This window comes from Lissotriton vulgaris, chromosome 1_1 (genome assembly GCF_964263255.1).
Source record: "Lissotriton vulgaris chromosome 1_1, aLisVul1.2, whole genome shotgun sequence".
In the NCBI taxonomy this organism is placed as follows: Eukaryota; Metazoa; Chordata; class Amphibia; order Caudata; family Salamandridae; genus Lissotriton; species Lissotriton vulgaris.
In genome coordinates this window covers 1,694,798,710-1,695,087,067 of record NC_141685.1, presented here as the reverse complement: position 1 = coordinate 1,695,087,067, position 288,358 = coordinate 1,694,798,710, and the positions used below count along the sequence as shown (strand labels likewise).

The 288,358-nt window shown below is 45.3% G+C and overlaps 1 protein-coding gene across 1 annotated transcript; it reads left to right on the top strand.

Moving 5' to 3' along the window:
* Nucleotides 1–86,126: 86,126 nt before the first annotated feature.
* Nucleotides 86,127–273,568, top strand: ASB13 (ankyrin repeat and SOCS box containing 13). The gene is made up of 6 exons (XM_086918935.1): nt 86,127–86,256; nt 133,393–133,580; nt 175,336–175,486; nt 221,812–221,946; nt 250,467–250,658; nt 273,367–273,568. Exons 1-6 carry the CDS (start codon nt 86,214–86,216, stop codon nt 273,492–273,494), a joined length of 837 nt encoding a protein of 278 aa, XP_086775061.1. The 5' UTR covers nt 86,127–86,213; the 3' UTR covers nt 273,495–273,568.
* The last annotated feature ends 14,790 nt before the right edge of the window (nt 273,569–288,358 follow it).

The window sequence follows — 288,358 nt, the reverse complement described above, 5'->3', positions numbered from 1 at the left end:
AGCCCACTAGTAGCAAGTCTGGGGCATAGAGAGGCACTCCGCGCATGCAACCCACACATCCCTCTAGCATTGTAGGACTGTTTGTAGCAATACCCCAGGTGTAAGCGTATTTACTTTTTGATTGATTAGCATCGCCAATAGTAATCCCTGGTTTGAGGTACTTTCCAATAGGGCCCACCAATTCAAAATCCCTGCCATCGACCAGTGAGCCAGCCACTGAAGCTAGGCTGCTAAATAATATAAATCAATATCTGGTACCCCTCCCTTCTCTGGAGCTCTCCGCAAGACTAGAGGCATAAAACAGGGACCCCCTGAATAAGATCAGATTCCTGGATCAGGGCTAAACAATTAATGGTGAAAAAACATCCAGGCAAAAACAGTATAATAGCTGGCAACTTGTTATTATCAAAAATAGAAACACAAGCAAAAGAAAAAATATATAAAAACAGCAAATGTGGTCATACATAAAATGTAATCATATTAATAACAGTTGATAAACATGTTCAATCAAAGTACAACATTTATATAAAATGAATATAATCACAGTACATTCTGCAGAAAAAAACAACTACTTTTTCACTCAGCTGTAAACAATCCCATATTCCTTAACTGGTCCTTTTGAAATCAGGGACATCATAACCTAAATACTGTACTGTGATTTTATTCATTTTATATAAATTGTGTACTTTGATTGAACATGTTTATCAACTGTTATTAATATGATTAAATGTTATGTATGACCACATTTGCTGTTTTTATATATTTTTTCTTTTGCTTGTGTTTCTATTTTTGATAATAACAAGTTGCCAGCTATTATACTGATAGCTCTCCGCAAGACTGCCAGGGAGACCCTGTGCCACCTCCCATCCTCCTTACATGGACCTGTACTATGATTGGAGGACTGTTACTATGGTTATGGGCTCCCAGGGGTTGCTGGGGTGTGTAGTTTCATGTTTTTCATTGAAATAGACAATGTTCTTTTAAATGGCCGCTATTCAATAAAGCGGTGAAAGGACTGCATAATCATCGCCTCTGTGTCCCTAATAGAATTCAAACTTTCCTTCCCAATAGTTAGGAAATGTTATATTTACTTTTCATTTCCCTATCAACTGTCAATAGGGTGACCATACATCCCGGATTTCCCCAGACAGTCCCAGTTTTCAGAGGACTGTCCCGGTGTCTCAACGCTTTTCTTAATTTAAAAAACGTATCCCTTTTTTTGAGACAATGGTGAATTCATCCTGCAAAAGAGACTTACTCTTGCTCAGGTAGCGCAGGAGGAGGCCGGCTGCATGCATGCTGTAGCAGCAGGGGGAAGCGAGTGGGAAGGAGGGGAGTGGGGCTCAGGCTAGAGGTCCTGTCATAGCTAATACTATGTAAGCATAGCGTGTAAAGTGTGGTTGTATGTATGTATTTATAATACTATACTCACATAACATTATATATATATATTCACAGAAAGAAGCAAAGGTTACAGGGACATTATAGTTAGGCTCACATTTCAATGGTACAAAACCATAAAAAATCAGCAGTTATAGTTACCTGGGGACAGTTACTTACCCAGGTAAGGCTCGGCATTTGCAACGCGGGGAGAAGGAGAAGCTGATATTTCCGGAGCCAGAGGCAAAGGATGCGATTATGAGCATTGCGCTCACATAAAAATTAATATGTCAGCCGCAGAGGCGAAAGAAAGGGAAGAGTCCGCATTAAACATTTTTAATGATACTGCTGCCAGCTCGAGTGTAACGAGTGGCAGGAATAAAGACCCGACAAGTGATTTGGATTCTAAGCTTTAGCATTTGGAAAAGCTAAAGCGAATTGAACTTTCAAAGTGGTGGAAATCGAAATCTCTTCAGCGCTACTTGGAGGTTAATAGAATTCCCCGTGGTCTGAGAATATTAGTGGCACCAACTTATGACGACCTAAATCCAGAAATGCTTTGTGAATGGCCCAATAACAACAGTGAGTCCTCACGAGGAATGCTAGCAATTTTGGTGAAGTACTCTGACATCGTTAGATGTAAAATCCTGGAGGAGATTGATAAAATATATGGTACCTTGGCTAATATGGCTGAGATACCCGCCACCCCCTCTCAACACAATCCTCAAAGGAGGGAAACCGGAAACAGTTCTTGAAGTTTTTGGAAGTGGGAGGGAGTGACCCTCGCGGCCGTATTTATTAAAACAAAAAATTAGAAACATTTAAACATTAATGTACAATTTCATACCACATTGCGATGTTTGGCTAACCTTAACAGATTCTCTAATACAGAGGTTCTCCTAGCCGAACTAACATCCTACAAAACATTTACTTGAAATATTGAAATTGTACATCCTAACGTTTAAGGGCCAACGGCAAGGTCGTAACCGGTGTCAAGATCCCTAACCAGACATACCCCCCCCACTTGGGAGGGGCGACGGCACTGAGGCGTACTCAAGTGCAACTACTACCAATTTCCCTTGACTTGACGGGGGCACTTATCAACTCGACGCCAGTTAAAGGTCGTTCGAAGACTCGTGTGAGGTATCTAGAAGGTATCGTAGACCTCCCCCCAACCCCACACAACTTACCGCATCTGCCGTCGCAGATGTCACTGGCCCCGGGAAATTCCCCAGGAGGGGGCTGTAACCCCTCCTACACAGGAAGGGGCCTTGACCGCCTTTCCTCTTCTTTCGGCGACCCATCCTTAGAAGGGACCGCCTCCCCGTTGAGGGGCCAAAGGCCACCTCCCCCGAGCGCTCCCATCCGTGTTGGGTGACGCCCACTCATAGGGATCTTCCAATTAGTGCTCACCGATCATGACCTTACCGCCCGACCAAAATAAATACGACAAATGCTAACTAAACGAAACTACATTGGCCACTATGACCGAAAAGCCTGTTTATAAATGGACCTTACATCCGAAGTTCTTTAATCACAAACTTGTAAAATTAGACCAATCTTTATTACACATTCAACATCAACACAACACTACAATAACCTGTAAACGAAATAGAATAATTGATCAATTTTATTAAAACAACTGGCTGTCCTCAGGGGCTGGTGGGTGGGTCAAAATTGGCTCTTCGTTCCGTCTCGAGCTCACGTGCAGCGAGGAGGTGCAGCTTCAGAGCACAGGAACAAGAGGATGTCTTCTGGTCTTGCGTCCCTTTTTATCCATCTTCAGGGCGGGCGTAAACCCGCCCCTGCCTGCCCCGAGGGCGTGGCCGGCCGCGTCAGTGTCTAGGCCAGCCCACTCTAGGGCGGGAAAAAAGCGCGCCCCGGCTACGCCGCTTCGGGCATACCAGCCGAGACGCGCCTCCCGCCCAAAATGGCTTCCCGGGGGGATCGAGGCACTCTGCCATACGTTCGGGGGGACCGAGTGGTCGCCCCTTTCCATATGGCTGAGATACCCGCCACCCCCTCTCAACACAATCCCCAAAGGAGGGAAACCGGAAACAGTTCTTGAAGTTTTTGGAAGTGGGAGGGAGTGACCCTCCCGGCCGTATTTATTAAAACAAAAAATTAGAAACATTTAAACATTAATGTACAATTTCATACCACATTGCGATGTTTGGCTAACCTTAACAGATTCTCTAATACAGAGGTTCTCCTAGCCGAACTAACATCCTACAAAACATTTACTTGAAATATTGAAATTGTACATCCTAACGTTTAAGGGCCAACGGCAAGGTCGTAACCGGTGTCAAGATCCCTAACCAGACATACCCCCCCCACTTGGGAGGGGCGACAGCACTGAGGCGTACTCAAGTGCAACTACTACCAATTTCCCTTGACTTGACGGGGGCACTTATCAACTCGACGCCAGTTAAAGGTCGTTCGAAGACTCGTGTGAGGTATCTAGAAGGTATCGTAGACCTCCCCCCAACCCCACACAACTTACCGCATCTGCCGTCGCAGATGTCACTGGCCCCGGGAAATTCCCCAGGAGGGGGCTGTAACCCCTCCTACACAGGAAGGGGCCTTGACCGCCTTTCCTCTTCTTTCGGCGACCCATCCTTAGAAGGGACCGCCTCCCCGTTGAGGGGCCAAAGGCCACCTCCCCCGAGCGCTCCCATCCGTGTTGGGTGACGCCCACTCATAGGGATCTTCCAATTAGTGCTCACCGATCATGACCTTACCGCCACAGGCCGGATAGTTGACCGGCTATCCGGACCCCCCACACAACTCCTACCTAAAGGTCATGTTTCAACGATTTTAACCATGCTAAGAAGTCTCCTAACAGTAACTCATTCCCCACCCAAGACAAATGCACACCATCCCCCAAATACATACTGTCATCATTAATACAGCTATGAGAAATAGAATGCAATGTCCTGGAACGGAACAACCTACTCACTTTATTGTTAAGCTTTCTAACAGAATTGTTCAAAGCAGGAATAGAGATAGCCCCCCGCCACACCTTTCGTGGAATCAAATGGGACCATGCAATCGTGCACCCCGGAACTCTCCTCGCCAACCAACTTACAGTGGAAAGCATTGCCTCCAGGAGTAGTCGTCTACCGATGGTGACCAAATCATTGCCCCCAACATGCACTATAACTATAGACGGCGGTGACCTTGTCCGCCCTAACAAACCCTCAAAAAATGTTTGAAACTGGTCAATACAGAGACCGCCCCTTCCGTAGAAGGACATCCTGTACCCGTATTCCCCAGCTACGTGAATCATGTCACCTGCTTTGAATACGTCTGCGGCACGCCTCACGTATGAGTGGCCCACGACCCACACCTCCTTTTTCACAGCCGGTGATGTCTGACCGCTGGCCCGGTGTAGGGTCGACTGCATAGTCCGCCCCGCCTCGTAGGCTTGCGTAACTGAAAACCAAACAAAAACAAGAAGCGTGAGTACATTATTACAGCTTCACAACATGTGCAACCGCACATATCTTTTATAACAATTGGAGGACCAACGCCCCACTCGTTTCACTTGCTCAACATTAAGACCCCTGGCTGTAGCTTCCGTAGCAGCCCCTATCCGAAAGGAATGGGTCCCAAATTCGCCCGGGTTCAAGCCCGCAGCGGCAATTGACATCGCAAGCACCCGCTGAAACTGAAATTTCGTCAGTGGGGTGGCGTCAGCGTGTCTTAACAAAGTCCCCCCCCACAATGCCACCCTCCGTGCTAGGTAATCCTCTAAACACTTTACCGGACATATGGAGGACCCAGGAATCCTGCGTATGATGACGCAGTCACCCATCCCATCTTGATCAGTCTTGGACTTTACAAAGGAGACAGTCATTGTTTCTCCCCTGATCTGAACGTGTTCCTGGCACAAACCCCCTGCCACATCCAGTTTGTTCCTTGCAACTAGTTCGCTTACCCGCATTGCTCCGTGAAATGCTAGCGTAAAAGCGGCTCGGAACAGCACCGCCTCAATGTAGCGATCGCCCTTCGAAGAGCGGCAACTTGCCGCAAACATTATGTTTACAGATGTGGGCAGAAAAACTACCAGTCCCAGAAGGCCAAGCGGCGCCAGGAGGCTGCACAATGGGAAGACCTTACTTAAGCTCCTCCCCTTGAACAGAACGGGGCTTGTCAATCCTGTTCTTGGTGTGTTCCATGTTGTTTCCGGATTTGGATCCCCTGCCTTGGAGTTTCTTGACTAGCCTGTTTGAGAATCGCCGCGACGACGAAGTGCCTGCGTGGCCAGTGTACAGACACCCGACGCGACGACGGAGTGCCTGCGTGGCCAGTGTACAGACACCCGCCGCGACGACGAAGTGCCTGCGTGGCCAGACGATCAACTTCCCAGCGCGTCTCTGTGAGTAGAACAGAACTGCGCTTGTGGGGAAAAGTATTGTGGAGAGCGGGCTCGCTCTCTTCTGTTTATCTTGTTTGCAGTCCTTGGATCCACCGCCTGGATTACGGTAGAGTGCGGTTCGCACGAGTTCCTGATTTATTTTGCTTTGGTTTCCTGCAACTACGGGCGTTATTGAGCCCCGATCCAAGTAGATCCCAAAAGAAGTATTTTGGGAGTATATCACTCAGTACATGTGTAAAGGATTATCGGGGAGAGTTTCAACCTCAGCTATTCCTTACTGGAGCTCGAGGGGAAAGTGCATTAACTTTCGCCAGCGGTGGAATAAGTTTCCTGTAATTCTAGCATCACCGGTTTCCTTCACGGAAAGTTCACTTACACCAGTGGTAAGTTTCGGAGCCCTGGGGAGGTGGGGAGATTCAAGTCAAGGCAAAAGTACATTATCCTTTCTACGTCTTTTCGCCCACCTTCAGGGAGGTCTTCCCAGTAAAGCCATTGACTCCGAAACTCGTCCTGAGAAGCTTAGAAGACCCCCTCATCCATTCTGGAATTCTCCCTTGCTACCTCCGACTGTGCTCGCGCCAATAGCGGTGAAAGGTCCCATTGTTGGTGAAGTGCGGTGTGAGGTTGTAAGGACAGTCATCCCATCGTTCCTGCTGGGCATAGGATTCAGGTTAGTGGCGCGTGCGATTCTTGCGCTGCTTCCAATCATTACAGATTGACAAGCCCAAGAACGCTAACCAGCCCGGACGATGGATACAAACACCATACTTACCTCTCTGTTGGAAAGCTTCTCGGAGTTGCAAAGCGAGGTTCAAACTTCTCGAGCTGAAAACCAAGCTTTATACAAGGAAATGTCGGACTTACGTAAAGAAATGTCTGATCTGGCCCAAAAAGAGCCTAGTGTCAGACCTCTGATACGACCTGCTACCTTGCCTCCTCCTCCATCGTTCCAACCTGGAGGAACTTTTGCAGCCCCTTCTACGTCCACAGACGCCACCCCTACAGTACATATTCTGCAGACCCATGGCATACCTCTGGCTCCTCCCGAAAGGTTTTACGGAGATCCCAAAAAATTTGAGACCTTTCTCAACCAATGTCGCCTTCATTTCCTTTGCAAGCCTCAGATCTTTCAGGATGAAGCATCAAAGACAGCCTTCGTTATGTCGTATATGGGAGGAAACGCATCCGGGTGGACCATTCCTTTATTGGAACGAAACGATCCCGTATTACATAATTTCGCCGATTTCTGTCTCGAAATGCGTAAGCTATTCGACAGAAAGTCCCACATGTTATCATTGGACCGGGAACTAATGACCTTACGCCAAGGTTCACAGGACCTATTGTCCTATATTACTACTTTCAACCGACTCATAGTCGAAACAGACTGGCCGGCTCAAAAAAGAATCTCTCTATTCTATCAGGGGCTTCGGGGGGAATTGAAGGACGTTTTAGCACAAGTGGTGCAATTACCCTCCACATGTGAAGAACTCATTGACTTAACCGTCCAACTGGATCATCGATTGATGGAGCGGAGAGGTGACCGGAGCAGAGGGGACTCTCGGTTCTCCTATCCCCTGGTTAGATCGCGACAAGCGAGTGATGAAAAAGCCAAACCCCAAGAAGGGCCCGAGCCCATGCAAATCGGAGGAATACGAGGCCCCCTTACCAGAGAAGAAAGGGATCGGAGAAGAAGGCTCAAACTATGTATGTACTGTGGAAAAAGTGGGCATTTCGTTAACGATTGCAGAGCTCGGACTTCCACTTCCGGAAGGAATGTATTTCCCAGAACACAGGCATCCCTGAGAACGGAAGAGCCGTCGGAAAACTAATGGTCTTGGATCAGACAGAGACCACTGATTCAGGACTCCAGTCTCCCCCGGTCTCCCCTTACGTCGCGAATACCCTTCATCCTGCGGTTGCGCACATGAATATAAACGTAACCCTGCAGGTAACCAACCATAAGCCTTTCCTGGTGGACGCTCTATTGGATTCAGGGGCCACAGGGAACTATATCGATCAAGCTTATGCAAAAAGAATGGGTATTCCCTGTGACCAGAAAACAACGCCCGAGATGGTCAAAGCTGTGGACGGCACTGACTTGTCATCAGGACCAGTGACTCAGCATACTTTGGCCTTGCTGATGGAATATGGAACCTGTCACTACGAATATATCCAATTCGACCTCATAGACGCCCCCCAATTCCGTCTCATCTTAGGTATGCCCTGGCTGACTTTACATGACCCGTCTGTTTGCTGGTCAACCCGCACAGTAAGGATGACATCCCAATACTGCCAAGAACATTGCCAGAACAGAGACCATCTTCACAGAGTTCCAGAAGCCTCACCTGCCTTTTGCTTGGCTGGGGCCTGCTCAGTAGACAGGTTCTGCTGTGCCACGGTTCTACCGGCAGAATACCACGAATACGCCTCTTTGTTCGATAAGAAGAAAGCCACTCACCTGCCTCCACATAGGACCTACGATTGTCGTGTGGACCTTGTACCAGGTGCGGATCTCCCCTGCAGCAGAGTGTATGCCCTAACCGAAAAGGAGACGCAGTATCTACGAACATACATTGATGACAATTTGGCCACTGGGTTCATTAGACACTCCACGTCCCCTGTCTCGTCACCTATGTTTTTCATCCCCAAGAAGGACTGTGAGGAATTGCGTCCATGCATTGACTATCGAGCCATCAACCGGGTGACGGTAAAAAACCGGTACCCATTGCCCTTGATACCCGTGCTTATGGACCAACTAAAAGGGGCGAAGTACTTCACCAAACTGGATCTTCGAGGGGCCTACCATCTCGTACGTGTCAAGACTGGGGACGAATGGAAGACGGCCTTCAGAACCAAGTTCGGCCTCTATGAGTATCGGGTGATGCCGTTTGGACTGTGCAACGCCCCCGCCGCCTTCCAGTTTTTTATGGATGAGGTGTTGCGGGGGTGTTTGGAGTCTTTCTGTATCGTCTATATTGACGACATTCTGGTGTACTCTGCCTCCCTCTCAGAGCACATTGCGCACGTCAAGGAGGTGTTGGAAAGACTACAACGAAACTCGTTGTACGCCAAGCTTGAAAAATGTCTTTTTCACGTCCAACAAGTGGCGTTTCTGGGTTATGTGATCGATGCCCAAGGATTTAGGATGGACCTGAGAAAAGTTGAGGCCGTACTCTCATGGAAAACGCCGCAGACCATCAAATCCGTTCAGAGTTTTCTTGGCTTCGCCAATTATTACAGGCGCTTTGTTCAGGACTTCTCCAAAATCATTCACCCCATCACGTCTCTCTTGCGGAAGAATGTAACCTTCAATTGGGGAGAAGAAGCAGAAAAGGCCTTTCAAACCCTCAAGTTGAAATTTACACAAGCCCCCATTCTCCGACACCCGAACCCCCAATTGCCTTTCATCCTCGAAACGGACGCCTCCCAATATGCTCTTGGCGGAATATTGTCACAAAGACACCCTACAACAGGACAGCTTCATCCGGTGGCGTTCTATTCAAAGAAGCTCACTCCTTGTGAAGTAAACTATTCCATCACGGACAAGGAGCTACTGGCTATTAAAAGAGCATGCGAGGAGTGGAGGCATTACCTTCTCGGGGCTGTGCATACCGTGGAGATCATTACGGACCATCGCAATCTCCTGTTTTTGAAAACCGCGAAAGCATTAACCCCCCGTCAATTAAGATGGACCCTTTTCTTTTCCGATTTCGACTTTGTCATCAGATATAGACCAGGAACTAGGAATGGTAAGGCGGATGCTCTCTCCCGGTTGGGGGAGGATGACACTGGGAGAACTGTTGAATCACCCTCAATCCTGCAGGGCATCGAGAACATCGAGGCCACCCTTGCCTTGATCACCTCGGACGACTTTCTCGAGGACGTTAAAATCGCCCTCGCTGACCTAGATGTACCCGCATGGGTCCTTGAAGAGCCGGATCATCGCTGTGAAAAAGATCATTTAGCGTATCATCACCATGCACTATATGTTCCCCTTCTTGAGTTGCAAACCAAGGTGATGCAGTGGGCCCATGACTCAGTACTTGGGGGACACCTGGGTGTATACAAGACACTCTCTACAGTGGAACGATCCTTCTGGTGGCCCAACGTCCGGACTGATGTGAAGGACTACATAAAAGACTGTGCAATTTGTGCGCAAGGTAAATCTTCTCATGCTAAACCGACAGGATTACTGCGCCCTCTACCCATTCCGTCTAAACCCTGGCATACCGTGTCCATGGATTTTATTGTAGAAATGCCTCCTTGTGAGAAGCAAACAGTCATTCTGGTAGTGGTAGACCATCTCACCAAGATGGGCCACTTCATCTCCCTACCTGGGCTGCCTACCTCTGGCGAATTGGCGAAGGTGTTTTTGCAAAACGTTGTGCGTCTGCATGGACTTCCGAATGTGATGATAACCGACAGGGGTACGCAATTCACCTCCCATTTCTGGAAGGCGCTCTGTACTATCCTCCAGATAGACGCTCGCCTATCGTCCAGCTACCATCCACAAACGGATGGTAAGACAGAACGGTTAAACCAAACCCTGGAGCAATACCTCCGCTGTTTCACCTTACAGAACACAATCAACTGGACCACCTTGTTATGGCTTGCAGAGTTTGCGTACAATAATGCTGTGCATTCCACACTGGGATGTTCTCCTTTTTTCTGTTTGAACGGATTCCATCCAAATATGCTCCCTTTCGAGTGGCCTGGTGTTTCCTTAGTTCCCTCCATCCAGGAACACCATGCGCATCTCCGAGCCGTACTGTTAGAGGCTCGGAACAGTCTGAAAAAGGCTCAGAACTCCCAGAAGATGTATGCTGATGCGAAGAGGACCCAGGAGCCAGAGTACAAGGTCGGAGATAAAGTCTGGCTTTCCACTCGTAACTTGCATCTGCGTGGCGCCAACAAACTGAAACCTAAATACATAGGGCCATATAGTATCTGTGAGGTGATCAATACCGTGGCCATGAAACTCTCTCTCCCTGTGTCTTGGTCCATACATCCGGTTTTTCACGTCTCACTTCTACGGCCTTGCCTCCCGAGTGTTCGATTGCCTGAGCGCCCTGGTCCTGTCGAAGTGGAAGGACAAGAGGAGTACGAAGTGGAGTCCGTTTTGGATTCCCGTATGGTGCGGGGTCGGGTCCAGTATCTGGTTGAGTGGAAGGGCTACGGTCCCGAAGATCGATCATGGGAACCGGCGGACCATTTACATTGTCCTGATTTGGTGACGCTTTTCCATGAAACTTTCCCTGGAAAGCCGGGTCGACCGCCGGGACGGCAGTCCTCGAGAGGGGGTTCTGTAGCGATCGCCCTTCGAAGAGCGGCAACTTGCCGCAAACATTATGTTTACAGATGTGGGCAGAAAAACTACCAGTCCCAGAAGGCCAAGCGGCGCCAGGAGGCTGCACAATGGGAAGACCTTACTTAAGCTCCTCCCCTTGAACAGAACGGGGCTTGTCAATCCTGTTCTTGGTGTGTTCCATGTTGTTTCCGGATTTGGATCCCCTGCCTTGGAGTTTCTTGACTAGCCTGTTTGAGAATCGCCGCGACGACGAAGTGCCTGCGTGGCCAGTGTACAGACACCCGACGCGACGACGAAGTGCCTGCGTGGCCAGTGTACAGACACCCGCCGCGACGACGAAGTGCCTGCGTGGCCAGACGATCAACTTCCCAGCGCGTCTCTGTGAGTAGAACAGAACCGCGCTTGTGGGGAAAAGTATTGTGGAGAGCGGGCTCGCTCTCTTCTGTTTATCTTGTTTGCAGTCCTTGGATCCACCGCCTGGATTACGGTAGAGTGCGGTTCGCACGAGTTCCTGATTTATTTTGCTTTGGTTTCCTGCAACTACGGGCGTTATTGAGCCCCGATCCAAGTAGATCCCAAAAGAAGTATTTTGGGAGTATATCACTCAGTACATGTGTAAAGGATTATCGGGGAGAGTTTCAACCTCAGCTATTCCTTACTGGAGCTCGAGGGGAAAGTGCATTAACTTTCGCCAGCGGTGGAATAAGTTTCCTGTAATTCTAGCATCACCGGTTTCCTTCACGGAAAGTTCACTTACACCAGTGGTAAGTTTCGGAGCCCTGGGGAGGTGGGGAGATTCAAGTCAAGGCAAAAGTACATTATCCTTTCTACGTCTTTTCGCCCACCTTCAGGGAGGTCTTCCCAGTAAAGCCATTGACTCCGAAACTCGTCCTGAGAAGCTTAGAAGACCCCCTCATCCATTCTGGAATTCTCCCTTGCTACCTCCGACTGTGCTCGCGCCAATAGCGGTGAAAGGTCCCATTGTTGGTGAAGTGCGGTGTGAGGTTGTAAGGACAGTCATCCCATCGTTCCTGCTGGGCATAGGATTCAGGTTAGTGGCGCGTGCGATTCTTGCGCTGCTTCCAATCATTACACTCAAACTGAGATGAACATGTGGCCGGGAGTGTGGCCAACAACTGGGACAATCTATCCAAACCTATCGGGCGCCTTTCATCTACTCTGCGACCCTCAAGGCGTTGCCACCCACGCAGCGCTTTCTGTACAACGAAAGACGCTGTTGGGTCCTGGATAGTGTGTGCTCTGGCAACAAAGGAAATGGCAGCACGATGCCTCTGGGCCGTAGCCACCGATTTCCCAGCCCTACGTAAGGACATCAGGAAATTCACTACCCATTCCTCGTGACCCCAAAGTCGCTCTCTATCACTCCCCAAAAAGGCTAAATAGGCCCGAAACGCCCCTTCGTATGCCTTCCTCGTCCTTGGTGCTAGACTCTCTCCCACGAGGTGACGAAGTTCGGGGCACCGAGAGACCAGAGAGCTTCGGGAAAGGGTGCCGGCTCTGGGTCCGCTGAGGGGAGGAAACCCGAAAAAGCCTGCATTTGAAAACGAGACAGTGCGTCAGCCGCCTGATTCATCACCCCTGGAACATGCTTTGCTCTGAATAGCACGTTCAATTGCATACATAGTAAAACAATTTCCTTAAGCAGTCTTAAAATCAGTTTACAACGTGCTGCCTGACTATTGATGCACTCGACCACGGTCATATTGTCAGACCAAAATATGACAGAGTGATCTTTGAACCCATCGGGCCATGTTCTCAAGGCCACCAAGATGGGAAACAGTTCCAGGAAAGCAATATTACTCGTCAGACCATTCTCATGCCACCATGTCGGCCATCTTTGTGCCGACCATTTCGTGCCGAAGATGGCGCCAAAACCTATGCTTCCTGCTGAATCTGTCCATAGCCCCAGCTCTTCAGAAGACACGGCTGGTTCATTCCAGACGATTCTACCATTGAAGTCCGCCAGAAATGCTAACCAAATACGCATGTCCTGGCGGATCTCGGCGGATAGTCTCGTGCGATGATGGCACTCTTTAAGGCCGACCATCGCTTGGGCAATTGAACGGGAAAAGGGGGGGGCCATTGGTATTACCCTCAGGGCAAAATTCAACTGTCCCACCAACTGCTGTAATTGTTGCAGCGTAACTTTTGATGCGTTTATACACACTTGCAGCGCAGCCCTGAACTTCAACACTTTCTCAGCTGGCAAACGGAAACACCCTTCAATGGAGTCCAACTCGATCCCCAGAAACTCAAGGCAAGTCGTAGGACCCACTGTCTTACCCGGCGCCAATGGCACACCAAACTGTTTCATTAACACACAAAATTCGGCCAAGGCCCGGCCACATTCAAGATCCCCGGCTGCCCCAAGAAACAGAAAATCATCAAGGTAGTGCATTACATCTTGGAAACCTGTTTTCTTTGTGAAGACCCATTGTAGAAAACTACTGAATTTCTCGAAATAAGCACAGGATATAGAGCACCCCATTGGCATACACCTATCCATGTAATAACAACCCTGAAACATGAATCCTAGGAGACGCTGGTCGTCTGGGTGTACCGGGAGCAATCGGAACGCTGACTCGATATCTGACTTCGCCATCAGCGCCCCGGGCCCCGGGCGATTTAAAACGGCTGCGGCCTCATCGAAGGATGCGTACCGCACCGAACACACTTCTGGATCGATTGCATCATTTACGGAAAGACCTCGTGGAGCTGATAAATTATGAATCAGTCGGAACTCACCGGGGTCTTTCTTGGGGACTACCCCTAAGGGAGAACAAACAAAATTCTGGACCGGGGGTACACTAAACGGGCCGGCGACCCGACCTCGAGCCACCTCTTTCCGGATTTTATCCTGTACTACGGTCGTATGCTGCAGGACGGAAAGTTGATTTTTACACTTTTCCACACCCTGAAAGTCCCCTACCGGGATGCGGAAACCATACGAAAAACCGTTCCGCAGCACCCCAGCAGAAGTACGATCCGGGTATTCACTGAGCCAGGGAATCATCGCCAGGGTATCAATCGGGGTAGGTAAAGGCGCCCCTCGGACTATATTAGACCTGTTTGGCACCTCCTCTCCCCCCATTATCACCCGTTCTGGCTCTGCACGAGGACTCAGGATGGGACGACCCACAACCACTACATTCATGTTTGAATTTACACGATCCCTGGGGTCTAGTACATTTACCTCTGTTGAAATTAAAGCAGAAACCCCTTTTTCCGGTATTGCCGGCAGGTTTCGAGTAATCGTCGGCACCCGTACCTGATCGAAAGGGCGTCCCCGCATATTGCCGGGAGGATTCGCCAACATTACTTCCCACCAACGGCATTTTCAACATTCCTGACTCCTTCATTTTATCCCAAGTCAAGGAATCATAACAATCCCAGGTTAAACTTTTGTTATGCTCCTTTTCCTTTCTGAACAGATTATCGTAACAGAACCAATGATTACCCTGGTGCGATATCGAGTACCCCATGATTCGTGATTGATAGATTGGGAACTCGGAAAGCAACTCAGGTCTACGTTCCCCCAAGATTGATGTAAAGATTCCCCAAGCATTGCCCCAATTGCCGATATTCTCATTCACTTTAAAGGCGGCCATTTTTGCGCGCCAAACACTCGGATGCATGAGATCCTTCTGACTCTTTACATGCTCTACCTCATAATGATCAACAAGCAATGAGAAAATGTTCACATACTCCCCCGCCCAAATCTTTTCCTTAATTGCCAAAGGAACATGTTGCCCCAACTTTTCTCTCCGAGAGGGTGTTGACTCATCCCTCGCGATCGGCAATGGCCGCTTACCTGCACCTGACGCTGCCTCCGTGGTCGCAATCGTCCCTGGTGTCTTGTCCCCTACTGCAGCCGGCACGGGCACCTTGGCTGCATCCCGTTTCTCACGCAATTGCTTTATCAGCGCCTGCGCATCGACAGCCGTGGCGCCCTCGTTACCTTTACCCAACCACGCTGCCAATTGTGCTGCCAGCTCGGGCGGCATATCATCCTCGGACACGGGGGTGACCACAACGGGAATCGGATTCCCCTCCTCTGGCACGGGAGTTGGAGCCTCGAGCGGGGCACTGGGACCCGGGATGTCTTCACCCGCTGCCCCCCTCCTGGGCCTCTTGTTTTTCCCTCCCGGGGCTGCTCCCGCCAAAGGACGTTTTGGACCCCCTTCCTCATTCTTGTCCACCCGCTTCTTTAGCTCGGACATCTCCTTCATGAGAACACGCAGCATCTGGTCAGTAGTCATGCGCTTTCCCACCTTCTTCGGCATTCTCCAACAAAGTAACTGTAAAAAAAAACAAGAACGATTAAAACGCTCAAAATTGGCTCTTCGTTCCGTCTCGAGCTCACGTGCAGCGAGGAGGTGCAGCTTCAGAGCACAGGAACAAGAGGATGTCTTCTGGTCTTGCGTCCCTTTTTATCCATCTTCAGGGCGGGCGTAAACCCGCCCCTGCCTGCCCCGAGGGCGTGGCCGGCCGCGTCAGTGTCTAGGCCAGCCCACTCTAGGGCGGGAAAAAAGCGCGCCCCGGCTACGCCGCTTCGGGCATACCAGCCGAGACGCGCCTCCCGCCCAAAATGGCTTCCCGGGGGGATCGAGGCACTCTGCCATACGTTCGGGGGGACCGAGTGGTCGCCCCTTTCCAGGAAACAGATCAGTATAAGATTAGCACGCTTTTTGATGATATGAAGGATTGTATCAAAACCTTGGAAACTACGATAAAAATCCCACAAATTTGCAAAGGATAAACGCGATTATTATAACGGCCAAATTTACACATTTGAAAAGAAATTTGACTCATTACACCGACAAAAGTTAACAGCAAAGAAAACTGATGTGGTACCCCACTCAGAACAAAGAAGTATTGTGAGCTCAGAAGTGGATACTAGTGCAGATGAGGGTCCCAGTGGGCAAACAAAAGTGCCAGTTCCATCTGTATTAGAAGAAATGTTTTTTTACGAGAAGAGAGACGCTTCTATTTAAGACCCCGACAACCAACGCAAAATTCAAAGCCTTCAAGAAGAAGAGGCAGAGGCGCAAGAGGAGGCAGGGGGCAAAGAGCAGAAATACCACCCGAGAAGAAGAAATGGAGCAAATAATGAGTGATGATGACAATAACAATGATAATACCATTATAAATCTTACAAACTTTGCTATATCTGATCAAGAAACGAAAATACTCTCATTGGGACTATCATACTGCATTGAGTCAAAAATGAATTCTGTGCAAACAAGAATTGATTTTTTTAAATTCATGAGAATGCTTAAATTGAAGAAGCACTTTACGACACAACAAACAAAGACACAAGCCACTAGCCAAAGCATCACATCAGAAGAGGATATTTTACAGGTGCAAGATATGAGGTTGACATCAGATCTACGGGATTTGGAAAATGAAAGTGACCAGAGAGGGACATTTTCTACTTATGAAGGAATAGCGACAGTTGAGCAGAGTGTGGATTTATACTGTACTGAAAGAACCAATTTTAGCCTGGCTTTTCGGTATATGTCAATGACCTGCCGGGATTCTATTGGTGTATACAATGATCTTGTGACTAATGAATTAAAATGTTTATATGAAAGTACAAATAAACAATGTTGCAGTAATTCTAAGCAGCAAAAAGATTATTATGCATTAGTAAACAAGTTGACCAGTGACGGAAACTGCATAGTGAGAAACTCCAACAAAGGGGGTAATTTAGTTTTATGGTCAAGGGAGAAATACCTGCAAGAGGCATATGTACAGCTGAATAACACTACATGCTATATACAAACAACTAGAGAGATTATGATGGAGTCACATTTACAGTATAATATTGAGCTGCAAGGGTGGCAAATGCAAGGTTTGATCAGCCAGGAGGAATGTTCATATTTAAAAATTGATGCTCCAGTAATTCCAGTCATGTACCTAATACCTAAGGTTCATAAGGACTTAGAAAATCCTCGACAGTGCCCCATAATATTGGCTATAGGTAGTGCATTTGAGCATACCTCTAAATATGTTGACTCATTTTTAAGTAACATTGTCAAAACTTTACTGTCCTATATACAGGATACAGGGGATTTCTTTTTTTTTTTTTTTTAAACCTTTATTTGACATTTTCAACCAGATACAGACACGAGCCTACAACCCCCAGGGCTGGCCGCTAAGCAATTGCAACACAATACTACGATAACAACTTCAGACCCGGCCTCCCGGGGAGCATAGTCGGTACATCCACAATGTGTACTGGTTGGAAGACATATCAAATTGGAAACAGGATACAAAAGGTTTCATTTTATAATATAAGATAGAAGGATCAGGTGCCACACAATATCTCAAGCTACGAAGTGGGGGCAAGCGAATTAGCAGTGTGTCCACAGGTAATTCGTTTTCATGTAGGTCAGTGGCGTTTAAGCAGACGACACCCGGACAAACAAGCGTACTATTACGGTTCGCGCCAACATTTATGCCCGCCCCGTGGCCCCGAAACATCGTGGGAGTTAAGGCACAGATGTGAAAGCAGAGATGGACCAAACAATGAACCCACTACACTGACCCGGAAAAAGAGAAAAGAAAAGGCCAAAGAGAGATAAGAAGGAAAAAAAGGCCATAGAAACAAATAAAAAACAAAACACCCATCCCCCAACCCCCCCAACCTGCACCCCTGCAGATGACTACGGCCTACCCCCCTAGCAGCGTGCCTGTCGCCCAAGAACCGAAACCCGAAATATAGAAGAGACAGGGAAAAAAAGTAAAGAAATTAAACCCCACCCGAAGAGGGGAAATGGAGGAGGGCTTTATTCAACGCACTCCCGGTCTCGCGCCCCTGTCCTAACCAACCCCGCCCCGGACTCCGTTAATTCAATAAAACAATCCCGTAAACCATAATACCACAATGAACAACCCAGACAACAATCTCAGCCTTGGCCCCGTCGATGAAATTTGCTGAGTCCGTAAGGGGAAGAAAGCCCTGTCCTCAAAATGTCGAATGGTACACAAAAGTTGGCAGAACAGGGGTCCACAGATGAAAAAAGAACGGCAGGTCCCAAATTAGTCGGCTGGTACCAGAGATGCCCCTCCCCGTCTCCGAAGCCAGGCTGTATCCCATCCGCCATCTTGATAGACCGACTGGGGAGGGGGGTCGACACAGTCCAAAACAGTTCACAGTACCAATTAAAAGGAACCGAAGTGGGGACAGCATGTAAATGTTCCGACAGTTGCAAAACCGGGGATTCTAACGGATTAATTGAGTCACCATGCACAGTACTTTCGGGTAGCTCCACTGCGATAGGGGCAAATAAGGCTTCCAGCGCCGGGTCTAAGTACGCCACCGGGGCGTCAATCGAAAGGCGAGCTGGCCGCCGGGTCTCGGGCGTCAAGTCAGGATCCGGTCTCAGTCCTTTAATTCCATCCGCCGCCAACAACAGGCTGCAGGTCTGAGCTTTAACAGTCTCCTGCAGTGCCACAAGGGCCTCCAGCACCGTCCGCAATGACGGGCCACTTTGAGCCTGCTCCGTCAGCCTCCATTTTCCTTCAGGCATGGTGGTCCCCACGGAGAGGCACCTTCTCCGGGGGAAGATTAGGCGGAGCAGGAATGAGCCATGAGGGACAGACTGTTAGCGTGCAGTAGCGCGTAGTGAGATTCCAGCCCAAGGGGCACCGGCGATATGGATGCCGGACCCCCGGTCCGGGACCCCGGCAACACAGCACCGTGCGTCACTCGTCACCTCACCTCCTATAGAGCACCAGGCAGCAGATGGTAGCAGAGCAATCCAAAATTCCGAATGTTCCAGAGACCGGACCCAATCGCATTCAACAGTCCGTTGTTGTTCAACTCGGACCCGGCTAGGCCAGTACTTGAGACCCCGGCTTCTTGGCTGGGTTAGGCCTCAAATCGGTCCTCGACATTACTCCGCTCCACGATGTCGGAGAAACTCCGGGATCACATCATTGGAGTGCAAATCGGGTCACACACACGGATCCGGGGCAGGAAATCAGGATAAGTGGCAGGATAGTAGAGCGTAGGACGGAGGTCAGCGGAGCCGGAAGACTATGCGGCCATCTTGGTTGGTGTCGTAGCTCCTCCCCACACAGGGGATTTCTTGAAAATAATTTATGACTTCCCTTGGGAGGATAATTTGTTATTGATGACAGTCGATGTATCCACACTATTCACTAGTATTGCTCATACTGACAGTCTTAATGCAATCAGAAATATTTTAGGAGCTAAGCCTCTCAAATTATGGCACCATACACTGATGTTGCTGAGAATGGTGGAAATCTGTTTAAAGACAATTTATTTCATATTTAATGATGAACTGTTTCATCAAAAGTGTGGTACAGCGATGGGCACCTGCTTCGCCCCCAGCTATGCAAATTTGCATATGAGCAGGTGGGAGGGGCAGGTGATCCAATCCAAATACCAGGAAGTATGGGAGAATAATTTTGTGCAATGGTACAGGTTCATTGATGACCTTTTTATTATTTGGAGAGGTACAAAAACAGAGGCAGAGTGTTTTTTAAATCAGATTGAAAATAACAAATTCAATTTGCATTTCACCAATACAAACAGTGCACGTAGCATGAATGTTTTGGATTTAACGGTGTATGTAGCCAACAATCGATTGGAAACAAAATTGTACAGAAAGCCCACTGTGGGCAATACCCGTTTTACATGCGACCAGATTTCATCCTAAGAGTCTAATAAGAAGTATTCCATAAGGTGAAGGTTTAAGAGTAACAAGAAATTGCAGTGAAGCTGAGACACAAAGAGAAATCCAAACCGTTAAATTTAGATTTCGCAGAAGGGGTTATCCAAATGAAGGGGGGTCAATACTGCACTTCTGAAAGTAGAAAAACAACCAAGCGAGCAGGCATTGTTCAAAGATAGCAAGAGGGAGAAGGATACCCTTAAACAGAAACAGCTGACACATTTCAGACTAATAACTGCATATAACACATAACAATACTGGTACCTGATACGCAATGATCCCGTGCTAAGTAAAGCAGCACCATGTAAACCTCTAATAACATTCAGGAGGGCACCATCAATGAGACAGAGTTTAGTCAGTAACACACTTAAGGAAGTCAAAGCAGTAAATGGTACAGCGTGGTTGAGTAGGAAACAAGGCTTCCTAAGGGGCTTAAAATGCAAAGCGTGCCATTATGGAAAAAACATGGAGTCATACACAACTGAGCTTAACTGTAGACCTAGGAGAATAAGAGGCAGGTACACCTGCAAAACCAATCATGCAGTTTACGTTTTGCAATGTCCATGTAAATTAAAGTATGTGGGCAGTACAACGCTGGAAGTACATAAGCGTATTCTCCAGCATATTCGTGCTGTAATAAATGGGGATAAAAACTACCCTCTAGCACAGCATTCAATCAATCAGGAGTTTGTTAAAGCGCAACTACTCACCCGTAAGGGTCTCAAGGCGCTAGGGGTGGGGGGTGGTGCAGGTTCCATTCCATCAAGGAGGGGGTCTGTCGAAAAGCCAGGTTTTGAGGTTTCTTGCGAAGATGGGGAGCGATGTTGTCTGTCTGAGGTGGAGCGGAAGGGCGTTCCATGCTTTGGCCGCGAGGAAGGAGAAGGAGCGGCCTCCCGATCTGGTTTTTCTGGTGCGGGGGACCTCGGCATAGGAGAGCTGGGCTGATCGAAGGGTCCTTTGGGGTGCGTGGAATTTGAGCCGGCTGTTCAGGTATGCATTTCCAGGAACAACACAATCAGTATGCAAAAGGGCTCACTTACTATGTAATTGACTCCGCACCATTAAGATCAAGGGGTGACAATCTAGAGAAATCTTTAAGGCGACTTGAGTCTCGATATATAATTGAATTAAATTCGAAGAGTCTCAGTGGTCTAAACATTGGCGAAGATTTGCATACACATTTATAATGAATTTGACTTTTTGTTGAAAAACATAGCTAGCGTAATTCCTCTTCCTTGTAGCAATCATTAATTTTTTTGCACCATGATGTACACATGGTGGTTCTTTTTAAAATTTTAGATTTTTTTAATACACTGTTATTCAATATATTGACACTTATAATTAGTTTTTGCACAACTACCCGTAAAAAGTAACCTACTGTGACTATTTATATATTTGGTATTTACCCCTAATTGGCAACATCATGTGATTGGCTGCTATGCCCACTTGGGCCTAACAGCCTATGATGTATCTCATTATGAAATGTGAATAATGTTTTAACCCACTAGGGAAATGTTACAACATTACTGCGATATTTGCTTGGTATTTTTCATTGTTTAGGAAATTATATTCTACACAGTAATAACATGTGTTTGAATAGAGTATATGGTAAATGCAATGTTTATCATTTATGATGACTTTTCTGAACAATATTGTAATGTGCTTTTATTCTAGCAATTTTATTTAATATTGGAGTATATGTACAATTAAGTCACAATTTAAGTGGCATAATATGAGCAAAACAGTAATTTGCGGGATACGAGATTCCATGTGGATATTTTCCGAGATTGTGAGAAAAACTTCGGGTCTGTTGTTTATTTTCATGCACTTGTAGTTCTAACTTTGAAAATGACATGGTTAAAAGATTGCTGTAAATGCTACCTCGCCATTGGTGAGCAAGGCTGGGATCAGCCAAAACGCTCCGATGGCAGTTTGACAAAATTAAGCATTGTTTGACCAAATCAATTCAACACATGGCATCATCTTCCTTGTGTAAAGGAATATTGTAAATCTATATATATATATATATATATATACTAGCAGCCCGTCCCGACGTTGTCCGGGTATGAATTGCTGCCGGCCTTTAGTATATTGTTTTGTACGATTTCGTTTTGATAGCATTTCTTATCTGTGACAGGCCTGTGAAACGCTCCGATTCACAGTGCACTGCTGAGGCACTTAAGAGTGCGCATTCAGTAGTGTGTGAACTCGAGTTTCCCTACTTTATTTTTCCTTGCAATATTATATAGCGCGAACTCGACAACATGGCATGAGCACAATTTACATTACAGAAGAACACATTCATTTGTGGTAGGCACGGGGAGACAAAGCGATTTGCCTGGAATCACAGGATGTTGAGCTGATGCCGAGATTCGAACATAGCTCCCCAGCTCTAAAGTTCGCAATTTTAGAACTTGTGGCGGTAGGTGTGTCTAAAAGTGTATGTCGGTGCTGGCCATCAATGAGAGAGACCTGTGCATTTTTCAAATGGGTGGTGAAAAAATATGAGTATGTTGCTGGAGATGTGGGCCGCCGTGCCACCAATGTACTTACCGGGGGAGGGTAAACACCCATTATTCCGCAACTTTCTTTCCGCATACCATCACTCCGCACACTTTCATTACGAAAGTACCATGACTCCGCAATGCCATTATAACGCATGGCATTACATTTTATATGCTTTTACCACACATACATTTACAACGAAATTCGTGGTAAAAGCATCTTTATTTTAATGTTTGGATAAGGTAAGTATGGGTATAGGGGTATATGTTTTGGGGTACTGAGGTATATGTTTTGGGGTGTTTGGGTATTTTAAGGGTTCAGATATAGTTTTGGGTTATGGGGTACAGGGGTAGTTTCAGGGGTTAGGGATAGGTTTGGGCTTTGGGGTACAGGGGTAGTTTTAGGGTTCAGGGCTCGGTTTGGGTTTTGGGGTACAGGGGTATTTTAGGGTTCAGGGGTAGGTTTGGGTTTTGGGGTACAGTGTTATTTTTAGGGTTCAGGGCTAGGTTTGGGTTTTGGGGTACAGGGGTATTTTTTAGGGTTCAGGGGTAGGTTTGGGTTTTGGGGTACAGGGGTATTTTTAGGGTTCAGGGCTAGGTTTGGGTTTTGAGGTACAGGGGCATTTATAGGGTTCAGGGCTAGGTTTGGGTTTTGGGGTACAGGGGTAATTTTAGGGTTTAGGGTTAGGTTTGGGTTTTTGGGTACAGGGTATATTGATAGGGTTAAGATGGGTTAGTGTTTAAGGGGGTTGGGGTATTTTAAGGAGTAAGGGTGGATTATGATTATGGGGTGCAGAGGTATTTAAAGGGAGCAGGGTGGGATTCGTTTTTAGGGTGTAAAGGGTAATAAAATAAAATAATAACTGAAAATAATATCAACAATGCAATTATATATATATATATATATATGTATATATATATATATATATATAAATACACATTTATACAAACATATATTTGATGTTTTAATAATGTACTTTTACACGGCACAGACCCAATGGGTGACCCTAGGCAATATGGTGGCCAAGCGGGACATTGCTCAGAAGTGGGGTGCCGCCACGGCTCCCCTTGTGGTACAATGGAAAGCCAACATGGATTGGTGTATGTTCCGGGAGAAGACGGTCTATGTTGTCAGAGGTAGGCCCCGTAAATGGAGTAAAGTGTGGGGAGCCTGGAATGCTTACAGGGGGGATGTATGCCTGCCACCCGAGCCTGTTTCTCTGGATGAACATATGTCGCCGTAGCCTGTGCACCAACTGTGACACGTTATCTGATTGATCCTGTCTTTCCTCCTCCCCTTAAATATCCTCCACTCTCCTGTATCATTGATTCGCTGTTTTCTCTCCCCTGCCTGCTACCAACACCTTGCTGCATTCTCTATCTCATTGCCACTCTCTAGCGCCTTTTGGCGCTTTCTCTCTTTTGTTCTCTTCTCTTTATTATAAAATATTAAAAAACAACCTGCATTGTTCTGATGTACCTGTTTTGCACTACTACGCTCCTCTCTTACCATGCTGCCTTGCCTCCGGGATGTTAGGCTGAAGAGCTGTGTGCTCTTTCAAAATAAAGGTTTTAAAAATTAAAAAAAATAAATAAATAATGTACTTTTACAATGTATATGACTTTACCACACATGCATTTGCGTTATAATGGCATGCGTGATAAAGTCATATGCGTTGTAAAAGGTTTAGAAATGATGTCTTTGCGGAGTAATAATTTTTTTTTTTTTTTTTTTTTTTTGCGGAGTAATAATCCTGTGTTATAAAAATTGCGGAATGATGATATGCGGGATGTTGGTTTGCGGAATAACATCACATGTTTCCGGGGGAGGGATAGTCCCTTTCTTGCTATTTCCGTGGAGGCGGGCCTTGTGTCCGGATGTGCGTGGCGCGAGATCCTGTGCGCAACAGAAATGGAAAATCTCCAGTGTGCGCTTCAGGCGTCACCGGAAGTTAAGGCGCGATTACAGTTCCTGCACAATGGCCCCTGTTTGCGCTCTTTCTGGCCCTTGGGAATAGCGCCATGCCTGACCTCCATACAGTAAAGCAGGTGCACGTCACTGGGAGCGCGGGGCAAGCACACCCGGAGCTGGAATGTACAGAACCTGGGAAGAAAATACAATGAAATATTATGCACAACGCACACTTTTTTTCCGTAATCCTGCGCCCCGCACATGCCCACGCCCCCAGCACACGCCCACAGCACACAATATGGGACATGCCATAAAGGGCGGAACGTACCACACGCCCTCAGCGTTTGTCACACCTCCAGCACACGCCCACAGCACAACGCAGACACGCCCACAAGGGACTACTTTGCTGGCACGGTTCTTTTATCTTTTAAATGTATATGGTGGGCGTCTGCATAGCCTATGTCCTTCTGCTGCAACTGTCCTTTCCAACGCTGTTTTGGGTGTTGTGATTGGTGCTGTGGTTCCTGAGAGTATCCACCCCAAAGGTTTGGGCTCTCTCTTTATTATATTAGTATAGATATAAATAATATATGAGTTATATGAAATTGGAGAAGTGCAGCGGGTGCGCACACCGCTTCCGTTAAAGCCCCTGAAGAGAAGCAGATGGAGCTTCGAAACGCGTCGGGCAGATCCATTACGGAGCGGCATTTACAAGCGGATCCCCGTCCTCACCTACACATAAATAAAGCTGCTGCTCGCGTGCTACTCAAAGGTGGACAACCTGGGAGCGAGAATCTATATGCAGCAGTCCAGCCGCAGAGTATGCACCACCCCGTTAACGTTGGGGGTCACGGCAGTGAAGTAGCAGCCGTACATGGGATCGAGGACGGGCCCACTTGTGGAGTCCATACAGGACTTGATTGTGTGCTTTCCGCACTACACTTCCCAGAAGTCTCATTGGAGCCTCCCATCGGCGGGTGAGTTATATGAAATTGGAGAAGTGCAGCGGGTGCGCACACCGCTTCCGTTAAAGCCCCTGAAGAGAAGCAGATGGAGCTTCGAAACGCGTCGGGCAGATCCATTACGGAGCGGCATCACCAACTCGATGAGAGAATCTTACCTCATCACCAAATAACTGCTTAAAATACAAGTGCCACCTTCTTTGCACCCACCCCCTCCGGACAGAAGTAACGAACTGGCAACCTACTTCGATTCCAAAAGTGCCCGGATACTAGCCTCCCTCCCACCTCCTAGTCTATCTAACCACACGGACAAAGAGGTGGCCACCAATCCTATAGGTAACATCTCACACCCTCAGCTGTCCACATTTAGAGCAATATCTCTGGACGAAGTAGTATCAACCCTGGCCAAGATGAAAAGCGGCTCTCCCCTTGACCCGGCCCCCATCAGATTTCTGAAAACAGTGTCCCCTACCATAGCCCCCACTATCATGGAACTAATCAACATCTCCCTATCACAAAGCTCTGTCCCTCCGAGCTGGAAGAGTGCTGTTGTCAAGGCTCTTCTTAAGAAACCCCAACTGGACCCCGCGGATCTGGCCAATTACAGACCGATCTCTCCTCTCCCATGCATTAGCAAGATGGCCGAGAAACTGGTTAATGTGCAACTGTCCCAGTTCCTCGAAGCCAATAATCTCCTGCGTCGGTCTCAAATTGGATTCCGTCCCGGCCATGGCACGGACACCGCCCTCCTCACTGTCATCGAGGAGGCAAGGTGCATTCTGGATTCAGGAGGGTCAGTGGCTGTGATCCTCCCGGACCTCAGTGCAGCCTTTGATATGGTGGACCACCGTGTCCTTCTCCACCGGCTGGCCGGGGCAGGAATCGCGGGCGCCGCACTCGCGTGGATAGAATCTTTTCTATCAGGCCGCACATTCCAGGTGTGGGACGGCAACTCACACTCAGCCCCTCTTCCACTCTCCAGCGGAGTCCGCCAGGGGTCTTTGCTAAGTCCCACCCTGTTTAATGTATACATGGCCCCTCTTGAGGATGTCGTTGCCCCATTCGGGATAAAGATAGTGAGTTAAGCGGACGACACGCAACTGGTCGTCTCACTTTCTCACCTTGACAACCACCCAGATAACCTACTGAACTACCTCCAGGATATCCACAACTGGATGTGCGAGTCATCTCTAAAGCTCAACGGAGCAAAAACTGAAATCATGCTCATGGGTAAGAAATGGACAACCATTCCCCCATCGGTCTGGCCAGACGTTTTCGGTGAGGTGCCCTCCCGGAAAAAAGAAATCAAGACACTGGGAGTCTGGCTGGAACCTGAGCTGACTATGAAGACCCAGGCAGCGAAAACAGCAGTACCTGTTTTGGACTCATGCGATCCATCCGCAAGATCCTTCCACTTCTTCCTCCCTTATCAAGGAAACTCCTGGTTCAAGGTCTGATTCTTGCCGGCTAGACTATAGCAACGCCGTCTACCTCGGAGCCCCTGAATCTACCCTGGTAAAACTCCAACGCACTCAAAATGCGGCTGCTCGGCTCCTTACGAGTCTTCCCCCCAGAGCCTCGGCCAGACCGGCGCTCAAGGCCCTACACTGGCTTCCAGTGCGTCAGAGGATAGAATTCAAGGCTCTGTGCACTGCCCATAAACTCATCAACGGTCTAGGCCCCTCTGTCTTGAAAGACATGGTCACCCCCTACAAAGCCCCCAGACTCCTGCGCTCGGATAACGAACGCTTGGCCATTGCCCCTAGATTCAGGAAGGTACGCACCGGCGGTCGACGCTTTGCAGTAAAAGCATCCTCAGGATGGAACTCACTTCCCCACAGCCTACGTCTGGAACCCTGTCATCTTCTCTTCCGTAAAAGACTGAAAACGTTTCTTTTCCCTAAATAGTACCTCCTCCCCCTCCCCTCCTCGGTCTCCACTAGTTTCACAGCGCGGGGATGCCTCCGGGTCACCAGGCGCTCTATAAATCGCTAAATAAATAAATAATAATAATAAGCGGATCCCCGTCCTCACCTTCACATAAATAAAGCTGCTGCTCACGTGCTACTCAAAGGTGGACAACCTGGGAGCGAGAATCTATATGCGGCAGTCCAGCCGCAGAGTATGCACCACCCCGTTAAAGTTGGGGGTCACGGCAGTGAAGTAGCAGCCGTACATGGGATCGAGGACGGGCCCACTTGTGGAGTCCATACAGGACTTGATTGTGTGCTTTCCGCACTACACTTCCCAGAAGTCTCATTGGAGCCTCCCATCGGCGGATGAGTTATATGAAATTGGAGAAGTGCAGCGAGTGCACACACCGCTTCCGTTAAAGCCCCTGAAGAGAAGCAGATGGAGCTTCGAAATGCGTCGGGCAGATCCATTACGGAGCGGCATCTACAAGCGGATCCCCGTCCTCACCTACACATACATAAAGCTGCTACTCGCGTGCTACGCAAAGGTGGACAACCTGGGAGCGAGAATCTATATGCGGCAGTCCAGCCGCAGAGTATGCACCACCCCGTTAACGTTGGGGGTCACGGCAGTGAAGTAGCAGCCGTACATGGGATCGAGGACGGGCCCACTTGTGGAGTCCATACAGAACTTGATTGTGTGCTTTCCGCACTACACTTCCCAGAAGTCTCATTGGAGCCTCCCATCGGCGGGTGAGTTATATGAAATTGGAGCAGTGCAGCGGGTGCGCACACCGCTTCCGTTAAAGCCCCTGAAGAGAAGCAGATGGAGCTTCGAAACGCGTCGGGCAGATCCATTACGGAGCGGCATCTACAAGCGGATCCCCGTCCTCACCTACACATAAATAAAGCTTCTGCTCGCGTGCTAATCAAAGGTGGACAACCTGGGAGCGAGAATCTATATGCGGCAGTCCAGCCGCAGAGTATGCACCACCCCGTTAACGTTGGGGGTCACGGCAGTGAAGTAGCAGCCGTACATGGGATCGAGGACGGGCCCACTTGTGGAGTCCATACAGGACTTGATTGTGTGCTTTCCGCACTACACTTCCCAGAAGTCTCATTGGAGCCTCCCATCGGCGGGTGAGTTATATGAAATTGGAGAAGTGCAGCGGGTGCGCACACCGCTTCCGTTAAAGCCCCTGAAGAGAAGCAGATGGAGCTTCAAAACGCGTCGGGCAGATCCATTACGGAGCGGCATCTACAAGCGGATCCCGTCCTCACCTACACATAAATAAAGCTGCTGCTCGCGTGCTACTCAAAGGTGGACAACCTGGGAGCGAGAATCTATATGCGGCAGTCCAGCCGCCGAGTATGCACCACCCCGTTAACGTTGGGGGTCACGGCAGTGAAGTAGCAGCCGTACATGGGATCGAGGACGGGCCCACTTGTGGAGTCCATACAGGACTTGATTGTGTGCTTTCCGCACTACACTTCCCAGAAGTCTCATTGGAGCCTCCCATCGGCGGGTGAGTTATATGAAATTGGAGAAGTGCAGCGGGTGCGCACACCGCTTCCGTTAAAGCCCCTGCAGAGAAGCAGATGGAGCTTCGAAACGCGTCGGGCAGATCCATTACGGAGCGGCATCTACAAGCGGATCCCCGTCCTCACCTACACATAAATAAAGCTGCTGCTGCTCGCGTGCTACTCAAGGGTGGACAACCTGGGAGCGAGAATCTATATGCAGCAGTCCAGCCGCAGAGTATGCACCACCCCGTTAACGTTGGGGGTCACGGCAGTGAAGTAGCAGCCGTACATGGGATCGAGGACGGGCCCACTTGTGGAGTCCATACAGGACTTGATTGTGTGCTTTCCGCACTACACTTCCCAGAAGTCTCATTGGAGCCTCCCATCGGCGGGTGAGTTATATGAAATTGGAGAAGTGCAGCGGGTGCGCACACCGCTTCCGTTAAAGCCCCTGAAGAGAAGCAGATGGAGCTTCGAAACGCGTCAGGCAGATCCATTACGGAGCGGCATCTACAAGCGGATCCCCGTCCTCACCTACACATAAATAAAGCTGCTGCTCGCGTGCTACTCAAAGGTAGACAACTTGGGAGCGAGAATATATATATATATATATATATATATATATATATATATATATATATGTTCGCTCCACAGTGTGTGCTCAGCCGAGGGGTCGGATCCTGACTCAAAATTAAATTTTTTGTCACAAAAGAGGCGGCACAACCGCCAACCAACGCGTTTGGTCACGGTCCAAAGCCTTGTGTGGCTGAAACGCGTTGGTGGGGTGAAGCGCTGATTAAAAGGCTTCAGTAAAGTATCCGGTTGTGCCGCCTCTTTTGGGACAAAAAAAAAAAATAATATATATATATATATATATATATATTATATTACCTACTGGCGGTCGCCATTAGGTATATATAGTTAGGACATAGTTACCATAGGAAATCCCCAACATTCTATTGGGAATAACTTTGGCACCGATTGAGGAATCTGCGTGTAATTTTCATTAAAATTGCTTCGCTCCTCTCCGCTCCTTCCCTGAAAGTTTCAGGGGGATTCGTCAAGCGGGGGCCGAGAAAAAAGGGGGGTCCCAAAACGTGTTTTCCCCATGTTAATTTCCATAGGGACCTTTAGACACGGCTACAGCCGAACGACTGAATGGAATTACACCAAACTTGGCAAAATGGTAAGGCCTAGTATGTAGATGTGCCTTTGCTATGTTTGGTGAAAATCCCTCCAGTAGCTCTTGAGAAAATTGAATTTGAAGTCTTTCAAGTGGCATTTTCTATGGGACCTTTAGACACGGCTACAGCCCGAACGGCTGAACGGAATTACACCAAACTTGGCAAAATGGTAGGGACAGGTATGCAGTAGTGCCTTTTCTATATTTTGTGAAAATATCTCCAGTAGTTGTTGAGAAAATTGAATTTGAGCAAATGATATATCTATATGCGCTCACCGTACGCGTACGGTACACGTACGCGTAGGCGTACGCGTACGTGCGCGTACCCTTACGTGCGCGAGCGAGTTTCTGATTGGCTGGCAGTCGACTATCAACATTCCAAACTGCCCAAACTAGGAAGTGTTGGCCACCATCTTGTTTTTCAGGAGAACTGAGGCACAAGAGAGCCCAAAACAAGAGTGGAAAACATGAAAAGGGGGCAGGGCTGAGACCCCCCCACCCTCTAGCCGTTCTCAGGGGGTCCCAAAAGGACCCGCAAGGGCAAAAAAAAGAAATTCAAAAATATCGCGGGGTACGCGCACCTTACGCGTACCCCGCGATTTTAAAGAAAACTATGTTTTTTTTCAGTGAATTTCAAAGTTTTTTTTATATGCTAATTCCTAACTATATAAGGCCTGAAACCTATGGTTTTTTCAGTGAATTTGCAAGGTTTTTAAAATGCTAATTCCTAACTATATAAGGCCTGAAACCTATGTTTTTTTCAGTGAATTTGCAAGGTTTTTTAAATGCTAATTCCTAACTATATACGGCCTGAAACCTATGGTTTTTTCAGTGAATTTGCAAGGTTTTTTAAATGGTAATTCTATTAGCGGATAACGTTTAAATATGTTAATATCCTTGTGGCATGCCCTAGGGGGTCAGGGTGTTTCTACCCAGCTCCCTTTTTGCATTCTACAAGTTTGTTTTTCTGCTTCTTTTGTGCCTCGGTCTACCTAGCACAAGATGAATGCCAACACTTCCTGGTTAGAAGTGTTGACAGCCAATGAGCATGCTGCTTTCCTGTGAAAGGCATGCTGATTGGCTGCCACTGTCTGTCAACACTCCAAACCAGGAAGTGTTGGCAGCCATCTTGTGCCTCGGTAGAACCAAGGCACAAGAAAGCAGTGAAACAAAGGTGCACAACACGAAAAGGGGGCAGGGTAGAAGCACCCTGACCCCCTAGGCCTGCTCAGGGGGTCCCACAAGCCCCCCCCCCCAGGCCCAAAATAAAAAGTTTTTTTCCGGAAAATCGCGGCGGTACGCGCACCATACAGTAAGCTTACTGTAAGATTACTGTACTCTGTACGGTGCGCGTACCCCCGCGATTTTCCAGAAAACAAAATTTGGGGGGGGGGGCCTGGGGAGCCTTGTGGGACCCCTGAGCAGGCCTAGGGGGTCATGGTGCTTCTACCCTGCCCCTTTTTTGAGTTCTACACTTTTGTTTTTCTGCTTTCCTGTGCCTCAGTCTACTGAGGCACAAGATGGCTGCCAACAATTTCTGTTTTGGAGTGTTGACAGGCAGTGGCAGCCAATCAGCATGCAGCTCATACTCGGGAAGGTACAGAGTACGGTAAGCTTACGTGCACTCACGGTGTCCCACCTATAGATATATAATTTGGGAAAATTAAATTTTCTCAACAGCTACTGGAGCGATTTTCACCAAATATAAAAAAGGCACTACTGCATACCAGTCCCTACCATTTTGCCAAGTTTGGTGTAATTCCATTCAGCCGTTCGGGCTGTAGCCGTGTCTAAAGGTCCTATGGAAAATTGCATTGGGCTAAATTTCACATTCAATTTTTTCAAAAACTACTGGAGGGATTTACACCAAACATACAAAAGGCACTGCTGCATACCAGTCCCTACTATTTTGACAAATCTGGTGTTATTCCGTTCAGCCGTTCGAGCTGTAGCCTTGTCAGAATGTCCCTATGGAAATTAACATGGGGAAAACACGTTTTGGGACCCCCCTTTTTTCTCGGCCCCCGCTTGATGAATCCCCCCAAAACTTTCAGGGAAGGAGTGGAGCGCAGCGAGGCAGATTTAAGGATAATTACAGGCAGATCCCTCAATCGGCGCCAAAGTTATTCCCAATAGAATGTTCATAATTTCCTATGGTAACTAGGTCCTAACTATATATACCTACTGGCAACCGCCAGTAGGTAATATTTATATATCTATATCGAACACCAGTCCAACCTTAAGGCGCTGACTCCGTGGATACTTCAAAGTAAGAATAGTTTTATTCACCAATTATCTGCTCAGACGCGTTTATATACACATATATTCACTGAAAGAAACAAAGGTTACAGAGAGATTATAGTTAGGCTCATATTTCAATAGTAGAAAACCATAGAAATTCAGCAGTTATAGTTGTCAGAGCTAATTATAACTTACGCCCCCACAATGCACTGCTTATGGAATCCCATATTACATCACTCACGACATGGTCAGTGATATCACTCATGACATCTCAAATCATATCACTGATGACATCATCAAGTGAGTGTAAGCGTTTTTAAAAGTATATGGATGTTAAACATATATACTAACCTACTACAAAAGTTAGATTAGTATTCTGATACTATATCTAACATGTGTAATCTGTGTGTGTGACTGTCTGTATCAATGTGTGACTGGCTGGGCGTGTGAGTGGTTGTATGGGTGTGTGAGTGCAATCATGCGTGACTGTATGGGTGAGTGAGTGGATTTGTTACTAGGTCTGTAGGTGTGAGTAGTTGTGTGGGTGTGGGCGTGTGAGTGGGTATCTGTGTGGTTGTATAGGTGTTTGAGTGGCTGTATGGATGTGCGAGTGGCTGTATTTATAGGTATCTGAGTAGCTGTGTGGATGAGTGTGAGTAACTATGTTGGTGAGTGTGTGGGTGTGTCAGTGGCTGCTTGGGTGAGTGATTGTGGGTCTGAATGGCCATATGTGTGAGTGACGGTGTGTAAGTGGATGCATGGGTACGTGAGTGACATTTGAGTGAGTGTTTGGTTACATGAATTGGTGTGTGAGTGGTTGAATTGGAGAGTGAGTGTTTGTGTGAATGATTGTATGGGTGAGTGAGCAGATATTGAAATCCTTGTATGGACTTGTGAATGGGCATGTAAGTGGTTGTGTGGGTGTGTGAGTGAGTGTGTGTATGAGTGAGTGAGTAGCTGTGTTTAGAGGCTATATGGGTGTGTGAGTGGGTGTGTGAGTGACTATAGTTGAATAGGTACATGTGTGAGTAGCTGTATGTGTGAGTGTATGGCTGTGTGAGTGGTTGTGTGGGCAAATGAAAGGATGTCTGAGTGGCTGTAAGGGTGAGTAAATGGGTGTGCAAGTAACAGTTTGACTGAGTGGTTGTGCAAGTAGCTCTAGGGAGGAGTGAATTGTTGTGTTAATACTTGTATGGATCTGGGAATGGGTATGTGAGTGGTTGTGTGAGTGGGTGTTTGAGAGGTTCTATGGGGATGTGAGTGGTTATGTGGATGATGTTATCAGTGATATCGTTTGAGATGTCATGAGTGATGTCACTGACCATGTCATGAGTGATGTAATATGGGAGTTCATAAGCAGTGCAGTGCAGGTGCATAAGTTATAGTTAGCAAAAAACACAGTTGATGGACAGAATGTAGAACAATGTCATACATCCACACCAGTACAAGGATCTGGGCCTAAATCCATCGTTTTTTTACACTCCACACCACCCAAGTTATAGTTAGGGCAGGTAATTATAACTGCTGAATTTCTATGGGTTTGTAGGAATGAAATGTGAGCCTAACTATAATGTCCCTGTTACCTTTATTTTTATGAGTGATTTTTTTTAATGTTGTTTCCTAACCATAACATCCCTGTAAACTTTGTTTTTTTCAGTGAATTTCTAAAGTTTTTTGTATTTTATTTCTTAACTATAACCACTAAGCTTTGACAGTGAGTGTGTGAGTGAATGAGTGTCTCAGTAGGTCTGTGAGTGGGTGTGAGACTGTATGAGTGTGTGAGCAGGGCTGTGAGTGGGAATATGAGTCTCTGAGTGGGCCTGGTAGCAGGTATCTGAGTGTCTGAGTGGGTCTGTGTGTGTGTGAGTGGATCTGTGAGGGGATATGTAAGTGCCTGTTTGAGTCTATGAATGGGTCTGTGAGTGGTGCTATGAGTGTGTTAGTATATGTGTGACTGGCTGAGTGGATCTGAGAGTAGCTGTTTGAGTGCCTGTGGGTCTGTGAGTGGGTGTGTGAGTGGTTTTATGGATTTCAGGGATTACTTAAGGCAGTTAAAAGGATGAACCATGGACTCTACTCTCAGCAGCAGATAACGAGAAAGAACCCCCTTGTCACAGACACTGTATAAGATGTTGTGCTTGATCAAGGACTATGGGTAGCTTTTCACAGTGGAAATGCAAAGAAAACACGCTTGCTTTGCCTTGGCCATGCCTAGAAGTTAGGATGATTAGTACTTTACAGAAGTGGAGCTTCAACTCGGGCACCTGCTTTTGTTTAGATCAGTAAGTGCTTTCCTTTGATGTTTTCTTTCTGTGAAATGAGCTTCGTGCCAGAATTAATTCTGACATACGTATTTATACAGGAAGGGGCCAGGAAGAGGCCAGCGGTTTGTGCCACACCTCTACCCAAATGGAGTACTTTCTATTGGCTAACTAGTAAATGCTACCTCATTGGGTAAATGAATAATGCATCTCCTACACTACAACTGCGTAAAGGATGCAGAGAAAATGTCTCCAGTGACCTAGTGTGTCTGTATCTTTGCCAATGTGATTGTTTCTCGAGCGTCTTCTTAAAAAAGACCTGGTCCCTGTTGTGTTCTATTATACATTCAAATTTTTACTAACTAACAGAAGGATCACCTGTTACATATTAAAACAGGCTAGCTAGCATTTGGGCAAAAAACAAGCAGTCTTAAACATCAATCTTTGGGTCAATGTACATATTGCAATCACTTCTAGAAAATTATTATTATTATTATTCCGAGTTTTGTATAGCGCCTGGTTACCAATAGGCATCCCAGCGCTTATCAGAACATAACAGTGCTAATAGGAAACAGGGATTAAACGGAGAACAAAAAAGTTTTTAAAAGTTTACGGAACGTGAGAAGAATGTGTTAAAAACATTTGATTCATAAAAATGAATCATGTGCCTGGGGCCTCCCTAATGGTTACAATCTAATACAGCAATTAAAAACACTTGGATGGATTCTATACAAAAAATTAAAAATTAAAAACAGTTGACGCGGCGTTTCGGTGTACAGTCGTTTCCACCTTCATCAGGACGTTACAGTTTCTTTATTACAATCGTATTTAATCTAGTAGGCTATGTCTTATCACTTTCATAGTCCTTGATGTGCTTCAATGAGTCACTTCACTGATTATTTAGAAGTATGTGCCTTCTTTTGTATGCCCTCACTTATTGGTTTACGTTGGAGCCACCGTTTTATGGTATATAGATGGTCAAATGGATTTTCAGCGTGGTTTTATATCTTGTAAATACAGTCTCTTTGTGTAGTTCTTTTGATAAGGATTAGTCTATTCATCCATTTAGACGTCAATCACTCCTCAATCTTTATCGGCCTTCCTGCTCCAATGTATAACCCGGAAGTCTTGAGCGTCTTTGTTAGGGATTAGCGGGATTAGCGGTACCCTTGGTCCTGTCTTCTTTCTATGTTCATGTACAACCGGTCACCTGATCTATAGTAGGCGTGTCATGGGGGCATAAATGGCTGCACCTACCTTCCTTTCCTTGCTTGGTTTTATTCCCGGTCACCTTTGCCTGGAATTGGATTTGGAAACTATGCCTGTTATCCCTGGATTATTTGGATTCCTTCATCTCTTCTTGTCGTAATCCGGGTTCAGCGGCTGTCGGACCCAAATTTCGGACCCCCAGTCCTGAAAACACGCCAACGAGTTGAGGAGAGCATCGGTTCATTGTTTCCAAATAATACGCTCCCCTAAGGTTCAGATCTGGTTCATACGTGGCTGCGTAGTGAATCTGATGAAACTTCCTGTATTTTTTCAACCCCTCTACGTCCTTATATGAAAGTTTAGGTGCTTTTACGAAGTACCGAGAACAAGGAGGTTTTTTGTTTGTTTTAGTGTGAGTTCTTTCGGTGGCCATCGAATCGCGCTATCTAGGGAGTTTTATTATTGTTTTTGTCCCCGTTTCATTCTGGAACTGCTAAAAAAAGGTGTTTTTGTCGTTTGACTTTTTCCCCTAGCCTATATGAAGGTTGGAGATTAGAGATCTTTAATGTTTTGGAATCTCCGAAGAAAGACTTTATTGCTGTATTCCTGAACTTCTATCTAGTATACTGCCTACTGGTCCTGATAATCCTACTGGTAAGAGAGTGGTTTTAAGAGACAGGGGGGGATCCATGTTGTACATGATCAGAGAAATTGCTAGATAATAGTAGTTCCCTGTATTAAGCACGGATTGTGTATTTTCTTGTCTTTTACTCCAGGTTCCTCTTCAGGTGTGGGATTTCGCTACAGTTGGGGCCATCAAGTAGCAGGAGCACGTAGTCCCTCAGAAGTCCAGTTTTCCTCTTTTGTTTATCTCCCACCCTCTCCCTGCGCCCCAGTGAATGGTGTGCTGTATTTTATATCCAGTACACCGCATAGGGGTGTTCGCAGGGGATTGGGCTAATCTTCACCTCTGCAGCATTGGGCATAGCCGGATAGTAAAGGTAACAGAAAACCAAGCCCACAAATTAATACACTGCCCGGGTGAAGATGAATGAGGACGGGAATTCAATGGGTGAGGATAATGGCCCTACTTTACAAGATTTGATGTGTGCCATTACCTCTCTACAATCCCAGGTGCAGGACTTGAGACAAGAGAACCTAGGCTTGAGACAGGAGCTTTGTGTAGTGAAGGCATGGGACCGGTCTGGAGGCCAGGGACCGGTATTACAACCTGCTACCTTCCAGTTTGAGAGAGGTGCAGGACAGACAGCTAGTGGAGGAGCTCCCATAGCGGTGACTGTAACAACTCCCGTACCAGTACCTTTGGCAGCGCCAGAACGTTTTTCTGGTGACTGCAATAAATATAGCACGTTTATGAATCAATGCCATCTGCGTTTCATGTGTCGTCCTAATGCTTTCCCGGATGATTCTGCTAAGGTGGCATTTATTATTTCATATCTAGCGGGTACAACGGCGTTATGGGCAGTCCCATTAGTAGACAATGTTACGTTATGTTACATGAATTTGTACTGCGCACAGCTGCCCCAGCTAAGGGGCGTCCTGGCGCATGGCAAGGTAACACGCAACAGCCACAGGAAACACAACAGCTAAAGAAAAGGAACCAAGTTAAAATAAGAAGGTTTTAATAGCCTTACGGAAGGAGAAAAGATCCTCCAACAGCCGAATCTCCACCGGGAGGGAGTTCCACAGTTCGGCTGCTTTGACCTGGAAGGAACGACCACCAACACGGCACAACTTATATCGAGGGGTGATAGTAAGAGCTTGGCCCGAAGATCTCAAAGGCCGAGTGGGGACGTACCAGGACAGGAGGTCCGTAAGAATTTGAGGGGCCGTACCCTTTAGAATCTTAAAGGCCAGGCACAGTACCTTGAATTGAATTCTGGCCCTGACTGGCAGCCAGTGCAATGCTTTCAAAGTACTGGAAACGGGGCAGGATCTAGGAAGACCAACGATTGCTCTAGCAGCAGCATTCTGCACACATTGGAGGCGGGTGACTTCAGCCAGATTAGCCCCCACCAGGAGAGAGCTGGCATAATCCAGGCGTGATATAACAGTCGCCTGTATTACCAACTGCCGGGTGCGGGGGTTGAAGAACTTCAGGACTGGTCGCAGAGCCCGGAGAATTCCAAAACAACAGGCAGCCGTCTTCTTCGTGTGCCCCACAAAACTGAGAGTGGGATCCATCCACACTCCCAGGTTTTTTAATTCCGTCACCGGAAGAGGGGCCGACCCAAGCTCCGAAGGCCACCACCTGTCCCCCCAGAGATCCGCCCTTCTACCGACAATCATGATCTCGGTCTTCTTCGCGTTGAGCTGGAGACAGTTGGCCTTCATCCAGCTTGCCACCGCCCTAAGTCCACTCTGAAACCTGGGGGCATCCTGGTCCGCATCCCCGCTGATCGTAACCGCTAGCTGGGTGTCATCGGCATATGACACCATGGTCATGCCCCACTGCCTGACCACCTCAGCCAGCGGTCTCACGTATAGATTGAACAACGTGGGACTCAGCGAGGATCCCTGCGGCACTCCCTATTTCAGAGGATGGAACTTGGACTGGAACGGTGGCACCGCAATGCTGAAGAAGCGACCATCGAGGAAGGACCGGAACCACTGGAGGGCGGACCCACCCACCCCAATCTCCTCCAGGCGATGCAACAGGATGGGATGAGAGACAGTATCAAAGGCGGCGCTTAGATCTAGTAATACAAGCGCCGCCGTCTGTCCTGCATCCATCACTGTGCGAAGGTGTTCAGCCATGGTGAGAAGGGCGGTCTCAGTGCTGTGACCAGCACGGAACCAGTTCTGGGTGGGGACTAAGATGTTAGCTCGAGTGAGATGGTCGGAAAGAACCTTGTTCACATGGGCCTCCACGACTTTAGTCGGCCAGGGGAGCAGGGAAATAGGCCGATAATTTTCCGGCTTTTCCGGGTCCAGGGAGGGTTTCTTCAAGATAGGAGAAACCACAGCCCGCTTCCAACTGGCTGGAACCGTACCCGAAGCCAGCGAGATGTGAATCAGGGAGAGTACCGAGGTACGACCCACAAACAGCTGGTCTCTAAAAAGGGCTGGCTTAAGCGGATCAGCGGGCGACCCGGATTTCACCTGCTGAGCCAAGATGTCAAATCCCTCAGATGTCAACGGGGGCAACACATGAAGCAGAGAATCTCCATAGATGTTACATAGAGTACCTGCCGGTGGCCTAGTGACAGGGAATGTTAAGTAGATGTTCTGAACTTTTTCTAAGAAATACAAGGCAAGAGCCTCACAATGCGCCGTGGAGCTCGTTGTTATAGCCGAGGCCCGCTTTGCCACAAGGTCCTTCACCACTTTGAAGATGGTTTTTGATGGATTTGGGCTATTGCCGAACTCCGCAGCGTAAAAAGCTGCCCGGGCCCGGCATATAGCACAATGGTAAATTTTAACGGCAGCGAGGTAAACAACCTTCTTCCCGCTGTCGTACATCTTCCGCCACTCCCTCTCTGCTCGCCTACAACTACCCTTGAGTGCGCGTAAAGCACTGTCATACCAAGGGCTTGACTCCCTGGAGCTGATTTTCCTAGCCAAGATGGGAATCAGGGAATCAAGTGCCTTAGTAACCCAAGAGCAGAATCGATCGTAACCTGCATCTACGTCCTCCAAAGGTCCCAGCGGCTCTGCCGCGAGGACTCGATGAAGGTCCTCAAGTCTCAATTTACTCCAGTGCCGTGTGGAGACCATCCTTACGGGAGCAGAAGAAGAAATTCCCAGCAAGGGGACATAGATAGCCACCGAAGAATGGTCCGTCCAGCCGAGCGGAGTAACGGCCGTAACTGTGGCCTCTGTCAAGTTCGTAAAAAACGGACAATAATGATAGAGTATTGTATAACTATCAGGCTTTTAAAGATCAGATGCGATGTTTATTCGCAAAACATGCCGTTATGCAAGCCAGTGACGCTGAATTATTGAAATTGAGGCAGAGTAAGCAGGATTTACTGACTTATATAGCCACATTTAATCGTCTTGTATCAGAAACACAATGGCCGATGGAGAAAAGGACTTCTCTGTTCTATCAGGGGTTGTGCGAAGATCTAAAAGATGTGGTGTCTCAGGTTGTTGATCCTCCCACTGACTGTGTAGCATTTATCGATTTAGTTGTGAAGCTAAATCATCGGCTGTTAGAAAGGCCTGCTGAGCAGAATAGGTTTCAGTCTTCACGAACTGCTTGGGTAAAAAATTAAGGGAAGCCTACTGTTGAGTTAAAGCAGTCAGGACCTGAACCAATGGAGATTGGTGGAGTTAGAGGTCCTCTGACTTTTGAAGAGAAAAAGAGAAAGCGAGACCTGAATTTGTGTTTATATTGTGTAGGTACAGGTCATTTTGCCTGCGAATGTCCATTGAAACCCACTAATGTGATTCCACCAAGAAACACAGTGGCATTTGTAGATAAACAGGGAATAGCCACTACATTCGAGGATTATAACACGTCATATGAGGTCCTTGGGCTGTGCAGAGAATACCGCAAAACTTTACTATCTCGGCTTGTCTAGTAATTTCAGGTACTAGGAGAACTACGATTTCAGTGTTGATTGATTCGGGAGCAACAGGCAACTTTATGGATATTCAGTTGGCTGAGAGACTGAGGGTTCCCTGTGTGAATAAGGAGCAGCCAGAACCTGTACGCCCTATCGATGGAACTGAACTATAATCTGGATCCATAACACAGCAGACAGAACCTTCATGTTTGTTGTTTGATAACGGTCATTCAGAGGATATAAGTTTTGATTTGATTGATGCTCCTTCGTTCGATGTGGTCCTTGGTGTGCCCTGGTTGTAACTGCACAATCCTCGAATTGATTGGGTACGGCGAACAGTGACTTTAGACTCTGTCCATTGTTTACAGAACTGTTACAAGGTGGCTACTGATTGGATATCTCCCTTGACTTGTACGGGTAGTGAGGGTGGAAAAGTTCCGTTATTACCAGCCCCTTACTCCACTTTTAGGGATGTACTTGATAAGGGTCAAGCTGATAGTCTTCCACCCCATCGATCCTTTGATTGCCGTATCGATTTTGTACCAGGTGCTATTCTGCCATGCAGTCGCATATACGCTTTATCTGAGCCAGCGGAACAACATCTTAAGCAGTATGTTGATGACATGTTAGCCAAGGGTTTTATTCATCCTTCTTCTTCACCTGCGTCCTCAGCTATCTTTTTTATACCAAAAAAGGAAGGCAGTCTGTGTGCTTGTGTGGACTATAGGGCCCTTATCAAAGTCACCGTAAAAAATAAATATCCCCTTCCTTTGATCCCGGTATTGTTGGACCAGCTGAAAAAAGCTACCATATTCACTAAATTAGACCTAAGGGGAGCATACCATCTGATTCGTGTTCGACCCGGTGATGAATGGAAGACTGCTTTTAAGACAAAGTTTGGTTTATTTGAGTATTGTGTTATGCCTTTTGGTTTATTTTTGCTCCGGCAGCTTTTCAGTTTTTTATTAATGAGGTGTTGAGGGAATTTTTGGATGTAAGTGTTATAGTTTACATTGATGATATTTTGATTTTTTCTCAGTCTTCTATTGAGCACGAGTCACATGTAATCTAAATTTGCGGAAATTGAAGGAACATCAGTTGTTTGTTAAGTTGGAAAAATGCCATTTTCATGCCACAAGTGTAGAATTTCTGGGATTCATTATTTCATCAGATGGAATCAAGATGGATCAGAGAAAGATAGAATCTATTGTCACATGGCCAAGACCTACATGTGTTAAGGATGTGCAGGTTCTATAAGGTTTCGCCAATTTCTATAGGCGTTTTATTTAGCATTTTTCGGATGTAGTGGCTCCAATGACGGCCTTGCTCAAAAAGGGGGTTCAGTTTGTTTGGACAGCTGATGCACAAGTCGCCTTCAGTCAATTAATAAACAACTTCACATCTGCCCCGGTTCTGGTGCATCCAGACCCTGCTTTGCCCTATTTTGTTGAAACTGACGCTTCCTTGTGTGCTGTAGGGGGAGTGCTCTCACAGAGGGATCAGGTCACAGGTTTTATGCATCCTGTTGCGTTCTTTTCGAAAACTTTGTTGCCAGCTTAACGTAACTATACTGTGGCAGAACGAGAGTTGCTGGCAATTAAACTATCTTTCGAGGAATGGAGACATCACTTATGGGGAGCCAGGCATTTGATTACCATTTACACAGATCATAAGAACTTAGAGTTCTTCCGCTCTGCCAGAGCATTAACACCTTGGCAAATGCGTTGGGTTTTGTTTTTTAACGACTATGACTTTGCCATAACATATAGACCAGTAGCCCAACAAGTAAAATCAGTTGCCCTGTCCCACATCCATGTAGAACAGACTGATGCAGAACAAGAGAAGGAAATACAGCCTATGGTCGCTGGAGAAAGGATAGAGGGGGCAGTGTCTGCTGATGATTTCTGTGCAATTGTAAAAAGAAAGATGCAGAATGTTGATTTGGTGCCCTGGTTATCTCACTCATTGTTTGAGGTAAGAAATGGGTTGTTGTATCGTGAGAACTGTTTGTTTATACCCCCTGAATTGAGAAGTTTGGTTCTTTAATGGTGCCATTCCTCTTCTTTGGTTGCACATCCTGGTATTCATAAGACTAGGGAGTTTTGTCTGAGATGGTTCTGGTGGGATACATTGGCGCATGATGTTCAGGTTTATGTGTCGTCTTGTCCTGTTTGCGCCGTTAGTAAGCCTTCACATTTAAGTCCTTCTGGAATGTTACATCCGTTGCCTGTTCCTCCAGCCCCTTGGCACACCATCAGTATGGACTTTGTAACAGATCTGCCTTCTGTAGCAGGCTACACTGCAATAATGGTGGTGGTGGATTTATTTACTAAGGTGGCTCATTTTGTTCCATTGCCTAAAATTTCAACAGCCAGGGAAATGGCAGCAGTGTTTGTTAACTCAGTTGTGAATCTCCATGGGTTACCCTCAGCCATAATATCAGACAGGGGTGCTCAGTTTATATCCCATTTTTGGACGGAGTTGTGTTCATTGTTACAAATGGAGATACGTTTATCATCTGCGTATCATCCGCAGACTGATGGCTAGACAGAATGTACCAATCAGACGATGGAGCAGTAGCTCAGTTGTCTTTTGTCTTCTTTATCTTGTGCGTGGGTTGAAGCTCTTCCCTTGGCAGAGTTTGCCTATAATACCAGTGTGCATTCAGCCTTAGGAATGACCCCTTTTTATTGTTCCATGGGTTATCATCCTAGAGCTATACCTATACAGCCATCGGGACATGTACCAGCTATAGATGTTTTGAGTAAGTCCTTGACACATATATTGGAGATGGCACAGCTACACTTGCAGAAATCCAAGAAGGTAATGAAGGTTCAGGCTGATAAGCATAGGTTGCCTGCTCCGATATATGCAGTAGGTGATAGAGTATGACTGGTCACCAAGAATTTACAGATTAAGGGGTCTAGAAAGTTACAGCCCCGGTATATAGGTCCCTTTTCTATTTGTAAAGTGGTTAACCCTGAGGCCATGAAATTGGACCTTCCTGATGAGTATGGGATTCATCCTGTTTTTCACACCTCTCTTATCAAACCTTACGTGGAAACCATACAGAAATTGCCTCCTCCCCCACCTTTGGTGGTTGACGGTCAGGAAGAGCATGCCATTATGGATTCCAGGCGTAGGAGAGGGAGGTTGTATTATCTAGTGGACTGGAAGGGCTATACCCCAGAAGACAGGTCATGGGAGCTGGCTAGTGGCGTTCATGCTCTTAGATTGGTACGTAGGTTCCATATTGCTCATACATCCAAGCCCCGTCCAGTGGGGAGACCTTTGGGGGGGTACTGTTAGGGATTAGCGGGATTAGCAGTACCCTTGGTCCTGTCTTCTTTCTATGTTCATGTACAACCGATCACCTGATCTATAGTAGGCGTGTCATGGGGGCATAAATGGCTGCACCTACCTTCCTTTCCTTGCTTGGTTTTGTTCCCGGTCACCTTTGCCTGGAATTGGATTTGGAAACTTTGCTTGTTATCCCTGGAATATTTGGATTCCTTCATCTCTTCTTGTCGTAATCCGAGTTCGGCGGCTGTCGGACCCAAATTCCGGACCCCCAGTCCTGAAAACACGCCAAAGAGTTGAGGAGAGCATCTGTTCATTGTTTCCAACTTATACGCTCCCCTAAGGTTCAGATCTGGTTCATAAGCGGCTGCGTAGTGAATCTGATGAAATTTCCTGTATTTTTTCAACCCTTCTACGTCGTTATTTGAAAGTTTAGGTGCTTTTATGAAGTACCGAGAACAAGGAGGTTATTTGTTTGTTTTAGTGCGAGTTCTTTCGGTGGCCATCTAGGGAGTTTTATTCTTGTTTTTGTCCCCGTTTCATTCTGGAACTGCTCAAAAAAGGGTTTTTTTGTCGTTTGACTTTTTCCCCTAGCCTATATGAAGGTGGGAGATTAGAGATCTTTAATTTTTTGGAGTCCCTGAAGAAAGACTTTATTGCTGAATTCCTGAACTTCTATCTAGTATACTGCCTACCGGTCCTGATAATCCTACTGGTAAGAGAGTGGTTTTAGGAGACAGGGGGGATCCGTGTTGTACATGATCAGAGAAATTGCTAGATAATAGTAGTCCCCTGTATTAAGCACGGATTGTGTATTTTCTTGTCTTTTACTCCAGGTACCTCTTCGGTTGTGGGATTTCGCTACAGTTGGGGCCCTCAAGTAGCAGGAGCACGTAGTCCCTCAGAAGTCCAGTTTTCTTCTTTTGTTTATCTCCCACCCTCTCCCTGCGCCCCAGTGAATGGTGTGCTATATTTTATATCCAGTACACCGCATAGGGGTGTTGGCAGGGGATTGGGCTAATCTTCACCTCTGCAGCGTTGGGCACAGCCGGATGGTAAAGGTAACAGTCTTCACGAGATAACTTTACAAAGTGGAACTGCAGAGAAAACACACTTGGATGATATGTACCTTGCAGAAGTAAGTGCTTCTTTGTGTGAGATGCGTTTGTATTCCTAGGCGTGAGGAACGTGTCTCCAAAATTGGCAGGAAACGGCCTGTGGGGCCTTTTAGTAAGCTGTCCATCATACTGGTAAAAGGGCGGGAAGATGTTGCATACCTTTAATGTATATGGAGCAGGGTCAAAATGGCGGGGCATCTAGGCAATTTACATACTTCTAGTTTTTAAAAGTTTAGAACACGATCTCTGATCTCAGCAGTACATCACAAGAAAGAACCCTGTTGAGGGAGGGAGGAGCACTCGGCCCCCCTCCCCGGGCCTGCTTCGGCCTCAGGGACCCCATGCCTGGGGCCTGGACTTAGAGGAGGAGAGGGACTGCTCGCCACTCTGCTGAGGCCTATTTCGACCCCAGGGACCCTATCACCTGAGGCCCAGACTTTATTTGTATTTTTTTACAGGGGAGGGAGGCCGCACAGCCTCTCTCCTCTGGCCAATATTGGCCCCGGGTACCCCATACCCTGGGGCTCTGCCTTTAATTAAATAACAAATATATAGGAGAGGGGGGGCCGCTTTCCGGGCCAATTCCAGCCGGGGGTCTCCATACCCCAGGGCCTGGCCATCCTTTTGTGGGTGCCCCCAGGGCACCCACTTTCCACTGGGACCGTGGGGTAGCTTGAAGGCCCCCGTGGTCCCTGCCAGCTCCCAGCCTCCTGCAGGAGCCGGCATCGCTTTCAGACATAGGGAGCTGCTAAACATGTAGCTCCCTGTGTCTGAAAGCAATTCTGCTCAGCTTCAAGCAAGCGAGAACATTTTTTAGCTCTTGTTTGCTGGATCCAAGGCGCTTGCTGTGACTTGGGTGACAGCGGTAAGATTCCTGTCAAGCGACAACAAAGAGCTATGACCGGGAGGTGAGCACCCTGGGACATAGCTGGAGCCGGCCATGGGGGTGGCAGTCCCCACGGCCATCAATGGCTCCAGGAGTGGGGGAAGGGTGGCTCCCTCCTTTCGGTCACTAAGGCCTGCCCTGGGGAGGTGGCAGTCCTCCGGGCCAAGAACAGCCGGAGGGGAATGGGAGACGCGTAGCTCCATTTATTTTAAAAATGCATTTGGCCAAGGGGAAGTGGTGGAGGGGGTCTGTGAGCCCCCTTCATAATAAAGAAATGTGCCCTGGGGAGATGGTGGTGATAGAGCGCGCAGGTCACCCGGCTCTGAGTTTTCCAGATTTTCACGCACTTGGGCCCATGACGTGAATGAAATACTATATTTTGCGAGTCGGGCAAGTTTACGCACTACTATCAGTCCTTTGAGGGTGTATTCTGAAACCCTATTACCATGGTACCTGACTTACCACAGGCACTCACTCGTCCTGACGGATCAGGAGCTATCAGAGGACAGGTGACAAGATAATTCTAAACATTTACTCTATTCATTTATTAACATTTAAAAGTCTTCAATGACCACAGACACTTGAAGGGTTTTAAGGAATTTATATAGAAAGTAAAATTCAAAGCGACAAAAGTATAAGGCTAATGCAGATCAAAACATCAATAATCAGGATTACAAAAATGATATAACTATGAATAAGGGCAAGCACCATTGGGTACGAAGGGAACTCTATTGGGTAAGGGTAACAGGGAACATGCTATTAAATTTCAGGCTTATACTAAGGACGACAAGTTAAAACACATTAGCCAGTGAATTCCTAAAGCCTACAAGTGATTCAAACCCATATCTTAGTCTGTCTAACTTAGATCCTAAACATCAACAATGGTCATCACACTTTATTCAAGCAAAAACAGTTTCAGGACACCCTACAGGAAAGGGGAAAAATGGAACATACTAATAAATAGTTGCATATGCGATATTGAAAGAAGAGAGAGAATATCATGGGCATAGAGGCTTTATTAAAGAACCAGAAGGAAAAGGACAGTAAACGAACACCCACTGATATATTTACCTAGGACAGGAATGAGGACTAACCCTGGCCACGGGTCAGCTTCGGGAAGAGACGAGGACAAGGACCCTCAAGGATTTAGGACGTCAGTAGGTGAGCAGGTACAGCTCACGGAAAATCAGGACAGGATACCCCTCAGGACTTTGGGTCAGGACTGGGCTCACCAAAGGGCACGACCAACGCCTGCAGCTTCGGATGCAACGCCTGCGCTACCCCTTCACTGCACGGAATCCGCCAGTAACCCGATTGGGTTCTCGAACCTCCCAGTAAAGTGCTTCGCCAGCACTTAAGACTATTTCCACCCCTTGGAGTTTGTGGAAAATTCAGACAGAGGGCTCCGCAGCTCTCTGTATCAATCACCTATAGAGTCGTGGGGTCGGTGACAGGTCAGCTATTCGGACAAGTCAGACAATTTTCCCTAACTAAACTAAGCTAGATATACCTTTTTCGGGTTCCTAGACCACCCGCAAATGTTGCAAGTGACAGGGACCCAGCTTACGATTGGTCAGAAGAGGTGGTTAGGTCACTGTCACCACCTCAAATTCTGTGTTCCCACAATTAATATTTATATGTCAGTACCCACCCCTTACATTCCTGTTCCCAGGCATACGTGTAGAAGAAAACAATAGAGTACACAGTGGAAAGAAACAATGTAACAGTTTTAGGTGAAATTCAGCATCTTCTCCCGGGGTTAGAGGTGATCTTCCCAGGAGCGTCTTCAGCTTCGTCAGCCAGCTGGCTGAGTTCCACTGATGCAAGGCCCGGTCCTCATATCACGTGATCGGGTCCACATAGACTTCTAAGATGGAGAAGCTCCCCAACTCCCAGGCCCCCAGGTACGTGGTACATGAAAAGTAAGCGAAAACAAATTAGAAACACAGAAAAAATGAATACACTGTACACCATGATAATCTACACTGCACCCCTTACTTCATAATAACTATAGCGATTAAAGGTTAAGCGGAAATTGATAGGAATGCAAAGCAGCATGGGCAAGCAGAACGCGTGGTTATAGACAAGCGGCCATTTTTAGCTACAATGCGCATGAGCGAACTCTCCCTCCAAAACTGCGAGTGCGTCACATCACATGGGTATGACCGACGCATGCGCAGACTGAATTTCTGCGAAGCTTCCATCCTGTAGTATGCAAGCATGGTTAGGATTAATAGACACATAAGCAAGCGTCTCTGGGACACCCGCATGTACTAGAAAAGTGAAATATTAATAACAAACAGGGTTGGTTAACACTATTACAAGCTAACGAGGTTCATGCATGAGAGCAAGTCGCTTTATGTGCGAATCCTTACTCCATCAGTGGTACCCGGGACACGAGTCCACCAGACCCCCAGGTTTATTTAACAACAGCCCCAGGGAGGTGGTGGTCCCTGGGACACGGGGTCCATGATACCCCCCACATCTTTTTCAATGAGCCCACATGCCCACCCTGGACCTGGCCAGAGAAGTGAGGGAGTCTCGGCTTCTCTTTTTTTAACTATTTAGTGGGAGCCGTGGCTCTTGCCTAAATTGTTTTTTTAAACTGTTTGAAGAGGCCGGGGGGTGGGGGCAGGATATTCTTACCCTGCCCCCTTATCTTTAAAAAAAAATTGGGGAACTCGGCTCAAGTCTAGTCCCAAGATTGCTGCCAACACTTCCTGGCTTGAAGTACTGGCAGCTAATCAGATTTGAGCACGGGGACAGTCGGATCATCAGAGGATCTGCGACCCTATACATACAAATTTGGATTTTCCTTCATATTTCAAATACTACTGAACAGATTTACACTAATTTGCAAAAAGATCTCTTACAGGACCAATAGCTACCTTTCTGCCAAATTTGGTGTAATTACATTCAGCAGTTCAGGTTGTAGTTGTGTCTAAAATCTCTGAGCAAATTAACCTGGGAAAAACACGTTTTGAGACCCCACCAATTTTCTCGTGTCCCGCTTGACGGATCACCACAAAACTTTCCAGACAGCAGCTAGAGTGAGCGTCATACTAGTTTTGAAAATTTTGCATGGATTCGTCAAACGATGGCAAAGTTATTGCCAAATGAAACAAGTATTTGCAAGGCAATAGGTTGTGCATTTTAGAAACTTTGACTTATTGGTATTGTAAATGACAATGCTTTTTATTGTTGCAGGTTTTATAAACACATAAATAAAAGGAATTGTCATTTACAATGCTAATAGCTCAAAATATCGCTATTGAGAGACCTATTGCATTGCAAATGCTTGTTAAAACTGCCAGTGCTCAGAGCCAGCAAGCCCTGGCACTTGGATCTCCACCTTCCACAGAGGAAAACACCAGCTCTCTGTTCATGTTTTAACTTTCTGCAGAGGCCAAGACATGATTATTTAGTAGAACTTTACATAAACTCATACATTTTAATTTTTAACATGGCTTTTTGTTTTTGTGTACTTTATCAGTCAAGGGACATCGGGGAAGCTGTAGATGATGTTTGAAATTGTTTTCTGCTTACATTTACCGTTTAAAGTATGCACTGATAAGGGGAAAATACAGGTATTTGGTGATTTTCCCCCTACTATAAATGCTGTTCTATTCTAGTCCTGTTTGAAATAATCCCAGAACGGGTTTCGGGCAGGGCACAGAACTCAATCAGCCTTGGTTGCTGCCTCAGATAGTATCTGTATGCAGGTCGATCGGGGCGGATCAGCGGTGCTGATCCTGCTTGACCTCTCGGCGGCGTTTGACACCATTTCCCAGTCTGCATGTTTCAGCGACTGCAGGATGTTTGTGTCACTGGGAAGGCCTTACAGTTCCTCCACTCTTTTATGCACGACAGAACCAATGTAGTCAGCTATTGTGGGTTCAAAGCCAAATCCTTCAGTCTTCCTTGTGGGGTCCCCCAGGGCTCCTCACTTAGCCCCACTCTTTTCAATCTTTATGTGACCCCCTTGGCTTCACTGGTGAGATCTTTCGGCTTCGAAGTCCTCTCCTATGCGGTTGACACGCAAATCATGATATTAATCACTGATGATTTGCAGCTGGTTGCTCAAAGGTTTAATATATGTATGACCAGCAAAATACGCTGGATGAAGGACAACTCTCTTAAAATGAATACGAAGAAAACCGAAGTTTTGGTCTTTGGCCCTCAGCCCTCAATTTGGTCTGCCGCCTGGTGGACTGAAATCTGCGGCCCTCTTCCTGTTTCAGTGACAACTGCCAAAAACCTTGGAGTTATCTTTGACAAGGGGGTGTCTTTCGATGCCCAGGTGAACCGCATGGTTAGCACCTGTTTCCATATTCTTAAAATTCTTAAGAAAGTGCTGCCATACATTCCTTCGGATCTTCATCGGCCCACTATCATTGCCCTAGTAACCTCTTGGCTTGATTATTGCAATGCATTATACCTCAATGTCAGTAAAGGCTCCCTGAACAAGCTGTAGGTAGTGCAAAATGCTGCGGCAAGACTTATACTGAACATCCCCAAACATCAGTCCATTAGAAGGAATCTGTGCCTTGGCTTGAATTTGTTGTACAAGGCCATACATGGTACTGAATCATCTCACCTGCAACTTTATTCCTCTGGTACACCCCGGGCAGAACCTTGAGGTCCTCCACCCAGAAGAAGCTTGTCTTGCCTAGATTTCGTCACTCCAGGTGGGGTGGCCGCTTATTTTCTGTGGCGGCCGCCAAACTTTGGAACACTCTGCCCCTTTCTATCACCACGACAAACTCACTTGCTTCCTTTAAGAAGATCTTAAAGACCTGGCTTTTCGCCTCGTAGTTGGTGACTGTTTGCTTCCCCTTCGTCCTGCCTCGCGCATTGATACCTTCCTGGTTTAGCGTACTGTACAAATTCCTATACTATCCTGTAAAATCCTACCTGTGAATCTTCGGAAAACATATGCCACTTAGCTTTACTTTACAGACACAATAAATGTCATCTTGCTTTACTTATAAGCGCTTCACTCCAATACAGATTCGTTTTTGGTCGAGCCTGGGCAGCACATGAGCTGCTGCGAGGCATACAGTAGTGGAGTATAGACTTGAAGCCCCGCCCACTCCCCGTCCCTATTTATAATTGGTATGTGTCATTGTCCTTCGTAAACGCTGGCTTCCGATTCATTTTTAGGCTTGTTACTCCCTCCTTGGTACTGCCTTGTCAGCATTTGTTACCTCCCATAACAACTGGACCTTTTACTTGTCTTGTTACACGGTTTGCTTTATCTTGGCTATGAGCACTATTTTATTTAATTATTTGCCCCTATTCCAACCACTAACCGGCAGCACGCTGCCTGCTTTTATTTAAATTTTTACTAATGGCGGGCCTCTATAACTATAGCGCCCGCGTTTTTTATTTGTTTATTTTAGCAGCGCGGTCAGCATTCAATATAGCGTCCATGCGTGCTTATTTATTTATTTTGTTTACTAGAGCCCATTTGGAGCTTTCACATTCAGAGAGGCCGTGTCCCTTTCTTTACACAAACCGCGTCTAAAGAAGGGTACGTGTCGTTACCCAAAAAAAACCTCTGTTTGTCAACATGACAAACAGATTTTTTTTTGTCAAAGCCCCCATGCCGCGGTTCCACTTTAATGTCAGACATGCCCCTTTCTTGTCTAAAGAACGGGGCGCGTCTTTCATGAATGTGTGGGCTCTAGTAAAAAACCAAATATTTGCAATGCAGTAGGCCTCGCATTTGCGAGAGTTTAAGCTATTGCATTACCAATAGCTTAAATTCTCGTTAATGCGAGACCTATTGCTTTGCAAATGCTTGTTTTTTCTCGTCCGATGTCCCATGAATATAAGTATGTGAACTGATCGCGCGCATTGCTCACGCGGTATCAAAGAAAAAAACCCAAAGGGGCACGGCCGCTATAGTGAAAGCGTGACATATTTGCAATGCTGTGTACGCATTAAGGCGGCCAGTAGCATGCTCTCATCTGGTGCAGTGTCCCCACGGGCAGCTGTGTTCCCAGAAGGGCTCAACCATATTGTTGTTCCCTGCAGTGGTCCCTATGCCCACCCTCTCCCTGTAGCACCGCCCAAACAGCAGGTGTGCGAAATGAAAATGGCGTGCCGACTGTTTAACAAATATATTTAGAAAAACATGTTTGAGGCGCACATACCACAGTTAAAGAGCGCCGCTGCTGCTTTAAATTTTAAAAAACTGCAATCTTAAACCTTAATGCGAGCCCTTTTCTGGCAAGCGTGGCACACGATCTCAACACAACCTAAAATTATGCGCATGCATCTTCTCTGGACGGGCTAGCCCAGGGAGCCTGCGCCGGAGAGTGGGTGTTGTGACACCCCTGAATGACTTAACTTCTAAAAGAATGCCTAAGAAAGTTCAGTGGACAGTCAGCGGTCAAGGCATTTGATGACCTGAAGCAGGCCATGTGCTTTGCACCAATTTTGCAAAGTCCTAACTACTCCAGAGAATTCATTGTCCAATCAGATGCATCTGAGTTGGGGGTAGGGGCTGTGCTGTCACAATTGAATGATGAAGGTCAGGACCAGCCAGTAGCTTTTATTAGCAGAAGGCTGAACCCTAGAGAGAAACTTTGGTCAGCTATTGAGAGGGAGGCCTTTGCTGTAGTTTGGGCTCTGAAGAAGCTGAGGCCATCCTTGTTTGGCACTCACTTCACTGTTCAGACTGACCATAAGCCCCTCTTATGGCTACAACAGATGAAGGTGAAAATCCCAAACTTGTACGGTGGTCCATTTCCCTACAGGGGGTGGACTATACAGTGTAACATAGACCTGGGAGTAGCCATGCCAATGCAGATGGACTCTCCAGATATTTCCACTTAGGACATGAAGGCTCAACTGGTCAAGGTTAGTTTAATGTCCCTGTGTTTGGGGGGATGTATAGGAGAGTAGGATCTGCTTACAATGGTTACCCCCACTTTTTGCTGTGTTTCACTGATTTATCATCTTTTTGTCTGGATGGGGCCCTGCTGACCAGGACCCCAGCCTAGCTGCTTCCTCTCTAAACTGATTGTATGTACATTATGTACACTCCAGATCGGTTACTGGGTTAACCTTGTGAGTCCCTAGTTTATGGTACCTTAGGTACCAAGGGCATAGGTACCCCAGAGGCCTACCAGGGGCTTAAGCATGTATTATGCCACCCCTGGGAAGCCTCCCAAAATGACACCACAGGTCTGCTACTGCAGGCTGGGTAAGGTGGTGCTTGCACCCCTTACTTAGATATAGTATACCTATATCTACCTTTATATACAGACACATATAAACCTATGAGTCACTCCTATGGCAGGTTGTGACAATCCTGGAGGCAGAGTGCTTGGTTTTGTGTGAGATGGTGCCCTGGCATGAGCTGAGCCCCTCTGCAGCTTTCGGAACCCCTTCCTTATAGCTGTTCTGTGACACAGCCATACCATATACTCTTAAGCGCATTATAACCTTGCAGTAAATGCTAACTTTGGAATGGCTGCATCAATACATGTCGTGTTTGGTGTAAACCACTTTGGAATCCTACCCCCCCCCCCCCTGGTGGCAGGGGTAGAATTCCACCCCTCTAGAGGGAGAAGACATGTACACCTTTACTTTCCCGGTAATAGTTTTAAAGAGCCCCAGCATCACAAAATGGATGCTGCTGCCACAGATACGAGTCTGACCTCCTGCTGCTGGACGAAACTCTGGCAGGGGAGGCCTGGACAATAGGTTTCCTGTCCAGGGAGGTGTAACCACCTCCCCAGACAGGCTTTAGTGTATTGGGGCACGGTGGGTGCATTCACTAAATGCTTTTTTAGACAGTGCCTGGGGCACACAAGGTGTCCCTGTGCATACCCCAAATCAAACCGGTTGCTGGGGCACTCAGCCACAGCTCTGGCACGAAACTGGACAAAGGGGAAGGGGTATAACCATCCCCTCCCCAGGTCCTCCCACAGGTGGGACCTTACAGTTAATCCATCCCCTAAACTTGGTATGAGTATAGGAATCCAGTCCCTAGGACTTTAGATTACCCTGGACAATACTCTGCAACATATATCTTATACCTTCGACATTCTATTTCGACTAGAATACTGAAGAAATCTCCCTTGGGTTCAAGGAGTGACTCCCCTGTTCAAACAGGCACCTAAGAAGCATCTTGCCGGTCTGCATTTTCGAGGCTCCTGTCGGATCCCGGAGAATCTGCAACACAGGACATGGACTTCCAGACATCTCCGAGGCCAAAACAAGTCCCCAGCAAAGCTGAGACCTGTAGCCATCACGAGAGACGTGGGACCGGAACTCCTGGATATCCAGCACATTTGCTAGTGCATTGACTTCCCAAGCTTACTCGAAGTTGTGCATTGGGCTACTTGTAGTCCAAGCCCTGAGCACCTTTTGCATCGAAGCTTGTGGGCCTACACTCCACGAGTGTTCTGTAGGTCCGCTTCCTGCATTTCTGCTCGAGGCCCCTTTGTGATCCCTGCTCCGTCGACTGGTGGGTCCCACGAAGGAATCTCTTTTATTTCTTGGGCTTTCCTGGTTGCTCCAGACGTGCCCTGACTCCCCTCCAAAGGGTGGGTCCCTCAGACCTTGCTGGTCTGCACCGAAGCCAATCTTTCGATTCTGCGTGGGTTGCTGTTGCCAAGGCTTGTTGGGTCCAATCCGGATACCGACACTGCAGCACTAAGTATGGGCGGAAAATCCGTTACGCTCGCGGATTTTGCGGATTTTCGGTAAATTCGCAATCCGCGAGATTTGCGAATTTCCCGCAAAATCCGCAAATTCGCACGCAGCGGATTTTTTTTTTCTTGGTGATACAATTTTGCGGCGCGCGGCGTTTATCATCGTCTGCCGAGTTATTTTTCTTGATATTTTGCGAGTGCTGCGCCATTTTGGATCTTGCTGCGGGATCCCGCGGGAATTTGGCAAGCGCGATTACGTAATCGCGGCTTGCCAACTAACGCGAGTACGCCGTGATCACGTATCGCGGTATTTCGCAATTGCGAGCTTTGAGATGCGGCGAGCAGCAACAATCTCGCACCCGCGAAAATATAAAATTTGCAATTCTGCACAAGAAATCCACTAGCAAGCAGCATAAACCTTCTTGAAATGATGATTTTTATCTGAATAACTCCTTAGGTTGACATTTGCCTGCACTTTTTTTGCGAGGAGTCCATTTTGGGGAGGGGGGGGGTGGGAGGAAGGAAGTGCCCCACAGTCTTCAACTTCCTGTTCCTGTCCAGCAGGCTCCTCCCAGTGCTTTGTCCATCTCCTGGTCACTTTTCATTTGGATCTGGAGCTGGAAGGATTACTTTTTGTGGATGCTGCTGGATATTTGGATTTGAGGCCTTTTTGACTTTCTTTGGATCACTTTTGGATTAGAAATTTCACAAGTAAGTTTGTTTGGGGCATTACAGTTGCTGCAACTACAATTTTGGAATTTTCGATTTTTGGGCTGTTTTGGGGCCTTTTGCCCAGGGGTACTCAGTGGTGGGTGGACTGAGTCTTTCTGTGGGGTGTCTTGAACTTAAACATCATGGAGGGCATGGATGGAATGGGATTGTGCTGATTTTTCAGTGATTTTCGTTTTTTGGGGCTGTACTTGTGGCCTTTTCACCAGGGGTATTAAATAGTCTTTCTGTGGGGTGTCTTGAACTTAAACATCATGGAGGGCATGGATGGAATGGGATTGTGCTGATTTTTCAGTGATTTTCATTTTTTGGGGCTGTACTTGTGGCCTTTTCACCAGGGGTATTGAGTCTTGCATGGGCCTAGTCTTTCTGTGGGGTGTCCTGAACTTAAACATCATGGAGGGCATGGATGGAATGGGATTGTGCTGATTTTTCAGTGTTTTTCGATTTTAGGGGCTGTACTTGTGGCCTTTTCACCAGGGGTATTGAGTCTAGCATGGGCCTAGTCTTTCTGTGGGGTGTCTTGAACTTAAATATCATGGAGGGCATGGATGGAATGGGATTGTGCTGATTTTTCAGTGATTTTCGTTTTTTGGGGGTGTTCACGGGGAGGGACAGGCCATGTGGCTGGGGGCCATTTTGAGTGCTGCTACAGGCCCTGGCCATGTGCTGGGAGGCAAGTGGCCATTTTGAATGCAGGCATTGTTGTTAGGCCTGCAACCATTTTGCCTACTGTTCAACCTTTATGCCCAGGGGTAGTGAGTCTTGCATGGGCCTAGTCTTTCTGTGGGGTGTCTTGAACTTAAACATCATGGAGGGCATGGATGGAATGGGATTGTGCTGATTTTTCAGTGATTTTCGTTTTTTGGGGCTGTACTTGTGGCCTTTTCACCAGGGGTTTTGAGTCTTGCATGGGCCTAGTCTTTCTGTGGGGTGTCTTGAACTTAAACATCATGGAGGGCATGGATGGAATGGGATTGTGCTGATTTTTCAGTGATTTTCGTTTTTTGGGGGTGTTCATGGGGAGGGACAGGCCATGTGGCTGGGGGCCATTTTGAGTGCTGCTACAGGCCCTGCCCATGTGCTGGGAGGCAAGTGGCCATTTTGAATGCAGGCATTGTTGTTAGGCCTGCAACCATTTTGCCTACTTTTCAACCTTCATGCCCAGGGGTAGTGAGTCTTGCATGGGCCTAGTCTTTCTGTGGGGTGTCTTGAACTTAAACATCATGGAGGGCATGGATGGAATGGGATTGTGCTGATTTTTCAGTGATTTTCGTTTTTGGGGGCTGTACTTGTGGCCTTTTCACCAGGGGTATTGAGTCTTGCATGGGCCTAGCCTTTCTGTGGGGTGTCTTGAACTTAAACATCATGGAGGGCATGGATGGAATGGGATTGTGCTGATTTTTCAGTGTTTTTCGATTTTTGGGGGTGATCATGGGGAGGGACAGGCCATGTGGCTGGGGGCCATTTTGAGTGCTGCTACAGGCCCTGGCCATGTGCTGGGAGGCAATTGGCCATTTTGAATGCAGGCATTGTTGTTAGGCCTGCAACCATTTTGCCTACTTTTCAACCTTTATGCCCAGGGGTAGTGAGTCTTGCATGGGCCTAGTCTTTCTGTGGGGTGTCTTGATTTTAAACATCATGGAGGTCATGGATGGAATGGGATTGTGCTGATTTTTCAGTGATTTTCGTTTTTGGGGGCTGTACTTGTGGCCTTTTCACCAGGGGTATTGAGTCTAGCATGGGCCTAGTCTTTCTGTGGGGTGTCTCGAACTTAAACATCATGGAGGGCATGGATGGAATGGGATTGTGCTGATTTTTCAGTGATTTTCGTTTTTGGGGGCTGTACTTGTGGCCTTTTCACCAGGGGTATTGAGTCTTGCATGGGCCTAGTCTTTCTGTGGGGTGTCTTGAACTTAAACATCATGGAGGGCATGGATGGAATGGGATTGTGCTGATTTTTCTGGGCTTTTTTCGATTTTTTTGGGGTGTATAACTGAACTGATGTTCCTCTGTCTTCCATTGCTTTTAGGTGCACAAGACTCAAGAGAACCACCAGTGCCAGGAAGAAGTCCTGCAGCGGTGTGTGTGTGCAGCATAACGTCACGCGACGTCACGTCTGGCCTCAGACAACTCTACAATTCGTGCAACTGCGGCCTACTGTCTGTCCTGCTCTGAAGAAGATGGCCCCAAAAAAAGGTCTCCGTAGCTCCTCTAGCAAGAAAGTTGCTAGTAAGGAGCAGAAGAAGCAAGTTACCAAGGAGGCTGGTGTGCCGGCCGCCGCGTTTTTTGGGAGCAAAAAAAAAGTACGCCTGCAGCAGCAGCAGGATCTGCTGGGGACCAAGCTGGGAGCAGCACCCCCGCTCCATTGGGTTCAGTGCCTCCACCACCACGCCAACTTAAGTCAAAGCCCTTGAGTGCTTCAGAGGCAGTCAGTGTACTTCTCCAATCACCATCGACCAGTGATGTTGGCTTATCGCAAGAAAGTAGCAGCAATGTCCCTGAATCAACACAGGTTGTTGTAAGTCATCTGACAAATGTTGAACAACCACAGCCGCAACAACAACACCATGTGCAAGTACAAGCCCAAGTACATGTGGAAGGAGAGGCAGCGCAAGGAGATGCGCAAGCAGAGGTGCATGGAGGGTCACAAGTGCCCACAATAGTTGTTCCTCCCGACGTAGGGGCACATCAGGAAATCGACAACCAAGGCGAGGTATCATTTGAGGAAGCCACTCCTCCTGATGATCATTCATTGTCTTCCACATCCCTAGCAAGGAAGAGATCAAGGGTGAGGTCTACATCTTCTTCAAGCACACCTCCTTCTGATGATCGGGATGAAGATTGGGAACCACCAAGGCTGTCTGAGAGTGAGGCACACCATGATCTGACAAAGATACCTAAGCGTAAAAGGAAGGTCGTCGAAAAACTCATAGCTATGGAGTGTGATGAGGCTCAACAAGAAGTGACGCATACTGCTGCTGATGAAGCCCTTCACAACGACGATCCAGTCATCATAATGGTCACTGCCGCCCCAGCGGGCATGCAGCAAAGAGACATTTTGACCCTATCCCGAGAAGCTGCTGAGCGTGATGATGATGTCGACGAGGAGTCAATTGAAACACAACAATCATTGGATTTGGAGTTAACTAGTACACCAACACCTACCGCTTCCATATTTCTTCCTCGCAAGAAGGGACCTCCATCCACCTCGACCTCAATTAGTGGTGGTGAAAGTGCAAAACGTACTGAAGTTCGGCAATCCACATCCTCCACTTCATCTGGCATTAGCAGCAGGACCACCACCACCAGTATCGCCGCCTCCTCCGGCCCCCAAAGACATTTCAAGTCTCCAGTTTGGGACTTCTTTAGTGTTTGCCCAAAAAAGGAAAACGTAGCCATTTGTAGCATTTGTAAGCTTCGAGTTAGTCATGGTAAGTTTGGTACCAACTATGGTACCGGAGGCCAGAGAGGTCATCTTAGGAGAACGCACGCTGTCCAATGGTTTGCGCACCTAGAGGCGGTCAAGGAAGCCCGAATTGCACGTAATGAAAACGTTGATTTTTCATCTGATGATGACGAGGAGGAAGAAGACGATTCAAACACTTCACTTACACCCAGTACCCCTGTCAGCAGCACACCCCATGTGAGCCACACTAAGAGTGTGGGAGAGAGTGAGACATCAATGCGAAAAAGTTCATCAGCGAGCGTAACTGGGTCGAAGATATCATCATCATCCCGTAAATCCTTGGTCCAGGGCAACATTAAAAAGATGTTGTTTACAGAAGCGCAATATGAACGCAACCACCCACTGACGCGTCTGTATAACACTAAGCTGGCTAAAATGCTAGCTCTGGACCTTCTCCCTTTTTCTTTTGTAGAAGGGGTTGGTTTTCTAGAATTAGTGGCAGCGCTCTGCCCTAAATGGAAGGTTCCTAGCCGGTTCTATTTTGCCCGAGTTGTGGTTCCAGCACTACATGAAGATGTTCTGAAGGTGATTGGGGCAGCTTTGCAGAAGAGTGCTGTTCACACTATACATCTGACAACAGACATGTGGACCAGTGGCGCAGGCGCTGATTACATGTGCATCACTGCACACTGGGTCTCTTTTTCAGGGGCTAAAGCAAAGCTAAACGCAGGTGTTGACGCGGACATTGTTTTTAAAGCTGCTCGGAAACATGCAACACAAGCCATGTTTGGTTTGGAGAAACGTTACACAGCAGAAAACATTTTGGATGTCTTTAACACAAAGGTCCTTAACTGGCTGTCCCCAAAAAAACGCCAGGTTGGTTATGTTTCCACGGACAATGGCTCCAATATAGTTAAGGCCATGAAGCTGGGTGACTATTTCAGAGTGCCGTGTTTGGCGCACTGTATAAACCTGGTTGTCCAAAAATTCTTGGGTAATAAAGACAGTGCAGTGTACAGAGTATTGGACACCTGCCGAAAAATGTGCAACCATTTCAGCCATTCTTTTAAGGCCCGGAAGCAGCTGAGGAGTCTGCTATATCAACGTCAAATGCCAGTGAAAGCACTCATCCAGGAGGAGGTAACACGTTGGAACTCAACCTTCTACATGCTTGAGCGTCTGTATGAGCAGTATACGGTACTCGATCACTATTTCTTAACACAGGGTACAGCTCAGAAGGAGGACCTGAGGATGGGTGCGGCGCAATGGAACATAGTTAAAAGCCTGATACGCATGCTTCGTCCTTTTGAGTTCTTCACGCGTGCAGTCAGCAAGGAGGACTGTAATTTGGGAAAAGCTATCCCATTGTTGTACATGCTGGAGCACCAACTGAAGGAGGTGTGTTCTGTGTTTGAAAAAGATGAAAAAAACCAAGACTCTTTTGTTCTGGCTGAGAAATTATTAGAGCACCTACAAGGTGATGAACGTCTTAAAATGATCCACTCAGACCAGCATTACATTTGTGCTACTATTCTGGATCCACGCTACAAAAAGGCGCTGGCAGGCCAAGCATTCTTTCCTTTTGCTGATGAAGATGTTACAAGTTACAAAGGGTGGATAGCCTCCTCAGCCAAGAGGTTTGAAAGAGAACGGCAGAAAATTGAAGGAGAAGGCAGTACATCAGCCTCAGCAGGCCATCCCCAGTCACAACAATCCTCTTCTGCACCTGTGGCTGCGGCACAAGTGACCTCTCAGCCGTTAAAGAGACCGGCAACCGGATCATCTGCACCACCACCAGACGCAACAGTAACATTGGAGGCTGAAGAGGATTGGCTAGCTCGGCTTGGGTTTGGTTCTCAAAAGGTCACAGCAACAGCTAAGCAAAGAGGAGGAACCTTGGAGGAGAACCTTGATTCGATGGTCAAGGACTATCTGAATGACTCAACAAAGGTCTATGTTAATGCTGACCCATTGGCGTATTGGCATGGGAAAAAAGAATTGTGGCCACAGCTCACCAACCTGGCTTTAAACTACTTGTCTTGCCCACTCGCAAGCGTGTCTTCTGAACGTGTTTTCAGTGCTGCTGGTGGCATTGTAACTTCCAAACGGAGCCGCCTCTCGCCCAAAAATGTGGAGAGGTTAACAATGATCAAGATGAATCAGCACCTCATACCACCAGATTTCAGAGTACGAGAAAGCGCGCCGGATGAAGACGAGGTGGCCAGCAACATAGATGAGGGAATTTCTACTCTGTCAGGTGACACTGAGCTCACCCTGCCTGAATTCGCAGAGTATGATGACGAAGCCTTATTCTTATTCCTGGACCGTGATACCGAGCCCTGAAAATGAGACAACGAATCAATAACTTTCTTTTTCGTCCTTATTCACTTTTATTCCTGTGTGTCTGTCTTTCTTTGTTGTGCACAGTTAATATAATTCAAACTTTAATCAGATAATCACAAAAACAAGCCCATCAGCAGAACTGTCTTCACTTGTTTGCTAATTGATTTGAAGGTGCCGCAGTCTGCATTCCTCAGGTTCACAAGTTCAGAAGAACACGCTCCTCTATCCTCCTCCGCCAGACTCCTATTGCCATCAAAGCAGAGGGCTGGTTTACGCCCAATAAAGAAAGACTCAGCACTTGTGGGGGTGTTGTTCTACCTCTTTGCAGGTGAGTTGACGGCTCTGGGGCCATTGCTGGGAAGCTCTAAAAGTGGTTTGGACCAAATACGAGGCGCAAATTTTTTAGTGTTTTTGCTGACTTGCTTGCCTTTGAGATGCTCTTAGGGGGGGTTCCGTCTGTTTGTGGGTGAGTTTCGGGATCTGTCAGCACTGCTGGGACACTCTAATCTTGATTGCATTTGCTTCTTAGGAAATTTGTGGTGGCAAAACGGACTTATGGCCAAGCTACGCAGCGCGTTTGGACCAAAGGCCGAGAAATATTGTAAGTAGGAGATGTTGCTTTTGGCCTGTTTGGGGGTGTTATGCTTTTTGACGGGTGGGTTGGCGGGTCTTGGTCCATTCCTGGGAAGGTCTAATATCGGGTAGAAGTGGTTGGGACAAAATCCAGGCCGATTTTTTTGTGGTATTTCTGACATTTTGCTCAATGTAGCGTTTTCGGGGGCCGGTTTGGGGGTCTTCCTGGTGTTTGTGGGTGGGTTTCGGGGTCTGGGAGCACTGCTGGCTATGGATACTTTACTTTGCAAGAGGTTTGAAGCAAATCCATGGTGGCAGAGGGGAGTTAGGGCCTAGCTGCAGAGCGCGCGCGGAGTGATTTGGGAAATTTTGGAAAAAATGACTAAGTCCCCATTTTTGTACTTTTGCTCTTTGGCTGTTTGGGGGTCTTCTACTCGTTTTCTCTTGGGTTGACGGCTCTGGGGCCATTGTTGGGAAGCTCTAATACCAGATAAAAGTGGTTTGGACCAAATCCAAGGCGCAAATTTTTTAGTGTTTTTGCTGACTTGCTTGCCTTTGAGGTGCTCTTAGGGGGGGTTCCGTCTGTTTGTGGGTGAGTTTCCGGGTCTGTCAGCACTGCTGGGACACTCTAATCTTGATTGCATTTGCTTTTCAGGAAATCCGTGGTGGCAAAACGGACTTATGGCCAAGCTACCCAGCGCGTTTGGACCGAAGGCCGAGAAATATTGTAAGTAGGAGATGTTGCTTTTGGCCTGTTTGGGGGTGTTATGCTTTTTGGCGGGTGGGTTGGCGGGTCTTGGGCCATTCCTGGGAAGGTCTAATACCGGGTGGAAGTGGTTGGGACAAAATCCACGCCGAAAAGCCTTTTGGCACTTTTTGTAACTTAGGGTTCGTTAGCCCTAGCAGCAGGATTGCATGTGTTTCGGGGTGTTCTACATTTTTGCAACTGAGTTCTGGGGTCTTAGAGCACTCGTGAGAATGTGTAATTTTGGTTGCAAGTCATTTGAAGAAAATCCTGGGTGGGAAAGGGGGGATTTGGCATAGTTAAAGAAAGCCTTTGCCACTATTCTTAACTTAGGGTTCGTTAGGGTTAGCAGTATTTCTATTGCATGTGTTTGGGTGGGGGGGTTTTCGAGTCTTGGAGCGATGCTGGCTATGGATACTTTTGCTTGGTTGCTTGCAAGTGGTTTGAATGCAATCCACGGTGGTTAAGGGGGTATTTGGGCATACTTTTACTTTCAAAGTACGTTTTGTCACCAGTTTTCTGCTAGGCCTCGTTTTTTCCGATTTGATTGGGGGTCTTCTACATTTTTGCGACTGGCTTTAGTAAGGGTCTTGGTGGGAGCACTGCTGGGAAGATCTAATTTTGTTCTAAAACACAGTTTACAGTACACCTAGCTTGAGGGGAAAGATCCGCTACATTAATTTGCCCATACTTATTTATCCTTCAAAAGGTGACTCAGACAGAGTACGCACTGTCAAAAATATTGTACTGTCTACTAGGAAAAGCAAAGTGTGACTTTTTGCACTCCACAGCCTACATACCTTAAATTTATTTATCAGTGGTGCTGTAATATTATATCACTTCCTGTTTTTCGTTGAATAATTACAGGCCGGGTTTCAGTCTGTGCAATGGGGAAAAAAGGATGGAGTCAGGCTTCACATTAGCGAGCCGCAATTCAGCATCCGCCAGGCAGGCAGTGGACAGGGTGTCTTCTGGTCACCAACATTGATGGACGAAGCGTCAGATGGAATGGAGGAGTGCCACTAATAAGAGGATTTTTTTTCTGCATGCAACTTACTTACCAAATTCAACAGGACAACTACAACAACATACAGATACAGTATCCTGTGTGTTTTTCTATGACTGTGACTGCATTTCTTGGATCTCTCTCTGCTTCTAAATTGATCCCTTAACACATCACTTAGTCCACTCCACTATCACATCTGCACCACACATAGTCATTTGTAAGTGCTCCTACGTAATTCGCAAGTCGCAGCACGCCCCAGCCCGTAGAGGACTGGGATGGCCCCAATGATGAAGCATGTCACCAAGGGGCAACCCTGGTGAGTGAGGGGACACCTAGAAAAAGAGCAATTTCTCCTTTTCTATCTACTACACCTTCCAGACCAACCCCATTGAGTGTTGTGAATGTATTTTTAGTGACCAGCAAGGCTCTCAGGTATCTGGCAACAGAGACCTTGTGTTGAATATAGTTATCAATAATTCCACACACGCCCTGTACTGTCGCATTCTTTCTTCCACAGTTGTCGAAAGTACTACTGACTTTTCACTGACATGCATGCAGTAGTGTATGCACTTTCAAAGATTGATGGATAGGTTTGTACCCAAAGATTTGTTTAAGTTCAATTGTTTGTCCATGCTGTGCTTTTTTTACAGGGTGTCTTCTGGTGGTGACCAACATCGATGGACGAAGCGTCAGCTGCAATGGAGGAGTGCCGCTAATAAGAGGATTTTTTTTCTGCATGCAACTTACTTACCAAATTCAACAGGACAACTACAACAACATACAGATACAGTATCCATTGTGTTTTTCTAGGACTGTGACTGCATTTCTTGGATCTCTCTCTGCTTCTAAATTGATCCTTTAACACATCAATTAGTCCACTCCACTATCACATCTGCACCACACATAGTCATTTGTAAGTGCTCCTACGTAATTCGCAAGTCGCAGCACGCCCCAGCCCGTAGAGACTGGGATGGCCCCAATGATGAAGCATGTCACCAAGGGGCAACCCTGGTGAGTGAGGGGACACCTAGAAAAAGAGCAATTTCTCCTTTTCTATCTACTACACCTTCCAGACCAACCCCATTGAGTGTTGTGAATGGATTTATAGTGACCAGCAAGGCTCTCAGGTATCTGGCAACAGAGACCTTATGTTGAATATAGTTATCAATATTTCCACACACGCCCTGTACTGTAGCATTCTTTCTTCCACAGTTGTCAAAAGTACTACTGACTTTTCACTGACATGCATGCAGTAGTGCATGCACTTTCAAAGATTGATGGATAGGTTTGTACCCAAAGATTTGTTTATGTTCACAATTGTTTGTCCATGCTGTGCTTTTTTTTCTTGTCTCACAAAACCTTTCCCAAAAACCCCTGTACCCATCCATTTTTCAAACCCTAACCCTCTTCCCCCGGGCTGTGTGGTTTTGATTGATGTGTGACTAAATTACAGCAATAAATCCACACACTTGCTGGGGAGGATAAGGTGATACCAACAGGCTGGTGAAGAAATCCGAGGATATATTCTTACTCTGCTTGACAAAGACCCATGGCTAATGTCAAAGAACTTCAACCGAATTAGTAGTTATACTTTACCATTTGTTAGGCTACAATGTGGCACTGTTCTAGTGTACTGTCACCTGCTATATTCTCTATTGTACCGTTGTATTGCTCAGGAGGACAAACCAGATTTCATTTTCTTTTTTTTCATAGGCATGCAACTGCCACTGTGTCACACCACTAGTACCACCGCTATGAGGAAATTTTATCCGCCCAGGATTGCCAACCTTATTCGCTGTTTCCCGTGGAGCCAGCCCTGGGCCTAGCCCTACTTGCAAACAGAAATTACAGGTAAGATAGGCGTTTGGTTGGAGGTAGTATAATGGAGTATTAGGAGAGACGAGAGATTGACGGTAGTACTACTAAAGTCACAGGACTATTCAGGAAAACAAACTTACTGTTAAACCCCCACCCACCAGACTCAAAAGCTGTAAAACACAGGCATGGTCAGATAAAGTTTCAAAAATTATATTTTTATAGCCCTAACAAAATATTCTCCCACAAGACCCTCCCTAACCCCAACGATTGTCCTTCAAAAGTCCCCAAAAAACCCAACTCCCAATTCCCACCCCCAAAAAGTCTCTAAAAAAGGGGCAAGGGACACTTTGGCAGGGTGCTGTTGCCTTTAGCAGCCAGGGCATCATGCTCCTTGCGGAGGGTGGCAAATTCGAAGCGGAGGCCCTCCACCAAGTTCTTATAGTTCAGGACCTCCTGCTCCAGGTAGGACAGTCTGAGGGATAAGCGGCGCCGGTGTGCCTTGCAAATCCTGTGGGGGGCAGCTGCTGTCTTTGCTGCTCGGCGTTGGCGTTGGGCTTTGGTAGCCCGGCTCCGTACCGCTGGAGCACTGCGCTGCCTGGCAGCCCGCACGGAGGAGGATGCAGCTGTCCCCGTGGACGTTGTTGTTGTACCAGACTGCGTCTCCTCCTCCTCCAGGGCCACCAGCCGCCGATATTCAGCGACAGTGGCATCCAGCCTCCGTTGCCGGGCCATTCGAGCCAGCTCCTTCCTCCTTGATGGTGTCTTGGATTTGGAAGGAGCAACTACATGAAGAAAGAAAGACATAGTCTGTAACCAATGCTCCTTAAGATTAACACAAAATGATTGAGCAGAAAGTTGTCACAGTACAAGTAGCAAATTGAAAGCACAGTACATAACTATTGAGGACAGTATCTATGTAACCTCCGACTTCTTCATCCTTGCTCTAACATTAGTGGGAGTTTAAGGGACAAATTCTACAAGCACTATGGACTTCCATTACAGTCGACTATGACAGTACACCAGTCTTATTCTTCTTCTTCTCTCTTGTTTAGAAAAATTGGTACGTTATCTTATGCAAGCCGGCATAATGCCAGCGCAGTGAACTTGCACCCGAGAAAAACAGACGCACACCATGGTGAGTGAGACAGACTTGCGTTACTGTACCGGTCCAGTACATGCAGGTGGTGAAGCTCTTACTTTTCTATTACGGGTGGCACTGAGAATACTCTGTTAAAAGGGCTACTGCTTAATTAATTTAGCTTTCACCCTACAGTGCAAATGAGTATTAGAAAAGGAAAATAAAGAAGCTAAATAATCTGATTATCTATCACTTCACATGGGATGTATTTGATGACATATGGGATGACTTTAGGTGCTTTGCTTATTATGGAGTGAACAGTGATACCCCCACACATGAATGACGTACTACTACTAAACTAAAGTTATTAAGAGAGGTAGGGAGTGTCCACCGTAATAACCGGATATATGCTGTGCTTGCAGTTGCAATACAAACTACTGCTACTATTCATGGTAGTATTTGGACAAAATTACAACTTCTTTTCCTTGCCTTTCCTACACTGGAACGGACGTGCGGGTGCGGTGTTACATGCTCTTCAAAGTAACACTTAGTTCATCCAGTGACCGTCTACTCTCTCTAGATACACATATGCTATCTAAGAGTCAGATAGTACCATGATTAATCCAGGCATCCATCCATTCAAAGTATATGCACACATACAGTTTCTGTTTCACCCACCCAGGCTGTTCTCCTTACACCCATCCTTGCTTCATCATTCACCCAGCCATGCACCATACCATATTCTTTCCTTCCCAGCCACCTCGGGGACCAGGCAAACACATATCATTCTTCTTTGCCAGTCATCATTACATTTCTCGTCCTTCCACACTTACTTACACCTTTCTTTCGCTTTTCGTTCAGCCCTTCCATCAAGTTCACCTCAGATCTGATTGGGATTCTTCTCCCCAAAAACTTCACAGCTAAGTCGAAGTACATTTAGAGGAGCCTACTGTAGGAGAGTAGGGTCTGCAATCCCATGATCACCCAGATTTTTTGCTTTTGTTTCACTGGTTTACGACTTTCTCTGGCTGTGGGCCTGCCAATCAGACCCACAGCCTGGCTGTTCTCTTTCTAAATTACGAGATGTACCCTAGGTGCATTTACCAATTGGTACTGGGCCACCTTATCAGACCCCGTAACGCAGGGCATAGGTGTACCCAGGGCCGCCAGGGGCTGCAGCATGTATTATGCCACCCCTGGCTGGCCTCCTAAATCTGACACAACTGGCTGCATGACAGCTGGGGCAAAGTCGTGTAATCACCCTTTGCTTTAGATATAGTAGCCCTATATCTAACCCTCCAATGGACACCCGAGTTCCTATCAGTCACTCCTATGGCAGGCCTTGGCAATCCTGAAGGCAGAGTGCATGGGCTCGTATGAACTAAGCTCTGGCCCGAGCCGAGCCCGGTTGCAGCTTGCGGAATCAAGACCCAATGGCTGTTCCATGATAACGCGTACCATATCGGTAACTTCGGTATCGCGTTATCAAGACATGTCGAGTAAGGTGTCATACGAATCGGGATGCTGCCCTCTCACCAACTCTGGCGACGAGGTTAGCATTCCGCCCTTCTAGAGGGACACGACATGTACGTAACTGTGAACCCCGGTTAAAGTTAACGAAAGCCTCAGCTCCACAAAATGGATGCTGCCACCACAGACACGAGTCTGACCTCCTGCTGCTGGGAGTCCTTCCAGCGAGGAGCACTTGGACAAAGGGTTTCCTGTCGAGGGCGGTGTTCGCACCGTCCCAGACAGGGTTTGTGTATTCTGGGTAGGTAGGGCTTTTGCGAGAAGGTGACTGCGGAGTGGCACCCCGGTGCTCACTACGCATCTGCCGGTCAGAACCAGTTCCAGGGGCGACAGCCCTGGCCTGGGGAAAGTCCGGCAGGGGAGAGGGGTGTAACTACCCCCCTTCCTGGTCCCACCCTTAGGGCAGGACCTAGTCATACACCCGCCCCTTTCTTTAGGATAAAGGCCGGAGCGGGGACCCTTCCAAATTAGATCATCTTTGAATCAAGAATACTTTCTACGAAAGGATTTCAAGACTCTTCTCAAGATTTCTCCCTTGTGGCTAAGGAGTAGTCACCCTGCATCAGCGGGCACCATCTAAGAACTCTGCGGTTTGCTGTAAGTCCTTCCTCAAGGAATCCGACGGCCCAGCTCGACGAGAACCGGCTTCCCTGGCACCTCTGACCTCTACCCACGTCATCAGCTCAGCTGTGATCTGTGGGTGCGACGAGACCTCGAGGGACCGGCCATCATCAGAACCTGCACGCTCTTAAAAACCAGCACGACCATCGAGGTAACTCTCTGGTGAGTGCTCTGGGGTCCGAGAAGCCCCGACCCTGAGCCGCTCCAGCACCGAAGTGCAGTCTCCCAGCATCTCCACGATCTGCGTGGGGCCCTTCTGCTCGCTGCTCAGCACGTTGTCTGGTCACTAGCCGCTGGCTTGTGCCCTTCTGTGACGACATTCGAGAACCAACACTGCCGGTCTGGTTGCTCCAGACTGGCCCTTGCTTCCATCTCTTTGAGAAGCACCCCGGACCCTCCTGGTCCACTCAAGACGCCGACAGCGACATCCGTCGTGGGACAGCTCGCACCTCCACCGTGGTCGCCGACAACGCCTCCTGGTCCGTGAGACTGCAGAGCCTAGCGTCGCCCACTCACCTGGTCGAGGTGACGGCCAACTGGTGCCTTCCTGGTACCCTCTGACTACTGGCTAGTAGTACGAACTTGGTCCCCTCTGCTTTCAGGTTTTCATCAATCTCTACGAACTATACACCACTGGTCGCCGGCCAGCAACTCCTTTTCTTCCGGCTCCTGGCTCGTCAGCGAAGACCCCGACGCCTGTAAGACTTGTGCAGCCGCAGCCCTCGTGGCTAGGTAAACTCGGCATTTCGGTGCCTGCATAGCCTCCTTACTCTAGGGTCCCGAGTCCCTCGCTTCCGACTTGCCTTAACCTTTCCGTGTCCTCGGACACTTGTCTTTAAACTGTGCACTTGAAGTATTTACTAAAGAGATTTGGTTTGTGCTTAGTACCCTGTCCTCATAAAGAGTACAGGGCTGTTGTGATTCTTAATAAATATATTGTTTATTTTCATAACACTTGTGTGGTGTCCTTTCACTGGGTGTTCAAGGGGTACATGTGTGGTAAACGGCTGGCTTAACGCGCCCTCTCGAGTCTTTTGCCTTAGACTGCTCGTATCCACGCTACTAGGATAGCTGGTCTGTAGGTTGACTTACAACCAAACACCATAAGGGTCGTTGGAACGATACATAGCGGTCGCTAGAATAGCGAACGTTGCATATCGGGCCACCTTCTCACATTGGTGAGCAGCGGTTGGGATTTGAGCTTGCTGTTGTTTTACCACACGTATCCTAAGAATATCTTGTTGAAAGATCGCACAAGTACTGTTAGTACATATAACTAAAGCTTAGAATACTCTGAGTTCTACTGAACCAGCTGTTGTAGCTCCTCAAGGCTTAGCACACCTTGGCTACAACTCTTAGCAAGGGAAAAGTAGGTAAACACATAGTGTAGGTAGGTGCATCACTTACACCACACTAGAAGCAGTATGTCGGTCACAGGAGGAAACACTGAGTCTCCCCTGGTGTCAGTTGACCCTCCACAGGTCATCCCGTCAAGATATACTGCGCTTAACTTCCATGAGTTACGACAAGTATGTACCTCTAGGAAAATTAAGCAAGGGGCTAACCCCACCACCTCCTTTCTGATTGGTCTCCTAGAGACTTATGATGCCAGAAAGGCTGAGAAGCTTCTTAGCCCTTCTAATCCAGAAGGAGACATGCCTCCCCTCGAGGGAACCCGGGACGATCCTGACCTCATTCACCTCGCAACCGAGAACGGGGATGTGGAGGAGGATGAGGATGAGGATCTCTCTGGGGACGAGGCAGATAAGGGACAGGTAGAAGTCGGCAGACTGACACGGTCCAACTTAAGCAGACATGATAGTGGTACTGGGGGACCCCCGGCGCTACTGTCAGGTACGCTTAACATTGGGAATGGACGAGTTAGGTCTCTATCAAGAGGCTCTAACAGATCCCTTCGAACCAATGGCTCTCACAACTCTTCTCAAAGAGGGATGACGTCCCCTCAGAGGAGAGTGTACGAAGCGAAAGAAAGGGCAGCTAATCTAAGGATCGAAAGGGAAGAACTTGCCCTGGCCAAGGAAAAGCTTGCTTTCGCTAGAGAGCAACGGTTAAGTGGGGCAATCCCCACTGGTGGCAGCAATGTACCTAGTAATAGGGAAAAGAGTTTCGATACGAAACACCTTGGGAAGATAGTGCCCCCCTTTAAACAAGGGGACGACATCCACAAATGGATTACTGCTTTGGAGAGGGCCTGCACTGTGCAAGGCGTTCCCCAGAGTCAGTGGGCGGCTATCTTGTGGCTCTCCTTTGAAGGTAAAGGAAGAGACAAGCTCCTCACCACAAGGGTAGAGGACGCTAACAATTACCAAGTCTTGAAGAATACACTCGTTGAAGGGTTCGGCCTAACCACTGAGCAGTACAGGGTGCTGTTCAGGGATACCCAGAAAACGCAGTCTCAAGATTGGTCTGATTTTGTCGATTGTGCCACTAAGGCTTTTGAGGGCTGGTTGCTGGGCAGTAAAGTTACTGATTACAAAGGATTGTATAATTTGATGATGAGAGAACAAATTTTAAACAATTGTCAGAACCAGTTGTTGCATCAGCATCTTGTCGACTCGGATCTGACCTCTCCTCAAGAGTTGGGGCAGAAGGCAGACAAATGGGTTCGTACGAGAGTTAAACAGAACCAGGGCCAGAATCAAGGTGGTCAGAAGAAAGCAGACCAGAAGGGTAAAGATTCTAAGGGGGAACAAAATGACCAGAAGTCTTCGACAGGTCCCCAACAACCCAAAGAGGGTGGGGGTCAGGCTCCCCAAAAGAAGAAAGAAGGCCAATCCAAACGATGGTGCCAGTACTGTAAAAGTAAATCTCACTGGTTTAGTGAGTGCACCAAGAAAGGAGGAGGGCAGACTCCTGCCACTGCAGCCCCTAAGGCACCTGTGCCCCCTAGTACAGTCAGCAGTGGTAGTGCGCCTCCCAAGGGTTTAGTAGGGTTAACCCTGGGTTCTGAGGGGCGTGACAACTTAGTTGGCACACTCACTCAGGCTGTCCTTGTCAGTACGGGGGACGCGGACGTGTCCCCTGACGTAAGCCCCAATACTTTGGGCAAATACAGACAGACGCCTTTTATAAATGGAAAGATGGCTCAGGCCTATAGGGACACTTGTGCCAGCGTCACCATGGTGACGCCTAACTTTGTGGACCCTGGACAGATCATGCCAGGTACAGAATTCCTGGTGACCAATGCAAGCAATGTCACTACCAATCACAGTATGGCAATTGTAGCTTTCTCCTGGGGAGGGGTAACTGGCCAAAAGAAGGTTGTAGTGAGTCCAGACCTCCCAGTGGATTGTTTGTTGGGCAATGATTTGGAGTCGTCACAATGGTCAGAAGTGGAGCACCGGACTCACATGGAAATGTTAGGTTTGCCAGCACATGTGTTCGCTGTGACTAGGTCACAGGTCAGGAAATGCCCCACTGAACAGGTGCTGGATCCTGGAACAATGGACCAGACACCTCCCAAGAAAAAGAGCAGTAGGGTTAAGGCTGCGCCTTCCCCCTTGCCCCAGGTCGAGGATCAAGTCTCAGAGGAGGCTGACCTACAGGAATTGAGGGAAACTGAGCCGAGGGAGTTCGAACTTGATCAAGTTGAATTCTTGGGCTCAGGGGGACCCTCAAGGGAAGACCTGGGGAGGGACCAGTTAGACTGCCCTTCTCTTGAACCCCTCAGACAGCAGGCTGCTGCTGAGGCTGCTGGGAACGCCACAGGTACCCACAAGGTATACTGGGAAGATGGACTCCTGTACACTGAGTCAAGAGACCCCAGGCCTGGCATGACCAGGAGGCTGGTCGTCCCCTTGTCTCAGCGTGGTTTCCTACTTACCTTGGCCCACGAGATTCCCTTAGCAGGTCACTTAGGCCAGACGAAAACATGGGACAGGCTTGTCTCGCACTTTCACTGGCCTCACATGAACGAAGATACCAAGGAGTTTTGCCGCTCCTGTGTCACTTGCCAAGCCAGTGGTAAGTCAGGTGGCACGACAAAGGCCCCCCTTATACCAATGCCTGTGGTGGGGGTGCCCTTTGAACGGGTGGGGATCGACATCGTCGGTCCCATGGAACCACCGACAGCATCAGGGCACAAGTTTATACTGGTGGTAGTGGATCATGCCACCAGGTATCCTGAAGCTATTCCCCTTAGGACCACTACAGCACCTGTTGTGGCAAGAGCCCTAGTTGGAGTATTCTCCAGAGTGGGCTTCCCTAAGGAGGTCGTCGCCGACAGAGGTGCAAACTTTATGTCGAGCTACTTAACTGCTATGTGGAAGGAATGTGGTGTCAACTACAAGTTCACTACACCCTATCATCCACAATGCAATGGGCTTGTTGAGAGATTCAACAGGACCCTAAAAGGGATGATTCATGGACTACCGGAAAAGCTTCGGCGTAGATGGGACGTCCTGATCCCCTGCCTCTTGTTCGCCTACAGAGAAGTCCCACAGAAGGGGGTTGGCTACAGCCCTTTTGAACTTTTGTACGGGCATCCTGTAAGAGGACCCCTGTGTTTGGTGAAGGAAGGATGGGAGAGACCTCTCAAAAAGCCTGCAGCCAACATAGTGGACTATGTGCTCGGCCTCCGCTCGCGGATGGCTGAATACATGGAGAAGGCATCCGAAAACCTTAAGGCCAGCCAAGAACTCCAAAAAGCTTGGCATGACCAAAAGGCTGTCTTGACTGTTTACCAGCCCGGACAGAAGGTGTGGGTGTTGGAGCCAGTGGCCCCAGCAGCACTCAAGGACAAATGGTCCGGGCCCCACACCATCCTGGAGAAAAAGGGAGAGGTCACCTACCTGGTCGACCTGGGAACTCCCCGGAGCCCCCACAGGGTGCTTCATGTCAACAGGCTAAAAGCATATGTCGACAGGAAGGACATGAGTTTGCTCATGGCCCTAGATGAGGGACAGGAAGAGGAGAGTGACCCTCTCCCCGACCTGCTCTCTCAGAATCCTGACGATGGCTCGGTAGATGGTGTTGTCTTTTGTGGCAGCCTCTCCGAACATCAACAGAGCGACTGTAAACAGGTTCTTCAGTCGTTCCGACATCTGTTCTCTCTGACACCCAGTCAGACCGATTGGTGCACCCATGAGGTCGACACTGGTGACAGCTTGCCCGTAAAGAGTAAAATCTACAGGCAGCCTGATCACGTTAGAGACTGCATCAAAAGTGAAGTGCAGAAAATGTTGGAGCTGGGAGTCATTGAACCCTCGGATAGCCCTTGGGCTAGTCCCGTAGTTCTGGTGCCGAAACCTCACACCCAGGGTGGTAAGAGAGAGATGAGGTTCTGCGTAGACTACAGGGGTCTCAATGCAGTCACTAAGACTGACGCCCACCCAATACCAAGGGCCGACGAGCTTATTGATAGGCTGGCTTCGGCCAACTACTTAAGTACGTTTGACCTGACAGCTGGGTATTGGCAAATCAGGTTAGCTGAGGACGCCAAGCCTAAAACCGCATTTTCAACCCCTGGTGGGCATTATCAGTTCGTGGTGATGCCCTTTGGTCTGAAAAATGCACCTGCCACCTTCCAACGGTTGGTGAATCACGTCCTTACTGGGCTGGATGACTTCTGCGCGGCGTATCTTGACGATATTGCTGTCTTTAGCTCCACCTGGGAGGATCACCTGGTCCACCTGCGGAAGACATTGGAGGCGCTGCAAGCAGCAGGCCTCACTATCAAGGCCACCAAGTGCCAGATAGGGCAGACACAGGTTGTATACCTGGGCCACCTTGTAGGTGGAGGCCAGGTTCAGCCACTGGAGAGCAAGATACAGTCAATCAGGGACTGGGCTCCTCCAACCACCCAGACTCAGGTTCGAGCTTTCTTGGGCCTGACTGGTTACTACAGGAAGTTTGTCAGGAACTATGGTTCCATCGTGACACCATTAAATGAACTGACAAGTAAGAAAATGCCAAAAAAGGTTCAGTGGACAGCGAGCTGTCAAAAAGCATTCGATGACCTAAAGCAGGCCATGTGCACGGCGCCTATCCTCAAGAGTCCGGACTACTCCAAACCATTCATTGTCCAAACAGATGCTTCTGAGTTGGGTGTGGGAGCTGTTCTTTCTCAACTGAATTTTGATGGTCAAGACCAGCCCATTGCTTTTATAAGCAGACGGCTGACCCCTAGAGAGAAGAATTGGTCAGCTATTGAGAGGGAGGCCTTTGCTGTGGTTTGGGCCCTGAAGAAGCTGAGGCCATACTTGTTTGGCACTCACTTCAAGATTCAGACCGACCATAAGCCCCTCTTGTGGCTAAATCAGATGAAGGGTGAAAACCCCAAACTGCTTAGGTGGTCCATTTCCCTACAGGGGATGGACTTCACAGTGGAACATAGACCTGGTACTGATCATGGCAATGCCGATGGGCTCTCCAGATATTTCCACTTAGAACAAGAAGACTCACCTGGTCAAGGTTAGCTAGTTGTTCCGACGTTTGGGGGGGGGTCATGTAGGAGAGTAGGGTCTGCAATCCCATGATCACCCAGATTTTTTGCTTTTGTTTCACTGGTTTATGACTTTCTCTGGCTGTGGGCCTGCCAATCAGACCCACAGCCTGGCTGTTCTCTTTCTAAATTACGAGATGTACCCTAGGTGCATTTACCAATTGGTACTGGGCCACCTTATCAGACCCCGTAACGCAGGGCATAGGTGTACCCAGGGCCGCCAGGGGCTGCAGCATGTATTATGCCACCCCTGGCTGGCCTCCTAAATCTGACACAACTGGCTGCATGACAGCTGGGGCAAAGTCGTGTAATCACCCTTTGCTTTAGATATAGTAGCCCTATATCTAACCCTCCAATGGACACCCGAGTTCCTATCAGTCACTCCTATGGCAGGCCTTGGCAATCCTGAAGGCAGAGTGCATGGGCTCGTATGAACTAAGCTCTGGCCCGAGCCGAGCCCGGTTGCAGCTTGCGGAATCAAGACCCAATGGCTGTTCCATGATAACGCGTACCATATCGGTAACTTCGGTATCGCGTTATCAAGACATGTCGAGTAAGGTGTCATACGAATCGGGATGCTGCCCTCTCACCAACTCTGGCGACGAGGTTAGCATTCCGCCCTTCTAGAGGGACACGACATGTACGTAACTGTGAACCCCGGTTAAAGTTAACGAAAGCCTCAGCTCCACAAAATGGATGCTGCCACCACAGACACGAGTCTGACCTCCTGCTGCTGGGAGTCCTTCCAGCGAGGAGCACTTGGACAAAGGGTTTCCTGTCGAGGGCGGTGTTCGCACCGTCCCAGACAGGGTTTGTGTATTCTGGGTAGGTAGGGCTTTTGCGAGAAGGTGACTGCGGAGTGGCACCCCGGTGCTCACTACGCATCTGCCGGTCAGAACCAGTTCCAGGGGCGACAGCCCTGGCCTGGGGAAAGTCCGGCAGGGGAGAGGGGTGTAACTACCCCCCTTCCTGGTCCCACCCTTAGGGCAGGACCTAGTCATACACCCGCCCCTTTCTTTAGGATAAAGGCCGGAGCGGGGACCCTTCCAAATTAGATCATCTTTGAATCAAGAATACTTTCTACGAAAGGATTTCAAGACTCTTCTCAAGATTTCTCCCTTGTGGCTAAGGAGTAGTCACCCTGCATCAGCGGGCACCATCTAAGAACTCTGCGGTTTGCTGTAAGTCCTTCCTCAAGGAATCCGACGGCCCAGCTCGACGAGAACCGGCTTCCCTGGCACCTCTGACCTCTACCCACGTCATCAGCTCAGCTGTGATCTGTGGGTGCGACGAGACCTCGAGGGACCGGCCATCATCAGAACCTGCACGCTCTTAAAAACCAGCACGACCATCAAGGTAACTCTCTGGTGAGTGCTCTGGGGTCCGAGAAGCCCCGACCCTGAGCCGCTCCAGCACCGAAGTGCAGTCTCCCAACATCTCCACGATCTGCGTGGGGCCCTTCTGCTCGCTGCTCAGCACGTTGTCTGGTCACTAGCCGCTGGCTTGTGCCCTTCTGTGACGACATTCGAGAACCAACACTGCCGGTCTGGTTGCTCCAGACTGGCCCTTGCTTCCATCTCTTTGAGAAGCACCCCGGACCCTCCTGGTCCACTCAAGACGCCGACAGCGACATCCGTCGTGGGACAGCTCGCACCTCCACCGTGGTCGCCGACAACGCCTCCTGGTCCGTGAGACTGCAGAGCCTAGCGTCGCCCACTCACCTGGTCGAGGTGACGGCCAACTGGTGCCTTCCTGGTACCCTCTGACTACTGGCTAGTAGTACGAACTTGGTCCCCTCTGCTTTCAGGTTTTCATCAATCTCTACGAACTATACACCACTGGTCGCCGGCCAGCAACTCCTTTTCTTCCGGCTCCTGGCTCGTCAGCGAAGACCCCGACGCCTGTAAGACTTGTGCAGCCGCAGCCCTCGTGGCTAGGTAAACTCGGCATTTCGGTGCCTGCATAGCCTCCTTACTCTAGGGTCCCGAGTCCCTCGCTTCCGACTTGCCTTAACCTTTCCGTGTCCTCGGACACTTGTCTTTAAACTGTGCACTTGAAGTATTTACTAAAGAGATTTGGTTTGTGCTTAGTACCCTGTCCTCATAAAGAGTACAGGGCTGTTGTGATTCTTAATAAATATATTGTTTATTTTCATAACACTTGTGTGGTGTCCTTTCACTGGGTGTTCAAGGGGTACATGTGTGGTAAACAGCTGGCTTAACGCGCTCTCTCGAGTCTTTTGCCTTAGACTGCTCGTATCCACGCTACTAGGATAGCTGGTCTGTAGGTTGACTTACAACCAAACACCATAAGGGTCGTTGGAACGATACATAGCGGTCGCTAGAATAGCGAACGTTGCATATCGGGCCACCTTCTCACACCTACTACCTGGTTTATTTATATAATACACCCGTGCAGAAAGCACACTCTGCAGTCTTCAATCTCAAATGAGTAAGGAATGTATAGCTTACCTCTGCCCGCCACCACCGTGTCATCCTCCACAGATTTGTCCGGCACTTGCACCGCCTCCTCCCCAGAGTTGTCCTCCTCGTCCAATGCCACCACCACCTCGACGCTGGCCCCGCCTCCAGATGTTCCACCTACAAAGTACATTTAATAATGTTAGAATACACCACTCACTACTATATAATATTTGGTATAGGAGGAAGTAAGAAATGTGAAAAAAAACTGTATACAATTTAATAATTTGTGACTGTCTACTGTAAAGTAAAAATGTCCCTTTTTCCATGGAAGGCTGTTGTCTTGCTGCACTTTTTGGCACAACTGATGAATGCTTGCTTTTTATTTTTAACACGCACCACTTTTTCTCCTAACAGACAGAAGCTTGACTTCTAAGAACACGAGCAGGATCAAGTTCAAACCAGGTGAGAGCTCAGCTCGACCACAAGAAATGTGTCCAATTAATCGTCAGCACTAAGCACTTTTCCATTTCCAGTTAAACGTTTACTTTTATGACAAACTTGATTTCAATAAATGTGTTTACTTTTAATAAAGCTTTTAAACTCAAATAGACTCTGTGGTTTTTGGTCCTCCAGACTAGAGTGGATGAGCTAAAGGTTTTGGAGTTTTTGCAAGCATAAGTCCGTGCCTCTGCCATCGGTGACTTTGGGAGCTAAATGACTCTGCCACACTATCTAGTCAGTAAGGAGATTGGGGGTTCAACTACAAAGTTTGTTATCACTGAGGTATGTGGAAAGTTCAACAGCACCTATTATAATTGATAAGCTAAGCAATGCATTATTTAGTGTCCATACTTCTGTTTGTGCAGATTTGTCCCTGCAACAGTAGTAGAATGGATTGTCCTCCTATCCAAACCAAAAGTAAAGTAGTATCTTATTCTTTCTTGGTGGTCATTCACCTTTTTATTGTTGGCAATTGTCAAAGCATAAACATTTAGAATACTTGAAAAGACATTATGGACAATCCCAGAGGACTGCACTCAGTGCATAGAGCTATTGCTGACTAGAATGGGAGTCCAATGGAAATGCCAAATGTGCAATCTTAGTTAGCTACACAGACAGACTAATAAGAATAATCTAGTAATACTACACAAAGTCATAGTCGAGGCAGGATAAGAATTTAGATCCTGTCTACAAGAAGATCAAAGACGATTTAGAAAAAATCGAATGAGGAACGCTAGGAAAAAATAAGTACTCTATATTAAAATTAAAACTTACTGGGGCCAGCAAAGGAGCCCTCGCCTGCCCAGTCCTGGCCTGCATCGTCAACAGCACCCTCCTCCTCCTCCTGTGTCCTCCTCTTGCCCCTGGGGGAAGCTGATGTACAACATGAAAGAAAGAAAAACAGAAAACATGGATTATATTTGTCAACCAAATCAAACATTTCAAAAGAACTAACAAAATATTTTTGCGAAATAGCAAATAGACAACTACTCCACGGGATATATTATTGACCAATCTCATGTGGTCGACTACGTTATTACTTTAGTATTGCTTGATTTGCGGACCGTCGAATTGGAAATTACCTTATGTAACTCACTAAACAAATTACTAAAAAGGTTTGCCTAGGATTGGCAGGCACCAGTCCGCAGCACGCGAAGTGACAGCCAAAGTCCATTGTGATTGAAGATCAGCGACAACACTAAAGTTTCCTACTACATTAACCAGTCATTAAAATACTCAAACTATTAATCCACCACCACTATTTCTTCTTATCGCCATGTGTACAAAGGAAGGACTGGACTTGAGTCTGTAGGGGCTGATTTAGAAGCCCCTTGCGGCTCTTTTGCTCCATTGTTGCGTGACTTTTGTGACGCAGCGACAGCACAAAAGAGGCGCAATGGTGCGGCGTATATTAACAATGTGACGCATATGGGAGATGCATCACGTTGTAAAGCCCTGCGCCAATAGGGGGTGTTCCGGCGCAAGGGAGGGCGTTCCTGCGCAGGAACGCATCCTAAAAGTGGCTGAGGGAAATCTACAAGATTTCAATCAGTCACTTTGAGGCTAATGATGCGTGACTCAAACCCTGCGCCTGCTTGAAGCAGACGTACGGCTTGACGCAGCATTGGGGAGATAGGGCACCCCAGAGCATTGATGGAGCTGCACCATCGTTGCAACACAACTCCAGCAATGCGCCGCCTTTACGGCACAGATGCGTAACGCTTTGGTGACGTTTTGGGCCCATGGTGCGCCGCATTGTAAATACGGCGCACCATGGGTGATGGTGGCGTGACGCACAATTACTGGCGCATCCCTGCTACTTTGCAGGGATGTGCCGGTAATGAAAAATCTGAACCTTAGTGTGTAGCATTACGCAGTTCTTTAAACTACACTCATACATAATTTCACAGGCTAATGAAATGAACACAAAATCTAAAACAAATAAGCATAGTAGCAACACTACTGAGAAGAAGGAGAGCAGTGTACCTGAAATTCACAGAAGATTTTGAAATATAATTTACCTACAATGTAATGAGCAGCATTATTGCTCTTGGTAAAAAACAAAAATTTGCAATATAATAACACAGCAGGAGAAAACATAGTAGTAAAGAAGTAGCTACTACTACTCACCAAGCCCGGGGATCTCAAGGCCAAGGAGGCCGAGCAGATCTCGCTCACGGGTCAGGACATCCGTCCAGCGGTGGGTGGCCTGGTTGTAGGTGCGCCAGACCCGAGAGTGGTGGTAAATGGCCTGGCACACCTTCTCCCACCGCTTCCGGCGATCCCGGGCCCCGTACCCGGCACTGATCTTGCCGCCTCCCATGATGGTCCTGGGGAGGCGGCGCTGAACATAAAAAATGAGTTGGCCCACCTCCTCCGGGGTAAAGATCTCCCTGGGTACGACCTCCTCCCCCCTCAAACGCCCGCACGGGAGCCGGAGACGGGGTGCGGGACCCTTCCCCTTCTCGGGATGCTTCCCGGCTCCCTTCATCATGGTCTGGGCGGAAAGGAATAAAGAAAATAGAATAGGGAAGAGAAGAAAAGAAAAGAGTTTAAAAAAGTAGTTTAAAATTAACCAAAAGTAGCAGTAAACACAAAAATATAGGGCTAGAAAAATAGAGGGATAGATAATAAGTAAAATAGATCAAATAAAACTTCAAACAAGCAAAGGATGGCAGAGATTTACAGAGGATACAAAGACCATGCCCAGAACCATAGCAATGAATGAGAAACAAGATGGCCGCGCCCGTTCACGACCGCGCGGGTAAGTTCGCGCGAGATTTTCCTTGCGAACACGCGCGAAACTGTACTGGCAAGCCGCAGACTTTGCGAGATTACACTTCGCGCCCGGAAACGGAAATACGTCAGGCAAACAAGATGGCCGCGCCCTTGAACGACCACGAGGGTAACTTCGCGCCTTGCGCTACGAGCGGCTCGCAAAAACGCACAAAACCTTGCCAACTAACACGCCGCAAAAAAAAAATTGCATATTCGCACGAATTTTCGGCTTCCGAATCCGATCTCGCACGTGTTCGCGCCCCGCGAATCCCGCGAAATTGCAGAAAAACAAGTTTTTCAAAACTGAAAGCACTCGGCAGGGGCAAGAGTTCAAACTCATCATTAGTAACAATTCCCTGTAGTGCTTCCTGACTGGGGCCCCTCCAGAATTCAGTTGCTAGTTGCAACAATTGTATGACCCTGCTCTGACCCTCACAGCAGGCTCATAGAATAGCTACAAGTAGGCCACAAAGGTCCTTGGAAAAAAATGCACTGCAACAGAAAGCAAATTACAGATAAGGAAGCAGGTGCCAGACTGGAATTTTAAAACAGTGACACATTAATAAACTAACCCCAAATTAATTCATGTCAGTTGAAGCAGGGCTGGTGTGCTTGCTTTTCCCCCTTATAATCTACAGTGATGATGAACCAGAGGGTGGCATTGATGTAACAGAGGGCTGCAGTGGTGAAACAGAGGGTGCTGGGAACCTGTGATGATGAACCAGATGTAGAAACAACATAATCGCGACCGTTGCGTGCCGAAATGTAAGTTCGCAATTGCGAACTGGTACGAAACCCTCGCGAACTGGCAGAAATCCTTGCAAACACAAAAAAAAAAATCCGCAAATTCGCTAGAATTCGCGGATTTTGCGAATTGCGAGTTCGCAAATCCGCAAAATTCGCGAACGCGAGATTCGCAAAATTCGCCCATACTTAAGCACTCGACATTCATTGTGGGACAGCTCGAATCCAACTCCTGGTTGTTGTCAACGCCTCCTGGTCCTCGTGGCTGAAGAGTCAAGTTTCACCTATATCACCTGAAATCACCCGACATCGGCTGGCATCTTCTTGTCGCCTCCCTGGTCACTGGCAAGTGACCCAGACTCTGTCCCCTCTGCTTTCAGGTTCTTCAGATCTTCGATCCACCCTTGGATCCATCCGGACACTTTTCATCTGGTCGCCTGCAGCACTTCTTTGCAGCTCTCCATAGAAAAACGATGACGAAACCTGACATGAAAAGACAGCTATGCACCTGGCTTCCCTGGGTAAGGTAACACGAGTACTTCGGTGCACCCGTGGGTCTTGTCTCTCGAAGTGTCCAGTACTGAAGGGGTTTGTTCCTAGTCCACTCCCAAGTGTCCTTAATCTTTAAAAATCTAACCGCAACTTTCTCCATAGAAGTCAATGGTGATTCACGGCTGTGTTTAGACACTGCATTCGTCCCCCGTGGGTCTCCGGCATCCCTACCTTGGGTGGTTCCTGGTTGCCCCAGGGGTTCTACAGGCCCTTGGCCTATTTCTATGCCCCTCGTGGTTCTTATACCACTTTCTTAGTATATGGTTTGTGAGGCCCCTAGGGCAAAACGTACACTGTGCTAATTTACTGTGTGCTAATTAAGTCATTGTATTGTACTTTTACCTCTAGCCTCATAAAGAGACTAGAGGGGTTTGTTTAGAATAAATACATCTATCCATACTAATATAATAAAGAGAGAACCCAAACCTTTGAAGCGGGTAATCTCAGGAACCACAGTGCCAATCAAAACACCCAATACAGCATTGGAAATGTCAGGGTAAGCAGATGGACATAGGCTATATACCAGCAAAACATATACTTTAGAAGGGCAAAGTACGTTCTTTGACAAAGTAGTCCCTTGGAAGTAACACCATCTCTGAGGTGGGCGTGTGCGTTATGCGAGGGTGGGCGTGTGCGTTCAGAGATGCATGCAGCCTGAGAACGGTGTCCAGGTATAAAAAAGGTGGGCGTGTGGGTGGACGTGTGCGTTCAGAGACGCATGCAGCCTGAGAACGTTGTCCGGGTATAAAAAAGATTTACCTGAAGGACGGCAAACCTTACCGAACGCTACCTACCCCCCTTTACAATGCAGCAGGCGTCTCACAATGCACACGCCCACACGTCTCAGAATGCACACGCCCACACACAACAACGCTGAACAGCACGCACACCTCACGACGTGCACGAACGCTAATCTCACTGTGATGAGATTAGCGTTCGTGCACATTGTGAGGTGTGCGTGCCCTTCAGAGTTGTTGTGTGTGGGCGTGTGCATTCTAAGACGCCTGCTGCATTGTAAAGCGTTGGGGTAGCATTCGGTAAGGTTTGCCGTCCTTCAGGTAAATCTTTTTTATACCCCGACAACGTCGGGACGGGCAGCTAGTTTTATATATATACCTGGTGTGGTTTCCTTTCATTTGATCATTATAGACTGGTAAAACAAGCTGCTTTACATTCCTTCGAGACTTAGCCTGAAGGCTGCTCTCCACAGCTACCACTAGGATAGCTTTCTATAAAGGTTTTCTTTAAACCTACCATCAATAAGGGTCGTTTGGACTGGTGCAAGGTGACCACTAGAATAGTGGACAGCATTTGCCAGTCAGACTTCTCACATAGTCGTGCTGATTTAAATTTTTTTTTAAAGCACACGCAGTCACTGTTTTTGTATGCAGCTGAGGCTGCCCCCCAAAAAAGCTGAAGGGGCGCGTCTACTACAGTTAAAGCATTAGCGTGCTGCGCTTGCAAAAAAAATAGAGAATGCCAATGAAAAGGAGCAAGTTGCAAATAAAGGAATGCAGCAGCTATAATCACAGGAGGAACGCCGCCAAACCCAGATACAACGTATCCAACTTGCGAAAACAACAACAGGCATTCGGCACCAGGACTAAGACAAAAAGGTACGAGTTGACCACGCTGGAATATGCCAATATCCACAAAGCATCAAGCTTGGGGAGATTTACTTAGCGCGTTGTCACTCCACATATAACGGTTAAATAACTGCGCAGAGACTCTGTCTCATGGGTTTACATGCTTAGCCGAGAATGAACACTTTACCTCCCTCCATTGAACAGGCTAATTAAAAACGCCGCACTAAGACAGAAAAATAACCAGAATGTCCTTCCTTGTCTCCTCTCCCCATCGTATTTTAGAAACATCCTGGTAAAGATTTCTAAACACGAGCAACCCCCAGAAGAAAACACTCCTTTGCTGCTTGGTTCAGCGACTGAAGTAATGTAAAGACACGAAGGAAAAAGAATTAGAACAATCATTGTTCTACCAAAAAGGGTCATGATCCCTAATACTAATTCTACACAAATGTACACAAGACTCTTGATCCCCCCACTAAAACATGCCCCTTATAACCCTACAGGTGTAGCATGATGTCCTACAAAACACTACCATGAGCCCTGATGAAGACCTTTCCAAACTTATTTCCTGTTATCTGAAAGAAGGTCGAAACGCGTAGGCTTACTACCCAGGCCAAGAGAACCAGATGCCTTATGACCTAATATATCAATAGGACATACAGTGAGAGATGTATCTCACACCACGGCCAAAAAAAGCCTAAAAAGACCTCTCCGACCTTATACAGGACAAAATTCACTGTTTCTTTGTTGGAAATAATCATACCTCGAAGAATAGTTAATCTATCGAAAGAGAGTAGGACTGATCTTCTAGCGAATTTGGCTACATAACAAACCTGCAAGACCATTTTTTTTTGTGTGCTCTAGGAACAATAACATTAAGATCAGAGTTTTCTTTAATTTTGTGAAATGTTGATTATTGTTTTTATGTTATGTAATGAAATGTCGTAAAGAATTTAATTTAATTACTGTTACATGTTGAATGTATTCTATTAATGGAGATGACCTAAACAAATGTGCTATCACCCGATTGTGCAATATTGAAAAAGTCTTTTGAAGAGAATGCAAAAATCTAAATTGCTTACAATGTCAATAAAATAGGACATTGGGTAAAATCTACTGCATAATTCATGGTGTCAGAGGCAACTGCTTTTTGTTATATTTTGACTTGATTCCAGCCTCTGATTACCTTAAGAGAACCAATCCCCTGTTTGTTTGCGCAGCTATAATCAAAGCATGCCACACCGCCAAAATAAATAATGTAGGTGAAAAAGTACAAGCAAAGCAGGAAAGAATGTGGTGCCGGCAGTTGGAGAAATTCATTTAAAAAAATTGTGCTTGCAGTCCTTAATTAAAACGTACTTTGTAACAAGAGAAGTAAAAGGGCCACTCCTCATGGGAGGTTACAAATGAAGACAAGGCGGTACTAAGGAGGTACTAACAAGCCAATTAACGAATCAGAAGCCAGCATTTACAAAGGACAAAGTCACACGCAAATTGAAAAATATAGGCGGAGAGTGGGTGAAGCTTCAAGTGCACACTCTAATACAACATGCCTCCCAGAGCAGAGCATACTCTAATACAGCATGCCTGGCGGAGCAGTTCATACGATGTCCAGGCTCGACCTAAAAAGGCTCTTCCTATAGAAACTACATCCTAACTAGCCAGGAGGTAAAAAGAGAGAGAGAGAGAGAAAGAGGGGGGGGCAGCCCAGACATTGAAGTAAAGCTAAAGGCTTTAGTCTTTCCTTCTATTTATGGCCTATCTCGATTTTTGCTCCTGAAAATTTGTTCGCCCTACCTGTCAAGAAACAAACTGATCTGATGTAAATTCATGAAAGACGCTGTCCTACTATGTTTAGGTACAAAAATTGGTAATCCTTGCTCGACCTATAAGTCCTGTCCAGGTGGTTTTGATGTGTATTTCTGAGCTCTCTGATTACAAAATATGCCAAATGGGTATATAGTCTAGTTAACATATACGATTCCTAAACAGTTGAATTGTTTGAAACATGTGAAGCAATCACGGTTAAATACAAATCAAGAGATGAAAGAGAATAGAAAAGTCAATTTTCTTTCAGTAGTAAGTATAGTGGCTAGTTTTAACAGTATTTATACGTTAACAATAACTTCTGCACCGTGGTTATTTACGTAAGCTGTACTGAAATTCTATAAATGCGAGACGCTCTGTATCCAGATTAAAACGTGCTCTTTACATTTAAAATCCGTAATTTTTTTGGGAGGGTGCAAGGCAGACAGAAATGCAGGATACACAATGTATTTATTTATTCATAAAGTTTTATATTGAGCGAACTTTATCCCGAAGGATATCAGAGCGCTTTACAATACTTGGATAGAGGACAAAGGTTTGTATTTATTTATCGCTTGTTGACGCACGCTATTCAGGAAGCCTATATAGGATTAGTGGTGAATTAATATGGTGAAATATGAGGTAATTTCAGTGGAGGATATTAGTCTGTTACTTGGAGTGAGAAGGATGTATGTTTATTTTTTTGTAAAAACGGTTTTGGGGCTCAGGACTCAACCACATTAAAACATCTTTATAGTCTACACCAGGACGACGTAGGCATTTCAGAAGGTCTATTGACAGAATTCTAGAATTCATACATTTAAATAAATAAATAGGCAGGTTGCCGTTGTTGCAGTAGCCTGCGCTGCGTTGGCTTTCTCACACTGCTCGAGCTAGAGAGACAAGCTGAGACACAGCTCTCCGGTAGGGGCGGAGCCAGCACAGCTTCCTGTGAAAGTAGAGCCGAAACTCAAAAGCTTAAAATAGTACCGGAAGCGGCAGAGTTCCAGAATAGAAACAGAGATTGAGATTTCCAGAGAACGCTAAATACTGTAGTACGGTGGCAGGGCATAGTACTCGGAGGGGCATAGTCATCGGAGGAAGAGTCAGGGTATTTGGACTAAGACTTGGACGTAGCAACAGCTGCAGTTCATGAAAATACGGTTGATTGATGTTTGTTAGGAAACAACGAAAACAAAACAGCGGTTTGAGCAATTAAACAGCTAAATTCGAATGAATTTGCTATATCATTTGAACAAGTCATTATAGCGACGGCTTCCAGGGCTAGCGAACTAGGCCAGTCGTTTATTAATATTAATGAATTCTATGCATCAGCAATATGGCTATCGTTTTGAGACGCAGCTTCATGTGTATCCTTTCGAGTGCCCGGGCTAGTTGTTTGTGTTTCCAATGGGATTGGGCAATCCTGCCTGGCCCCAAGTGGAGCTGTATGCGATGGACGGAAGAAGGATTGAACTACCCAGCACTGAAGGGCAGCAATGAGAGGAGCCATGGCCATGTACACCGCAGGAGGAGATATTGGTGTGTGGGAAGTAGCTACTGAAAGCAAGCATGTTTTTTTTTTTATCCTTCACAAATGAGGGGGTAGGCGAAGCTTCCTGTTTTACAGGGGTCGGAGGAGCAGGATTTGGCAGTCTGATTGCTTTACCATGATGATCAGACAGGCAGGGTTGTTTTACTAAAAGAAGAGAAACGTTGCTATATGCAGGGGAGAAAGGAAATGGACAAGGGTTAGGCTGGTCATCTCTGCATTGCAGTGGCGGTTGTTTTTACCATATAGAATGGTCCCTACTGCACTTGATCAGGGACTGTATTTTTCTACTCCTGAACTTGTGTGTGATAACCCAGGGCATTTTGGGTGTGTTCTTGGTTTGCTAGTACGAACTAGCAGCGATTTATAAGGGAACGGTCGAAGGCTGACTACACATACCTGTTAATCTGTGTAGTCTCTACGAAGGGAGAGTTTAGGTGGTTTTAGAGGGTAGCCCATGGAAATCAGCGGAGATAGAACATTATGCGAGGAATGTTTTTAGGATCCAATGAAAGTCTGAGAGGCATTTTGATTGTTTGCAAGGTAAGGATGAGTTCAAGAAGGGTGACGCTCTCCAAATGAAGGTACGTTGAGGGGTACGCAAACAGTGTGGGTGATGAGGCACTGAGGAAGGTGCAATTGTAGATTCCTTCAGCATTGTAATGTTGCAACATATCAGCTACTTTAAGCAAGGACCATCCATGCTCCTGATGAGAACACACCTATGTGGTCGTCTATAACGCACAAGACAGAAATAATAAACCTCTTCTTTCGTAGTATACTTTTTTTGATCAATGACAATTTTTAGAGGAACCGCAGACTATCCTCCAAATGTTTAGATCTTTTTAAACTTCTTAGTACCAGCGCACATCAATTTTCTTCATTGTCACCTATAATGGAATTGCCAGAAATCAAGTTACTTTCTTCATCGGACCCTTCATGTCATTTAAAATCCACCGTAAGGTTCTTTGCTTTATACTTGACACTGATCGCAAACCACCAACAAATCATCATCAGAAATAATTGCAGACTACTGCTCAATAGAACTTAACACGGATTCCAAGTTCATGACTGTAGTAGTAGGAGTCTTTAAGGGGATGCTCCTTACGCTGGGTGGCGTTGTAATTGAATAAACTCCTTCTTCAAACTATACTGGATTTCCTTGGATTATTTGCTGCTACATTGACCAGTTTCTGACTATATTTTGATCTGAGCTGTTATACACAGCTAAATTATGTGATTTTTTTTTCAGCTACTGACATAGTCCAAACAGTTGTTTGTGACATCCTCATGGACCTTCATGGAGTTCTCATTGTTAAGTACGATAATTAAATACACATACATTATCCTACTCACTAGAAGACAGAGCTCAAAAGACAGCAAGAAATCGACTTCAGTCTCCACAGAATATATGAAGACCTCTATGTATTTATGTGGAAACACAATCATTGCCATTGGCTTATCTGTCAATAGGTCAAAGTGTCAGGCATTTCATTTGCTCCACCTCCCGCTGATGTTTCAGAACTGTGCAGTTGGCATGGTGAACTTCTGAATGCAGTGGTGAAGCAAGGTCAGGTGGTAGCCCGTGCAGGCAATTGCTTGTCACCACCGCGTCGAGTTCAGCTGCGTTTATTTGCATTTGTTGACCGAACTAAAAAGTTTCAATACATACAAATTTTTGCCATTTTGTTACCCCTCCTCATTGATGAAACCCAGGGTGGCCTGCACCCCCCTTCCTACGCTGCTGTCTGAATGAGTTACATCCGAAACTTTGGGTACCTCGCGCAGCAATTGAAATTTTTGCTCAAAAAGAATACTCTTTTAGATAGACAAGGCTTTGTTCTAGGTCAAGGAAGCACTCACGACGATGAGGCCATTTAGTACGTATTCAAAGGAGATCAGGATGCCAGCCTGGTGGGTCTTGGCTCTGTTCTGGGTCAAATGTTGAAGGATGAGTTGATGTTTCCTTTGGCGTATGGCAGCTGAGTTTTAACACCCTCATAAAAGAGTGATTCACAAATTGAATTGGATGTTATTGCAATCCTTTGGAGGGCCCACCTCTTCCATCTGTACCTGTGTGGAAGGCTATTGATCTTCACATGGCATTAATTTGCAGACTGGGACAGACAGCCTTGCATACCTTTTGTCCTGTTAGTAGTGCAATAACACAGGGAATGTGTATCTTAGCCCTTAAAAGTGCAAGTGAAATTTCTGGTTGAGTAAACCTTGCCAAAGGCCTCGTCACTGAATGAAGCATAGAGGTCCAGCTTCAATGACAAATGTCTGGAGAAAGCTACAGCATCACTTCTTATTTGACTGGTTAATGACCAAACCAAGCTCACGTCCATCGAGGACAACCACTGATAAAGGGGCTACCTGCTATGTTGTTTATGAGTGTTTGAAACATAGTTCTAAGTTTGGCACAGGAAAGTCACTCTTGAGTTGTCAAGGCCAAGGCTTACCTGCGAGACTGTTTGGGTTCCAAGGATTGATTTAAAGGAATAATGCTGTGTTGCTGGGTGTTCCATGTATTGTATTGTGAATTTAGTTACAATCTCTATGCCCCACACCATGTCTTACCTTCTGTCTTCATTTTTGCTGCTCCCCTTATGGATGACAGACGCTTGAGGTGGATGACAAACAATGGACATTTCTTCAGGTTGGAAAGGTCTAATTCACAGCCATGGAGATCAAGACCTGCATACCATCCCGTAAGAAAACGAGTCCCATCCATGGAATACCCATTGCACTGCATCAAGACAATGCTCCTCCACTGGAGAGATCAGGCTTTCACGTATATCTGTCCAAACGTGTGATTTTTACAAGTAAAAATAATCCTATACTGGTCTCAAGCAAATGGTGAGGTGCAATGCTTCTCTGAGACTAGGACAAAGGCTCTGAGGATTGTTCTGGTGTGTGAAATGGTAATACATAAAGTCCTTTGGTGTCACCAACCATTGGCACACTCTTTCAGGCAGTCTTCACAGCTTCAAAGCTATTTGGTAAGGAGTTAGCAGTGTTTGCTCCATCTAGGGAATGAGTACTCGCAAACATTTACGCGGGGGCCACAAAGTACTGTCAGTGGCATGCCGGAGGGCTGCACCTATGCCAGCAATGTGAGAGATGTGGTGATGAAATGTAGGTGTAGGGGGACACAAAGCAGATGCATGGCTTGGACAACAATCCAAGCCTTCATGTGACTTCTGTCTGCCAAAACCACTCTCATGCTCCAAGAATTAAAGTCCAAGCATTAACTTCAAATAGAAAATGTGATAGGGAAAGAGATACTCATCTGGTGTCTGAATTGCAAATTCTGAAACCAGAAAACCTGGTATCAGTCCTGGCTTCCCCTCTTGATGAAATTGTGCAATCCTAGGCAATTGGTTAATTTCACTTTGCCTCCTATTACTTCATAACTACATATGAGAGCCCTTTAAATATACAAGTTCATTGTGGGGGCTGTACAAAACCTTCTCTTGTGTTTTATTTTTTTAACTATGATGTAGGTCCAGTTATATAACAACCAAGGCTACACCAAAGTGTCACCTGACAAATGACTAGCCTCTTGGTTCACTAATGGCATTGCTTTTTGAGAATGGGGGCGGCATGAATGTTTCCAAGATCATGTTTGCAAACTATCACTGCTAATAAATGCCTCTCAATGAAGTGATACAATCTGATCTACTGAGGTAAAACACTCATGCCTGTTAATAAAATACACTTTTTTGAAGTTTGCGACAAGTTTATCATGTTCTTACATATATAGTGCAAGATGTCCTTAAAACTAAGGTGTTACTAAAGATAAGTTTTCTAGGACACCTTGTTTTCTTTACCATTACTTTAGGTAACGTGTAAATAAAGTATGCCCGTACGTTTCAAAGCTTTCTGAATGTACCTGCTCTGTCAAGTGAACAGCATCCCACCCGGAAGCCTCAATAAAAGGTCAAAAGGGCCGCACTTTGAGTATCCCTGATCTAGACTGACCGCTGTACTTTTGTGATGCAGAGAGTATCTCCAGGAATTGGTGACAATAAAACAAGGAAGCCAGGGCTTTTGGAGAGGGGTGGGAAGGATGTTGTCTGTGGACTAATATCTGTACAAGTGGGAGAGAGACTTTTTCATAGTAAAGATAAATTAATCCTAGGTTCAAGCTGGGCATGCCATGTGAACCGACCCGTTCTGAGTGGCTGAGGTTCAACAGTATCCTTGTCACTACATGCTCGGCGAGTGAAAAGATATTGTCAATCTTTTTTTTCCTAAATGATTCTGTGATTCTGTGTTTAGCTATAATTTTCTCAACCTTGGGTATAATTTTGTCATTGACGGGTCAGATTGAACACTTCTGTTTCGGCATACCTTGAGAATACGTGTACGTTGACAAGCATAAGTCTTATGTTTAGCCTAATTGAAGGTGTTCTGATATTTTCCTATTGTTTTTACATATATCTTTTGAAACAATGGGTTCACAGCCCTTCTGATCTCAGTGGAATAAATCCGAAAATAAACTTGTAGGAGAAGATAAGTGGCGGACAAGAAGAACACTTCGATCACTGCAGTTGAAAGCTGGTGTGTTGAGTTAAAGAAACAGATTGAACCACAAGGAAGGTTTCAGCAGGGTTTAGAAATATAGGACTCTATTTTGCCTGTCCTTTAGTTAGACACAATGCCAGCTTTCTAATTTCCCATGCTTGACTTAAGGTTCAGCTTCCAGGAAGCCACACCTGCTCTTTTAGTCCTACATTGATTGTCTTTTGGCGCTCCATATGGGTCACTTGTACTGTGTGGGTTGCTAGGGAGATAATTATTGATAAGCACAAATCCTAATAAGGCATTCCTTCCCTAAGACTGGGAGTTCTTGGCACACATTCATGATGTCTGTCAGCTAATTCTTCAATACAGTGGAGACAGTATCAGTTATTCTTGAAAAAAGTCTACTATTGAACACTGTTTGAAGGTATTTATGCTCCATGGTGTTATGTATGTTTTCTTCATCATGAACTTTCAACCTCTAGCCTTAGATTTTCTTCCATCCCCTTCACTTTTGCCTGCTCCTCCAGGCTATCTTTTCTGGGGTCCTGAGCAGCATTCATCTGAACTGATACTCTTGGGTTTAAGGGTCCGATTGTAATGGATGGGTGAGGCAATGATTGAAGATTGAAATAGTAGTGCAAAAGTTTATGGTCCCTGGACATTTTGAATGGGTATCCTTATAGGTGTACATAATTCGGATGGCAAATGTCTCTATTTGGCAATTGGCCATGTTTTTTTTTTATTGCAGGAGCACTGATCCCCTGTGTTCCGGAAATAAACGTGATAGGCCTAAAACAAGGTGAATGCTAGATGAGGAGAAAACTCCTTTCACCTCAGTTTAAGGCTGCTGGCTAAGTTAAAGGAACGGATTGACCGGGAAAGAAGGTTTCAGCAGGGTTCAGAAATAGAGTCCATCTTGTGACTCTTCATCAGAGTGTTTGCTTTGTTCGCCCTAAGTTGGCAGGGTATGCCCAGACATGGGTCCTATGCTCACGTTGCCACTGGATTCAAGCTAGCCTGGCTGATGAAGGGTATTACCCAGAAACAGGTCCCAGGATTCTTGTTTCCGGTTCAGAGAAAACCTGGCTTGGCAGTTGGGGCTGGACTGTTCCCATGAGGCACAGGGTCAAGACTGATTTGCATATAGCTGGGTCTGAACTGAGGTGGCAAAGTGAGCTAAAGAATGATGATGGATTCAACACAGCTCTGTGACTGGGGTGAGTGTCTGAAAACTTTCAGCTCTCCGTCCATCATCTGCTTGTGTTTGCTTTGTTCACCCTAATCTGTTAATCAGGCAGTAAGGGCCATAGAAGATGTGTATGCAGAAGCTGGGAAGAGGTTGGAGCTAAGGTTTGCTAAGAGTACCAATGTGTTTATGCAAAGATATAAACGTTATACTCCACCGCAAAGGTCTGGAGAAACAGTAGATGAATTCATAACACGGTTACGGGAACTTTCTGTCAAGTGCAAGTTTAGGGCCATGACAGATGAGATGATCAGGGATCAATTAATAGTTCAGTGCAAGAGTCGAAAAATGCAAGAGAGGTTATGGGCCATGAATGACCCTTCTTTAAAAGATGCTGTAGAAATAACCAAGGTGGTGGAAGAGTCTGAATACTGCATGAAGGAGATGAAACTAAAAGAAGCTGAAGGGTCTGGGGAGGATTCGTTGCTTGATGGTGAGGTTGCCGTGGCGTCCAAATGGCCATCCAAGAATACATCTAAACCTATTAGTGGTAGTAGAAACTTTAGTAAAAATTGCAACAGATGCAGCAGTAACCATCACTCATCTGATTGTAGGAATTGTTATGCTTTGGGGGAAGGGGTGTAGAAAGTGTGAACGTAAAGGTCACTTTATCAAGATGTGCAGAGATCAAGATTATGGCAAATAAAAAGTAGCAATGGTGATGGAAGTGATTCCAGAAATGTTCATTGAGGCTTCCTCAGATGGGCAGAGTTTTGTGTGTCAGTGATGTTTGTGAGACGCATAAAACTACAGGCTGAGCGCATAGCCCTAAGGGTAAATTTACTATTATCAGGAATAAAGTTGTGGGACTGATGTTGGATTCCGGTTCTTTGTATACCATCATTCCTAAAAAATGCTTTTACAAGAAAGGCCATCTGTGCGTTTGTTAGCTAAAAATATTAAACCGGGAGGGTACCAAAGAGCAAATTGATATAATCGGGTTCATGCATACGGACATAGTGTTCAAGGACAGGTGCACGAGGGGACGAGGGGAAAAGTGTATGTGGCTGAATCTGGACCTTCAGTTTTGGGGTGGTATCATCAGTATGATCTGCACATCATTATTAATCCACGAGCTCGAATGCAGGTTATGATTGTGGAGAATACAACATTAGAGGACTTTTTACAAGAACAAAGAATATATTTGGAAAATGAATGGGTGAGTTGAAAAGCTTTGTGTTCATGAGATAAAATTGAGGCAAGGCGTCATTCTGGTCCAACATAAAGTTAGGGGAGTACCCTTTCTGGTTAGAGAGGAAGTGAAGCAACTACTTAGGGAAATGCTTGAGAGTGGGTGATAGAATCAGTTAAAGCATCTTATTGGATATCACCGTGATCATTACCTAAAAAAAGGATGGTTAAATGAGATTTTGTGTTTATTTAAGAGGATTCAAATTAAAACATTATAGCAGATAGTTTTCTATTGCCGAACATCAATGAACTGATTTTGTTACTCAAAGGTGCAAAGTTTTTTTTCATGCATATCACCAGATATGTCTGCACAGTAAGTCCAGGCCCTACAGCATTCATCACAATGGAAGGCACTAACCAATTTACTAGGATGCTGTTTGGTTTGTCTTCAGCAGCTAGTGTCTTACAGAGGATGATAAATGAGGTTTTTAAGGGTTTGGACAACAGCCTCTACTTTCAGGATGACATTTTGGTGTTTGGTGATACGGTTGAAAATCATAATGTCCGTTTGAAGTTAGCTTTGGAACGTCTCTCCGATTCAGGTTTGGCGTTGAGACAAGAAAAATGGTAGAGAATTTTTGGTAGAGAAGATTGAGCATCTTGGGCATACCTTGACTGCAGAAGGAGTCAAACCTAAAAGAGATTTTCTGTTGGCAATTAGATCTGCACCACCACCTAAAGACAAAGAGCAGTAACATTCTTTCTTGGGACTAATAGAGTGCTACTATAAGTTTGTAAATGTTTTTGCCAGCAAGACAGAATTTCAAAGTACTTCTGCCTAAAGCTATACGTTTTGTGTGGGAGTGTGAACAACAAAAGTGTTTTCAACAGATCAAGGATGAAGTATACATACTAGTGCCTTATGATACAAAGAAAAAGACAATAATTACAGCGGATGCCAGTGCCACAGGGATAGGGGCTGTTTTGTCATAGATGCATGGTTCCGTAGAGAGGACTGTTGCTTTTGCCTCACACTCCTTAACCATGACTGAGCAAAACTTTGCTGTCCTTGAGAGAGAAGCTCTGGCAGCAACGTGGGGAATTGAATATTACAGTACAAAGTGTGGGGAAGTCACATCATATTACGTACCAATCACAAACCCCTTTTGAAAATTCTATCACCAGTGGGGACTGGGAAAGGTTCAGCAAGTTTAGCTAGATTAGCTTCGCGTCTGCAAGAGTACAATTATTGCATCAAGTATATTCCTGGTTGGAGAAATGTCCAAGCTGATTGTTTTTCATCTTTGTCACTTGATTGGGAAAGTGTGAATGAAAAGGGAGTGGCTTGCCGTGAAAGGGATGGAGCTGCAGCAAGAGTTCAGTGGAGTAAAGGTGTAGTGAGTGAAGTTGAATGGTCTTGTGCCATGATAAGGAAGGGGGGACGAAGAGAGAGTATTTTACCCAGCTCTGTGCGACCTTATGGGAAAATACTGTATGAACTTTCTGAACGTGACTGGAGCATGGTCATGTGGGGTGACATAATTGTCCCAACTTATGGGGTGTATAAAAGACTTTTTGATATTACTCACGAGGGACATTTGGGACAGACTATTAGTAAAAAAAAGATTAAGGATGGAATTTTGGTGACCCCCGATGAACAGTGAAGTTGTGGAATGGGTTGAGTATTCTGTGTGTAAAGAAAGATGGTTATGTTGGGTAAGAACTACGTTGATATTAAATGCTCTAAATGAGTAGCAAGGAAATTTTAAGGCAACCTATACATTCAAACCTTGTGGTACCAAATAACTCAAAAGGAAGAAACTTTGTATCAATACTTTATCCTAAAGCATACAAATGAAATAGACTCCAAAGAAATTAATATGAAACAATCACTTTATATTGTTACTTTTATCCAAATTGAATCATTCAATGATATCCAAAGTAAACAAACAAAAGTAAATACTGTCAACACGAAAGTTACACATGAGTGATGAGTGAAATTAGTGACAATGGTGCTTGTAGTGATCAAATTGTTAACAATATATACAGTGAGGGCATATATACAGTTTGGGCGGTCAGAGGGTTATTGATACAGTAATTCCTATCCTAAATTCGAAGGAATCCTGTAATTTCTGAGCCTAGAAGTACGTCGACGTTTCGACCCTGGCGGTGCCCCAGTGGGTGGTCACGACGGGTCTTCCTGAGGACGGGAGGGGGTGGGTGTGGGAGGTTGACAGCATGCAACAACAGCATGCTTTAAAATGCCATCTGCCTGAGGGGGAACAACTCCCATACTACTCCCCCATGGAGGACTGTGGTAATTGGGTCTTTTCTTTATTTTTATAATAGAATGTAGATTTCTTAAGATGTCATTTAGAATGGCTTGAGTAATGTTAGAATTGTTTGATGTAACTTCAGAATGTTATGTGAAGAGATTGTTGGAGGGATAACGGTTTGGAGTCGGTTCTAGCTGGATGCTTTGCTCTAGGCTCCCGTGGGTCTTATATCTTGCACTTAAATACATTATTTTTATATACTTTACCGCCGTCCTCGCTTCATTACAATGGCGACGAGGTGTTTTAATGTGCAGACCCACTGAGTCAGAAGCGTTTTGAAGATTTTATCTATTTTCCGCTTTTTGGAAGTTCTATGATCGACGTTCTCTACCAATCCAGACTAATATACTTCGAGATTTGTGAAGATTTATTCGAAAACGGAGTGATATTGGTGAAGATTTATTTGCAAACGGAGAGCGGATTAATTTTGCTAAAGGTACTGTTATTTGAAATACCTGTATTTGTTGAATGCTCGTGAATGCTATTTCCAGCGCGTGAGATGTTAACGCACTTGAGGAGGAGAGAATGACGTACCATTGGAAAGACGTCAGTTCCTGAATTTCTGCTTGAGTTTCATCTGGAGGCTACGCTGCGTTCCATCTGGCACCCTTATTCCACGCATCTTCAACCATTTTGTCTAGGTTCGTATCCTAGTTACGACGTTCCAACTATGCTCCAACGTCATTGGCGGCCATTTTGGTTGTATTTCTGATGACATTTTACCTCATTTCTTACAGCGGTGCAGCTTTCTCTGTCATTATTCATGAAGGGCTGATTTGTTTATTATCGTTGGACGCATCATTGCGCTTAATTGTTGATTAACGACAGAAACTTAATTATTGGATTAGAGGATGAAGCCTTTTGGTATTTATTCTTTTCTTTTTTTACAGAAACATAGCGCATTTGAACAGTTGTGTGCACACCTGATTTAACTACTAATTCTTCTCATGCGCATTTTACTTACTTCTTTTCATAGCGCTTTTGACTGTGAATTTCTTGTTTCATTTGTGTTTCTTTTGTGATGTGCATATTCATGCAGTGATTTTCTACTATTGACTAGTGTTTTACATTTATTTAGGAATTATTTATGTTATTCTTGAGCTTTCAGATATTTTTTTATTGTCATTTAAACACTTGTAATTTTCTGAGTGTTTTGCTAAACTAAATATGGCAGCTTCACAAATATGTTACCAACCTACAATTTTTTTACAGATTCCAGGGAAACCAACGTTAGCTTGGAAAAAATGGTTTAAATCATTTGAAAATTATATTATAGCCATATGGCACAACATTTTCTCCCAAGAGGTTGAAACTTACTTTATTTAGTTTTCTTGTTAATGCTGCAATTTAAATTTTTAAATGTCATTCCTATTGCACAACCTAGTGGTGGAGGAGAAGGGTGGAATGTATACAAAGAAGCAGTAGCGAGATTAGAAAAGCAATTTCAGGATGAAACTAATGTGTTAACTGAAAGACATGCTTTCCATAAAAGGAAGCAATTTCCGGATGAAACAATTGAAGAGTATGTTGCTGCTCTTAGGGTCTTAGCTGCGAATTGTGAGTATGGAACATCTGTTGACTATTTCATAAGAGATCAATTTATTTTTAATTGTGAATCTAAAAAAAATCAAGAAAGGCTTCTTGCATGTCATAATCCCACTTTAAGTGAAGTATTGGATTTGGCTAAGGGAATAGAAAGATCTATAATTTCTTCAAAAGTCATTTCTGCTGAAGATACAAAAAATAATTCTTCCTTGCTAGTTTGTGCTGTCCAATCTTTTAGTAAGGGGTTCGTCAAACAAAGCAAATTGAGTTGATTCAGATGTGGTGCTAAAACTCATTTAGCAAATAATCCTGAATGTCCAGCTTTAAAGAAGAAATGTGTAAAGTGTGGTAAAGTAGGTCACTTTGCTTCTGTATGCCATGCACCTAAAAGGCCCGCAAATTCTAATGTAAATAATATTGATATTGCTGAACATGATTTACGAAACATGCTTCTCACAATTTATGATGATTTATTTGATTATTCAGTAAATAACATCAATATTCTTTTTAAAGCTCCTTTAGGTACAGTTTTAGTAGGTGATGTTTCCTTTGAAGCTATGGCCGATTCGGGGTCACCTATCACCATTTTATCTGATGTATTCATTAAGGAGAATTGGAAAATGTTAAGCTTCAAAGAACGGATGTGAACCCTAATGCGTTTGGAAATTTTGACATTTCTATGCTAGGCTTCTTTGATGAATTCTTGGAGCTTGAGGGTAGAAAGATTTTTACTAAAATGTATGTAGCCATTGATGGCAAGAATATTGTGGGGTGGTTTGATTTAGGAAGATTGGGTGTAAATGTATGTCCAGGTTCAGATCATTCTTTACAATTAAGAGAGTTTGATGTTAATAATATCTCTGGAAAAGTCCAGTTTAGAAATGATACTCAAAAAACACAGTGAGGTGTTCAAAAATGAGGTTAGACAAGTCAAGGGTTACATGCATAAAATCAAACTCAAAAGAAATGCTATACCAATTCAACATAAGGTACGCATGTTTCCACTTGGCATTATAGAAAAGGTGAAAACTCATTTGGACAATTTATGCTCTGAGGGTATCATAAAGCCTACAGATAGTTCGGAATTGGTTTCTGCTATTGTTTTAGCTTTCAAGAAAAATAAAGATCTGAGATTATGTGTTGATCTCAGGTCCTTAAACAAAAATATTATAGTGGATACTTACCCTTTACCTCACATTCAGGATATGTTATCAGCAATTAATGGTGCCAAATTTTTCTCATTAATTGATCTCTGTCTGTGTACCATCAGGTATTTCTCGATGAGTCCTCTAAAGATCTTAGTACATTCACTACCCCTTTTGGTTTATATAGATTTTTAAGGATGCCTTTTGGACTTGCATCAGCGGCCAGTGTTTTCCAAAAATTAATTGAGAGCTTGTTTCAAGGTATTAAGGGTGTCCAATCATTTCAGGATGATCTATTAATCTTTGCTGAAAATGGAGAACAACACAACATTATTCTTGATAAAGTCCTTAGTATTCTTGGTTCTAAGGGTATGACTGTAAGCAAAGAAAAATGCAATTTTTTTGTTGAGGAGATCAATTATTTAGGACACAGAATTACACCTTGTGGCATTTTTCCCAAAGAAGACCTAGTAAATACTTTGGAGAACATTAGCAAACCCAAAGATAAGGATTCGTTGCATTCTTTTCTGGGATTAGGCGAGTACTATTCTAGATTTGTCGAAGGGTATGCACTTGTTGTTGAACCTCTAAGACAGCTTTTAAAGAAAGGAGCTCAGTTTTGTTGGACTTGTGTTCATGACGATGCATTTTCAAATGTTTAAAGATTGATAGCCAAGGCGCCTGGTCTGGGTACGTTTGATCCTCAAGGTAAATCTTACATAACTTTGGATGCGAGCGCCATTGGACTTGGCGCTGTGTTTACTCAAATCATTAATGGTAGAGAAAAAGTTATTTATTTTATTTCAAGAGGTGTTCGGGGAACTGAAAAACACTACAGTACCATAGAAAAAGATGCTTTAGCCTGTGTGTGGGCAGTAGAAAAGCTTAAAAGTTTTCTTTGGGGAAGATCTTTTGTTCTAAGTACTGATTACAAACCTCTTGTTTTTATGATGGATGGAATAAGGAGTGGGAAAGCATCTTGAAGACTGGTGAGGTTAATTGCTAGGTTGTAAGAGTATAATTTTGCAATGCAACATATTCCTGGTGGGAAGAATTTTACTGCTGACTGTTTGTCGAGACTTCCTCCAGAAGTTGAAGGCAGTTATGAGGTGATTAATTAACATGTGTGTGTTGTAGCGTTAGTTGATGCTGTGGATTCATATATTTCTGTGGTTTCTGAGAAAGAATCGTTTGAAGCAATGGAAAAGGATACAGTTTTATCTAAAGTCAAACAATTTGTAGTTAAGGGGTGGCTGCCTATTAAAAATCTAGAGGATCATTTTAAAAGTTTTGCCCAACTTGCTGAAGAACTTAGCATTGAAAATGGTATTTTATTACACCAAAATTTGTTTGTACCACCTGGTGGTGTGAGAAGCAAACTTGTCAAGTTGGTTCATTCTGGACATCCGGGGATTTCAGGTACTAAGAAACTTCTTAAAGCTCATTGTTGGTGGCCTGGCATGGATGCTGATGTTGAGAGAATGGTAGACAATTGTTCTGTGTGTGTGAAGGCTGATAAACATTGGAAAGTTTCGACACAACCTTTATCACTTCAAGAGGGTCCCACTAGACCATGGAAAAAAAATTCAATTGATTTTTCAGGACCATATGAATGTTTAGGTAGGGAGAAAAGATTTTGTATTGTGGTTGTTGACAATTTTTCAAAGTCGATATACTACACTTTTGTAGAACATCCTGTGACTGAGGAAGTCATTAATTTTCTAGATAACATATTTAGAGTTGAAGGCGCACCCAATATCATCTTATCCGATAATGGTTTTGAACAAATTTGGTGTGCACTCAGAAACTGCACCCTTATATTGTCCTCAGGCCAATGGTCAAGTTGAGAGGGCCAATAGATTTATCAAAGAGGGGATTCAAGCAGCATTAGAAAGCAAGTTAGATGTTTTTTAATTTTTAAAAGAAAAAGTGTGGAGCTATCATATTTCTCCAAGTACTTCTTCTGGAGTTTCTCCATACATTTTGATGAGAGGAAGGCAAGCTAAAATAATGTTGACACCAGGATTTAATAAAAAAAATGTGCAGGATAACATGGAGTCTGTTATTGCTAAAGCAGTTAAAAATATTAATGATTCTCGCATTGCAGGAAAAAAGTATCATGATGTAGCTCATAAAACTAAGAACAAGGTTATTGAAATTGGTGATTGGGTACGTGTCATTAAACCCACTTGGAGTTGTAAAGGTTCATCAAAGTTTACAATTCCTTTTGAAGTAGAGAGAGTAACTGAATCAGCTGTTCTACTTAAGGAGAAGGGTGGGTGGAGCAAACGTTCCGTAGTACTGCTTAAACCAGGGCAAGAACAATTTTTTGCTAAAGATGAAGATGTTGTCCGTGTGTGGTTTGATCGCACAGAAAATGTTGGTGTTCATGATATGTCTCAAGGAGTCTTGGAAGATTTTGATATACATGATATGTCTCAAAGTGATTCTAATGTTTCTCAAGGAGTTTCTGAAGATCCTGATACACATGATATGTCTCAAAGTGATTCTAAGGGGTCTGTGTTCAATGATGAAGATCTTATGGAATCCTCTATTCAGGAAAACTCATCGTTCTTGAAGAGAGTTTCTAAATTACCAAAAAAATACAATGACTATATTTTAAATGCCTAGAAATTTGTTTCTCATATTTTAATTATTCTTTCTTTTATTCTGTTAAAAAGGATACATGTGGTAATTGGGTCTTTTCTTTATTTTTATAATAGAATGTAGATTTCTTAAGATGTCATTTAGAATGGCTTAAGTAATGTTAGAATTGTTTGATGTAACTTCAGAATGTTATGTGAAGAGATTGTTGGGGGATAACGGTTTGGAGTCAGTTCTAGCTGGATGCTTTTCTCTAGGCTCCCGTGGGTCTTATATCTTGCACTTAAATAAATTATTTTTATATACTTTTCCGCCTTCCTCGCTTCATAACAAGGACCACCTGCCCCTAGATCCTAGGCCCACCAAAGCAATCTACCTAATATACAAAAAGATAATGAATAATTCACCAGACACCCTTGTCCAATTGAGAGAGGTCTGGAAAGAAAACTTGGGCCCTCTGGAAGATGACGAGTGGAGTGAGGCTCTGCAGCGTCCAAAGAGAAAGCAATACGTGCACAATTCTGCCTGGTGCAACCAGGCCCGGTTCTAGTGGGTGGGCCGTGTGGGCCAGGCCTAGCCAAAAATGAGCCTGGCCCACACAAACAGGAGCTTTGGCCCTTCCCAGTGAGAAGGCAGGCATGCAACGGACACGTCGTGTGTGTCAGGCCGGACGAGACAGCTTCCCGGGTTCACCCACACACAGACAGTTACACAGACAGTTTTAGAGATTATCGAAGCCACAGCCGAGTACTTCACAGGTCTTTAACACACCATTTACATGTTAACGAGGCTGTGTTGTGTTTTCGCCCCTTCATCTGCACATGGCAAAGGCCACAAATCTTTTCTTTGACAACATAACCTTTGCCTACTGTTGTGCTGCGTGGATATTTCATTTCTAAAAGAAGTTTGCTTATTCCTATTCACCTTTCCTGACCCCTGTAGCTGCTTATCACGCCAGGCTGTGACACAAAGTTTGACTAACAGAGTAGTAGGTAAGAGAATGTGTCACTATTTGTTGTTCTTTTTAAAATCTGCGCAGGCCCAGCAGGACACATACGTTGTGAGTGCTCCATTTAAACTGTTTTTATCTTTATCATGGCCAAATCAGGACAACAATAAGACAATACAAAATGCCCAGATAACGCTGGTGATTAATGATCCTGCTGGATAGCAATCATTTGTCTGTTGGTAGTTTTTAAATGCGGATGAACTGTATTTTATGTGGATAGCTCAATGGGTTATTGCCTTTGTCACAGAGATCCTTGTGTTACTTGCAGTTCAGAAGTTACAATCCTAACATAGGACAGTGACCAATGAACTGTCATCAAAGAGCTACACACAAACATGAATGGTATAGTTAGTACTTCGCTTTTTTTGTTTTGTGATATAGTTAGAACTTCCTCAGTCTTTCATTATTCAAATGTTGTTAAATTGAATATGTCTGGGCAGGTATACATTTTTATCTGTAAAGCCGACCCCCATGGTATACTCTTTAAATCCTAAGGTTGTGTTTCCCCAGACCAAACCCTCTTAAAATATACTGCCCACAAGTATGGATGACATGTGATTCCTACACCTTGTAATCCTCATTGGTTAATTTGACATTCCCTGTAGACTGATTTACATACTTGTATGATTGATTGTCTCTGTATAATTTGTGCGTGGTGTAAAGTACTGACACACACTAAACTGATATGAGTATCGCTATACAACAAATAAAATGCATATGAGAGAGGGGCTACATAAAGATGAGGGGCACTGTTGGAGGGTGGCAGTGAAGGAATCCGAGGAAATGGTCATGGGGTGGAGGGGGGTGCTAGGGAGAGATAAGGGGCACTGGTAGAGGGTGGTAGTGAGGGAGTCTGAGGAGGAGGTCATGAGGGGGATGGGCTACAGAGAGAGGAGGGGCACTGGTGGAGGGTGGCAGTGAGGGAATTCAAGCAGGAGGTCATGATGGAGAGGGGCTATGGGGAGATGAGGGGCACTTGTGGCATATGGCAGTGAGGAAATCCAAGGAGGAGGTCAATTTGGGGGGCCATGGAGGGATGAGGGGGACTGTTGGAAGGTGGTGGTACCAGTATTTACGGAGAAAGAGGTTATTGTTGCAGCACCAAAAAAGACATTCGCATCAGCGCTGCCCTGTCATGGCCTTTCTGTTTTTGTTTATTTAATTAGCAGTCGGGTCATAAGGGCTACTGTGGAAGTGTGTGCTAACTATATTTACTGCTATTTTCAACGTTTTAAGTTTGAAGGTGATTTTACAAATTTTTTTACCGGGAAAATTGAAAGTGGAGCCCGATGGTGCCTGATATGGGGCTGGGGCTGGGGCCCAAGATCAGCTGTGCGATAAGGTGCACTGGAGAGGAGTAGTTGATAATCTAGCCTATAAGGGAGTGCATTGCAGAGTCCGGGGGCAGGTGGAGGTAGTAATGAAGAGGGATTCTCCCTGAAGGCTCGCACAGAGGGAGCCCGAGAAGTGTCACTTGCCTGATACTCCCATCTCAGAAACCTCCTCGTCCCATCAAAGGAACATTACACGAAAAAACACTTTTTGAGAGTGATAATATTTAGAAAGAGATTTGAAAAAAATTGTGTTTTATTGGGCCTTGTAAGACTAAGAAGAGATAAAGGAGGGTCTTGAAGCAGGTCTACCTAGACATATATGCGACAAATCGAGCCCGCAGTGGCCCACCCAAATGCACCCTTGGCCCACCCAAATAAAAATTCCTGGAGCCGGGCCTGGGTGCAACTTCGTGTACTACATAGATCGTACCTCTCTAGGTCCAGAATACATAAGGTGGGCTGCAGCACGTCGGCTGCATGCACTAGGGGTTGAGACAGCATAGGCACTTTCTATCACACACTCTGGGCCTGCCCACTAATCCAACATTTCTGGAAGGGGGTGACAGAGGTGATGAAACAAGTAACATGATTATCGATCCTGCTGGAGGCTAAGTGGCTGTTACTAGGCACAGCAGGGGAAGAGAAGTGGCCCAAAGACTCAAACACCTGGCTAAGCACTGCTGCGGGGGTGGCAAAGAGCAACTTGGCAAGACTCTGGGGATCGAATAGACCTACAATGGTCCAAGAATGGGAGGAAGACCTAGACTGATGTCAATTAGCTGAATGCAAAACATACCGGGCTTGAGGCTGCCCCGCAAATTCGAAAAGATTTGGCGACTCTGGATGCAACATAGGGGATCTAACGTAGCAGGAGGAGAGAGGCAGGGTGGGAAATGGGTCACTGCTCTAACCAGATGGAGTGATAATAGGTTGTCCCACAAGCAGTATGTTACTCTTGGGTATTGGGAATTAGGCAATGCATTGACGATTGACAATGTCCAGGCCCCCTGCAAGCGGCCTACAATGTTTGCACTAAACTGCCTGTTAATGATCTGTGGTTCTCAAAAAACTGCTTAATAAAAAAGACTTTAAAAAAAAATGAGTTTGCATAGCTGAGTATGTCTTATCATACTTTATTCGCTAATTGTGCAGCCAAATAGAAAACTAAGACGAGAGAAGTACTTTGTTCACGTGTGTAGGGTCGAATTGAATGATCTGGTGGCACCTACGTATGGGAAAACATGAGCAATGTTTTATATGGGCAGGGCATGTCTTTATAAAACAAGCATTGGCATAGCCAAGAGGTCTCGCTTTAGGGACCTTATAAGTATTTAGCTATGCAGCACAATATCCTTGGTGCAACAACATCAACTGTTGCATGGCTAAACACTTATAAGGTCCCAAAAGCGAGACCTATTGGCTATGCCAATGCTTGTTTCGGACTTGTGCCCTGCCCGCCATACAAGTTCCTTTCCCCTTTCAATGCATGTCATGATGCAGCCAGCAGAGGTATTTTCAGCATGGCCTTTCTCACACATACAAAGACTGCTATTCTATCAATAGAAGTATTACACTAAATAGTAAGACTAGATAAACAAGTAAACATTTCCATTAAACTCAAATACTGAACCTGAATGAAGATGCCATACCTGTTAAAAAAAAGTATGTTTCTCAGCAAAGCAAAATATTAAAATTGAGTTTGAATATTTCCACGAGCCATGATATATCAAAACTATTGATTTATTGCTAGAGAGAGTCTTCAAACAGCCCTAAATGCAAACCCCTCGTTTGTTGCTGCTCATCAAGCAAACTGCATATGACTTAGTATTCATACCAGACCAACTATTTACCAACTATTTACCACTTGCACCAGCCAAAAACTTCTCTCATCAGCTCATAGCTGTTTTTAGGTCTCGCCTGTCGATGCGCATGCGCATCGAGCAAGCGAGACTATGGGGGCTTATCCACTCTTTATCCACTGCAAGGAATCGTGGCGATTCCTTGCAGTGCCCGTGACTTTTAAGCTCAATGCGCATGCGCATTGAGCTTAAAAGCGCGTGCACATCCGTCTTGTTTTACCCGCTCCGCCCCCTCCCCTTCCCGCCGTGTCGCATTTCTCCTCCCCCCTCCCCTCTCTTCCCTCCGTCTTGTTTGTTTATTTTACCCGCTCCGCCCCCTCCCCTTCCCGCCGTGTCGCATTTCTCCTCCCCCCTCCCCTCTCTTCCCTCTGACGCCGTGCTCTGCTGCTTGTTTTTTTCTTCCTCACTTCTAGCTGCTGCAATTCCAGTCCAGCAGCCTGGGCGACGGAGGGAGGATTTGCAAGCAGAGCTGCTCCCATTTGCAATCAATTTCCGTAGAATTTGCCAATGATTTAAATGCTTACTTTTTTCCGCATTTTTGTTAGCACAGAGCTGTGGCATTATCGAACCGGCGTCGATCTCTTTCTGCTTACTGAATTTGCCAATGATTTAAATGCTTATTTTTTTCCGCATTTTTGTTAGCACAGAGCTGTGGCATTATCGAACCGGCGTCGATCTCTTTCTGCTTACTCAACAAGGCGCACTGTTGACAAACACTGATGAGCCAACTGGTTTAACGAGGATAGCGATGTTGGCCAACCCTCACCCTCACTCACCCTCACCCTCACCCTCACTCACCCTCAACCCCTCACCCTCACTCACCCTCAACCCCTCACCCTCACTCACCCTCAACCCCTCACCCTCACTCACCCTCAACCCCTCACCCTCACTCACCCTCACCCTCGACCCTCCCCCTCAACACCTCACCCTCACCCTCACTCACCCTCACTCACCCTCAACCCCTCACCCACCCTCAACCCCTCACCCTCAACCCCTCACCCTCATTCACCCTCAACCCCTCACCCTCAACCCCTCACCCTCACTCACCCTCACCCTCACTCACCCTCAACCCCTCACCCTCACTCACCCTCAACCTCACTCACCCTCACCCTCACTCACCCTCAACACCTCACCCTCACTCACCCTCAACCCCTCACCCTCAACCCCTCAATCACCCTCACTCACCCTCAACCCCTCACCCTCACTCACCCTCAACCCCTCACCCTCACTCACCCTCAACCCCTCACCCTCACTCACCCTCAACCCCTCACCCTCACTCACCCTCAACCCCTCACCCTCACTCACCCTCAATCCCTCCCCCTCGACCCCTCCCCCTCAAACCCTCACCCTCACTCACTCACCCTCACTCACTCACCCTCACCCTCACTCACCTTCACTCACCCTCAACCCCTCACCCTCACTCACCCTCACTCACCCTCAACCCCTCACCCTCAACCCCTCACCCTCACTCACCCTCACCCTCACTCACCCTCAACCCCTCACCCTCACTCACCCTCAACCCCTCACCCTCACTCACCCTCAACCCCTCACCCTCAATCCCTCACCCTCAACACCTCACTCACCCTCACTCTCACTCACCCTCAACCCCTCACCCTCACTCACCCTCAACCCCTCACCCTCAACCCCTCACCCTCACTCACCCTCAACCCCTCACCCTCCCTCACCCTCAACCCCTCACCCTCAACCCCTCACCCTCACCCTCACTCACCCTCAACCCCTCACCCTCACTCACCATCAACCACTCACCCTCACTCACCCTCAACCCCTCACCCTCACTCACCCTCACCCTCACTCACCCTCACTCACCCTCACTCACCCTCACTCACCCTCACTCACCCTCACTCACCCTCACCCACCCTCACTCACCCTCACTCACCCTCAACCCCCCACCCTCACTCACCCTCACTCACCCTCAACCCCTCACCCTCACTCACCCTCAACCCCTCACCCTCAACCCCTCACTCTCACTCATCCTCACTCACCCTCAACCCCTCACCCTCACTCACCCTCACCCACCCTCAACCCCTCACCCTCACTCACCCTCAAACCCTCACCCTCACTCACCCTCACTCACCCTCAACCCCTCACCCTCACCCTCACTCACCCTCAACCCCTCACCCTCAACCCCTCACCCTCAACCCCTCACTCACCCTCACTCTCACTCACCCTCACTCACCCTCAACCCCTCACCCTCACTCACCCTCAACCCCTCACCCTCACTCACCCTTAACCCCTCACCCTCACTCACCCTCAACCCCTCACCCTCCCTCACCCTCAACCCCTCACCCTCACCCTCACTCACCCTCAACCCCTCACCCTCACTCACCATCAACCACTCACCCTCACTCACCCTCAACCCCTCACCCTCACTCACCCTCACCCTCACTCACCCTCACTCACCCTCACTCACCCTCACTCACCCTCAACCCCCCACCCTCACTCACCCTCACTCACCCTCACCTCACTCACCCTCACTCACCCTCAACCCCTCACCCTCACTCACCCTCAATCCCTCACTCTCACTCATCCTCACTCACCCTCAACCCCTCACCCTCACTCATCCTCACCCACCCTCAACCCCTCACCCTCACTCACCCTCAAACCCTCACCCTCACTCACCCTCACTCACCCTCAACCCCTCACCCTCACCCTCACTCACCCTCACTCACACTCACCCTCACCCTCACTCACCCTCACCCTCACTCACCCTCACCCTCACTCACCCTCACCCACCCTCAACACCTCATCCTCACTCACCCTCACCCTCACTCACCCTCAACCCCTCACCCTCACTCACACTCACTCACCCTCACCCTCACTCACCCTCAACCCCTCACCCTCAATCCCTCACCCTCACTCACCCTCACCCTCACTCACCCTCACCCCCTCACCCCCTCACCCTCACTCACCCTCAACCCCTCACCCTCACTCACCCTCACCCTCACTCACCCTCAACCCCTCACCCTCACTCACCCTCACTCACCCTCACTCACCCTCACTCACCCTCACCCACCCTCACTCACCCTCAACCCCTCATCCACCCTCACTCACCCTCAACCCCTCACTCACCCTCACCCTCACTCACCCTCACCCTCACTCACCCTCACTCAGCGCAACCACAGCATCTTAAACTAAATATATTTAATAAACTTTAAGCTATTGGCAATATAAAATAAAATCCATTTTATTTACGTATTAATTATAAAAAATTTTTTAAAGCCATTGATTTTTTTTATTTCAATACATATAAGTCACATATAAGTCCCGTTAATACAAAACATGTTGCTTTACAAATGCTAGAGGTGTCACATTTACAAAAATTATAACTATTGGCTTTGTAAAGAAGAAAGCTATTAATTTCGCTATTTAGAAAAAACAACACATAAATAAAAAACAAAAAAATAAATAACACCTATAGCTCAAACTTTACTACTGCGAGACCTATTGCATTTCCAATGCTTGTTTCTTTTATGAGGCAACTCCTCTGTTGTCAATCGGATAGATATAGAACCCTTGAGAGGGGACGGTCTAAGCCCACGCTTAAGGCATGGTTCGCAGATTTAGTCTATTGCCGAGATAATCTCAATACATATGCAGAGGAGCTGCCAGTCAGTTCGAGGCAAAGGGACATTTGGGAAGCTCTACGGTTGTATTTACTTAGCAAGTCAGGGTAGTGTTCTACATGTGTGTGGTTGGAGAGAACTAGGCGCACAGTTGAGGTACCATCACAGTGAGATACATCTGGCACTTCTAGACGGATTGGGGGGGGTCGCCGGTAACGGATACATTCATAAGTATTGTCTTTTCTTTCTTTTTGCTTTGGTGTAGATAAATATTTTGCTTTATCATGTTTTGTATTGTATAGTTTGAGGATGCACGGTCACTGTTCTTACTGTCGGTATTAGCTTTAACAGAGTTGCAGTTCTGGTGTATTGACTGATATAATTGATAGCGACTGAATTGTGGCGGAATTATGTCTGTTTCATGTATATCTTTTGATATTATTTATCTGAAGTATTGTTTTTTTATAATCGAATAATGTATAGGATGTCAAGATGGAGTTTTTATTTGTTTTGTTTTTTGGTATATTGTGTTTTTTTCCTTTTGTGTATTGTTGTTCTGCAATTTAAAATCAATAAAAAAAATTTAAAAATAGATATAGAACCCTTTGTGCTTTAATTTTCCTCGTGTTACCGTTATTTGGAGTTTTCCGATAGTAAATAAAATTGTGATTTAAATGCAACAAACTAAAAACACCGAGCACGAAGTCAGGTCAAAAGAAATAGAATAAAAGAGGTGAAGCTGGCGAAAATAAGGCGGGAGAAGGGTGGTGAAGGAGAATCAGGGGTACGAATGAAATGAGATACCTCAGAGCTGGAGTATACAGAAAAGAAGTGATGTTGGAGTGAAAGGAATTAAAACTAAACCAAAATAACTAAACAAGCAGCAATCGGAGGGAGTTGGTGGGGGGGCAGGGATGGCACGGGGGAGATTAATTGAATTAACACTTACTGAAGACCTGTGCATCTGGGAGAAGCGTCACGTGAAGCTGAACAAATGCCACACTGTGTACTCTTGCAGAGTTTGATTAGCTGACTGACTGTTTCCATCCTCGGCTGCTCCACGGCGGGCAGGGCGCTGCTGATTTACCCGTTGCAGAGGGAAGATGGTGGGCACTCGTTAACTGTAAGTGTTGCGGCTGCCACGGAAATGCAGGCTGCAGAGTTGCTGGCCTGACGTGGGTTGAAAAGTGCTGAAACAACTGCTGATGCCCGTGCAGGACATATTGTTATGTCAGAGCCGACACAGCTCCGGGTCCTTGGGGAAGGTGTAGAAGTGCCACTCCCAACCGCGGTGCGAATTGCTAGAGCATCCAGGCACACTGCATGTGAAACCAGGCGTGCGAAAACGCAGGAGGGGCTTGGGTCCTCAGAGCTGCTATTGCGGGGCCCAAAAGCTGAAAGCAACAAGCGAACCGGAACTGCATGTCCCACAATGATAACTAGCTCCTGGGACAGAGCGAGCTCGACTGCCGATTTTTAATTTAAAGAACTAGATATCCCAGAGTGCAAAAGGCTTCCGGCTTCAAAATAAAATAATGTAGTAATAAATTAGACGTCACCTGAAACAAAATGCTTTTAAAGACGGTACACCTGTGCACTGTGTGATTTTACTTAAAGTCCACGAGTGGTGCGCGTGCAGTGTGAAACCCACAGAAGAGAAGCCCGTGAGTGGTGCATGCGCGCTGTGAAACACACAGAAGAGAAGCCCGTGAGTGGTGCACGCGCGCTGTGAAACCCACAGAAGAGAATCCCAAGAGTGGTGCGCGAGCTGTGTGAAACCCACAGAAGGGAGGCCTGTGAGTGGTGTATGCTCACTGTGAAACTCACAGAAGAGAAGCCCGTGGGTGGTGCACACGCGCTGTGAACCCACAGAAGAGAATCCCAAGAGTGGTGCACGAGAGCTGTGTGAAATCCTGGAAGCGCTGGGCGCCATTATAAACAAGCTGTAGCCCGGTGACTGACAAGGAGGGAAGGGGAGAAGGAAGGGGGTAGTGAGAGCAGAGAGCAGGGAATGGAGGAGCATGGAAATGAAGGTGATTCGCAGGCTGTGAGGGTGCCCGCGATGCACTTAATGAGCCATGACGGAAAGCCAGATGGCACCTGTGCGTTTAACCGCAACCTTTAGGCCAGAAGCAAAAGCCTGTGGTTGGATTTCTAAAGCCCACTTACTAAATGTATCGGCTGTTCAGCACATGCGCTGGCTCAGGCGAGACCTAAAAAAAAGGCCTACGTTGAAGAAAAAGAGTGGAGAAACATCATCCCAGTGGTCCTAAGCAGGGCCACTGGAATTATGCATCATAGGAGCACCAAATTATGCAACAGGGTTTACAAATTGCAGGACATATTTTTCATCGTAACACTTCATTATTGTGTAATTTTTACACTTGGTAACTGTTGGAAAGTGGATTATTCATAGTGGTAAATATGAATCTATCACTGGCAATAATGTCACTAGCACAATATAGGGCTCAGAATAAGTCTCAGAAAATTATTCCCATGCTCACCCCTTGGTAGCTTGGCTTCGAGCAGGCAGATTTAACTTCAAAGACAGGTATGTAAAGCATTTAAAAACACCAATTCAGTGAATAATTAGGACATAACACACAATAAAAATCCAATACCAATAAATAAACAATAGCAAATATTTTTATCTTTAAAATGACACCAAAACAAAAACCGTAGAATGTGGGGAACCGGAGACATGAATTTTTAAAGCTTTAGCACTTTATAGCACATAGAAGCCTATAGCTCCTATTGGGACATCTGGTCGCGCCAGACCGGGACAAAGTAAAAGTTTCAGGCCGACTGCAATGTAGCCCTGCGCGGCTTCCCATTGCGGTAGCCCTCAGTGAAAGTTTTTACCTTCTTACTTAGAAACGTTTCTGGAGCTTATCTTTCTGGGGTGCCTCGAAGCTCTCGGGTTCAGTGAGGGTTCGCCGGATTGCCTTGTGACGAGCTCCCGGTCAAACTTATGGAAGTCTGAACTCCAGTGCTTTCCAGCGGGACGAAACAGAGATCCAGGCTGGCTGAAGGTAGGCAGCTTGACTCTTGCGGTTGGTCCCGGTCACCTTTTCTAAATTTGGAAGTAGAAATTTTAACAGAGCTTTTTCTCCCGGGGTCTCTTGAAGCTCTTCGCCATGACCAATTCGGTGTGGGTTCGCAGTCTTAGGATTCGACCAACTCCCGGTCAAACTCTGTAAGTCGGACCTCCAGAGCTTTTCAGTGGGACGAACCTGTAGGGCAGGCCAGCTTGGTTGAGGGTTGCTGTGAGGGTCACTGGCTTGGGGTTCGACCAAGTCCAGGTCAAACTCTGGAAGTTGGACCTCTGTAGCTTTTTCATCGGGATGAACCTGGAGGGCAGGCCGGCTCATGGTCGAGGGTTGCCGGCTTGGCTGGCAAAACTTGAGTTGGTTCACTTATAGAGCTTTTTTTCAAAGTTGCTCCAAAGTACTCCAAACTTCTGGAACTTCTCCCTGAAGTTCCTTTGATGGTCCCAAACTGCCTAAAACCTACTCCAAGGGTCTGAAAGCTCCAAAATGCTCCTTGAAAGGTTAGGACTTCAATCCCCACAATCCACTTGGACAAAACCCTTACAAATCCACTGTTAGCACTCTAGCCTGGGGATACTTGGTTGTGATGGTCCAAGTGAGCTCTTTAGTCCTTTTAAAGCAGGTTTCATCCACAGGGCTGTAGTTCCAGATTGTGCAGCAGGAGCAGTCAGTCAGATTGCAGAGCCCGGTTGGTGCAAATCAAGCTTCTAAGCATGGACCCTTCTTCTTCCTTTAGTTTCAAGCAGCAGATCCGAGAGGCACTGCCCCTCTCCGATACTTATACAGTGTTCTCTGGGGTCACACAGGAGGGCACTCCTGTCCAGTGAGGTGCAGGGTAACACCCTAGAACATGACCATTTCCTTCAAAGTGTGACACAGTGTTCTCCCAGAATGCAATATTTCTCCAAAATTCAGTATGTCTGAAGTCTCAGCAGAGAGGCAAGAGTTGGCTAAACCAACTTCAGGATGGCTCATCTCCATATTATCCCTCTCATCTGCACATTCCTTCCTTAAGCCTGTCATCTGGCTGGGTTCAAAGAGTGGGGGGTGGGGAATACATGAAACAGGCTCCTCTCCTCCTCCTCCTTCTGAAAATCATCCCATGTAACAGAATCCTCCCAGAATGGCTCCTTCACCCAGGGGCTACTCATTCCCTCATCAAAGCAGCCTGGCTAATCCAATAAATTCTGACCAATCAGGGTAGATCACTGGAAGGCTGAATTTTGGCTTACAGAAAAAAGTCTTATAACCTCTTGTGTGTACATTTTAGGATAAATTCAACAATAGCATATTGCGAGATTTAGCAATACCATTCTAGTAAGTTCTTGAATGATATTTTTCTGTTTCTCCTGGCGGGAGGTTCAATGTTTTTTTTTAAAAACCTTTATTGATGCATTCAAAGTATTACAAGCGCAGGCCTACAACCACAGGGGCCGGCCGCAAACTCAGCAAATCAAATTAGAATTTATGCGTATATCATCGACCCTGGCAACAGCTGCGAAGAAATTATAGCGTGTGATAGAATGCTCCACCAGTCCAAAGGATATATCAGATGTTTCTTTTTTTCTTTTTTGAAGAATCAGTAGTGGCTTACTATAAGAGGCGTCACACCATACCATAAGAAGCAATAAGAGATGAGGGGATGTACCATGCACTGCAGTCAAGAACAGGTAACAAATAATACAGCCTTAGTCACGCAACGTCTGCGATAGACAGACAAGGAGTACAGGTTGATCCATTAGCAGGCGATCTAGTGCGAGCACCATCCAGAAAGCCCACTATTAGGAGACAGTAAAGTAAAAGCTGGTATAGACGCCCAATAAAGCAAGAAGTGACAGAAGGAGAAACAGCCGACCCTACTGAGAAGAGGAAAGGAAAAGAAAGGGACCATAGAACAAAATAAACTAAAATAACAAACCCCCCCCCAACACCCGCCACCCTGCACCCCTGTAATGGCTACGGCCTACCCCACTAACAGCGTGCCTGTCGCCCCAGAACTAACCCTAAAGAAAGGAAAAGAAAGCGGAGGAGGAGAACAACATACACACTCCCAATCTCCCTTACCACCCGCCATTAGCGACCTCCCCAAGACATATTAGCCACTGTTTGAAGCAAGTATTGAACCCCAACCTGGGGAGGACATCAACAGAATCACCCGACTCCCGTACGATTTAAGGTACAATCCCGGCACAGATCATATAACGTAGCAAACCCCAAAAGCCAAAGTCAACCCTGACCAGTACGGTTCTTTACGAAAGCCCTTGTCGCCCAAGCCACAATCATCATAAGGAAATCGAAGCGTTTAGTACAGTTCAAGTCAATGGGATCGGATCGAAGACAGGATACAAGATGGTGACATCCACAAATCCGGCAAGGAAAGATGAAGAAGAAAGGCAAACCTCTTCGATAGTCACTGGAGAGCTGTTTGTGGCGATCAAAACCTTTAGTAACGATGTTTCGCCGAGCAGGAATCGAGTAGGGAAAGCTAACGATGATCATAGGTGCGCCATCTATGAAACCAGAGTCATCAAAGTGGGCTAAATCAGGCTTCCACCCGGGGACCTCAAAATGGTAGGCAGAGTACTCCAAAGGAACCACAGTTTGCTGATAACATGTCGGAGCATCGTCCTCCGGTCTCTAACAGACGTTTTCCAGCGTTACAGACATCCGAGCGTACCTAACGGTGACTTGGGAGTGGAGCGCCTCAATGGCGGCCATTATGGACCTCAACGATGGTGTGTCGTCCATCCCCTCCATCCCCTCTCGCGAAGAGACGAAGCAGGATTCGAACCCCGGACACAACTCCGAGGCACCAGGCACACCCAGAGCCGATGACAACAGCGGGCGCTCTCAAAACTGGCAGAGTCGACACCTTCGCCACCCGCGGGGGCCAAGCCCGTCAACCCCGTCCCCCCAGCAGGGTCTCCTGGTGTCGGACCCCCGACCGCGGCTACCGATGTTCACTTGCGTCACTGTACCGTGTCCTTAGCGTAAGCCGGTCACTGAGTTGCCAATCGGAAATGCAAAGAATGATCCGAGTTCGGGAGACCGGACGCAACCCTGGTCCCACAGCCGATGTTGATCAATTCTAACCCGGATGGGCTAGAAATCGAGGTCCCGGTGTCAGCCCTGGGGTAGGCCAAGAATAGAACTCGACATAACTTCGTCACCTGGTAAGTTGGAAAGTCCGGGATTGCGCCGCAGGAGTCAGGAGCACTTCATGTGCGCGGGAGTCCGGCATGAGGAAAGGATGGTTAACAGGATATACGAGCTGCCGGCGGAGGTCGGCGGAGCCGGGAGCTTATGCGGCCATCTTGGTTCGTAGCGTAGCTCCTCCCCCGGGAGTTGCAATGTTAACCTATTTTGATGGGGATCTTCAATGGGAAAATGAACTGGGCAATTTCTCCAACACCATGGCTTATAAAACATACTTAATAAGGCCTATATCTTCAGAACCCCTCCACCCATGGAACATCTAGGGGAGACTTTAAGGGTTCTGAATATGTAATAATATTGCAGATCCTCGCTCCAAAGTGCTCGTAGCACAAACATTGATTTTGGGAAGCACTTAACTACAATGTGGGACGTGAAATGTGCAATTTCACTAAACGCAAGGCATATTAAACCTATTTTATAAGGGTCATCCTATTAAGTAATTGAACCCCCACCACTGGGACACCTAGGGGAGACCCTGGGGGTACCTTATATGCCAGAATATTGTAGTTTATTATTTTGTAAGTGCCCCAAACACCAAAGTCGAGTTTGGGCGAAATTTACATGTTACAACTAGTCTTGCATTAAAGGGCTGCTTTTAAACGGACCACAGACCTCAGCAGTGTACACATTCAAGTGTAATGAGGGCTGCTGGCCTCTAAACCACCAGACACTATTATTTACTAGGGACTTAAAGGTAATTTTGATCCACCTGCCCTATTATGTACTGGGGCCTTATAGGGGAGGTCATGCCAATCAAAGGGGTACCCTAACCCATAGTGTACCCTAGTGTATGTAGGTGTTTTCACTGTATTCAAAGTGTGTTTTCAGCATAGCACTGGGCCTGATTAGGCAGAGCCCAGGGACAGTCAGAGTCTGTTTTTTTTTTATTGAGTTATACATTTAAATAAAGACATGCCATGCTTCTACTGTTAGGCAACAAGGATAAACCATTACATAATATGCATACTTGAAGCATTCACATGAGTATATACTGTAAAAGAAGTAATGCAAACCATTTACTAACAAACAGGAGCTACAGTGATGTCATGCAGCGTATACAGCAGGCACAATTCCATTTCTCTTATTCTACAATTCGGTTGCCAGGTTAGTTACACAGGTTGGTCTCATATACCAGTGACATGCTGGATAATAGCTGTTACATTTACATTGAGATGTCCATCGCATCAGGGAGTGGGTCTGCGGCCGGGAGAGCCATACCAGCAAGATAGGTTTGATACAATCCCCAGTAGTTCTTGGGACGACTTTGGGGGGAAGTAGTTCACTATACAGTTATGTCTTTGTGTTACAGTACAACATATCTTGTGACCACTCCTGCATTGTGGGTCGAGGACCTTGCACTCAACGCATTGCTATTCTACGCTTTGCAATTAACACATTCTCATTTCAACCAATCTTCGAATTCCCTTCTTTATTTTCTTAGTGTAGCCCAGCAGGGCGATTAACGGATCATGGAGCATTGGCACCTCAGTGATATCGCTCAGTGTCTGAAATACCTTTTCCCAGTACTGGGTGATTGTTGGGCATAGCCAGACTACATGGAGGAAGTCCGCGAGACACACCCTGCACTTCTCACACCCAGCCGTCTCACACAGCCCATACTGAAAAAGACGCTTCGGGTGTAGTAGACTCTTTCCAAATATTTAAAATGGATTAGCCGGTGTTGGCCATTTAAGGAGACCCGGCGGGTCGCCTCACAACTGTATCTCCAAGTGTCATCATCTATGATCATATCTAGATCCTTTTGCCACTCCAATCAAGGACTTTGTGTAATAGTTCTTGCGATAGGCCTGTGCAACCCTATTAATACTGGACACTAGTTTGCAGAGTGATTCTGCTTTCAACATGATTGTGAGCGGGGTCACCTCGGGAGGCTCCACCATGTCTTCGCCAAGTATCTCTCGCAAGGCCTGCCTCACCCTATGGTACTGGAATTGCACTAATGTGGTGACCGCAGTACCCTCTGTTACCTCATCAGCCCACGTACGAACTTTCCCTTCCAGAAAGAGGTCGCCCGCGGTAGTTACACTTGTAGTTTGAGCGCTGCGCGATCTCTACTCGTAGAGAGCCAAGCGCACCATTCCATCGGAACCATTGGGGAGTATAATATGTTGCAGGCCTGTCTTTTCACCAGTTCATACCATGCGTGCACCGTGGAATTTATGGAGTCAAGGATTCCCCTGCGTTGATATAGGGGATGAAATGGGCTAGTGGGGAGGTCAGACAGGGACCTTTTCAATATGTAAGTGCGAGGGTCAAAAGTGTGGTGTAGCCAATGAAAGCATGTGAGTTTTACGCTACTCTGTAGTACAAGTCCATATCTGGGGCTCCTAGTCCACCGAGATAGTAAGGTAGGGTGAGAACCTTCCACTGCACTCTCGGCTGCTTTCCCGCCCACACCAGTTTAGTCAGTATGGAGGTGAGTTGCGGCCTAACTGTGCCCCAGATTGCCGTAAGCAGAGTCCAGGAAGTGGTAAGGTGGCAGACTAGTGCTGTCTCTTTCCTTAAAAACTAAAAACTAAAAAGTTTAAAAAATGATTTTCCCTACCTGTGATTGCATCATCTTATTTTTTTCCTTTTACTGTCTTTGCCTGTTGTTGTTACAGTTTAATAATGTAGTTTTAACCTGCCAGTGACTGCATAATTTGTCCCATGTTTTTGTGTTTAAACTTGTCGTTTTTCCTGCCTGTGACTGCTTCCTTTTAACCTGTTGAATTGTGGGATTTGCAGTCCAAACTCTGTAGTTTTTCCCTCTCATTCCCTGTGACTATCAGTTTTTCCCTGCAAATGTCTCCTTTGCTCTGGGCAATGACCTGTATGTTAAGCAGTGCACCGCCAGCGGCCATTTTGTGTTAATAAGTCAGTGAAACCAGCCCCCCTTCCCTCCTGAGACAGCAGTAACCTGCTGTAAGCTGTTTAAACTGTGTTTAAAAGGAACTGTGCACTTCGTTTTTTGGCCAAGAGAGGGAGTAAAGTTTTATACAAATAGTGTTGTTAGAGGACACGTTTGCTGGGGCCTTTCCTGCAGAAGTGAAGTGTGGATTGAGCCTGTCTGTCTCCTAGGAGATCTGTGAATAGAGGAGCAGCTTCCAACTCCCTGGCCAGCAAACCTTGTCTGAGATAGCTGGGACCTTATATAGTCTGATATTGTTTGGTACATATGTACACTGATTGGTGGTTGTATCTGATGTTTCTATTGGATTAGGGTTAGTGCCCTCATTGGTTGGATATTTGAGGGTTCCGATTGGTTGCTGGGTCTGTGATTCAATCAATGTAGGGTTGGGACTAGGGCTAGGGTTAGAATTTCTAATGGAAGTAGCGATTAGGGCTTATGGTGTGATTGTTTGCTGAACTAGGTGTGGGACTAAGAGTAGGGTTAGGCTTTGTATTGGAAGTAGGGAGTAGGGCTTCCTGTGCCAGTGGTTGCTTGGACTAGGGTTGAGACTACTGGTAGGGCTAGGGCCTCTATTGGACGTAGAGATCAGGGTTTTTGAAACTGATTGGGTGCTTAGACTAGTGCTAAGATTGTCTGTAAGGTCCTGTTATCCTTTTGGTTCTAGATTTTAGGGCTAATGCTGTGATTGGATAGTGTTAGGGCTATGGTTCCCATTGGCTGAAGGGGTCACCTGACTACTAGGGCTATAAACGGCCAAGGCTTAGGGCGTCGAAGCTAAGGGTGGAGAGGACAAGGGTGAGTGCCTGTTTGAGCCTGTTAAGGGTGGAGAGGACAAGGCTGAGTGCCTGCTTGCGCCTGTTAAGGTTGGACAGGACAGGGGTGAGTGTCTGTTTGAGCCTGTTCGAGACTGGTTGGGACCAGGGCCAAGAATGCTGCCCATCTTCCCATTCATTAATAAACACCCTAAGTGTTTGTCCCTCTGTATATAAGCATTTATTTTCAGTATAGATAGTGTGCCTATCTTTGTATATTGCTTTGTATATACATGTACAATAATTATGTTGTTCTAAAAATAAAAACAAAAGAAAAAAATCATGTTTGGTCTACATGTACTTCCTTCCATTTTGCATCTATGTACCTCCATGTACTTGGATCTGTGTGTCTGTTACTTTTCTCCAGAAAAAGCATATCCAATGCACTACCCTATTTCTCATCCTCTAACTTTATCAATATCTGTAATCTGCATATACTTACCTCCTTTATGCATCTATATACTTTCAATCTATATATTTATCACTTTCTTCTAATTTAGCATTTCCAATGCACTATCCGATTTCTAAGCCTTCACTTTTCTCAATATATCTTCTAGCCCAACTTTCTGACTCATCTCAAACTGTTCTACTACTCTTTCCAATTCACTACCCTATCTCTCACCCTATACATCTATCATTATATCCTCTACTCCCACTCTTTCATCTATCCCAAACCCCATACCACTACTATGTTCCCCAAAATAACCCTTTTTGACTCTCTCCTACTCTACCCCTCCTTGCATCATCTGACACCTCTTTTACTAAACCGATCCCCCAAAACAAACCTTTCTAAACTCTTCCCTCTGACTCTCCCACTCCAAAACCCCTTTTTACTCATCCAAAAGCCTCCTCCTCCTGCTATGACTTAAAAAAGAAATCCTTCACTCTTCAATCCCTCCACTATCCTTTTCAATCAAAATAACAGACTAGCATGTTCACTTCTCTAATTCCATATTCCACGATTCAAATTCACCACAAATCTGTAACGGGTTCCAGAGTAGCGTGCTACTCGCCAACAAAGCGTTTCAACACCTCATCAGGGTTACAAGCGCTATATAAATGCAAACCTTTTTTCCTTTTTTACCTCTCCCCAAACCTTCTCAATCCAAATAACTGACTAACATAGCCTCCACTCAAATTACTTCAAATTTCATTATACAAATTTTCAAAACTAATCCTTTATGGGTTCAGGAATAGCCTGCTACTCGCCAGAAAAGCGCTTCAACATCACATCAGGGGTAACAGGCGCTATTCGTTTGCAAAGCTTTCTTTCCCTTCTGTCCCTCCGCTATCCTTCTCACTCCAAATTACTGACTGATATCCACCACTCAAATTACTTTCATATTTCACCATACTAATTCACCACTAATCCTTTATGGGTTTCTGGAGTAGCGTGCTGTTCGCCAAAAAAAGCGCATCAACACCCCATCAGGGGTTAGAACCACTACATAAATACAAACCTTCTTTCCTCTTCTATCCTTCTGCTTTCCTTCTGAATCCAAATAACTGACTAACATATCCACCACTTAAAGTTGACTTGCATGTTTCACTACACTAATTCAACACTAATCCTCTATGGGTCCTGGAGTAGCGTGCTACTCGCCGAAAAAGCGCTTTGACGCCTCGTCATGGGTAGTAAGCGCTATACAAATGCAATTACAATACAATACAATAGTTTAAAAAAGTGTACTGGGAGGTCCATGGGGATATTTAAAAATAAAACTAGACACCTAAGGAGTATCACCATTTTCATCTACGATATCCGCCCGAGGAGCGAAATAGGCAAACGTATCCATCAATTGACGTCTTCCTCTAGTTTAGTGACTGCCCTCCCATAGTTTTACTTAAAAACTATCTCCGGGTCAGAATGAATTTGTATGCTCAGATAGCGGACCAGTTCCGTGGTCCAAGTTAAGGGGAAGTCTAGCTCAAGAGGAGTGGTGGTTACGATCAGAACAGTCTGAGTGTGTTACCAGCACTACCAGTTAGCAAAAAAATGAGGGTGCCCAGGGCACAGGATGACTTTGCAACAGTAATACTGTCTGGGAAAATATTTCACCTCATTATCACTAGTTTAAACAGCAAAAACAGAAAATAAGCAACTGATAGATGACCAGTTAAGTTTTGCGAAGGGCCTTCCACTAAGTGCGCACACATGTAGCCACGTTCTTAGTAACTTTTGATCCGTTTGAGCTAGAAACAACATTTTATTGTTGTTAAAATTTGCTGTTTATTGAGCCGATGATGGATTATGTGGGAAATGGGATATCCATAATCATGCGAAAATCCACAGCCGCAGAATCATATAAATCTAGTGGCCGTGGTCATAAGGCATGAAGTGCCTTATGTCAGAGAATGCAAACAGCAGTTAAGAATGTGGGCATTAAGCCGTTTTGAAAAGTCTGGCTTCATAGGTGATCGTGGAGGGTGAAAGTGATTGCAAACCAGAATTTGGGAGAAGGGGCAGTTCATGGCCACAATCCCAGAGATGAGTTACTGGGGTACATGAGCTCCTATCTGATGCCCTCCTCCGCACTGAAGCAATACAGAGCACTTCATTCTGCATGCCTCTCCTGACATGAGGAGACCCCTAAAACACTAGAGAAGACATACCCTGGCATTGTGTCTGCATGTGGGAGGTGGGAGTGAGAGGGGTTGAGAGGCTGCAACTTGCCCTGGGTTTGTTACTGGTGGAACTGAGCGTCCGGGATGGTGGCGGGTCAGGGTTTGCCACACCACTGCTTCAGCCAAAGAAGAAAAGACATCCGTAGTAAACACTGATTTGGCCATCCTATCCTCATGAATGCGATTGCATATGTTTGGCAACACTGGTCATAAGGAGAAAGATTGATGGAGTGTGGTGCAGGATGAGGGAAAGAAGGAGGATCACAACCCCTGGCACACCCTTCTAAAAGTGGATACGATTTTAGGAATATGACATTAGCTGGAGGTGACAGGAGCACTAAAAGCCAGCGCAGTGATTGGAAAGCGGAATTCAAGTGGCTAAATTACCTTTCTCTCTATGCCTTGCTCCATAAGAGGAGCACTGTGAATGGTTAGCCCAGGTTTTGCCTTAGAACACGCTGGAGGACTTATTGGGCCTGATGCCAAGCTAATCTTGTGAATGCAATTATGTTTGTTTGATGACATGGGTGGCGAGGAGAATGACTGGCCCAGCTCAAACATACAAAATGATGCGATTCGGATTATTACACTGTATCTTGAAGATATGCACATGCCCCATTGTGGGCACCCTTTCCTCTGATTTTAGGGATGATGCCAATGTCATGTAACGCAGAGTACACTCAATGAGACCTGCATGGAAACTGGCCCATCAGACCTCCTCAGGAGCCACTTGAAAGGGTCACTCACTGATTCTGGCTGTTTGAAACTCCTCTGACTTTGAGCTCGGAGTTGTGGAAAGGTGTGATGCTGCTGCTTTGAGTTGGGGTCCATCTCTTTTTAAAGCCCATTTAGACAAGTGACACTGAAGGTTTTATCAACTGTTAAAGGATTCAAGGTTAACAAATCCTCAGGTCAGATGGTAGGAACCTTTTATAAGACACTCGTTGACTTGCATTCGACCTGACTGGTGACATTATACAACTTTTTCGTGACTAGGGCGTTGTGACTGACAATTTCAGAGTTAAATGTCACTTTAATACCTAAGAAGGTTAACTCTGTAGTACTCTGCACATCATGCCTGATCGTTGCCATAACTGTAGACTGAAAGGCCTAAGTGAAGGTACTGGCTAAGCGTTTGCGGCACTAATACAATCATGGGTCCACCCGAACAATATGGACACAGATAGGCACTTAGCAAAATCAGGCTGGTGACTTGCATGGTTGAGAAGGTGGAAAGGAAAAATATTCTGGCAATGTTGATGGCCCTCAATGCTGACAAAAGTTTCTGCTGGGTTGGCTGGTCTCCTTGAATGGGTGCTGTATAAAGTTGTCCTAGGGGGTAATATGCTACTGTTGATGTGGGCTAATTGTGTCCAAGCCACGGGGAGAGTGCTTTGCCAATTGTGACTGGTGAGTGGCACGGTAAACAGACAAAATATCGACTACAATATATCGAATGGACATAAAATCGAGTACAAAATATAGGCTGGACAGAATATCGAATGGACAGAATATAGACATCAAAAATATCGTTTTGAAGGTAAGTAATGTAATATCGAATTTTAAAATATAGATAGTCAAAATATCGAAGTACATAATATAGGTTAAGAAAAATATCGAATTTTAATAATATCGATTTTTTTATAGTGTATTTTATGTGTTAAAAGTGTTTATTTATGTTATAATGTAATTTAATTAATGAATTTAATGTTATTTAAATTTTGCGTAGTTTAATTCTGTAGCGGGATGTGGGTTTATAGGGGAATAGGGTGGGAAGTAATTTAATTATAATTAATTAAATATGTAAATTTATTTATTGGTATTTGTTTATACTTAATTGTTAATTTTTATTTAGTAATTAATTACATTTTAATTGCCAATTAATTTTATTTAATTGATTAATTGATAATTATGTTAATTTACCTAATTAAATTTCTGTAGCGGGTTGTGGGTTTATAAGGGAGTAGGGTGGGAAGTAATTTAATTATAATTAATTAAATATGTCAATTTATGTATTGTAATTTAACTATAATTAATTAAATATGTCAATTTATTTATTGGTATTTGTTTATAATTAATTGTTAAATTATTTTTATTTGGTCATTAATAACATTTTAATTGCCAATTAATTATATTTAATTGATTAATTGATAATTGTTAATTTAAGTAATTTAATTTTTGTAGCGGGTTGTGGGTTCATAGGGGAATAGGGTGGGAAGTAATTTAATTATAACTATTTACATATGTTAATTTTTTTGTGTATTTATTAGATTTTAATTGTTAAGTAACTGTTTAATTACTAATTAATTAATTTTTTATTTGTAATTAATTAGTGTTAATTGATAACTAATTGTAATGATTACATTAAAATAGTATTTGTAATTAAATAATTATTATATTATACTAAAGTGGTAATTACTTTTAATTAATTTTTTTATAGATATTAATATATATATATTTTTAAATAATATAGGAAGTATCTACTTTCCCTACTGTTGCACTCTCTGGAGTGGGAATAGTAATTTTTACCCCTACGCTATCCAACCCTTTCCCTACTGTTGCACTCTCTGGAGTGGGAATAGTAATTTTTACCCCTACGCTATCTAACGCTTTCCCTACTGTTGCACTCTCTGGAGTGGGAATAGTAATTTTTACCCCTATGCTATTCATCGCTTTCCCTACTGTTGCGCTCTCTGGAGTGGGAATAGTCATTTTTACCCGTACGCTATCCAACGCTTTCCCTACTGTTGCACTCTCTGGAGTGGGAATAGTAAGTTTTACCCCTACTTTATCCAACCCTTTCCCTACTGTTGCACTCTCTGGAGTGGGAATAGTAATTTTTACCCCTACGCTATCCAACGCTTTCCCTACTGTTGCACTCTCTGGTGTGGGAATAGTAATTTTTACCTCTACGCTATCCAACGCCTTATCCACTGTTGCACTCTCTGCAGTGGGAATAGTAATTTTACACTTCCGCTATCCTACGGTAATAATATTGGATATTTTTTAATTATATTATGTTACTATATATATATATATGTTATAACAAATATGATTGTAAGAATTTTTTTATAACTTTAATTAATTATTTAATTATTATAAGGTAATTTAAGTATTTTAAGTATATTTTAGTAAATAATTTTTAATATTAATTCAATTTAACATTGTTTTTTATAAAGGCGATATTTTTACAAACTATATTTTTGTAAACAATATTTTTTACTCGATATTTTTGTACTTACCTGTTTGTAGATACAAAGTCAATATTCTGGCTGTCGATATTTTGTCGCCGATATTTTTTGGTAGTCGATATTATGTCCCTCGATATTATGTCAGTGATCCGATGGGCACATGCCATGGATGCCTGTTGTCCCCGTTGTTTTTTACATTAGCGTTAGGAGCCGTAGTTAGATGGATTGACAGCTCATAGGATACTACTTTTTCATATGATTTTCACAGTGAAAAAAGAAATAACATGTTGCTGCAAAGAGAAGGAGTCTCTTTCGCTAGAAACCTGGCCCAACGATTGAGATAGACATTAGAGTTCTAGTATTGGATTCCTCTGAGAGCTTTGGCCAGATATAGCATTTACTTGCACATTCACTGAGAGAGTAATCTCTAGAGTTGAATTTCCTAGGGACACAGAGGGTCCTGAATGTGAGAAGTTGGCCTGACTTATGATGTTTCCAATTCTGGAACCACCTTGTATCAGTCCAAACAACCCTTATGGTGTCTGGTTGTAAGTCAACCTTATTAGACAAGCTATCTTAATGGTAGCATAGACTAAGCAGCCTTAAAGGCTTAACTCAAGAGGTTGTGTTAAGCGAGCTGTTTTACCAATCACAGTCCTGTAATATCAAATGAAAGGACACCACACAAGTATATATTATAAAAATATATGTATTTATTTCTAAAAATAATCCCCAATACTCTTTATGAGCAAAGGGGCACAAGCGTTAAATCAAAAGCACAGTATAACATACAAAGTTGCACAATTATGGATGAGGGCGGGTGGCCACTCAAACCATATATTAAAAAAGTGGTATAAGAGATACCAATCGAACAGTGGTTAGGCCTAGGGCCTAGGGAATCGCTGGGAGCAGTCGGGACTAGCAATGCTGAAGTCGGTAAAAGCCCGCGGGATTCGGGTGCAGCGCTTAAAGCGCGGCTTGCACCAATGCAATGTCAATGGTGCGTAAAAGTTACACAAATAGAGTTTAAGGATACTTCCGCTGAACCTAGAAGGACCAAACTTTAGACACAGACCCTTGAGGTGTGTACCAGTGTGGGAACACCGGCGTTGCAATGTTACCTCACCCACAGGAAGCGGGTGCATAGGGTAGAGGTGGCGTCGGGTTTTGTCACGCAGGTTCTTGGTGCTTGAAGCTGAAGATGCTGCAGGCGATGTGAAGGAGAAGTGTCCGGTGTGATCCAAGGGTGGATCAGAGTAGAAAAGTACCTGAAAGCAGAGGGGACAGAGTCTGGGTCACTCAGCAGTGACCAGGGTGGAACCAGGATGGAACCAGGCAATGTCGGGCGCAATCAGGTGGTTGTCGAGGAGCTTCTCTCCGCTGCCACGTGGGCTCTGGGGCATCTGCGACGTCCAGGAGCGGGTCACGAGCTGTCCCACGCAGGCTCTCACCGTCGGCGCTGTCGGCTTCAAGATCGGAGTCAACAACACTTGGCAAAAGCAATCCACGCGGGATTGGGAGATCGCTTCTCACTCGGACCAGGAGGGTCAGAGTGGGGGCTCCTTTTCAGAGGAGCTGGTGCAAGTCTGGAGCAACCAGAATCGCAAGTCGGTTTTAGGTTTTCGTCGGCACAGGGGCCACAAGCCAGCTGGCAAGTGACCGGGCCAACGCATTGAGCCAAAGAAAGCAGAAAGGCCCCACGCAGCACTCGTCGAGTGTAGAGGGGTGAGCTTCGGTGCAAGAGTGGCTCAGGGTTGGGGCTTTTCAAACCCCAGTTTACAGCTTCGAGGGTCACTCGTGGGCTGCACTGTCAGCGTCTCGTGGTCTTTTCAAGATGGCGTGCCCCACGCTTCCGGTCGCCTCCACGGGTCTCAGCTCTGCAGGGACTGTGGATCGGGCTGTAAGAAGGCAGGCAAGCTTGATCTCGTCAATCTCTGTCGCTCAAGTTCCGGCGGGAACTGCAACAAAGCAGACGTCAAGGTGCTGGAAGGTGCCTGTTTGCACAGGGTGGTCACTCCTTGACCACAAGGGAGATTCTTCAGTCTTCTACGTTGAGTAGGATGTCGAAGGGTCCAGAGTTTTGTTTCAAATGTTTCATCAGGATAATCTGAGTGCGTTGGCTTTGCTCCCATTCTTATACCAATCTAGGGGGCTGGATTACCTGCTAGGTCCCCTCCTATGGGTGGGACCCAGGAAGGGGGTGGATACACCTCTTTCCTTTGATCCAGGCCGCGCTGGGACAGGGGCGGTGTGCCCCAGAACCGGTTTGGCCGGATTTTGCAAGGGGAAGCCTTGTGCTCCCCAGGCAGTGTCTGGTTTCTTTCAAACCTCCCTGCTACAATCCACTATCTCCTGTCTGGGGTGGTGTGACACCTCCCTGTGACAGGAAACCCTTTGTCCAGGCCTCCTTGGCTGAGTTTCGGTCAGCTGCAGGAGGTCAGACTCGTGTCTGTGGCAGAAGCATCCATTTTGTGGATCTGACGCTCTTTTTAAAATCAACTGCGTTTTAGCAAAGTAACATGTCGTCTCCCTCTAGAGGGGTGGAATGCTACCCACGTCGCCAGGACTGGCGAGGGGGTAGTATTCCAAATCGTATGACACCTTACCCGACATGTTTTGATAAAGCCAAACCAAAGTTAACATATAACCGTGAGGATTATAATGCACTTAATAGTATATGGTATGGCATTATCCCGGAACAGCTTAGGGAATTGGTCCCGACAGCTGCAGACAGGCTCAGCTCATGCTAGAGCACCATCTCACATAAAACCAAGCATTCTGCCTCCAGGATTGTTAAGGCCTGCCATAGGAGTGACTGATAGGTATATATGTGCCCAGTTAGGTTTAGATATAGGCATACTATATCTAAGCAAGGGGTGATTACACCACCTTGCCCCAGGTGAGTGATCAGCCAGTTGTGTCAATTTTAGATAGCCAGCCAGGGGTGGCAAAAGATATGCTGCAGCCCCTGGTAGGCCTTGGATGCACCTATGCCCTGGGCACCTATAGTGCTCTGTACAGGGGCTGATAAGGTGACCCAAGCCAATCTAGTTATGCACCTAGGGTACATGGAATCCATTTTACAGAGAGAGCAGATAGCCTGGGGCCCTTATTAGCAGGGAACCAGGCCAACTAAGTCGAAAACCAGCTAAACACAAGGCAAAAAATCTGGGGTAACCATAGTCAGGTAGCCACCTTCTTACACTGAAATTATATTGTGAACTAATCTGGGGTCTCCAAGCTTTCGTATGCCTATGCTAATGGGGTTTCTTTATACTTGTATGGACGAAAAATGTGCTGGCTTTACTTTTTATGGTGACTTCCTCTTTTCAACTTCAGTGGGCAGAATATCTGAGGTGATGGGGTGTTGACATTTAAATTGATGGATTGATCATATGCCAATGTCGTTTTCTGCTGCCTTTGATATTATTTCTGTTTTTTTTCTGTAATATCGAAAACCTAAATAGTTTATGGAAAAAAGTAAAGCTCAGTGGGGATCACAAAAATCTGAAAAATAAACTAAGGGTGACAAGCAGAAACTGGATTAAAAACCAATAGATTTAAAATATTTGGATAGATCCATAGTAACATAAAGCAGACCTAAAAAGAGAGTCTGTGAACACAGCAGTGCCTAGGGAATCCAGGGTTGTAGAATAGTTGTTTATTTAATCGTGCCGTTAAAAACAAATAACTTTAAGCAGTAATTGTATACAAAGGCAGTGATTTTTTAAATTACAAATGTTACTAATTCCCCAAAAGAAGGTGCAACTGACATATGGAATACATTTCAACTCTTGTGAGTCTTCTGCCTTGGAACACCATGGTATGAGCCTCACACCTTCAGTCCTTAGTCTCACTCATTAAAAGTGAATTTTCCACCTTAAAGCATGGTCTTGATCATTATGCTTGGACCTCCCCCCTTAGTGCAGTTTCACAATGTTGCTGTGAGCCTTGTACCTGGACGCAGTGTATGTATTATTGTACCACAGTTTGTACCAGGGTATAAAGATTCACTTGCTTGGGGTACCTTACTTATTGGAATGTATAGAGTCTTACTGGACTAGGCACGTTTTCAACACCGTCTTTGGTTAATTTCAGCGGTTTAATCACTATAACAGAGTCTTCCATCTGTTAATCAGCCATTAACCGTTCAATAAATAACCCAGCTTGTCTACCATCGCTTATTATGGACCTTGGCATACCACAAAGGTGGGGTTATGTCTGTACATTCCCTGCCAAATTAAAACTTGTATATCAGTTTATTTTTTGGGTTGAACTGTTTTTCACTGAAACCTTTTCCTGTAAAAATGTGTTCCATATAATTACATTTCTTTTTTTTACTGCTGTAGGATTGTAAATCAAGGATGGATTTTAAGGGAGAGAAAGAAGAGAGTGGAAATGATATACATGTATTTGTAATGCAAACGTTCACCCCTTAGGGCATCTTGGCCATGAATAACAGATGTTGATTGTTACTATCTCAATGGTATTCATTTTATCGATATTGGACGGATGATAGGCCGCGTGGACCCACCGAGATGTGCACCTTTGACCAAAGACTGGATGCATTGGTCCACTGAGCCACCATATCCAGCTAGTAGAGGGGAAAAGGTGAAGAAGAGCATAATAAAAGGAACGTCAGAACGATAGACGAGTAAGACATTACAGGCTAGAGAAAGCAAAGGAAGAAGGAAGGGTTGTGGAAGAAAAAGGGATGGGAAAGAGAGTGGTAAAAAGGAAAAAGCTGGAGGATTAGTGACGACATTATGGAAATGAGTGGACTAAGCTGTGGTCTTTGTTGTGGAAACTGGGTCTACCGGAGGATTTACTGACCCTAGTTATGAGGTTGCATGAGGCAAACTTTGCTAGGATACAGTGGGGCAGTCAAGGGGAGGTCACTGCGGACTTCCCGGTCGAGTGGGGTGTTTGGCAGGGGTGTGCAATGGCCCCCCTACTTTTTTCCTTGTTTATCAATGGAGTAGTAGCTAGAATGCTGTCTGCTAATTTAGACGCCCCCTCGTTGGCGGACATTAAGGTCCCAATATTAATGTTCGCCGACGACACTCTTATTCTATCAAAGACCCCGAATGGCCTGCAGTGTGCCCTCAACATCTTTGAGGAATTTTCTGGGGAGCATGGTCTTGAAGTCAACGTGGCCAAAACCAAGTTAATGATTTTTAACCTGCACCGCAGTTTCCGATCTAGGCTGACTATGAACCAGCGACCCCTAGAGGTAGTCAAAGCTTTTACCTACCTTGGTATTTATATAACCAACGATCTCAAATGGTCCCAGCATATTGATCTAGCGACATTAAGGCATAGACAATTAGCTGGAGCTCTCAGGGCAGAACACAGAAAATCAAAATCTAAACCAATCATGCCAGCCCTACAGGTTTATGAGGCAAAAGCCCTTGGTTCAGCACTATACGGGGCTGAGTTGTGGGGTTTTGGAAAGCTCGTTTCATTACAGAGGTCCGAAAACAAGTTCTTTAGGACAATTACTGGTCTCCCCAAAAGTACCTCCCCTCTTCGCCTTAGATATGAGCTGGGCAGAAAGGCAGTGGTTGATTTGGTAAAGCTTCGCCCGATATTGTATTGGAGACGACTCTGGACCACTCCAGAACTCAAGCATTAAGCTGAAGGCTTTTTAGCGTTAATCAAAGGGGATGTTTTCCATAAGATCAAATGGCTAAAAGACCTTAGATCCTTGTTATGTTTGTTGGGTCTCCAAACCCTTTGGGATAACCCGCAAGGCGCACTTTTTCCTAGTAAAATTACTGTAAAGGAGTTGTATTGGGACTATGTGGCTGAGCGGGACTGGAGATATACTGACTCTAGATCTATGACAGGATGCTATCTGGAATCTAAAATCTCTCCTGACCTTGAACTTTATTCGGACAATATAACAAAGCCATGGGATAGGAAGCTTCTATGTCAATTGACGATAGGTGCTCTTCCGCTCAGGTCCCTAACCGGCAGGTGGCGGGGTTTATCTATGGGCTTGGTCCATTAGGCCTAAACTGTTAGCCGAGTAACTGCTTACAATGGGATGGTTTTATTGAATCTACTTGACGTAGTTTGTATTTTATATTATATGTATATATATTTATGCTTTTTATGTAAAGTACTTGTTTTTATTTGATCAAGGCAACCATTTAATACTGTTTTAAATTTTTTGTATGTATTGTGCTTTTATGAGATATACTCGAATAAAGCCTCTTTGAATTGAATTGGAAATGAGTGAGGGAATGAAAGAAACAAAGTAAATAAGTGAAGTAAAGAGCTGGTAGGAAAGTTAGGGGAAAAAGCAGGAGTGAGTGGGAAGAGATGCACAGAGAAAGTTGAAAGGCATGGAAAGAGGATGATAGCTGAAAGAAGAGATGAGATTCACTTTATGTTCTCTGTACTATTTCATGGGACTCTAACATAGACAAAGCTGAACCACAATGAGCTCCAGCGCATTAGTTTGTTTCACAGATGTTTCATTTCACACTTTTATTACATACATTGCTAGTTATCCATCTCTTTGTACTCCACTACTACAAACTAGGCTGTGGCTTTCAGCGTACTTGCCTAGTTGTTATTAGGTAAGCATTCGAGACCGCTTGTATATAATTTAGTATATATACTTTTGTATATATTCCTCAGTATATACTTATATGTGTATGTACTTTGCGGGCTCTGGAAATCAGCCCTAGGACTTGTCTGCTTCCGCTTACGGACTTTTCTTTCAGTTCAACTGCCTCTATTTAACTGTCTTGATAGAAAATGACCAGCAGAGGTCAGTAAAATACCACAATCACTTTTGTATTCTCTAGACTCCAATCCATAGAAATTGTCTTCCACGAGCAGCCGTAGACAATATTTTTTTCACATCTTGTATTTTCAGTGATATGACCACCGAAGGCCCTGCTTTTATATTAAAAACAGAGCTTTGGACTATACCATTTCCCACTGAAAGGTAATATTTCATTCCATGTGTTCACATACCCGGGGTATCACTCAGTTTGGTGCTTACTTTCCATCCATGTTAAAGAACAGTAGATGTTTCAGCACCCAGGCTAATGTGCTGCATAGCTAAATACATATAAGGTCCCAAAGACGAGACCGATTGCATTGCAAAGGCTTGTTTTTTTATTACCTGTCGTCCTGGACTTTACCTGTTACATGAGGCTCTGTTGTAAAATTGTAATCTCCCTGCTTCCGTTTCCAGCAAAGGTCACTGAGAAGATAGTTAATATCCAGCTCTTCCGTCACCTTGAAGACAACAGCATCGTGGTTCCCTCACAATCAGGATTCCACAGCAACCACAGCACCAAGACCGCCCTCATCGACGCCACAGACGACATCAGAATCCTACTAGACAACGGCGAGACTGCGGCCCTCATCCTCCTGGATCTCTCCGCCGCCTTCGACACCGTCTGCCACTGCGCACTACGCACGTGCCTCCACGACGCAGGGATCTGGGACAAGGCCCTGGACTGGACCACCTCCTTCCTCACCGTCAGAACTCAGAAAGTCCGCCTCCCTCCGTTCTGATCCGAATCCTCCGGGATCATCTGCGGCGTCCCACAAGGATCCTCCCTCAGCCCGACGCTGTTCAGCGTCTACATGGCACCACTAGCACGCATCGTCCGACAGCACAACCTCAACATAATCTCCTACGCAGCTGATCCTCTATCTCACCAAGGACCCCCTCACCGCCAAATCCAACCTCCACCAGGGAATGAAGGCCGTCGCCGACTGGATGAAGGAAAGCCGCCTTAAGCTGAAGTCAGACAAGACGGAGATCCTCATCCTCGGGCCCAACCCCTCAGCGTGGGACGACTCCTGGTGGCCCGCATCACTGGAGACACCCCCGGCCCCTACCAACCACGCACGCAACCTGGGAGTCATCCTTGACTCAAAACTCACCATGACCCAACAAGTCAATGCAGTCTCCTCCACCTGCTTCAACACCCTCCGCATGCTCCGCAAGATCTACAGATGGATCCCGACAAACATGAGGAAAACAGTCACCCAGGCCCTAGTCAGCAGCAGACTCGACTACGGAAACGCCCTCTACGCCGAAGCCTCGTCCAAGCTCATCAACAGACTGCAAAGAATCCAGAACACATCTGCACACCTAACCCTCGACATCCCGCGCCGCGACCACATCACCCGCCACTTGAGGAACCTGAACTGGCTCCCCATTGACAGAAGAATCTCCTTCAAGTTCCTGGTCCACGCACACAAGGCACTCCACAAAACCGGCACAGCCTATCTCAACAGCCGACTCTCCTTCTACGTACGCAAGAGGAAATTCCGCTCCGCTGACCACGCCCTGGCAACGGTCCTGCGCATCCGCTGAACCACATCCGGAAGCAGGTCCTTCTCCCACCGAGCCGCCAAGACCTGGAACACCCTCCCCCTCAACCTACGACAAACCCAAAACCTGCTGACCTTCAGAAGACGACAAAGACCTGGCTCTCCCCCACCACCCCCTCAGCGCCTTGAAACCCTCACGGGTAAGTAGTGCGCTTTACAAATGATTTGATTGATTGATTGATTAATTATTTGGAGATATATAAAATGAGTTCCAGATTAGTGTTGCTAATAATAGGTGACTGCACAGTTCATAGTTTGTTTTAACCTTTAAATAAATCAACTATATCAAAAAACAAAATGTATATATATGCATTTGTAGATTGTAATGCAAAATAGAAGCACCTCGAGGCCCATCTACTCAATTCATATCTATCTCAGTTGAGACACCATGACTCTGCTAAGTCTCCAGTTCTGTCTTGGAGCTGCATTATTAGTATTTTCTCTTAATGCCATTAATAGAATGCACCTCTTAATGCTTCGATAACATGCTGACTGGTAAATGTTTATGGAGATGCATTTCTCGAAATAACACCCAGTCGATAGAACAGCATTTGATAAGATGTTCTTATGTAGTTCAACTTATTTTTTCAAGGGTCTTCACTATTCATTTGTTTGTTCTTTTATTTAGGTTCCTGGGCGGACAGGACTCCAGTTCATGAAGCTGCCAGAGAGGGACAAATTCTTCAGCTTACAAAGCTGATTGACAGTGGATGCTGTGTGAACCTTGTTACAGTGGACTCTATCACACCTTTGCATGAAGCCTGTCTGCAGGGACAAACCCAGTGCGCGCAGCTGCTGATTGCTGCAGGGGCGCAGGTTGGTAATTCTGGAAGCTGAAAATCAAAATATTTTTGCAAGGTCAGAAACAAAATTCTGTTGTTGACTTTTTACAGAGGCCCTGATGAAGGCAGTTCCAAACCGCCAAAACCGCACCCAAGAGCGGTCATCTTCTTAGTACTCCTCACAATTAGTATGCGCCACTTTTCTTACTCTCCAAAAAAGATTGTCTTGCTGAGCATTTATAACGCTATTTGTGCTGATCGCCTAGTACTACAAAGTATATTTCAGCTTGCTCTCAGCCCTAAAATTGGTCTGCATATCTAGATACATATTGGTGATTACGCTGGTGAACAAAGAAGTAATTATAGCATTACATTTAAGAACTATCACTATTGGTGAGATTCTTTTTACGCAATTAGTGGTGGGATATCCAAGTTCCATTTTTTTAGATCTCGCCTAGGCAGCGCTTGCACTGTGTTTTACAGACATGCTATATTCAGGATATGGGCATTAAACTCTGCCCACTTTCTGCCCATCTTTTTAATTAGCTCCTGTTACTGTCCTTTGTAAATGGTGGTTTTTCATTGGTCAATGGGCTTAGTAGTCACTCCTTAATACCGCCTTTTCTGTTGTTGTAACCTCGCATGAGGACTGGCCCTCTTAATTGTGTTGTTACTCTTTGTTTTATTTACATTCTGTGAGGACCATTTTATTAAATGACTTTCTCCTATTGCAAACACGACATGCTTTCCGCTGCAGCAGATTTTTTTTAAGCAGCGCGGCTGTGCTTTAACTTATGTTATGTTTTTTTAATTAAGAATGGCGGCCGCGCAATTAACACTGCTCACGTCTTAATATATTTTCTTTAAAGCACTGTCGTTTTAACACGCGCTTTGTATATTTTTTTTAACGACGATGCTTGTTTCAGGTTCCAGAACGGTTGTTGTGTATTTCTTTTTTTATGCGCATCTCGTCCGACTCAATCATCACAGTCAACAATAGCGCCCGCGGCTCACAGCCCCTCATCCCTGTCCCGCCCCGGGTGCTGGGCTTTAGAGATACTTCAAGTACGTCAAGGGCAGACTGGGTGGAAAAATCTCTAACTTATCAGAGGACAGCAGTCATTTTTAGTTTTTAACAATTTTTTATTTTGCCGATGTGTTTGTTATTTGGAGTGAGGCGCGGCAGCACCCAACATGGGCCATGGACATAGGGGGTCTGAGCCTGTCCGGGATCACAGACCCTGCAAAATGGGCATTTATTGCTCCCACTTAGGACAGGTATGAGGGGGGTCAGGATGTGTTCACCCTGACTCTTTATGTGACTTTTCCAAAATGTTATCAACATGCAGGCACTGCAAACCACGTTCCGTAAAATAAATCGCAAGAGAAGGTTTTCTTGTGCCCCACAAAACCAGATCTTTACATCTGAGATCTCCATTTTGACACTGTGAACTTGAAATGAATGATAGAAGGGAAAAGCTCCCTCATTTTATAGGATTTCAATATGTTTTTAAATTCAGGTCCGTGGTTGGTCCTCGAACCTGGATTTGAAGACTGTCCATGAATTAACAGTCCAGCTTTCTCTATCTGTATTGATGGGTCTACTCAGTTTGGTCGCCTACAAAAATCACTTTTCTAATGTTAATTGCTCAAAGACTAGTGAATGAGTTTCTACTAAGCGAAAGCACTTCCTTGTGTAGACTTCGACTTTCACGCAAAGTTTAGTGTAACTCCATTTAGTTATTTTTCTGTAGAGCAGTCGGAGGTTTCCTAGCAGGTGACCATCCACCTGTAAGTACATGATTAAGACTTGTTTGGGAGTCGAAACGCGTTATGCTGTTAGCTCTGCCAGAAATAAAACCTGTTACTAAGGGACTGGCTGGTGGGCCTGTTTCATGTTTTGGAAAGGACTCTGACGTGTTTCCTTTTGGAATATGCTTGGACTGACACCTCAAGTAGGCCTTTACCCAAGAGGATGGGCGTCCGAGTGTGTCAAATGTCTTTTGGAATTTGTTAAGAACGGATGCCCGCTGGCTGTTTGCAGCATATGGATGGAATGGTTCATGGAAGGGCACAACAGCCTGCCAAGCAATATATTAATGTGCTTGAGCAGCCAGGGTTTGCTGTGGAAATATTTTCTTTCATTTGCACGCCAGGACCAATAATAACTAAAAGAGGCACATCGTAAATAGACACAAAGTGACTCAGGATACGACAATGGAGTGGTGTGACCTCAGAAGCTGCAATACTACTATTAAATAGAAGTTCCTTAATGCCTTTAATGGATTTGGGAGTCGAAACGCGTTATAGTGTTACCTGTGCCAGAATGAAACTAATGGACTCGCTGGTGGGCCTGTTTTCACGTCTTGGAAAGGACTCTGACAGGTTTTCTTTTGGAGAATATATATATCACTGCTCCCAAGGTGGTGAGAGCTTGACACGTGCGCACAAGTCACTGTTCTTGGATAATATTGTTCTCAATTCAACTAGCAACGCTCAACTCCCCGCGGCCCCCCACTCACAGGCCACAACCCCCTTCTTTAAATGTTATCAATCAATTATTGAAATTCCAGTCCACAGCCCATTTTTTCAGGTCCAAATAATTTTTGTTCCAAATGTATTAAAGAAAGAACATCATATAATGTCATTTATTCAATTTCATCAAATCTTTTCAGACAATTTCATCAAATCTTTTCAGCCTACGCGTTTCATTCTAAACCGGACTTCATCTGGGCTGAAAAAAAGAAAATATATACACCAATCAATTCCATACAATGTGATTCATTATTATGTTATACATTATACTGATACAAAAGCACTACTCACAAAAATCAATTCAAACCCAAAATACTACATAAACCTTTAGAAGCCTGCCTATCTCCATTCCAACAAAGATATATCCAGGAAGGGATTTCAATTAGTCCAATGTTCATTAATAATATACTTCATTAGTAAATCTTTAAAATTAACAAAGACTCTTTTCATATTCATTGACATTGTTGACCTCATTTTTACATTCTTGCGCATTCGACATGATGATGACATTCCAATACCCAGATTATTTACCTAAGAAAAACCTCCATTGCCTCATCGTTTCTCTCTTAAATACCAGGAACATCCATGTTCTCTTACTTTGCATTATTATAAGCCCTTATTAACTCTTTAAAAAAAAAAAATGTCCTCATTAGCCATGTAGTCGATCCAAATGTGCTCCTAGCCGCAAAACACAACCCCCCCTGTAGCACCGAGAAGCCCAATACTAAGCTCTCAGTACCCAGAGAGCCAGACCCGATGTCTCCAGCAAAGCTTGGACGGACACTCTCCGTTCGGGCCGGTTCGGCCAGTTGTCCAATGACTGTACGGCATGGGCTGCCTCCCTTTGGACAAGGAGATTTAAGGCCTAATCATCGGACCCGGGGAAATAAATAAATAAATAAATAAATAAATAAAGAACCCCGGGTTGACTAACTGTCCCTTCTCCAATTAATCAAAAGGTCCCAAAATCTCAAAGATCGGGGGCTACATGTTCTAGAAAGGTCGACCTTCGATGCTGCATATAGTGAAGACAGCCACTCTACATGCGTTGGAGGATTTGTGTTGACCCAGTTTTTACAGATTTCTCTTCTTGCTAGTAAGATGGCATAGAATAAGAACTCTCTCTCTAATCCCTTGATATTATTATTTAGGCCAAAGATGATTAAAGACCATGAGCACGGGATAGATGATCTGAGGATGGATTTGAGTGTTGTCCTGACTTCTTGCCAAAAGGTGGCGATGTTCGGGCACTCACAAAACATATGAAGATCTGAGGCTGCTGGAAAGGAGCATTTGCTACAGCACTTCCCGGGTTGGAATTTCGAAAGCCGTTTGGGGGAGTAATACGCTCGGTGAAGCGTGAAGAAGTGGTTACGCCTCAGCCATGCTTGCTTGATAATTTTATAGAGGAGGGTAAAAGATTCCTCCCATATGTCCTCAATATGTAGTTCTTCCTCTACACCCCAGAGTTTTTCCGGGAGGTTGAGGTCACGCTCTCCATCCTCTATGATGTGCCAGTAGAAGAGTGCGACTTCCTTTCTGCCCGCGGGTCTCTCCACTAGGGTGTTTTCTAGAGGACTATATTCTCCCATCATTGCTTTTTTCTTTGTTTGAGTCCGAAGCCAGCTGACCAGTTGTAAGTATACTATCCAAGAGAGTGATGATGTTACCCTATGCATGAAAGTATCCCAGTCCATAATTGATCCTTCTACCAGCAGTTCCCCCCACTGTGTTATACCTGCATCTAGTAGGACTCTTTTAACTGCGTTGGCTTCTTGTGATGATAACCCAGGTAAGTCCCAAATCGGCGCATGTTTGGATAGATATCCTATCCCAGACTTGGATTTAATTTGAGACCATTCTTTTATAGTGCCCAGTAGTGACTTTAGTCTAATTTTTTTAAAGAACTTCTTGTGGCCGAACTTGAAGAGGAAACCATTCACTGGAAGGTCCGAACCCAATAACATTGCCTTATGCATAAGCCCATTTGTGTTTTCCCAAGGGATCTTGTTTAGCATCCTGGAATGGGACAAATGAAATGCCCAGGCGTAATATTCCAAGTCTGGTAATGCGAGGCCCCCTTTTTCTGTTCTCCTTCTCAGTTTTTTCCAGGCCAATCTGCTGGATTTATATCCCCAAATAAATTAGTTGATGTTTTGCTGACATTTTGCAAGCTGTTTGGAATCAAAGGTTAGCAGGATGGAGTTGAAAATGAATGTAAATTTCGGGAGAATACTCATTTTTATCAGGCTGGTTCTCCCGTAGATGGTGAGTGGGAGAAAGGACCAAGCTTTCATCAAGGATTGGGATTCGCGGGAGATCCGAGTTAAATTGTTTTGAGCCAGATGTTCTAAGTCTTTAGTTATTGTAACCCCCAGGTACCTCATTGAGGATTTTACCGGGAGTTGAAGGTTATGAATATTCCAAGCCATAATTTCCGTTTTCCCTGCATTTATTTCGTATCCCGAAAGTTTTCCAAAATCCTCTGCTTTCTTTATAATTATAGGGAAAGCCAACGCGGGATCGGTTGTATAAATGAGTATATCATCGGCATAGAGTCCGACTTTCTTATCCCAGCCCGAGAAAGTAAAGTGTGGAATATTGGTATCCTCCCTGATAGACTGTGCAAATGGTTCTACGTATAAATTAAAAAGGAGGGGGGATAGGGGACAACCCTGCCTAGTTCCTCGGCTAATTTTAAAAGGGGTTGTATGCGTACCATTTATTAGTAGGGATGCTCTGGGGTTATTATATAATAAGCCAATGACCCTACAAAATTTGGGACCAAGCTGGAATTTTTTCGTTATTATATTTAAGTATGCCCAATTTACCCTATCGAACGCTTTTGTGGCGTCTAGGGTCATGATAGCCAGGGGTAGGCCGAAAGTTGAGGCGATGTCTGCGGCTCCCACCAGATCGTAAGTTAGGTCGGCCAATTGCCGGCCTCTAATGAACCCCTTTTGATCAGGGTGGATAATTGAACCAATCTCACTTCCCAATCTCGCTGCCAGATTTGACGTAAAAATTTTATAATCGTTATTGAGAAGCGAGATTGGGCGATATGATCCACACTCGGCTGGGTCCTTGCCTGTTTTTAATATTAAGGCTATATTCGCTTCCCCCCAGGAGCTTGGTGGTAGGTCCCCTCTAATCAGTATGTCGTTAAAAAGATTCGTAAGAACTGGAGTGAGAGTGGGATTGAGTATCCTATATAATTCTCCTGGGAGACCGTCCGGTCCCGCGGCCTTGCCCTGTTTTAATTGTTTGATAGTGTTAGTAACTTCTAATTCCGTTATTTCTTTATCTATATTTTCAATTTGGGAGCTTTTCAATTCTGGGAGTTATATTGTCCAGCCATTCGTTCCTATCATCTAAATTAGCGTTGAGTTCCTCTGTATAGATATTCCGGAAGAACTCACTAAAGGCTTCTCCGATGTCCGTATCTGTTGACCTACTAGTGGCTTCCCCAGCGACCCTCACTTCTTTAATAACATTTCTGGACTGATCGGCTTTTATTTTCCAGGCCAACAATTTTCCAGGGGATTCGCCATATTCGAAATGCGCAAGTTTACTTGCCTGCCATCTTTTATTTAGCATCTCTTGCAGTAATGTATCTAACTTAGCTTTTAATTCTATTTTCTCCTCTTGATTATCTGAGGGGACCTGAACTGATGACTCCAAACGGGTCAGTTCTTGCTCTATATGTAGGATTGCCTCCCCGTATTTCTTTCTCCTGTAAGATGCCCTACCAGTAATGCAGCCCCTTATAAAAGCTTTCCAGGCCTCCCATACAATGACCAAAGAGGCAGAACCTAAATTTTGCTCTAAGAAGGAGGCAGTTTCATGTATCAGATAATGTTTCTCCTCTTCCTCCAACAAAATTGTTCGGTCAAAGGACCAAGATGGATGGGTAGATTTCTGCTCTAGTTTTACCGAGAAAAGAATAGCAGAGTGATCTGAGACATGCAGAGGCAGGTAGGTTATGTTTTTAACCTGGTCTTTAAGAGAGAGGCTGAATAGTGCATAATCAATTCGTGATTTATGCCTATATTTGTAATTGTGAAAAGAGACTCCCATGGCTTTACCAGCTCTTTGTCTCCATAGGTCGATTAAGCCAAGATTCGACATACATCTAAGAAGTGTATCCCTCATATTACTGTGCGCACAGCCCTGGAAGTGGGAGATTTGTCTAATTTTGGATCTAGGACTAGATTGAAATCACCCACCCATATTATGGGGTCAGGACAGATAATCAGATGGTTCTGCAGGATATTCAAATAAGAAGGATCGTCCTGGTTAGGTACATAATAGCTAGTAATGGTAAAACCCTTCGAGTATAATTGGGCATTTACTATCAGCCATCTGCCGCTCGCATCTGTTTTCCAGTCCGTGATCTGGGCCCTTGCTGCTTTTTTAAAAATGATAGCAGTGCCACGAATACTGGCGTTATGATCCGTGCTTACAAATTTATCAACCCATTTAAGTTTTTTAAGTATATCTGTGATCTCTTGTTTGTTTAAATGTGTTTCCTGAATCGCCATGATCTGCGCGGGTGAGTCTCGTAAATACTGTAAGATTCTGTTCCTCCTCGCCCTAACTTGCAGACCATTTACGTTCCAGGATAAGAATTTAATATCTAACATTAATTTTTAGGCTCTTTAACATAGTTTCCCAACCCTCAACACTGATGCTTTCTTTTACAAGACTGCCCGTCGTTAGCTATATCTCTTTCTATTTTGGCCAAACAGCAGCTTTGAAGCAACATTGGATCCATATTCTTCGTGATTATAGAATTCGGTTTATGAGGACTTTTATTTTTTGCCTTCCCTTTCCCACCCCTGGAAAACCCCCCCAACTTACTCTGGCATGATGTATTGCCAGCTTGTCGTCTCTGACTTGTTCCCGTTCCATGCCCTAACATCACTCTTATCGGTCATTATGCTTATTATATAAGCAGTGGCGCTTAGCGATTAGTGGAATTGTGGTTTTTAATCTCTTATCTGATAGTTATATTATTACATATTGTTACTACTGATGATCCTCGAATAACCAAGGTGAGTTTGGGCGAGAATGTAGGAATTATAAATAGGCCCCATTGCAAGCCTAGTGTAGCTCAGGACTTCTGACAGTGAGTTTACAGGGGATTGAGGTCTATAGTGAAAATCCCGTGCTAATACCCGTTTATTTATATGTCACCCAATACTATTTTGGTTTCCTACATTTTAGTGAAAAGTTTGTGTATTATTTTATCTTTTCCTCTTTTTTTTTTCCCTTCCTTCTTTTCTTTCTTTTTCCTTCCTCCTTTTTTTTATTTCCCCTTTATTTATATTTTTTTCTTTTTTTCCCCTCCTTTTTCCCCTCTTTTTTTTTTTCCTACCTCCTCACCCAAGTGTTCGTGATTTCTTCCCCCCTTCTTTTTTTTTCCCCTTATCCCTTTTTAAACTTCTTTTTTTTTTTTAAAAGAGAAACTTTTTACAGGTTCCTCAATTATTTTACTCGGTTTTACTAGGTTTTTTTACACGCGGTCTGGGGGGTTTGCGTGTTCACTAATAGTGACTAGTAGCTCATCTGCTTCGAAAGGAGACTTAACATTATACATTTTGTTATTGTACATTATCCTTAGGAAGGCAGGGAATCTCATTTGCACGGTAGCTCCTAGACTTCTGAACTTCTCCATCCGTTGACCTAATTCCCATTGCCTGTCTCGTGTGGTTTTAGACAGGTCGGACCTCACTTCAAAAGAAAAGTCTGAGGCTTTCAAGGTCCTGGCTTTCAGGGCTAAATTCAGAATCTTTTCTTTCAGTGAATATGTTAGGAAATTCACCTGGATCTTCCTTGGTTTATCTCTGCCTGATTTGAGACGGAATGGGTCCCGGTGTACCCTCTGGATATCTGTTTCTATCTCAGACAAGGGTTCATCCAAATTGAGAGAGTCTTTTAGTATGGTTGCCACATAGTTCTTTAAGTCTCCTCCTTCTTTCCCCTACGGGATTTTTAGAAGTCTCAAGTTATTCCTTCTAGAGAAATTTTCGAGAGACTCAACCCTCTCTTTGACTGTATTACCTTCCCGTCGTAGTGTCTGAATCTTCGCCTCAGCACGCTCCAATTTTGCTTTAAGCTCGCCAACAGAGTCCTCTAAGCCTCCAGTTCTTAATGAGAGACCATCTACCTTAGCCTCCACATTGTGCGGATCTCTGATTGAGTTTGTCTCGATTCTTCGGATCTCTGATTGAGTTTGTCTCGATTCTTCGAAGCATTTTTTTGACTCAAACCCATTTCTGATCTCTTCCCTCATGCTGAGAAGTATAGCTTGGAGGGTATCGTCGCCAGCAATTTCTTCGCAACTCCCACTACATTGTTCCAACTCTTTTGTCTCGCTACCTGCCGCTGAGGTAGAAGCTTGCTGGCCCCGAGGGGGTGTTGCATTAGTATCTCGCTCAACTGGATCCCCCATCTTTACCCCGCTAGCTGACTCTTCTGCCCCTGTTACTTATTCTTCGGTTTCCCCCAAGTTACTGAGTATGATTGTAGAAGTAGTTGTAGGTTCAATAGCATCAACTGATGTGGGTGCAAATTGTGTGCTAGCAGGTTTTTGGAGCTCTTGATTTATGTTTAGCACCTGGGGCAGGACCTTGAAATAGGACTTCAGTGAAGGTGTGATTCAGGAGATTCTGCTAGCTTTTGTTTTGCTATCCCCTTTACTCAAACTCACCTTATGTGGTAACTCCTTCGGACCGGTGTAACGTAGCTGATATCCCTTACCCCTTCTCGGTGCTCTTGAGACTGGGAGTTGTAACGTGTCGGTTGCTACCTCAAGCTCAAATTCTGGCTCTGACTCTGTGAGGGACTGTTCCTCTGGACTTTTTTCGGTTACTTGTGCTTGGCCTGTGTCTCTGGGACCTGCAGGGACAACTGAGTCTTTGTCTTTGTTGCTACCTTTCCCTTTCCCCTTAGCCTTCCGCTTCCCCAGGGTTCTGGCGGGATTTATGTATGAGGGCTCAATAGGTGCCTGGCTGGGGGCTTGAAATTGTGCCTTAAATCTGAAAACTCTGGATGTAAGGGTTAGGTTCTGCGGAGGATAGCTATCTTGTATATCTGTAGGGCTCGACTGTCAATAGGCTGAGCCTCGCCCCTCAAAGCACTCAACACTTTCCCACCCTGATGGCCCCCCTTACCGCACCGAATGTTTATTGTCACTCTCTTGGCAGAGACGCCGTACACTGCTGCCCTTCTGCTTCTTCGGAGCTCCATGGCTGTGTCTCCCCAGCGGTGGGGTGCAGGGAGGAGAGCCTGCCCCCAGCACATCGGCAGCTCTGTCCGCCTTTATTTTAATTCAACACTGTTGCTTCCAGGGGCTCAGGCTGCCTCCACACCACCGAGCTTGAATCTTGCTCTAGCAGGAAGCTCCCAGGCTGCCCCCTCTTGACTATCGACACCACACAGCGGTAAGCACCGCCCGGACTGCATGCAGCCTGAACCGAGCCTGCTTCGATCCGCCTCGCCTCCCGCCAGGTAGGGTCCCGTTATTTTGAATACGTCGGCAGCTCTGTCCGCTGCTATTGAATTTCCGCAGCACTATAGCTTCAGGATCTCAAACCGCCGCCAATGTGGGTCGCGCCGCTTCTCGGCGCGGCTCAGCCGAGCACACCACTCCCCGGAGCTCCCGGAGCCCCGCCTGTCCGCTCAGCCAAACCCGATCCGATGCAATCCGATGCGTCTCCGTCTCGCCTCCCGCCGAGTAGGATATTGATGTATTCACCGATGTTTGGCAGCCCCCTAGCTTGCCATCTCACCCCTCGCCCGTCAGTAGTGACCAGTGCGGTTAGCTCATCTTCTGGGGCACTTCAGCAGGAACCTTCGTTGAGGACGAGCGCGCCGCGTTAGCTAGCGGCCGCCATGTTTTCTCACAGCTTGTCCGCCCTTATTAACTCTTGTTCATTGCTCATTAAGGTAAAGTCAGAAATTCTCCAAAAAATGTTCTAAATTTACCCAGCGGCCTACTGTATATATATTTTTTAATTTAAAAGCATATTTATGCACCTTCCTATTACCCTTAAATAATCTTTGAAAAAAGTACCTTTGTTTAATTCTTGTTGGACCTTTATTCATATCACAAGTCAAACGTGCATCTTTTTTAAGCGCTCTCATGAATAACCTCTGTGAATGGTCAAACAACATCTGCAATTACCACTTTGATTTAAAAATTTGTTCCTTCAACTATTGCTATTTTTTAGAAATAAAACATACCTTTATTTAATGTATCAACTTCTTATACATTCTTCACGACCACTCTGTAACTGACGTCCTGATTTTGAACACTATCTCATTCACGAATCCTATGTTCCGTATAAAAATATACTTACACCCATATTATACTCTAGTGCCGATCAACTGACAAAAAGTATAGATAATGCTTATTTCCCAATCAGGGTGCTATCGCTACAATTAACGCATAGTTAAACTCCCCCCCTCCAACTGTTATCTATTTTAGTTTATATTTATAGATACACTGTACCTTGTTTCACATCAACAGTTTTTGCTCAGTCCTCATGATCTTCCTTATTCCATATTCTGTAGCCCTCTCTTTCACAATCACAAGTGCTGTATTCTGCGTAAAAATATATTTACACCAGTGTCATCCTGTTATGACAATCTGCTGACAATGGGCATAATTAATGTATTATTGTCCTAATCGGGGAGCTACCTCTGCCCCACCCTACATATGCATACCCAACATAGTGGTCTAAAGTCAGAATTCTTAAGTATAAACACAATTAATATCCTACATCAACTCACACCCTTATTAAAGATTAAGCCATAATCAGTTAAACCTCACTCCAAATCTATATTTCTCCTTTTCCTTCCTCCGTTATCCAAAATCAGCCCCCCTGCACATATTTTTCTCACCTTCTCTACTTCTGTTAGTCAGTCTTGTGAGCCTCCGGTCTGATAAATCCCACAGTCTCAGAAGCTCCCGCTAACACTTTCTTTTACAGGAAGTCTCCACCAATCAAATTCCAGCCATGTTCGTCCTCCCAACCAATCATATTAATTTCTTTTCAAGCCTCCATGTTAACTATTTATATGGTTTTCTCTGTGGTTCGCTACCATTCTTAACCAATCAAATTCCAGCTATGTTCGTCCTCGCAGCCAATCAAATTCATTTTTTTTCAAGCCTCCATATTAACTATTCATATGGTTTCCTCTGTAGTCCACCACCTTTCTTTTTTGGGTGAAAATCTTTTTATTAACATTTTGCTCAAATGACCACAGACAATCATGATTATGACAGTATGCCCCTGTTGCCAATACAGTCCGACCACATGCGATTCCCAGCAGGACAGAAGGTCATCAACAGCATTCTTTTCAATAGGTATAGAGCCAATCACATTTCTTAACCAATCATATTGATTGCTGCTAACACCCATCTCCATGTAACAAATTCCTCTTTCCACATAGTTTTACCCAATTAATTTCCTGTTTACAACCAAGCTATACTATTGGTTAGTTTACGCATATAACAACATCCTCTTTCTACGTGATTCATTTCCTGTTTGTAATCAAGTAATATTATTTGTTATCTTGCGCAACCTGCCCACGCGCTCATCTCATGCTCAAATCTCCTTTCTCTAAATTTAGTCACAACACCCATCTCCATGTTCCAACTTCCTCTTCTAAGTGATTACGCCCAATTCCTTTCCTTTTTGTGCCCCAGTAATTTTATAGGTTAGCTTACTCGACTTGCTAGACATGCTCATCCCTTGGGTTGTAGTTCTATTAATAGAGCACCAACGTCATGAAAGCTACTATTTCCTTCACTTGATTTCTCTCTTTCTTTACTAAAGTAGACTCTCTCTTCACCAACTTAACCCTCCTTTTTGCTTTCTCCAAACAATCACGCGAATATCCCCTTCCTAATAGTCTATTCTGTAATTCTTCTAGTCCTGTTTCAAAATCTTTCTCCTACTGCAGTTAAGCCTTATCCGTGTCATCTCTCCATATGTGATGCTTTTATAACTGCAGGTGGGTGGGAACTATTAGCTCTTAAAATAGAATTTGTAGCGTTTTTTTATGGACTATCTTGTTTTACACTCTATTCTCAACTATAAACAGTTTCACATCCAAAAATTCCATCTTTTCTTTAGGGTGACACAAAGTGAAAGTAACATTGAAATCATTGCTATTCAGAAATTCTAAATACTTAAACTTCCCATCTGTCCCTCTCCATATAACCAAAACATCATCAATAAAACGGCCTCAAAACAAAATGAAGTCCATCCACTTAGCTGCCCTCCTGCCCCAGGCATGCTCCCTCTCGAACCAACCCATGAAAAGATTGGCATGAGAGGGAGCAAAGCTGGAACCCATTGCCGTACCTCTTATTTGGTGAAACCATTCCCCTTCAAATAGGAAGAAGTTATTCTTTAGTATCAAAGTACTAATTTCAGCAATAATTGTCGAATGATCTAAAAGGCTTGCACTCCTGTTTCCTAAAAAATATCCAATGCTTGCTCTCCTTTCTCATTCTGTATACAAAAAACAAGAGTTAATAAGGGCTTATAATAATGCAAAGTAAGAGTACAGGGATGTCCCTGGTATTTAGGAGAGAAACAATGAGGCAATTGAGGGTTTTCTTAGGTAAATAGCCTGGGTATTGGAATGTCATCATCATGTTGAATGCGTAAGAATGTAAAAATGAGGTTAACAATGTCAATGAATATGAATAGGGTCTTTTGATCATTTTAAAGATTTACTAATAAAGTATAGCATTAATAAAAATTGGACTAATTGAAATCACGTCTGTATGTTTGTTGGAATGGAGATAGGCAGGCATCTAAAAGTTTATGTAGTATTGTGGGTTTGAATTGATTTTTGTGAGTATAATCAGTATAATGTATAACATAATATTGAATCACATTGTATGGAATTGATTGGTGTATATATTTTCTGTTTTTCAGCCCTGATGAAGTCCGGGTTAGAACGAAACGCATAGTCTGAAAAGATTTCATGAAATTGAATAAATTACATTATATGATGATCTTTCTTTAATAAATTTGGAACAAAAATTCTTTGGAACTGAAAAAATGCCCGGTGGACTGGACTTTCTTCGAGAAATTCAATAATTGATTCATAATTTTGAAAGAAGGGGATACGCTTAGTTTATTTTTGTTATTATATATATGTCCGCGTCCGAATTTCAAAGGGTGACCGTACCCATAAATGAAAAAAGCACTCTCGGGGGTGAGTTCTGTGAATTTATCTAAACAGACTCTGACAAAACTGATGCGTTAAAACGCGTCTGTTTTGCCAGAGTCCGTTTAAAAAAATTCACCCCTGAGAGTGCTTTTTTCATTCATGGGTACGGTTACCCTTTGAAATTTGGAAGTTGACATGTGCATGCGGGATCACCCGTGCATTTACAGCAGCCGCCATCAAGTGCATCGATTTGGTGACAGTGGAGCTGCAATATATATATATATATATATATATATATCTCAAAAACAAGGTCGCCCAAGGAGAAGGAGCCGCACATGAGGAGTTGAATGCCGTTTATTACTGGGCAACATCAGAGGCAGCATGACCCCCTAACTTCAACACAGATTGCCAACTTGACGCGTTTCGGACATATGGAAGTCTTGATCACAGGCTATTAAGGCTAGGAAACAGCAGCCATTATGTGCGCTACCTGATTAAATAACATCCAGTTCCAGCCCAAATGGGCGTCGGCCGCGATGCCTGCTGGACCTGGTAGTGCACCTAATATTGTCCAAATAGGTGCTGCTGTGAATGTTTCAACAATGAATCCCCAGTGGGTAAGTGAGGAAAGGCACACTGCTCCTGATGTCCTTGTGCCCCAATGATAATAGCCTCCTCATTCCTCACTGCGCCCGTGCTTACGAACACTGCAGAGCCGTCAAAGTATGGTGGCGGGGCTCCTTCGCAGCCGGACCAGCCGCTAAACATCAAAAACAAGGTCGCCCAATGAGAAGGAGCCGCACATGAGGAGTTGAATGCCTTTTATTACTGGGCAACATCAGAGGCAGCATGCCCCCCAACTTCAATACAGATTGCTAACTTGACGTGTTTCAGACATATGGAAGTCCTTGATCACAGGCTATTAAGGCAAGGAAACAGCAGCCATGATGTGCGCTACCTGATTAAATACTGTCCAGTCCCCGCCCAAATGGGTGTCGGCTGTGATGCCTGCTGGTCCTGGTAGTGCACCTAATATCGTCCAAATAGGTGCTGCTGTGAAAGTTCCAGCAATGAATCCCCAGTGGGTAAGTATGGAAAGGCACCCTGCTCCCATTGTCCTTGTGCCCCCAATGATAATAGCCTCCTCATTCCTCACTGCGCCCGTGCTTACGAGCGCTGCAGAGCTGTCAAAGTATGGCGGCGGGGCTCCTTTGCGGCCGGACCAGCCGCAAAACATCAAAAACAAGGTCGCCCAAGGAGAAGGAGCCGCACATGAGGAGTTGAAGGCCGTTTATTACTGGGCAACATCAGAGGCAGCATGCCCCCCTAACTTCAATAAAGATTGCCAACTTGACGCGTTTCGGACATATGGAAGTCCTTGATCACAGGCTATTAAGGAAAGGAAACAGCAGCCATGATGTGCGCTACCTGATTAAATACCGTCCAGTTCCCGCCCAAATGGGCGTCGGCCATGATGCCTGCTGGTCCTGGTAGTGCACCTAATATTGTCCAAATAGGTGCTGCTGTAAAAGTTCCAACAATGAATCCCCAGTGGATAAGTGAGGAAAGGAACCCTGCTCCCGATGTCCTTGGACGATATTAGGTACACTACCAGGACCAGCAGGCATCAAGGCCGACATCCATTTGGGCGGGAACTGGACGGTATTTAATCAGGCAGCGAACATCATGGCTGCTGTTTCCTTGCCTTGATAGCCTGTGATCAAGGACTTCCATATGTCCGAAACACGTCAAGTTGGCAATCTGTATTGAAGTTGGGGGGGCATGCTGCCTCTGATGTTGCCCAGTAATCAGCGAAAAAGAGCAGCTGACCCGGGTGTATCCAAAGAACAACCCGACAGAAAACAATAATTGGATGAGAGCTAAGAAAGCGGCATCCACTATGGACTACAAACAATGCTGGGTACTACATGAACCACAGTGCTTCACTGCTGCCACGCCCGTAGGGGCGGGAGTTATCAACACCTGCAGAACGCTGCATAAAGACCCTGCTGCTTTCATTTCCCACCTACCAGCACCATGGCATGATTAAGGGAGAACATTTTCCGAAACGCGTAGGCGCAGATGGTGTAACTTTGCTCGAAGGAACATGCGGTTCTGCTGCTGCTTCCCTGCCATTAAAGGATGAAACTTACGATGCGTGGGTGTCTTCAATTGCAGAGCGCAACTATTTAGAATATATATATATATATATATATATATATTCACTGACACCACTCCCACCTCAAACTCCGAACACAGGGCGGGTGCTGTCTCCATAATGAGGGTGGGACCTCATTTTTGCTGCACAGCAACTTCAAAACACATTTTTGGAGCACTCGCAGTGTCATTTTGGCTTTGTATGTTAACAGCTGACGCGTTTCGGCGTTCATCGCCTCCTCAATGCTATAATGCTTGTCCGTAGTACGCTGTAAACGATTGGACTGTTATATTCTGTCCACTTCAGCCATTGGATGATACTGGGCCAATTGCGTGACTCTGATGTTCCGTCAAATCCATGTCCGATTCTTTGTATCGCCACACCAAAAGGCCGTATGTCCCTCGCCTATATATTTCACTAAAAAAAAAGGTTACGAGGATGTTATAGTTAGGAATTAGCATTTAAAAAAACCTAAACAATTCACTGAAAAAAGCAAAGGTTACAGTGAAGTTATAATTTGTTTCTGAATTTATATGCACAAAAGCATAGAAATGCAACAGTTATAGTTAAGGTTATTTCAAGTAACTGTAACTTGTGCCCTAAGGTAACTATATCTTGCGCCCTGTCAGTTTTCTCATCAATCGTTTTATTACAAATGTTGCACTAATGATATCAATCATGCTATGAAAGATGTCATCAATGATGTAATATGTGAGGTAATTAGCTATGCATGGTGAGGGCACGAGTTTTAGTTACCTTAGGGCACGAGTTATAGTCCCACCAAGTTGCCCATCTTTTGTCTACATGGAAATTACAGTTATACATATTACGTATTACAGTTTTTGTTGCCTTTAAGTATCCATTTCCAGGCCCTCTACTTTCCCCTTTCAGGAGCGCTTTTTCTCTGGGGGCACGTCACATCCAATTATTCTTTTCCTGTATGGTCCCACATCAAATTGTACGTCATTGGAGATGCTACTGATGAGACTCTTTCCACCGTCATAGTCTCCCACTGTTGGAATCCCTGGATCTCTGGTTGGCTGAGGTTGGTACCGTAGGCCAAACAGGGACCCACGAGCCCCCAACATTAGGGAAAAACAGAGATAGAGATAGCCCCCGCTCTACCCCCTTGGTAGCTTGGCATGAGAAGCCAGGCTGATCTTCAAGGCCAATGTATAAAGTATTTGCAATTACGCTCACAGCAACCCAATGATGACGCCACAAATAGACTCCACACGAGTTTCATAGAAACACAAGTATAGGTTTATAAAAAGATATACAATGCAACCTCACAATACTAAACCAACATATGTGTCAGGGTAAAGCTCCTCCTGGCCTATTACTATTGAGCTAAACTAAACAATCCTATGTACTCCTAATGTCGTAATATGCAGTTCATTATGCAACAATCAGGTATTTCACAACGTAAGAATATTGAAGATCTTAATACGGCTATCTGGCGATTTGTACTGCTACTGTAATGCAGTGCGTAATGCAACAACGTTGTAAACTGTTATGCCCCCGTAATGCAATGTGTACGGTCTCATTCAGATACTCTGCCAGGAAAAAGCAATGCAACGTGCAAAACAGTTATCAGGCAGTTCGGTATGCAAAATTAGTGCAATGCGGAACACATGTATCTGGCAGTTTGGTATGCAACACTAATGCAATGTGTAATATGACATTCTGGCAGTTCGTGATGCAGGACTAAGACAAGGCATAACACATCTATCAGGCAGTTGATATGCACACCTAGTGCAATGCGTAACACACCTATCAGATACTCCGTTATGCAGGAATATTGCAACTACTGGAGCCACCTTAATTACGCAGTTCACTCGGCACGAGTGCATCAATACAGTGACAAACCCGGGAAATTATTGGCCTGGCTAGTCATGCAGGAGAACCGTACGGCACCGGTGTCTGCCATCCGAACACCTGAGGGAGAGGTAGTGTATACGCAGAGCAAAATACACCAAGCCTTTGTGCAACACTACCAAGTCTTGTATAGGTCGCAGCTGAGAGTCCCGTCAGAAACCATCGCAGATTATCTCACAAATATTCAGCTGCCATCCCTTACGAGTGCACGACAAGGGGACTTAGAGGCGCCACTCACGCCGGAAGAAATGCGCGAAGCTATTTTCGCTCTTTCTAACGGAAAATCGCCTGGCCCAGATGGCCTGCCCGCCGAATTTTTAAAAAAGTGTTCGGAAACTTTGGTCCCGGAATTGCTCAAAGTGTACAATACCGCAATAGAAGACTCTGCGCTCCCAGCCACGCTCAATGAAGCCACCCTGGTCTCGCTCCTAAAACCCGGTAGGGAAGAAACATACATGGGGTCCTACAGGCCTTTAGCCATGTTAAACACCGATTATAAAATGTTCACCTCTCTATTAGCCCGACGTTTGGCCGCATTGGTCCCGACTCTGGTCCATAGTGACCAAAACGGCTTTGTGCCTGCACGAAGCACCTCTCGCAACATCCACCGCCTCTTCCGAATACAGGAAGCCGCCACGTTGCACTGGCTGAGATCGGGATGCCTGGTTCTGGACCTCGAGAAAGCCTTTGACTCCGTGGAATGTCCCTACCTCAGAGCGGTACTAGAAATATTCGACCTGGGTGATGCATATGTTGACATGGTTGGGTTACTCTATCAAAGGCCCAGTGTGAGAGTGCGAACGGGCGGATTGCTCTCGGAGACAGTACAGGTGCGCAGAGGGACCCGACAGGGCTGCCCCCTGTCGCCCCTTCTCTTCTCGCTGGCCATAGAGCTCCTAGTGGCGCTGTTGCGGGCGAGGGGAGTGGGATGGGGGATCCCACTGGCTGACGGCATGCACGTGGTCTCGCTCTACGCGGACGACCTACTTCTGTATGTACGTGACCTCGCTGCATATTGTCGGACATCTTCCAGAAGTTCGAAGAGATATTGGGACTCAGGGTCAACTGGGCCAAGTCCGGGGTGTACTCGTTCAGCTCGGACACACAGGAATGCGACCTACACCTCGGAGGTGTCAGACTTACTTGGTATCCCACCACGTTTAAATATCTGGGGATGCACATCTATAGAGATACACAGAGCATACTGGAGGGTAAACTGATTGGCGCTATTTCCTCGCTGCGTGCCCAGGTGACCTTCTGGAAGACGCTACCCCTGAACGTGCCCAGTAGGATAGCGCTATCCAAAATGATAGTGTTACCAAGATTGCTCTATCACTTCGCCAACATCCCACTGTATGTCCCTACCAAGGTATTCCGTGACCTAGAATCACTGATACGTCCCCAACCTAGAGCTGTATTATCTGGTGGCACAGCTGCAATGGGTGACACACTGGCTGAGCGGCGCACACTTTGACGACACAGCTACTGCCGACTACATATGGACCCACACCCAAACATGTGCACTATTTCACCCCCTGACCAAGGGACCTCACCCGTTACCAATGCATGTGACAGTGGCCCGCAAATGCTTCCTTCGTAGCCTAAAACTGACCCAAGACACAAAACCTTATGCCCCCGTGCTTCCCCTGTTGGGCACCCCCAGGAGGAGCGGAACAGTGACATTGCGCATCCTGGAGAGCTGGACCGCGGCTGGGGTGGACACCATGGGCGACCTTTATGCGGACGGAGCCATGCTCCCATTTGCAAAACTGGTGGAGGATACGGGACTGCCGGCCGGACAGTTCCTACTCCATGCGTCCATTCTACGCGCGTACATAGAGGCCTGGGGCGACATACAGGAGGAATTGCCGACACACCACCTAGTGCAATACCTGCATGTCATGGGCAACGGTTCCCATATCATCCACTGGCTGGCGCCGGCCCTCCTCATGCACACACAACGGTCCACGCAGCCGCTGCAAGACAAATGGGTGGCCCTCCGAGGGAGGGACTGGACGGACAAGGAGTGGACCATGATCCTGGCCAGCCCCGTGAATATCCCACGTAACTCCCGCTTCAAGACCATACAATTTTACATATTTATCACCAGACAAGATCAATAGGTATTTCAAGGTCAACACTACTGCCTGTCCCCAATGCAGCGTGCTGGGTGCAGACATTTTACACATGATCTGGCACTGCCCCTCTCTTCCATATATTGGAAAGAGGTGACAACTCTCTTGACGCACAGTGCTGGCTCAGGCCTACCACACACATGGGAAGCTTGCATTCTAGGGTTATACAAAAGAAACAAATTGAATCAAATACAAGCCAGGTTCTGGGACTTAGGCCTTATCACCGCCAAGCGATTGCTCACTAAACACTGGAAAAAGCAGGAACCACCGCACACTAAGTACTGGTATATTTCCTTTACCAACTGGGCTAGGGCGGAAAGCGTTGCACTACACCGAGAGGAAATAGCGGGCTTAAGAAAATTCCCAATTGCACAACTCTGGGATGACACATTGGGCTCCCTCCAACGGGAAGGCGCGACCAGAGGGTTAACTTAATACACTACCTCATACGGGGAGACACGTGTGGAGTAGGCGCGGAGGCACTACGACCCCAGACAACAATGCCCCCCCACGACGCCCGCCAGACTGAGGCACTGGCGGCACAGTGCCTACATGACGGCAGGAGCTTGACCCTCCCTGCCACATTGCATAAAGAATGTAACAAACCTCCCACACGCTAGCCACAGGTCCGGGCACCCTCCCACGCGACGACCCAACAGAGCACGACACAACACGACAATCTCCTAGTTATTCTCACGACCACACTCCCCCGGATACACTCTTCCCCCCCCCTTATTCTTCTGTATAATATCCCCTCACCTATTTCCAAGTTTCCTTTCTCGCATACACAGCTATTACCTTCATGATCGTTTCACCTGGGACACACATGCAGGCGCCTGACATGTCCGTACTGTTACTTCATAGTTGATTACCCCTTGGGTACTTTGCTCCCCGATCGGAGCTGGTTTAAGACATGGCTGTGACAGGTTAAAAACCGCTCTACAAGATACGATGTAGAATGTAATAGTCTAGGGGCCTAGACGCATACCCTGCTCGAAACCCCGGACTATGCGACATGCTGAATGGTACCACGATATGTCAACTAGACATGAGGTGGACACACGTAAAGGATAAACTTACATGCCACCTCCCATAGGACGCCAATACACAATCTCCTGAGAACACATAAACCTACAAACGAGGGTGCATAAGACCAGCACAATACTGCATCTCCGCAGAGCATAACTGCACAAGCCTCATTGCTACAAATCCGGATATAAGTCTAAATCTACACATGTGCAATTAGGCTATACTATTTATTTATGTTACAACTTACCTAACGCGTTGATCATCGGCAGAAGCACACCGTTCTAGGTAGGTGATATGAATCACTGTACGGATAAAGAAAACTAATGTATCAACAAATTCTATCCACATGACACACTCACAGGGTCTGTCCATGACAACCATGAATATCCGCACGGCAGATACCAGTGAGTTACCCTAACGATTTAGTGAACTTTCAGGGACAAACGGATAGGAACTGTTGAGTTTACAGAGTTAACTTCTTTAGTTAAAAAAAGATAAAACGAGACGTCATTTGAGTGTAAAATTGAACTGTGAGCATGCAAGAAGCATACAACGTAACCAATGCCAATTACCCTGGTGTTATGGACAGACGAGATATGTACAATCACTATTTTGTTCCTTTCCCCTTCTCTCAGTTCCTCATTTCATTTCTTTTATATGCATGGAAGTGTTGCAGCCGGCCCACAGGGTTGTAGGCTCCGCATTGTGTACTGCTCTATGCTACTAATAAACGTCTTACAAAAAAAAAAATGCAGGAATATTGCAATATGTAATTTTTTCATGCTGCCTCCGGCGGTCTCTCTGCCATTCGTGTGGCTTGCGGTTAGTCTCCAGCCACAGTTGCCCCCACCCCCCCACACACGGGTAAGATATAACACAGTAAATGCAGCTTCACATTCTGACCCCCGGTGCTGCCACTCCCTTGACACACGGGCCGCAATCCGAGCCGGAGCAGAGGCTTGCGCTGCAGGACACAAAAAGAGGCCGAGAGCGTCTCCCTCTGAGCCCGCGCCCGCCCCAGGAGTTGGCACACGTTACCTGGGGGGGTGCAAACCTACTCTCTTCTCCTCGTCCAGCGACTTGGGCCTCCAATGCAATCTCTCTGAATTTCCGAGCAATGGGAAAATCCCAGACAGCACACTACACCCGCACTCAGAGTGAATAAGACTCACTGGGCTCTGGGTGCACGATAACCAGACAACTCCTCACAAGAGTCTCAGGCTGCACACAACACACACAAGCAGCACCGCTGAGGCACTTGATCCTCTGGTGCCCACGATCACAGGGCACAACTTGTGCAGATCTTCGGTGGTAGAAAGCACACGCACTCCCCTTCAGGGCTCGACAAATCCAAAAAATCTTACTTTACCTGCTTGTCGAGTGAATAGACTTTTCTACTCGACCTAACCTCAATGCACTCGACCCACAAATTGGTCGCATACAAATGTTTTCAAAACATTTGCAGCACCAACAACCCCAGAAAATGTTGGCCAACCAAATTAACAACACATTTTTATTTATCACCCAAGTACCTCCCTAAGGTGTGTGTATCAGAGTGCAGGGGTGAATATTTCTGCGAACATACATGGCAAAAAATACCCCATAAACTTTAACATGTCACTGAAATAACATCCATGACAACATATCAGGCACCTACTTGTTAGTGAAGATGCTGATGCTCTGAGCTAACCATAGATGTAGAGGTTACGTTCTTCAGATGCAACGCTGCCTTCTGTCCTTGGAATGCTTAATTCAGTCTTGAAAAAAACTTTGTGCAGAAGGCCCAATGTACTTGTATCAATGGAGGTTGAAACAGACTGAACCAGAGAACAAGCACTTGTTCTTTCAAAATAGGGACAGTTTTGCATATTCATGGACCTGGAAGGCTGTGTCAATGTGTCATTATCATTGTCATGGGTATTCTCTCAATGAATGCACTACTGTTCGGGCTGGATGAAAATGTCAACTTTCGAGCTGTCCACTTGTATTTGCATTGCCTCCGTCAGCTTTGAGGCAGGATGTAGCCCATTTTTTAATCAGTTTGTGCTGCCAAGTCCTCAACGTTTCATTTATATTGCTGTAGCTGTGGCAGTGCTTAATTTGTTTAAAAAAAAGTGACAGGGCCCTTGTCAGGATTCCATTGGCTTGGCAGTTCGGGCTGGACTGTTCTCATGAGGCACAGGGTCAAGACTGATTTGCATATAGCCAGTCCTGAACTGGGTTGGCGAAGTGAGCTAAAGAACGATGATGGATTCAACCCAGATCTGTGACTTGGGGTAAGTGTCTCCAAAGTAGAAACAGCTGCTCCACCATGGCAAAATGTCAGAAGTATCATGACCGACACCAAACAGTGAATGGTAAAATAATACATCGCACCAGCATTTACTAACTTGTTAAGGAAAATGGTGCTGATTTGAACAAAGAGAGTATAGCAATAAACTCAGTCGCTATCTTCTGACTTGTTTTGACAAGGATGTTTGTGGCCCATAATATGTCTCTTTCCTGGATTTGCTGAAAGCCAATGCAAAACGTCTGGGGTTGGATCAAAAGTGTCTAACTCTGGCCCATCTACTTTGATTCGCATTAAATCAGACATGGTTAACTTTGAAGGGACGTACAGAGCTAATTTTTTATTAGGTTCATGCTGCTAAACCCCCGTTCACATATTGCTGTTTTTGGACTGATGGAAAGCATGATTTCTAAACTTGGAAGGACATGTTTAACTTCTGGGTGTTTTTGCAATAGCTGAGTGACGAGGGATACAGGCTTATGCAACGTCATCTGATGACAGACGTACAGTTTAAAATCTAGCCACTCTCCAGGGGCAGACTGAATTTCTTCATCAGTTAGTACCTTTTTGTAGTATGTAACAAGCTCCTTAAATTCTTGATCCCCAAAACATCTAATCTTTTCAACAGAGTCTGGCCACAAAGTAAAATCAAAAATGTTAAAGAATGCGGCTTGCCAGAGATGTCCTTCAGAAACCGGTCGTTTATAAAAAAAACAGCACTCTATTAACTCACTTTTTTTCCTTAGGTTTTTTATTAGCCAACAGTTTAATACAATAAACATAATTAGGACAGAAGAACAATATGAATGCCGTCATCAGAACATAAAAACATTAAAAAAAAGAGCACAGCGAAAGAAAAAAAAATGCGATAACAATATCAGAAATTTTCAAGTAATTGCAATCATTTCATAAAATGATATATTGTAGACAAGGCGTCTACTAATCCCACTGAAGGCTCAACCAAACCCTCTCAAATTTTACCCTTGAGCGTGGACCCCTTGCTTTTGCTGAAGCTAATTCCATTTCATAAACCCCCCTCAACAATACCCAAAATTCAGTCATTTTCGGTCTCAGTGTTTGGATCCAAGCCCTGGTAATACACAAACGAGCACAAACTATAATAATTGAAACCAGAGATTTCGATAAATTGCCTGAATCAGCTACTGTCCCCAATAATATTTCTTTCTCCGTTAATTGAGTATCATTGCCTAGTAATTTACAAGGATAGCCTCAAACCAAAATGTATTTAACTTTGGACATGTAACAAACATATGCCGGAGATCAGCGGCATATTCATTACACTTCGGGCAGCATGTCTTTAAAGAAGCGTGGGTCGTAGCACACTTGGAGATAACCTCTGGGGTATAGTACAACATAAACCTAATACAATGTTGCTGCAACTTCAGGTTAATTGAGGTAACTGCAGTATTGATTATAGCCAATGATTCATGTACTTCCTCGTTTGTAATATCGGTTTAAAAAATGCGATTTAATTTGGCTGTAATCTGTGTACCATTGTCATTAACGGCCGATAGGAATCTCTGATAGACTTTTCCCTATGCAGCTCCAACCTGAAATCTGGAAAATTGCACGTAATACCTCAGTTGAACCGGGTAGGGCTAATAAGCCTTCCCCGTGAATAAAATAGTTCCTGAGTTGTAAATATTAAAAAAATTAATTATGTGCTACCCCGAATTCGTCTTTCACTGATGCAAATGATCATACAACGGCCCAAGCTATGTTATGCCGCAGCGTTGCCACCCTCTCTCCGCCGAGTCAGAAAATATATCAGACAATCTCGGGTTACCCCAAAGAAAAATAAATTTGTGTAGATCTGGTAATGCATAAGCTTTACATATATCTAGCCAAATCAGGGCAATATGTCTGACTGTCTTAAATTGAACCTTTTATAATAATTCGGATCAGCCATTTTATACAATAAAAACCCTGTGTATAGGCCACAGGCCAGCTGGTATGCGAACCAAGTCTTGCCTACACCAAATCCATTAAGTAAACTCTGAATCCGATTAAAAAAAGCGCCCCAAAAATAAGCTTTGAAATCTGTGAGTTTAAAACGGCCTTGTTCGTAAGTTAACTTGATATACCTAAGAGCTCTCCTTGCCCTCCAATAACCCCATATATAACTGCTTATAGCACTATCTAACCACTTAAATAATGACAGTTGAACCCTCAGTCGAATAGTACGAAACAGGTAAAGGAACTTTGTTAGAATATTAATTTTTACTACATTACACCTCCCAATAATAGTAAGTGGTAACTTGTGCTAACTACGCATATCTGCAACAAACTTTTTCAGTAATGGCTCATAATTTAAAGCAATAACATAATCAGTGTGACAGCTAAGACAGACTCCGAAATATGCAGCAGTTCTAGTGATTCTTAGCGAGAGTTGGGCTGATTGAGGTTCAAACTTTTAAACTGAATGTATCTTATTTAAATTGAGCTTATAGCCCGAGAAAGAGCCGAAACGCTGGGCCTCTTGAGTTATCACGGCTATAGCTTCTACCGGTCTTGTGGTGTATATAGAGCAATATCGTCTCCATAAGCAGTAATTTTTAAAGCCATACCACTGAAGAACATTGGAGATTTAAGATTATTATGAAGCAGATGCCTGATAAAGGGCTCGGTGTACAGAGCAAATAATAATGGGGATAGCGGGCATCCCTGCAGCGTACCTCTCTGAATACTAAAAGAAGAAGAAGAAAGGCCATTGAGCCTAATAGTAGCAATTGGTTTGCTATATAGTTTATGTACCGCCGATATAAAACTCCGGCCGAGACATAAAGATAACATCGTATGCTATAAAGACCCCCAAGCCACTCGGTCGAAGGCATTCTCAGCGCACAGCATCAGCATCCCGATCTGCTGATCTAAATGACTAGCTACATCGAATGCAGCAATCGCTGTGTTTATGTGTGCAACAGTGTCTCGCCCGGAACAAAACCATGCTGCTGTTCAGATACCAGTAAGTAAATCAGAGGAGCTTAACGAGAGGTGAGAAGCTTTGAGAATTTTTTTGCGTCCTCATTGATTAAGGATATTGGTTGGTTTCCAGGGAGCCTGACAAGCTTCTTTCTGTTGGCAAGGCCTTTGTCAATAACTATAGACCATTCCACCTGATTTCCTCAGAGGCTATGCAGAAAGTATTAAGTCACTATCCTATCCCTCTGAGTGGGAACCTAGAGGGCAATGTGTTCGTCTTAGAGCATTGGCTCCAATTGTGCGCCTTGGAAAATGCTCCTCCCACCTTGAGGCCAACTAAAACTAACTGAGTTTCCGTCCCCTGGTTCTCTAGAGCCTTGAAGACTAGCAAAAGCAAGTTCAAACGCTTTGAAAGGAAATGGTGGGCGAACTCCATAGACAAAGGTATTTACAAGCAGGCCTTGAGAGAGCATTATAGAAATGTTCGCGAGGGAAAGAAACTTTTTTTCTCTACTAAAATCATTGAGGCTAATAATAAAAGCAGAGAACTTTTTAACATCGTAAAAAATTTTTATAGCTCCTAAGTCCACCAGCCGCTTGTTTACGCCGACTGAAATATGGACCAATCTGTTGGCATGTTTCTTCCATACTAAAATCAAAGTTATCCAAGACTCTTTTGAAACAGAGTTGCCAGCACCTTTTGCTACCATTGTTTTATCACCTGTCGCTAGGTGTTGCACCGACCCATCTTGGTCGCAGTTCCCTGCCATTTCTCAGGAAAAATCCCTCTCAATTATGAAGGTTCTCAAATCTGGCTCACCCTCCGACCCTTGTCGAGCTAAAATACCAAGTCTACTACAGAGGTACTCAATCCTGCAGTAAATTTTATTCTTGATGCTGCTCTTCGAGAGGGCCTTATGCCTCATTCCTGGAAACATGCCAAAATCCTCCCGCTGCTGAAAAAACCCTCGGCCGACCGGGGTGCAGCTTGTAACTACAGGCCCATTTCTTTACTGCCTTTTTTCTCTAAGGCTTTGGAGAAATATGTCAATATGATTACCACAGAATATGCGAAGGCTAACCATCTGTTTCACCCTAGTCTGTCCGGTTTCAGGGCTAACTTTAGCACAGAGACTGCACTACTAGAAGTTGCTGAAGCTATTAAAACCACATTGGACAAAGGAGGAAATGCAGCACTGGTGTTGTTGGACCTCTCTGCAGCCTTCGACACCGTACCCCATAATAGACTGCTGAGCAGACTTGAGGAGTGCGGTGTCGGAGGAACCGTATTGAGATGGTACACCTCCTTTATTAATAACCAAAAACAAACCATTTGGTCCCGTCTTTTTACCGCCAATATACCGTCTATGAACGTTTATTTATTTATTTATTTTTAACATTTATAAAGCGCGAACAAATGCCCTGGGCGTCTAGACTCAGTGCAGGATCCAAGACTGATTTTACTGATTAAACAACCATGTTTTTATCATCTTACGGAACTGGAATAGGGATTGACATGAGCGAATCTGTAATGGTAGAGCGTTCAAGAGCCTGGCTGCTGTCACCACAAAACGTCTGTCTCCCCAAGACATCGTCTTAGTGCGTGGTACCATCAGCTGATGCGCAGTAGCGGATCTATGTTGTCTGCTGGGACAGTAGATAGCTAACTGTTTTATCAGAAACTGGGGGCCTTGTTTGTGTACGGCTTTGAAAGTGAGACAGAGAGCTTTAAATTGTATGCGGTTCTTGATCACCAGCCAGTGGTAATTTCGAATGACCTGTGAAATAGGTTTGAATTTGGGAGTCCCAGAAAGCATTCTGGCGGCCGCATTTTGGACCGTTTGCATTTTTTTGATGACCCTGCATTGTGCATTAGCAAACAGTCCATTACAATAATCCAATGATGTCATAACCAGTGTGCTAACCAAAGTTTTTCCTGCATTTTCTGGTACATACGGCATTATTTTCTTTATCAATCGGAGTTTGTAGAAGGCCGTTGACACTACTTGGTTGACATGGGAAACGAAGTTCAGGTTATCATCGAACATAATTCCTAAGTTCCTGACCCTTGAGACTGGGTTAGGCAGAGGTCCCAGTGAAGGTGGCCACCAGGAACTTGACCAAGCAGGAGATAGGTTTCCAAAGATAACAACTTCCGTCTTCTCGGAATTCAGTTTGAGGCAATTACAGGCCATCCAGTCCTTAATGGCCAGCATGCCTCCCTGAAAGCATTCAGCCACCTTCTCTCTATCATTGTTTATTGCCAACACCAGTTGAGTGTCGTCTGCGTAGGAGGTAAGGCCCATCTCGTAATCTTTTATAACTCTAGCTAGGTCCGACACATAGATGTTAAAGAGTGTCAGACTTAGGGATGAGCCTTGAGGAACTTGAGCCCTGGAGTTCCCCAGGACTCAATTTTGAGCCCTATTCTGTTTAATCTGTATAAGGCCCCTCTTGCACTTATAGCCGAGAAGCATAGTGCATATGCAGCCGATACCCAACTGTTGTTCACATGTGAGAAGGGGGCCGTGTTCAATGGCACTGCTATTAAAAACTGCCTGTCTGAGGTTTTTTTCTGGCTCATAGTTAACCAACTGAAATGTAACTCTGACAAATCAGAAATTATTTTCTTTGGCTCCAGCCCGTGTGATGCATAGCTTAATTGGTGGCCTCAAGATATGTCCCCCCCCCCTTCTGCACCAGTGATTGTGGTGAAAATTCTAGGGGTTAAACTGGATGCCACTCTTTCAATGAATACCCAGATACAATCAGTGGCGGGAAAATGTTTTGGGGTGTTGAGAATGCTGCGAAACCTTCTCCCCCTTTTTCCTGTCTCACATAGAAAGACGGTCATACAGGCCCTGGTGATATCCAGGTTTGATTATGTCAACTCTCTCTATCTGGGCCTTCCAGCGTATCTGGTCGACCGACTTCAAATGATCAAGAACGTGGCAGCCAGAGCTATTTTTCTTGCAGGACCCAGGACTCATACGTCCCCTCTGCTGGTTTCCCTCCATTGGCTTTCTGTTCAGAAGCATATCCGTTTTAATTCACTTGTGCTGCTCTTTAAGGCCTTCCATAAGATTGGGGCCCCTTACCTCAATGAAAGATTTAAACATTACATTCCCCAATGCTCTCTGAGGTCATCCGCTCAGCTTCTGACCGCCACACCTAAGGTCAGACTGTCTAGGATCGGGGCAGATCCTTTTAAGTGGCAGCTTCGTGTTTATGGAATACTCTGCCACTCAGTCTTAGACAAGTGCAAGATCTCCTCACCTTTAGGCAGAAAATCGGGCTGACTGGATTTTGAAGCATTATTACTCCTGCTGCCATTGAAGTCACTGGTCTGCCCCTTACAGATACCACTTTAGCAATTTTCAATTCTTCCGTAACTCTCACCCGCCCAGCCAGGACCGATACTCGGCAAACTGACATTTTGCTGGTTCATATTTGCCAGAGGGTCCTCACCAGTCGACCCGATAGACTCAAAAGTGTGACTTAAATTAGCAGAGACAGAAACAGCGAGGGAGAGAATTAAGTCAATTGCTTTCTCATGAGCGGGGTCCGCCGTGATTACTTCTTGTGTTGTTGCTGGGGGCTCAATAGTAGAGCCAAGGTTCGAATCAGGAGGGGCAGTAAGCACTGTGGGAATAGCTGGCTCTCCCATACACTCCCAGCTCTCATGTACAGCTGCATTTAGAACTTCAGCCATTTGAAGACCAGGGATGGCTGTCTCAGAGCTGCAGTATCGAAGACGTGTTGTTGCCCTCCCAGACCGCAAAAGTTTCAGGATCGGTTTACCCACCTGGGGGATATTTGAGGTGTCACATCCTGAGTTGCTAGAGTTGCACGCACCCACATATGCGGTGCCGCTTACCTGCACTTCTCCAGGCGAAACTCCGACACAGACAGCTCTACCGCTCTCCTGTACCAAAGAGAAGTCCACAGCTTCCGCAGAGCTCCTGGTTTCCACCTGGGCCTCCGCTCACCCCCGACGGGTGGTTCGAAGAGGATCCATCCCCTTCTTCAGGTAGTAGCCTGGCCGTGTAGGCGCTCCTCTTCAGCCCTGCACTCCCCAATAGCCGCTTAACGAAGACCTGTCACAGCCGCTACAGCTGCAACTGACGATACTGGCAACACTCTGTACTCGCAAAGATGATAGCGAAGCCGCTGAAGGGGTTTTTACTAAAACTACCTCGCTGCACGGCCGCCATACACCGCGCTGCTCAGCTGAGTGATCTGGCACATCCAGCAGCTAGGAGGCGGTCAAATACCGCCGCATACGCAGCATGCGTTGGCTTTTTAGCTTTTGAACGTTAGTTTTAAAATTTGTCTTTCTCGGTTTCTCTGAAGACTAATTCCTCATCGCTTCCCTTCACATCAGCAATTGCACCAGCAAAAGGGAATATCGACAGGATATCGAGGAGAGGCGGAGGTAAGCGTCCTCCAGGAGCGGAGTCAATCCACCATCGTCCTTTTCCACTAGAGAGCTGCCTTTTCTAGCAGGCTTTGCCTGTGTTAGTAACGGGACCCCTGCTAAATTATTATCTTTAAAAAGCAATTGAAATTGTGTTAGTGCTTATCCTGGCTTTGTTTTCAGCTGTATTGGCTTCTGTTGAAGCACCTCAATCTTTCTTGCAACTTCAGAAATAAGACTGTCTCCTTCTTGAGAAGCAGCTCTGTTAAGTCTATCATAAAGTGCAAGAAATAAAGAAACTTCTCTGATTTCATGTCATGAAGCAATCCTTTGCCTTTGTTTGAATATTCATCACTATAAGGTGCTCAAGATGAAGTACTGTAGATTCCCAGTTTGTCTTAAGCGCTGTTACTGCCCTGTGCTGACTTGCTACGCATCTGATTTGCTGCAAGCCACCAAAATGGCTGCTCTTCCAGATTATCAGCTATCTCTTTAAGTTCCCTTCTCCGCATAGGTGAATAACAATATAGTTTGAAACCTCCTTTGAGCACCTCTTCAAATTTGTAGCTGAATGAAACTATTGACTAACAATAGTCAAAAATGAACATAGAGATACAGGAATAGTATCTAGTGTAGTACAATTCAGGCAGATAAAATAATGAAACAGAATAAATCATCGTAACCTCCAAGCAACACGTCTATGCGAGTAGACCTCCTCGGTGCTTCACTTGTCACAGAGGATTCAGAAGTATTACCAGAAGGCACATTAATTGGCCCAGAAGGCATAGCCACATCACTCCTTGTGTAATTAGAATTAGGGGCAGCAGAATGAATTTTCAAACTTTCCCAGCATTCCACCAAAGCCCACCACGTACCATAATAGCACCACTACAAACTTTCTCGACACACATGGGATCACTAAAAGACATGCCTCTCTTTTTGACAAAATTAGTGATTCTGATACAAACCATGTCCACATGATGCAAATCGACTTTCTTTGCTGACTTCTTTTGATTATACCTGTCGGACATCTTCCTCTGAGCAGCTTCAACTCTGGATTCCAAAGCAACATGATCCACCCAGCACAAAACTTTGTCACAAACAGTTCTTATAAGCCAAGCTGGGTATAAAGCAGAAGTGGGTACTCTACCTTTAAGTGATACAAAGGGTGCAACCTTGGTGAGAGAATGTGGCGTTGTGCGGTAAAACCACACCATGGATCTGACTGCACCCTCCACATCATAATCATTATGTTTTGCCCACTTTATACATTCCACCACAACCCTGTTGTGGTGGAATCCTCTCAACCAGACCGTTGGTTTGAGGATGTCCAACAGAGTTTCTTAAATGTTTTACACCGGATTCATTCAAAAACACACTCATTTCCTGATTCACAAACTGCACACCATTATCAGAAACAAGCGCTTCTGGAAATCCTTCCCTCATAAAGGTCTCTTTAAGGAAAAGAATCGCATTGCTTGCTGTGGGAGAACCACAAAACATGACTTCAGTCCACTTGCTGTGAAAATCCATCAATACAAACGCAAAACGTACGTTTTAGGGAAGCAAATTGAATGGACCGATCAGATCAATCCCCACCTTAAGCCATGGCTTTACTGGAAAAGAGATGGGCTGTAAAGGAGGTGTGACATCTTTCAAACCTTTTTCAGGCCCACAACAGACAGCACATTCCTTGACTCTTAACTCTATGTCCTTGTCCATAGAAGGCCACCAATAGTGCAGTCTGACATGCCTTTTTGTCATAGTTGCCCCTTGATGTCCATCTTGTGCACAATCAACCAACTTGATGCGCACGTTAAGAGGAGGAATACACCTACCATCTCTCATAATGACACCATCTTCGATGCATAGTTCCTCAGCAACTTTCCAAAAAGGTTGAATTTCAGGAGGCACACATCTCTCTCTATGCCAACCTTTCACAATATATTCTTTTACGCTTCCAAGAATGGAATCTTCACTCAATGCCTCTTTCCATTCAATCTCACTGCAAGCCTTATTTTCAACTGCATCAACAAAAGCAATTAAACAGTCATCCTTGTCCTCATCCACATCCAGTACATCATCTTCTCCTCAAGGAAGCCTTGACAGCATATCAGGTCTGATATTTTCCTTTCCTGGGATGTGCTTTACCACAAAATCATACTGTAATAGTTTGGTAGTCAGTCATGCAATACGAAGCATGGCATATTTAAGACATTCACCCCCCAGAATGTATACAAGGGGTTTATGATCAGTTTGGATGACAAATTTCCTACCCCAAATGTAAGTTCTGAAATTATCACATGCCCAATAACACTCCAAAAGCTCCTTTTCAATCTCAGAGAGTTAAGCTCTGTATCTCTTAGTACTATGGAAGCATAACTGATGGTAACTTCACTCACACCTGAAGATTGAGTAATCACTGCCCCAAAACCATAATTACTGGCATCGATTGTTATGGTGCAAGGAACAACCGGGTCATAAGCATAAAGCGTTTTTGCATTGACAATTTCTGACTTGACCAACAGTTTCCTGACAGTTAACATCCCACACAAAAGTGACGTTCGTCCTTAACATATTACAAATGACCTTCATTTTAGTGGCATAATCAGGTATAAAACGTGCATAGAACTCACACAACCCCAAAAAGGAGCAAACTCATCCTTGTTTTTTGGACATGGGCAATCGACAACTGCTTTTACCAGACCTGGACTGGGGCTAGCACCTTTAGCCGAAACAAGATGTCCCGGAAATTCTATTTCTCTCTTCCAGAACTCACATTTATTTATTTTTTAACGACAATCCCTTTTTTCTCAAAATTACCAAGCAGAGTCCTCAAAATCTTATGTTCTTCAAAATGTTTAGAAAAAATGAGCACATCATCTTGAAAGATTTATCTTGGAGCACAGTCTGCATTACGCGTTGGAACATGGAAGCCGCAAAGGTGAGACCAAAAGGCCTCCTACAGAACTGAAATGAACGGGAGTTAAAAGCTGAATAGTGGCGAGACTCATCATCCAACAAAACCTGATGGTACGCAGAGGCCAAATCAATCTTTGAAAATCATTCTGCTTCCCTCAATTCTTCTAACAGGTCACCAATTTTTGGAAGGGGATAGGAATCAACCCAAATTTCTTTATTAAGACTTCTCGGGTCGATGCACAAACGTATTTCACCATTCCGTTTGCGTGCGACAGCCAATGGACTTAACCACAAACTGGATTCAACAGGCTCAACATTCCTACAATTCTGCAATCTATCTAATTCCGTCTTGAGATCTCCCCTAAGGCTAAATGGATCAAACCTGACCGTATGTTTCACAGGTAATATTATTATTATTATTATTATTGCATTTATTGAGCGCACAGCTACCCGGAGGTTTCCCGGCGCTTACCTTGGGAACCCGTCCTGGCTTTTTTCCCTGTGAGATAGCCCCTACAGGGCATCCCCAGGGTGAAAGCCAGGCATCCCGCCGCAGGGGGGCCGTTGTGGAGATTGAGCAAGCTTAATGCCCAGAGTTGCAGAGTGAGAACCCATGATTAGAGCAGGCACCGAAGCGAGAATTATCGAGTCCGTGGACATTTGAGCTCAAGACCCTGCCGCGTCGGGAACTGAACCCTGGTCCCGGGTCTGACCTCAGCTTCCGGGTCTGCCTGCTCTACACCGTGAGCCACACTTCTGCCTCTTTCTTCACTTTGATCTTGTGCTTAAATCCCACAATTTTTCTAAGAGAGTCTGAAAACACTTTGGGAAACTCTTGTTCTAAGCAGAGAGAATTAGAATTATCTTTGACAACCAAAACTTGTTCACTGGTTCCAGGTCTCAATACGATTTCGAAAAGCCCTTGATGGTACCAACCAAGGATGTTTAAACCATGAACCGCCACATACATCTTACTCTATCCCTCGTAAGAGACGGGTGCTCTATCTGGAGGAAAGAGAGATCTGTCCCCTTAAGATTCCTTGAACAAATCATATGTAATCATTGTATGCGGGCACCAGAGTCCACCAATAACTTTAAGCAAACATCACCCACCAACACATCTACATAGGGATCTACACAATCAGACGGATCACCAGAGACTATACTTTCATCTGTGACCGCTACAATCCTCTCTTATAAATCCTGAACTAGGTCACTTTCATATAATGGTTCATCCTGAACTATATAGTTGACTTTCTCAGTTTTACTGATACTGGATTGACACACTTTTGCCAGATGTCCTATTCTCCAACACTTATGACACTTGGCATTTTTACCCGGACAAAATCTGTTGTCTTTTCCCCCTAATAGTACATAATATATCTGTGTCACCAGTGCTATAGTATTGTGACTCGTGATCCTTGATATGGCCTTCAAGCTTTTTCAAAGTGAGCTAATCGATCTCAGTACCCCTGCCTGCCTCGAGATACATTTCCCCCTGATAACCACCTTGAATGCTTCCCATAGCACAGCTTGTGCCTGTACTAAACCTGTGTTTGTGGAGAAATATTCTGAAATGCCCCCTCATATCTCTTCCCTGAATGGCGCGTCTAGCAGGGCATTTGGCGGTAGTCTCCAGCAGACCGTCCTAGACTGGTTCGCCGGCACAAACATTTTTAACAGAACGGGTGCATGATCTGACAGTGTTCTGGGCAGATATTGTGTCGAGTCGGTCCAAGCTACTATGTCAGGTATCACTAAATAGAAGTCAAGCCTGGAACATGCATTATGCTGAGTGGTGATGCAGGTGCCCTCATGTAGTGTTGGGTGTCTTTGGCGCCAAATGTCGACAAGCACTTCCTCTGCAATTATCTTATTAATATCGATTTTCGATCGCAGGTGAAGTTTCCGGGACCACCCATTCCTGTCCTTGACATCGTCGATCGAGGCATTAAAGTCGCCTCCCCATATAATCAAGTCATATCCTGTTGTTTTTATCTTAGCCCAAACATTCCTAAAGAAATCAGGCTTGTCAACATTAGGGTCATACACAATTGGCCAGCGTGATGCCCATCGTCCCCAATGTCCCCCCAAGGTTCACATAACGGCCTTCTGGAACTATTTGTGAAGACGTTAATTTCCAGTGCAGTCCACTCTTTACCAGACTAGATACCCCTCTAGAGTAATTCTAGTAAATGGCTGAGTATACAGCTCCCTGGCGTCAATTTTGTAGTTTAGTATGAGACAAGCTATTTAAATGGGTTTCCTGAAGGAAACAGGTATCTATGTTGTGCCTAGCCAGGTATGTGTGCACCAAACATGTTTTGCAGAAATTATTTAACCTCCTAATGTGTCACGTGAGAAAATTATACTCTATCTATTGAGCAAGACTGCGTGTCTCTTATGCGTGGACCCGTGGTGGCAAATACGCTGCTTCCTAAGGTTTGAGGTGTGTACATAGTACTGAGACCAATCTGACTGTATCTGTGGTGAAGCAATTAGAGAGGGTGGCCTGCTGTTACTCTGCAAAATATCAGTTGATAGAATTCTATCCCGTAGTGCTGTCCTTGTGAACTGTAAAACATCCCCACCCACACCAACCCCCCAATTAGGTTGAGTGAAAATCCCACCCCATTGCAACAAAATTTGCAACATGTGCCAAGGGACTGGTATCGGAACATCTCACCGGGGGCATGGTTTACCGGCCTACTCCACCATCATACATTAGGTGCCCACCAAGTCTTTAAAGAGCTCCACAGGCGCCCGGGACAGGCATTGTTTATAGCAATGGCTAGCCAGCTATATCCGCACTATCTATAATCTATACATTGGGGTCGGGCTACCTTGCAGATAAATACAACAATACCTGACATTTATATGTCCATATATCAATCATTATCGCTCAATCTTGCTTCTTGTAAGTTCCTGGTGGGCGATTTGGCTGGTTTCTTTAAGCTGCAAACATGTTTGGCAAATTTTAAAGCTGACTTGGCGTCTGTGAAATGATGAGCGGAACCCTCGTAATTGACTTTTAATTTCGGCGGGTACAGCATTACGTACAGGAGTTCCGCTTGTATTAACATCTTTTTCACTTGCAGGAATTCACGCCTGGTTGCCCGGATCGAGAGGGTGAAGTCCGGAAAGATGGAAATGTTATTACCTTTGAGGTTTATGCTTCCCTTTTCCCTAGCCAACCTGAGGATGGTATCACGGTCCCAGTAGTTCAATATCCGTGCTAGGATTGGACTGGGTGTGGAGCCTACAGGAGGTCTAGGCCCCAATGCACTGTGAGTCCGTGCCACAATGAAGAGGGTGGAGAGATTCGGATCGAACAGTTCATGCATCAGTGCCTCAATAAATGGTTTCAGTTTTAGGGCTCGCCTGAGCCAGCGCATGCGCTGCTCTGGCGAGACATTTAGTAACTGGCTTCTCAAAGTGCTATCTACAGGCTTTTGTCAGCCATCAGTTTGCTGTTACGCGCACAAGCGCAGCTGCCATTTGCCTCTCGCCAGCCTGCTTTCACTTTTGCCGTTGTGTGCACGTGCACCATCACTTTCAGGGCCGTGCCAACAGTTGTTTACAGAGAGCCCTCGCTCTCCACCTCCCTGGCTTTCTCTTCCATCTCCGCCCCCACCCTCTTCCGACTCGATACCCCAGCAGCCCCATCTTTGTTTCTCCCATTCAGCGCCGCTTTATTTGCCATTGTGTGCTGGCGCCATATGCTTCCAATAGATTTAGAACTAGATTTGCTCAAGCGTTTAGTGGAATTGAGCAACTGCCTTCAAGCCTTCATTTATAGATTGAGCCTGGGCAGCGCATGCGCTGCTCTGCAAGGCATGCTGCATTGAAGTATGCACTTGAAGCCACACTTACTCTCCCCCCTATATTTGTCATTGGCTGTGTCACTGTCCTTCGTACATGCCGGCTTCTGATAAATAAATAGGCTTGTAAGCCCCTCGTTAGTACCGCCTTGTCTTTATTTGAACTTCCCATGAGGACCGTCCCTTTTAATTTGGTTGTCACACGGTACGTGTTATTTAGTCTGTAAGAACTATTTTCTTTAATGAGTTTCACTTGCTGCAGGCACGACATGCGTTCCTGCAACATCCAGCCGCTATGTGCACTCTCACGTTAGCTTTTTCCAAAAAAAAGCATTTGTTTTTTTCAACTTGACAAGCAAATGCTTTTTTTGGTAAAAGCGCCCCACACAGCGCTTTCACTTTAATACCGGCAGTGGACCTTTCTTTAAACACGGCTCGTCTAAAGAAAGGGGCGTGGCGTCTATTAACTTGAAAGCCCAACATGGGGCGCTTGAAAACAAACATTTGTAATGCAATAGGTCTCACATTTTAGAAACTTTGACCTATTGGTATTGTAAATGACAAGGCCTTTAATTATTGAGGTGTTTTTTAAACACACAAATCTCGCAATTGCGAGACCTATTGCATTGCAAATGCTTGTTGTTTTGACATGGCTGCGCAACGTCCTGATACTATTTATTTCTGCTAAAAGCATTGGGAAGACTTGTTGGCTTTGCCAATGCTTATTCAGTTTACTGGCTATTTAATTTTCATTAATGTAGTACTCGTTAGACTGTTCAAACAATGTTATGCGACAAGCACACCAATTTTATCACCTTAATCAGAATTTTATCAAAATGTAATATATGGTGCTAACCCATATCTTGACTAGCCCCTAGTCAAGTTGATCCAAATTATAGAAAGTTCACAGAAACCTGTGGTATGGGGAGCACTGTTCACACATTCACAATTACGTGTTAAAATGTTTTCCTTTTTTCTGTTTCCTATGTATATATCTTTCATCAATTTAAAGCATTGTACTCAAAAGCAATTAATATACATATAGTATTCACAAGCTGTATTGACAGTCATACAGATCGGACTGAGAACATGAGAAAAACAACAACAAAACGAATCCTTTTCAAACAATGCTTTGTGTTACATTTCTTCAAAGTGGTTTTATTCTTCTTTTTCATCAATGAAAATTAGGATTTCTCAAACATCTTATGAAGCCATGTCCCAATGCATTTCGGTATGCACCTTCTTCAGGGGAATGTGCTACAAATAACATAAAGAACTATCACATATATATCAAAAGAAAACTGTTTACAATATAATATGACACTTAGTTTACATGAACAGAAACCATGAGATCTTAATAAAACGTGCCTACGTTCCTTGTGCAAAAATGACCATGCTCAACAAAGTTCACATGCCACCTGTTAATCAAAAACACGGTGTGCAACCAATACTGTCATCACCTCCTGTTCACTACATGCTAATGTGAACCAACGTGCGTGATAAAAAACCAGGTGTGCTCCCTTGTACTCCACAAATTCAAGAAGTGCCTCATGCACTCTTACCTTCATTAACAGCTGCACGAAATGAAATGCCAAACTCTCCTTGTTCTAAAAAATAACAGCACCACAGAGAACCTCTTTATACTGTCCCCAATCCAAAGCTTGAAATTAGCCTAATTCAAAACAACCAATACTCACACGGTCCTATATAGACCCCACGTTATAATGCTTGCCAATATATTCCAATAAACTTGCGTTTTTCCTCTGAAAGGTAAAAACAGGAAAACTCCTTAGTGTTACATTCTATTTTGCAAGGGTGTTGCTGCAGAGAACCTGCCAGATATATCTCACCTCTTGCGTGAAGTTTCCTTCGTGATTCTGGGGCTCTTCCGTGTCACTCTCCCTGCTCGGACAAGCTGTGTTGAAAACGCCGATCCATGGCGTCTAACGTCATAACGTGTTAAACATAAAAAACGGACTGCGCACTATCTCATCCCCATCCAAAATGGCGGTTGCGTTTTTTTCTCGGCATAACTAAAACAGGAGCCTCTCTTACATAAATATACCAACTGGTGCTTAATCTGCCTAAAAAACGTGACAAACATAAAAGGTGCCTCTTATACCCTTAATCCAGTATTATTGGTGAGATTTATTGAGCATAGGTAACTCATGATTTTTATGAACAGGTACGTAAAAAAATATACATAAAAGATTGCAAAATTACAAATAACAGCACTCACATCGCAATACTCAATTTACAAAAAGTGAACCATTTCAATCTTATCATTTAGTCCAAAGGGGGTCAGCGTCCTAAGGGACTTGATCCAATATGTCTCTCTTTGCGCCAGCAACTTCAACGTGTCAACATGTGTATTTACCACCAACCTCTCTAATACAGTGTATTTCAATTGCGGTATCGTGTGTCCCCTCTCATGCCAGTGCGCTGCAAGACATGATTTCATGTTTTTTGTGCGTATCATACTCTTATGCTCGGTCATCCGAACCTTCACCTTCCTTGTAGTGCGTCCAACATAAACAAGTCCACATGGACACTTAATTGCATATATTAGACCACTTGAATTGCAATCTGATGTGTGTCTCAAGGTTATCTTTTTACCTGTATGCGGGTGCGCAAAAGTGTTTCCTACCAATACATTGCCACAATGACCACAATTTTGGCACTTCATCATGCCTTTTTGACCTAGATCCGTTTGTTTCACCTTGCCTTTTTTCAGAATTTCTTTTATATTCCTTGATCTGGAATGAGCGAACAGGGGTTTATCTGGAAATGTCTGTCTGAAATCAGGTTCTTGCTCAATGATTTCCCATCTCCTCATGATGCATTTCTTTATCGCCTCTGAGGCTGTGGAGAATTTTAACACATAAACTTCTCTCCTGTTTTTGCTTCTTGCTCTTTTCTCTAGCATAGTGGATCTCGGCATGGATTTAACTTTGTTTTCAGCTTGGTCAAGAACTATGTCCGGGTACCCCCTTGCTGCATACTCTGTGCGCATTCTCTTAATTGTTTCTATCCTTGATTCTCATCTGAGCAAATTCTTCTTGCCCTAATGAATTGCGACAATGGAAGGTGTCTCTTTAGAGATTGTGAGTGAAAACTCTCAAAATGTAGGGCATTATTCCTGTCTGTAGTCTTCTTGAATACACTTGTTTCGAGTATGTTCCCTTTTCTTGTGATCATAATGTCAAGATAGTTAATCTGTTCTTTATTGATGGTATGTGTGAATTTGATGCAGGCATGGCAATTATTAAGCACTTGGAGTTGTGTTTTTAAGTCATCTTCCGAACCTTTCCACACTATCAGTATGTCATCGATATACCTAAGGTATAGTGCCAGATGCTCTCTCCATTTCTCTTGTTTTAATATATGCTCGTCTTCAAACTTGGACATGAACATATTAGCGTAGGTGGGCGCCCCAGTAAACCCCATGGAGGTCCCTGTCTTTTGTAGAAAAAAAGTGTCCTGCCACTGAAAATATCCATGGTATAAACAGAATTGCAACAATTCGAGAAGAAAAATATTTTGGCCTTCCTCATATTCATGTTGCAAAAGCATCCACTCTGCTGCCTCTATGCCTTCTGTATGCGGAATTGAGGTGTACAGGGCTGAAACGTCAACCGTGCACAGCCAAACCTCCTCATTATCAGAAATGGGCACGGTCTTCAATTTACGCAAACAATCGGTGGTATCTTGCACAAAAGTTGGCCATTGCTGCACCAAAGGTTGCATGAAATGATCTAGATATTTTCCTAGCGGTTCATGCAATGACCCACATCCCGGTTGCACACCGTGTTTTTGATTAACAGGTGGCATGTGAACTTTGTTGAGCATGGTCATTTTTGCACAAGGAACGTAGGCACGTTTTATTAAGATCCCATGGTTTCTGTTCATGTAAACTAAGTGTCATATTATATTGTAAACAGTTTTCTTTTGATATATATGTGATAGTTCTTTATGTTATTTGTAGCACATTCCCCTGAAGAAGGTGCATACCGAAATGCATTGGGACATGGCTTCATAAGATGTTTGAGAAATCCTAATTTTCATTGATGAAAAAGAAGAATAAAACCACTTTGAAGAAATGTAACACAAAGCATTGTTTGAAAAGGATTTGTTTTGTTGTTGTTTTTCTCATGTTCTCAGTCCGATCTGTATGACTGTCAATACAGCTTGTGAATACTATATGTATATTAATTGCTTTTGAGTACAATGCTTTAAATTGATGAAAGATATATACATAGGAAACAGAAAAAAGGAAATTTTTTTAACAAGTACTCGTTAGACTGACCATTTTATTTTTGAGCCGTATAGTTTTGCTGTTTTTATTTCCCATTATTAAATATTAAAAGAATGTCCAATTTTTGCATAAACTTTAACTTGAACCAGTAATTTGATAATAATGATCATTTCTTAAATAAGGTTCTTGCGTTGCATCTCTCCTATACAGGTGGACGCCCGAAACATCGACGGCAGCACCCCGCTCTGTGATGCCTGTGCCTCTGGCAGTCTGGAATGTGTGCAGCTCCTTCTAGCTCATGGAGCCAGAGTGAACCCTCCTCTCTTCACAGCCTCCCCACTCCATGAAGCCTGCATGAGCGGTGAGCCTTCCATACTTCATGTCTAAATGTAGGACTAGAGCTCACGCATTGCATCGTGTTCTAAGGAGGTGGTTCTTATACAGCAGGGCAAAGGACAAATGCTGATCTGCACAACCTCGGTTATATCAGAAATCAAAAGCCAAGTGTAACACGAAAATGTGTCAAAATAATGCGCAAATAGCCACTCTGGTGAAAACAAAAGATGTCAATACACAAGAGACAATAACACACCAAAACGCACACAAGTATTACACAAAATATGTTAATACATTTTTCTGAATAGACTATACATCTAAAAAAGTGTACTATTTTATTTGTGAGGTGTGACCAAACATATTGAGAAACTAGCATTATTTAGGAAAGATGTTGTTTTTTTATAAATATGAAGCTTTTTTATTTTGTAATAACCAAATCCTAATACCTCTTCTAACGCTTTTGTGGAATGAAGTAAGTCTGCCGTACTAGCAGACTTTCTACTTTTGTAAATGCGCCGCATGATTATTGAATTACTCTGTAAATCAGCATTGGGTTTCTACATTTGGGGAATGCATAATATTTAGTACAACTGAGGGCAATTTAAATGTATGCAATACTTTGTAAATCTGGTCCAATATTCTTTACTAAAGTAAATGTGCGCACTTAACAATGGATTACAGGTAAAGTTTGGAGGGTTTTATCATGCTGGGATCTTGGTACGTATTGTGTCTGGGAAAGGCAAATTACTGCAGGTAGTCCTTCTTGGACCACGGTGGAGAGAAAAATGCCTGTTGCTGACAAATACTTACTTCTACCCACAAATGTTTTACTTTAGAATATTCCCAGGTGCTGATCAGGAGCTGGCTCCTAATTTTTCGGGTAATTCGCTTTTTCTCTTCAAATTTCTATACAGTGCGCAAGGGAACATTCCCTCTTCTCAAACTACAGGGTTTAAGTCTCATAGGGACTATTGCAAGCTAATATCTATGACAGAACCTCTCGAGGTGTGTCTCTGGTGTTTGGGGTCAGACCACAACTGCATGTCCTTTTGAGAAGTGTGCTGTTATGCACCCGAAGACCATCCAGGACGGTGAAGCCAAGCTGTACGTCAGCACTGTAGGAAGTTGGTTAGGGCTGCTCGAAGTCAAGGACCCATGCTTGTACCCGATCTTGGGGCCTGTCTCAACAGGTCATCATTGCAGTCCTATCTTCGGGTAAGCCAAATCCAAAAAGAACCGTAAGAAGTCAGTGTGCCATGTCCTAGTGTTCTCACTCTCCACTTGAGAAGTCACGAGGACATCAAGGTGCCCCACGTTCTTGCTCTTGGTCCTCTACCGAAGAGCAGCTTCTTCAGCAGATTCTGATGCACCCAGAATTCCTGTGTCCACCAACGATGCTACAATAGATTGAGGCATTTAACCACGCCTTTCTCCTCCTCTTTTGCACCCAACCAGCTTCCTCCGGCACTCCACTGGGACCCATGGATCCAAGAGTCCTTCAGTTGGGTTACTGCTGGAGAATCCGCCATCTGCACAATCTGTGCTCCTGAGCCCTCTATGGGTTCAGCTCCGACTCTAGAGGAACTCCATGCCCGGCACCATGATCCATGCCGCTTGCTACCGTGTTAACGTCAGCGTCCGTGCTGGAGGAGGACATCGATCCTATTGTCCGACCTCAACCTGAATCTGTCTCGACCTTGGCAGAAACTACATTCTGGTTCAAATGCTACAAATCTGGCCCCAGTCCATTTTGGCTCTAATAAGGCCGTGCCTTTGTCCAGGAGCCGTCTGTAGTCTGCCAACAGTTGGTCGGATGAGACTGACGAGAGCCAGCCAGCCAGCTTTTGGTGATGATGGTGATGCTAGTAATGAAGGGGATGGTGGTAATGAGTTTCCCCCCAATATGATGATGACAATTTTTCTCTGGACCTCTGTTTTCTCTCCCTGGCCCTTCCACGGAAGTCTGCTTCATTCACTACACCATTAGATGAACTTCAGAAGTTTTGTATCTGGAGCTGCCTACTTTTGAGGTAAAAACCAACATCTTTGCTTGAAGTGTCACACCCAGGGCAATCCTTATCTTAACCCTTACTGCCATCCAGCAAGGTCCTGACCAATTCCCTTATGGGCACTTAGGCAAAATCCTGCTCTTACGCACCTGTAAAGAGGTAAGTGGCACATTGTCACCAACCCGCTGTCAGTGACCCTGTCTTCCTAATGTTGCATCCTACTCTGGAGAGTCTGGTAGTAGTGGCCTCCACTAAAAGTGTTAACCCCAATTCTTTTCCTACCATCCCCCTGTACAGAGGGTTGAAAAGAATAGAGGCATTTGGTAATGGGATCTTTTCTTCCAGTTGCCTCACCCTCATGTCATTCAACTCCAGCTGTTTTCTGGGAATTTACTCCCATGCCTTATGGGACTCAGTTGCTGAGATCTTACATACAGTCCCAGAGAAAGTTTACCTCAAATTGGCACATCTGGTTAGGCACGGACACAACTAACTGTTTAGGCAGAGTGGTTGGCACCATGCTTGAATGAGATCTACAGGGTTCTTGGTTATGTTCAGGCGTCACTGATTGGTATGCATTTTAACAGAACTTGCCTCTTTGGATAGAAGGCCGACTATGCCCTCAAGCGCTTCAAAGGGAGTAGAGCTACTGCATGCTCCCTTTGTCTTTGCCCAAATGCAAGACAGTATCCCCAGCAATGTCGCCCTTTTTGAGGCATCACTATGGGTATCGCTTTCAGACAGTGTCAAGTCCCACCACCCCATCAACAGGCACCCCAGTCCTTTCGAAATCAGAGTAGGGGGTCTGGCAGAGAGTGGCCAGACACTCGGGACAGCAAACTTCCCATAAGCCTCCATGCCACTTTATATTGCACCTAGCAGCAAAGAACTGCCCTGTGGGAAGCAGAATCGGTTATTTTCTCCATGGTTCGCAAGCCATAACAGCCAACAGTTGGGTCCTGCAGATAGTCCAATGTGGCTACGTTCAGCCATTCCTTTCTATCCCGCTGCTTCTGCCACCCACTTCAGAGTGGCTTCGGAGGGGCGTTTGTCCATTTTTGCTTCAAGAAATTCACTTTCTTTTGAGAAAGGAGCCATGGAGAGGGTTGTGCAACTCAGTGTTGTTGCAGTTATTTCCTAGTGCTGAAAAAAACAGGTGCCTTCACCCTATTTTAGATCTCTATAGACCTCTCCATTTCTTCCTGCAGAAGGACAAATTCAAGAAACTAACTCTGGAACTAGGCTCCTTCTGCCCTGGATCAAGGAGACTGAATGGCAGCATTGGACCTGCAGGACACCTATTTCATATATTCCTTAACTGCAGGCACACAGCTGCTATCTGTGGTTCAAAGTGGGCATTAGTATTTTCAGTTTGTTGTGCTCTCTTTCAGTCTCACCATTACCTCTTAGGTGGTCACAAAGTTGATGTCAGTGGTCACAGCCCACCATCGGATGTCTTCCTCTACCTTGACAATTGGCTGTTGAAGGCAGGCTTGCCACAGTCAGTCATTGACCACCTTCAAATGATGGAAAATCTCCTTACTTCACTGGGGTTCAAAATCGGTGTGCCGATGTTGCACACGATTCCTTCGCAGAGGCTCCCGTTCCTCGGAGCAATCCTGGATAAGGTGAATTTTCAGGCCATTCTCACTGGATCAACAAGTTCAGGACATTCGGTCTGTGATCCCAATGTTTCAGCCCTGGTCCTAAGTTTCAGTGAGGGTGTCTCTGAGGTCTTTTGCATCCTGCTCATCGGCAATGCTGCATGGCACATGTGGGCATCCAGGTCTTGGAGGAGACTGCACAAGATCTGCAGTGGTGGCTGTTAGATCACAATTGAAACAGTGGTAGACCCCTCTCCCTGCCCTATCCGTAGCTAATGTTGGTCCCTGTTGGGTTGGGGCAGTCATATAGGCGAAGTGGGTGGGGATCACGGACTCTGGTCTCTGGTGGTGACTCGCCTTCACATGACTGAAGCTGCGGGTCATCCACTTGATGTTGAAAGCCTTCTTGGCAATCATCAAGGGAAGGCTGGTTCAGGTTCTCATGGACAGCACCACTGCCATGTGGTATTAGAGCTAGATGTATGAGGTATATTCCTAAGCTTTGTGCCTGCAGCCCTGTGCCTCAAATCTGGCTTGGTTGTCAGTGCATCTCTCTCATCATAACCACCTGGCAGGATCTTTAAATGTCAAGGTGGACGAACCCAGACAGCGACACCTAGCGAATCACAAATGGTAATTACACCTGGTGGTGATGCAGGTGTCTTCTGGCTTTATCTCCTTGCCACAGCTGAACACGCAGTGTTAATACTTGGGCTTTGAAGTTCATGAAAAGGCTCTCACTCTGAGACACATCCCTCTTACAGTGTAGCATGGGAATCATGCATGCTTTTCCACCTCTACCTCTCCCGCCCTGAGTCCTAAAGAAGATCAGGAGTGACTAAGCCCAAGTCATACACCTGTCTCTTGATTGACTCCAAAGTGGAACGTGTGGTACCAAGAACGTCTGGGCACAAGTAATTGTCCTCCAATCAGACTGCTGTTTTGGGAGGACCTTCTGTCACAGCAGCAGGGCACGGCCCTCCACCCTGGCCTGCATAATCTACACCTCCAGGCATAGAGATTGAGTGGTGGCAGTTGACTGTAGTAGATATCATCTCCTCAGCCAGGAATCTCTCACCAAAATCTGTTTTCTGAAGATTTGGGACAAGTTTATGGATTGTTGAGGCACCCATACCACATACTTGTTGTAGGCCAAACTTTTGGATGTATTACTGTTTTTGTCTTTGTCCCAGCAAGGACATGCAGTGGCACAGTCATAGGTTATCTGTCAGCCCTGTTGCACCAGTGACATCGTGGCAGAAAGTCTGTCAATATTTTCTTCCTGTCACCATCCTCCAATTTGTTCTACTGGGTAGTGGGCTTATTGCCTTTGATTTTGGAACCTGGACAGCAATTTATTGCAGTTTATAGAGAGCTATGTATTGTACACACAGTGCATTTGTTCTAAACCAATATACAGTCTCTAAATGCGCCTCCTGTTTTTTTGGGTATCCAAGTGATCCCCATAATCAATGGAAAAACTGGTGTGATGCTTTTTAAACAAATTTAGGAAATGGTTACTACTACTGGTTACTACTGCATTCTTTGGGGGTTGAGGGCAGAACTATATTTAAACATATTCCAGATTTAGTTCCTAACACAAGTAAACTTTTAGATGAATACCAAATTGTGGTAAAAATCTTGGGAAAACATCCATACATCCATTTTCTTTTTCACAACTGAACGATACATCCATTTTGATTGCAACATGGCATACGTTTTTCAAGAATTTCAGAATTAAGCCAAGAGCATAGATTCCTACATACAGTGATCAATTGGTGAGAGACCATTTTTAAGCCTCTGTTGGGACAGAGGTATACAGAAAAAAATGTTTTAGATTGGGGATCCATTACTTGAAGAAACAATTCGCACAGCAAAGAGTTTAGAAATTCCCCAGTTGTCTGTGACGGAACTGGATGAGAAAAATAAGGTGGAATCAGTTGGGGCAGTAGAGATCAAAGATGGCAAGTTGTCAAAAAATATAACAACAAGAGTAATACTTTTTGTAAGCAAAGAATATTTGTTTCCGTTGTGGTTATCCGATACATGTGAAAGGAGTTAGACAATGTCCTGCACGTAATGTCACTTGCAGGACATGTACTTAAGTAGGACTTTATACCAAAGTGTGTCAAAATATTCCAAGCAATCTGCATAGAGGCTTAATGTTGTGGAGGATAAGTGCATGGTTTATGCAGTTTAGAGTGAACTGCAAGATATAATGTTGGTGATGATGATGATGTGAAAGAATGAATGGATCCATATGTGTATATAGTATTTAGAACCAAAACTCTGAATCTTCAGGTTGATTATGGATCCATAATTTCCATGATTACCAAAGCGCTGTTTGAAGAAACATGGGGTGATAGAATGTTGGAATTGCAGATAGACCTCCAGTTTCTTAAAAATGGAGAAGCATTGAGCTATCGGACGATTTTGAGGATGTTTTGGAGTTCAAAGGTAGGCACATTCATGGGAAGATATATGTGGCAGTTAAAGAACTAAACACACTTAGTTGATATCACCAAGGTTTGTTTGGGATGGTGTTCAGACCAGGGACAAAGGAGCAAGTTTTGGTTGTTTAGAAAGGTTTGTTGGACGAATTCTCCAGAGTTATTGATGACCATCTGGGTAGAATCACTGGTTTTAAACATAAAATCAAAGATGGAGAAATACCTGTTAATCGCAAACTAAGAAGTTTGACTTTTAGCATAAAAACTGATTTAGATACTCATCTTAATATGTTATGTGAACAGGGCATTATTGAACCCATTGAATCCTCACAGTGGCTTTCTCCATTGGGAGTGGCTCGAAAGAGGTCAGGGGAACTTGTTGCATGTGTTGATCTTAGAAGTGTCAACCATGATTTATGGATTGAGCCCCATTCTTTACCTAAGATATGTGAGATCCCAAATATGTTGAATGGAGCTTGTTGATTTTCCAAGCCAGACCTGGTGGCAGCTTATCATCAGATGGAATCGAAACCAGAATCTCAACATTTCATAGCTTTTGTATCTCGATTTGGAAGGTATCAATACACTAGAATGCCTTTTGAGCTAGAGTCTGCAGCTTCAGTATTCCAAAGAATAATAGATGAGTTGTTGCAGGATATCAAGGGAGTGATAGTATTCCAAGACAATGTGTTGGTTTTATCTTCTAGTAGGGAGGGGCATGACAGGGTATTAACAAAGGTGTTAATGGCCTTTCTACACAAAGAAGTTGTGCTACGCAAGGCTAAATGTGATTTTCTGAAAGAGAAAGTCAAACATCTATGGCAGGTATTGTCAAATAATGGCATTTCACCACAACCGTTTTAGCTGAATGTATCAAGAATTCTCAGCAACCCAAAGACAGAACTAGTTGAAAGTCGTTTTTAGGACTTTGTGAATTTTATTCAAATTGTTTGCCTAAATGTGCATCACATAATGAGTGTTTAAGGAAAGTTTTAAGGAAAGATGTTGGTAGTTTGGAATCAGGACTATTAAAAGGGCTTTTCAATTGGTTAAAGAAGATTGGTGCTTGAGATCTTAAGGCTTACAATCCTTCTTTAACTTGTACTATCATGATTGATGAAGTAATGTAGGGTTAGGCGCTGTTTTGACTCAGAAAAGTACTAATGTTGAGTACACAGTGGGTTATGATTCCAGAGGTTTGAGGAGGTCAGAGATGGCATATTCGATCATTGAAAAGAAATTGCTTGGTTGTGTGTGGGCAGTAGAGAAGTTTGAAGCATATTTGTGGGCTGGGAAGTTTTCGATTTTGACAGATCACAAACCACTCACTTTCATGCTTAGTGGGAGAAATGTGAAGAGTTATACTCCACGGATTACTTGAATATCTTCTATACTTATGTAGTGCCAATTTGACATTTTACAGATCAAAGAGGGGAAAGTATATTTCCAGATAGCCCATGGAAGATGCAGTCAGAAGTGTGATAGATGATGAGGTGGTAAAAGATGAGCCAGAATCGTGTTTCATTGCCAGCATGGATTTGGAGACAGGGCTTTGAATCAGATGTTGTTTTTAAAGGAGATAGGGAGGTATGTATGTGACGTTTGACCAAGAGGGACAGCTTGTGTGGGCAGTATAACCTTTTGTAAGTTTGGTGACTGGTGTTGAAGCAGGATCTTATCAAGTGTGGTCATTAAGGACATTTGGGTGCTACATTAACTAAACATAGGTTGCGGTCACATTTATGGTAGCCAGTAATAGATAAAGAAGTTGATAAGGTGGTTAAGAATTATTATTTGTATGCCAGTAGTGAAAAAGATATTGTCACAATAGTGTCACCAATGACCTTATTAAAATTACCAAGCAGGCCGTGGGAAACATTGATATTGATCTATTGGGTTCATTAATGCCTGGTATGCAAAGCATAAATATGCCATTGTTTTAATGGACTTCTTTTTTAAGTCACTTGAAGTTAGATTTATGGCCAAAATGTATAAATAAAGTATCATTACGGTTCTCAAAGAAGTGTTTTCAAGAGAAACATTTCCAGAGTATTAGTTGTGGAATAATAGGATACAGTTTGTGAGTCAGGAAATTAACCAGTTTCTTTAGAATGTTGGGGTGAAGTATCTAAAGAGCTAATTTTATCACCTCTAAATGAACGGTTTGTTTGAGAGGAGGAAGCGGGTGTATCAAATGGGCTGTTTCTAACAAATGTGAAATAATTAATGCTATTAGAACTATGCTATGTTTTATTGTTGTACACCACATTCTAGTACAGCAGTTGCTCCATTCAGTTGTTGAAAGGGAGGAAACTGGTTTTGAATGTTTGTCCTGTCGTGTAGTTCCTATAAAACCTATACAGGATCTGCATGTTTGGACGACATACACTGTAGGATCGGTGTCAGACTGATTCTAAACACCCCCACTGGGTATGTTGGCCTTTTTAGGTCTCGCCTATTATATCCCGCAGGGATAAATAAGCAAGATTATAGTAAGTGGAAAAGAAAAGTCTACCTAGCCTGGGGATCGCGTACAGTTCATGTGAGCTATGCACGTGCACAGAGCCAGCCACATCACACACCACCATTTGTCTGTGCCTCGGCATCAGACTTCAAATGCTGCCGCTCCCCTGCCCCCCGTGTGCACATCGCACACCTCCATTTGTCTGAGCCTTGGTATCAGACTTCAAAGGAATGTGCTCCCGCTCCCCCGCCACAGCAATGTTTTTTTTTGCATCCATTTCGCGAGGAAGCCGTGTTTTGTTCGGCGTTCTTTGCACCTTTCTCCTTTATTTTCTGGACGAAAGTGGAAGCCTACTGTGCTTGTTTACAGTAGCCTTGCTCCTCAAATGCTGTTGCTGTGTTGCCATCTCTCTAGGGACACTCAGCTTGAAAGCACTTGACTTGCTAGCTGCAATGCTACATCCGCTATGCTTTGCCTCTAGACACGTTGATCCCTCGCAGACTGTGCTGACTCTGCCCCTCCTGATTCTGAAACTGACCAACGCAGTCACGACACAGTCTCTTCTCTCTGTCTTATGTCTTATTTACTTTGGACCCTCACCCTCACACACCCTCACACACTCTCATCCTCACCATCACAAACCCTCCAATCCCCTCACCCTCACTCACCCTCTCACCCTCACATCCCCTCCCCCTCACATCCTCACACCCCCTCAACCTCACACCCTCACACCCCTTCATCCTCACACCCCCTCACCCTCACACCCCCACACACCCTCACACCACCTCACCCCCCTCACCCTCACACCCCCTCACCCACACCCTCACTCACCCTTACACCCCCTCACCCTCACACCCCCTCATCCTCACACACCGTCACACACCCTCACCCTCAATCACCTCTCACCCTCAATCACCTCTCACCCTCACACACCCTCTCACCCTCACACACCTTCTCACCCTCACATCCTCACACCCCACACCCTCACATCCTCACACACCCTCACACCCCCTCACCCTCACACCCCCTCACCTTCACACCCCCACACACCCTCAGACACCCTCACCCCTAACCTACCCTCACACCCCCTCACCCCCCTCACCCTCACACACCCTCACCCTCACACAGCCTCACCCCTCTCACCCTCACACACCCTCACACACCCTCTCTCTCACTCAACCTCACACACCCTCACTCTCACTCACACACCCTCACCCTCACACCTTCACTCACCCTCACACACACTGACACACACACACTCACACACCCTCACCAGCATAGCATAACAAAACATAGCATAGCATAACAAAACAAAGCATAGGATAGCAAAACAAAACATAGCATAACAAAACAAAACATAGCATAGCAAAACACAACAAAGCATACCATAGCATAACACAACAAAACATAGCAAAACAAAGCACAGCATAACATAACAAAGCTTAGCAAAACAAAACATAGCATAGTAGAACAAAACATAGCACAGCATAACAAATAACAACAAAACATAGCAGAACATAACATAAAACAAAGCATAGCATAACAAAACATAGCATAACAAAACATAGCAAAACACAACAAAACATAGCATAGATTAACAAAACACAACAATACATAGCATACTTGACAAAACAGCATAGCAAAGCATAGCAAAACATAGCATAGCATAACAAAACACAACACAACATAGCATAGCATAACAAAACACAACATAGCATAGCATAACAAAACAAAGCTTAGCATAGCATAACAAAACATAGCATAGCATAGCAAAACATAGTATAACAAAACAAAGCATAGTAAAACAAAGCATAGCATAATAAAACATAGCAATGGTATAGCATAACAGAGCATAGTATAGCAAAACATAACAAAACAAAGCATAGGATAGCAGAACTAAACATAGCATAGCATAACAAAACAAAGCATAGGATAGCAAAATAAAACCTAGCATAGCATAACAAAACATAGCATGGCATAACAAAACATAGCATAACATAACAAAACATAGCATAACAAAACCCAACACATAGCATAACAAAACATAGCAAAACACAACAAAACATAGCATAGCTTAACAAAACACAACAAAACATAGCATAGCAAAATAAAACATATAATTGCATAGCAAAACAAAACATATAATTGCATAGCAAAACAAAACAGCATACCAAACACAACAAAGCATAGCATAGCATAGCATAACAAAACATAGCATAGCATAACAAAGCATAGCATAGCAAAACATAGCATAGCATAATAAAACATAGCATAGCATAACAAAACACAGCATAGCATAACCTAACAAATCAAAGCATAGGATAGCAAAACATAGCATAGCATAACAAAACAAAACTTAGGATAGCAAAACAAAACATAGCATAGCATACAGTATCACTCCGCAACACCACAGCATCACTCAGGGGCACCGCAACATCACTATGTGCTACCACAGCATCACTCGTTCGCCATCACATCACTCAGCGCCACCACAGCATCAATCTGTCCAACCATTCAACAACACCTGGTTCAAATATGTTCTCTAAATGTTTCAAGCTTTATTACAAATGTAACAACAAGATGTTAATATTTCACTTTTGTTCTTGGATTTTCGTCACAATAAAATACACTGAACACAATCTTCACAAAAGTTATTTACAAAACTTTTAGCTATTGCCATTATGAATTACAATAACTTTTATTTAAGTATTAATTGTTGAAAAAAATTAAAAGCCATTGTTATTTGTAATATCAATACATGTAAGTCACGTAAATACAACACATATTGCATTACAAATGCTATAGGTGTCACATTTGCGAAAGTTATAACTATTGGCATTGTAAATGACAAAGCTATAAATTTCGCTATTTTCAAAAACAAAACATAAATTAAAAATGTGTCATTTACAATACCAATAGCTCAAACTTTCCTAATGCGAGACCTATTGCATTGCAAATGCATGTTGTATCAGCTAGCTCACAGTGCCACTAGAATCTCCTCTTAACAAGGAGAGAATAGTTCTTGGCAACCTTCGAAAACGACAACCCTGACCCCTCAGGACCGTGGAAACCGTGTACTACTTTTCGCTCAGTCACTCGTGCTCACTTAGTCTCAGAGAGATGCACAGAATAAACGGTCCGGATGTTTTTCAATAAGCATTTATTGAACAGTTGTTATTCTAGTGTAAAATAGATGAGCTGCAACAACCCCTAGACAGTAACAGATATACATTATTAGAAGCCCTATGAAAGTAAAAAGATGATAGAGTCCTACCATCTTGCAATAATCATGAATACATACGAGTATATAAATTACATGATAATAAAAGTGCGTACTCCGGCGATGCCTTCCTAACTGGATGTACCTAGCATGTGTGTAGGTGTTAAGCCAAGGATCCCTCTAGGAGAAAGTCAACCCCATTACCTGGATTAGAGACTGTGGGACCCCGTCCTCGTCTCGGGTTGGACACCCCGCAAGGGATGTTAGACCACTGCGAGCTGGAGTATCTGCATGCAGGAACTTCAGCGTCTTTGGTACAAACAAAATGGTCCCAGACAGACAGGCGATAAACAAAGTTGTAACAGAAGTAAATACATACACAGGTAATTATAACAACATTGTTTTTAATAACAACGTGTTTTATATAAGAGTCTTTCATAAAAATTGGTACAAGTTAAATCACATATAATGGCCCCTAAGAATGAAATAGGGAAGGGTAGTGTTGGGATAGTGAAAGATGAGGACTAAACAAAAGGTCATAAAGACCACAATGTAACAAAAATTAATATGAAAAAAACACAATGGAATAATAAATTTAATCAATCATTTTTGACAGTCATGCCTCAGAAGAAATCAGTAATGATGAATGATGACAGAGGCTGACCACAAGAAAACGTGTCGACGTTTCGACCCAGGTGAAATGCAGGCGTGGTGTAAGCCTTGCTAGAGGGTCTTCATCAGGACAGAAGTGGTGTGGGATGGGGCAAAGGATCTGCGTAAAAATTTTTTAAGAATTAATTAATACATGGGTCACCAAGGATCCCAAAAATGTTTAAAAGGTCGAGAAAAGAACAGGATTATAATTGGAAAAAGAGGGATACATCATTGATGAGGTAAGTAATCACCCTAAAGGTGAAATGATGGAGTCGACCTCAGAGGCAAAGTTAATTTTTTAGTCCAAAAGGACCACGTCAAATGATAATAGGTAGTAGATGCCTACTGTACCACAGGGTGAGAAGTGCTCAAGTGTGTGGTAAATGTACAAATATCCTCACGGTACTGACATTATCAACATCCAGTAAGTTCAACATCAAATAAGCATAGAAATAGGGGTACCTTTCACAAGACTCGCTCACAGGAAGGGCTGTTAAATTGTGGATCACAAAGTACTATGTGGGTTCTGAAAAACAACAGCGTAGTGTATTACTGTCTACACTATCAGGTCCATCAGGCTAAAAGATGTTACTTATAAGACAACATACCTGCCAAAGGCAGAATAGATCACAGCTGCAAAATTGGTAGTGTCAATAGGTGGGGTACAGCACTGGATCAATGAACCAATGGTCCTTGCTTCAAGATGACAGCAATCTATGAGAGTACAAACATATACACTTATCTAAAATGGACATAACAGCACGATTGCATTGCCAGCAGACATGTCGGGAAACATACCTGCCCATGGCAAGCGCTGTTGCCAAAAAAGAAAGACGGTCGATTTTGAGGAGATGATTCACAGGAATGTGTGCCGTAGAAAAATCTACAAGAATAGTAAAATAATCTGTAACTAATACTGAACATAAAAGTAACAGGCTAGTACCACAGAGTTAACAAAAACATACCTAGCCAAAGCGTTACCATTGAAGGCAGTGGGGGTCAGTCATAGGCGTGGTGCAGATATCCCAAGCGCCGATAGATTGCGTGATCTAGGAATCCTGTTGAGCTCAGAAGGGACGTGATCTGGGGACAACAAATCAATGCTGTCTTATCAGTATAAAAGCCTCAGCTTAGTGGAGCAGTGTGGCCTCGTTAAATAAAACGCGCGTCAGCTACTATGAGCTTCGCGTGTTGGAAGGAAAAGAACACGTACCGAGTGATTCAGAGTCCGGTCCGGGTCTTTGGTCAGGGTGTCCTGGTCTCCACTGTCTGTGTTAGCAAGATGTAATGCATATATACCCATAGGTCTTGCCGGGGGTTCTGCCTTGCTGTATTACTTTGTCAGACTTAGGATGGCGTCGGGAATGAACTTTGTACATAGATATTATAGAAGAAATGGTAGTCCGGCTGTACTCCTAAAAATCCTCATGCATAATGTATGAGGCTTTTACCAGGGAAAATCCTGTGTTCTGTGTGCAGTGTTCTATCTAGGTAAAAGGTCAGTCCCTAAGAACTGTTATGTATGTAATAGAGGGGAGAACGTAGGTGAAGGGTTATGATGTTACCTGAGCATATATTAGGGTACCTATATGGAATTCAACAGTCCCACCTAGATAAAGAAGTTGCCTAAATTAATGTTGAAAATACATTTGAAATGGATGAGGATGTGAGGTACAGAGTTAAAGCTGCACAATGTAAGCAAAAGGAAGAATTTGATTAGAGAAATTGAGGTAAGCACATTTTCTCATTCGAAGTTGATGATGTGGTTCGCATCAGGAAACCAGGACATATTTTCAAAGGGAGTACCAAATCTGGTGAACCTGTGGTGGTTCACAAAAATATTGGGACATGTAGTCAGTCTGTGATATACAGTGGTGGTATATAAAGTAGTTGTCAAACTGTCTGAAGACAAGATGAGAATGAGGAGGAAAAATGTGAGAGTGCATGTACATTTTGGGAAAAACAACAATGTGAATGACAATTCGCCAAGATCGCCGCGCACAAGTGAGGCTCCAGCCCTGCCGAGCAGGGAAATATCCTTCTTCAAATAAACAACAAGATAACTGTGGGTCAACAAAGTAGTGTCTAGCATAGAGTGTGTCTGAGTGGCTGCGTGAGTGCTAAGCAAGTTGTTAAAGCAGCACGCAACAGAGTATCGCACTGGATGGGAAGATATCCATCAGTTGATCATACTATTCCGCCCTGTCATCATTTGAAACCTTTCCCATAGCAAGGAAGCTGAGTTGTTGCCACTTCAACAAGGAAAGGGAGATGCGCGGTGAAGTGGATTTTTTCATGACTGAGGAGCAGTGCAAGAAAGAGTGAGTGAAAAAAAGAGAAAGAGGTGCTCTATATTAAAATTGGATAGTAAACGCTGAAGAGCTTTATTCTGGTGCCGTTTACGTCCAAGGTTAAAAAATAGTAGTAGATTAGTGCAAAACAACCAGTGAGTAACCCTAATAGTCACTGGTCTGTGGTGGTCGACATGTTTCTGCGGTTATTTGATCAACAAAGTATCATCCGCTTCATCAGGACCTTTAGTGTTTGCTACTGCTCAGTGTGCGATAAAAAGGTATCTGATACAGTTGTCACCTGATCAAACCTGGTAATCCTCCTGGGAAATTGTGGGAAATCCAGGGTAGGCGTCATCAAGACACAGACAACACAAATAGATAGACACATACAAAGATAAAAAACAACATACACATGATTAGCATAAGTCAATGTGCTTTCACGACTCATGATGTGGCCTCACTAATAAGTCAGTTGCCAGTTATTAATCATAACTTTATCCTCTCACTCACCTATAGGGTAAGAGGAACGTGCCTCTCCTCACCTAGCCACAGCTCAGGAAGATAGTGCACCGCTCTAAAAAATGTAGAGGAAATGAGATGTAAAGCCAGTAAACCGCCACGAGAGCCTTACATGTGGGCGCAAAAGCTAGAAACGAGATATAAAGAGGGGTGGGGTCGCACACTACTCACACACCGGCGGAAGTTGCCCCTGAGGACTCTGGTCATTGTAGTAGAGTGTTCGCGATGCATCATCTTTCGATCTTGCTATCTTCACTGTCTTCGCCATCCCTGGACACGTGTTTCGGGTTATCAACCCTCGTCAGCAGGGATAGGCAGTGTTCTGGGTTCGCCGATGGCTGCCAATATCTGCCAGGTATAGTACCACTCCGGCGCGTAGGTGCGGGATCCCAGGCTCGTCAGCCCGCTGCTCAAGGGAGCTTTAAGTTACAAAGAGGGGTGTGGTCGCACACTACTCACACACCGGCGGAAGTTGCCCCTGAGGACTCTGGTCATTGTAGTAGAGTGTTCGCGATGCATCATCTTTCGATCTTGCTATCTTCGCTGTCTTCGCCATCCCTGGACACGTGTTTCGGGTTATCAACCCTCGTCAGCAGGGATAGGCAGTGTTCTGGGGTCGCCGATGGCTGCCAATATCTGCCAGGTATAGTACCACTCCAGCGCGTAGGTGCGGGATCCCAGGCTCGTCAGCCCGCTGCTCAAGGGAGCTTTAAGTTACAAAGAGGGGTGGGGTCGCACACTACTCACACACCGGCGGAAGTTGCCCCTGAGGACTCTGGTCATTGTAGTAAAGTGTTCGCGATGCATCATCTTTCGATCTTGCTATCTTCGCTGTCTTCGCCATCCCTGGACACGTGTTTCGGGTTATCAACCCTCGTCAGCAGGGATAGGCAGTGTTCTGGGGTCGCCGATGGCTGCCAATATCTGCCAGGTATAGTACCACTCCGGCGCGTAGGTGCGGGATCCCAGGCTCGTCAGCCCGCTGCTCAAGGGAGCTTTAAGTTACAAAGAGGGGTGGGGTCGCACACTACTCACACACCGGCGGAAGTTGCCCCTGAGGACTCTGGTCATTGTAGTAGAGTGTTCGCGATGCATCATCTTTCGATCTTGCTATCTTCGCTGTCTTCGCCATCCCTGGACACGTGTTTCGGGTTATCAACCCTCGTCAGCAGGGATAGGCAGTGTTCTGGGTTCGCCAATGGCTGCCAATATCTGCCAGGTATAGTACCACTCCGGCGCGTAGGTGCGGGATCCCAGGCTCGTCAGCCCGCTGCTCAAGGGAGCTTTAAGTTACAAAGAGGGGTGGGGTCGCACACTACTCACACACCGGCGGAAGTTGCCCCTGAGGACTCTGGTCATTGTAGTAGAGTGTTCGCGATGCATCATCTTTCGATCTTGCTATCTTCGCTGTCTTCGCCATCCCTGGACACGTGTTTCGGGTTATCAACACAAATCCAAGACCACGGTTGAGCAATTTTTCTTCCATGGGTGTCAATGTTCGTGAGCTTAGGTTAACTACGAGCCCTTCTCTGTGCTCGTGCTCGCCTGTTCCTGTGGGACTTTCTTCCCACAGGAACAGGCGAGCACGAGCACGGAGACCGTGGTCTTGGATTTGTAGCAACCACTCCTGGAGATGCCTTTCAAACCCAGGTAGAAATTTTTAAATTTTTTCGGAAAATACGGCTCCACTTTTTCTTTGAAAAGAACACGATGGATGACAACGCAGAGAACATTGCTAATGGACAGAATACAGGCCTGAGGAATGCATCCACGTTCACTCCTCTAAGTTCTACGGTCCCAGCGAAAGTTATTACTTTCGAAGAAGCAGTAACACATGATGTACAAAACCTGTTCAGAGAAAGACAGAAACCATTTGTCAACATCACCAAAGTAGAGCAGCAGGCACTACAGGAACTTTCGAAAGACCCCCTTGTCACCATAAAACCAGCTGACAAGGGTGGAGCGACAGTCCTTCTGGACACGACTACCTATAGAGCAGTGTTCTAAACACTTGAGCGTAAGTCGGTCTTACCGCCTTCTATCGGAAGATCCAACACCTAGATTGACAACTATGATAGGTCACCTGGTAGAAGAAGCTCTCTCAGAGGGATGGATAACCCCTAACGAAGGAAGTTATCTGCGCAAATCACATCCTATTATGCCATACTTTTATATCTTACCAAAGATACATAAGCAACAGAGACCTCCGCCCGGCCGGCCGATAATATCTGGTATCGGCTCATTGATGGAACCACTGTCATCTTTTGTGGATTTTTTCTTGAGGCCACTGGTGCGAAGTATGCTGACCTACTTACAAGATACTAAAGACGTGTTGAGGCTTTTGCCCGAAATCGATTTTGATTGCAGCTCAGACATACTGGTCACCTCGATACCACAGGACGAGACCCTGGAGGTGATAGAACAGCTTTTGAATACGAGTGATCACGACTCCATCACACCAGTTTCTTTCATCATGGATCTCGCTTCAATAGCAATGAAAGAAAATTTCTTTCAATATGAGGATAACTATTACCTACAAACGTCAGGTACAAGTATGGGCAGCATTTTGCGCCGAGCCTGGCGAACCTATACATGCACAAATTTGAACAGGACTATGCTCTTAGTACCACCAACCCGTATCTACCATCAGTACGGGTTTGGAAAAGATACATAGATGACATCTTAGTGGTATGGCGTGGCAGTGTGCATGAACTGAAGGATTTCCACAACTGGTTGAATAATTGCAACAACTTCTTGAAGTTCACTACGGAGTATGATCACCATTCACTGGCCTTCCTGGACTTATTAATAACTGCATGTCCAGAGGGACTAAGATCAGAGCTATATAAGAAACCCATGGCTCGGAACTCCCTCCTAGAGTACAGTAGTTGCCATCCTAAATCCCTTCGGGACAACCTCCCATTTGGACAATTTTTACGGATCCAACGCAACTGCTCTACCAAGGAGACTTTTAACAAGCATGCCAAAGATCTTGAAGCTAAGCTGCTTGAAAGAAAATATCCTAAAAAGCTGATCCGCACTTCAAAAAAGAGGGCTGCCAACAACAACCCTGAGGCCCTATTGGAACTGGCTCCCCCGAAAGAACAGGTTGACAGGATAACATGTGTGAACACATTCAGTACAAGATCTAATGCCATCCAACAGATCATCCGCAAACATTGGAAGATCCTGAATTCAGGCCGTGACAAACTCGAACAACCGTTGTTTGCATTCAAGAGAGGCACCAGCATAAGAGATCAGTTGGTCCACACAAGGCCGAGGACAGAAAATATCCGGCAAATTAGAACACTTTGGGATATGCCGGCAGTGACAGGACACCACCCGTGTGGCAATTGTGCTGCATGCCCACAAACAAAAAAGTCCACGAGTATTGACATTGGAACAAGCAGAGCGTGGGAACAGAGGCGTTTCACGAACTGCAACAGCTGTAATCTAATATACCTTATCACCTGCCCCTGTTCCCTGCGAAATGTAGGGATGACAATGAGGAAGATAAGAACGAGGATTTCTGAACACAAAAGCACCATCCGTTGCAGAAAACAGGCAACTCGCCTCACCAATCACTTCCTCGAAGTCAACCACAAACCTACTGATTTTCAATGGACAGTAGTGGAGCAACCGCAGATCCCATCGCATATCACAGATGTCTCCAAATACCTCTTTAAGATTGAACAGAAATGGGTGTACAAACTTAACACAGACAAGGCCGGCCTGAACGAAGACATCCCTTGGATGTCCCTTTAACATCGTTCACTTAGATATACTGAATGAATAAGGATGCCCCCGTATTGCCTTTCATTTTTATATATCTTATGAGGAAGGTACTACCCTTAACATCTCCGGCTTTCTGATGAATAACACGTCATGATAACCCTTCTGAGTATAAATCCTTCGATACTCTGTCTGTCAGGTTTTAACATTAGTACTCACATACTCACATGGGGTTGAGGAGTCACAACATGCCTAAGTCCCTACCCTTCGACACCCTGTTAGTAATGGGAATTCAGGAGTTCTAACTACCCTTCTCAGTGCATATTCCTAAATTCCACATAGTAGGCGATATTGCACATACACGCTGGCAAATGCCACCTTACAAACTCCAGCTCATGTTGTTACAATGAGTAGTGACATGTTTGGAACCACATATTTATTCTTTGGTCCATAAACAATCTATTATTCGACAGGTGCTCGTAACTATACTCGCGGTAACACAACTACATTTCCCGACCTACCCAGAGGCCGAGATGTGTCATCACTGTTTGACGCGAGTTACCGGCGTGAGGGATTTTACTAAATCCGATCCCGACCCTTTGCATATATACATTTCCGTTGTTGCACTAGAGTTATATACACTACATGGTAGGTCATAGGGTTCAGAGCACTTAATATCGTTCGCCGGCACTTTTATAGGTTTTACATCCTTTGTCACGATCGGAGAGCAACCGGAACTACATATACCGGCATGCTTTGCCACCGTTTGATGACGTATCCTATGTCGATTAGCAAAACAAACAAGTATTGGTACCGGACTGTCCTTCGGCACCTCCCCGAGCAGCACAGACGGCTGCCGAGTGTACCGACGGGCAGGTAAGCCCTCAATCGCCAGTTTGTACATGTTGGTAAATAGTCGCGCTGGATATGCGCGGGGAGAATGAGCTCTTCACCATAATACAGTGTTTGTAACAAGTCGAGCTGGTTATGTGGGGAACGTGGCGTCTGGCATTACTTTCTGGCATAGCGAGTTGAGGATTCTGTTCACGCGGGGTAATAATACAGGCTACTCCCTTATCGTGCATTATCTCCCAAGGTAGCATATCTCCAGTATGGGATCGCAACTATTTTTCATATCACTTAGATCGCGATAAGCATAGGAATACTACTGAGTTTACATAGTCCTTACTTTGTGAGATGAGAGGATACCATCATTACAGTGCTGATAGAATGTGTACAACTTGTAAGTTGTTATTTACAAGTATTCCTTGTTAGAAATCATAATCCTTTATTTGATTTCAGTATGTGTTGGATTATGTGTTAGGCTATAATGTTTGTGGACACAAACCAAACAATGGGTACCATTCCCAAATAAGTACTTTATATTTTTTTTATGATGTTTTATTTTGCCTTATTGTTTCTTGGCTAATATACAATGACAGGTATATCTCGTTTCTAGTTGTTGCGCCCACATGTAAGGCTCTCGTGGCGGTCTACTGGCTTTACATCTCATTTCCTCTACATTTTTTAGAGCGGTGCACTATCTTCCTGAGCTGTGGCCAGGTGAGGAGAGGCACGTTCCTCTTACCCTATAGGTGAGCAAGAGGATAAAGTTATGATTAATAACTGGCAACTGACTTATTAGTGAGGCCACATCATGAGTCGTGAAAGCACATTGACTTATGCTAATCATGTGTATGTTGTTTTTTATCTTTGTATGTGTCTATCTATTTGTGTTGTCTGTGTCTTGATGACGCCTACCCTGGATTTCCCACAATTTCCCAGGAGGATTACCAGGTTTGATTAGGTGACAACTGTATCAGATACCTTTTTATCGCACACTGAGCAGTAGCAAACACTAAAGGTCCTGATGAAGCGGATGATACTTTGTTGAATATAATAATAAATAAAATAACCGCAGAAACATGTCGACCACCACAGACCAGTGACTATTAGGGTTACTCACTGGTTGTTTTGCTCTAATCTACTACTATTTTTTAACCTTGGACGTAAACGGCACCAGAATAAAGCTCTTCAGCGTTTACTATCCAATTTTAATATAGAGCACCTCTTTCTCTTTTTTTCACTCACTCTTTCTTGCACTGCTCCTGAGTTATCAAAAAATCCACTTCTCCGCGCATCTCCCTTTCCTTGTTGAAGTGGCAACAACTCAGCTTCCTTGCTATGGGAAAGGTTTCAAATGATGACAGGGCGGAATAGTATGATCAACTGATGGATATCTTCCCATCCAGTGCGATACTCTGTTGCGTGCTGCTTTAACAACTTGCTTAGCACTCACGCAGCCACTCAGACACACTCTATGCTAGACACTACTTTGTTGACCCACAGTTATCTTGTTGTTTATTTGTACTTGTGTTAAGGGGACTATAACTGTGTGGTCTTTAAATATTCCCTGGGACCCGCTACTCACTAGTTTGTTGTTTTTAAATATCCTTCTTCACCATCCTAAAGCATATTTTTCAATAATTTCACCCGCCAGATGAAGCGCGCAAGTTTGAGGATACCGGCGATGCCTCGTTTGACCTCCTACCTTGCAGTGTAGCTGATACAGCAGCGGCGGAGACCGGGTGCGGACTGCCGGGCGTCATGTATGAACCACAAGCCCGGATGCCGAGACTGGGAAAGGCAAAGGCTTGTAAGGCCCTGCTGGCGTGCGGTCGCACGTAAGCTGTGGTATGTGCGTCACCGCCTAAACTAACGAGTCACCTTGTCTGCCGCAGTCGTGTACCGTGAGGCAGGACGCAGTGGAAGGAGAGGACTTCCACTGCGTCCCCCCCCCCTCCCCATGCCTAACACTCGGCGTGGGGTTATATACCGCGGCTGACGCGGGCGAGCTATTGAAAACCCCGAAGTTGGTGACATTTATGGCGGCTGAGTGAGGCGCAGGTTAAACAATTGCCGCCGAAGCTTGCCCCGCGCGGAGCAACCTTGCAGGCTCGAGTGCAGCGGGGCTGTACCCCGCGCGACAACCCCAGCAGAGAGGCTGTGGCGGAGAGACCGCGTGAAGGCCTGCGGGACTGGTGAGCGAAAACAACGTGAAGAGGTGAGGTGCCATTGTGGAGGCTGGCGGAGGGGCAGGCCTGCTATGACACTGGCGGTGTGAACGAGGAGTGGCCCCCACACAATAACTATAAGCGGGAGCTGCAGGAATTGCCACACAGACTGTGGGGGGGGCGAAGAATATATTAAGGCCGCCATTTTGACCCGGCACCGCCTTCCCGGGTGAATAGAGTTCACCGGTGAGACGGTGACTGTTGGTGTTCCTTGCGTGCCTGCTGTTCCTGCGACCTATCTTTGGCGATGCCCGTTGCCCATCCGCCCTTGCTGCACCGCATTTACGGTGAGCTGACACACCCGGATAGCTATGACTGAATTGCGTCCTAATAATCCTGGACGCGGAGGAGCGCCTGGAGGCATAACTGGGGGTGCACTGCCCGTGTAGATCTTTCCTGTTGGCCATACACTGCAGCGCCGGGCCCCCTTCCACTTGCTGATATTGAAATCACAGGCATCGTAGTCAAATGTCATTGATGTCAATAAACGCTTATGCTATGCAACTGTGACACGTACCACGCGGGTCTTGGGGAGGATCCACCCATTGCTTATACTACGGAGCAGGGAGTAAAGCACAGTACGTTGAGGCTGCATCCCCTGCCCAGCGTGAAGGACTCTGCCTGGAGCGGACTTGTCGCCCTACTACCAGCCCAGATCTAGCCTACTGAACCTCTTACTACAAAATGGGGCGCACAGAAACCAAGCAAATCTAAAATTCCATTTGAAGCACAAGACATTCCCTACGCTATGCTATACCCAGCCAAACTGAAAATTACACATCTGGGGAAACAACACTATTTCCTCAACCCGCAGCAAGCTGAAGATTATCTCAAGCGGCATAAGAGGGCGTCCTCCAAGGAAGCAGCAGCCCGAGGGCGTTCCAGATCTCAGTCTCCGCTTCCCCAATTGGACTGATGTTCAGTGTCTGAGGGGGCCCCTCGGCGGCTCCTGAGACTGCTCATCGTGAGTGGGACTGGTCTTCACTGGTGATGTATAACTATGACTGTCCATGTGTAATATGCATACTATGCCCTGCTCGGCCACCTACCTCCGTCCCATTTTGGCTAACTGCCCGAGTGAAGTGAGCAATGTACGTTCTATCAAGGTGCCTTTGTGGAATGTCCGTGGCCTCAATGATCCTAGGAAGCGCAGGCAGGTATTGGGGTACTTGGATAGGTATGGTATAGCGATAGCTCTTTTGCAGGAAACGCATTTGGCGCCCGGAGGTACTCCCCAATTTGCTTCAAGATGGGACTCACATCGCTGCTTTGCGTCCTGTTCTAATTACTCTAAAGGAGTAACGATACTGATCAAGCGAGGGGTGGTGTTTGTGCCCCATGGCATGGAGTCGGATGTGGGGGGTAGGTTCTGTTTGCTCTGGGGAAGAATCCAAACCTACGACGTTGTGTTCGGTAATTACTATGGCCCTAATATTGATGATCCCCACACTCTCCTTCTACCATGGAGCAAGATTCAAGCGCTAGGCACTACTTACGTAATCCTGGGAGGCGATTTCAATACAGCCCTGCAGCCTCAGGCAGACAGGTCCCGGGCTTCCCCGGCCCATTACACAGTTACACAAAGGGCACTGAGGGACATAGTAGACAGCAATTACTTGCTAGACTCCTGGAGGTACAAACATCCCACGCTCCGGGAGGGCACACACTACTCGGCAGTCCATTCCACTTGGGCTAGGCTGGATTATATATTTGTATCAGCAGGAATGGCGCATTGGATGAGCCATGTGTTCCACCTGGCTCACACGTTCTCGGATCACTCCCCGGTGGTCGCAGAACTACAGATCCCACTAGAGAACTCCCCATATCTAAATTGACGCCTCAACCCATCTCATCTCTGTGATTTGGTGTTTAGAGCAGAAGTAGAACAGGATATCCATGACTTCTTTGAACGTAATTTGCATTACGACGGTATGGGAGGCATTCAAAGTTACGGTACGAGGATGGTGCATAGCTAAGGGAGGAGGCATCCTTGAAACTCTGTGTGGCGACCTCCTCAAGCTGGAGAGAGACTTACATGATCTGGAAAATGATATTGCTCGCAGCCCAGACGTCAGTGCTACTAAGGCCCAAATGCGCAACAAACTCACTGAATATGAACTGATTGCGGACAGGGAGTGTAAGTTTCAGGAGTAAACCACACATGGCATGTATTTATGGTGAGGGGGACCGGCCGGGGAAGGCGCTGGCGAACACGATAAGACCCCCTAAATTTACCAATTATGTCACCGAAATACAAGATACACAGAGCAATGTGCATAGAAACCTCCCAGACCAACTTGGGCACTTTTAGAGATTATTACAATACACTCTACTCCTCACAGAGGGGTATGCCACTCGATCTAGCTATAACACTCCTTAGCACACTGTAATAACGTAGTCCACGCTTGTAGGTAGTTCCCAAGTAGGTTTATTGAGCAGTTAGGTTAAGTCAATAATAAGCTCAGTTGGAGACCATAGGGAGACCCCACCAGGAGCATCCATCTATATCCAGCCCATCCAACTGTCACTAACTCAGCAGAACACCAACATTCTGACAGCTACTCCAATGAACATTCCATTGGTGGTGGAAAGCCAACACATTGAGAATAACAGGATATTACATATCCCCTTTTCTTATACAGAAAACAAAAGCTAGAAACCACAAATAAGAACAAGAGAAATAAAACAAGGAAAGTAAGCAAAGAAAGAAAGAAACAGCGAAAGGGGAACAACCTGTCACAAGCAAAGCAACAAGAGAAATAAAGAAATAGAATTCCAGAAATAGGAATAGGAAGAAACCAGAAATAGAAATCCAGAAATAGGAAAAGAAACAAACCAGAAATATGAATAGGGACAAGCAAAGAGAAATCCAGAAATTGGAATAGGAACCAGCAAAGAGAAAACCAGAAATAGGAATAGAAGAATAGAACCAAACATACAAACCATCCTCCCTTCTTACACAACAGGAGAAAGGAAAAGAATAGAAGAAGATACGAAAAACAACTCCAACGCATACCTACTGGCCAGAACAGGAATGAATGGAGAATGAAAAAGAATAGAAATTAAAGAACACAGAAAAGCAGAGAAAGAATAATAAGACAGAAAAGAAGATGAGGAACAAAAGGGGAGAACCTCATCAAAACACTATTAACCATAAACAAAATACAAATCAGTAATGCAATGGTAATAGTGCAAGAAAAATTAATCAAGATACAATAACAGAACAAATTTAGCTATATATGCATGAAAGCACTTAAATAAACATAAAACTAAAGCTAAATATGATAAGAAGACAAAATCTCATTTTCACAGTGCGCCAGACTATGAACAGAACTTACAAGCGTTGCAAGAATAAAGACAAAACTGTGTGGGAAAACCACGTTGTGCACTAAATAAAATGCTAAATAACTAGCAAATATGAGTAAAACTTGTGATAAGAGATATAAGAGACTTTAAACTTTTCAAAAATCCCTTCAAATTGGATCGAAAAGACAGAGTATGGGTGGGAACCCATGTCACACAAAGGGAATTGCACCCTAAAACAACTCCTAAACAGGAAGATAAATACAAAATTAAGTATGAGTAGGAACCCATTACAATAATGACAAGGGACAGTATCCCAAGAATAACAAAATGCACCTACAAAATTAATGGAGTCCATGTGAGGACAACTATTGTGGTGCTGTTAGAAAACAAAAAGGACTAATATCCTTAGCAAAACACAGAAAAACAAAATTATTGAGATCTGTGTATCGACACTAAATGTGCACAATTATAATCTAAAGGGAGTATGACCCTATGCGAAATAAAGACAACAAAAACTAGTGAGTGTATGAAAAACAGACGTGCACTAATGCAAATTCTAGCGAGGTCTGTATGTACAAATGGAACCTAAAGGGACATACAGGGACCCTTAGCAAAAAAAAAAAAAACTTGCCTTCTCAAAATGACATGTAAAATAAACTGTAAGTACATGAGAGTGAGCAAAATAATGCATGGCAAGCATGTGAGTTAGGTGAAAAGCATAGACAACAAAGACCAGGCACATAAAGGAGGGACCAGTGAAGGAGTGTGCGCACCACCCAACACTCAGAATGAACCAGGATAAGGAGACCTGCTCCCAACCACCACTACCCACACAAAAAAAACGTGCCCAAACAACATCACAATACGACATCTCACCTAAACACCACAAACACAGGCAGCTAATGGCAGGAATAGTATAAAGAGATACATCACCAACCCAGAATGATAGAATAATCAAAGCTAAAATGCAGTAAAATGAATAAAAATGACAACTATTAATGCAACAAAAAAAAATACAGTAAGTTAAGAGCACGCCGGTGAGCGAACTCTCTCACCCGAGAAGATAACTGTCTCCTACGTCGATCAAACAGTCTAGGAATGTCAAACACCCACGGAAGAAAACTTGTGCTCTGAGTCAATTTTAATATAAAAGTAAATGTCTCCGTTTGTAAAATTAATCCGCTTAATGAAAAGTAGGTATCTCCGTGCTCTCGATGACTCCACAGACATCCGAGTGTAAATATTGAAAACTTGACATCCAAAAATGGTTGCACGTTTTCTGACGTTAGGTCAGGTGGCTCCCAATGCGTCAGCGCAGCAGAACGTCTGACATCAATAAGAAGAATGCAATGACCTCCACAGGGATCCGAAAGACTGTGCTGCATGGCTCGAGGACAGGTAAAGATACGCAGTGTTTATTTTTGAAAATACCAATTAAACTGTCAAAGTTGCGTGTGACTGTGTTATGTTGTCTCTTTAAATCCTTTTAGAATGTTATCCTATGTTCCATTGTATCCTAGTTCCCCCTCCCTAGCAACTATGGTAGTTGCTGAAGAAGAAGTCCTGTGTAGGATGTTACCTACCTTGCTCCTGTGTTCCTTCTAATAAACTACACTTTCTTAACTTATTCTGTGTAGTCAACTTTACAATTTTGGCGACTTGGCTTCAAGGAACACCAGGAATCTTAAGAACCCATTTCAAATTTTTTTTTCTTCAATCAATCTTCGTTTATTTTCCTGATTACATTGAAAGAGAACTTCAAGAGAATTTATCGACGTTATTTTAAAAGAAAAATTCTTATCAACACAAGTCTTTGACCTGTATGCACTTGAATTTTTCTTCTTCGTTGTTCAAAAGCCTTACTGAATACTTCGTGAGTAAAGCCTTCACGTTCAAGGAACTTCATGAGTAATCTTTCTTTTGTTTACTCTGCGCACCCCCCAGTGGCTGCAATCTACTCCGCTTGTGCTTTTATTAATTTCAAGACTTTATTCCACTAATTGGAGGTTTAAGCAGTTTTTTCCTGTGCATGCGTCTTTTGAAATATATACGTTGCCGTTACCTTCAACACAGCGCGTTCTGAGTCGGCTCGCTCTCCATTCCTCGTTCACTCGCTCGCTCCTTCCTGCCGCCTGTGATGTCACTTCGTCGAACAGAGCATCCCACTAACACGTATTGACGTTCACGCACAAGGATCATCTCCATGACAACGCTCCTCCATAACAATGCTTCGCTTTTGTAACGAGTATGAAGAGCGCTTTTCAATATATTGCGCTCATGTATTAAAAACGGAGTTGTTCATTCGTTTTCAATTACAAGTACAGAGAAAGGATTTTAAACTTTAACTTACTATTTTTCTTTCTCATTATTTTAAAAGCGAAGTCTTTCTGCACCTTCCTGGGAATCTTCAAGTAAGATTTTATTCATTTTTATTCTTGTTAATATTCAAAATGACTTCGCAAAATTTCACAATTCAATCACCACAACCTTTTTGGCCTTCTGGTTTAGAACCATGTATGAAATGGCTTCAGTGGAAAGCTTATTTCATGAACTTTATCGACACCATAGATGAGGATGGTAAAATGAAACCTGAAAGAAAAAAAAAGCTATTTTTGCACTCATTAGGCGCTGGTGATCTCAAAGTTTATGAAGAAATCCCTAAAGGTGGTGGTAGTGGTGATTCCAACGTTTTTGATGATATTTTAAAGGACTTTGACAGTCATTTCTCTCCTAAGGTTTGCATAGGTATTACTCGTTATACGTTTTTTCACAGAAAACAACGACCTGGAGAAAACATTGATGTGTATATTGATGAACTAAAAAAGATAGCTGAAGATTGTAAATTTGACCATCTACAAGAACAATTCATAAGAGATCAAGTAGTGATGCATGCTTCTGATCCTTCCATTCAGGATAGACTTTGGATAAATGGCGATTCAGACCTTAAAGATATTTTAGCCATTGTCAGGAAGGCAGAACTTTCAGGTCGCAGCGCAAAAGCGATTAAAAATGAAGAAAAGGCTATTTCTGAATCTAAAACTACTTGTGACCAAACTGTTTCGAAAGTTCAAAGTAAATCCTACTATAAACAAAAGCTTCAATCAAAAAACAAACCTTCTGAATTTAAAAAGAGTGATAATTTAAAATGTTTTCGATGTGGGAGCAGTTCACACTTAGCTAATTATAAGCTTTGTCCTGCAATTAAGGACATCTTCCAGCGCATCATGCACCAGCTATTTGGAAAACATCCTAAAGTTAAGTTCTTTAAAGATGATATTCTGGTTTACGGTAAAGACAAAGATGAGCATAATGCTATTTTAGAAGAGGTTTTAGGTATTCTTGAGGAAAAGGGTTTGACTATTGAATTTTCTAAGTGCAATTTTGCGGTCAAATCTGTGACTTATCTTGGCCATGTTTTATGTTGTGATGGTGTTTCAACCAAACCTAAACTGGTTGATGCCATAAAAGAAGCTCCACCTCCCACCAGTAAAGATGATGTAAGATCATTTCTGGGAATGGTGGAATTTTATTCTAAATTTGTTAAGAATTTCTCAAGCAAAGTTTTCAATATTAGACAACTTTTGAAAAGCAAAGTCAGATTTGATTGGTCTCCCTCTTGTGAGGATGAGTTCAACAGTATCAAGTTAGACATCATTAATGCTCCTGTGTTGTGCCCTTTTGATTTAGAACTAAACTCTGTGATCACTTTTGATGCTAGCAACAAAGGTCTGGGAAGTGTTCTGTCTCAAATTGATAGCTCAGGAAAAGAACGCATTGTTGCATTTGCATCAAGAGCACTTTCAGTTCCAGAGAGTAAGTTCTCCGTTATTGAAAAGGAAACTTTAGCTGTGGTCTGGGCTCTTGAGCATTTTCGCAGTTTCGTATGGGGGAAGGAATGTATTGTGAGATCTGACCACAAACCTCTCACCAAACTTCTTACTACTGAAGGCCTTTATAATGCTACTGCTAGGATAGCGAGAATGTCCATGCGTTTACAAGATTTTATCATCAAAATTGAATATTTACCTGGGAAAAGCAACGTTATTGCTGATTTCCTTTCCCGGATGCCCACTGACCTACAAGAATGCGAGGTGAATGAATGGGATTCCCTTCATGTTGCTTATATTCTTGATAGTAATCCTTTTTGTATTGAGAAAAAGTTATGGAAGGAAGAATATCTTAAAGATAAAATTTTAAATTCTGTTATTTCTTTCATTCGTGAAGGCTGGACAGAAAAAAAGGAATTGTCATCTGATTTTAAACCCTATTGGGAGGTTAGAAATGAGCTAACTGTATGTGATGACACCATTTTTAGAGGTGACAGAGCTGTTCCTCCTTCATTTTTAAGAAATGGCATTATTGAACTGTGTCACAAAGATCATTGTGGCATTGTGAAAACCAAACAAAATGTCAGACAGTGGTATTGGTGGCCAGGTATTGATGTTCTTACAGAGAGAATTGTTCGGGAATGTGTCACGTGTTCTAATTCTGATAAAGTACTCAACACGCTCAAACCTGACATGTGTGAACCTTTGGTACCAGAGGGTCCTTGGCATACTGTTGCCATCGACATTATGGGACCAATTGGAGAGGATCACAAATTTATAATCTCTTTGATTGATGTGTTTTCAAGATGGCCCAATATCACTATTGTGGACAAGGTTGATTCTTCATCTGTTTTAAACTTTATTGACAAGGTTTTTATTAAAGAAGGCCTTCCCAATCAGGTCATTAGTGATAATGGCGTTCAATTTACTTCCAAATTAACTAAATCTTACTTCGACAGGGTTGGTATTGTTCATAAAACTACCTCTCTTTACAACCCCAGTGGTAATGGACTTTGTGAAAGGTTCAACAGAGTCCTGAAGAATGCCATACAAATAGCTATGCAAAATGGTGAAGATTGGGAAACTTCAGCTTTTAAAGCTGTCTGGTCTTACAGAACCAACATTCATGATGCCATAAAAATGTCACCCTTCGAGATCATGAGAGGTCGTGTTGCAAGAACCAAGTGTAATCCCAAATGGTTGCACAAAAAATCTTGTTTAGATATATGTATGAGTAAAATTAGATCTAATGTTATTGATAAACATCTAGAGTATAAGAGAAATTTTGATAAGAAATGTTGCTCTAGTACTGCAGATGTTAGCGTTGGTATGTGGGTTAAAGTGAGGAAACCCTGGAAAGTCCGTAAGGGGGATTCTCAATTTTCTGAACCCCTTATGGTTAAGAAGATTCTTCGCAATGCTGTTCTTTTAAGTGATGGTAAGGTGTGGAATCTTAAAAGAATTGCAATCTACAGAGGCAAAAAAAATTTAACGAAGGACTCTGTTACTTCACCTGAATTTTCACCTACTACTACTCCTCATCCTATTCATTGTGAGGATCATGGTGGTTTTAGTGTATCTGAAAACCTTTCCACCAGCTCTAATCTTCCCACTTCCGATGTAGTAGATCCTTCTCCCAATGTGGATGTAGTATATCCTCCTCCTAGTGTTTCCACTTCACTTGACTCCTTTCCATCTAATCATGATTCTAATTCAACATCTGTTAATGAACCTACTTGTAGTAGTGATGTATTTGTGAACCGGAAACGTATTTGCTCTAAACCCAAGTGGTTAGAAGACTTTGTTTGCTAATAATTTTTTTTTTCCTTATGCTTTCTTTGATTATAAAGGGGAAGATGTGTTATGTTGTCTCTTTAAATCCTTTTAGAATGTTATCCTAGTTCCCCCTCCCTAGCAACTATGGTAGTTGCTGAAGAAGAAGTCCTGTGTAGGATGTTACCTACCTTGCTCCTGTGTTCCTTCTAATAAACTACACTTTCTTAACTTATTCTGTGTAGTCAACTTTACAGACTGGCAAAGCTTTTAAAAAAAATGTCAAAGATCACTGAAAGTCCCGATATTAAGTACAAACTTGTACACTGTTTAGTTTTAAAAGCCTCGGACAAAATAAGCTCAGGGTTGATTTCAATATTAACAGACCTTGACGAAAATAGATGTAGAAAACTCTGCACAGACGTCGTGATTGAATTTAACTTGCCACTAATGACATAAATGAAAACAACCGAAAGAATTCTTTTAGTCTTTTAAGTAGCACATATCATCTCGGTGAAAGTGCGCAGCTGGCAAAACGGAAGTCTAACTGAGATTTAAAGCCTCCATTAATCTGATTTACGACTGGCACATCAATCGTGACTGCTTAATTTCAGTTACTAAAAGCAGGAGCATTATATATAGACAGTCAATAACCTTCCCACTTAGCCACTCATTCTTGCATGTTTGCTCGAGGGCTGTTTAGTAAACTGTTCATTCCTTAAGCACTCGACTGTTAATTTTACCAATATTCCACTGATGTTGAAAAACGTTGCTAGAAGGGCTACAGTCAGAGAATAGACTCACCAGGCACTTGAAAAAAATGGCAGATTGTTGTGGGCGACCGGTGGCAGGTCACTGGTGGGGTCACGATGCCAGTTGGGGTGTCTTGATGAATTTCAGTAAATCTTGTGCCATTAATTTGCTTGCAGAGGTGACAGAAGTAGGTTCTTTTAGAGCATCGTCGCCAAAATAATGTAATAACGTAGTCCACGCTTGTAGGTAGTTCCCAAGTAGGTTTATTGAGCAGTTAGGTTAAGTCAATAATAAGCTCAGTTGGAGACCATAGGGAGACCCCACCAGGAGCATCCATCTATGTGCTCAGCCCATCCAACTGTCACTAACTCAGCAGAACACCAACATTCTGACAGCTACTCCAATGAACATTCCATTGGTGGTGGAAAGCCAACACATTGAGAATAACAGGATATTACACACACGTAAGTTACAGTGATGTTATATATACAAGTGTTTCCACATTCTGACCGCAATTCTAAATCAATAAACTGAAAACAACTAAACCAAGGTCACGTGTATTTTTAGCCCAATCAGCAATGGAACACTGACACGCAGGTCATGTGCCTTTGATTGACCATTTACCACCGCCTCCAAAATACGGAAGTACTTTGAAATAAATAAGCGGCGGGTTCAGGAGACGGCAATCGAGCGGACACGCTGATCGAAAACGGGGAATACTTCTCGGGCTGAGATATAACGGGCGAAAGGTAAGCGAACCACCAAACATGTATTTGGAAAGATGCGAGCTAAGAACTAGTCTCTGAAATTGGATCGTTTAACTAACTTTAGTGATCAGAATATAGGGGCTAACAATTTATAACCATGGGCATCTTTCACAAGTTTACAGGTCCCACTTAAGGAAACCAGTATGTGTGACCCTGCACTTCATTTATAAAATATGGGAGGATACTACAATGCCTTGATCGATTTATTTAAAGCATAAGGGGGATAGAGAAGAAATAGTGATACTTAAAAATATACAAGACTGGAAACATCACACATGATGTTAAACAAGCATTGGAATGAACAAATAATGTTAACTAAAAGGGAAAATATATAAATAAAATTGGGGAGTCAAAAGAATCATTTCAAATGCACTCTAAATTTGTAATAAAATACCATTTAGTACTCATATTATTGAATAGTAACTATTAATAAATAAGAGTTCTAATAAATAATAATCCTTTCAGCCTTCCAGCAACAACTAAAACTTGGAGATAATCAGACTGCACTCGTAGAATAATATACAGCAGAGGACCCCCGTAGAACCCCCATGCGGGTTGGAATTATCACCGCATACTGAGTAAGTCAGCCCCCCTAAAATTCTTCAAAAAGCTATACAAAAACAATCCAGTGTGATAGAAAAACAAAAAAATAAAATAACGGAAAGCACTTATACTGTCTTTTACTTACTATCCTTACAGTGGAAAAAGAACAGATCTGGAAATAGGTATTCACTAACATGCGTCAACCATCTGTTTTATCACTAGTCATGCATGAAATAGCCTTTTAATGAATATGAATATGAGCACTCCAAAAAACACTATAACCTTTGGAAACCTTGACACGTGGTGTTTGGTTTAGGGTTCTTATAAAGAACAGAATGTGCACACTGACTATGATGGTACACAATATTGAATCACGCCTTAATAAGACCATCCAAGTATGAGAGCTCTCCACTTCATACAGGCTCATAGACCTTCTGTAAAAAACAGAGGTACATTCTGTGTTACACGAAAATGGATTTATCATATATTAGGTTGTGACTCCCAATTGGGAACAATGTTGATTTTGTACTATGAACTATGACAACTTATCAAGGTGTGAATTACTTCTTCCAAATAGGAAGGGATGACATGCAATATGTTTTCTATTGTGCTCACTAATATACAAAGTTTGGCACCTAATCACGGTGTGGGCCACGGTCATAAACTTGTATGATAAAAATGAATAATGGGTTTAATCAAATTTGAAATAGTGATCTAAAGTACACATACATATGGCAATATGTCTATGTTCCTTTTGTTTTTTAAAAACTCTGCAGCCTTGAAAAAGTCGTGGGTTACATTCCCAAATACGACGAAACACGTGTCGGCTGTGTTGAAAATTTCCAGTGAACAAGAATAAAACAGGAATTGATGAACCAATAACAACTACTCTTCATGATTGTATCAGAATGTGGAAACACTTGTATATATAACATCACTGTAACTTACGTGTGCTAAGGAGTGTTATAGCTTGTGTAAGGCTCGTGCCGTTTTTGGGAAGGATTAGGGTGGTTCCTTCTACCTTTTAGCACCGTCAGATATAACCCCAAAGTCATATTATTTGTGAGATTTTCTTAGTGGCGCCGAATAACCTATACTAAACCACTATCTGTGCTCCACTCGATCTAGCTGCCTACTTTGAGGATACCGCGCTTGCCTGGCTGGGTAATACCCAGCGGAGATTTCTTAGTTTAGATTTGGAACTAGGTGAAATCACTAACGCCATTATGCAGATGAAATTAGGACGAGCCCCGGGGTCGGATGGTCTCCTGATTGAATTTTATAAAACCTATGCGCGCTTACTAGCCCCTATACTGAAAAAAGTGTTCTATGCCGCATTGGAGGAGGGATGCCTACCCGCACCATGCGAGAAGCCCTTATAACCGCGGTGCTTAAACCTGGTAAATCCCCAATTTATTGTGATTCCTATCGCCCCTTGTCCTTCCTGAACTGCGACACCAAAATACTGGCAAAAGTTCTGGCAACACGCCTTAACCTTTTAATGGAGCGGCTAGTATTGCCCGATCAGGCGGGATTTGTCCCAAATCGTGCAATATCACACAATTTGCGAACCCTTGCGGCTGTACTACAAGATATTGATCCTAACTGCGAGGCAGTGGCTGTGTTTCTCAACGCCACCAAGGCGTTTGACTGTGACTCACTAGAATGGGATTGCCTGCTGGGCACACTGGGACGCATGGGTTTGCCCCCTATTTTTTTAAACTGGGTACAGCTGCTATATTGTCAGCCAACAGCAATGGTACTTCTGAATGTGGCCAGGTTTTCCCCCTTCCATATTCACAGAGGCACCAGGCAGGGGTGCCCATTATCCCCTATCCTTTTTGCATTGGCCATAGAGCCCTTAGCGGCAAAGCTCAGACAGCATCATAATCACCGGGCGCTCATTTAACCAGCCAGGCAACTGCTCATCTCTTTATACGCAGATGACATGACACTGTATGTAAAGAAGCCTCACGATAACCCAAATCCTGTGTTATGGGAAATTACGAAATTTGGAGGCATTTCAGGCGTACAGATCAACTGGTCTAAAACTGCTGTATTCCATCTTACGGACAAAACCCAATTGCATCAATTAGACTACCCCCTTGTTTGGGAGACGGATGAATTGAAGTATTTAGGTATTCGGATTACAAGGCACAGGGACGCAATGATGAGGATTAATTATGGGACAGCCATTGATAAAACACTGACAGCATCACCAGGTGGATACATCTGCCACTTTCCATGGCGGGCCGCATCTATCTCATTAAGATGGTTATATTACCCAAATTATTGTACCTCTTCATCAATATCCCGTACCACCCAGGAAGGGTTTTCTTTCAGACACTCAGGTCCCAACTCTCATGCCTTATATGGGGGTGGGGGGAAACAGGCACATTTCAATCTTGATACACTGTTGCTACCATACCACCAGGGTGGATATAAAGTCCCTAATTTTGAACATTATTATGACTGTGCGCAAGCTCACTTTGCCACATATTGATATCACCCACCTCCTTCATGGCCCATCTAGCGGTGGAGGACGGTTACATGGCCCGATGCCCCGACTGGCTATCTGATCACACACGTGAATGAGAGAGAGAGGGACCCGTCAACTGTCGACTGTACTGTAGTGGCATGGCGACAGATTGCCCGCGTCATGGGGAACCCATTCTTATATTCGCCTAGGATGCCCTTGCTGAATGATCTCCGGCTACAGGTGACATGTGAAGAAATATCACGCAGAATGCTAACTAGACTTGCATACCACACCTGGGAGACTTATACGAAAACGGCCGATTTCGCTCCATAGAGCAATTGTTTGGTGCACGCACACCTACAATAATGGACACGTTTTTATACACCCTGCTCCGACAGAGTAAAAGGGCTGTCACCCCTGCATTTCCTGACGAACCTAACACACTTGCACCCCTGCACGCCTTATTGCAAAAGGAAGACCCCCGCCATGTCGTATCGCTCCTATATAAACATACACAGAGTGCACCACTGACATTCCCCTTGCGTGCCAGACAAGCCTGGGACACTGACCTTACGACACCTCTGACAGATGATCAATGGGAAACTAGCTGTACACAAACTGAAGCAATCACGAGCAATAGCAGATTGCGCCTTTTAAAATTTTGCATTGGCTGTACCAGACCCCTGCTAAGTTATATAGATTTCACCTTAGAGACAATGATCGGTGTGAACGCTATGGGGGAGAGGGAGCGGACTTTATACACCTAGCACGGACCTGCCCCAAAGTAGCAGATTACTGGACACAGGTCTTTCAAGGGCTGTCGGATATGTTGGGGGTTGGAATCACTCCATGCCCACTTACAGCGCTACTAGGGCTGACGCAAGACATTGTAACTGTCCATAAAAGCTTTTTAGCACTGGCTCTACTTCTGGCCAAGCGGCAGATGGCATGCAGGTGGGGAAGGGGGCGGGCCCCCAAATTCAAGTCCTGGATACTCACTATGACCACCTGGCAAGACCCACTACACTCCTACGTGGCACTACTGCCAGTCAAATCACAACCAAAAGATATTTGGAGCCCACTTACTTCATATCTTCTTAGACAGAGGGCAAACGAGGAGGAGGAGATGGTGGGGGAGGGACAAGCTGGCAGCGGGGAGACACACCTAAGCTAGATGACCTAGTGGGCAGTTCCGTTGGGGTTGAAGATGCTGGGATTATTGCTCCACGGGAGCGATGCAGATGGGATGGAAATGCAGGATTTGGGCCTCCTTGGAGGTATGACATAGTTCCACTGTGTACTGTCACAATCTCATTCAAACTGTAATGTGCTGATGACAAGATGTTGGAATGATTGTTACATTGCTATGATTACGAATGTCAATCACCATCACGTTTTGCTTTCTGACACTGTGCAATCTGTTTAAGGGGTGGGAGTTTATCAAGTTCTTGTTATGACAATATGACTGTAGACACGGGAAGGTGTTGATCGCATGTTTGAAAACTTGACAGCTGATTGGATGATTATATCACACTGATGTACCGTACTAATGATCAATAAAGGTTTTTGAAAAGAAAAAAAAAAGAATTTAAGAAAAGGACTAGAGTGGACTTTCTACCAGCAGTTGTGACTCCATTTCACGTCAAACAGTCCATCACTCATCAGACGTAACAAAGAACATCGAATGGATGATCAGCTCTATGTAGGGTTTTTCTGGGGCTAAGGCAGTGTAGATTACCTTATTCAGGTCAATAGTCCTCTTCCTCAAGATCTATTGTCCAAAAAGCAGTCTCCTGAAGGATTAGGGACTCACTTCATCAGGGCCAAGACTGCTACCACTGCGTAGTAGCTGTCCTGGTTATTTGTCATGCTGGTATGTGTACGTCAGTGCACACATTCACAAAGCTTTATTGCCTTGACAGGTAGGTCTGACTGGAAGGAATTTTGACTTGTGTTTTGGTCTGAGCATTCCACAGACCCTCCACCAGGGGAGGTACTGTTTGGTAGCAATTCAAAAGGTGATGATTCTATGGTTATAAGCATCCCTCAGAAAAACAAGTTACTTACCTTCGGTAGCGCTCTTTCTGTTAGATACTCCTGAAAGAACTGAGCCAGCTGCCACTTCCAGGGTCCAACGGAGTCGATGGGTAGGCGCACAGCGCCTTTTACTGGCACACAGGTGCTTTGCTGAAAAATCTTCTGAATCCAGTCTGGCACCTGCGATATTATAAAGGCAGCGGCGGCTCCTCCGCTAAGGTGGAAGACTATCACCCCACTGCTTTTGAGCAGCGAAAAAATAAAAAATAAAATTATAATAACCTTTGTTTTTATCATGTTCTTACTTTCTACCCGAGCTGTGCTTTATTGCCAGGTGGAGAACAAACAAAGGATTATAGGGCCTTATTGAGTGCCTAACTATGGCGCTCACACCAGTCACAGCGCTGCTCTCATGCTGGGTAATACCAGCATAAGAGCAGCGTCTGGATTGGCTTAGGGGACCTTGTGGCATGCCGGGAGTCAATGTCGAGGAGCAGAGGCCAAAAGAGTACCGATGCTGCAGAATGCAGGTAAGCATTATTTTTTTTATTAATTTGCACCCGCTGCCCCCGCTCTTCCCACTACTTAAACGCCACAGCAGCAGCCACTGTATAAAGGTGAGGAATCTGCAGTTAAATAGAGTAATTACCAGAAAGACTGTTACTGCAAGTAACTTGTTATTTGGATCCTTCTTTTATTTTTGGAGAAGATTGCTCGTAAAAGATGTGTAGGCATTGAAACATAATATGTTCAGGCAAAGAGGCACTAGACCGTTATCTTACGATGGAGTGATGTGGTCGAACATCTTGTGACCTATGGTTTGCTGGGCAGTTGCTTGGGATACATCCTTAAGTGGTGCCTGAGTGGCCCTTGATAGGCAGATTAGAAGCACGTTGGCCCAGAGAAGAAGTTATGGGACCAGCGCTTGTCCAACTCATTGGGAGTTTGTGGGGATGGAATGAATGGTTTATTCTTGCACAGGAGGCTGCGCTGTTACGAAGCACTTATTTTCCATACTAAGCCAACAAAAAGACTCAAAGAGAAATGCTACACCTAATGAAAGAGCATTATATATCCTTAATGTCTGTGCTTTATAGCCAAACTTGAATATGTCCTGTTGGCTCCACTTACAATGTATGTCTCTTTTTGGGACAGCTGTCTCCTTTGATCCAGACAGCGCAGTAGTTAAAAAGAGTGTGGTTAGATCAAATAGCACCTGTAATTAAGCATGGGCGGAAAATCCGTTTCGCTCGCGGATTTTGCGGATTTTCGGTAAATTCGCAATCCGCGAGATTCGCGAATCTCCCGCAAAATCCGCAAATCCGCGAGCAGCAGATTTCATGGCTTGCTCGCACTGTTCGCGTGAGTTCGCGGCTTCCCAGTACAACTTCGCTCCCCGCGAATAAGCGCAAAATTGCAGAAATACGATCTTAGCAAAACTGAAACTACTTACCAGGTTCAAAAGTTCAGGCTCATCATTAGTAGCCATTTCCTGTAGTGCTTCCTGAGGGGCCCCTCCAGAGTTCAGTTGCCAGTTGCAACTATTATGTGACCCTGCTCTGAACCTCAGACTAGTTACACATATGCCACAAAGGTCCTGAATTACAGCTAAGGGAGACAAGCAGGAGCCAGGCTGGAGGTTCAAATCCATTAATCAGCCCATAATTCATTATTGTCAGTTGGGGCAGGGCAGGTGTTGTAACTAATTTTGCAACAATGAAAGCACTTAGCAAGTGCAAAAGATCACTAATCAGGAAGCACTAAGGAAGCAGGTTCCAGCTAAAAAAATATTCTGTGACACATTAATCAGCCCCAAATTAATTCAGGTCACTTGAGGCAGGGAAGGTGTGCTTGCGTTGCCACAATAATGTACACTGACTGGACAACCAGAGGGTGCTGTGATGAAACAGAGGGTGGCATGGGTGGGCCAGAGGGTGGCATGAGTAGTCAGAGAGTGGCAGTGGTGACAGAGAGTGGCAGTGATGAAGAAGAGTGTCCCAAACAGGCTGGACACGTAGAAACAACAAGTTCGCGAAACTTGCGACCCGACAGGTAAGTTCGCGTTTTGCGAAAATGTAGAAAACCCTCGCGAACTGGCAGAAACCCGCGCGAACACACAAAAAAAAATCCGCAAATTCGTGAGAATTCGCGGATTTTGCGGATTGCGAGTTCGCAAATCCGCAAAATTCGAGAACGCGAGATTCGCAAAATTCGCCCATGCTTACCTGTAATATAAGACAGTTGTAGAGTAGCAAGATAAATATTCATTGGTCTCCCTACTAATTGTTTTAAATGACTATATTGTTAGCAAGTACTGCAGTGTTTAAAGTTGTTCTTTTATCCCTGGAATATAAACAATTGGGACATTTGACGGCTTTTTTTCAGAACACCGCTCTAAAGTTGTTTTCTGCTCTTAACCTGCACCTTCAGTTTAATCAGAGTTCGCACTAGTCCTAACAAAGTCTAACCTCTATGACTCACTTTGCTAACTCTGCAAGTGCCTCTGTTGAGCCACAGTCATAACGGGAGACGATGTAAAAGAACGCAAGTAACGCTTGTTTACAGCCATATCAGTTCTTTGCAGTTTTCGCCTCTTGTCATTCCAAAGCATTTTGTGAGTGACGGGGCAATGACTTGTCTTCTCACCTACTCTGTGCCATACTAGGAAGCTGTGAGACACTGAATATTTGGAAATAGAAGTTTCAAGGAGAAAGGACCCACATTGGTTGGTTACTGCTGCCAGCATCCGATCTTCGTAGGAACTTAAAGCCACTTACACATAGGTCTCATAGAGCCAGAGGAGTTGATGCTATGGGTAGAGAAATTCATAGTTTTTCTCCCACTGCTATGGAAGCCTAGCTACTGGTACCCCTTAAGCAGCTCCTTTCCTCCTGACATTTAATCAATCAATCATTTGTAAAGCGCAGCACTGTCACTCCTAGGGGTATCTCCATGCTGAGTATGCTGGGTCTCAGTCAAAGTCCGCCAGAGAGGGTGCTGTTCTGAGGTGGATTGGCAAGTTGTTCCAGGTCTTGGCAACTATATAGGAGAAGGAGCACCCCCGCATCAGCTGCACGGGATGAGGGAGGAGGAACTGCGGTGTCTGGAGGGTTGATGGAAATTCAGTCTGGTTGATGTAGGATGGTCCTTGATCGTGGAGGGTAGTAGGCGTGTGTGAGGACCTTGAACTGGCATCTCTTGTGGATGAAGAGCAAAAGAAAGCCTCTGAGGTGGGGGCTGATGTGCAATCCTTTTTGGAGGTCCAGGATGAGTCTGTCTGTGGCGGTCTTTATGGTCTAGAGTCTTTTGAGGAGCTGGGTGGAGATGCTGGCGTAGAGAGTGATGCCGTAGTCGAGGCCGCTGATGATGAGGGCCTGAGTGACAGTCTTTCTTGTTTCAGTTGGGATTCATCTGAAGATTCTGCAAAGCATGCAAAGAGTATGGAAGCAGAAGGAGGCGATTGCGTTGATCTGTCGTTTCATGGTTAGTTGGCTGTTGAGGATGATCCCCAGGTTGCGCGTGTGGTCTGTTGGTGTGGGGGTTGGTCCAAGTTCAGCTAGCAACCAGCTGTGGTCCCAGGTGGAGGTGTTGTTCCCGAAAATCAGTTCTTCTGTCTTGTTGGAGTTTAGTTTGAGGCAGTTGTGTTTCTTCCAGTTGGCTATGTTGCTCATGGCAGTAGTGTAATTGTGTTTGGTGTTGGTGGTGTCCCTGGTGAGTGAGAGGATGAATTAAGTGTCGCTGCGTAGGAGATTATCCTAAGGCCGTGGCCTCTGACTACTGACGCGAGGTGGGTCATGTAGGTGTTGAATAAGGGGGCCTTGAGTGATGATCCTTGTGGTACTCTGCAGATGATGTCCTTGGGTGCGGAGGTGAAGGGAGGAAGCTGGATGCTGTATGTGCGTCATGTAAGGAAGGAGGCAATTCACTTGCTGACATCGTGCAGTATGCCGATGTTGTGGTCTGTTGATGAGGGTGTTGTGGGAGACGGTGTCGAACGCAGCAGAGAGGTCGAGGCGAATCAGGGCCACAGTTTCTCCGTGGTCGAGGAGAATTCTGATGTCGTCTGTGGCCACCATCAATGCAGTCTCAGTGTTGGGGTTGGCCTGGAATTCCGATTGTGAGGTGTCCAGTAGATGGTTGTGTTCCAGGAATTCGTTGAGTTGGTGGTTGATGGCTTTCTTGACTACTTTCAGAAAAGGGGGTGGTGATGAACAGAGTGTCTGAATTAAGCAGACCACTCTTACCCAGTCCAAAGATCAGGGCTTGATCCATCACCGTTATTTATCTCACTGCACCATCCCAGCTCAGAACCTGGCTATATGCAAATCAGTCTGTCCCTGGCCCAGTGCATCATGGGAACAGGGCAGACTAAACTACCAAGCCAATTCTTCACCAGAAAGGAGACAAGCTACCGGGGACCGGTTTCTGGCATTTCAGCCTTCTTCGGCCCGGCTTGCTTGAATTCTGATGGTGCAGTGAGAAAGGGACTCATGTCTGAGTATACCCTGCCACACTTATAGTGGCCAAAAACGATTCAGAAAAGGGGGTGGTGATGAACAGAGTGTCTGAATTAAGCAGACCACTCTTACCCAGTCCAAAGATCAGGGCTTGATCCATCACCATTATTTATCTCACTGCACCATCCCAGCTCAGAACCTGGCTATATGCAAATCAGTCTGTCCCTGGCCCAGTGCATCATGGGAACAGGGCAGACTAAACTACCAAGCCAATTCTTCACCAGAAAGGAGACAAGCTACCGGGGACCGGTTTCTGGCATTTCAGCCTTCTTCGGCCCGGCTTGCTTGAATCCTGATGGTGCAGTGAGAAAGGGACTCATGTCTGAGTATACCCTGCCACACCTATAGTGGCCAAAAACGATTCAGAAAAGGGGGTGGTGATGAACAGAGTGTCTGAAATAAGCAGACCACTCTTACCCAGTCCAAAGATCAGGGCTTGATCCATCACCGTTATTTATCTCACTGCACCATCCCAGCTCAGAACCTGGCTATATGCAAATCAGTCTGTCCCAGGCCCAGTGCATCATGGGAACAGGGCAGACTAAACTACCAAGCCAATTCTTCACCAGAAAGGAGACAAGCTACCGGGGACCGGTTTCTGGCATTTCAGCCTTCTTCGGCCCGGCTTGCTTGAATCCTGATGGTGCAGTGAGAAAGGGACTCATGTCTGAGTATACCCTGCCACACTTATAGTGGCCAAAAACGATTCAGAAAAGGGGGTGGTGATGAACAGAGTGTCTGAATTAAGCAGACCACTCTTACCCAGTCCAAAGATCAGGGCTTGATCCATCACCGTTATTTATCTCACTGCACCATCCCAGCTCAGAACCTGGCTATATGCAAATCAGTCTGTCCCTGGCCCAGTGCATCATGGGAACAGGGCAGACTAAACTACCAAGCCAATTCTTCACCAGAAAGGAGACAAGCTACCGGGGACCGGTTTCTGGCATTTCAGCCTTCTTTGGCCCGGCTTGCTTGAATCCTGATGGTGCAGTGAGAAAGGGACTCATGTCTGAGTATACCCTGCCACACCTATAGTGGCCAAAAACGATTCAGAAAAGGGGGTGGTGATGAACAGAGTGTCTGAATTAAGCAGACCACTCTTACCCAGTCCAAAGATCAGGGCTTGATCCATCGCCGTTATTTATCTCACTGCACCATCCCAGCTCAGAACCTGGCTATATGCAAATCAGTCTGTCCCTGGCCCAGTGCATCATGGGAACAGGGCAGACTAAACTACCAAGCCAATTCTTCACCATTTTTGTCCACCATAAGCGTGGAAGGGTATACTCAGAAGTGAGTCCCTAGCTCATTGCACCATCAGGATTCAAGCAAGCCGGGCCGAAGACGGCTGAAATGCCAGAAACCGGTCCCCGGTAGCTTGTTTCCTTCCCAGTATAAGAATTGGCTTGATAGTTTGGTCTGCCCTGTTCCCATGATGCACTGGGCCAGGGTCAGACTAATTTGCATATAGCCAAGTTCTGAGCTGGGATGGTGCAGTGAGCTAAAAAACGGTGATGGATCAAGCCCTGATCTTTGGACTGGGTAAGAGTGGTCTGCTTAATTCAGACACTCTGTTCATCACCACCCCCTTTTCTGAATCATTTTTGTCCACCATAAGCGTGGAAGGGTATACTCAGATGTGAGTCCCTAGCTCATTGCACCATCAGGATTCAAGCAAGCCGGGCCGAAGACGGCTGAAATGCCAGAAACCGGTCCCCGGTAGCTTGTTTCCTTCCCAGTATAAGAATTGGCTTGATAGTTTGGTCTGCCCTGTTCCCATGATGCACTGGGCCAGGGTCAGACTAATTTGCATATAGCCAAGTTCTGAGCTGGGATGGTGCAGTGAGCTAAAAAACGGTGATGTATCAAGTCCTGATCTTTGGACTGGGTAAGAGTGGTCTGCTTAATTCAGACACTCTGTTCATCACCACCCCCTTTTCTGAATCATTTTTGTCCACCATAAGCGTGGAAGGGTATACTCAGATGTGAGTCCCTAGCTCATTGCACCATCAGGATTCAAGCAAGCCGGGCCGAAGACGGCTGAAATGCCAGAAACCGGTCCCCGGTAGCTTGTTTCCTTCCCAGTATAAGAATTGGCTTGATAGTTTGGTCTGCCCTGTTCCCATGATGCACTGGGCCAGGGTCAGACTAATTTGCATATAGCCAAGTTCTGAGCTGGGATGGTGCAGTGAGCTAAAAAACGGTGATGGATCAAGCCCTGATCTTTGGGCTGGGTAAGAGTGGTCTGCTTAATTCAGACACTCTGTTCATCACCACCCCCTTTTCTGAATCATTTTTGTCCACCATAAGCGTGGAAGGGTATACTCAGATGTGAGTCCCTAGCTCATTGCACCATCAGGATTCAAGCAAGCCGGGCCGAAGACGGCTGAAATGCCAGAAACCGGTCCCCGGTAGCTTGTTTCCTTCCCAGTATAAGAATTGGCTTGATAGTTTGGTCTGCCCTGTTCCCATGATGCACTGGGCCAGGGTCAGACTAATTTGCATATAGCCAAGTTCTGAGCTGGGATGGTGCAGTGAGCTAAAAAACTGTGATGGATCAAGCCCTGATCTTTGAACTGGGTAAGAGTGGTCTGCTTAATTCAGACACTCTGTTCATCACCACCCCCTTTTCTGAATCATCTTTCTTGAGTACTTTGGCTGGGTATGGGATCAGGGAGGTCAGTTGGTAATTTTTGAGGTTTATGGGGTCTGACTTCTGCGTGTTTCCATCTGTCTCGGAAGTTTGCTCTGTAGATGGAGGTTTTGAGGATGTTGGTGAGTTCCGTGCTGCTAGAGTTTGCCCCAAGGTTTAATAGGCGATGGGGGCAGGAATATGTGGGCGCTCCGAAGTGGATAGAAGAAATGATGGCTGTGGTGGTCTAGATGGTGAGTGGAGACCAGGCGGTCAGTGTATGGATGAAGTTCAATGGTTGGGTGTAGTTTAGGAAGGTGGGTTTGGGGTTAAAGTTGTTGTAGATTGCAGCAATTCTGCTGTGGAAGTAGTCTGAGAGGGTGTCGCAGAGTTCTTAGGATGGGTGGATGGTGTTCTCTTTGACTGTAGGTTTGGAGAATTCTTTGAATATTTCGAAGAATCCTTGGTGTGGTTGGCTGCGGTGTCGATTCAGGCAGTGATGGCTGCTTTCTTGGCTTCCTTGATGGGCTGGTGGTAGTCGTGAGGGCTGTTTTTACAGCCTCATTATTTGAAATAAGGCTGGTGTATATATGCCTGCACCCCTGAAATTTGCTCCCATTGCAGTTCCTTTTCTGTGTGCATGTAATGACACCAGATTATTGGTATGTGATATCACACCCTCTTAACGTGTGATGGCACTACACCCATATCATATGCAGTCTTCTGACCCCTGGCATGTTCTGGTGTAAGTGGTAATGAACACTGGGTATATGATGGAAGCATCCATGGCAAATGGAGGCTCCGCTCTTGACACAATTGGCAAAATACCTTGGAATGTAAAGGCTGTGCCATTTGATGACTTCGCCCAAATTATCAGAGGGTAGCTGTGGCATGCATGTAGTGTATGATCACTACAAACTGAGAATGCTGTAACACAGCCATGCAAAATCTACATCCCTGGGATGTGATGTCTGCACTCCTGGCATATAATGTCCGTCTCCTGTCTCGTGATGTCTGCCTTCCTTGAAAATGAAATGTCAGCACCTCTGCCATGCCTGCACCCCTGGTATCTGAGTGCAGTATGGTTGGTTCTTAATAAAGACAGATTTTCCATTGGTATATGATGACAGTTCCTTGGTGAACTTTGTGGACTATGATGACAGAATACAAATTAAATACATATACATACATATTGAACAGTAAACCAGGCATATATTGGCAGTATCCTGTTTTTGTGACCGTACACCTAGCTCAGGTTGGCTTCACCCCTGACATATAAAATTGAATTGTCCCAGGCATATGGAGCTGTACACCAGGCAAGTGAAGACACAAGACCTAGCATATGGCAGTCTTACCTGTGACATATGATGGATGCACCCCAGCATATGAAGGGTGTTGAACTAGGTATTTTATTAATTTAGCGCTTATTAATGGACTTCATTTTTTAAATCTGTTTTATGTTTTAATAATATAATTTCCTTAGATGTCATCAGAATTGAGGACTATTTAATATCACTCACTGTGATGCCCTCATGAATAGAGGAGTGGTCACAAGACTTGTGATCTTACTTCTTATCTTGTGGGATCTTGGTACGTTGTGCGTCTGTGTTTTTATTTGTTTTGCTAATTTATGAATGGTTAAGTTTTCTAGTAATAGCTGCATTTTGCTAATAATATGTTTTATTTGCCCAAGGTCACTCTGAGTGCGTGAGGCTCTTGATTAGTGTTGGTGCAAACCTGGAGGCCCACGACTGCCACATTGGAACCCCACTACATGTTGCTTGCGCGAGGGAGCATATAGATTGTGCCAAAATACTGTTGAATTCAGGTAGGGTCTATTTTTTTCTTGCTTACAATTGTTAGCTCTCTTTGACTGCTGTAGCTTCAGCTGCTTAATCTGTGAATATCTATATATTTATACTAATTCTTGAGCATTTTCCAGAATTTGCATTCAGGGTCGTTGACCACTCCTTTGATGCTCCCCATTTTTAGCATCTTTTCTCCTAATACAACTCTTTAACACTTACTCATATCCTGCTTCTGACTTAATTAAACACTATTCCTTCCCCTAAATGATTTCAAGCAAGTGGTCTAAGCGATTGTCTTGCGCTTGTCTTGCTGAGGTTAGACTACGGCAGTGCAACCCTCTGTGGCCTTCCCAAATACGCCCTGGCTCCACTAAGGGCTTCACTTAACACGGCTGCTAGACTGGTTACAGATACCAAGCGAAAGGATCATATATCCCCAGTCCTAAAATCCCTCAATTGGTTGCCCTTCAAAGCACAAATTCAATTAAAGATTGCTGTTCTTGCACACAAAGCCCTTCATCTCAACAATCTTACGTACCTTGCCCAAAAACTTAAACTATCAAGTCAAGTCAAGTCATAAAATTTATATAGCGCACTACATACCCAGAGGGTTTCAAGGCGCTTAGGAGGGGGAGGAGGATTATTTGTCAAATATCCACGTTTTAAGCTGCTTTCTGAACGCTAGGTGGTTCTGGGTGAGGCGCAGGTAAGCGGGGAGTGAGTTCCATGTTTTAGCAGCCAGGTATGAAAAGGATCTGCCTCCCATGGTGGTCTTGTTGATGCGAGGTACAGTGGCGAGGGCTTGGCTGGAAGACCGTAGTTGGCGGGGGGGGGGGTGTAGAAGGACAGTCGAGTGTTGAGGCAATCTGGTCCGATGTCGTAGAGTGATTTGTGTGCGTGGGTAAGCAGTCGGAAAGTGATCCTCTTATTGACGGGTAGCCAGTGGAGGTCTTTAAGGTGACCAGAGATGTGTTCGTTGCGTGGGATGTCTAATATGAGCCTGGCTGATGCGTTTTGGATTCGTTGGAGTTTCTTCTGGAGTTTTGCGGTAGTACCCGCGTAGAGGGTGTTTCCGTAGTCCAGTCGGCTCGTGACCAGAGCGTGGGTGACTGTTTTCCTTGTTTCGGAGGGGATCCAGCGAAATGTTTTTCTGAGCATGCGAAGAATGTTGAAGCAGGAAGAGGATACGGCGCTGACTTGTCTGTTCATCGAAAGTGAGGAATCCAGGATGACGCCCAGGTTCCGTGCGTGGTCTGTCGGGATGGGTGCTTTTCCGAGGGCTTCCGGCCACCAGGAGTCGGCCCATGCAGAGGGGGAAGTACCTAAGATGAGGACTTCTGTTTTGTCTGAGTTCAGTTTCAGACGGCTTTGTTTCATCCATTCGGCAACTTCTTTCATTCCTTCGTGTAGGTTAGTTTTGGCGGTGCTGGGGTCATTGGTGAGAGAAAGGATTAGTTGAGTGTCGTCCGCGTAGGAGATGATGTTGAGGTTGTGTTGGCGTGCGATGGCCGCGAGGGGGCTCATGTATACGTTGAAGAGGGTGGGACTGAGTGAGGATCCTTGAGGTACGCCGCAGATGACTTCAGAGGCCTCGGACTTGAATGGAGGAAGGCGGACTCTCTGGGTTCTTCCGGTGAGGAACGAGGTGATCCATTCAAGTGCTTTTCCTTGGATTCCGATGTTATTGAGGCGTTGTAGAAGGGTGCTGTGGCAGACTGTTATCGAATGCTGCAGAGAGGTCGAGGAGGATGAGGGCGACTGTGTCTCCATTGTCCAGTAGAGTTCGAATGTCGTCTGTTGCTGCGATGAGGGCGGTCTCAGTGCTATGTTTTGCTCGGAAGCCAGATAGTGAGGGGTCGAGGGATTTGTTGGCTTCGAGGAAAGCAGCGAGCTGGTTGTTGACGGCTTTCTCGATGACTTTGGCCGGGAATGGAAGAAGCGAGATGGGGCGGTAATTTTTGAGTTTGGTGGGGTCCGCTGTTGGTTTTTTCAGAAGGGCGGTGAGTTCAGCGTGTTTCCAGTCTTCTGGGAAGGTGGCGGAGTTGAAGGAGCAGTTGATGATGTCTCGGAGGTGCGGTGCGATGACGGAGTCTGCTTTGTTGAAGATGTGGTGAGGGCATGGGTCTGTGGGGGATCCTGAGTGGATGGAATTCATCAGGCGGATGGTGTCTTCAGTGGAGATTGGGTTCCAAGCGTTAAGGGTGTTCATGGGGGGAAGATGGTCAGCAGATGGTAGGGTGGGCTGGTTTCCGGGTTGGTTGTCAAAGCTGTTGTGGATGTCTGCAATCTTGTTGTGGAAAAAAGAGGCTAGGGAGTCGCAGAGGGTTTGAGAGGGTGTGATGTCGTTGGAGTTGGCCGAGGGATTGGAAAATTCCTTGACGATGTTGAAAAGTTCCTTGCTGTTGTGGGCGTTGTTGTCAAGTCGATCCTTGAATGCTGTTTTCTTGGCTTTTCGGATCAGTTGGTGGTGAGAGCGGGTGGCGCTTTTGAAGGCGTCCTTGGTGCTGGTGGTTGGGTCTTTTTTCCAGGCCTTTTCAAGGGAGCGACAGAGTTTCTTGGACTTCTTGAGATCATCGTTGAACCATGAGGCTTTCTTGCTGCCAGGTTTGCTTTGAAGTTTTTTCAGTGGAGCTAAGGTGTCGGCGGTGTTGGATAACCATAGGGTGAGGTTGGCGGCGGCTTCGTTGGCGTTGGAAGAGGGGGCTGGGGAGTTTCGAAGGAGCGATGCGGAGATTTGGTCCGTGGTGATTTTGTTCCAGTTTCTTTGCAGGGTAGGTTGGGAGTGGTTGATGGGTTTCGGCTTGTTGTAGATGAAGTGAACGCAGCTGTGGTCGGTCCAGAGGAGATCCGTAGTGTGGCTGAAGGAGACATGGTTGCTGGATGTGAAGATGGGGTCGAGTGTATGACCTGCGATGTGGGTGGGGGAAGTGACTAGTTGTTTAAGTCCGAGGTTGGCGAGGTTGTCCAAGAGGGTGGTGGTGTTGCGGTCGTTGGTCTTTTCAAGGTGAAAGTTGAGGTCTCCCAGAAGGATGTAATCTTTGGAGGGGAGCGCGTGTGGGGTGATGAAGTCCGTGATGTCTTCACTGAATTTAGCGCGGGGTCCTGGTGGTCTGTAGAGGAGAGTGCCTCTGAGTGTTGTTTTGGGATCGATGTGGATCTGGAAGTGAAGGTGTTCGGAGTTAGCGAGATTGACGTCAGAGCTGGTTGAGATGCGGATAGATTTCTTATGGACGATAGCGATTCCTCCTCCTGTGTGGCTGGTACGGTCTTTGCGGGTGATCTTATAGTCTTCAGGAATGGCAATTGTGATGTCTGGTGCGGAGGAAGCATTCATCCATGTTTCCGTAAGGAAGGCGATGTCCGGAGAAATGGTGTCTAGTAGATTCCATAGGTCAATGGCATGCCTGTGGATCGATCTGGTGTTGAGAAGGATGCATTGTAGGTGGTTGGGGTCGGGAATCTGTGGTGTGGTCGTAGCAGAGATGTTGTCGGTGCCGCTGAATTTGCAGGAGTAGCAGGAGAAAGGGCCATGGGTGTGTCCAGGAGCGGCTTGGACGCAGTTGGGGGCGCGATCGGGGTTAAGGGCTAGGAGGGTGGCGGCATCGTAGGTAATGCGGGGGGGCTGGGAGGGATGGGGGGCAGGGGGCCAGGCGCGGACGGGCGTAGACGGGCTTACCTTTGGCGCACCTTCCGCGTGGACGCTGCGCGTGGGGACATTGGCCATAAATGGATGGTGGAGGGGGGCGGAGCGTGGGAGGGTCAGCTGGGAGGCGGGGTCTGGGAGGAGACACGGGTGGAGGTAAACACACAGTGAAATGGCCGCCCGGTAACAAACTCGATACAATGTTGCCAAACAAATAATTAAAATGCTTCAAAGTGAAATCACTCAGCCGCTATGCAGAACGTGGCTGTATGCAAGATATATTGAATTAATGTGGGCGAGAACGATACCAGGCGCTGAATGGTGCGCTGTAGCGAGGAGGCAGGCTGCAGGAATCAGGTCAGGCAAAGCAGGCAGCAAGGAGAGCCTTCCGTCGCGAGAGCAGGGAGCAGGGGGAGCGACCGTGATGGAAGGAATCCAGACGGTCACAGGATAGGAGAGGATGGGGCTGGTGTAGTCGACAGTGTGTGGGAGGGTCAGCTGGGAGGCGGGGTCTGGGAGGAGACACGGGTGGAGGTAAACACACAGTGAAATGGCCGCCCGGTAACAAACTCGATACAATGTTGCCAAACAAATAATTAAAATGCTTCAAAGTGAAATCACTCAGCCGCTATGCAGAACGTGGCTGTATGCAAGATATATTGAATTAATGTGGGCGAGAACGATACCAGGCGCTGAATGGTGCGCTGTAGCGAGGAGGCAGGCTGCAGGAATCAGGTCAGGCAAAGCAGGCAGCAAGGAGAGCCTTCCGTCGCGAGAGCAGGGAGCAGGGGGAGCGACCGTGATGGAAGGAATCCAGACGGTCACAGGATAGGAGAGGACGGGGCTGGTGTAGTCGACAGTGTGTGGGAGGGTCAGCTGGGAGGCGGGGTCTGGGAGGAGACACGGGTGGAGGTAAACACACAGTGAAATGGCCGCCCGGTAACAAACTCGATACAATGTTGCCAAACAAATAATTAAAATGCTTCAAAGTGAAATCACTCAGCCGCTATGCAGAACGTGGCTGTATGCAAGATATATTGAATTAATGTGGGCGAGAACGATACCAGGCGCTGAATGGTGCGCTGTAGCGAGGAGGCAGGCTGCAGGAATCAGGTCAGGCAAAGCAGGCAGCAAGGAGAGCCTTCCGTCGCGAGAGCAGGGAGCAGGGGGAGCGACCGTGATGGAAGGAATCCAGACTATCCTGTGGTGTAAGAGTTTCAAGACGCTCCTTAACCCTCCTCCTGAAACCACTAATCCTTAATAAAAAGAGAAGTTGTCAACGACCCTTCTCCGGAGCTGCCCATAAGATTTGGAACTCTCTTCTACCGGAAGTTCGCAGAATCTCCTCATCGGCGGCGCTCAAAGTGGAAGCCAAAAGATTCCTATTGAACAAATTCGTACCCTAATAGAGTTAGACTCGTTGACATTGCTCCTATTGCCTTGGTTCTTCCATTTGCTACAGCTCCCCCTGTATACACTGTGTCTCATCCTTGCTGCCCACATACACCTGTTTATTGTATTACCCTCCTGGTTGTATTTTGCACTGTATTTTCTTTCTCTCCCTTCTTCGTAATGGATATTGTTATAGATATTTCTTTTGTCCTTCCTCCCATCATATTGTAAAGCGCTCTGTTATCCCTCAGGATCATGTTCGCGCTATATAAAACTTTATAAATAAATACATTTATATAAATGACCACTATTTAAGTAAATTGCTCTTCATTATGTTCAAAGCTTATCACTTTTCTCTTGTGCAACATAGACCTTTTCTACATCTAAGGTAACATTCAAAGGTTCAAACATTTTGGTCGATAGAAAAATGTTTTGCCAGTTTCTGTATGTTCTTGTTCCTAGTTTCCTGTACAGACCACTAGCTCACGTTTTAAAAATGAATGTTCGTGTGATCAAATGATCACAGTTGTAACGTGTCTATCTATACTACTATTATAAAGGAAGAACTTTGAAGCTTTTAGGCGGGTAAACTCGGGAACCACAGCGCCAATCCACACACCCGATACATCGTTGGAATCCTCAGGGTGTGCAGATGGACATAGGCTATATAAATTTTAAAAATACGTTATATTTAAATTTACATTTAAAAAAAAGTAGTCCCCTCGAAGTAGCGCCGGCTGCGACCTGCGTGCTGACGTCGTCTGGGAGCGCGAGGAGGAGCAGCGGACATGGGCCGGGGGAGGAGCACTGACGAGCGGCACACAGGCGGTGAGCAGCAGCAGAGCGGCGAGGAGCACTGAACTGAGGAGCGGCGGCTGAGCGGCGGACATGGCGTGGGGGAGGAGCACTGACAAGCCGCACACAGGCGGTGAGCAGCAGGGGACCTGCGGAGCGGCGAGGAGCACTGAACTGAGGAGCGGCGGCTGAGGTAAGGCTCCGGGGGACAATGTCGGGGCAGGCGGGGGTCAGGGTACGCGGGGGCGGGGAGTTACAACAAAAAGGCTCCGGGGGACAATGTCAGGGCAGGCGGGGGTTGGGACAGGCGGGGGACCCCTGGCATAATTGTGCTCAAGCTCCCAACTCCCGCCGGCCGCTCCATACTTTGTGAACTCCTACTCTTATACCTGCAACCTCTGCTCATCCTCGCCTCCCTGAAAACAGAGCGCCAGAGCCCCACTTACCCAGAAAGCTCCCCAGTGCCTCAGGCGCTGCTGCTGGCCACCACTGCAACACTGGGCCTCTGGCATAATTGTGTGAGGCAAGCCTCCGGAGGACAATGTCAGGGCAGGCGGGGGTCGGGGCAGCCGGGGGACGGGGCGGACGGGGGCCCGGGCTGATGGCCAATGTCGGGGCAGGCGGGGGTCGTGGAAGCCTGATTGCTCCCGGACAAGGTCGGGACGGGCTGATAGTTCTTAATAAGGGGCCAATTTCTCATTGGCTCCTACCGACCCACAACAAAGAGTTTGCATTGTGTTATAGCTGGACCCTTTCTCTTGCAGCACAGCTAAAGCTGTATCTTAAATGGTAATTTCTCTGTTCATATCAGGAGGTCAGCATACAGCAACCTTGTAAATTTCAGCCCCTCCCGCTCCTCAAGTAGTCGCATTTCAACATGGCTCGCACTTCAATTTCGAGCTTCACAACCTTTGCAAATGTCGTGCTTTGCTTACTTAATTTCCCTATAAAAATTGTTATTTTTACTTTTATCCTTTTCTGCCTGTACTTTTGTTCTGTTATACTCTGTATTTCTGCCTACCCATGTCAACCTGTCTTTAATTCCTCTTATAGGCTCTTTTGTCTCTGTCCCATAGCTTCCGTTTGTGACTCATTGGGTACCTCATATTGCATAGATGCCAACATTTTAGAAGAGAAAAGTGAGAGATTTTTAAAAAAAAAGAGAAAGAAAATCAGGAGAATGTATTTTCCGCATTGACTTCTATTGGGTGCCTAAATCTGCTAACTATCATGTATGGGATTTGGAAGTCTGCTGCTGCAGGATCTGATATTAGAAACGCAAATATACTTTTTTTTCTTACCAGTCAGGAGCACGGAGAAAGCGCTATGTCAGACAAAAAAAGCGTGAAGCTAGTGTTGTGCAGCGGCCTAGTGTAGCAGTTACTGCAGCTCTGCCAAGTACCACACATCAGGTGTTAGACTAACGCATTTCAGTGTGGTGGTCTGCATCACCGCACTGAAATGCAAAGTCATGCGTATTAGCTCCTCTGCTGTCAAGGAGGAGCGCTAGTAATCATGTACCATTAGCGTAAAAAACGTGCGTTTCTGCTGTGAACCGAATAAGTTAATTCATCAGCTAGTTGGACATGTTTCCAGACGTGCAAGAAGTAGTGTACAAATGGTCAATCCACTACTCTTCTACATAGGGTTGCAGGCACATTACATCACCAGAATGCAACAAGTAGGGGGGGGAAATATTGACTACCCACACAGTGTATTGTCCTTGTACTTGGAACTGAAGTGAAGGTGGCCAGTCTCAGTCGCCTACTTGTGGGACTGCATAGCTACATGTGGCAGAATGATGGGACAAAAAGTCTGTTGTCGTGTTCCTTGGGCTTGTGACATCTGAGGCGCAGACGAAGTCGGGGTCTCATGCAGAAGTAAGGGGCTTATCTTCCTGTGTTGTTAGTAATAGTCTTAGTGACGGCATGTAACTAAGAATAAAGACACTGACGCACAATAGGAAGGTCTGCACAATCCCACTGCCAAATGGTGTGGCTTTCCATAGCTGGGTGTGTTGTGCAGGCTTGTAGCATGTGCCACACAGAAGCGCAAGTCTCAAAAAACACACAACCGCAAAAAAATAGCTCCTGACCTAGTGTTCAAAGCCTTGATTTAATATGTTGCAAAGGAGCTTTGTTATATATGTGTGATTCTAAGTATATTTACTTAGATACGAGTCTGATAAATTTAACATTAATTTCTTACACTTTGCAGCAATTAGAGTTTCTCGTGCTCAAATGGGTGTAATTTCTGATATTTATGTTTTCCTCGTCTTCGTAGCTTGATTTTGCTTGCGAAAAAGTGTCAATTCTAGTTGTCAAAATGTTACTCATAATTACTCTGACATTATGAAAATGTCACAGATAACAATCGGAAACCTTGGCAGCTAGGTTACCGGCAGTGCATACTCCGAGATTGAATTACACAAGACCAGGCCCTGTCAGCTGAAGCCCGCAGAGAAATCCGGTTTTTGCAAACAGGAGTCAGGAGGTGGGAGACTAGCTTTGAAATCGGTAGTATCCCACCGGAATCAGTAGGGTTGGCATGTATGATATTGACTCTCTAGCCATCGTTGTATTCTACAGTGGCTCCTTACTACAGTATTTAAATCTATTCATGTTAGTGCCCTCTAAATCTCTCGCCACATGTCCCCTTATATGTTCTCAACTGTTATGATCTCGTTGACTTATAGTTTTTAGTGGTCTCCTCTTGCATGCCATGTGTTAAATATCATTTTTGTTTGTTTTCACTTTAAGTTTCTAAGCTGTGGAATCCCTCTGTCTACTCTGTCTCTAATTTGCACTTCTTTGGTCCTGTCACACTGATTGTATTTAAGTTTTGTTCAGTGCTTTGGTTAAAGTGTTATATCAGTCTAGTAGTATTATTTGAAATCAAATGACAGTCCATTATCTGGAACTTAATATAGCAATGACTGAATTCGTTTTTGGTGACTCACTTTCCGATTTCCACTTCAAGATTTAGAAACATTGGGCCAGTAAACAAAATGCAAATTATTCACTTAATTTTTCACTGTCACTGAGGCTAAATGATTGTGGCATGCAATATTGGCCAATCACTATAATAAGTCTCTCTAAGTCAATTCCTGTTTTGATCAGTAGCACTATATTTTCTATATCTTGCATAGACATAATGTGTTGATTAGTGGCCTTTGGCGAGTCTCATACTGTGTCATGTGTGTTTCATGTGTCCAATCCTGCGTGTGGAAGAGCTTTAAATAAGTTAATTTACATAAGGAATTATGGGAGGTATTATAGGAAAAGAATTAGCCTTAAAAGAATGGTTAGCTACCAGGGTTACCAAGAGCAGAGTGAGTCAGAGTAGGTGTGTGCCGGTGTGCATGTTAGTTGTTGAGAACTGCAATAAGGCCGCTGTTTGCAGAGAATCAGACAAGCCACTTGTTTGTCGGCCTGGGAAGAAGCTAACAAAATATCTGCTCCGTGAAGTAAGGTTGATACAAGTGCTGGTAAGGTAATGGATTCCTTTATGACTCCTTTCCGTGCGTCATTATATTTGTTCTGCCCTACCTTTTGGAAATTAGTCTATTGGGTCTTGTGAGGTGCAGGGCCTCTCAGATCCTATCTGATAAATAGCTTATCCCGCCCCCTTACTTTGACGTTTCTTCACCATGTCTACTCCAGCATCAGCAGGACAATATTGCAGTAAGTGCTGGTCCTGACCCTTCAATTGTAGTGTTTCCCTTAGGACATTCTCTCCCACTGAGAGTTGCTTGTGTTACAGAGTCAGCTCCCTAGAACTTGCATTTCAACTGCCATCCTGCCTGTGGATACTGACAACCATTGCGGTGCCTCCCTGCACGCAGAGGGACACGCAGATCTGTGATACTCTGGTGGCCTAACATGCCTGAGACTTGCCAAGACTAAAACCAAGAAGGCTCTTTGGTCATACAGGGTGGACAGGCTGTTGTACACAGCACAGTCTCCATCCCAAAAATGGCCATGCGTTTTCATCAGACCATCAATGGACTTTGAACGGGTGCTTGCATATCCCACTTTTCATACCTACCCAAAGAGTCAACTACAGATTTTCTATTTTGTTCAGTTTCTCTATCTTCCCTCCTTCTTTCATTATAAATTTAATGGTTGTAAATAGGAGAAGAGAATAGAGCCTTAGTTTAATGGGTCGAGTGCATGGATTGATGCATGCAGGCCGAAAGGGTGATTTATGTAAGTAAAGTCTGCCCATGCGAATGGACTAAAATACGGGACCCATGGAACGAATATAGAGGATTTTTATGTACCCCCTTTACAGAGGACGCCACATATAATGTAGACAGGGAGTCACTTTAAGAATTTAATATAATTGTGAGCCCTTATCGTTATTGATGTTGTCTATTTTTATTTCATTAGTCGCATATGTGCTATGTCTACCCTAAATGATGTGCTAACTCTGCCGATTGCTCCTTTTTAGGTTAATATTTTTGTTGTATTGTTGTTTTGTGTTTTCTGAATAAAAACATTTTTTTTTAAATCAAACCCTGCATTGTTGCTGATTTGTCACCTCACCTTGTGTTCTTCTCATTCATTCGTCTCTGGTGCCAGCATGCTTTTAATGCAAAGACGTGGTAACTCTATTTTAGTGTTTTAAGTAGAACTGAGGAGTTAGCTGCATTACCAAAAGCCATTTCATGAGGCATGGCCATGGAATCCTGAACATGGCATGCTTAAATGTCATGGTTCCAGTAACTGTACCTATTGGAATGTAGATTCTACTTCTACAGTTACTTCGGCTTCCAGCTGGGCAAGTGTTTCCTGGTGCCAGCCCTCTCTTCTCAAGAGAGTGAAACCATTTCTTCCAGAAATAGACTGCAGAACTGCTGTTCAAGCCCTCGTACTCTCACATCCTCAGGGTGTTAATGGTCTGCTCCATGGCCTCCTAAACTCTCCACACCACCCCTTAGGGCATCCTCCTCACTGCAGGACGTCACATCCAGGGCCTGAACAAATGTGGTCATATCTCCACATCTTGATGGCACTCTACTGGGTCCCCTTACGGTCCACACCCTCTTTAAAACCAACTGCATGGTTAACAAAGCTATCACGACCAGCACTTCTCCTGCAGATACGCTCATCACCTCTAGTGGGTCTCGGCACACCCACAGCCAGGATATCATCCAACTGCAGACTTAGAAGTCTAAAAAAGAAAAAAATACAATGCAGCTGGCGTTTTCCATCTTTGCTCCCAAGATCTGGAGCAACATCCCTGTACCCACCAGAAACACTCCAAAACGGCCCCAAATTTAGGAAGGAGTTGAAGACAGACCTCTTTAAAGAACCCTGCATCACAATGCATTAGTAGCCCACAAACCAACTACCTCTCCTATTGCTTATTGACTTTATGATTGTGTTTATTACTGTACAGCTCTCCAAGGCTTTACTCTACAGAAATAGCACATACGTACATACTTCTGGATGTGGCATTGGTACATAAGATTCATTCTTGTGGAAATCGGTATTGTTTGTGGATCTACAGGAAGATCCTCTTTATTTTACTGGAGCCAAGCCTTGTGACCGGTGCTGCAGCACTGCTGGTGTCATCACTGTCACTTTGATGAAGAAGAATTCCGCCTGTGGCCTTTTGTAGCTCTCACATCCATTAGGCTGGTGCAGAGAGCTGTTCCACAAGATCTAAAGTACATTGGAGAATTTTACTGGGGTGGTGATCATTTGGTGAGCTCAGTCCACACATTATATCGTGCACCATCTCCTGCGAGATTGCAGGTATAACTGACGTGGGGACAACTAGAAGAAAAGTTCCCTCTTTAGCCACAATTATTCATTGCAGGTTTACATCACATTATTTATGTTGAAGGTGACAGATACACAACAAGCTTTTTATTTTCTTCAAAAAATATATGAAGTGTTTAATTTTTTATTTTTAGCATTGCTTTCAAATTTATATTTTTTCATTTAAGTTAAAGTTCATAAGAAACACACAATCACAGTGTTAACATAGCATAAATCATTTCATGGTTCATACAAAAAAAGGAAAAATATACAGTGACAATAACTAATCGTGAAGAAGACAATTAATACCAATACATATGCCCCTGATAACACACAACCAATCACAACATACTAACCCATTCATACTATCATTACATACACATACACTACGTCTGAAAAAGGAATCTGGGTACTAATCAGCAGGGAGCCCCCTGCCAACTAATGGGTCTCAAAACTGAGTATGAGACCCCGCACTCTGGTCGACGCGCGTTTCGGCGACACACGGCCACCTTCCTCAGGACCTCTTCCAGGCAGTCGACACCCACAAAAACAGGGGACCTAAAAAGTATAATAAAGAAAATGTATGTACACTGTCACCAAGGAATATAAAAAACATGGAAGAGACCAAGTCAGTATACAAAAATTATTTACATAGTTAAAAAACTGATATTGACACTTGGGCTCAACATGTGACACAACATAACCCGAATCTTCAGTGAATGTACACATATTCTAATTAATAGAGTCCTGTGAGAGCCTTAAGAGGGTACTGTGGACAAATACTAATAAGACCTACTCAATTGATCTAATGGTATAACATACATATCCTATAAGTACAAAAGGCATAGGTCGAAAAACCTTACAGGGTCTGTAAAACATGATATATGTCAAGATGCACAATGAGTGTTCAATTACTTACACTTAAGAACCTTACCGGTAGATGCATCAAAGTTGTCATTTGCGATTCCTTATTTGCGAAAAATAAGGAATCGCAAATAAGGAATCGCAAATGGCAATGCATCAATAATTTCGCAATTTTATTGAGATTCGGTAAAAATCGCAATTTTTACCGAATCCCAATAAAATTGCGAGTTTCAAATAGCGAATTCGCATAGGAATGAATGGGAATTGCGAATTCGCAATTTGAAATCGGAATGCAACAAAGCCTTTCAAGGGTGGAGAGGGGGGTCCAAAGGACCCCCCCCTGCACCCATGAAATGCACTTTTACATGTGAGTTACATACACACATGTCCTAAGGACATGTGTGTCTGTAACTTAGACGTTTAAAAAATGCATTTTTATGCGTTTTTACACATTTTTGCAAATTACCACGAAGTTCAACTTCGTGGTAATTTGCATTTGCAATTTGTAAAATCACAAATGTTGTGAGGATGATGCATTGCATTTAAGGAATCGCAAATTTGCGATTCCTTAAAAGCAATCGCATTTTTGGAACTCGCAAAAAATAGCGAATTTCCAAAAATGCTTGATGCATCCCAGAAACCAATTTAGGAAGTGCAAACGGCCGATTTTTGCGATTCGCACCGTTTGCACTTCCTAAAAAGGTTGATGCATCTAGGCAATAGATTCTGCTTAATTCTCAAACGGCAGTGTCATTGACATGAACCACGTAAAGAGATAACTCAAAGTTTATCAATATCTGAAAAGAGGAAAGACGTACTAAAAAAATTTATATATAAAGGAAAAATCGATGAACAAATTATGCTACCTAAAGATGTACATGCCTTACCTATATTTGGAATGTAGGAGTCTCTAAAAATATCCAATAAAATAATGGGTAAACGATATCGCAAATCCAGAAGAGCAACTATTGATCTTTATGTTCAACTGAAATAAATCACAACAAAGGAGAAGAAATGTAATAAGGTCCATAACTATCCTCCACATACCATCTAATACTGATGGTATATAGCTAATGCGAAGGACCCACCTTAAGATCAAGTGTATTATTGTAATTTTATGAACCCATAATACTCCTTTCAATTGTATTTCATAAATGGGCCGTATGTAGATGAACGGCGTCTCATATCCTCAGCAGTCCTACAAAGTACAAAAAGATGGAATCTCAGTCTCACCGAGATAATGCAGGACTAGTACATTTCCCCAAGAGATTTAAAAAAACAGAAAATGAGATAACTGTTAGAACACCTGGACAGAATCAATGCCTATGAAGCGTGCAAATCAAAACAAGAACATAACTGCCTACGTAAGTCTGACCCTATCAAGGGTTCTCATAAATAAATGAGAGATACATATGTGTTTTTATCAAATACCGTAACCCCGCCACCTTTATTGCAAGGTTTGATTATGATGGAAGGATCTGTCTTAAGTTTATTAAGCGATGTAATTTCTAATTTAGACAGGTTGAATTTGGGTTTCTGGGGTTTCTTAATTGCACGCTCTCGTAGTTTCTCTGTCTTTTTATTTGTAAGATAAATATCAAAGTCCTTCATTTCAGATTGGATCTTATCTAGGCAGGTCTTGGCTTCCTCCACAGCTGTTGATGTATTGAGTTTCGCTTCTAACTCATCAATTTCTTTTTGAAGGGCAGATGCTATGTCCTTCGCTGTTTCAATGATGAGCATCATCCAGTCCCTGGAGCAGCGGTTAGAGATAAGTGACCACCGCTCCAGGGACTTCCTGATCTCAACAAAAAGGGCGGGAGCATTGCGTACTCTCAATCCCGAGGGAATTACCCCAACCTTAAGATACTCAAACATATAAAATGCATGGGATTCTATACGCTTAAGTTTCTTCCGCATATTAAGTAGGTTTTGCCACTCACTATTATCAAGTTGGTGGGCGGGAAGAGATCCTGTATCTCCTGTAACTCTACCCATGAGAGAATTAAAATCATCATCTGAAAACCCAAAGGTATCCATTCTAGTATAGTATATACGCCAATGTCAAATATGTCTGATGATTAATACTTACAGACCTGGAGAAAATCCAGATAAAAGTCTAAAAAAGACAGAAAAGACAAGAGAGCAGTTAATGAGAACTACTCCAGTGTACAGCTCACACCAGAATTACACAGCATGTCGGTCACATAAGAGCAACAAGTGTCAACAGCCACAAAATTAGCAAAGCAAGGGAGAACCCTCACAGAATGGTATTATTTAAAAAGTCATACAATAAAGCAAAAACTATATCCCACGGTTAAAAAACCGCAAATGCCTAGAGCAGTAATGATGAGACCCCCTCGGAATATAAAGTACGGCCAGGGAACAGAGGGGAAGAGGTAAGGTACAACTAGAAGAAAGTTCCCTCTTTAGCCACAATTATTCATTGCAGGTATACATCACATTATTTATGTTGAAGGTGACAGATACACAACAAGCTTTTTATTGTCTTCAAAAAATATATGAAGTGTTTAATTTTTTATTTTTAGCATTGCTTTCAAATTTATATTTTTTCATTTAAGTTAAAGTTCATAAGAAACACACAATCACAGTGTTAACATATCATAAATCATTATGCTAACTTAAGATGTCCATGCCTTACCTATATTTGGAATGTAGGAGTCTCTAAAAATATCCAATAAAATAATGGGTAAACGATGTCGCAAATCCAGAAGAGCAACTATTGATCTTTATGTTCAACTGAAATAAATCACAACAAAGGAGAAGAAATGTAATAAGGTCCATAAATATCCTCCACATACCATCTAATACTGATGGTATATAGCTAATGCGAAGGACCCACCTTAAGATCAAGTGTATTATTGTAATTTTATGAACCCATAATACTCCTTTCAATTGTATTTCATAAATGGGCCGGATGTAGATGAACTGCGTCTCATATCCTCAGCAGTCCTACAAAGTACAAAAAGATGGAATCTCAGTCTCACCGAGATAATGCAGGACTAGTACATTTCCCCAAGAGATTTAAAAAAACAGAAAATGAGATAACTGTTAGAACACCTGGACAGAATCAATGCCTATGAAGAGTGCAAATCAAAACAAGAACATAACTGCCTACGTAAGTCTGACCCTATCAAGGGTTCTCATAAATAAATGAGAGGTACCCGTCCGCTAACTATATTCATTCATAACGTGATTAATTTATACAAGCTCAAGACGATTGAACATATCCATGATACGTCAGACGCAGCATGGTATATGAGATAGAATGTCAAGCGCAATGCATATAAATAACTGTTCGATGTTCAATGTATCAGCAACCATGTATGTGTCCTGCAGTTTACACACATAAATGCGCACAACCTACAGTAGGGATGTTAACTCTAGGATCTGGATAAGCGCTTAGAAGCAGCACTTTACACAGTGGGAAAGTAGACCTCCACTCCAGTGATGCAGATAAGTTGGTCTGGTCTCCACTATGGATTCACAAAACAAAGTAAACTGCCACTACTGCTCAGTGTACTAAACCCATGACAGGGATGTAGCTCATTGCCTGTTCAATTAGGGCGTGCTTGGTGCGCGCCTCAAGGTCAAGCTGAAGACCTCACTCATGTCAAGAGAGAGGCCTAGGCCCTCGCACACACGCTAGATTAGTGTGAGTCTAGGCCCAAAATCACAAAACACATTATCAGATACTTCCAGTTGGGCAGTTAGGGCAGGGGAACTGTACACCATGCAGGGAACATTACCATCCCAACAACGATATCTGGATGTAGTTGGATTCCAAGAGGTTCTCGATGAAAAAGTGAGAGAGATGTTGAGAATTGTAAGGGCGAATGGTTTAACTTTGAAGTTGTTGAAATGTATATTTGATAGGGAGGGTATTCAATACTTGGAGCATTTGATGACTAAATATAAGGCTAAAATTAACAAGGACTTGAGGAAGGTTATTGAGGGTATGCCCAGACCAGAGTAAAAGGAAGTGTTAATAACTCTTCTTTGCATAGTAGAATTCTATACAAAGTTTATTAAGAATCGCGCCAGTCTGCAATGAATAACTAGATGTTTGCTGGTAAGTGGAGAGGATTTTGTTTGGACCAAGAGGTGTGGGGAGGATTCAGTCAATAAATAAGCAATTTACTTGTGCACAGGTGTCAACCTCAAAGATAGTGGTATGATGCATTCGCAAAAGATTGTTGATGTAGACATGACTATAGCTTTTGTCTTCAGATTCTCATGAATTCCCATAAGAATTGTTCAGTCATTTAGTGAGCAGTATTAACTATGTTTTAGGCTAATAGAAAGATGAAGAACTTTATTTGGTGCACTGACTTTGTGGTCATGAATGATAACAAGGCACAGCATATCTACAATAGTACAGGAAGTGCAAAGTAATGTTGTGGAGAAGGACCAGCTAGATCTGGAGGAGAATGTGAGAGATGGAGTAGTTTCTAAGAGTAGGGGTGGATAAGGTTGATGAGGAGGAGGAGTTACAGAAAGTAAGTTCTTTATTTCTTATATTCTTTATACAGTTAGGTACAGCTGTAACTAATATAAGAAATAAATAATCTACAACACACAACTAACAGAGCCTGCGAAACAACTCTTATTGCTCATTGACTCATTACTGTACTTGTCTGTATTGCCTCAGCCATTCTGTAAAGGAGTGGCTGTGTTGGAATAACAGTATCAGATGTTCGCATTTGGTCAGAAGGAATCCCAACCCACCAGGGATTGTCTAATCTAGCACATGAACACTCCCATCCCGCCACGTTGAGTTTCACAGGGCACGTGGCAGTTTATCTGTCCTTAACCTCTTACCAGTAAGCACGAATGACCAGGCCTGTCCAAACCATGTTACCAGCAGCAGGCTGGATGTGTTATTTGTGTATGTTCCATCGTTTTTCAGGGGTGTAATACGTTTGGTGCAGCAGTTTAAATTGGATCTAGCTCAGCCAGGTTGAGGTTACCAGCTCCCAAAGTGCCACATTTCCTTTACATTCATCCTGCAGTGTCTACCCATCATGTGTGTCTACATTAATTTACTTTTTAAGGTGGATGCTAATTACGCAGACACCAGTATCCATAATCTGACCATGCACCGTAAGAGTTTCTTGACATTTTCTTTATGCATGTATGTCATTCTGTATAAAGGTATTCATTAGTTGCTCATGAGCTAATTCTCCTTGATCTTCGCATTTATTCAACATACAGGTGCTATAATTTGTTCACATGTGCTGCATTGTCTTTTTTGCAGTGGTATTGCCGGCTTTCATTCATTATTCAAGAAACTGTTGCAGATTCCTCATCTGTGCATAACACAATACATGGTTTCATTATTTCTTAACATACAGATATTGGTCTCGTTTTTAAATATTATTAGAATAGCTGTACCTATTATTGACTCATGGAACTAGCATTGTTTTCTGCTTTGAACTTTTTTCTATATTTTTGTCATATTTGAGTTTGTCTATGTGGCTGATTCTTGTAGAGGAATGGAGAAGAATGCATGGTACTAGTCTGACAGTGTTCCATACTGCATCTGCGGGAATCTGAAACAAAATCACAGCAGGATTCAGTAGCATTGGAAAACATGGAACTGCAATTTTATTTTTTTCCCAACCTCCATTTTCCGCTCAGTGTTTTATTGCCAATCACCGGATATTTACAAGGACTACAAAGCACCTTTCACAGGATACACTTTTCAATCATTTGCTATATTATGGGCTTTATTCCTTTCTCCGCTTCTCATGAAAGTTTATATTGTCGAGTCCCGCAGTAAACTGCATCTGGCTTAACTGTAATTTGTACTGGCTCTGCATTTATCAACCCAGTCTCTTCACTTGTAAAATCCCATACCTTTTCTTTCACAGTGTGTCTTAAATCAAGAGGTAAATTATCTTTTGTAATAACTGGGAACTGAACTCTTGCAATTTATTTTAAATAGTGAATCCTCATCTTCATCTTGAGTCTGAATCGAAATTTGCCTAGCTTACGTAACGGTAAGTTTCAATTCTATTAAGGACACGGAGGCGAGGATTATGCTATATCTTCCTTCGCTTTATTAACATAAAGTCTCCACAGCAGCTTAGGAAAAGATATAAAAAGAACAAAAATGCTTTAAACATAAAGCATTGACGTAATGTTCGACAAATCAAACAACAACTCCCAAGAGTCTCTTTGCATAACAATAGTCCATAGTCCTTTCACACTGTCCATCATCACTATATAACCGGACTTCTCATCATCTTCCTCCTCTTTCTTCGCGCAGATCACGCTTGAGCCTCATTGGTCCTGTTTAGCACCGTCGTTGCCTGTCAAAAAAGGAACAGCATCAGCGAGGTGGCCCAGGAATGCGACAACAAGGCGAGGAGCAGTCAGTGATTAACACAGTATTGACCATGTAAAGGAAAACGCTTTACTTACTGCCATACGGGTGGGTAGAGACACCACAGTGACCTGGGTGGGATAATCCTCGCCTCCGTGTCCTTAATAGAATTGAAACTTACCGTTACGTAAGCTAGGCAAATTTCGATTCTATGTCAGGACCGGAGGCTTCAGATTATGCTAGTTTAAAGCTTACGTACCACCAACTGAGCCAAATCCACCACCGGCTTAAAGTAAAACCTCTTGAAGGTGGAATCCGAGGACCAATCCGCTGCTCGCATTAGGTCCTCCAGACGAGCACCCACCGAGAATGCCTTAGAGGCCATGGCCCCCCTGGCGGAGTGCGCTCCAAAGAGAGAAGTATTGATGCCCGCTTCTTGCATGACCCATCGCACCCACCGAGCAATAGTGGGGGAGGAGACAGCTTTGTGTGGCTTCCGCAGGGCAATCAACAACTGACGCTCGCCCGGAGGGCGCAGATCCAAGGTCAGGTCCTCATATGCTTTGAGGCATTGCACGACACACAACTTAGGAGTGTCAGTAAAGGCTGGATAAGAAATGGAACGCGATGACGTCTTAGTACGTCGGCCCACGGTAAAAGTAACCCCATCCGGGGAAAAAATGCGTGCAGAGACATCCAGCGCGTCTACAAGAAACCAAACATAACAACATGGCTAACTTCGCCGACAGCTCTTTAAGAGACAGATAGGAATTGGCCGGCCACGACAGGAACAAATTCAGAACCAAATTGACGTCCCAAAGGACGGAGTACCTGGGTTCTGGCGGCAGCGCGAGGCGAACAGCTCGCAGAAGCCGGCACACAAAAGGATGTTCCCCTACCGGATGGCCATCGATGTTATCATGGCCAGCAGAAATCGCCGATCGAATAGCATTGATCGTCCTATACGCTAGACCCTTGTCGGCCAAATGCGCTAGGAAATCCAGCACGGGAACGAGGCCTGCGACCACGGGATCCAGATCCCTTCGTAAACACCAACGCATCCACTTAAGCCAAGCGGATCTGTAACGCTTCGTCGTACTATCGGCCCATGCTTTGGAGAGCAAGTGCTCAGCCGACCCCGAAAGGCCCGGGAGCGCCCAGCGTCTCCTGAGAGCCTCCACGCCACGAGGCGGAGAGAGTTCTGCATGACGAGAGGGTGAGGTTCCTGATCCGGGTTCGTCAGGAGCAGAGGAAACAGGGGGAGTAGGATTGGAAAATCCCAAGAAAGTTCCAGAAGAACCGGAAACCATACTTGAGACCTCCACAGCGGTGTAACCAACACCAGTTCCGCACCCTGGCGGCGTATTTGAGCCGCCGCTCGCATGATCATGGAGAACGGGGGAAACGCAAACGGCTGTTCCCGACTCCAATCCTGCAAGAACGCGTCCGTGGCCTCCGCTAGAGGGTCCGGCCTCCAGCTGTAAAACCGCGGCAGCTGGTGGTCGAGACGGGACGCAAAGAGGTCCACTGAGAAGGGGCCCCAGAGGGAGTGTAGCCACCGGAAGACTTCCGGATCCAGTTTCCACTGGCTGGCGTCCCTGAGATGTCGGGAGTGCCAATCCGCTACCTGATTGCACTGGCCTGGCAGATACTCCGCCGTCACCGCAATGTGACGAGACAGGCAATAATCCCAGAAGTCCTTCGCCAAGTCCGCCAAGGCGCGGGAACGAGGACCTCCTAGATGGTTCACATATCGAACCGCCGAAATATTGTCCATCCGTAGCAGGACACAAACCTTGACCGAATCTTTGGTCCAACAGCGAACTGCGAAGGAGCCCGCAAGGAGCTCCAAACAGTTGATATGCAATTGTTGTTCTTCTGACGACCAGGCGCCGCCGGTGGAAAAATCCCCGCACCGGGCGCCCCAGCCCGACCTGCTGGCGTCGGACTCTATGATCAGGTCCGGAGCCGAACCGAAGATCGCTCGACCATTCCATGCCTCCATGTGAGACAGCCACCATGACATCTCCTCCTTCACCTCGTCCGTGAGTGGAACCCACTGATCGTAACTCATCCCACGGCGCAGATGTTGCGCCTTCAAGCGCTGAAGAGCCCTGTAGTGCAGCGTGCCCGGGAAAATCGCCTGGATGGAGGACGAGAGAAGGCCCACCACCTTGGCGACATGACGCAGTGACGTACGATCCTTTGCGATCGTCTGCCGAAGCAGGTGTCGTATCTTCGCGACCTTCCGACCTGGCAGGCTCAAGACCGCCTGTACCGAGTCCACCACGAAGCCCAAAAAGGTGATCTGCTGAGTGGGAACCAAAACCGACTTGGAGCCGTTGATGACGAACCCTAGTCTCTGAAGCAGGCCGACAGCTTGACGCAGCTGGCCTGCCAGCACCTCCGGGCACTGCCCCATGAGGAGGACGTCGTCCAAGTATACTAGCATCCGGACCCCCTGACTTCTGAGAAACTCCACCACCGGGTGGAGGACCTTTGTGAAGCACCACGGGGCCGAAGAAAGGCCGAACGGCAGGGCGGTGAATTCGAGCACCTTGCCGTCCCACAGGAATTGTAGGAAGCGACGATGAGGGGGGTGGATGGAAACGACCAAGTAGGCGTCCTTGAGATCCAGTCTCACCATCCAATCCCGAGGGAGGAGCACGTCTCAAAGGAGGTGGATCCCCTCCATCTTGAAGTGACGGTAGACCAACCACCCATTGAACTCTTTGAGATTGATCACAGGTCTCTTGCCCCCATCCGTCTTGTCTACTAAGAAGACGTTGCTGAGGAACCCATGTGGGTGGCGCGTTGTTAGACGGATGGCTCCCTTGCGCAGCAAGTCCGAGACCTCTCCGTCTATCAAGCGCGCGTCGGATTCTGAAAAAACCATCGGGCGCGGGGGCCTCGCCTGAGTTGGCTGGTCGTAAAACTCGATATGGAAACCTCTTACAGTTTGCAAAACCCAAGCATCGCAGTGAGCAATTCCCACTCCCCGTAAAAGCTTGCCAGCCGCCCCCCAATCGGAACCTGATCCAAGCAAAGTACACTTACCGGGGGCATTTCCCTGTCCGGAGTTCTTCTTGAACCCCCTGCCACCGAAACGTTGTCCCCTGGTGGGGTAGAAGTTGGTGTAGTTGGCCGAGGTCTGGTATTGACCTCTTCCGGAGCCTTGTCCCTTGTTGTTGGTCTGCTGACCACGGCCGATCGCGCGGCCCCTACCGCGACCGCCCCCTCCAGAGAAACGCTGGTGGAACACCCTCTTGATGCTAGACTGGGCCTTGTCCAGCGACGTGAACGTATTCACAAACTTGCCCAGCTCGCGGATGAAGGGCTCGCCGAAGAGGCCACCCTGGGCCACAGCACCCGCCTCCGACGAGGCCAGGTCCCCCAGCTTCGGATCCAGCTTGATCAGGAGCGAACGCCGCCTCTCAGTGGACAGGGCACAGTTGGCGTTGCCCAGGAACACGATCACCCTCTGGGCCCAATTCGAGATCACCTCCGGTGATATGGCGGTGCCATTCGCTCGAGCCTCCTCCGCCATGTCGAGGATCTTCGTGGCGGGCCCGACCGCATCCAACAATTTGTCCTGGCAGGCCCGCCAGGACCGGTCAATCCCCTTCCTGGGGTCCTTCATAAACTTCGCCAAGAAGGTGGCCATCTTGGGGTCCAATTCCGGCGTCATGGCCACTTTCCCTTCCAGAGTTGGCCGAGGGCACTCCCCACGTAGGCAACCCCTCGCCTCCTTTTCTAGGGGCTTGCGCAGCCTGCCCGCAACAAACTTCACCACCGTCTCCCCCGGAGCCCAGGCCGCGGATCGGGGGTGGACGATCTCGTCCGGGTCCAGCATGCCCGACTCATCCCGGGGCATCTCCTTGGCCGAAGGCGCCGGGAGCCAAGAGCGGGTAGACTCCCCGTCGTCATCCGTGTCCGGAGAGTCGTAGATCGGGGAGGCGGGCGCCGTAGTCACGTCGCCCGAAGTACTAGGGTCCACCAAGGGTGCAGGGGGCACCGCCGTCGCTTTAGCCAGGAAGGCGTCACGAAGACGCTCAAAAGCGCCCCTGTCCACGCCTTGAGCCTCCGATGAGGGCCCCTCCTTACAAGGCCTCTTCGGGGCGGGCGGCAACCCGCCGGACGTCCCCGGGAGTTCGGGGGACAGAGGCACATGCGCCGCTGCCAGCTTCGCGCACTCTTCCACGATGCGGGCGGAAAGGCGGTCTTCCATGGGCCCTACCACCTCCGTCACGCAGCGATAGATGGAATTGTCCACCGCCTGATAAAACTCGTCATCCTGCAGATAGGGGCAGGGTTCTTCCTCGTATTCCCCTTCCATCTCGGAATCAAGGGCAAATGCGGGGCACCCAAGAGGGCGGCAACCGAGAAGGTTCTCGAATGTGTGGCAGACCCTCCTCGCCGGGACCGGGTCCACGTACCCCTCAAGCGCGCTAGGCCACACTCGGGTAAAGGTGCACAAGGGCCACCCGAAGGTGATTCACGCGGTCAGAGCCGCCATACAGACCCCAGCGGGCGTCAAAGTGGGTAAAGTACAGACCCGGGTCACCAGGTGTCAGAGGGGTACGCGAGGGCTGGCCCCTGCGCAAGCAGACTCCACGGCGCGGCTCCTGGCACTGCGGAGGCGCGCCGAAGGGTCGGCGAGACGACAGGCCGCCCCCTTGCGGTCTATGTACACACCGCACACAAGTGGGAATAAAGTCGCGTAGGAACGAAGAACGTTCCCGCAACTGGGGACTCTGTAAGGGAATAAACCATGCAATGAGTCCCCCAAATGATCGTACACAAGACAATCAATCACAATGAAAAAGGGAAAAATATAGGAAAGCACTTATCTGGCTGCGGGAGCAGCGAAGAAAGAGGGGGAAGATGATGAGAAGTCCGGTTATATAGTGATGATGGACAGTGTGAAAGGACTATGGACTATTGTTATGCAAAGAGACTCTTGGGAGTTGTTGTTTGATTTGTCGAACATTACGTCAATGCTTTATGTTTAAAGCATTTTTGTTCTTTTTATATCTTTTCCTAAACTGCTGTGGAGACTTTATGTTAATAAAGCGAAGGAAGATATAGCATAATCTGAAGCCTCCGGTCCTGACATAGAATTGCAACACCATCTAGCGTAAAGTAAAACACGCAATTCATCTTCCAGAGTATGTCCCTTCCATGTAAATTAACAGGTGCCCATTTTCCATAGACCTAATTTTAATTGGGACATTTGCTCAAACATGATTCGTAATCTACTTACTACTAATTCCTACAACTTGGACTTCTTTTCCAGAGCGAGGTAGTTTTGGGATCTCCATGTAACAAACCATGGAGTGGATAGCACCATTATCGACCTAAAATGATACAGAGTGTCCTTTCACCTCATCAGCTACATATGGGCCACTCTGGTCTAGGACTGCACAAGCATGCAATCCTCCTCCTCCCTCAGGCACTATCATTGCAAACTTGTTTCATTCTGTGTAAACTAGGGAAAATCACAAGTTGGGGTCAATGGGCTCTGCTAAAAACCTACATTTTGCAGCAGAATTTATTTTTCATGTTTTGCTGCAATACTGAAGTTAGAGGCACATTCATAAGGAATTGCCTCTGATTCTGTACATTTTGCATAGTCTGCTGGGGTCAGACACCAAACTGTGTCATGTGATTGGCATTCTGCTGTGTCTGGGGAACTAAATAATTTTGAATTGTATCTGGATTCTGTCTAGCATCTCATTTTCAATGCCCAATTATCCTATACAAATGACAAGCAGTTCTTTTCTTAAGCATATTGACATATCCAATCGAGGATTATTTATAAACCCTCTACCTCTGCCTTGCAGGATCACATTCCCAAACTGTGAAGTCATGCTATTTCCCTACACACCAGTTCCTTCAAAATTTCACACTCTCACCAAAAATCACAGACGGCCACAAATCTGCATTTGAATTCCTCATCTGGTTTTTATAACCTCTCTTTTCACTGTCCATAATAAGAATAACTTTAGAAACTTTACACTTTTTCAATCCAGCACTTGTCTTTCCCATCCAAATTATTCACAAAAATGTAAAAATATTCACATGACAACTAACCAATCACAGTGCAGCTATGACAAAGGTCAACCAATCACAGCATGATCTATAGCTAACCAATGACCGATCAACTCTTTTTTGTTTTTTAAATTAATTATTTTTATTAAACAATTCGACTAAAACACATCATTTGTTACTGGCAGGCGACTTCAGAACTTTCCCAGCAATTTCTTATACATTTCAAAATATATTACAGTTATCACATCACTTTGTTTAAGGGGTAACAAGAGTCTCATCCTCAACTGTTTGATTGGGCGGGCACAGATATCGTCTCTGTACTGGTTCCAGGCTCCCCACACCTTGCCCCACTTCCTGGGGCATCCTCTAGTTACATTGACTGATTTTTCCCTGTACATGCACCAGTCCAGATCTTCCCTCCATCTCCCTAGTAGGGGTGGCTGACCAGCCCCCACATCTGTGCAATGTTCCTTTTTGCCACAATGAACGCTAATGTCGCCCACTGCTTAGTATATGTTTTGAGATCTGTAGACTCCCAAACGTTTAATAAACATCTTCGCGCCTCTGGCTGCATATCCACTCCCAGTACTGCCCACATTGTGTGGTGAATGTTTTTCCAATATTCCTCAATACTCCGGCAGTTCCACAGGATGTGCATAAATCCTCCGACTTCTCCACACCCGCATCTACACTCTCTGCTTTCGGCCCGTCCCATGCAAACCAATCCGGGTCCTGTGACATGGACCCTATGCATTATTTTAAGCTGCACTAATCTCAGCCTGGCTTGGATCGCTACTAGCCCTTGGAGAAGAGACCGCTTCTTGCCAGTCCTCATCGTCCAGCTCTAAGCCGTCACTGTTCCACTTTCCCTTCAGAGTTTGCAGTGGATCATCCATGTTGTTGACTAATTTCCTGTAAATGAGGGAAATTGTATTTTCTGGGACGTGTCCGTCTTTCACTCTCTCTTCCAGGGGAGAGGCCTCTGGGAGCGCCACAGTGTTAGGGATATGTGTGAGCAACGCGTGGCGGATTTGAAGATAATGATAATATTCTGTGTCCATCAAGCTGTATTGTGTTTTCAATGATGCGAATGGAAGTACTGTGCCCCCCCCAAATGTCCTTGATATGTGTGATCCCTATAAGGTCCCACCTATCAAATCCCTTGGATTTCCAAAGGCTCCGCAGTCTCTCCGAATTCCACAGTGGTGTGGCCAGTGTGAGTTTCCCCTCCCATTTCAGGTGTTTATTGACAGTATGCCAGGTCTGGACGGTGTGAGCTGTAGGATCAGTCAGTGGGCACCTACCGGGTTTGGCATACAAAGCCCTGGTGTAGTCTTCCCCCTGGTAGCAGCCGTGGCATACCCGGGATCATCCGAATTCAACAGTGTGACTCTTGGTGACGTCTCACCAATCCCTACGTGAATATCTGCAGCAATCAGCCAGTTGCAGCGCATCTACTTCGTGAACAGAATTCAACACAGTACCTTCTACCACAACATCAGATGCAAATAAACTAAATCTTGTCAGCTCAGCCTAATAAAAGAGGAAAACAAAGAAACTAAGGAAATAAACCTTGAAAATCAATGGAAACCGAACAAGTAACTTTGGGGGCTTTTCAATCACTAATTCACATTAAAGCAGATTCTCGTGCCGTGGTAATCCACCTCTGATTAGCGTGTTTACTCCTGTGCAACAAGGAGTAAACAAACACCAATGTAGATCAGAACACATTCAACATAAAAGTTCTGATCAATTCATAAAAATCACTATCTCAGTTTGTATATGGCACCTTACTAAACACACTATCTTGCAGAAAAGTTCAACAATATATATATCTTGAAATCTTGGATTACGACAAATCTGATTCCCTTAAGCAACAATAAGTATAGACAATCCAACAGCTTATTCGACACAAAAGCAAAATCGAGCCCTTTTCATGTGAATGAACACACTGACAAATACCAACTGGTTAGCTCACAGACATAATAAAAACACCAAGATCACAGTAATTAAATCACCTAATGAACCACCGATCAGAAGCGAATAACCAAAAATCTTACATATAGTGTCACCCACGACTCTATACAAATCTGCACTCAAAAACTACAAATCCCACAATGGACTCAGAATGGCACAATCGCTCACAATTAATTCCACTGTACTAATACTCTCAGTTCTTCACTTAGGAACAGCTCTAGATCACTGGAGCACCACAAATGATTCAAACTATGGACTTTGGAAGTGTAGATAGTAGATATAATGTAGATCAGGGATCAAAATTATCTTGAGAAATATCTATTAGCTCTAATCTTCACCATATGGGCTACCAAAAACTGTGGGCGAGATGGTGCTATCCAGCAGATAATCGACATGATAGTGGCTTATAGATTGCGGGGTCAGGGATGGTGTTGGTCTCAAGAATATATGAGGTAAAATGCCCATAATTCCGAGATCCAATACAGCATTGCAGAAATGCGGTCAAATAAGAAGAAAGGACTGACATAAAAAATTAGTTTCAATTTACTATTTCTGGGAAAAACATGAAGATTTATTAAGAAAATTACAGTACAATACTGAAGGAAAAAACATAGCTCAATTCAACAATCAATAATAGGACTTAGAAAATCAATTGCCGTAGAGGCTGTCAACATTAGTAATAGATGCAGTCATCACCAAAATTAGAAAAAAAGTCCCAAATTGGCAGCAAATCGTTAGAGGAACGGGCAGCATCCCTAATAAAAACCCCAAAGAGTCTGGATTGTCAAGCAGGAAGAACCTTGGATGTAACAACAGCTTCCTCCGATGTTCTTTGAGGCCAGCATATCATTATCATTACGAATCATAGTGCATATTTTGCTTTATGTAGTGTCCGAATTAGAAAATAAACACACAATTATTATTATGAGTCAGCAGCAGCCATCTTTTTCTAGCTGGAGACGAGGCCTAGTCAAGGCTTAGTTAAGCATAGTCCAGAAAAATGCATTGGTTAACATCTCAGTGGTTTATTTTCAATTGTATTTGATTCATGTTAATAGACACATATCATTCTAATAAAATCGCTCCAACAGTTGTGGGGTCATCACCCACTAAATAGAAACACTTCCCACATAGGATCACTAAACAAAGACGACAACAACTTTCCAACTCCACATACATGGCATAGCTTTCTGTCCGTGTAGGCACTTTGAGACAGTAAGCGCTATACAAATTCTGCAATAAAATTCAGTACAATATATTATTATTTGCTGTGGAACAAACAACAGTGCAGAAAATCAATTTTTGTTCTCTAAGAATCATGTCACCAGCAATACCACGTCCTCTGGGTTTCCTGATCTTTGTCCAACATTAACCACTATATTTCTTCCTCCTTATGTTTTTCTGTAGCAGAATGTTTTACTGTTGGGACAGTGTCTTTCTTATTTCAGATCGCGGATCCATGCTCGATAAAGCTATTCTTTATCTCCATTGTAGTTTGTATTTATGAATAAATGCTCAGAATTGTTTTGCTTCTTGTTCAGAAATTATTTTGCTCATGTCTTATTATGGCGCATAGATTGTTTTATAGATTGGCTACCACCCTCTATTTCATATTAAGAAATCATGATTCTGTTTTGGATACAGACGTTTTCACATTTCCTCGTTTCATTAATCTAACCATGCCTTCTCTGACATTTGTAGGGGCAAATGTGAACGCAGCAAAGCTACACGAAACAGCTCTTCACCATGCGGCCAAGGTGAAAAGTAGGGACCTGATCGAGATGCTGGTAGAATTTGGAGGGGATGTTTATGCAAGAGACAACCGTGGAAAGAAGCCAGCGGACTATACCTGGCCGAGCAGCCCACTGGCCAAGTGCTTTGAATACTATGAGAGTAAGTCTTTAACTCTCTACCTTTTGGGTAAAGCAAATTATGTCGGTAAATGTGTTTTCATAATGTGCTGACTGGCAGAATATAAAGTAAAATCCCTGCAGTGATAAATCACTTGCAGTCTGGCTAACCATCATGCAGTGTAGTTTTTCTGTGGCAGAGCAACTACCATTAAATGGCTGGATCATATGTATCTGCTTAAGCTGAAGCTTTTTAGGTCGGGCCTGGGCAGCGCATGTGCTGCTCTGCGAGCCATGCTGTATTGGAGTATGGACTTGAAGCCCCGCCCACTCTCCGTGCATATTTGCCATTGGCTTGTGTCATTGTCCTTTGTAAATGCTGGTTTCTGATTCGTAAACAGGCTTGTTAGTCCCTCCTTAGTACCGCCTTCTCTTCATTTGTAATCTCCCATCAGGACTTGCCCTTTTACTTCGTTTGTTACACAGTACATTTTATTTAGTCTGTAAGCACTATTTTCTTTAATGCGTTTCTCCTATTGCAGGCACTACATGCTTTCCTGCAACATCCAGCGCTTTTCAGCGAGCCATGCGCGCTTTCACAGGGTGCTTTTACACAAAAAAGCATTAGTTTGTCAACTTGACAAACAAATGCTTTTCTTGGGTAAAAGAGCGCCATATCGCGCTTTAACTTTAATAGCTGCAGCGGACCTTTCTTCTGACACAGCTCAACTGAAGAATGGGGCGTGGCCTCAATTAACGTGAAAGCGCAGCATGAGGTGCTTGCAATGTAATAGGTCTCCCATTTTTGAAACTTTGACCTATTGGTATCATAATGACAATGCCTTTTATTATTGCAGGTTTTTTAAACACATAAATAAAAGGCATTGTCATGTACAATGCCAATAGCTCAAAATCTTGCAATTGCAAGACCTATTGCATTGCAAATGCTTGGGAAAACTTGCACTTCATGCAGAAACCTGTTTTTAATTGAGGTAATCCCTGATGGCAAATTAAAAGTCTGTGCAAACCAGTTCAGACTACAAAAAAGTTTTAAAAAAAATAAAAAACTGTGGCCCTCATCTAGGGTTTGGTGGATGGTCCATCGTCTGCCAGAGGGGTAAAGGTACTACCTCCGCTGCCCTGGTGGAATACCTCCTGCTATATTTATACATCTACGTCTGCCTGGCGAAGATGTCTGTCTTAAGAGGAGCCGCTTCCAAGCCATGTTTCATGTGGCCGCTCAGCAAACTTTTTTGACCTAAACAAACTTCCAAAGCGGGAGTTTACGTCTGTAAAGTGCAAAATAAAGTCCCTGACACCCTGGGAGATGCTTAGACTGATGGCCACAACTCTGTCAGGCTGTTAGTATAAGGTTTCTGCTAGTGAGGGGAGGAGGGTGCGAGCCTGGTAGCAAGATGGCCGCCTTCTGAGTTAGCTCTGCTGGCCAGATTGCCAATTTGGTATTTCTCTGCTTAGTGTGGCGACATCGGGGTAAACTAGTTGATGCCCCTGATCCCCTAGGTTTTCTTGCTTCGTATGATGCCTCTGGGGGCCTAGTGTGTGCTGTGAGGCCTGGGCTACGACCTTTGGTGGCAGCACGTTTGAAGCCCTGTCATGGGAACAGGTGGCCGATGACGTCATGGGAACATGAACTGGTGAAGAGTGGCACTGGATGAGTGCGGATGTAAACTGGCATCCTCGATTGGAGGCCTTGCATTCTGCTGAGAGGACTGTGCATTTTGGGGGCCCCTAGACAGTCCCAACGGTGAGTGACCTTGTGGGCGTGCTTGCCCCCTCTGGATCATGTGGAGCTAGGCGGCACTGGGGGGTGGTGGAGGGGGGAGTTGCCCCATCTACTCCCCCCGGTGGCCGCGGCCTTATTATGGCAGGGGAACGATTGCTGCAGATGGGAAAAGTCCTTTAAGTTATTCACTATAAGAATGAGGATTTGGCAGCACAATTGTGGCTCAACAATTTGAGAATCCTGAGCGTTCTGGAGTTGACTGCTATGGACCGCAGGAGGACTTCGTAGAAAAAATACTGCGTGCCCTTTTTGGGGAGGCCCTCCCCCAAGCTGATTATAGTACGCGGCACAGATCTACGGGACAGCGCCCTCCTCCAGGGCCCCTGCACTCTCCATAATAGCGAGGCTCTTAAATTACCGGGACGCTGCGCTCTGCCTTTCTAGGGACCACCGGCCTCTGCAGTTCCATGGCAGCGACATCTCTTTCTTTCCGGATTTTACCCAGGCTGTGCAGACCACCAGGTGGGACTTTTGCCCTGATAAGCGTACCCCCTAGAAAAACTGATGCTAAATACTCTGATCTACCCAGCCAACCTCTGTGTGTCACACCGGGAAAGACCCACGTCTTTACTGTCCCTAAAGTGGTTGCCAAATTCACCAGAGACCTCCCTGCTGAGGGACCAGTTTGACAGCCCTCCCCTGGGGGCTCGGCTGAAGCCAGATTAGTGATAATGACTGAAGGATCTGGGCCCACGTGATTTTGAGTCGCAGGATTATTGGTGCTGGAACCGGGGCTGGCCTACCTCATCTCATCCTCCGTTGGAACTGTACATCTGTAGGTCCCCGCTCAATGCAGATTGTCGGGGACTACTAATTTGACTCAGCAGTTGATAAGCGTTTGCCCTTTGCTGCCCCAATCACCTATCCGGCCACCCAGTGCACACGGTGCCGGGCAGTCACCTCACCCCACTTGTGATTAGTCTCCTTATGTTCATCTTGATTTTCCTAAAGGGGTTGTTGAGTGGGAGGGTTGGCCTTATTTGGCCCATTTGGGGGGCTAAAAGGGGTAGTGGGTTTTGGTTTGCTGCATTGTTTATACTGTATGATTGTTTGATTCCTCTGTTTTGCCACTCAGTTTCACGACTTCCCCTCTCTGAACGGCATACTCCCGACTTGCCATTATCACCACTGACGTTACGTTTGCTCCCTGATGGCGGCAGTTAAATGCTTGACCTGGAATATCCGGGGAATGAATGACAGGCGGAAGGCCCAACAAGTCTTTGCCTACTTACAGAGACATAAAATTGACACTTGCCTCCTGCAAGAGCTGCACTTGACAGATGCAACACCGATGTGACTGAGGGCGAACTGGACAGGTGAGAAGTATGTGGCCTGCTATTTGAACTATGCCCGGGGTGTTGCCGTAGTGCTCCGCAGAGGGCTTCATTGGCGCACACGCTCCACGTTCTGCGATACAGCGGGGCGATCTGTACTCATTGCGGGGACTCTACAGGGACACCCGCTAATATTGGTGTCCATGTATGGCTCCAACATGGATGACCCCTGCTTCTTTGTGGAGGTCTTTCACCTGGTGAGCACTATGCGCCCAGGAGCTGTGTTATGGGGCGGGGACTTCAATGTGGTTCTGGATGTTAGTGTAGATCAGGGGTCTTCAAAGTGTGGGGCGCGACCCCCAGGGAGGCCGTGGAGTGATGGAAGGGGGGTCACACATTCCCTGTCACACTTCTGACCAGGCCCATAGAACTACAAGGGATTCAGCCCCGCTCCTCCCCGTAGTGTGTCTCAGCTCGAGCTGCTGTGGGCTGCGCTGGGCTGTGTCTGCAGTCTTATCTCCAGCACAGCATGGCACAGCTGAGTTTTTCACAGGTCTTTAAAGACCATTTCCATGTTTACATACCTTTTGTAAACTGGTTACTGAGGCTTAGGTTTTTTTTCTAATTCCAGTAACCCTTGGGCCCCCACTGTGCCTATTCCTTACATTTGTATTTTACATTTACTGCAGTAATGTGAGAATGCATTTCATGAAAAGAAATATACAGTAGGGTTGGGAAAAAAAGAATACCAGCCATTTGATGTTTAAAGAGCCTGAAAAGGCCTCCTCGACTCTAAATATGTTTGTAAATAAAATCATATGCATTCATTCGTAATGTGACTTTTCTGTCTTTGTTCCCTGTAAATATCAGTCATGGATCATTGAGGCAGCCCTAGAACACAATTATAAGTGCTTTCTATTTATATTTGCTGTTCCATGTACGCAAAGATGAGTGCTGAAATATACAGCTTTAGGTTTATTTTTGTACCACCTGGGAAATCATAATACTGGGCAGGCAACCCTAACCATAGGACTGGAAGTATGTTGCAGGATCAGCATATTATTTATTTCCTCCACCCTCGATCCCTGAATAATAGCAATAGTTTAACTTGTATCTTAAACCCTACGCCGCCGTCAATAATATGATGAGTAACTTCAAGTGTCTGAAAATGCACCCTGCATTCAGAGAACTCACTTCTCATTCTTGCACTTCACTTTCACCCTCACCCTGCACAGCGACACAATGCACTCACACTGATCCCCATGCACTCACACCATTCACCCTCTCACCCTGCACTCACAGTGATCACTCTGCACTCGCAATGCACTTGTGCTGTTCACCCTGTACCTCACCCTGCAGTCACACTACTCAACTGCACTCATCCGGCACTCATGTGACACCTCATTCATCTGCCCCCTTACTGCTCAATTTGCAACTCACTCAAACAAGTTCATCATTAACCATGCATTCGTTCATCCCACTCTGCACTTACATACACACCCAAATTCATATGGTCACCTCACTCACCCTGCAGTCACTCCTTTTTCCCTACTCTCACACTGTTGCATCGCTCACCGTGCACTCACATGGGCACTCGTGTCATCCAGAGTGCAAAGGGTTAATGTGCCTGCTACAAAGAACATTTACTATGCAGATCACAGAACTGAGTGTGAGTAAACTATGAGTAGCGCTATAAAAAAAAAATGTTTGTCAGAAAGGTGCTACAGAGAGATGAGGTGCATTGTTGGTGAGTGATAGTGAGGGAATTTATGGAGAAGGAGGAAACTGAGGAGGGGCACCAAAAAAGAGTGTTGCACCATGTGTGACCAGTGCTAGGGCCAGCCCTGTCTGGGAATGTAGGCCCCCGCGAAGTTTGGGTCCTGTGGCTCCCCTGCTTCTGCCTATTACTATTATTATTTACATTTGTAGTGTGCTACAGTTACCAAAAGGAGTCCTGGGGCTAATAGCCATCTGCTGCCTGAAGGCAAATGAGAAACACATAGAAGGGGAAGGAGAACCAGCCAAATGGGGTGACCTACAGAGCATAGAGCCAGGTTTTTATATCTTCCTAAAGGATAATAGATTCTTGGTGGAGCGAAGCAAAGGAGGGTGCTCGTTCCATAACTGTGTGGCCTGCACCAAAACAGCAAGACAGACAATTCCTGAATTAGGGAACGATAAGCAGAGTGGCACAGGCCAAGAGGAGCATACGGGTCCAACCTGTGTGCTCGGTGAGGAGATAAGAAAGGACAGCAAGGGAGTGGGATAATTTGATTGAAGAGGTCAGGGATGAGGAGAAATGTGAAGTTCCGAAGGGAAGTGCAGACAGGCAAGAAGTGAGTGTGAGGGAAAATTGAGAGTACAGAGGAGGGCTACTGTTAAAGTGTGAGAGAAGATAGCTTAGAGATGATCTGTGACCTAAAAAGTAATATGATGCGACATGGGTGAGGGACTGCAGCGATAGGGGAAGAGAGGGAGTACTGGGGTGGGTGTTGAGCAGTGATTAATTTGTAATGAAAGATGTGCCAGGGACCTCACCAGGAGGCCACTGCAACTTTAACCACCCACCCATTGCCTTGCCTGTGCAGCCAATGATAATACCTAAGCGCCTACCAATCATAACACTTGTACAAGTGTGACTATTTTAAGCACCCAAAGCTATAAGAATGGCAGGAGTTTTTAATGTATATTGAATTAATAAATAGCTGTTCTGCTCATCTCTAAATTACACAGAGCCACCATGTGGCAGACGATCATAGTGCCAGTGTGCACAATTTGGTGCCAGTGCGGAGCACCGGAAACCACCTGCTCAAATTAAGCACTGGTGCTGAGGTAACAGGGGAGAGGGTCATTGGTTCAAAAAGGTGTGGAAGAAAAAAGGAGAGATATGAAATATGAATGGGGGGACTGGAGAGGTGTAAGATACAAATAGACAACAATTTGAATGGAGAGACTTGAGGTGAATGAGAAGTGCAGATTGGCACGGGAGGTGATGGGGCCAGAGAGGCCATGAGATAAATGCGAGAGACTGTTCGAGATGAGGGCAGTGAAAAGACAGAATGGCAAGAGGTGATTAAGGGTGAAGTGAGAAGTTGAATGGGGAGAGTTCAGAAGTTGTAAAAAGGGGTGAAAGAAAATGGGGGCAATGTGAGAGAGGGATCCGGGATTGGGAGAGGAGAGGAGAGAGGGATGGAAGGGAGGGTTGAGAAGAAAGCGGCATGGGTAAATTGCTTAACTCTGCACAAGACCGCCAGGGTTTTAAGGGGCCCCTGCTGCTCCCAGCCAGGGCCAGGTGAGCTTCTAATGTGACAGCACGTATTCCTGTGGAGTGGATGGCTTATCACAAATGTTGACTAGACATCTTTCTGATGTTAATTGCTGTGTTTTGGTTATAAACTGGTACTGATGGGGTGAAATCTTTCCTCAGTGTTACTGTGTGCAAAAAATATTAAAATCATGAAGCAATTCTATCCAAAAAAAACGCGGCATCACATAACATTATTAAAATTTTCTTCCCACGCAATTTAGTCAAGCCTGTCGTGTAATTTGGTCCTCACCTGCCTCATAATTCCAGTAGCCCTGCCTACAGGTTTGGAAATGTTTGTCAGGAGGGGGTCCTTACGACTGAAAATGTTGACATGGGGGTCTCGGCACCCCAAAGTTTGAAGACCTCTGGTGTAGATAGACATGTTGCCCTCACCCACAAGCCGCTGTGCAATTACGTGCCATTATTGACGCATTACCTAGGGAAGGAGGCTCGCACCAGGTGATATGGAGACGGTTACAGGGCCGTAAAAAACTTGGCTGGGATCTTTCACAAACCAAGGGCGAGTGACTGTGGGTCGAACTTTTTGACGACCATCAAAAATACAAGCCAGCAGTGCTGCTGTATAGCGCATTGCAGTAAATCTCTATGCTAACTTAGACATGTCATCCCTTCGTGCACACCCCCACATGTCGGGCATCTCCATCAACTGGCTGAAGTCCATTTTGTTCCCGCTCAGTATGCTTCAGCAGTATGTCGGGCATCTCCATCAACTGGGTGAAGTCCATTTTGTTCCCGCTCAGTATGCCACAGTGACTTTCACTCCCAACGTACACCTAACTTTGGCCCGGGACCCCGTTCGCTAACTGGTTGTTTGGCTCAGCCAAGATTTGGAGGAGCTCTGGAGGGAAAACTATGGTACATTGATGATCCGTCACTATTTTATAAGTACCTGCAGTTGTGCCACGCTCTCCATTCGCACATAAGACGGCACAGCTGTTCAAGACTACAACCCCCCTGAGACACAGATTATGATGGGTAATTTGGGGAAGGGGGGCATCTCCTGCATCTACCGTACACGAATCAAAAGCACACCAGCCACGCTAGACCAGCTCTGAAACCAATAGGAGGAATGGGTGGGTCCAGTTGAGGAGGAGGAATGGAGGGACGCACTCATGGTGCCTAAGATGGTCACTGCATTGGCTAGACTTCGCCTGATTCAACTGATTTCTTCCACATGGTCTAGGCATGTCCCCAAGTGGCAACTGTTACGTTTCTGGGGGGGCATTGATGAGGAACTCACAGAAGTCTTGGGGTGGGAAGTTCCCCATGATCCACAACACACTCTCCTGGGGTTTACGGATGGGCTGAATGGGTCTAGAAATGAAAAGCTATTTTTTAACACAGCTATGGTTGTAGCAAAGCAAGACATAGCCGCCAATTGGAAACACCCTGATACACCTAGCCTCAGGAAATGGTAGGAGGGGGTAGACTGGTGTCCTACACAGGAAAAACCTATGTATGAAGCACAGAGGTGCCCGAAGAAGTTCCGTAGGGTGTGGAGCAAATGGATGACTATTATGGCTTAAATTTGGGTTGCCCGCTTACTGTCTGTATCTTGTAAGATTTAGTGGGGTTGTGTGACGCGAGATTAATCATTTAACTGTTCGCGAATTGTCGTACCTAATGTAACTAAAATCAACATTTTTATCCAAAAAAAATCACCACCACCACTATCACCTGACCCACAGGATGAATGGGATGGGGATGAGAATAGGTCACAGGATACTGACCCAAGGGATAACTATAACACTGATCTAAACCCAGAAAATGACCCCAATTTATATCCGGCCAGACCCTCACCACCCGATGACAATAGAGGATACATTGAGTTACTTAACAGGGCGGCTCAGTATCATGGAATGGCGCTGCATAAGGAGGCTTTAGAAGAGGATTTCCTATTTGAGATGCTTAGTTCCTTTTAGAGAGCTACTCATATACTGCCAATGTTTAAAGGGATGTTGAAGCACGCAGATTAAGTCTCCTAGGGTGGAGAAAAAATATTAACCTGCACCTACTGACCCCGCCTACATCAAGGGTCAGCTGCTCTTAGACTCTCTTGTTTCCAACTCTCGCAAGAGAGGTAACTCGCAGACTACAGGTGCGGCCCTCCTCCTGATAAGGAGCCGAAGTTAATTGATGCCTCGGGCAAAAGGATAGCGTTGCAAGCAGGCAATCATTGGCGCATTGCTAATGTTAAAGCTTAGTTAGCTCGATATGATAGGGCTCATTATGATGACTTAAAAAAGCTCCTTTAATTTCTGCCTGATGAGCTTAAATCTAAGGCTAATGATCTTATCCAGGAGGGAAAACTTATTACCAATACCTCCATTAGATGCACCCTAGATGCAGCAGACACAGTAACCTGCGCAGTAAACACCAGTGTACTGTTACGCAGGCATGCTTGGTTGAGAATCTCAGGATTCAAACCTGAGCTGCAAGCTTCTATTCTCATACATTAATTTCACAAAAGAACACCTCTTTAGCCCAGCAGTTGACACCTCGCTGGAAAAAATTAAAAAAGACACTGAGGTCGGAAAGTCCAATGGGGGCTTTGCAGTTACCTTCTAACAGGGGTTCCTTTCGTCGCTCCTTTTACATGGGTGGCTCCAAGAATATATCCACAGAGAATCCCTCTTCCTTTTACAAGGGCAACAACCAAACGCCATGATCAAGAGGCTATTTTATAGGAAGTTTTAGTGGAAACAACCGTAAGGGAAGAGGCAGAGGCAACTCCACGTGCACTTCCCCTGCAAATAACAAGCAGTGACTTCCTTCCGATCCCGCCCCCCCCTTCATTCCACTCCTGTCGGGGGACGTCTCTCCCAATCTCTACCTGTCTGAAACACAATCACCTCAGACAAATGGTTTCTACAAATTATTCAATATGATTACTGCCTAGAACTTACAGAACTCCCCCAAACATTCTCCCAAGATCTTACACAATGTCACAAGAACATCTCTCCCTTCTGAAGCAAGAAGTTATCTCTCCATTAGAAAAAGGAGCTATAGAACCAGTCCCATTACAATATGACGGGGCCGGGGTATACTCCCTGTACTTCGTAATTCCCAAACAGGCCTATACTAAGCCTCAGAGAACTAATTCTTATACATTCAGTCTGACCACTTTCACATGGTGACATTCCAACAAGTGTTCCCGCACAAAGGTGACTTTCTATCCACTTTGGACTTAAAGGATGCCTATTTCCATATCCCAATACACACGGCTCACCGCAAATACCTCAGGTTCGTAGTAGCAGGCCAGCGTTACCAGTTCAAGGTGCTCCCATTCGGATTAACTACCGCACCCAGGGTTTTCACCAAATGCCTGGCAGTAGTCTCAGCTCATCTACGAAGACAACACATTCACGTCTTCCCATACTTAGACGACTGGCTCATAAAAGCCAGCTCGCAACAAAGCTGTCTATGTCAAGCTCATAAAACAGTACATTTGCTCCCCGATCTTGGATTCACAGTAAATCTGTCCAAGTGTCATCTCCAACCATCCAACACACAGGCGTATCTGGGAGCCACGATAGATACACAAAAAGCTATAACCTACCCCAATCCGGCTAGAATCCGCAACATGCAGACTCCACTCTGTCAGTTTCAGCCTCAACACTCATTGCCAGGTCGAGTGTTCATGCAGTTGCTAGGGATGATGGAATCTTGCATCCTGCTGCTTACAAAGGTGTTTTAATTGTTATATCGTTATTTCATTTTAAACGCACGTTGCTTTGTAAAACTCTGTAGCCTACGTACATTCATCCATTGATTTATTGGCAGTTTAACACTCCCTTGGCCCCGGTCCGACACGGCTCGTGCCGATTGTTCGGAGGGCTTTGTTGGGAGATCTGCCCAACTACCGGCGGATGTCGGTGTCAGCACTTCAGTCTTTGGCACCATCCCCAGTACTTAGGGTACACAGATCGCGCATGCGCAGCGGAAGTGCGCCGGCGGCGTGCCAAAGGCAAGCCCATCTGCGCCTGTCCGCGCCTGGACCGTGCCCAGGGCCATACCCTCTTGCCGGCAGTGCCTAGCACCAATGAAATCTTATTCAGGTACAGAACTCTTACAATTGTGCCCAACAAAAAATAGATCTTGTACTTCGCTTATTCTAGATGGCCCTTTTAAACTGTGAACAAAAGCCTGTACTCATTGTCATTTTAAACCTGTCACTGATTTAAAGTCTGACACTTACACCACCCAAAGTATCAAACAATAAAAAAGGAATTAATTTAGTAGCTGACCTCATTCATGCCCGTTCACTGGGCAAACATAAAGAGGAGATTGCAGACTTTTTTTCTGACCACAAAATTGATCTTCTGTTCATTACAGAAACATGGACCGACTTGGGATCTGAACCAGACCTGGTAGTTGCCACGCCCGAGGGCTATAACACTGTGAGACAGGACAGAGTAGACAAAAAAGGGGGTGGGTTAGCAATAATTTTGCGCAGCAAATTCTCGACCAAGATACTTCACGCTCCCCTGACAACTTGCGAAGCAATATATTTTTCCATCTCACTGACCCCCTCCCAAGTCTTTAAAGGCATTCTACTCTATAGACCTCCGGGTTCTAGGATGGAATTTCTGACCACTCTTAGGCATAGCTTCATGAAGGTAAAATCCGCTCGCAAAGGGGCAGATTGTCAGAATCTGCCCCTTTGTGACCGGTATTTTTGCATTTGGGATGCATCATCCCAAATGCAAAAATCGCAAATTAAGAATTCGCAAAATTGCGATTACTTGCATTTAAGGAATCTCAAATTGAGATTCCTTAAATGAAATGCATCAAAGTTTAAAAATTAGCGATTTCGCTAATAGGAGTAGCAAATTACCATGAAGTTCAACTTCATGGTAATTTGCAAAAACTTTGAAAAATGCACTTTTGTGCATTTTTCAAAGTTTCATGTTGCACACACACATGCCCTAAGGGCATGTGTCTGTGCAACATATGTGCACAGATCAATTTCAGGGGTGCAACAGGGTGTCCTTTGTAAACCCCTGCACCCTTGAAATCGCATTCTCAATTTGCGATTCGCAAATTGAGAATGTCTTCCCATTCATTCCTATGGGCCTCTAGGCCCATAGGAATGAATGAGGAGGTATTCCTTAATTGCGACTCGCAATTTGCGAGTCGCATTTAAGGAATTGTAAGAATTCGCTATTTTTTGAGCGAGTTCTTCTTGCATAGCATTTTGCTATTCCTTATTAGCGATTCCTTATTTTTCGTTAATAAGGAATCGCAAAATGGATGCTTGATGCATCTGGGGGTAAGTGATGTGGCGGAGTCCATAGCAGTCGAATGCACTTTCACAATCTTTAGAGATTTCAATTTTCACCTTGAAAATGTATATGATAAGGACACCAAGACCTTATTGGCAGACCTTGAGTCAGTAGGCTTATCACAGCTAGTCTTGGACAGTACTCATGTTGCCGGTCACATATTAGATGGTCTTTTTTCAAACTCCAAAAATATCTCTATAAAAGAAATTCTGCCTCTAGCATGGTCTGACCACCATGCGGTTATATTTAAGATACTACTTGACAACCACTTGTCCACTAAGGCATCTGCGAATGGAACGGTTGCATTTAAGGTTTGGAAAAACTTAGATAATCAACAGCTAATGACAAATCTGTCCTCCAATCAACCTGAGGTGTTGGATGACCCAAACATAGCCTCAACAGCTTATAATAATTGGCTCCGCAATGCGACGGATGAGCTAGTGCCAACTAAAAATATATCTAAAAATCGTAGTCTTCCATCAGCCCCCTGGTTCACTAACGCACTCAGGGAACAAAAACAAAAGTGTAGAAATCAGGAAAGACACTGGCGTAAATTTGATGCCATTGAAGAAAAACTTCTGTATAAGAGTGAATTAGCGAAGTATAAATTAATGATCATTCAAGAAAAAAGCATATATTTTACAGCGCAGATTGAATTGGCTAAGAATTCAAATAAACAACTCTACCAAGTAGTCACCAAGTTATCACATCAAGTGTCAGTAGCTACTCCTGCACCTTCACAAGCCTTGTGTAATTCCTTGCCGGACTATTTTTACGATAAAGTAAATAATATTTACGCCAATTTCTCTGTTCAAGGAAATTCGTCTGCTCAACTTGCAGTCACAGATGCGCCAGCTCATGTCTTAGTGCAATTTCAAAAAGTTAGCGTAGCACAAATCATTAATATCATGACTACTATTAAGTCTGGCTCAGCGAATGACCCCTGTCCACCAGCTGTTCTTGTACCTGTTACAGAAACAAGAGCCCCTGTACTAACTGAGATCTGTAATGCAACATTTTCCTCTGGGATATATCCAACTGCCTGGAAAAACACCATACTAAAACCTCTATTGAAAAAATCCCATTTGGATCCGGAGGATACCAAAAATTATAGGCCTATTGCCAGTTTGCCTTTCCCGGCCAAAGTGGTTGAAAAAGCTATGAACCTTCAAATTTCTAAATTCATGGAGGATCATCATCGGTTAGATGATACCGAATTTGTATTTCGCAAAAGTCACAGCATCGAGACTGCATTAATTAAGGCATAAGAGGAAATAAGAGTCATCCTTGACCAAGGAGGGTCGGCAGTTCTTATTCTGCTGGACCTCTCCGCGGCATTTGACACAGGCGATCATAACACCCTAATCGACCGTGTCACTGCGATGGGCATCCAGGACAAAGCAAGAGATCTGCTGTCCTCCTTTCTCTCTAATCGGACCCAGACTGTAACATTGGGCAACTTCCACTCTGCCCAGATGACACTACCGTGGGGTGTTCCTCAGGGCTCATCCCTAAGTCCGACGCTTTTTAACATCTATGTGTCGGACTTAGCCAGAGTCATCAAGGCACATGGGATGGGCCTAACATCGTACGCTGATGACACACAGCTGGTTGCTGAAAGCTTCCAAAAAGGCATGCTGGCCATCAGTAGCTGGATGGCCAGCAATTGTCTTAAACTCAACTCCGATAAAACGGAGGTTATGATTTTTGGTAAGCTGTCTCCCATCTGGTCCAGCTCCTGGTGGCCATCAGCTCTTGGTCCCCCACCAAACCCGGTTTCCAAGGTCAGGAACTTAGGTATAATATTTGATGACAAACTGACTTTTGCATCACATGCCAATACAATTGTCTCAGCCTCTTTTTATAAAATTCGGATAATTAAAAAGATCTTACAGTTTCTCCCTCTTAATGCAGGAAGGACCTTGGTTGGTGCATTGTTGATATCATCCCTGGATTATTGTGACGGACTCTTCTCCAATGCACAGAAAAGGGTTATTCAAAAACTGCAATCTGTGCAGAACGCAGAAGCCAGAATGCTGTCAGGAACCCCTAAATTCAAGTCCATTGCACATGTAATTAAAAGATACCACTGGCTCCCGGTGATGAATCGAATTAAATTCAAGGCATTATGTATTGCCTACAAAGCCTCCCGAAATCTAGGTCCCCAGTTCTTAATAAAATGTCTAGCTATCCACATTCCCGACAGGCCACTTCGATCCTCCAATGCATTTCTCTTGTCAGTGTTGCGTACCAAAACCGTCTCTTGGGGTGATCGACGTTTTGTTGTCACGGTCACAAAACTATGGAATACCCTTGTGGTAAATAAAGAGCTAGTTATTTACGCCGTGTCGGAATTTCTATAATTACCCAAGAAAATGGTAATGCATAAAATGAGGAGCAGAGTCCGTGGTCTTCGAGTTGAAAGGGTTTTATTCCAGAACTCGAGTTAAGGGAGAGCTCCTTCACCAAGCGGGTTCAGGAGTAGTCTACTTGCTTGGAACATATCAGCACTTTTATACAATACGAGTACAATTGAAAGGAAGGAGTTTCCCTTAGACTCGATTCAATCATTTCATGAAGTAATCATACAGTAAACATAGCATACTTGTTCTCGTTTGAAGAATAACCTGAATAGCATTCAAACAAACATATTGCATCGGAGTGATTGTGGTGGCAAGTTACAGAGTTGCTGGTATCTGAAGACAGAGAATCGAGACATTGTCACAGGGTCATTTCTGTCGGAAAGGTAAAGAGGACGAGGCATTGTGCGTTCTTTACTTCGTACACAAGGGTGGTGATGTTTCACAATGGTATGTGTGTGCAGCGGGGAAGAAGGAGAATGGGCTGTAGTAAACTATTCTTCGTGGCTGTCTCGTGTGTGTGATTAGGTTTTCCCTTGGTTGTTAACCCAACCCGTGGCTGTCCTCGCAAACTAGGAAATCATTGATGAACGAGAGCTGCGATGACAGAGTTAGGGAAGGGGAGTTTTCCGAGTCAACCATCCGACTGACTCCGTTCTTGTCTAAGGGAAAATATCGAACGGGACGGAAACCCGTAGGTTACATGGTAGCTGGACATTATTCTTTGCATGTATCAGATTTTATGAGAAAGAGAGCAGGCAAGCGGGGGTGCAACGGGGTTTGTGCTTGAAAATAGGAGAATCTGCTTGCCTGGTCGACGTTAGGATGGATAGGGTGCATGATGGGACACCAGAGGAAAAGGGAGCTTTTTAGTCAAATTCCACACCCTCCCGCTGGAGATCAGAGCCTCTCAAAATCTGCTGGCCTTCAGAAGAAAAATAAAGACCTGGCTGTTTAATCAATAGTCTGCCTATCACTCTGCCACCGTCCGAGACGCCCCAGGGCATTTGCGCGCTTTATAAGTTTAAATAAATAAATAAATAAATAAATAAATCCAAATAGTACCTTATGCAAGACTTTTAATGTGTCCCCTCCAGGAGTGCTTAGCACGTGACTGGAACTAGGCTCAGGGTCTGTTATCGAATCTAGTGTTGGTAGACGGCCGCACCCATCGCTCTCTGCAGTGGTGAAATACACAAAACCTTTCAAAAGGGCCGCCCTTCATCGACCCAGTTCCACAGCCAGTGCTAACAGCAGACGCATTGCTCACTGGTTGGGGAGCTGATCTCCAGTTGCATACAATTCAGGGCATGTGGAGCCTGCAGCAAAAGCTGCTTCAGATAAAATATCTAGAGCTGCTAGCGATTTTTCTAGTGCTCAAAGCTTTTCAAGTTCATCTAGTAGGCAAAACTGTCCTGATTTGTACAGACAACTTGACAGCAATGTACTACATAAAAAAACAGGAGGCACCCACTCTCTCCAGCTGTCACAACGAGCACAGACCGTCTGGAGATGGGCTATACATCATAAAATGTATCTCCTCGAAGAACACCATCCAGGAGTAAACAAGCAGATTGCAAATCTGCTCAGTCGTCAAAGACAACAGATCCACGAATGGGAACACCACCCTCATGTTTTCCTCCCATTCTTTCAAACGTGGTGCTTTCCATACAAAGATCTATTCGCCACAAACTTTAACACAAAATGCCCAAGCCTCGCATCCAGGTATCCACACCCATTGTCCAGAGGAAACGCACTATGGATGAATTGGTCAGGGATATTTGCCTACGCTTTTCTGCCTCTCCCACTTATTCTAGTTATGGTTTGGAAGATCAGACAGTCGTCCCTGACACTAATTCTTGTTGCTCCCACATGGGCCTGTCAACCCTGGTTCACAACTCTGTTGGAGCTCTCCGTAGTTCCCCACCAAAAACTACATCTCGTCCCAATCTCCTCACTCAGAGCCATGGAGAGATAAGACATCCAGATCTTAATCATCTCAACCTTGCAATCTGGCACCTGAAATCTTAGAGTTTGGCTACCTTAATCTCCCGCCAGACTGCATGAACATTATCAAAGAGGTTAGACATCCTACCACAAGAGCATGCTATGCAGCAAAGTGGAAGCGGTTTGTGATATACTGTAAAAATAATCAAATCAATCCACTTGATGCTTCAGTTCAAATCATCATTTGCTATCTATTACATCTGAAGCATTCCAATTTAGTATACACATCCATACGCTTACATTTTTCTGCAATAGCTACATACCTACAGAACATACATCTGTCTCTCTTCAGAGTGCATGTCAATAAAGCATTTATGGACTTAAAAGAATCATTCCGCCAAGACTTACACCTGATCCAGTGTGGAATCGCAACATTGTCCTCACCAGCGTAAAGGGTCCACCTTTTGGGCCATTGCATGGATCTGAACGGCAATTTCTCACTTAGAAGGTAGCTTTCCTCATAGCTATCACATCACTGAGGAGATTAGGTGAGCTTCAGGCATTAACCATAAAAGAACCATTTTTACAAATACACCAAAACAAAGTGGTTCTTCGGACCAACCCTGAATTCCTACCTAAGGTCATATCTGCCTTTCATATCAACCAATCTGTTGAGTTGCCTGTGTTCTTCCCTCAACCAGATTCTGTGGCAGAACGTGCTTTACACACCTCAGATGTGAAAAGAGCACTTCTTTACTCTATAGAAAGGACAACACCTTTCTGTAAGACAAAACTATTAGTGGCTTTTGCTCCACCACATAACGGCAATCCTATACCAAAATCAGGTATTGCAAGGTGGACAGTCAAATGTATTCAGACATACTATGCAAAAGCAAAACAAACATTGACAATACCCCCAAGAGCGCACTCAACGTGCAAACTAGGGGCCTCTGTGGCATTCTTAGGAAATATACCTACAGATGACATTTGCAAAGCCGCAACATGGTCTACACTTCACACATTCACAAAACACTATTATGTAAATGTGTTAGCAAGACAGCAAGCTAGTGTGGGCCAAGCAGTTTTACGTACACTATTTCAGACAATTGCAACAGCTACAGGCTAGCCACCGCTTGGGAGATAACTGCTTTATAGTCTATGCAAAGCCTGTGATCTACAGTTCACATGCCTCGAACGGAAAATGCTACTTACCCAGTATGCATCTATTCTCAGCACGTAGAGCTGTAGATTCACATGCGCCCACCCACATCCCTGGGTACCTATACCTGTTGCAGTAACATCTTACTTAGATACATATATACATGGACATCCCTTACTACCCTTACTAACTCCATTATCACCCTCTGCGGCAAACAATCTAACAATGGAGTCGATGCCCATGCTCACTATCACCGAAAGGAGGGGTCATCTACATTGTGACCGGAAAAGACTTCGAACAAAAAACAAAGTGTAAATATCCAGACACAACACTAGATGGAAAGCTATACAAAGCATGTGAATCTACAGCGCTACATGCCAAGAACAGATGCATACTGGGTAAGTAGCATTTTCTTTTCAAGCAAAGTGACCATCACACGCTAGCATGAGCAATCGATCTGTTTGCCTCAGAGAGTATTACTGCCACTGTTGTGTGATGACGTAAGAAATGGGTTGGAATGTACTTATTACAAGTAATACTGTGAAGAGGTCCAAGAAACTGTGGGTACAGGAAGTTAATGAAATGGGCAGTAATATTAAAAAAAGACTCAAACCCTTCTGTGTTTAAGTATGTCACCCATTTCAGTTTATATTTTAGGAGAAACACAATAAAAAATGTTGTTTCCTTTACTATGCTTATGATGATTTAAACTTCTATCCATGCCTTTCTGTTTTCCTTTGTGATTTGTGTCATCATTCCCTAATTCAGACATTGTTTTGCAAGGCTAACTTGAGAGAGGAAGACTCATTTCTCCGATGACACTTCTGCGATAGCACATGGATTGTGATTTAAGCGCTATATGACCTGATCGATGAGGGGACTCCAGCAGTTTGACAAATGCCTCTGACTGCAAGAAGACAAGGGCGATGGAAAAACTGAGAGATTTTTCACCCATTGAGTGGGAAAATAGTTCCTCCACACTCATTGACATAAAAGGAAGACACTACGACCACTTTTTAGGTTTCGCCTGTCTTGTGAAATCTCTTGTATTTATTATATCTTAAAAAGGTGCTCTTATCATTTCCTGTCGCCAAATTACTCTGTTCATTCGCTTTTGTGTAGAAATATCTTAAATGCATGCAGCCAGGAGAAGTTAACAAAATTAAAAGTTCTATTCAAAAGCAAATGAATAGAGTAATTTGGCGCTAGGAAATGATAAGAGCACCTTTTTTTTTACAAGAGTAATTTAGCAATGGGTACTGATAAGTAAAATTGTATACACTAATTTCCAGGTCATCCCAATACCTTTCATTAGGAAGTGTGATAGCAGGGAGCTCAGGGTAGGTTTGAAGGCACAACGTGACAAAACAACGATAATCTAAAATATGATTCTCACTTCCTCACGCAATCAGACCAGAAGTAACAAAAGAAAAAAATACATGCCATGGTGAAGCCTTGTGACAGCACTGCTATCCTTAAAGTTCTCAAATGTGTAACAATGTCAGCAATATGTTCACACTGTTTAAGTCCCATTCACTGTCCAGATAGGATCTCTTCCTATTGAAAAGGCAGACACCTTCTAACAGAAGCTGGAATGCTTGCTTTTTTGGTTTCACATGCACGGCACTTACATTGTGCTTGTGAAATCTCTTGTTTATAATATATCTTAAAAGGGGACTTTTATCAGTTCCAGATGGTTGAATTGCTGTGTTCATTTGTTTTTGCGTGGAACTTTTTTTTGGGTTAACTTTCCCTGGCTGAACCCATTTATGATACTTCTACTAAAGCTGTTCACACTGTTTAAGCCCCATTCATGGTCAAGATAAGTTCTCTTCCCACAGAAAAAGCAGACAGCTTCTAACAGTATGCTGGAATGCTTGCTTTTTATTACTTAGTTGTGTAAAGCAGATGCTTTAGCATTAGAACGTTTGTGGCATTTCCTATTCATGCCTCAGTAACTTTCTTTGCATTTCGTAGGCATTATCAGATTGATTTTTTCAACGTAATCTATTTGGTCATTATGATCAAATTGTAAATGTTGTAATAAACATTGTATATTAAAAATAAAGTTAATATACAAGAGCTATGCTATATTCTACTACTAAACAGGCATCCACAAGTGCAGTTACCTTGCAGACAACGGTTATGATTTGCATGGTGCAGCAGATGCATTAGCATTGTGCCCAAAAGTTGTCAGAACTGCTCTAAACATATAATATTGCTATATTTGACTACTAAACAGGCAGTCACAATTGCAGTTATCTTGCACTTAAAAGGGACTTTATTTGAATTGTACGGCAGATGCAGTGGCACCGTGGCCAAAAGCTCTAGGAACCCCACTAAACCCAGATTATTGCTCAAATTTAAAACTAAACAGGCAGTCACAAGTGCAGTTACCTTGCATACAACAGGGTCATGATTTTAATAGTGCAACAGGTGCAGTGACACCAGGATCAAAAGCTCTAGGCAGCTCACTAAAAACCTAATATTGATATATGTTACTACTAAATAGGCAGTCACAGGTGCAGTTACCTTGCAGACAACAGGGTCATGATTTGAATTGTGCAGCAGATGCAGTGGCACCGGGCCCAAAAGTTATCAAAACTCCTCTAAACATCTAATTTGCTATATTTTACTACAATACAGGCAGTCACAATTGCAGTTATCTTGCAGTTAAAAGGGGCTTGATTTAAATGGTGTAACATGTACAGTGGGACCGGGGCCAAAATGTATCATAACTCTATTAAACACCTACTATTGCTATGTTTTACAACTAAACAAGCAGTCATAAGTGCAATTATCTATTATCAAGCATTGGGGTCATGAATTCAATAGTGCAGCATGTGCAGTGGCCCAAAAGTTGTCAGAACTCCTCTTAAACACACAATATTGCTATGTTTGACTACTAAATAGGCAGTCACAATTGCAATTACCTTGCAGTTAAAAGGAACTTGATTTGAATGGTGCAGGAGGTGCAGTGACTTTGGGGCCAAAATCTCTAGAGATACCACTAAACCCATATTATTGCTACATTTTACTACTAAACAAGACAGTCTCAAGTGCATTTATATACCAGGCAATAGGGTAATGATTGGAATGGTGCAGCAGGTGCAATATCACCAGGACCAAAAGCTCAGACACTCCACTCAACACCTAATATTGCTATATTTTACTACTAACATGCAGTTGCCTTGCAGACAACAGGGTCATGATTTGAATGTGCAACAGGTGCAGTGGCACTGGGCCCAAAAGTTGTCCAAACTCCTCTAAACACCTAATATTGCAATATTTTGCTACTCTACAGGCAGGCACAATTTCAGTTACCTTGCAGTTAAAAGGGGCTTGATTTGAATGGTGTAGCTGGTGCAGTGGCACCGCGGCCCCAACCTTTAGGGGACCCCCCAAACGCAGACTATTGATAAATGTTACTATTAAACAGGCAGTCACAAGTGTAGTTTTCTAGCAGGCTATAGTGCCATGATTTCGATGGTGTTGCAGGTGCAGTGGCACTGTGGCCAAAAGTTGTCAGAACTCCTCTAATCACCAAATATTGCTATATTTAACTACAAAATAAAGAGTCACAAGTGCAGTTACCTTGCTGGCACTAAGTTCCTGATTTAAATGGTGCAGCATGTGCAGTGACACCGGGGCCCAAGGCTCTAGGAACCCCTCTTAGCACCAAATATTGCAATATTTTACTTCTAAACAGGCAGTCTCAAGTACAGTTACCTTACAGGAAATGGGGTCATGATTTGAATGGTGCAGCGGCACTTGGGCCAAAAGTTGTCATAACTCCTCTTAACACCAAATATTACTATATTTTACTACTAAACTGGCAGTCACATATGCAGTTATCTTGCAGGCACTAGGGGCATGATTTGAATGGTGCATCTTCTGCAGTGGCACCGGACGCAAAAGTTGTCAGAACTCCTCTAAACATATCATTTTGCTATTACCTCAATTAGTTCTTTTATTTCCCTTCTTTCATTGTATTTTTCAAACTTTTGCTATTACTTACCCGCACTATACCACTAGTAACAGCACAATATATTGACTTTTTGTACATAAGCCTAACATTTTATTATTATTATTATGCAGCTTATAGAGCGCCTGGTTACACCAACGGAGTCTCCCCGCGCTAGAACACTAAAAGGACCCAACAGATGGACCAGTACTGAAATCCAACCACCCTCCAATCTGAGCCCCCCAAGGAACAGCTACGGAAGGCCTATTGCCGGCCATCCGGGGGATGTTGGAATAGCCATGTCTTAAGTTTTTTTCGAAACAAGGTCTCCGACGGGCACAGCCTTAAATCAACAGGGAGGTTATTCCAGGCCTTCGCCGTAAGGAAGCCAAAGGAGCTCCCATCAGCCCGAGCCTTCTGAACCTTGGGCACAATCAACTTTGCCGTGCCCACGGACCTTAGGCAACGTGTAGGTCTATAGGCGGTGAGAAGGGGTAGCAGAAAGCTAGGATCTTTCTTATTGAAGATCCTATGGCTAAAACACAAAGCCTTAAAGATGACTCTGGCCTGTATTGGAAGCCAATGTAATTTCCTCAGGGCCACCCCCACCGAAGCCCGTCTAGGATTGTTCAAAATTAGACGTGCTGCAGCATTCTTAACCTTCTGCAGGATGTTCAGTTTTTTTTGGGGTCACCCCTTGGTACAGGATATTGCATTAGTCTAGACAGGATGTAACAAGGGCCTGTATAATGGTACGTCTAGCATCTAATGGGAGAAGATCCAAGATTTGTCGCAGCATCTTAAGAATGCCAAAATAGGCACCGCCACGGTTGATGTCTGTTCGGAAAATAAAAGTGAGTCATTGAACCATACTCCCAAGTTCTTCACCTTGGTCTTAGGGGTCGGCGATGGTCCCAGCTCCTCCGGCCACCACTGGTGTGACCAAAGAGAGTGCTGCTTACCGACTATCATCACCTCCTTTTTACCTGCATTCAGCTGCAAACAGTTGAGCTTCATCCAATTAGCAAGCTCCCCCAGACACCCCTTAAACTTGTCAGCCATTCCTGCCTCCTTTTGTTCCAGGGTGACAATCAACTGAGTGTCATCAGCATATGACACCAGTTTTACCCCATGTTTCAACACGATATCTGCCAAGGGGCGCACATAGATATTAAACAGGGTAGGACAGAGAGTTGAACCCTGCGGCACCCCTTGCGACAGAGTACAGACTCTGGATTCAAAAGGAAACTGTAGAACCTGGAAGGATCTATTCTCCAGAAACTGTTTAATCCATCTCCATATCACTCCCCCGACCCCGGCCTCTCCAAGCCGTTCCAAAAGAAGGCCGTGGGAGACCGTGTCAAAAGCGGCACTCCGGTCAAGAAGGATCAAGGCAGTGGTTCTTCCCTCATCTGCAGCAGTTTTTAAAGCCTCAGAAGCAAGAAGAAGGGCCGCCTCAGTACTATGTCGAGGACTAAACCTTTAACAGACTTTCTGTAACTTATTTTGTACCACTTCTCAGCAAGTTACATCTTACAACAAAAAAAACATCTTATTAATCACATAGGCAATACCTAATGCATTTACTGATGCTTGTTTACTTAACTAACTGTATAACCTTTGCTTTCAGAGACTCCGAGGACTTTGAGACAGTTTTGTAGACTAAGCCTGCGGAAAGCAATTGGCCTTCGAGGACTGGAGAAAGTTGCCAAGTTAAATATCCCTGCAAGATTAATAGAATACCTTTCGTACAACTGAACCACTACAAGGACAATTTAGGACAGCACACCGAATCTCTCAAAATGAAGAAGCATATGTGTAAACAGAAACAATCGACTTTAATAAACGGGCCATCCAAATGTCCGAGCCAGAAAGAAGAACTCACAAGGTCTTTGCAATAAAAACACCGTTTTCCAGGAACTTTTTTTTATTATTTGTTAGAAACTCTTTGTTTTTATGTGAATTGTTATGTCGCTATCATTGTATATTTATTTGTCAATGGAAAGTGATGTTCTATTCTGATTGTAGGATTGCTAACTTTTATCCGTGTTCATTCCCTAAGCGCATTTTATCCTTTACATAGTGATATTCTCTGTGGCTATGATCTGTCTCACAGTGGCCCCCAGACCCCTGATTTCTCGTCTCTGTTACTCTTTCTGCACGTTGCTCATTGAGTCTATTTGCATGTCCTCGATAGGTTTGTCTTTTCACCTGTTCGCATTCTTGAGAGTATATGGCTCTGCTTCGTGGGTTTGCCTTTCACCCTTTGGCGTAGGTGTCCCTTTCTGTTATGCACGTGGGTGTGATTCTTCAGTACAAGGCAACCCTCGCTGTCATTTCCTACCCTACCTGTTTTTATCCTTCACCTGGGAGCATCCTGAATCCGTTTCACCTGTGGTGTGATGTTTCGCTCGCATCGCTCTCCTCCTGGATGTGGTCTTTACCCAGTGGCCCTCTGTGGCTGTGTCCCGCCTTAATGTGGTACCATGAGTACTCTTTCTGCGCACTGTGTGGGTGTGCTCCTTTGTCCTGTGGCCCCACCTCCCTCCACAAGTCCCTCGCGCCAGATTCTGTGCTCCGTGTGGGCTCCCATTGGCAGCTTGAGTCCCCCGTTAGGGCCGTTACTGACCAGCGTCTCTATTCCTCCCCTGCAATTTAGAAAACCCCAGTCATTCTACCCAGATAATGATTGAAACCCAATAAAATGGTAGTGATTTTGTAGACCATTGGGTCCTTTTCCTGCTTCCAAAATCATTTCCTACGCTTTAACTCAGTGATTCGTTGAAAAATGTAGATAGAAGTGGAAAAGGAACTGAATAGTAATTCAACAAAGTCTCTGAGCCTTCGGCCAGTTTGCAGTTTGGATCAGGGGTTCATTCCAGCGGCTTCCATTTTCCATTGCACAACTTTGTTCTGAAATGCATCGATCAAGAACTAAAATACAAAATTCGGAGGGGGGGGGGGGGGTCCTAGGGGAAGTTTACTGACCAGGCATTGCTACTACCCCTAACAATTATATCTACCAACAACCAGTAGCAATGGGTCAAGAAAAGTAAACAACTATCTATGTGTCTGTGAGAGTATGTCCTCAAGGGTGGAGGTGCAACAGCGAAATCAAAACCAGGGTACTTTCTCTATGAGAAAAAATGTTCCCATCAGATTACCAACGTGTACCGCCCTGCATCATTTGGGATCCTTCACCATGAAGGTAAGACGTTGCACCCTCGGTAGATTTGGCCGACTTCTGGCCTATTCTTTCAAGTGTGTCTTGATGCAAGTGTTAAATGTCTCAATGTCACGTGGTAATCTGAATAGCAGTGCAAACAATGTGAAAACAATAAGTGAATAGTGTGAGATATCATAAAATTGGGTAATGAAGAGGTGAAAAGTATTTTAATAGGTACCTATTCATTCCCAAGAATTAAAACAGTGCATAGTAGTATAAACAAATGACTACTAAGGTAGATGTTTGGTCGACATGTTTCTGCAGTTAAATCCGGGCCAAAAGGTCTCCTACTGCTTCTTCAGGACCGTGACTAATGCTACTGCTAAAGTATAAGTGAAATAGAGTGCAAATGAATTGAGATAAATATCACCTCGTATTCTCCTGGTTTTCATGGTCCAAGATGTACCAAGACAGAATAGACAGACACATACACAGACACATAAATAGAAAAAACAAACACATCATCATTAGTGATGGTTTGTGTTTCAGAAAAAGCCATCAAGATCTGTTAATCATTTGTCAGGCCATGCTGATTCATTTTCGCATGATCATGTATCTGAAAGATTACATTTACACTCACCTATGCTATAGGGAATATATGCCCCACCGCACCTGGCCACAGTGCAGGTAAAACGGAGCACCGCTCTGATGGGGAGAAAAGAGGGTATTAGAGGAAGGATTGAATGAAAGCAACAAAGTGGTCCGACGGACTATTCTGAACCAGAGTACTCTAGCCCATATTAGTGTTTTTCAGTGATTAGATGCATGCCAAATTAGTTGTCACAATAAGCAGATATTATTGGTGTCGTAAATGGCCTTAGGTTACTGCACCATAAGCGCTTCGATTATGGGAACCGGGTCATTTCAGATGTCAATGCCCGTATTGTTGAAGATCACTTCAGTAAAAGTTAGATTGTAATCAGTAGAAGGTAAAAACTTTTTTTGCCCTGCTGTCTCCCATTCTGAGGCAACTAAGTGAAAACCAACCCGCTATGGTTGTTATGTGGGCTGATACCGTTCCCGAAAAAAACACATCATTTGGGCAAGCAAATCCGGATGCTATCAGGATTTTTTAGAAAATAAGTTTGCATCATATGCGCTAAAATTGCGGGACATTTCAGATGTCATTGACCGTGTCGTTTAAGGTCACTTGAGCACCAGTTAGATAGTAATTAGTAAACCATGAGACCCGCTGTCTACAATTGTGAGGCGGCTAAATGTAAAGCAACCCGCTATGGTTGTGGTATGGGCTGACATCGTCCCCGGTAAAGACTCCAGGGGCAAAAAAAGTTTTTACCTTTTACTGATTACAATCTAACTTTTACTGAAGTGATCTCCAACAATACAGGCATTGACATCTGAAATGACACGGTTCCCATAATCGAAGCGCTTCTGGTGCAGTAACCTAAGGCCATTTACGACACCAATAACATCTGCTTATTGTGACAACTAATTTGGCATGTATCTAATCACTGATAAACACTAATATGGACTAGAGTACTCTCGTTCAGAATAGTCCGTCGGACCACTTTGTTGCTTTCATTCAATCCTTCCTCTAATACCCTCTATTCTCCCCATCAGAGCGGTGCTCCGGGGCGTGGCTTAGGCGCCGATGTAGGTGGAAGCGGGACTCCGGAGCTCCTCCACGCCCGCCTCGCACCACAGCATATCCTGTACCCCGGCTCGAACCCTGAACCCCTAAACACGCATAGGAGGGTCTCGGGAGCACAAGGAGTGACCCTGGAGATCCGGGAGTCCCCGCAACTGCCTACGGAGAACTTTGTTCGGGAGGCGAGGCGGTTGGAGTAACGGGCGCCCAAAATGCCGGCCGCTGTCCCTGCCTGATACGCCTGGCGGTGACAAACTGACAGCAGAGGGGAGCCCAGAGAAGCTAAGAAAATCGCCCACACGACAACGGAGGTCCCTCGGGACTTTAGGAGGTGGGAGACACCCCCTGACATCGCGCCACGGGTGAGACCGGAGGACGAGGGGCTGACAGACTGCCTGACCCCAAGATGGCGCCGCCCGCGTGACAGAGGCTGCCCTAGCTGCCGGCGGCGGAGTCCCTGAGGCCTCGTGGTGTGGCGGTCTCACCCTACCTCTGCGAGGATAACCCTGGTGCCCCCCCGCCTTGGGAAGCGGGGCGCCTGCATTGACAGCAGGCTAGCGGTGAGCGGGCTTCAGCGGTGGGGCGCACAGAAGCGGAGGGGCCTGTCGTCCACCTCAGAGAGGCACCCGGGCTGAAATGGGAGAGGGACTGCTTCCTGGTCAGGGGCACTCGCGCACCAGAAGCTACTCTAGGCCTGGCACTCGGAGGCGCGAAAACAGTCTGTGACACCCCGGAGGGGGAGAACTCGCCAGGCGACTGGAGCAGGGACCCCGGTGCCCCGCCGCCCTGGTGGAGTGAGACCTGCTCCCTGAGTTGGACAATGGGCTGGAGCCCCGCCTGACAAGGGCCCGGAGGCGCAGAAGGGCAGAGCGACTGAGACGGGACTGGAGAGGAGTTCAAGTGTGCCTTGACTCACTGGTGGCCACCGTAGAGACGCCCGGGCTGACAGCGGTGAGGGACTGCTTCCTAACCAGGGGCACCCGCGCACCAGAAGCTACCCAAGGCCTGGCGCTCGGAGGCGCGAAACCAGTCTGTGACACCCCGGAGGGGAAGGTCTCGCCAAGCGACTGGAGCGGGGGCCCTGGTGCCCCGCCGCCCTGGTGGAGTGGGGCCTGCTCCCTGAGTTGGCCAATGGTCTGGAGCCCCGCCTGACAAGGGCCCAGAGGCGCAGAAGTGCTGAGCGACTGAGGCGGGACCGGAGAGGAGTTCAAGAGTGCCTTGATCCACTAGTGGCCACCATAGAGGCACGCGAGTCTTGCCACCCGGCAGAATGGTGCGAGGAGGCAGAAAGAAGGGCTTTGACGCACTGAAGCTGGATGACCCGGGCCATCTCGTGGAGGAAGATGCACCGGCGCCTGGAGCGGGAAGCTCGACCCACCCACGAGATCCATCCTTGGGAGACATCATGCAGGCGATAGTAGCGTCACGGGAAGCTCTTGAAAGCGAATAGACACCATCGGATTGGACCTGACCTTGTTGAAGGACGACAACAGGAAGCTGAAGGAGCGGGTGGCGACCTCGGAGGTAACCCTGAAGGATTTGCCTGGGGATGTGGCTACCCTGGGAGCATCATTGGCGGAGGTGGCGCAGAAGGTCCGGGTGCTGGAGCTCAGGGCCGAGGACAGTGAAGGGCGCTCCAGACGTAACAACCTCCGCCCCGTGGGGGTCCCAGAGAAAGTGGAGGGCCAGGATGCGGTCTCCTACCTGGAGGGATGGCTGCGGACTGAGGTGGCTCCAGAAGGACTTTCCCCGTTTTTTGCCCTGGAGCGGGCCCACAGAGTCCCGGCGCGCCCTCCCAAGCCGGGAGGACCGCCGCGGCCGATAGTGATGCGCCTCCTGCACTTCCGAGATAGAGACCACATCCTCCGGAGGGTCAGGGACCTGCCGGACCTGAGAATTGATAATAGCAAGGTCATGGTTTTCCCGGACTTCACCAGAGACGTACAAAGACAACGGGCCTCTTTCCTAGCGGTCAAGCGGAAATTGAGGTCGCTGCAGCTGCCCTATGCTATGTTGTTCCCGGCTCGGCTGAGGGTCATCGCTGGAGGTCGCTCCCACTTTTTCCTCACACCGCAGCAGGCTTGGAGCTGGTTAGATGCCAGGGGGGAGTCGGGCGCAGATGCCCCTCCGGAGACCTCGCCTGGGAGGCGCTCTACTGAGACGACGCCGACGCGGAGGTCTGGTTCCCCGTCGGGATGGCAGCAGGAAAGAGCTAAGGCGGTGCTGGCGGTGGTGGCCATCAGCCAGGGAGACGCCAGCCCTTCCAGTAGCGCATCGGAGCAGTCGAAGGTCAGTGCTCCCAGTCCTGGCTCCAGTGGTGGGCACGATCTTTTGGAGTCGGACCTGCCGGTGGTGACTCCCCAAACAGCAGACGGAATCCTTGGCTGATGTGGACGGCAGGACTCCGGACACATTTGTAAGGTACTGGGTTGCGGGTTGAGGCTGCCTTGGAACGCTGTGCGGAGAGGTGTGGGTGCCTCCTGGGACTTATCACTGAGTTGTGGGGGGGGGGGGGAAGAGCCGAGGGGGCTTCTCCTGAATGTTCTGGGGGGGTGGGGTGGCAGCGGGGGGCTTCGGGCCTGTTTGGGTCGGCGTCCTGGCCACCCTAGCCCTATTCTATTGCGATAAACTTTCACTACTTGAGTTTGGATGGGGTTTCCACTTTGGTTGTCTGTCCTGGGGTGTGGGAGTTGGGGAAGTTTAATTGATCAGGTGGGGGGGGGGAGTGGGGGTGGGACCCGGGCGTGCCAGGGGGGTCGCTGAGAGAGTGGATGAAGCGCGATGGGCTCTACAATGGGACCCGACTTAGGCTACAAATGTCTCACGTGGAACGTAAGAGGGATGCATACAATGCATAGACGCCACAAGATCCACTCCTATTTAGTCAGACGGGGCATTCACTTCGCCTTCCTCCAGGAAACACACCTACTAGCTAAGGAGGGGAAGGCGCTACAACGGAGATGGAGGGGGCAGGTGTACCACACTGGCTACTCCACATATGCTAGGGGGGTGGCCATTTGGATACGGGCGGGTGTTCCTTTCCAGTGCACACAGCAATTAATTGACCCAGAGGGGAGGTATGTCATGGTGCGAGGCAAACTGGATGGGAGGGACCTTACCTTGGGTTGTCTGTACGCCCCGAACGTAGACCAGCCTGCATTTCTCTCCTTGCTGTCCAACAAGCTGGCCCCGTTTTTGGTGGAGCCCTTGCACCTTGTCGGGGACTTTAATAGCGTGACTGACACTGCCCTGGACAGATCGCACCCCCCCTACCTAATGCCCCAGCTGGCAAACTGGCACTTGCGCGTTCTGCCTGGCAACGCCAATGGGATCTGGTAGACTCATGGAGGGCTAACCATCCGTCGGACCGGGACTAATCGTTTTTCTCCGCTCTCCATGAATTACACGTTCGCATCGATACCTTCCTGTGCTCCTAGGACGTGCATGCAGAGGTGTGCCACAGTGAGTATCTCACGCGCAGGATCTCTGATCATAACCCGCTACTTGTACAGCTGCGCTGGTCGCAGTGCCGCCCGCGAATCCCTGCCTGGAAGCTGCGCCCAGAGGCACTAGACGACCAGCTCTTCCGCACCACAATATCCTCGAACATTGAGGTGTATTTTCAGGTCAATGCGGGCACCGCGGGTTCAGCCGCGATTGAATGGGACGCCTTCAAACAGTAGTGCGGGGACAATGCATTGCGACGGCGTCGGGAGTTAGGAGGACCTTGCTAGAGGACATCACAAGGGGGGATGAGAAGCTGCGGGGGCTGGAGAGGGAGAGGCCTGAGCGACCGGACACACATGAGGCACTACTTGAGGCGCGGGAAGTGGTGGCGGCGACAGTGGAGCGCCTCAGGTGCTTCGATTACAAGGCCTACCTCACACGCGCGCGCTCGGAGCGCGATAATTCAGGAGCTTTTTTGGCCTGGCTGGCCAATCCGGCTCGCCGGAGCTCGGTCATCCTTGAGCTCAGGGATCACTCGGGAGCGGCGTTTTGACCAACAGGGGATTAATGAGATATTCTATGATTACTACACGGAGCTTTACCGCAGCAGGGTCCTGCCGTCGGTGGACGAATTCCAAGGCTTCATGGGAGGGCTAGATTTGCCGGAGCTGGGGGAGAAAGACGCGAAGCTGCTCGGAGGCAAAATTGAGGAGAGGGAGGTGAGAGTCGCCATCAAGGGTATGGCGAGGAACAAGACGCCGGGCTCCGATGGGCTCCCGACGGAATTTTATCTCACCTATGTCGACCTCCTTGCACCCCGGCTGACATGGCTCTACAATGAGGCGAAGCGGCTGGGTAGCCTGCCGGTGACCACTGGTGAAGCACTTATCGTCCCCCTATTAAAACCGGGCAAACAGCCGTGGGACAGGGCGGCGTATCGCCACTGTCCATGCTCAATCTGGACTATAAGATTTTGAGTAAAATCTTGGCGACGCGTTTGCTCCCCCATATGCCCATGTTGATCCACGCGGACCAGTCCGGCTTCATCCCGGCCCGCAACACGGCGCTTAACGTACGACGGCTCCTGCATGTATTGGAGGCTGACACCTATGACGGCGATGAGGCGGTGGTGTTTGCAGTCGACATGGAGAAGGCCTTTGACAGCCTGGAATGGCCTTATCTCTTCCATGTCATGCGCACGCTGGGCCTGGGCTTCGTGGATTGGACGGCGCTGCTCTACCGGAACGCGACGGCGAGGGTCCGAACTGGGAGAGTTATCTCTGAGATGTGTGCGGTGGGTAGGGGCACCCGCCAGAGGTGTTCTCTTTCCCCCCTATTGTTCGCCATAGCCGTCGAACCCCTCGCGGCGCGAGCCCGGCTGGGTCGGGCATATCAGGGGCTGGATGTCTATGGACAGGTACACCACATCGCAGAAATTCCATCCCTGAATTCTCTGACCAGCAAAGAAATTGACTTAGTTCTGTTTCCAATAAAAGAAAATAACAAACTAGTACAGGTATCCTTTTATTCACCGGTTTTGCCTGGAATAATAATCAGAGAGAAGGAAATTCTTCACAAAAATGGCTATGATGTAATCTCGGTGGAAGATTTTAAAACCAACAACTCAAATAATGGTATATTAGGACAAACCCACAGAAGAAAAGAAAACAACAGTTCTAATTGGGGAGATCTAGCATCAAGTACTATGAGGAAAGATCTACTTAAAATACAAGTAATTCAAGGAGAGAGGTCAGTCTGGTCTCGGAATTCCACCTTTAGCAACACTGAGAACTCAATAAAATCATGGGCATGGTTATCAGAAACCGTAAACAGCAAAAAAATGGTAAATTCACAACAACGCGAAGTTTAGCAAAGGTCTGACGCTATTGTCCTGGAACCTGGCAGGGAAAACTAATATAAAAATGAAACATGCAATTAAAAATTCCCCTGATATCATCGCCCTCCAGGAAACATGGTTAATCAATACCTTTACTCAAAGAGGATACTATGTATACGAAACATTGGCAAAAAGATCAAGAAGGGGACACGCCAAGGGTGGTCTGGCAATATTATTAAAAGAAGATCACTCTTGGTCACAGGAAATAATTAACACAAACACAGACAATCTACAATGTTTAAAAGTATCCCTTAGAACCCATGCCTCAGCCAAACTAGAAAAAATATTACTTTTCAATATTTACGCACCTCCCAGCAGTAATAATAATGATTTGCTGTTTGACCGCCTAATGGAAATTATCACTCATATAATTGATGATCAATCTCACTTGCCATACCTCATAATGGGGGACTTGAATGCTAAAATTTCTAACTGCGAGATAAAGATATGGGCTCGTCTCCTCAAAGAGGAATCTCTGGAATCATCACTCCCTGAATTCCCAAAAGGAACTAAATCGGATAAGAGGGGACGCGCACTACTAGCTTTTCTCTCTGGCATTAATGGGATTATATTAAACGGTAACATCAATGGTGATATACCAGCAACATACACACGGCAAGGAAATGAATCTCCTTCAACTATTGATTACTTTATATGCGGGATCGAAGGAAAAGAACAAATGAGTCAACTTTCGATAATATTCACTGCAGAAAGTGATCACGCTCTTTTAAACCTTTCAACCCACTGGATTGCACCGTCCTCTTTTTATAACCAGCCACTATTTCTTACAGAAAAAACGGAAGTAAACACAACTAGGCGTCGCATTTACTGGGGGACAGAAAATCTGGAATATCTGCGGCAACTAATTACTGAAACCAATATATTGACCAACATATATTCAGATGACCCTGTAAAGAACTTTGAACATCTAACGAATAATCTCAAACAAGCTCTGCAAAGTAAGCTAGAATACCACAGACCAGCAAAAAGAAAATGGAAAAACAAGAATAAAAACTGGAATCAACCAGTCGTAAAACAAATCAACAGACTGATACGCGCCCAGTATCTGGAATTCTCGTCAGTAAACAAAAAGGAAATCAATAGATTAAAGAATCAAATGCGACGAGAAAAAACTAAACAGAAAAAACTGAAGCAGGACTTTAATTGGACTGAAATCCAGCTAGCAGCTAAACATAATAATCAACGTAAATATTGGTCACTGATCGCAACAATGACAGGATCCAAAAAAAAGCTGGAGGCTACACCTGTATCAGAAGAAAACTGGGACATATACCTACGTGAGCTATACAAACAGAATCAATATATTAAAAATGAAGAAGTGGGAGGAGAAAACGTGGAAACTAAAGATAATAAGATCAATAAAACGTCGGCAGTGTCAGTCTCTATGAATATCAGGAAGGCAAGGAGCACAGGTGCATCTGGCCCCGATCAGATACCTGTCAAGGTCTACCAAATTGACCATAAAGAGTGGGGAACGGTGCTCTCGCCGCTATTTAACTATGTATTCGACAGTGGTCAAATGCCAATTCCTGGAAAGGAAGTATCATAATCCCGATTTTCAAAAAAGGAAAAAGAAACACACCGGGAAATTATAGGCAAATTGCCCTCATGGACGCTGCTGGGAAGATTTTTGCAGCAGAAATCCTGGATAGGCTGAAAAATTGGGCTTTCTCATTAGGTCTAATTCCTAAATTTCAGTCCGGATTTCGCCCACACCATTCTGTCACTGACAATGTAGCAATCTTCCAAACTATTTTAGATAAGTACGCAACAGGGAAAAAACAAACTATTTACGCAGCGTTCATTGATTACTCGACAGCCTTCGATCGAGTGGATAGACCGACCCTGTGGTCAAAATTGAGAATAATGGGGATCCCGGAGCAGCTATTACATCTGATAGTGAATCTACATAGTGACACCTGGTGCCGCGTCCAAATGGGAAGTGACAAGGGCCTATCGAAGGTAATACGAACATCAAATGGCCTGAAACAAGGGTGCCTCTTGGCTCCAATTTTATTCTCACTGTATTTAAGTGACCTACCTTCCCAACTGCAGCAAGGGATATGTACTCCTCCTAAGATAGCCACTGAATATATCCATTCCCTGCTGTATGCAGACGATATAGTCATGTTTGACCTAACACCTTTCGGACTACAAAATCTTTTAGATATTTTATATAAGTACTCAAGGAAAAATTACCTAATCCCAAATACGAACAAAACAAAAGTGGTTGCCTTTTCAAATCAGAAGAAAAGGGTACGGTACGAATGGAAGCTGGGAGGTGAGAAACTAGAACAAGTAAAGGAGTATACATATCTGGGTAGAATTTTCTCACAAAACATGAGCAACATCAATCAAATCAACCACCTGAAAAGGAAAAGTGATCTGCATGCTGGGGCCTTGTCACGCTTATATTCGGCCACTGGACATAGACATTTCTCTGCACTGATTCAAGTCTATCGAGCTAAAATCACACCGGTCCTGTCCTATGCATCGGAATATATTCCTCTAAATCAATGGTCATATATGGATTTAACAGAAGGAAGAATATTGAAAAAACTACTGAAGATTTCAACATCTACCCCAGTACAGGCATTGAGACTGGAATGTACCATCACGAGCGCATATGCTACAGCTATAGCGAGCATCATAAGGTGGGCCCATAATCTTCTTCTTTCAAAAGAAGGTACTTTAAGAAGATTGCTAAAAGTAGAGACATTCGAGAGTAGCTCTACTCATACTACCTTTACTAAAAATATGCGAGAGGCTCTACAGCTTGCAAAAGTCAATGTGGAAATTTTGTCTACGTGGTCACCAGCTCAACTCAAACTTTTTCTAAAAAACTTCACTCCCAAATTGAGCTACGAGATTGATCACTCTCATTGTAATAGTCTATCGTCATATAAATTTTATGTAGCCTCGCAGGAATACAAACAACGTCAGCCTTACCAAGAGTATACTCTTCAACATGGCGCAAGGCGTGCAATTATGATGTTGCGCCTTGGAACACTTCCTGTACAAACTTTTACTTCCTCTTGGAGGCCCGACAGCTCTGCCCTTTGTACCCTTTGTCAAGGAGGCAACCAAAATTTGGAACACTTATTTTTTATATGCCCTAATGCAGAAATTGTAAATGCAAGGTCAACATGTCTTAAGCCCATCTACCGGTCCTGCAGGATCACTAGCTCACAAGACTTTTTATCACTATGTAAAAGCCCCCCTAATGAATTCGTTTGTTACAGAATTTTTAAGTTTTTGAAAATCTCATTGAAAATGTATTAATATGGAATGTATAAATGTATATTTTATTTGTGGTCCTCGTAAGAGTACCGTAACAAAAATAAAAAACTTTGACTTTTGTACACCACATCGCATTATATGCAGATGACCTGCTGATGTTCTTGGCGGACTGGACTGACTCTCTGTGTGGGGCTAAGTCCCTCCTACAATCATTGAGCAGAGTGTCAGGCCTCCGAGTGAACTGGACGAAGTCCTACCTGTTCCCGGCCCGCCCGCGAAGACTATGTCCCCAGTCCACTGAGGGGGTGACGTGGGAGGAGAGGAGTCTGCACTACCTAGGGACCTAGATCTTCCATGATAAGGTGGATATCTTTGAGGGAAATATTGGGTCGGCAATTAGGCACACTAAAGTGAACTTCGACTTTTGGAGCACGCTCCCATTGTCACTAATGGGGAGAGTGGCGCTTCTTAAGATGGTGACCCTGCCGCGGCTGCTTTATTTCTTCAGGACCCTCCCGATCTGGATCCCGGCGAGCTACTTCCGGCGGCTGAGGTCGATGGTAATCGGCTTTCTGTGGGGGGCGAGCAGGCGCAGGGTGGCACACAATACACTTCTCCGCCCTAGAGCGGAAGGAGGACTTGCGGTGCCAGACTACGAACTATACTACCTAGCGGCACAGCTGCAATGGCTGACGCAATGGGTCGCCAGGAGAGGGGAGGACGGATCGGGGGAGCCGGCGGGCCCGGTTCAGGTGTTATCCCGGATTATTCTGGGGCTCCCGGTGGGAGATTTCCACCTCACTCAGGAATTTGCGACGGCCCGGAAATGCTGGAATAGATATCGCCGGAGGGGCCGTATTACGGTCCCATATGCACCTGAGATCCCGCTCAAGCTGTGCGGGGCACTACCGCATGGGGGCTCGTGGCACGGTCTAGAAAGTTGAGAGCTGCAGGGGCTGACGTCCATGGGGGACCTCTATGAGAACGGGGTGCTGCTGCCTTTTGACCTCCTGAGAGACCGCTTTGAGCTGGGGGGGGACTTCCTCCTTCATGCGGCACTAACGACGGCGATCCGCAAGCACTGGAAGATGGGCATGACGGAGCCGCCACTGTCTCTGGGCTGCCAGTACGTGGTAATGATGGCGGGGACGATCAAGGCAGTCACGTGCCTATATAGGCGCTTGGTCTTGGAGACTGTCGCCCCACTGCTGACCCTGAAGGCCAGATGGGAGGCTGACCTGGCGACGGAGATCCCTGAGGAGGCGTGGACTGGGATAGTGGAGCGGGCCCGAAACGGGACGCGCAACGCTAGGTTCCAGCTGGTGCACTTTTATGTCCTGCACAGGGCCTACCTGACCCCTGACAAATTACATAAATATTTCCCAGCCCATCCGGCGGCCTGCCCGCGATGCCCGGCGGACTTGACTTATTTCCAGCACATGTTCTGGTCCTGCCCAGAGTTGGGTTCCTTTTGGCGGGAGGTAGTGGATAGCCTGAGGGAGGTTACGGAGAGGGACTTGCAATTCACCATGGCACACTGCATCCTACACTGGTTCCCACACACATCGAAGAACAAGATTACTAGCAAGTTTCTGGACCTGGGTCTACTCCTAGTGAAGCGGGCCATAACATCCCAATGGAAGGCGAATAGGGGCCCCACGGTGGAGATATGGAGGGCTGAGCTTCTCAAATGGGCCCGGTGTGAGGGAGAGCTCCGCATGCATTCTGCGCTTAGAACAGGCAATGACGCTACTCTGGAGAGGGCCAGGGCATAAGAGAGGTTGGTCTTAGACCTCACACTTTTGGACCTGGATGAGGAAGACACCCCGGCGCATAGCCCTGCTCCGGCAGCGCAAACGCCTGGAGAGATGGTGGCCTAGGCTCCCTCCCTTGTTCCCCTACTTCCTATGTGATCACTGCAAGTTGTTTGTTGATTGCTCCTGATGGTCTACCTCGGGTCTGGATTGGTCGAGATGGATGTGGACTCGCACTGGTGGTACACTGGCACGTCTGGGGGAGTGGGGGGCAGGGATAGGGGTGGGTGGAGTAGATCTAGGTGAAGGGAGGGGGTAGGAGGGGTTGGGAGGAATGGGTGGGAAGGGGGGTTGTTGATCAGAAATGGAGCAGAGGGACTACTGATTCTACTGGACATTGCGCACGGGGGGGAATGAGAGGGCTGAAAAGCAGCACTGCCATTTCCCAGATGATTGGTTGTCGCTGAGCCATGATGTATTCTCCAGCACAGAACTTTATCTGCTGTTGCGCTGCTCGACCTCCGGGGTGTGAGCTAAATGGCTGTGTGGCACATATGATGGAGATTCATATATATAATGATCAACAGTGGAAATGACACAAATGCTTTGACTGTACCGCCTATTTTGCTGCAATAAAAAGATATTTACAAAACAAATCAGAGCGGTGCTCCGTTTTACCTGCGCTGTGGCCAGGTGAGGTGGGGCATATATTCCCTATAACATAGGTGAGTGTAAATTTAATCTTTCAGATACATGATCATGCGAAAATGAATCAGCATGGCCTGACAAATGATTAACAGATCTTGATGGCTTTTTCTGAAACACAAACCATTACTAATGATGATGTGTATGTTTTTTCTATTTATGTGTCTGTGTATGTGTCTGTCTATTCTGTCTTGGTACATCTTGGACCATGAAAACCAGGAGAATACGAGGTGATATTTATCTCAATTCATTTGCACTCTATTTCACTTATACTTTAGCAGTAGCATTAGTCACGGTCCTGAAGAAGCAGTAGGAGACCTTTTGGCCCCGATTTAACTGCAGAAACATGTCGACCAAACATCTACCTTAGTAGTCATTTGTTTATACTACTATGCACTGTTTTAATTCTTGGGAATGAATATGTACCTATTAAAATACTTTTCACCTCTTCATTACCCAATTTTATGATATCTCACACTATTCACTTATTGTTTTCACATTTTTTGCACTGCTATTCAGATTACCACGTGACATTGAGTCATTTAACACTTGCATCTAGACACACTTGAAAGATTAGGCCAAAGTCGGCCAAATCTACCGAGTGTGCAACGTCTTACCTTCATGGTGAAGGATCCCAAATGATGCAGGGCGGTACACGTTGGTAATCTGATGGGAACATTTTTTCTCATAGAGAAAGTACCCTGGTTTTGATTTCGCTGTTGC

Coding starts and splice junctions, on each gene's coding strand:
- ASB13 (XM_086918935.1), top strand. CDS start 86,214: ATGAGAGGAGCCATGGCCATGTACACCGCAGGAGGAGATATTG. Junction 86,257..133,392: donor CACCGCAGGAGGAGATATTG/GTGTGTGGGAAG, acceptor TCTTTTATTTAG/GTTCCTGGGCGGACAGGACT. Junction 221,947..250,466: donor CAAAATACTGTTGAATTCAG/GTAGGGTCTATT, acceptor TGACATTTGTAG/GGGCAAATGTGAACGCAGCA.